This window comes from Urocampus carinirostris, chromosome 9 (assembly GCF_059441175.1).
Source record: "Urocampus carinirostris isolate Australia breed hairy pipefish chromosome 9, RoL_Ucar_1.0, whole genome shotgun sequence".
NCBI classification, from domain to species: Eukaryota; Metazoa; Chordata; class Actinopteri; order Syngnathiformes; family Syngnathidae; genus Urocampus; species Urocampus carinirostris.
In genome coordinates this window covers 11,589,761-11,814,587 of record NC_142357.1, presented here as the reverse complement: position 1 = coordinate 11,814,587, position 224,827 = coordinate 11,589,761, and the positions used below count along the sequence as shown (strand labels likewise).

Sequence of the window (224,827 nt, the reverse complement as noted above, 5' to 3'; positions counted from 1 at the left end):
TATTCTAAATAAAGGTATATACATATATATGAATATATCTCAATATATATTTGTGTGTTTGTGTAGATATATCTAGATGACAATATACTTTCTTATAGAAAACTTTGATGTTGAACCTTTTTGTTTTCTCCTCGAGGGTTTTAAAAGACTCTTTCTCAAGTGTATTAATAAGCACTGTCCAGTCAGGCTAGTTCCAATCAATCCAAATATGAATAATAACGAGAAGAATCAAACCTTTTAAAGGGAAAAAGCCTCACCGCAATGCAATACGTACTGCTTTTCGTTTGGGAAAAGTAGAAGGGAAACAGGCAAGAAAAACTGAAAAACTTGACCAAAAAAAAAAAAAAATGTACAAAAAATAGGGCAGAGGTTGGCTTGCTTGTTTTCTGTTCACATGCTATAATATTGATTTTATTGTTTTTTACTAAATCACACAATATAAACCTTTAAGGATGTCAAATGAGCACTTGGTAGGCAAATGATTTTATGAGAAACATGAAATATATAAATACTAAAAGTGGGGGAAATAAGCTAATGTGAGCGTTTGGAACAATATGAGATAAAGGGCATATGTTGTGTTATTTTACGTCCAAGGACTATTACACTCACCTGATTTCGTTTTTTTTTTTTTTAAAATTTTTGTTTTTTTTAATAAAATATGTTGAATACTCCGAGTGAGATTTTATATTTTTACGTGTTTCCTTTTTTTTTTTTTTTTTTTTTTAATTTATGCTCCACTTAGCTTGAATATTTTTTGAGGTGTTTTTTTTTCTTCCTCTTTATTTTCCTTGTGTGTAATTTCCCATCAGGTGAAGAATGTGGAGAGAAGATGGGCGGTGCGTAAAAACAAAAAAAAGGCATTTCAGTATTTTTGAATTGTTCGAATCTAGTTTCATAGATTTTCTTGTTATAAATTATATTTTAATTGGTGTACATAGTTTCAAACAGGAGACGCTGGTTTCCTTTTAAATGGAATACATTTTTCTCTTCAGAGATTGTTTACATTATGAAACTGTAGAGACGTGCTCCTCATATACTGTATAAAGGACATATATTCATTGATTTGCCTCCATAAAATAAACCCCTAATGAACAGCATTTGTCGTTTCCTTTGTTGTTTTTTTTAAGCTTCCAAGTAGCTGTGCTGCCGCCTGCAGGCTAACCGTTGCATCACACCAGCTAACGCTACACAATATTAATTTAACGGTTGCATCCGAGACAAATTTTCGACGAAGTTTTTGAAATGTCAAAATGGTAACGAGGCTACTATCTGCATTTGTGTTCTCGCTTGCATGCATGTTGACTTTTCGCTTTTAAAAAATCTAAAATGTTAATGGTTAAACCATGTGTGTCCAAACTTTTCAAAAAGCGGGCCAGATTTGGTAAGCTGAAAATGCGTGAGGGTTGACTCTTCAACCTGGCATTTTTTGAACAGACATGAATAAATTCACCCTCCGTGAAAGGTTAGAAGTGCTTAGCGATCAGTGTCACAACCTCGTTGCTCACCTTTGTAGCATTTTCATTTGACGTGCAGGGTCTCGTGAAAAAGGGTTTCCGTGCCGTTAAAACAGTTTCCAGTAGCTTCACCTTTTCAGAGTGCTCGTTTCCAGTTAGCTTTTTGTAGTCAGCATGTTTTGTCTGGCAGTGCCACTTGATATTATATTCAAATAAACATGACTTGACTTGACTTGAAAACAACCACCGTTTCATTTAAAATTTGGCAGATGCAGCTGTTTAAGATTTGGGGGGGAAAATATTTCAGTTTCCACTTGTCCTGGAAGTGGTGGCCCTCACAGTCAACTTTCCTTTTTTTATTTACAGTTGCCAAGTCACAAATGGGGTGGGCTAACATTTTCACAGAGAGCCAAGGGCAAGGTGGCCAAAAGGCTACTGTCATCATCAAGTCAAATATTGATTTATTTTGTTCGAAATTTATTTTATAGGTCAACATTACTGGCAGGCCACTTATAATTCATTTTATGACAGAGGTCGCGGACCAGTAAAAATTTGATCGCGAGCCTAACTGGCCCCTGGGCTGGACTTTGGACATGCCTGGGTTAAACCATAGCTTAAATGAACACTGTATAATATTTGACCCCTGGGTGTTGCTGTAATGTGTTATGCAGCCTTTGGCACAAACACAATACCAACTACAGAGACTCAAAGGGACCAAAGTGCATTATTGATTTCCCCAGACTTTTTAACCAGTAGGTAAGCTTAAGGTTTTTGGGTCTTTGGTTACCGGTAGCTGCAAGATGGCGGAAAATCATGTGAGCTTCCTCGAGTTGAATATCATGTTATTTAAAATAAATACAAATTTCTCAACCTGCGAGTATTTTTGCTAGTATGCTAGTGAATGTATTTTTTTAAGGTGCTGGCCAGAATTTGAAACTTTGTAACTCTCTGCCGCCATCTACTGACTTAAAGGAAGTTCATTCATCAAGTAAGTGCATATCTTACATTGACTCGAAAGAACTTCTTTTTTATGGGTTAGGACTGTATTCGAGACATACCTTTTTTTAACTACTCTATTTTTTTATTTTGTTTTTATTTCATACAGAAAAATAAATCATAAAATGCATCCGAATAGTCTAATTTCACATAGAATTAGGCTTTTTAGATATATTTCTCTACTTCCTAAAACATTTGTTTCAATGAGAAATCTTGTATACCATTAACTAAATAAGATCCTTTTCCTCATTTCAATATTTTGTATTTTCCCTAAAATCCCTACAAATATAGTAAATTAGAAAATATCTGCAAATACTGCACAAATTTGTTGCAGGATTCATATCATCTATATAATGTGTTTCCCATTTTGCAAGTCCTAAACCCATCTAGGCGGCGGCATGGGTTCAAAGTTGGGTTCAAATCCAGCTACTAGCCTTCCTGTGCGGGGTTTGCATGTTCTCCCCATGCTTGTGTGGCTTTCCTCTGGGCACATCGGTTTCCTCCCACATTCCAAAAAACATGCATGTCAGGTTAATCGGCCATTGAAATTGTCCCTAAATGTGAAAGTGCAAGTGAGTTGTCTGTCTCTGTGTGCCCTGCGACTGGCTGGCAAACCAGTTCAGGGTGTCCCCTGCACACTGCTCGAAGATAGCTTGGATGGGCTCCTGCAACCCCGCCACCCTACTGAAGATAAGCGGTGCAGATAATGGATGGATAATAGATAAACCTATGATATCCGTATATATTGAGTACCAATCTGCCTGGGCTAAATTATTGCATGTATTGAAGGGTTCTCGCATCTAATAAACAAGAAGAGAATCTTTAAAAAAGTGGAACACAGAGGTTAGTTGAAAATTCTTGAGCCCGAGCCTTACACCAGTCCTTTGTCCAGACTCAATCTTGCTGGTGGTTTGATAAGACGCAAGGCCCCCTTTCCAACAGTAAATCGAAACACCACTTACAACAATATAGTTTGTATAACGACTACATAAATGGATGTATTGTGGAGACGAGTGAATAATACAAGAAGTAAGTAAGTACATTCGAATATAGGGATAATCATAAGATGCTTGAATTACCACTAAATTAAACTCGATTCAGAAATTGATGTGATTTAAAAGAAAGAAATAGGTATAACTGAAATATTTATGAACACATTTTAATATTGCAACACTGCCTCAATTGAAGACTCCTTTACCTAGACCACATGCACGTCCACTTAAACATAATCATTATGCTAGCGTGCAAAATGTTCATCATTCTTACGCCATTCAGAAAAATCAGAGTGGGAATCTGTGCAGGATTGAAGTCGCTACAATGTGTAGCTGCTCAAATGCTATGTTCAAGGGCAAAGCGATAATACGAATTGCCAACTACAAACGTCTCTTCTTGTCGGCCTGACTGGAGTGTTTCTCACGCTGCATGGAGAGGAAACCAGAGGAGACGAGTGTTGGAATTCATCCTGTCAAGTGATTTCTTTCCTGAGCTGTTTTTTTTTCTTCCGTCTCCGATTCGGTGTGACTGCAGCACGAACAGAAGGACCGGAATGTATCGGTGACAATAAGCCGCATATAGTTTGTCACAAAAGTGAGTACACCCCTGACATTTCTGCAGAGATTTCATCATAATGTTTAATTGAACAACACTAAAGAAACTTTGCTTTGACACAATGTAAGGTAGTTTGTGTAAAGCTTATATAGCAGTGTAAATGTTTTTCCCCCCCTCAAAAAACTCAAAATATAGTCATTAGTAGCTAAACCCTGGTAACAAAGGTGAGCACTCTCTTAAGTCCACTACTCCATGACAACATGGCAGAGATGGGGGGTATTTGGATTTGTGATTCTCCACCTTCCGCTTGGTGATGCCGCAAACATGTTCTGTTAGGTTTACATCTGGAGACATGCTTGGCCCGTCCTCCCCTTTATCCCTAACCCCTTCAGAAAAGCCTTGGTGATCTTAGAAGTGTATTTGGGGTCATTGTCATAGCCTTTCGACCCAGTTTCTAGGGAGAGGGGATCATTCTCTGTTCCAGTTTTTCACAGTGTATCCTTGAGTTTGTGTTTCCCTCAATGAAATGCAACTCCCCAATTTCTGTTGCACTCATGCAGCACCAAACCATGACATTCCTAACACCGTGCTTGACTTAAGGCATGACACAAACATGTTTTTGCTCCTCACCTGGTTGCCTCCACACATGCTTCACACCATATGAGCCAGATAAAAAAATCTTTGTTTCATCAGACCAGAGGATATCTTTCTAGTAAGCCATGGCCTTTGTTTGCACACTTCTTTTCATTGTGTATGAGTGATGCTTCTTAAGTGATGTTCTATTAAAGGTTACAATACAGAAATGTGAGGGATGTACTCACTTCTGTGACATACTGTAGCTACCCAATGGGGTCTGTGAGAATGCAATTTGGTTGAAGGTGTCGTAAAGGCTCACATTTTAAGTGGTTGAAGAGGTAAAAAGTTCAGTATCAATGAGAGGGAGTCTATTTTTTCCTCGATAAACATAAGATGAGGGAAAAAATGATGATGCACATTAAAATGAACGTTAACAGGTCATATGCAAGACAATCAGTACAATTGACGGTTGTGGATGAGAGGGATTTAGAATAGGGGAGAGGGTTAGCTAGATTTTAACACACACACACGTGCAATATGTCAATTTAAAGGGAGAATGCGTATTATCAATGCCTCCTAGTGGTTAAAAAGCTGTAGTCATTCAAAAACAATAATGATAAAATTAATAAACAAAATACACGAATTATAATTTAAATATACATTTTTCAAAATACTCATCATTTGATAAGTATGCATTTATTTTATATAATATGAGCCTCATATAGAAGAAGCTGTCATAATTGTCCACCATCTTGCTGCTACGGGTACCCCTAAAAAGGCTGTGATAAACAATTAAAAGATTTGATCTTTGATTTGGTCAATTTGAGTCTCTGTAGCTTGTATTCTTGTTTGTGCTTTTTAGCACTCGTTTTCACTTGCACGAGACAAAGCAGCAATATCTAGTGGTCCAATATTACTCAATGTAATAATTTCCTAAGTAAAACAATTATGAATATCTTTAAATAATTGACATACCATGACATGTCCTAGGATAATTGAGTGCAAAAAAAAAAGTCATAATAATGAGATATCAGATAATGATAAAGATTAAATGTATAACATAAGAATCCACACCAAAAACAAGTGAAAAAGACATCTTTGTTGAAATCTGTTTTTGCAAAAGGCTCAGGAAAAGGCCTTTAGAATGTTTTGGAATTCCTCATCTCAAGGCTTCTCTACCTGTCCTCCATGCAAGTTCAAATTTGATTGATGTCTTCTCTCTTTATTGTGAGTGTCTACTAAAATTTATACACATTTTTTATTCTGTACAGAACTGTCTTCAAACAACTTTTTTGGGGGCTAAACTTGCACAAAATTTAACAATGTCAACACAACAATGACTAAGTATATGTTGTATGGGCTAAACACAACAAAATTTAAGAGGTCTACTTTTGGACAAAATAATGTTTAAAAAAAGACCAGGCCAGATTTAGCTCTAAATCCAACATCAAAAAAGCGACGGCTACACTTTAAAATGTCACAGTGATGTTTCTTAGTCAAATATACTTTCATTTTTCCGGCACTTACAAACAAAAACATTTTGAAAAATCTATATTTAGACATTTAAAGCCCAATTATATTTCTAAGGTTCTTATTACATGAATAACCACCCCTAAATTTTTTTTGAAGCTTTCAGTAACTGTACTGTTACCGTACAAGTTTTTTTTGAAAGTTTGATCACATGACCCCGATTTTAGCTAACCTGCATTGGCTCCTTGTTAGCTTAAGATGTGATGTTGAAGTTCTGTTGGTATTATACAAAATAATGCAGGGAGTTGCTCCACATATCTTTCGTATTTAATGTCCCCCTATGTTCCGGTCCGGAGCCTTCGCTCTGAAAATGCTGGTCTACTCGTGATCCAAGAGCCAAGAAGTGAACCACAGGTTCGAGAGCGTTCTCCATTCGGGCCCCGGTGCTGTGGAATACTCTGTCCCCTGAGATTCGATCAGCAACCTCAGTGGAACTGTTTAAATCTGGGCTTAAAACACACTTCTTTTTTATAGCTTATGACTGACCTGTATTTCCTGTTGGCGATATATGTGTATTATTTGCTATTGCAACATCCATTGCAGCCTGGTCATCCTGGAAGGGGGATTACCTCATGTGCAGTCCCTTCTCAAGGTTTCTTCATTTTTCTCATGTTGAGGTTTTTGAGTTTTTCCCTGCCCTCATATAGGTTTTAGATCAGGGGTGTCATAATAGTCCGTATTTTGCAATAGTATGTGGTCTGTGCAGTCCTTTGAGACTCCTTGTGATTAAGGGCTATACAAATAAACATGACTTGACTTAAGAGGTTTGTTTATACAGAGAAAAGGTTTTAAGTTTTCCAAATGCATTCCAGGAGAGGCCTATACTATATAAAATAAATATTTATCGACCAATGAGCATTTTGAAAAATGTGTGTTGTTTGTTTGTACATGATTCAAATTGAATCTTTTCTTCCGGCGCCGTCACGAATGGCAGCCACTCCAGCAGCTCCCGTGTTATTTTCGATTGTTCTCAGCTCAGGGATGCTGCTGGAAAAGTGAATTTCCCTTCGGGGATGAACAAAGTATCTATCTATCTATCTATCTATCTATCTATCTATCTATCTATCTAATGATAGTCCATGTATTTTTGTTTATTATTTTTATCAATAGTGTTTTTGAATGACTATAGTTTTTTTAACCACTAGGAGGCACTAATAAAACACACTGTCCCTTTAATGGGTATATTGCTTGTGTGTGTAGGTGTGTGTGTGTGTGATGGACATCTAGCTAACTCTTTTCCCTTAATCCAAATCCCTCTTATCCCCAACCAACAATTGTACTGGTTGTATTTAACAAATGACTTGAGGTGAGGTTCATTACCGGCACAGCAAGAAATCAATATATTTAGATCTGGAACCATCTTTTCACAGGCAGTCAGGTAGGTTACCCTAGATGTGAAAATTGCCCTCCAAAAACCCGATTCAGCACTTTAAGTTTGGCTGATTCAGATTTCTTTTTTCAAGAAGACATTCCACTCTCCTAGACCAGAATGACAAAGAATATCAACACTATTTTTACAGGCAGTCAGGTGGGTTACCCCAGCTGTGAAAACTGACACCAAAAAGCTGACTCTGCAATTTTTTTGATTTTTTGACCCAGAAAATCTTCCAGAAAGACATTCTATTCTCTGAGGCCAGAAGAGTTTTGACCAGGATAGCTCTAGATACTCTAGAGGTCAATGACCAAAGAGTGCCAAAAAGTGAAATACCACCCAAAAAAATCGTTTGTGCCCCACAGCGCGGTTCATGCTCTATATGTGCACAGCTTTAATTTGTTATCACACATCACCTCTCCTCCTTCCAAGTTCTCACAAATAAAAAACAAAATTTCTGGGTTACCTTCCGGTTCTATGCTGCAAATCCAGTTAATTGTTCAGGCTCGGGCTGAGTTGGGCTTTAATACTCTCGGGTCTTGCTTGGGTTAGGCTGGATTTTCTCAGTCAAACCTCGCATGTAGGGTTTACATAATGCATTTGGAGATGATATTCATCATCCATAATTTTCTTATGTAGCATGTATGCAGGGGTCGGGAACTTATGGCTAGCGATTCATTTATTGCTCTTTTCATGAGTACATCTCGCTCTGAGATGAAATAGCTCTTTAGCAATTATGTTAAATGTGGAGCTGAAAGTAACGCGTGCAAACCGGTAAAACGTTGAATACAATAGGGGATCGATCCAGTATATATCGGGCACAGTCTAAAGTACAGTTTACAGCAGGGTTGTCAAACTCATTTTACCTCGGGGAGCCACACGATAGAACAAACATTCTGTCGGGGGCCGGACTAGTAGATTAAAGAGAATGAAAAAGAGAGATAAAGAAATAAGAGAAAGAGGGAGGGAAAAGGAGAGAGGCCGGGACAAAGAAAGAGAGAGAGGGAAAAACAAGAGATAAAAAGAGAAGTCATGAGAGAGCGGGAAAGAGAGTGAGCAGAAGAAAGAAATCCAAAGAGAAATAGAAAGATACAAGGAGAGAAAAGAAAGCGCGAAGGGTAGGAAGAGAGAAAGAGAAAAGAGAGAAAAGGATAAAAGGAAGTTAGGTCAAAAGAAGTTAAAAAGACACAGAGAGAGAAAAAGACAAAGAGCAACAAAAGGAAGAGAAAAAGAGAGACACAGAGAGTGAAAGACAGAGGCAGAGAGTGGGAGAGAAGGGGTGGAAAAGAGAGAGAGAGAGAGAGAGAGAGAGAGAGAGAGAGAGAGAGAGAGAGAGAGAGAGAGAGACAAGTACAGTATCTTCGTTTGAGGCACCTTTCTTTGGCAACATCAAGTTGACATATTTCAACCTGCAGCTTGTTTTTCTCTTGCGATTCTCTGAGTGTTGTCTCGCGGGCCGGATTCAATCCCTTAGCGGGCCTGATCTGGCCCGTGGGCCGCCTGTTTGACACCTGTGGTTTACAGTCAAGGTGTCACACCAACAAAACCCGTTTTGGCTGTACATCGCTAGGGAATTCTTTATATGGCAGGTCATTAGACAAGCAATGTTCACTGTTGAGACACTTTATGACAAAAACACACATAACAAACTGTAAACACTCAAATCCTAGCAGAGCACCCAGAGCAGTTTAGTGGGTGAGCGGTAGGAATGGGCAGAGCTATACACACAGCGAGCGTCTGCACCGAAGGTAAATACATTGGTATCCTTGTTTGCAGTAATTTGTGACATTTTGGCCAAAATATCACCTTGCTTATACACCTTGTTTTAAAGCAGCGGCGTCAAACTCATTTCAATCCGGAAGCCACACGATAGAACATACATTAGACAGAAAGGAATAAAAAGAAAGAAAGAAATAAGAGAAAGCGAGGGAGAGAAAAGTAGAAATGGTGGGACAAAGAAAGAGACAACGGTAGAACGAGAGTGTCATGATTACTGTTTCGGGGCACCTGCGGCTGCCCCGTTGGCGCCAACAGCCCTGGTCGCTGATTGGCTCCCTGCCACTTTTTAAACCCCCCGGCTCCCTGTTACCAGTGTCAGACCATTTGCGAACCTATGCTCCCAGCTAGGCAAGCTCATACCTTCCGATATTTTCCTGCCCTGTTTTCTCCTGCCTAACACCTGTTACCGACCTGTTTCTGAACCCGTTTCTACCCTGATCTGCCATTCCGACCACCGACCTGTTTTGCCCTGTTTTCTGCCTAATACCTGTTGCCGACCTCTTTTCTGAACTCGATACCGCCCATGCTCTCCTGTCCCGGCTAGTGACCAGTATCCCTGCTGCCTACGATTATCCTCGCTCGACACGGAAGTGCCACTTCCGCGTTCCGGCCACCTGCTACCCGTGTCCATTGATCATCCGATCGTGGAAGCAAACACGGCTCTCTCTCTCTTTATCAATAAAACTGAGTACACGAACGCTACTGGGTCCTGTCTCCGTTTCTGGCTTGTGACAGAGAGAGAGAGCGTGTGAGAAACAAAAGAGCTAAAAAGAGAAATAGTGAGAGAGGGGGAAAGAAAGAGAAAGAAAGAAAGAAAGACATCCAAGGTAAAATAGAAAGAGAGAAGGAGCGAAAGAGAAAAGAGAGAAAAGGAAAAAAGAAAGAGATAGCAAAAAAAGGTAAAAAGACACAGAGAGAAAGAGACAAAAAGGAACATAGAAAGGGAAAAAGAGAGACTGAGAGAGTGAAAGAGAGATTGAGCGTGAGTGTGTGAGAGATACAAGTACAGCGTTTGTGAGAGGCACCTGGCTTTGGCGACATCAAGTGGACATATTTCAACCCGCAGCTCGCTTTTCTCTTGTGCTTCTCCGAGCGTTGTCCCGCGGGCCGGATTCAATTCCTTAGCGGCCCGCGGGCTGCCTGTTTAAAACCCTAATATAAAGTATTATGAGGGAGAAATTTACATTCAAAATGAGTCTCATTGATCGTGTATTTACTGTGATGACACAGGCTCTTGCGTTGTTAATATTTAGTGGCTTTTATCAAATTTCACACAGTGAAATAAAATGTGCTGAAGAATTAGCTTTTGTCTGGAGAGTGGGTTTTGGTAATTGTAGCTCTTTCCCCCCCCCACAAAAAAAAATCAAAATAGTATTTTATGGCTCTTTGTGTGTAAAAGGTTCCCGACCCCTGATGTAAGGCTAACATGCTGTTTCAATGGCGCAGCCTCCAGCACCTCACAGCAACTGCATGCATCCAACCCTTTCTTTTGGGTCCTGCATGGAAACAAGAGGGAGCGCCTAAAAATAGTCGTCACTGCTCCAGCCGCCCCCTTCCGAGTCTCGTCTCCGCTGCAGTCACGGCTCGTCCCTGCGTCACAGCCCGCCCGGCCACCAGCCAAAGACCGTATACGGCAATCTATGGAGCCGACGTCTTTTGACGTCAGCGGATGGTGACGACACGCGTGATGCTTACGTTAGCGCTACTCCAAAGCGAGGAGGGGGCAGGATAGAATGCAAGGGTGGATTTAGAGCGCGTTTGACCCCCTTTGCAGCCTCCATCCGGTTTATCGACGCTCGACTGTCATGTGAGCTGTTGCGCAACGCTGACGTGACCCACATATGAGAGACCGTGACGTGCCTGGGAGCTTCAACTCGGATGGGGTTCGCCTTCTCATCGTATGACCGTCCCAAAATTAGCATTACAGCTTCTTTCCGAGTCTTATTTGATGTCAATTCAAATATCCACCTTGCACTCTTTCACCCTGCCTTTTTTAGAATTTGAATTATCTTTAGTGTTCATTGATAACAGTGTGAGCATTGTTCGCAGCAGGATTAGAAACTTTGCTCACTTAAAGTCTCCGTAGCATTCTTCCTTGTGCTTTGTAGCACTCGTTTTCGGTTGCAGTACACACAGTGCCCACCCACAGATTCACTCGGCCCACCCAGAGAAAACTGGATAAAGTGGTGAGAGCAGTGTAAAAATCGAAAAAAAGATGAAGAAAAGAGAAAATATAGAACTAAAAAGGGAAAAAAGAATCAAATAATGAAGCAAGAATAAAAAAGTAAAAAGCTGGCAGAAAAGAAACAAAACAAGAAGAAAAAGCATGGAAAAAAATAAGAAAAGATAGATAGCTAGATAGATAAATAGATAGATAGATAGATAGATAGATACTTTATTCATCCCGAAGGGAAATTCACATTTCCAGGAGGATAAAAGCAAAAAAAGGAGGATAAAGCAAGAAAAAATAGAAGGCTAGGAAAAAAAATAAACAAAGCACATAACAAGTGATAAGAGAAGGAAAAATAATAAAGCAAGAAAAAAGCAAAGAGCCCGAAAACTTAAGCAAAAGAATAAGAGAAAAATAAGGAAAAAGAGAAAACAAAAAGAAGAAAGCAAGCAGGAAAAAAGATAATAAACAGAGTAAAAAGCAAGAAAAAAAATAGAAAACTAAAAGAAAAGAAAAGAAGAAAAATAAACAGTAAGAGAAATAGCAGGAAAAAAGCCTTCTGGGAGTCCCTTTGTTCATTATAATTCTACCAATAATGTTCTATTATATTCTGCACCAAATAAAGAAATATGTTTTAGAAAAATCTGATATTATACTCAATTCTGATAATATTTACTATTCACTCTGCCCTGAATAATTGACTCACTTAAACTTTTTAATGCAACTTTCCCATATGTATATATATATACATATTATATGTATATATATATATATATATATATATATATATATATATATATATATATATATATATATATATATATATATATATGTGTGTGTGTATGTATTCATTGGAATATTTGTGTCATGTTCCTCCTACACAAGCCATTTAATTTTCCATTGTCAAACATTATTGTCAAAGCGTCAGGAATCAACTAGGGAGCGCCAAAGATATGTGGCTCCAGAGCCGCCTTTTACTGACCTTCGACCTAGAAGGAGGTTACATATTTGTCCTCCATCTTGCTACTACAGGCACACGAACAACCCAATCACCTCTCGAAAGAGAAGAAGAAATGAGAAGATAAATGGCGCAGTTTGGTCTCTTTGAGTCTCCATAGATTGTACTTTTTCAGTTGCAGGATACAATTCTTGTGGTTATTTCATACACAATGGCCCTTCAAGTCATTGTGCTGTGTTTGCGCGAAGATTCAAAGAACAAAATTAGATAGCGTTTCGCAGCAGCTTGCATTGCAAGAACAACATGCTAGAGCCTATCTCGTGACTCAAAAAGTTGGACCACAAGAGAGTTCAGTTCTCTGTTTTAATGCAGCTGGTTCCATTATTGTGCAATTCTTTTCAATCTAGTTATCGTTTCATCAGCTTTTCTAAAGAAGCACATGCCAATAATTGATCACAGAAGCCTTCAAATATATTAAATCTGCATTAAAAGAATATAACTTCAAGTTGTTTTTGCTTGTTGTCAGGGCTTTGGTCAGTCATTCACTCGATGTTACGTGAGATTGATCTCCCTAGCTGAGCGTGCAAGTCTTGGACTGGGCCGCACTTGCTGTAAGAAAAAGGAAAGTGTCAACAAAATATGGATTTTCTAACATTTTTGTATAGTTGAGTATCCGGACCTTGTCTGGCCGCCGCAGCCGTGCCGTCTGCATCCTCCTTGGCTTTCCTGGCTGCCTCTCCGACGGCCATCTTGGCTTCATGCTGCTCCTTGAGGGAGTTCCACTCCTTGCGATTGTTGAGGAGACGATCCAGCATCGGTGTGATCTCCACGTGGAAGCGGCTGAACTCCTGAACACCAAACACCAGAAACCAGCACGTCACTACGGTGTTAGGTCCTAACAAAAGTCGGATAGGAAAATCATATCAAAGCGCGTGAGAACACAGCAGTGAATAGAGAAAAACATAGAGAAAGACATCAACACAGCCCAGAAAATCATTGGCTGTGCTCTGCCCAGTTTGGAGAATATTGCCGGCTTTCAATACCAGCAGACCCGACAACATTATAAAGGACTCCTCTCACCCCAGCCACCATCTATTAAAATTTGGTTCGATGGCTGAAAATCCATTCCCAGGGAAATATGCTGCCCTATCAGTGTTGATGAGCCTCCCTCAGAGCCTTTTCCTCACGTGATTACTCTGTGCCTTGCCATTATTGTATTTATTTTATCATTTTTATTTGTATTATTCTTTTATTTTGTTTTTATTTTATTTCAACCATTGTTTGTGTGTTTCGATTTAGTATTCTGGGTTGTTGGATGGGGAACAAGGAGAGGAGTTTATTTTCATATTGTACACTCATTGGCTGAAAAGTGCTTTGCGTGTGTGGCACAGTTCTGAGGTCGTGGGAACCTCCTGCGTGGGTTCAAATCCAGCTCCCGGCCATACTGTGCGGAGTTTGTATGTTCTCCCCGTGCTTGCGTGGGTTTCCTCCGGGCACTCCGGTTTCCTCCCACATTCCAAAGACATGCATTTCAGGTGAATTGGCCGGTCCAAATTGTCCCTAGGTGTGACTGAGCGAGTGAGTTTTCTGTCCCCGTGTGCCCTGCGATTGGCTGGCAACCAGTTCAGGGTGTCCCCTGCCTACTGCCCGATGATTGCTGGGATGGGCTCCAGCACCCCCGCAACCCTACTGAGGATAAGCGGTGCAGCTAATGAGATGAGATGAGATGAGACAATTCCAGTTCTAACTGAGCGCCCTCTCGTGGTGAACGGATACAAAAAAAGCTACGATGAAGCGGCAAAAACAAAAAACACCCCCCAAAAAAAGAAAAAAACAGCTAGCAAGAACTTGCTGAGGCAGCTAACAAAAACAGCTGGTGAAAGAAGCTAGCAAATGCAACACACAAAGAGACAAAACAAAAGCCTGAATCACAGGACTCAGCAAGACCCACAACACAAACTGTAATTACCACTTAGTAACTACAATCATACACGAATGGTCCCTGGTTTGAGACCGGGTGGAAACATGTCTTGGCCTGGAGAGGTATGGGTGCCACCAGGCTGTACTTGCCCAAGACACACCACAGGAAACGGTGCCCTTACCACCATAGTGGTTAAGGGATAAACCAACCAACCATAGGGAATTGTGTTTAGGTAGTGCAGTGGTTATAGCACATTCGCCTAACACGCAAAAGGTCCCTTGTTTGAGGCAGGGGGGAAAAATATGTTGGCCTGGAGAGGGATGGGCGCCACCAGGCTGTACTTGCCCAAGACACCCCACAGGTGCGACCACCGTAGCCATTAAGGGATCCAACCAAGCCACCAAAGAACAAATCGTGTTTCAGTGGTGCCGCTGTTAGCACATTCGCCTCACACGCAAAAGGTCCGGGGACGGATGGGCGCCACCAAGCTGTACTTGCTCAAGACACCACAGGAAATGGTGCCCCTAAAACCCTAGTAGTTAAGGAACCCAACTACAATTATGGAGTTATTTTCTTCTTAGTATCTTTAAAAGGTAACTAAACATGTCAGAGTTTTGTTGGCTAGCAAACTACTATTTAATTTAGTGCTGTTAAGCACAACAAAAGTTCCATCGTTTTCAAAAAACAACACTTTCTATGAAAACTACATCTTACCGTTTCATTTGCAGTTTCTTTCTAAGTAAAAACATGGTGTAAAAAACACTTAACCTAAAAATGATGCTCTTAAAACAACAAATATTCAAAATCTTAATCTTAATTTTCTTAATCCATTCTGAAATTTGATTTTCATTGTTTGGCATTCTGTAATTAGTGATTACTATTAAGCAGCACCACAAGCGTAGGAAGCAAAAATGTTAGCACATGTGGCTTACTTGTCAGCACGTTAGCATTCAGCTAACGGAGATTCTGTACTCGTTTTTGGTGGTGACAAAATATGATTCTAAATGTTATGATTTTGTTGTCAACGACTAAAGTACATCACGTTTAAAAACACATCTTTGGCATGTCATTGAAAATGTTTTCTTACTTGAAAAATTATCTTTTTTTGTCTAAAATGAACATATTGACTCTTAAGTGCATATTTTAGACTGAGTTAAAAAAACTATTTGATCTGTATTGTTACAGTCATATATTTCTTTCACCACTAAAAAGATCTTATGAGAATCATCAAAAACCTCAATGTAGCATTACAGACGCTGCCCTACTTACAATCGAGGTTCCGGACTATCGTTCGTGAGTTAAATTTGTTCTTAAGTTGCTTCAGTGCTATATTTTGTATGTTTAAGGTTTATTTAAGTATGTTTAGGGCTTGTATAAGTAACCTGTATTGTTTTGTCCTAAAAAATAAACATTTCATAAACTAACACCCTCTATAAAGATAGATAAAGTTAAGTGTAACTTACTTTTGGAAGATAAGCTTCAAGAGGTCATCCTCCACGATAGAGAGTGGCAGAAAAAAAGCGATCCAACCATTTTCTCAACCGCATCAAGCTTTCTTATTCCACTTTCATTTCAAAATAAAATTGCTTGTTTCTTCTTTACACTTTACACCAACCATATTGAATGGATGCACAATATATTAAACAATAAAACTGTCAAAGTACTTAGTGCGCTGGAGATACAGTAAAGAATGTTTACACACGAACTAGGAAGAGGAAGCAGATTTTTTCTTCTGGGTGGATGCTGGGTGACCTCTCACAGCGCCACACGCCGGTAGCGATGGAGAGAAGAACTATAGTACTGTCCTCTACTCAGGAAAAGGTGCACCCAATACAAAAACTAACTAACAGTAATGTCTGGATATTTTTCGACATTCCGAACAAAAATGTATGTATTTACCGTCTTTCGTAACTCGGATGGTGTAAGTAGGGGAGCGTCTGTATTTTCATCAGATTTGGACTTATTTCTTGCATGGTATGACATTTTCCTACATACAAATACTGATTTGTACCTCAGAAATCAACTACAGTGGTACCTCTACTTACAATTGTCTCTACATACAAAAGTTTCAGGGTACAAAGTACCTGAACGGGAAAATATTTGCCTCTTGTTACAAAGGCGTTGCAGGATTCAAAGTAAAAAATATAATACTATATGCTCCCAGTGTTCAACATGCCAACACCGGTGCATATGCGTGCATCCCGGTATGCTTTACGTGTCCACATTTAGTGTTAAAAGGTAAATTAATATTTTTATAATTTAACACCTCTTTGTTTCATGTTCTGATGCTCTTTAATGGTTTATAAAAAATATAATATATATATATATATATATATATATATATATATATATATATATATATATATATATATATATATATATATATATATATATATATATATATATATATATATATATATATATATATACTTTTGCAGTGCTTGGAAACGGATTAAAGCATTTACATTCAAAGGGCGACTCGACTTACAAATGTTTCAGGTTACAAAGCTACTCCCAGAACAAATTAAATTCGTAAGTAAAGGTACCACTGTACTTCCCCCAGAAATATAAACTATTGTAAGATTTTGACTTTTGCATAAGGTTATATGTGGGCATTTGATTGGACCTTGTAAACGAAAGAGCAGACGAAGTCGATGAAACCACACTGAAGCTTGGGTAGTTCGTCCGCTTTGTTTCTGTCCATCATGGGCTGAAAGAGACACCAAAAATACTTGAGAATACGCTCGGGAGGCAACACGAGAGCTTGTTCGGCATGGCGCTCACAATGGGTTGCTGCTCTAGGACGGTTCTCTCCAGATCTCCTTGCTCCCAAAACTCGGCAGCCACAGACAGCGCCACCTTTAGGCACGGAGCAAAAACTCATTTAAAGGGACAGTGTGTATTATTCAGCGCCTAGTGTTAAAAAAAACTATTGATTTAGCCATTAACCAAAAATTATGAACCATTATATAAACATGCATTTTATAACAGCATTTATTTTACATAACATGAGCCTTACCTATAGGGCGCTGAATGTTTTGTCTGTCGTCCTACTGCTAGGGGTTTACCCCCCGCTATCCCCACTTATAATGAAAAGCTTGTCAAAGGCTTGGCAAATGGAGCTGGTTTGTTTCATTTAAGTGTCCATAGTTTATATTCTTGCCTGTACTTTTTAGCACTCGTTTTTGGTTGCGTGACACAATACAGTGACATCTACTGACCAAATAATACACACTGTCCCTTCAAAGAACTACAAATTGAATTTTGCAGTTCAACACCTGAAAAACATTAAATATCAAATGATTGTTTTTTTTTTACAGATTGTACTTTTCTCGATAACACATTTTTCCCTAAAAAACTGGAATACAATGTGAACATAGTGGTAAATTTTGTGTACTTTTTAATGTACTTTGACTGAATTTCGCTAAAATGTTAGATCTACTCTCTGTAAAAAATTGCCAAATATTGTTTCATTAACTTTTTCATTTGACAAATTATACATCACCAAATCACACTTTTTCTTCTTCTTCTTCTTAAATTTAGCGGCGGTTGGTATAATAAATTATATATATATATATATATATATATATATATATATATATATATATATATATATATATATATATATATATATATATATATATATATATATATATATAAAACATTTGATTTTTAATATTGAATTTTAACTGACATCAATATCAGATATTAATACCAGATATTAGTTCTCATCCATCCCTACCGTATAGTTAGTAGTTTAGTGGGACTATTCCAGTGATTAATTTATGTATAACATGTGATGATTGGTGTTCACAAATATCATTTCACATTAGACCCACCCCAATTCTTCCCTTAAAAACTTTTACCAACATATTAAATAAAAAATCTACTGCTTTTTAAAATGTAAACAACAAGAACAACAAAATCTTGACTCGAGACTAGTATTTTGGTCTATAGTTGCTTTATTTTGGTAAATGTTTGCAACTTGCGGTTTGAACAAGCACATGTTTGTTTTATTTGGTATGTACTGGAGACCGATTGTGCCTTGCGAGTAAAATTAGAGTGTGTGTGATAACATCTACTGCTTTTGAATGTCCAAAGGTTGGCTTGTATGATAATATACAGTATATACAGTAAAAATAACTTACCTTGCTCTGAATCTCCCAGGGCTTAGCTATGGCTGACAAATCGCAAGCGGTCATCATCATGGCCCTGCGAGGTTTGCACACAAATCGATGGATTACTTTCAAACGTTTGTTTTTGTGCGCTCGTGTGTGTTTACATGACAATCTCCTTCCGCGTAGTCTCCAGCATCATGTACTTGGTCCAGTCGTTCCAGTTCTCATAGGACTTGGACTGGTCCACAATCTTCTGGAACATGGTCCTCTTCCTGCACAGGAGGACAGGCCTGTTGAATGGTGGGATTGGGTTACGGCGACAGGCCGAGCGGGCGGTACCGACTTGAAATAAAGCGCCAGGTCAGTGGCGATGATGGCGATGTCCATCAGGTGGATGACGATGTCATGCTGACGCCGGTTCAGGTTCTGGTAGATGTTCAATGACTGACGTACACAAAATTACACGAGACCTTTTTTTAAAATGGATTTTATAAAATGTTATTTGCGTATACTTTTTAAAATTTTTTTGGGCCATCTACTTTACAATAACATTGACAGTCCCTGCAGACTCCAATTTTTAAAAAGTGAGTATGTATTTTTCGACCACTAGATAGCACTGTATTGTGTTGTCCAACCGTGCTTAAAAGCACAAGGAATAATACAGTATACGGAGACTTAAAGTGACCAAACCAAACGTTTCTTTTCTTTTTTTGCCGGGCCTTTCACGAGGTCATTGGTTTTGGGGGGTGGCAAGATAGCGGCAACATAGCTCTCTTTAAGTGAGCCTCATGTTATGTTAAATAGGTACGAATTTATAGACCCGAGTTTTTGTTCTAGATGAATGTTTATACAATAGTGTTTTTATATTGAAATCAGTATTCCTCCTCATGCCATGAGGCTCTTTAACTCTTCCCGGCAGAGTAAAAGCCCACAGTAAACCACACCACCTACATTGCATATTACCGAATCTTATTGCAATATGTATTTTGTGTAGCACTATTTAGTTATTCTATATAACACGCTACAGTGGGCATTTGCACGTCACACTGGGTATTTGTATATTGTTTTCTTTTTGTTTTATTATTGTATTGTTCTCAGCTCAGGGATGCTGCTGGAAATGTGAATTTCCCTTTGGGGATGAATAAAGTATCTATCTATCTATCTATCTATCTATCTATCTATCTATCTATCTATCTATCTATCTATCTATCTATCTATCTATCTATCTATCTATCTATCTATCTATCTATCTATCTATCTATCTATCTATCTATCTATCTATCTATCTATCTATCTATCTATCTATCTATCTATCTATCTATCTATCTATCTATCTATCTATCTATCTATCTATCTATCTATCTATCTATCTATCTATCTATCTATCTATCTATCTATCTATCTATCTATCTATCTATCTATCTATCTATCTATCTATCTATCTATCTATCTATCTATCTATCTATCTATCTATTCATTTATTTTAGTGAATCAAGTTTATTTGTACTGTATGACTAAGGGGCGCTAAATCATACACACTGTCTCTTAAACTCGTTCACCTGTTTTGTGGTTTAGTCACTTTTTTATCGGTTACAGTCAACAACAAGTTGTTGCATTGCTCACAATTTCGGCCAGACCACCAACATGTGGATTTGCCTGCCTGATTCTTATTACGCAAATAACAACAATAGCAAGTACCTTCCATTTTTGGAGAAGATAGCCATCAAATACCCGTGCTTAATTCCAACTAGTCTTGAAAACTCAGTATCATTCCTGCTAGCTGGCCAAACTTTTCCACAATTAACAGATCCGACAGAGCGCTAAGACAGGCCCAACAAGTTACGGTATCCATGTATCACAAGGGGAGCAAATAGGGTGGCTGAAACAACAGCAAGCGACTCTTTAATCGCTATTCCTGATAGCGTCGCGGTAATATTTTTTCCTTATTATCCAAACTTATTTTGAAAAGACAGTAGAAAAGGGTCTCAATTACTGCTATCACATCCTTATCCAACGTCCCAGATTTGTTGACATTTTCTATCCGTCTCGAGTCTGTTTGCATGCACGTACTTGCGCACGCATCATGAACTTGCTGGCAAAGGTCGCAATGATGATACGATTCAGAGGTGGCGTCCCTGAGTAAAAAAGTTCTAAATTCTGTACAGCCCCTTTCATTTCCAAAAGCTCTCCTTGAGTTTGTAATTTCATCAGGATATCGTTTAAGGCATTTCTTAACTTTGTATATAGATAATGTATTGGACGTCAATTTGGACGCAAGTCAAATTCATCACACTGATGGACTGACGCGGTAGCGGTGAAGGTGAGTTCAAGTCAAATTGTGGCCCAAATGTGTGTTTTGGTGTGTGTGTTGGATTGCATATTTTCATATGCGCTCCCTGCAGCGCACCTCATCTCTCAGCAGCGTCTTGCCGAACTCAAGATGATGTCTCTCCAAGATGGACGAGCCATGGAGCTTGGCCAGAGGATTTCCTGACCTGGAAACACATTTGCACAAGTTACACAAGGCCAGACACACAGGTAGAGCGCATGCTGGGAGGTCACACGGTGCTCAATCAAATCCTGATTGTGACTGGCTTGATTCGCTCTACGCGTTTTGCTGCAGTTGATGGATGGCAAAGCAACTTTTGATCTCACTTCATCTGATAGAGGTTGTTGGTGCCGCGGTGGTCGATGTCGTGGCAAAAGCCGGCGGTCACCATGGCCATGCACTCCAGATCGGTGTAGTAACGCTTCAGGTCGCCCGTCTGAACACAAAACGCAAAATTCACACTTTCTTTGAAGGACGTTGGGTCAGATGTGAAAACAGGTCCACCTTAACAGATTTGAATTGTCAGATTTGACTTTATGGCAAGTCATCAAACCTACCGGACATGCTCCGCCAACATGCTTCGGGGAAATCTAAAATGTTTTATGATTTGGCATATTCCAAATTCTTAGTAGATTGAAGTTTGATTTTGAAGCAATTGAGCCAAATCTTGATCAGAAGTATAACATAGAAACTAAAAAGTGGTACATTTTTTGTGAGGGTTTTCATGATGTTTCATTTGGCTAAAATCTCCAAAACTGGACAAAATTGACATTAATTCATTTGTCCAAACAAAAATGACAGTTTTACTATACTTCTAGACATGGCTTCTTCAGAATTATTTGCTGGTCTATTTATAGGAGGGGTGTGTTGTTTGAAGTGATGCTGAAAGTAGAATATTTCTTCTATTAAGTTTGTCTTAACAATGCCCAACCGAGTTCAAAGAGCATTTCTGGACTTACAACACATTAGAGATCAAAAGAATGGGGGTGCAGACTGATTTCGTGCTCATCCTCTCGGTTTTCTGTTATTGTAGCATATAAATGGTGAAAGTAATAAAAGGACTGTTTCAAATGTATTCCAAACAACAACCCAAACCCTAATAAGATGAAAAAAGAGTTTATTTGAGCGTGTTTAAGAAATGCACGCACTTGCACATGCCACACAAGCAGCATGACTGAGGCTGCATTGACTTAAGCCAGAAGATGGAGTCAAGCGAGTAAAGAATTTTAAAATTTTGGACAGCACTGATAAATCAGTCTTCCTTCTCCCTGTACATGTTATGCTGCTAACCTAAATAGACCTTCAGAGATGAATTTAGAAAGTCTTAAAAATATCCTAGAAAGGCCCAAATAAACAATAACCTATTAGGCAAACTTCCATTGCATTTCTGGTAACGGCTTGTTGAGATTTATTTTGTGAGTCTCTAGATAGACAAGACTATCAACTTTTACTTTTTGAGGATTAATACTTTTGTTGCTATTAAATGTTTCATTGTTAAATTGACAGTGTGTATTCATTTTGGTAAAAAGATCAAATAAAAGAACATATTCATTAAGAAAAAAAAAACAATATTGATTAAAAAGAATAATTAAAAAGTACACTATCATATGTATGTACCTTTTCAATTGTAGGTTGGTCGAAATAATATGCAGTTATTTTTGATAATACAGTATGAGCCACACCTATAGGGAGCTGACGTAATTGTGCACCATCTTGCTGCTACGGGAACCCAAAAACAATAACAACAAAAACTTATGAAATGCTGGGCAGAAAAATGAAATGGTGCTTTTTGGTAACTTTGACCCTTGCTAGTTTGAATTTTTTCGGTTGCTCTACACCAGGGTTGTCAAACTCATTTTAGCTCAGGGGCCACATGTTAGAAAAACATTCTCACAGGGGTTGAATTAGTCAAATAAAGACAAAAAAAAAGAACGAAAGAAAGAAAGAAACAAAGATATAAATAAACAAATGAACAAAGATACAAAGATACAAAGATACAAAGAAACAAAGAGACAAAGAAAAAAACTTAGAAACAAAGAGAGAGGGGGCAGAGAGGGGGAGAGACACAGAGAGAAAGAGAAAGAGAGACACACACACTCAGATGAGATGGAGCAAGAGAAAGACACACACACACACATACTGAGAGAGAGACACGTAGACAGACAGAGAGAGAGAGAGAGAGAGGGAGAGGGAGAGAGAGAGAAAGAAAGAGAGAGAGAGAGAGAGAGAGAGAGAGAGAGAGAGAGAGAGACATAAATGAGAGACAGAGGAAGAAAAAAATCCAGCTCCAGTGGCAGCTGGCTTTGGTCACATCAAGTGGACTTATTTAAAACTGCAGCTAGTTTTTCTCTTGTGCTTCTCTTCCCATTGTCTCACGGGCCAGATGAAAACCCTAGTCTGGCCTGATACGGCCCGCAGGCCACATAATTGACACCCCTGCTCTACACAATCAAGTGGTTAAAGAACACACGGTCCTTTTAACCATCAATGACATCTTGGAAAAACACTAAGTATATCAGTGATAAGTATACCTACAAAATTGTTGCTGAATTAAGAGATTTCAAGGCAATCTTCAATTACCAGAAATGGGAAAATTTGTTTTTTTTTTTGTTTGTTAGTTTGTGTTTAATCATTGCATTGGAGACCCGGAGAATATTCATGAAAAATAAGCCTTCCAAATTATAGCTTGTAAAATGAGACTAATGCAACATCATAAAAACTAAGATCAAGTCATGTGATGTGCAATATAGCCTGTGCCTTTTCTGTCTATGACTTTATGAGAAGCTTTTGTGAGTCTACTCATAACATATAATAAGCCTTACAAAGTTCTCGTTGCCAAGTAAAATATCTTTTACAAATCAACGGCCATAAGGGAACATTTCCTGTGGGTTGTCTGGCAAAAAAATTGTTTGTGGGTTTACTCATGACCAATAAAGTTCACACATTCCATCTGTCAAAATCAGAGGATACGAGTGCTGAATATTTAAACTTCTATGGCATAAATAAGCCAATTTATAGCCCCTTTATACCATATACATCATATCTTATGGCGTGGATTCATTCAAATTTATTTTGTGTCAACTAATAATGTGAATATTTGTGTGCAAGAGACCATAAGCAGCGTGAACATTGTCTGTCCAACGTTGAATCCGTGTCTCCAGTTGTGATAGGTGATCTTCCTGTAGCCTTTGCTAAGTGAGTACATGAATCTCACAAGAACCTGCAAACAAAAATAAAGAATCAAACACTCACACACGTCCATTAGTTCTCCGTTCAAATGAGTGTTAAAAATATCCTAGCGCTGAGTTTATTTCCAGGAGGAACACACAGCAGGCCACCGGCGAATGGTTCATTATTAATTAAATACTTGCATTGGAGCAGATGAGGACTCACAAGGTCTTTCTAAATAAAACGTGGTGTACTCTTTCTCGGGGGACAAAATGTAAATCTAAATGTTACCAATTATCAACTTGCATGATGCATAAAATGATCGCTGATCTAGGAAGCGCTTGTTAAAGGGACAGTGTGTATTATTTGATCGGTAGATTTCGCTGTATTGTGTCGTGCTGCTGAAAACGAGTGGTAAAAAGTGGAAAGGAGAGTATAAACTTCCGTGACTCTAACTTACCAAAATGCACTTATTTTTTTACGCCTAGGTTTTTAGGTGCACGTAACAGCAAGATGGCGAACAGTTACGTCGACTCCATCTAGGTGTAAAATAAATGAAAATGTATTTAGTATTTTAAAAAATCCCCCCCAAAAATATTACATAATAGATAATGTACTTCTGTTTATTATTTAAATCAATAATTTCTTTGATGAATATAATTATTTTTACCACTAGGGCACGTTAAAAAATACATACTGTCGTTTCAAATCATTTTATTTTCCATATAAGAAAGAATGAATGGTTTAATAGTATATAAAAATATCTAAATAAGAAACATTTATATAATTATATAATTTTATCGGTTTACATCATTATAAATACTTCATAATTTATACATATATATTTTTAGAAATTTGAAATGTATTTTATTTGAAGTTTGACCACATTAAAATAGTTTTAAGTTTAGAAAATATGTACTTGTTAAAATATGTACTTTTTGTTAAATAGTTGAAAAAAAAAACGCTTATATATATATATATATATATATATATATATATACACACATATATATTTATATATAAAAGGGACAGTGTGTATCATTTGATCTGTAGATTTCGCTGAATATATATATTTGATGCTTGAATCAAGAAGTATTTTTTTGAATTTGAATCGTCTTTTAATAAAGTTCAAAACCGATCGGCTTCAAAGATTATTTAGTATATCGAAATGTTTCATGAGGCATCAAAAGTAACAGTCACCTCTCTGGGAATGTGAAATTTCTCAACCACTTTGAGTTCGTAGTACATTTTGATGCCACACTTGACTAGGTCCAGCTCGCTGTGGTCAAAGTCACAAAAGTGAAACTCGAGGATCTCCGCCTTTTTGGTGTTGGGCAGGACTTCCGACTGAAAGCAGGGAAAACGGAATCGTTATAGAAAAATAAAATGTTTTTCTAGATCTGTGTTTGTTTTTTCGCCTATTACCAAGATTTCTTCCAGTTCTTCCTCCTCGCACTCATCTGGTTCTTTCCCCCAACGCTCGCGAGTGTTCTGGACAAGTAAAAAGATCATGTCAACTGAGCTCCGAGAAGGTTCAGTGGATTTTGTTTTTTTGTATTTTAGCAATAAAAGCACTGCAACTATGTAGAAACTATGCAGTTTTCTTATCACTTCAAATAAAATCTATTTAGTAGAGTCTGTTACAAGTCTCTCTTATTTTTGATGCTGGCCTTTCTATACTACCCTATTCTACTCTATTGTGATCTACAATGCAATACTATGATATGCTCTAGCCTACTTTGTTGTACTATGCTATGCAATGATCTGCTATTAAAGGTATCAGATACTATGTTACCTATACTATACTTTATAGTGCTATGCAATGTTATGCTACGCATTGCTGCACTGCCAGGCTATAATGTAATGATGCTATACCATGCTATGCATACTATGCTATTTAATACTGTACTATTATATGCAAAGACACACAATGTTATGCTACAATATGCAAATGTTTCCTATCCTATAATAATACTGTGTAATCTACTACAGTATACTAAGCTACAACATACTGTTCTATATTCTACTATGTTATGCCATACTACTTTTCTTTCCTATGCTACACTATGCTGTACATAAACTTAAACACTTTTTAATCAGAAGTCAGATATGTGAACACCTGTAGCCTCTGCAATTGTGCTGTTTTATAATATTGTGTATTTTATGTATTTCTTTTTCTGTAAAAGCCCTTCTGGGGACAGACATTGAAAATTACCCTTGACTCAAATGTTATAGTACATGAGTTTATGGAGCATACTTGTCCCTTTTCAAATAAATTAAACTTTGAACTGTACTAGAGGTAAAACGGACTTGAGCCCAAAGCAGACCCAAAATGTTATATGCTACTACGATTTTTTTACATGAATCCCTTATTTTGTGCATAGTTTAGTAAAAGGTAATTGCTATGCAATAATCTGCTAAAATATGCTATAAACTATGTATTTTTGTGTGTTTAATATGTTATGCTATGCTATGCCTTACTGTACTATGCTTTGCTATAGTCATTGTAGCATATTATACAGTGCAACGCTACACTATGCTAAGCTATGCTGTACTTTCCTGCAATAGGCAATGCTATACTATAAAACTATACTATATGGATTATTATTTACTATTGATATTGCCCCAAGGTATTTAACGATCTGCAGTAATCTGCTAAACGATACTATGTTATAAACAGGGTTGGGTAGGGTTACTTTAACTGGATTACTTTCAATTACTTTTGGATTACTCCAATACCAAATATGCTAATAAAAGACAAAAGAAACTAAATATGAATAAAATTATGACTCACAACACGTGGTAAGCTTTCTCTCTTGGCTTTGATCTCTTTAATCACCGGCAAAACTAACATAAAATGCGACAGAAACAAAATGAAAATAAATCCAAACACCTTGCCAACATCATTTTTGCCATTCCATGTATTCCGTCACTCCCCAAGCCTGCACAAAATGTAGTAATTTTATTCATATTTAGTTTATTTTGTCTTTTATTAGCATATTTGGTATTGGAGTAATCCAAAAGCAATTGAAAGTAATCCAGTTAAAAGTAACCCTACCCAACCCTGGTTATAAAATACTATGGGATGCAATAAAATGTATGCTTCGGTTTGTTATCTGGAAAAAGAGACAAAGGCGTAGATGGACCAGAACATTCTGTATTTCGTCTTTGCGACACTTGACGTGGTAGAGGACCATGTCCTGGAAGATGTCCTTGCGGTTTTCCAGCTTGTTCATCTTGTCGTACGTATCCGGGTTGAGAACCGACCAACCCAAGAACTGAGTTAGAGACTGCAAAGTAAGGGATTTTGTTACTAGCATAATAGATGACTAGTGCATATAAATAATAATAACACTGAGAAAAAACTATATAAGGTAAAGTATGGAGCGAAATAGTGAAACATATTCTGTGACAAAGTGTCCTGCTAAAAAGCACATGATAAAAAGCTCACTGTCTTTTGTGTTTGTATTGAAAAACCTGAGTACAGATTGTTGCTCAACTGTGAGCATTTGAGCTTGCTAACAAAGTGGACGCAGAAAAGCCCCCAGGCTAATAAATAATGCACAAGCTACTCCTCTATTTAGAAACTTGTGAGTCACATATACAAGCGTGTGCGCACGCATTCTTTTTTTTTTTGCCTCTTCACCTCCATCAGTGTTTCGTCCATCTCGTCGAAGGGTTTTCCGTCTTTTCTGTTATAGAAGGTGGCCACGCCCACAATTTCCTCTCGCTTGTTGACGATAGGCATCGAAAGGACGTTTCGAATTGTCCAGCCCGAGTTGTCCAGCGGTTCTTTCTGCATGACGGGAGAGAGATTCGCTTTGATATAAGGGATTTTTGGCCGACCAATACCCAAATCCTGATATTTTTAAAAGGAAAGACCTGGTTCACATATATTTGTATAGCCCTTGCAACACTGACAAGGTGCCGTAATCTATTGGCAGGAAAAAGACATTGGTTACTTTACCCAGGGCTGTCTCAAAGTGATTAGCTCTGAATCTTGACAGCATTAATTTTTTTAAGACATAAAGTTATTCAGCTACGTTTTTATGTAATTTTGAATGAAACAACTGATTTGACACAGACCTATGATTACATCAGCTTTCCGGGCGAAAGTTGTCTTATTTAAGTGTCAGAAAAATGTATTATTATAGGGCTTAGTGGGAGTTGGTTCCATCTTCTTCGGATAAGAATCAAATATGTTGGCAAGGCAATGAAGGACTCTCCATTTGTATGGTTGGAATGAAGGTTTATTGAGTATTCATCGTGTGGTCAACCACGAGGCATTGTTCTCCTCGTGAGAACTAAATGACTGCATCCTTGCAACAACCTGACAATAGTCTCACATGCATCTTCGACCCCCAATCTCATATTAGACAAAGGTTCATGCCCCTCAGGGCGAAGTCTGAAGTGTCTGGCCTCAAATTCATGTTCGCAAGGGCATGGTGCCTAGCGCAACGGTGGCAATGTTGCTTGAGTATATATACATTAGGTAATAAAATCTACCCAACTGGTTCAATGATATCGGATTAAAAAGCCACTGGAACAAAACTCAATGAAAGCAATATGCTAATGATTTTCAAAACTGAAGGTTCTAAGATCCCAAAAAGGTCTTTCATGAGTGAGCCTGGAAGTGGATCACGCAGGCATGAAGTCTGTTTGGCTGTACCGACCAACTGTGTAAGATTATCAAAGGACAGGTCACTAAAATGTAAAAAAAAAAAAATCCTCAAACAGCCACCCCAAGCGCATCTTCTATAAGATTCAAATCTTTGACGCGTATAAAATGTACACGATTGTTTTTACAAGTTTCTTCCCATATGAGTCTAATCTTTGTATTAAAGAAGAAGATAAAGTCATGAGCTTCCGTTCAGAAAATGAGGGTCAACTAGTGATTCAAAGGGCCAAGAAGAAATCTGCAACTGACAGCGTTCTCTATTCGCCCCTGTCTTATGGAATGCTCAGCCCTCTGAGATAAGATACACAACCTCAAGTGTTTATATCTAGACTTAGAATACTTATAGTCTATATCTTAAGGGAGACGTTGACCTTATACTTTTGTTTTCTTGTCCATGAGGGAGAAGGACTTGTCAGGATGTTGCACTGTGCAAGCTTTTTGAGCCATTGGACCGACACCTGGACCTGATGCATGCCGTCATCTACAACCTGCGGTATCTGCCGAGAATTGGATACACGATGCTGGTTGTTGTTGTCAAATGGACTTTTTTAAATGAAATTCTTATGGTATATTTTCCTGAATGTTTTAACGGTTAAATGGTATTATCATTTCTTATATTCAAGGTTCCTGATAGTCACATATGCATAAATAAGTAATGCCTATTTCCCTTCCAAGCAAGGATTGGCAAAGAAGAAGTTTGGCCCCACAAGCCTCTTGATGGGATTCCAAAAGAAGGAGTAAAAATGATGAATTTGGTCGTTAGACTGAGCGCACCTCCCCGTGGCAAAGTGATTCTAATGGGAGGAAAGATGAGGGGAGCTGCTCATCGTGCTGGAAAGTCAGCGAGGAAAGAAAAGGAGATCGTTTATTATCTTTATGACTGCAGCTTCTTTGCCCCACATGCATGACATCACGGTGTTGCCATAAGTCGCCACATTGGGCACAACTGCAAAATCCATCGTCTTCCAGTTGTCGTGAGGCCATGTCGGAAAATAAAACCGCTCCTCTATTAAACTAGAGTACCGTTCTTATCAAATCACTCAAACTCTTACTTGGAAATTAAAGAACTCGTCTTCAGCAGCATTCATGATGTTGCAAATCTGTTGGAAAAAAAAACAACGATTGGGAATTGTTTTCAAGAACGCATGATAAATACCACACTGGGATACACCACAAATGATCCAATAGTTTTTGGTATAATAACAAATATAATGGAAAAACAAATGGTCACTTGGAGCCCTACTAAAATAGCCCAAGTGTTTACTGTAAATATGTAATGTTGTCATAATTGAAAACAAAATATGTTGAGTGTTTTGTATTTTCCTTATACACTGTGAAAAAAGTACTAAGAAATTTTGCTTATTTTACTGTCTTTTACTTTTTTATTATTTCTTAAAGGGACATTTTGTATTATTCTGCATCTCTTAGTGGTTACAAAAAAAGTATTTTATTAAAATAAAACTTTAGGGAAAATACATGAACCATCAAATGAATAAGCAATTTAAAAAAAATGTTTAGGTTGAGATTTTTTTTTTTCGGAACATGAGCTTCACCTTTAAGGAGCTGACACCATTGACCATCATCTTCCTGCTACGAGTACCCAAAAACCTCAAAAAGGCTGGGCAAAAAATAAAAAATAAATTGGTGCGTTTCCGTCATCCTGAGTCCCCGTAGTTTCTTTTTGTCTTTGTGCTTTTAGCACTCATTTTCGGTTGCATTACACAATTCAGCGATATCTAGTGGTCGGATAATACACACTATTCCTTTAAAATGTGAACCAAGACAAATAAGCAAAGAACCAACCACTTAGTGGCATTTAAAATGTCAGGTATTGTTTTAGAAAATATATGCTACATATGTCTAAGTGGTGTTCAGATCAATATTTTGGGATGATTACAGTATAGTACATTTACAATAAGTATTTGAACAAATTAATGTGCAACTGTGCATTACATGTAATAACACAATATTTACAATATTAGTGTACAATATTTTACATAACGCAAAAAATACCAACACCATTGGCACTAAAGGTTGATCAGTACAAGCATATTTTGCCCATTGTAATATAACCTTATAAAAAAAAGCTTATATCATAAAAGGCAAATTTTTTTTTCTTTGGATGAATGAATAATTGTGGTTCTACACATCCATAGCAGGACGTTAAAGACATCTATTTCATTTGTTTGACAAAAACAGTAATTGTGTAATACATGTACAAAAGCAAATGATTAAAATTTAAGACATAATCAATTCTGACCAGGCCATTTTCTGCAACATACGTCGGCAGGCCGCTGACCAGGGCCCAGTGATCTGCTGGAGGATTCCTGTAAGTCAAAGTAAATAATTTGTTTTAAAATATTAATCATTCTCAAATGAACGACCAGACCATGTTGTTGTCTAGTGCGCCACAGACAATTGCTCAATTTTGGCAAAAAAAGCATGCCTGTTATGATCATCGATGTGAATCACCTGTACTGCTCATTTAACGCCAACCGCTGTGGGCTCTGACTGGCTCCCTGTCACTATCTAAACCCTGGCCTGTCAGTTCCCTGTTGTCAGTCCATCTGCGAATCTGTTTTTAATAGGCAAGCCTTTTTCGACCCTGATTCCCATCTGTCCCTTTTCTGCTCCCGTTTGTCCACGACCCGTTTTGATCCCATCCACGTCTGCTCTCCCGTCCCGACTTACGACCCGTTTCTGACCCCAACCACGTTTTTGCTCTCCCAGTCCCGGCTACCGAGCAGTTTTTCGGTCCCTGACACCGCCATCGCTAGCTACAGAAGATCTTACGTATTCAGATCACAATCCGATTGCGAGAGCCACTTGTTACCCGCCTCCAGCGAACACCGGATTGTGGGCGCAGCCCTTCGTCTTTCCTTCAATAAAACTTGTGAGAAACGTAACGCAATTGGGTCCTGTTTCCGTTCTGGTCCTGACAATGCTGTAGTTCAGCATAAGAATAAAACTAGAGAGTAAAGAATGGTTCTACTGGCAGATCATTTTACTTCTAGAAAAACAAAGTTAGAATATAGTAAATCGGGAAAACAGCTTAAAAATATAGTTAATCACAAATTAGAGAAAAGATTATCAACCAAAATGAATGTGGTGACGAAAAATGATAAAACTTAATACAGTCAATTTAGGCAACATGATTGTTAAAACTTTAGAAGAAAAACATGAAACTGGTGCCGGTAATTCATTATTTAAACATTTTTGTGCCTCGAGATATTTTAACATATAAAAAGTGTGCCTAGGTTAAAAAAAGTTTAAACAAACTAAACTAAACTAAACTATCATACTGACGGGATGACTTTGATGTCCTCTTTGCCGTGCAGAATGTAGTCAATAATTTTGTAGAAGATAATTTCCTGCAGGGAAAAACAAACATGAATTGAATATTTTCAATGTTTTCCATAAATGACCTCTCTTCTATTTTGCATACCCGGCCATCAGGCGTTTTGGGTCCATCGTACGGCGGAACCTCGCCCATGAGGATTGGCCACATGTCGAAAAATTCCTAAGAACCCAAAATAAATGTAAGCCAAATGCCAAGAGTTGGTATTTTTCATTTGTAGGAGTAAATGTGGATGACTTTTGTTTTGGTCATGTCCAGAAGGCCCACGGAGTAGCGGTCGCAGTTGAGGAAGGCTCGCACTGTGTACAAGGCCTTGTGAAACTGCCTCTCGATGTCCGTCAGCTCCTCGAAGACTTTGCTGGCCGACCACAGCAGCACCTGCACATATTCAAATATTCTATAGATATTTCTAGCAGAACAGGAACGTTTCTTCATCCATCCATCCATTATCTGCACCGCTTATCCTAAGTAGGGTTGCGGGGGTGCTGTAGCCCATCCGAGCTATCTTTGGGCAGTGGGCAGGGGACACCCTAAACTGGTTGCCAGCCAGCCGCAGGATACACAGGGACAAACAATTCACCCGCGCTTTCACACCTAGGGACAATTTAGACCAGCCAATTAACCTAACATGCATGTTCTTGGAATGTGGGAGGAAACCGGAGTGCCCGGAGGAAACCCACGCAAGCACAGAGAGAACATGCAAACTCCGCACAGGAGGTTTGATCTCATGACCTCAGAACTGTGCTGCACACACACTAACCACTGCCCTGCCGTGCTGCCCCACGTTTCTTCATATTACCCCAATATTAGCTGATTTGCAATGGCTCCCTTTCAGTTTAAGATGTGATTTTAAGGTTCTGTTGCTAATACAAAACGTTTGCACGGAATCAAAATTAATTTGAACAAAAGCCGGCAATTTAATGAACATGACAACAGACTATATTTAACAATAATTATAGTCAAATAACACTTTTTTTGTTTTAAGGCCTTAGAGGAGAAATCCTAAATTTGGTTAATTGTCAGGAACCAGAACAGGATGAGGACCCAATTGCGTGACGTTCTCACACAAGCCTTTTATTTTACGGGAAATGTGGAGTCACACACGTCAGGCAGCCGGTCTGGCGTGGAAAAACAGGAAGCCAGAGACCGATGAGATTGATTCCAATTGCCTGAGTTGATATCGGACAGATGGGGTTGATACCGGACAGGACGGGAGAGACAGGATAGATAATGGATTAGGATATCGAAAATAAACAGGAGAAACTAGATGGGAACAAAAACGGGAGAAAATAATAAACAGGACAAAAATAGACGGAAACAAAACTGGAAACCGAAATAAAAACAGGACAAAATAAATGGGAAATACCTAACAGGAACAGGACTGTGTCAGAACCCAAGTCTTGCGGGGCAGAAGTTCTTTGACGGACTGACAAACTAAGAGCGAGCGCACTGAGTTTAAAAAGACGAAAAGTCAACCTGTTAATGAGTCGCAGATGGCGCCACACAGGCGGGGCCAATTGGGCGTCATGGCAACCGTGACAGGTAGTCTTAGTTTACTAATCCTGATTTATTTCTATTTTAGTTTAATGACCTGTCATCTACTCGAATTTTAGTTGATAAACCTGTATTTATGTATTTTAAATGCACACCTATAGGATTTAAGAATCAGTCCTATCAGATTTCATGTTAGAATTTAAAGTCACACAATAAGACACTTCAAAATTAAAAGACAGCTCAAATGAATGACAAGAAGGTTCACCGAATAAGCAAAGAAAACATAATTTTGATGTTTTCCAATACAGAGAATCCCAAATCCATGGTTATTGTTGGTTTCTCAAAGTTCAGGAGTCTACAGCCAAGCTCAAAGGAAGCTCTATGATGAATCCCATTTCTGTTGAATTCCTGGTCTGGCGTGGCTTTCCACTCAGATCACCGAGTTTTCCAATCATCCAAGAAACCGAGGTATTTTTCCCGGGAGGGAATCATGCCATCATTGGATGGAGTCAATACATATAAGAGGAGAGATTTGATTTCCTAAGCAATGTCTTGCACACAAATGCTATTGATAATGTGAAGTCCTGGTTGTCGTCTATACTAGTGTCCTTGTTCTGCCAGTAGCGTACAATGACGAAAGACGTGCTATTGGTTCTTGCTATGATGTCCTTTTTTTACAAAACGTTATTGAAACAAGGAATAACAAATCATTGTTTGCTGATTAAAATAATTTATTTCCTTTGATGATTTTGTTATACGATCAAATATTTACTTCTCAGTGATTCATACAAATTTTAATGTTTTATTTAAATGTAAAATAATACTTTGATTTATACAGTTCTAACTAATTTTTAATGGTAGTTACACTTGCCCTCTGTTATCTTTCTGATTTGATTGTACCCTTTGTTGCTGCTCAGAGCATCCGCTCCAAATATGCTGTTCTATTAGTGATTCCAAGAGCCAAGAAGAAATCTGCAGGCTCGAGGGCATTCTCCTTTCGCACCCTGGTGCTGTGGAATGCTGTTAGCCCTGAGATAAGATCTGCAACCTCAGTGGACATGTTTAAATCTAGACTTAAGACACACTTATATTCCAAAGCGTATAAGTGATGTTGCACTCATACTATGGCGTTATTGTCCTTCCAGGTGGCTGAGTGAGGGAGATGGACGAACCTGAATGTTGCACTGTGCATGCGTCTTGAGCCATACAACTGGACGTGATGTATAAATGTCATGATTGCCCATTGGCCTCACCTGTGCCCGCTCGTTTGGCGCCAGCTGCTGCTCGTTGCCTGATTGGTTCACCTGCTATTTAAACTCAACACTTCCTTTCACTCCTTATCAGTGAAGCTCCGCACATGCAAGGCAAGCACTATTTGACTCTGGCTCCCGTCTGTCCCGTCCTTACCTGTATCCTGCACGTCTGCCCCTGGCTTCCTTATCGTCTCCGGCTTCCTGACATTTCTCTTCCTTCGACCACGCTCCGATCTCCCGCCTCGGCTACTGACCCGTGTTTGCCCACCGACCACGCTCTGATCTCTCGTCCCGGCTACTTGACTCGTTTCTGCCCATCGACCACGCTCCGATCGCCCGTCCCAGCTACTCATCTCGTTCCCGCCTTTCAACCACGCTTCAATCTCCTGAGCTCCCTGCTCCTCCTGCCTAGCGATCGCCGGATTGCTGGTGCTTGCTTTCCCATACCTGACTTCTCAGCTTCTGCAATAAAGTTTGTTGTGAAACGTTACGCGTTTGGGTCTACCATCTGTTCTGGTTCTGACAATAAATGCAGGCCTTTAAATCACGCCCCCAAATGAAAATGGTAAAAATGTAATTATAATATGTATAAAATAGTAAAAAAAAAAGTACAACTAATGAAAATGTGTTGATTTGATACCACTGATGTCCCAAGTGTCTCTAACATTTAAATAGCTGGCTTTAAGTTTCTCTACTTGCTATTTTTATAATGTGTTTATTTCATTTTTCAAGATATTTATTACATTTAATGAAAAAAAAAACAACCAAGCTGGCCATATTGCATTTTGAGTTTAAATTTATTTGTTTGCTTTCATTCTTCAGTAAATAGTTTCTTTATGGACAGAAAATGATTATATTGGCGTTGCTATTTTAAAATGACTATCTCCATTTTTGTATTTTTTTATGTTTGCCTGAATAGAATGTGTAAAACATTTTTTCAAACACAAAAATAGAGATATGGTAGTTACAATATGTATAAAAAAAAACCTTTTTATTCAGGGATTAAAGAAATATTGGATTCAATATTTTTTTTTCTTTCTTATCCCTTTGTCAACTGTTTTAAACCTAAAAGATTTGCTATCCTAAAATATGACCTGCTGCATTGGCCAAGATATTGAAAAGCTTGTGGTTGCTACCAACTGGACCTTTTGCATAATTTTGATTATTACCTGTATATATAATGGTAATTGTCTTTTGATGTCCTAGCAACATCTTTTGGAGCCTGGTCATCCTGGGAGGGGGATTACATCATGTGCGACCCGTTTTCAAGGTTTTTTCCGATTGATGAGTTTTCCTTACCCTCATGCAGGTTTCATGGGATGTTGTAATGGCGGTCTTTGAAGCTCTTTTGTGATAAAGAGCTTTACAAATATGTGTGACCTGACTTAATAAGGAAAGTAGTCAATAAGTAACTCAATTTTATCCATCCATCCATTATCTGCACCGCTTATCCACAGTAGGGTCGCGGGGGTGCTGGAGCCCATCCCAGCTATCTTCGGGCAGTGGGTAGGGGACACCCTGAACTGGTTGCCAGCCAGTCACGGGGCACACAGAGACAGGCAACCCACTCGCTCATTCACACCTCAGGACAATTAGAACCGACCAATTAACCTGACATGCATGTTTTTGGAATGTGGGAGGAAACCGGAGCGCTGGGAGGAAACCCACGCAAACACGGGGAGAACATGCAAACTCCAAACAGAAAGGTTCAATCTCATGACCTCAGAACTGTGCCGCACACGCCACACCACTGCGCCGGCGTGCTGCCTAAGTCCATTTTAATTTCCTCATATTCTTTATATTTTTTGTTTGGTTGGGGAGTCCTCTCTGGAAGGTGTATTGCAAACCCTTGATAATAATTTATTATAATTTCATGAACAATGTCATAATAGTTTGTTAGTAGGGAGTGGGAGAGTTACCTGTCCTCTCCTGGTCTCACAGTTGTGAAGATAACTCAGGTGGAAAACCCGCAACACCAGGTTGGCAAAGTTGAGATACTTGTTCAGGGTCTGTGGGTAAATCAATATTCAACTTTGTGACAAATTATGAATCAAGAAAGAACAAATCGACAAGTCTTAGTCCATCCGTCATCACTCATCTTAACATCATTTTATTAATTGAGCCCTTGAAAAACAATGAGAGCGCTAAACACCCCCAAAACTAGAACTTTATTTAAATAATGCTTTGTAATCATTCATTTTAATTAAATTTGATTGTTGGCCTACTATCCATTTCAAAAGATCCATTAGTACCGGTAGATACTATTTTGTTCCCGTCTTGGTTAAGACTCTAAAATCAATAGCAGCAGATGGAAAGTCCCCAGAGACAGCTCAGTGAGCAATTGTCCTCCTACCTTGATGCCAATCTTTAAAATCAATAGGTTTCTTTGATGCAGGATAGAGCGCCCCCGTCCCAAGTGCTGATCAATCAATGCTTAAGCCACCCTAAGATCCCTTGGGTCAAAAATTAGTCACAATCCGGTCAAAAATGAAGCGATCAATTACTTGGATCAATCCAATCCAGCTCTCTGTGTTTTCTTGTAAAAAAACACCAACACTTTTGAGGCTTTTGAGACAGAGTGACACTTTTCTGTTTTGTTTTTTTTCATAACCCTACCCAATTTTTAGTGTCGTTTTATATTTTTGTATGCCATTTTTTGCGGCAACCTAACGTAAAAAAATGGTTTATGTTGGGGACAAAAAACATTTTTTTAGGAGGGTGGGCTTTTCGAAAGCCAAAACAAATCATTTGATACAAGCATTTAGTTTTTAGGGTTGTTTTGTGCACTATTACCTATATTTCTTAGAGGTGTTTCTTCTAATAATCAAACTTCGTTTTATTCAAAGGCAAAGTGTATTATTTACAGTGGCTTGCGAAACCTTTTGGCCCCCATGAACTTTGTGACCATTTGCCACATTTCAAACTTCAAACATAAAGATATGAAACTGCAATTTCTTGTGAAGAATCAACAATAAGTGGGGCACAATCATGAAGTGAAATCACCTAACCCTAACCCGAACCCTAACTTTAGCCCAAACCCTAACCCTAACCCTGACCTTAACCCTCACCCTTGTCCTAACCCTATTCTCATCCCTATTATTTTTTTTAATTTTATTTTATTTTTTTGAAAATTATTATTGCTATTATTATTATTTTATTATTATTATTATTATTATTATTATTATTATTTAATCTAATTTTATTAGAAGAGAGCAACAGTAACCTTTACCCTAATACTAACATTCATTCTTCCTCGAACCCAAATCCCTAACCCTAACCCAAACCCAAAGCCAAACCCTAACCCTAACCCTGACCCTGACCCTGACCCTGACCCTGACCCTGATCCTGACCCTTACCCTAACCCTAGCGCTAACCCCAACCCTAGCCCTAGCCCTAGCCCGAACCCTAGCCCTAACCCAAACCCTAGCCCTAACCCAAACCCAAACCCTAGCCCAAACCTAAACCCTAACCCAAACCCTAGCCCAAACCCTAGCCCTCTTTCAATTAGCTAACAACAAACAGATAGTTATTAAACCAGCGGACAAGGGTAGTGCAATAGTTATCCTAGACAGAACACAATATATATATGAAGCACACAGACAATTAAACAATACGGCACATTATAAGAAATTAACAAAACCAATATACCCAGAAACAGCCCAGAAAATAGAAGATATCCTACAAACACTTCTAGAAAATGAATATATAACTAAAAAACAAAAACGCTACCTAATAGGGGAAGAGGAAGCCAGACCCCGTAGATTTTACCTGCTACCTAAAATACACAAATCACCACTAACGTGGACTATTCCGTATGAAGTGCCGACAGGAAGACCTATCGTCTCAGACTGTGGCAGCGAATCCTACAGGATCGCGGAATACATAGACCACTTTCTCACTCCACTATCCACAAAACATAATAGCTACATTAAAGATACATATGATTTCGTAAACAAAATAAAACAGATTAAAATAACGCAGGAAACAATCTTATTTACCATAGACATAGATAGCCTCTACACAAACATAAACACGGTCGCAGGGTTAACAGCAGTAAAGCGCTGGATGGAAAAATACCCGGACGACAAACGCCCAGACACAGTACTAATACAACTCCTAGAAATTAACCTCACTAGGAACGACTTTGAATTCAACAAGGAATTCTACTTACAGATCAGTGGCACAGCCATGGGTAAAAAGTTTGCACCTGCCTATGCTGACATTTACATGGCGCATTGGGAGGAAACAGCTTTTGAAAAATGCGACAAACTACCCACCAATTATTTTAGGTACTTAGATGACATTTGGGGAACGTGGACACATAGCAAAGAAGAATTTCAAAAATTCATAGAAATGCTCAACACACACCATAGTACAATTACGGTCAAACACTCCACAAATGACCACCAGATAGATTTTCTAGACACAACTACTTATAAGGGACCCGCATTCACTCAAACACAGCGTAATATTGGAATATAATATTGTGAATGTGCTTAATTGCTGTTGAGATTGTCATGATTGTTTTCTGTTTTTAGTGTCAATAAATTTGTTCAAACCAAAAACACAAACTTTAGACACAAAGGTCTTCTTTAAAGACACTGACACACATGCACTCTTACACAAAAACAGCCTTCATCCAAAGCACACCTACAGAGGCTTAATAAAATCACAGTTGCTCAGATTCCACAGAATCTGCTCGCAACGTACGGACTTTGAAAAGGCCACCCAAACCCTTTTCAAGGCACTGCGACCAAGAGGATACTCAAGATCCTTCCTCAGACAAGTCCGTAAAACATTTTTAACCACAGGGCTACGAGACACGCAGAAAATCATTCCGCTAATTACCACGTACTCAGAATTTAGCCAAATTGCTAATAGAAAAATTAGACAAAATATCAGACACTACAGAACACAGGCATAATTCAAGATTACAAAATCATCCCAGCCTTTAAAAGGAACAAAAACCTCAAAGATTACTTAGTAAAAAGCAAACTACCTGAAATTAACACAATACAAACACAGGCACCCACATTTTACAAACAAGCCACCACAGTTAGGAACACCATTACAAAAACAAACTACCTGATTAAACAAAGAATCACTCCTACCACAGAAAACTGTATTTATGTCATAAAATGTAAACACTGTGACATTAAATATATAGGAGAGACAGGAAATTCAGATGTAGACTAGCACAACACATTTACAACATTAGGAACCTTAGACAAATTAATACACATCTTGTTGCACACTTCATTCATCATGGGATACAAGCTTTAGAAATATCGGGCCTTCAAACAAATAGCAATTGGACACAAAAAGAAAGACGCTTAGCAGAAAAAGACTGGATAAAAAAACTAAACACTCTCTTTCCTAATGGACTAAACGAACGCAGGTAAGACACACAAAAAAACGCTATATTTTCCTGTATGGCGAGTGCTAAAAAATTGGTTTCCCAAGGACCCCCAGAAAATTTTTTTTGGGGGACCTTGAGAAAGCAATATTGTTTCAAAAACCAAACCCTAGCCCAAACCCAAACCCTAGCCCAAACTCAAACTCAAACCCAAACCCTAACCCTAACCCTCACCCTAGCCCTAGCCATAACCCTAACCCTAACCCTTCCACAAATCCTAATCCCTAACTTTTACCCTAGCCCTAGCCCCAGCCCTAGCCCAGTCTGGAGGGGCATTCTTCTTGTCAAATTGACATATACATTTAAGTTAGAAATCAACTTTAAAGGATTTTTTTTTTGTTCATAGTTGGGTCAAATTAACACAAGTAATGATTGTTACACACCCGACCTGAATAGAGATATTTTAAACACAACAGTTTTTAAAGTGAGGATTTTCCTAAACCAGATTAAGTAGACACCTATTGGTTATAGGTTTGACCTCTCTTACCACTGCAGTGTAATCTTCCCTGAGGACAAAGAATCCACGCTTTTGAGATAAATCTACTCAGTTACCTGCTCGTCCTCGGTGGTGAAGTGCGGTGCGTCGTCCATCTTGTTGACGGCCATCATGACGGCCACCATGTCCTTGCCGTTCATGATGGGCACGGCCAGAACGTTCCTGGTGCTGTAGTCAGTCAGCTGGTCCACAAAGTTGCTGAAGTGAGGATTCTGAGGGAAAGTAGAAGTTTAAAGGGCCAACCTGGTGTTAGATTATTGAAATGTATTACTGAATATGTAGTCGTGATTGAATGGGTTTTCACATGAGTTTTATTATTTTAGGTAATCACAGTATCAATTTAGTTCTTATAAATGCACCTTATGCTTATCCATATATTTGATTGAAGTATTTGTTTCTTGTTGTATTCATTTGACGTTTTATTGTATCTATTTATCTAGAGCTTGTTTTGTGGGTGGACCCAAGAGAGGGAGAGGCAGGGACTGAGGCTGGGTTGCTCAAAATAAGGACGGTATTAATGAACAAAACCAGGAACAAAGTAAGAAACGAACAATGGGGCACAAAACAATTGAAAATTCCAAACAAAGTCAAATCACAAATAAAGACGGGAAATGCAAATAAAAAATGGAGTGACAGCAAAATGAAGCCTCACAAAGTAGTGAAGCCCTGTAGGAAAATGCTTCATACCCATGTAGGGGCTTCAAGATGAATAATTTCCTCGATTGTGACAGAATAATGTATAACATGCTTGGTGCATGCAATAAAATAACGGGGCATAAATCATTCTCTGAATACAGAATTATATACAGTATATTCTCAGTGGAAATGTTTAAATCTAAGCTTAAAACACACTTCTATTTTATAGCATATGAAAAACCTATATTTTATGTTGACAATATCTGTGTATTATTTGTTGTTGCAACATCCATTGCAGCCTGGTCATCCTGGAAGGGGGATTACCTCATGTGTGGTTTCTTCATTTTCCTCATGTTGAGATTTTTGAGTTTTTCCTTGCCCTAGTGTAGGTTTTAAATCAGAGGATGGTGTAATAATAGTCTGTGGTTTGGAATAACCTGTGTTCTGTGCAGCCCTTTGAGACTCTTTGTGATTATGGGCTATACAACTAAACATGACTTGACATGACTATATGTATGTATGCTCTCTATTTCAATAAAACTGAGTTTAACAAACGCTATTGGGTCCTGTCTCCGTTTCTGGCTTGTGACACCTAAATGATTTTACCTCCTAAACCATGGTGACCACAAATGATAAAAGCATGTAATTTATAACATAACTTGATAAATAAATAAATAAACATTAAAATCTAGATTCTTAAAACAAATTATTTGAGGACAGATGGCGTGCCTCAGAATTTCTTTTATGAAAGAAGAGTGTCTTGCCATAAAAAATCTTGAAAAACACTTAAAAAGAAGAGTTGCAAGGTGTTTAAATCTTGTTGCTCCCGCAGCTGAGTCAGTGGACAGGACTCTACAGCAGCAGGCCTTTGTGACCACCGGTCTGTAATCTGGGATCGCTCTAATTCAGGACAGATTAACCAGTTTCATCTGAGAAACTAGGCCCCACCACACACACAAACACATATGCAAACGCGCACACAACACTGCATGAACACGTTTGAAGGTCACGAAACCCTTTCATATTGCTAAATGTGAGTTGCGTGAAGGTTAAAAGTGAGTCAGGAGAAGAAGAAGGGGATTGAATGCAAGTGGAATAGCATAAACCCAGTTCATCATAATCTCCCTCCTCAACGGAAATGGGAATCCTCAGCATCCTTCCTTGAAAGTCCTCCATGCTCACCACATTAACATCACAAAGCGGACTGAAACGGAGTTTTTTTGCAACCCCCCCTCGACCAAATTACCCAGGGAGTCATTTTGAGCCTTTCGTGTGGGAATAAAATGCTCCAGTACAGTATTTGCAAATGCCAAAGGAATTAAGAGATAATACCGTTGAGCGGTTTTGGAAATCCGCTTTGAAAACGAATTGTGTTAAAACGTCGCCCTCTTGTGGCTCTTTTACCGGGGTGCCACAACAGAGCGCGAAATACATCCGTTTTATCAATTAATATACAGTATGCAGACCTCTAAATTATATATTTCTTTAATTTATTTCTTTAAATATATTACTTCTAATGAATTAGTTCCCAATAAGTAAAAAATTGAGCTAAATGATATGTTAGGTCCCTGTTTGAAGTACTTTATTTAATATTTAGTTTTGTACTGTGTTCATAGTATTTTGTAATATTTCTGTCGTATTACTGGAGTAGTAGGTTTTGTAATATTTCTGTAGTTCTTTTAGTTGTCCCTATAGTAGTACTTTTGTAGTATTTGTATAAACATCTCATCTCATCTCATCTCATTAGCCGTACGGCTTATCCTCAGTAGGGTCGCGGGGGAGAGAGAAGGTGGGGGGTGGCTGTAGCCCATCCCACCATCTCGGGGCAGTGGGCAGGGGACACCCTGAACTGGTTGCCAGCCAATCACAGGGCACACAGGGACAGACAACTCATTCGCTCATTCACACCTAGGGACAATTTGGACCGGCCAATTCACCTGAAATGCATGTTTTTGGAATGTAGGAGGAAACCGGAGTGCCCGGAGGAAACCCACGCAAGCACGGGGAGAACATACAAACTCCGCACAGGAAGTCTGGAGCTGGATTTGAACCCACGCAGGAGGTTCCCATGACATAAACTGTGGTTTGACCGTTAAAGGATAATTGATAAAGAATATAGAACAATAAACCTATAGTATTTCTATAGTAGTATTTTTGTAGTATTTCCATAGTAGTATTTTTGTAGTATTAATGTAGTATTATTTCTGTAGTAGTATTCATGTAGTAATATATTTTTAGTATTACAGAGATATTTCTGTAGTATTTCTGTAATAGTATCTTTAAGTATTTTTGTAGTATTACTATACTGTAGTTGATTTTTTGAAGTATTTCTGTAGTATTTTTATAGTCGTATTTTTGTAGTATTTATGTAGTAATTCTGTCGTATTACTGGACTGTAGTTATATTTTTGTAATATTGCTTCAGTACTTTTTTGGTAGTATTTTCTTAGTATATTTAAAGATGTTTTTTGTAGTATTTCTGTCATTGTATTTTTGTAGTATGACTGCACTGTAGTTGTATTTTTGTAGTATTTTCATAATCGTATTTTTTTATCGTTGATGTATTTTTTGTAGTCTTATTGAAATTGTATTTTTGTCGTAATCCCTTAGTAATATTTCCGTAGTATTTTAGTAGCAGTATTTTAGTTGTATTCTAGTAGTATTTTTGGTGTATCTTTTCTTTATTATAGTTTTTGTTGTATTAATGTGGTATTTTTGTAGTGCTATTTCTGTAGCAGTATTCTTATTTTAGCATTATTGTAGTAGTTCTAGTGGTATTGCTGTCGTATTTATTTTTCTTTTCATGATGAATTAGGTCTCTGTTTTTAAACACAAAATTTGACATTTATTTTTGTAGTAATATGTAGTATTTTGAGACTATTTGTTATTAAGGGCTAAACAAATAAAAATGACTTGACTTAACTTGACTAGTAGTCAGACAAAGTTACATTAGGGACAAAGTTGGAAACCCCCCCAATTTTTTATTTTTTTTTGCTTTTTTTTTTTTTTTTTACTAGAAGTACCTTTTTTGCAACTACATTTACTAAGCGTACCGTTTTCGTTTGGAGGACCGGATGAAGAAGCCTGGCGGGCCACACGTGGCCGTAGTTTTTCCACCCTTAGGTGTCAATCTTTCTTACCTGGGATACGTCAGGCACGTTGAGCATTTTCTTGGTGGAAGCCACGTGACCAACGATGCCCAGATCCAGAGGATAAACGATTTCACTATCAGGTTGCACCAGGCAATCGTCCAACACGGCGTCTTTATGCACATTGAACAACCTGCCAGGCACAGTTGAAAGGACTAGGTCAGGCATCGGAAACCTTTTTCACTCACAGAGCCGTGAAAGCAGAATTATTATTCATTTATTTTTGGAAGAGAGAGAGAGAGAGAGAGAGAGAGAGAGAGAGAGAGAGAGAGAGAGAGAGAGAGAGAGAGAGAGAGAGAGAGAGAGAGAGAGAATGAGAACAGAGAGACAAAGAGAGAAGGAGAAAAATAGAGAAAAAGAGGAGAAAATAGAGAAAGAGAGAGACAAAGAAAGAGACAGAAAAAAAAGAATTAAAAAAGACAGAGAGAGAGAAAGGGAGTGTGGGTACGAGATAACCAAATAAAGAGAAGAAGTGAAATGATCTGAAATGATCTGCATTCATATAGCGCTTTTCAAGTCAATGACTTCCCAAAGCGCTTTACATAGTGCTTCACATTTCCCAATAGCAGCCGTGATCTGTGCAGCCATGTAAGGCGCTAACCTGCATATTGGGGGTATTGGGGGTTCAGTGTCTTACCCAAGGACACTTCGACATGTAACTCGGACAAGCCGGGATTCGAACTGGGATCCCTTGATCTCAAGACGAGCGCTCTACCTCCTGAGCTACTGCCGCCCCAAAAAAGAAAAGGAAAGCTTAAAAAACAGAGAGAATACAAAGAAAGACATAAAGAAATAAAGGAAATAAGAAAGAGAAAAAGAGATAGACAGGGAGAGAGAGAGAGAAAGAGAGAGAGAGAGAGAGAATGAGAAATACAGTTAAAGTGTCTTCGAGAGTGGCGACATCAAGTGGAAATATTCACAACTGCATCTTATTTTTTCTCCTGCGCTTCTCTCAGCGTTGTCTCGCGGGTCAAATTCAACTCCTTGGCGGGTCTGATCCGTACCCCCGAATCCACCCACTACTACTAATTGCTCTGGGTCCTTGGGTTGCGTTTTCAGGTGTTTACAGTTGTTCTGTGGGTTTTCCATCATAAAGTGACTCAACAGTAAACTTAAATTGTTTAATGAGCTTCAATATACAGGATTCCGTAGCGATGTATGATTTTAAATGTTTTAACCTAATTATGTCCTTATAAATTTATTTTGCAATCTCACATACCCCAAATTAGGAACCTTTGTGTTAGCGAATTAAGTTTTTTTCAGTTATTTTATTAATAAGGTACTCAATTACAATGTCATATCATTGTAAACATAGTTTAAATTGATTTGTATCCAAATGCTTTAATCTTTAGCCAGATTTCATCTTGTCAATCGTAAATACAATAATTATTGTAAATTACCCAAGACACCGAAATATATATATTTTCTCTCCTTTTAAAGGGACAGTGTGTATTATTTACTGATTCCTCATTCGTTATAGAAAAAATAAATTTGATTTTAAACAATAGTAGACTCCATATAACACATATAAACATTAATATTTTTAAAAAATACTCTCAGGTTGAGAAATATGCATTTATTTGACATGACATGTACTTCACCATAGCGGTCAGCCATCTTGCTGCTAAAGGTGCCCGAAAGAAACAAGAAACTCACAAAAAGCTTGGCAGAAATCGGGAAGAACATTTTGCAATTTGGTAACTTTGAGTCTCGGCAGTTTGTATTCTTCCTTGTGCTTTGTAGCACTTGTTTAAGTTGCACTACACAATACAGTAACATGTAGTTGGATATAATATATATATCACATACAGAGTATGCTGAAGCTCCTTGACATCATTGGAACACCATGCCTAGGACGACAGGGCCTAGGACGACAGGGCCTTGGGACTTACACACCTACACCCAGCAATGATGTAAGGCAGGAAACAAGGACCAAAGACGCATGATCCAAGAGGGTGTACGAAGCTTAGAGTAGGAAGGTCGTAGGGCCAAAGCAGTGGAGCATGGAACATGGACCAGATGGGACCTACCCAAGAGAAAGATCACATGGCAGATCTAAGGCGATTGGAACCATTCTGCATCTCTTCCCTGCTGAGATTGGTTTATGACACACTGCCCACACCATCGAATTGGCTCAAGTGGGGCTTAAGAGAGAGCCTATTTTGCAAGCTATGTGGAAAAAGGAGCACCATGGCCTACATTATATCAGGGTGTAAAGTAGCTCACACCCAAGGAAGATACAGGTGGCGCCACGATTAGGTGCTCACGACCCTTGCTTACACCTCGGAGCAGGAGTGGCGCAGGAAACAGCAACCACGTGGGAAAACCGTGCCATCTATCAAATTTGTTCAAGAAGGACAAAAGCCATCAACCCCAATTGCAACAAGAAGCAACCTAGTACGGAAGGCCCGATCATGGGAAACGAAGGTACAGGGGGAAGACGGCTATTTCCTTCGGTTGTTCAGACGACCCTAAGGCCAGATGTGGTAACGTGGTGGTCCGAAAAGGCAAGGAAGATCATCCTCATTGAACTTACAGTTCCATGGGAAGAGTGATGCAAGGAGGCATCCGAATGTAAGAAAGACAAATATCAGGACCTCTTGCATGACAGCAGGGGGCAAGGATTGCAGGCTTGGTTGTTCCCAGTTGAGGTTATTGTGGAGGATTCCCTGCCCAGTCAGTGTGGAGGATGATTGCAGCCATGGGAGTGGCAGGGAGGTAAAGGAAAACAGCAGCTGGCAGGATTGGGGAGGCAGCAGAAAGAGCCTCTTGCTGGTTATGGAGGCCAGGAGGAGGAGATTGGCAGTGATTTGGTGACCACTCCCGGGCCTTGCGACAATTGTTGGTAGTACCGCGTTAAAAAGTAACCTGCTCCAGGAATTTAGTTACTTTTCTCGGTAGTGAGTACTGTAATGGATTATTAATAAACATGCATGACTCAAACGTTGTTTTGACATGGTGCGTTACTCCATTACTTATTAAATAAAGTTTAAGAATTTCAGCGCCATCTAATCGGTGATTGGCCCTCCTTTGCTTGGGATGGATTTGGTAAACCTTGGTCCGCCAGCAACAAAACACCGCTCCCGTTTGAAGCCCGCTCTCTACACTGCTTTCTTACACTGAAAGGACAAGACGTGTTATTATTTATAGATCTGTGAGTTGTTATTTTGTTACAGTCAGTTACTCTAAGTTGGTAATGACGTCTTCTCGAGGTAAGTTGAACCCATAGAGGGCTTTTATGAAGTTTGAACGCTACTTCGCGGATTTTCACTTTTTGCGGGTGGTTCTGGTCCCCATTAACCTCGAAAACCGAGGGATCTCTGTGTATGGTCATTTTTAACCAAATAATTACTTTCAGAGTAATGTACTACTCACAGGTGTCAGTAATCCGGTGGATAACGGAATTACTTTTTAAATGAAGTAACTAGTGACGATAACATGTAACCTTTTACCGTGACGTGCCCAGCACTGCTCGAAACCCAATGAAAATTGGTCCGTGAATCACCAGTTGAGAAAAAACTGCTATGGAGTATCCTGTAAAGACATTTAACATCAGGGGACCAACCTAGTGGCGAGCTCAGCGACGCCGTTCCTCTGTCGATACATGAAAAGGCTCATGCGGTCAGCCCTCATCATGAAGCTCAGGTGCCTCATGAGGTTGAAGAGGGACTTCTCCATCTGCAGGTTGTCCTGGATGTCCCTCACCAGATCGAAGAGAATCTCACTCTCCTCTACCGCCGTCAGCCGGTGGTAACGGCTCACGTCCACCGCCGTCGCCCGGCCGTTAGACAGAAGGTCTGATACCACCTTGGGCCGGAAGTTGACATCGTAGTACTGCTTGGCAAACTGTGAGTTAGCATCGAGGAACTGTTCGGCCGCGGCTGCGTCCACCATGACTGCAGGGCAGAGCAAACAAGTGACCCTATGTTAAGTTTAAACTTTAGTAGACACTCAAGAAGACATCAATGTATTTTGAACTTGCAAAGAGAGGAGCCTTCTGATAACCAATGATCTCCTACGGGCAATGGACTCTGGCGCTTCATCACTTTTGCTGCTGCTGGACCTTAGTGCTGCTTTTGACACAGTGGACCATAATATCTTACTAGAACGGTTGGAAAAATTGGTTGGTCTCTCAGGAAACGTCCTCTTATGGTTCAGATCCTACCTCTCAGAATACCTGTCTTAAATATGGCGAAATGACATCTGAGCCCTATAGTGTTACCTGTGGTGTTCCGCAGGGTTCAATGCTTGGCCCCCTTCTTTTCAGCATTTACATGCTTCCATTAGGTGATATAATTCGCAAGTATAATATCAGTATCCAATGCTACGCAGATGACACTCAACTATATCTCCCGATGGAGGAATCAGCCACACTAAACTGTGCAAATTTGGAGGCCTGCCTCACTGAGATAAAAGAGTGGATGTCACTCAATTTCTTGCGTCTTAACTCTGAAAAGACCGAAATGTTAGTTATTGGTCCATCTAAATGCCGCGACTTATTCTCTAAAACTGCTGTGAACATTGACAAATGTCACCTCACACAGAGTGACTCACTTAAAAATGTAGGTGTCACATTTGACCCCGATCTGTCCTTTCAAACACATGTGAAGAAAATTACTAGAACCATCTGCACAACATTGCTGAAATTTGTCCTATGCCGTCTCAGTCGGATGCAGAGATTATAATTCACGCGTTTGTTACCTCCCGTCTCGATTACAGTAATGCACTACTCTCCGGTCTTCCGATGACCAGACTCAAGAGTCTTCAGCTGGTACAAAATGCCGCAGCGAGGCTTTTAACTAGGACAAAAAAGTCCGATCACATCACCCCAATTTTGGCTAACCTGCATTGGCTCCCTATTAGCCTAAGATGTGATTTCAAAGTTCTCTTATTATTATACAAAATCATACATGGACTTTCCCCCTCATATCTTTCAGATCTGATTTCCGCCTATGTTCCGGCCCGAAGCCTTCGTTCTGAGAGCGCCGGTCTTCTGGTGATCCCAAGAGCCAAGAAGTGTTCCCCTGGTTTGTGTCACGGTCGCCATGACGACCAGTATGCCACGCCCCCGAACTCAAGCTGAAGCAGATCAGCTGATTGCTGTTCTGCTATTTAAGGCTGGATTTTGGGTTTGGCGGGTGCTGGTTCATTACTCATTATTCACAATCCCGGTCTGTTATGCCTTGTCCTGTTTTAGTCTGTTATGCCTTGTCCTGTTGAGTTCGTGCCGGAGGAACTCTGTATTGTTCTGTTTTGCCTCGGAGTATTGGGCGACTTTTATTTTATTAAATAAAACCTATGGATCGTCAACGCATTTGAGTTCTCCCTTCATGCCTCCTGCCTCCGTTCTGGTCCGGTCACCTTCCACGCCACCACGTCTCGTGACAGAATGAACCAGCCAACAAATAGAACTCAGCGAACGATCCCAGCGCGACTTGGGAGAGCTGGAGAGCGCAGTTCGGCAGGCGCCTACTGAGTTGGCCTTCCCTGCCCGTTCGAACCACGGCCCCGCCCGTCGTGGCCCTTGCTGTGCCTCGAATGGGGTCCCGGGAAGAGTTGACGCCTGCCTGTTCGACTCTCATGCCTGCCTGCCCGACTGCCGTGCCGATTGCCTGCTATTCCGTCTCCCCTGCGTGCCAGCCCGACTCCGACTCTGCTGCCCGTCGGGCCGACTCCGACTCTGCTGCCCGTCGGGCCGACTCCGACTCTGCTGCCCGTCGGGCCGACTCCGACTCCGCTGCCCGTCGGGCCGACTCCGACTCCGCTGCCCGTCGGGCCGACTCCGACTCCGCTGCCTGCCAGCCCGACTCCGCTCCTCCTGTTTTGCCGGTTCTGATTTTGACTCTCTCATGTCTTGTCTGTTCTGATTTTGACTCTCTCATGTCTTGTCTGTTCTGATTTTGACTCTCTCATGTCTTGTCTGTTCTGATTTTGACTCTCTCATGTCTTGTCTGTTTTGATTTTGACCCTCTCATGTCTTGCCTGTTCTGATTCCGCCTGTCCTGTCTGAATCGCCACTTCTGAACCTGAACCCCTGAGCCTGACTCTTCTGAATCTGACCCCCCTGAGTGCGACTCTTCTGAATCTGACCCCCCTGAGTGCGACTCTTCTGAATCTGACCCCCCTGAGTGCGACTCTTCTGCATCGGCCTGACCTGAGTGCGACTCTTCTGCATCGGCCTGACCTGAGTGCGACTCTTCTGCATCGGCCTGACCTGAGTGCGACTCTTCTGCATCGGCCTGACCTGAGTGCGACTCTTCTGCATCGGCCTGACCTGAGTGCGACTCTTCTGCATCGGCCTGACCTGAGTGCGACTCTTCTGCATCGGCCTGTCCTGAGTGCGACTCTTCTGCATCGGCCTGTCCTGAGTGCGACTCTTCTGCATCGGCCTGTCCTGAGTGCGACTCTTCTGCATCGGCCTGTCCTGTTTATCTGTCCTGTTCTCGTCGGTTCTGCCTGTCTGTCATCCCCTGTCCAGTTGGCCACCAGACCCCCCCTGCCGAGCGCCGATTCCGATCCGCCCGACGCAGATGGCGCCTGCCTCTCCCCGTTCCTGCGTGTTCGGAGGAGGGAGCAGGGTTGCCCCAATCGCGATCGTCAACATTCCGGGGCGCGAGGTAGTAATTTTTTCTTTTTTGGGACCTCGGGAGCTGTCCCTTAAGAGGGGGGCTCTGTCACGGTCGCCATGACGACCAGTATGCCACGCCCCCGAACTCAAGCTGAAGCAGATCAGCTGATTGCTGTTCTGCTATTTAAGGCTGGATTTTGGGTTTGGCGGGTGCTGGTTCATTACTCATTATTCACAATCCCGGTCTGTTATGCCTTGTCCTGTTTTAGTCTGTTATGCCTTGTCCTGTTGAGTTCGTGCCGGAGGAACTCTGTATTGTTCTGTTTTGCCTCGGAGTATTGGGCGACTTTTATTTTATTAAATAAAACCTATGGATCGTCAACGCATTTGAGTTCTCCCTTCATGCCTCCTGCCTCCGTTCTGGTCCGGTCACCTTCCACGCCACCACGTCTCGTGACAGTTTGAGAGCGTTCTTCACCCGGGGACCAGTGTTGTGGAATGCTCTTCCCCCTGAGATCCGATCTGCAACCTCAGTGGAAATGTTTAAATCTAAGCTTAAAACTCACTTCTACTCTACAGCATATGAATAACCTAAACTTCTCATGTGTAATAACCTGTGAAGCCCTTTGAGACTCTTTGTGATTAAGGGCTATACAAATAAAAATGACTTGACTTGACTTGACTTCTGATAAGAGCATTCTTACCTTTTCTAAAACCTTTCCCTGAGCCCCGTTTTTCGATGATATCATTAAGGTAACAAAAAACAGGTCAGCCATAAAGGGTGCGGACCTCAAAGAACAGCAACGTGATTGGCCGACAGTGAAAATGATGTTCTAAACAAACAACAAACAATGGTGCGCAAAGATAGTCAAAATAATATATTGGCATCCTTAAAAAATATTTGCATTCGTCAGATATTAAAAACTTGATTACATTATCACCCTACATCTGTTTAAAATTGATAATGAAATGAAAGCCCTGATTTGGCTTGGTGTCATAATGAAACTAAACATGGATACAAACTATGGCCTCAGTTTACTGAGGCCATGAGTGGTATTGAAGAATTTTATACATTTGACTATAAATTATATTATAAAATTAACTACAAAGTAAGTACATGTACTCAGTTTGATGCAGTAGAGAGATTCACCGACTGTTTTTCTTCAACGTACATTAGAAGGATAGGATGTCTGGAATGCAGCAGACGTATTTTGATAACATAATTTCCGTAAGTGCTGACGGGAGAAGACCAGACGCACAAGGACAAACATCGCGACGCCCTTCGGCGAGGAGGTGGTGGAGCTGGAACCAGGCGCGCCCATGGGAGGAGTCGGCACGCCCATGGGAGGAGTCAGCACTCCCATGGGAGGAACCGGCACGCCAGCTTGTGAAAAGACGTGGGAAGATCGGAGAAGATCGGAGAAGATCAAGGGAGAACGAGAGAGACAGTAATTCGGCTAATTCGGTTAATTCGATGGAGTTCACTTTGTTAAATTATTTAAGAAAATAAATCTGCCCCTGTGTGGAAATGCCGGTCTCTTGTCTGTCTTTTCACAAAAAGAAACGAGCATGCATCGTTAGGTGAATGAAGGCTATGTTCGGTTAATGAAGTCAGATAACTAATTCCAACAATTTGGTAAACGATACATTATAATAGTTTAATTCCTAACAAAACGATAGACGTAGATGCATCAGCCTTTCGTCTGCTCTCCTAAGATTGAAAAATGTGTTAAAATACGTGACGGGTTGTATTCGTCGACACATTCTGTGTTATTTATCCCGTACATTAAACACAGAGACGTGCAGTGAGGTTCATGAATGGCGATGCACAGACAGATTTGCAGACAATCCGCACAGTAATACGTTGCTAGGTTACTAGGTGTATTGATACTACTCGTAATATAATGACACATTTTAGCGATTTTAAAACGTTTTTCAAAATGTTAAAAATTTTGAACTGTTGAAGTACTGATTATATTGTCGATTGTATGAGGATTGATTGGGTAGTAAGAGGGTTAAATTAGAACTAGTGAGTGAGTGAGTGAGTGAGTGAGTGAGTGAGTGAGTGAGTGAGTGAGTGAGTGAGTGAGTGAGTGAGTGAGTGAGTGAGTCGTTGGTTTGGGTAGGTGGTAGTCCGGGTGAGTGAGTGAGTAAGTAGGTGGTTCATTTGTGTGGGTGGTAGTCTGAGTAAGCGAGTGAGTAATTGAATAAGTGAGTGAGTGAGTGAGTGAGAGTGTGAGTGAGTGAGTGAGTGAGTGAGTGAGTGAGTGAGTGAGTGAGTGAGTGAGTGAGTGAGTGAGTGAGTGAGTGGTTGGTTTGGGTAGGTGGTAGTCCGGGTGAGTGAGTGAGTGAGTAGGTGGTTCATTTGTGTGGGTGGTAGTTTGAGTGAGCGAGTGAGTAAGTGAATAAGTGAGTGAGTGAGTGAGTGAGTGAGAGTGTGAGTGAGTGAGTGAATAAGTGAGTGAGTGAGTGAGTGAGTGAGTGAGTGAGTGAGTGAGTGAGTGAGTGAGTCAGTGAGAGAGTGAGTGAGAGTGTGAGTGATTGAATGAGTGAGTGAGTGAGTGAGACTTTGACAAGTCACTCAGAATGTAAGTTATCGAGTTAAATCAGTGTGAGAGTAACTAAGTGAAAGAATGAATAAGAGTTAACGTTACTCAAATAGTCATGAGAGTCAATACCTGAGCTGAATGAGTAAATTAATCAGATTGAAAATGAGCGAGTGAGTGATTTACTAAGTGACTAAATCAATGGAAAAGAAAAGAACTAGAAATACAGTGCATACGTATTATAAATATATGTGAGTTAAAAAGGGAGTTTTTAGTATATTGTAATTGAAAAGTGGATTCACAGATTAAGTGATTTACTGTACTGTACATGAATAGTTTTATTTTCCGGAGGATATGAAATGATTGGCTTGCTTTGAGGCAGTTTGATTCAGCAGAGCGAGCTTTAATCTAAGTACCATTCTTTCTGTTAGGGTAAAAAAATTAAATTAGTTTCAATTGTGATGAGCAGATACACTCCCTCTACTTCCAAAAAAAGGAAAACAGATGCGCGTTCCCAAATAGCTTGCCAGCAAATTGATCATTTTGGTTCCTCGTTATGGACTATCTTGATTTTCTTTCATATTGTTATAATTAAATGAATATCATAAGTGTGCTTGATAAAAAAACATTCTATCTGACATATCTATGTATTGCTAAGACCTATTAATCAGCAATTCTCGCACAATACAAATAAGAAGCATGCAAAGACAAACCGTACCTGAAGAAGTGTTCGTATTGTCTCCGGCAGCAAAGTGTATAATCCCTCTGTTGTATCACACGGTCTGAAGAAGGATATCAGAGCATAAGGGATTATTGCAAGGGTGCTTTCAAATAATTACATGTGCACGTAAGCACGGGGACAAATAAGATCCTGAGATTATCATACCTTAGTCCTGTCTTGAAGGGAAGTTTCCTTCTTTTATCGCAACTTAGACTCCCTTTGGAATAATAAGGGTTATCATAGACACATCTCATCCACTCAGAAATATTTAGATGTCAAATTTAAAATATTTAAATGTTAGATTTCTTAGCTTGACCTGTAAACATTTTAGTCCCTACGGTTTGACAGGTACGCCTTAGGACAGTGGTGTCAAAGTAAAATGAATAAAAGGCCAAATTAAAAAAAAAAAAAGAATGCTACAAGCTGAGGAAGGATCAAATATTGATTTTTGTATAGTCAAATGAATGTAATTGAACCCACTGAAAACAAACATATTCCAATTTAATCAGATAAATCAAACAATATTTTCACATGGCTCTGTTAGTAATCTTTATTTTTTACCAAGCAAAAAATATTTATTTTGCATAAAAATTCCCAAAACATAAAAAATAAAAAACAATAGCGATTTTCTATCATCCACTCAACATAATTATTTTCTAAATCATACTTGTATTCAAATACAATAAAGTCCATAAATGTATCAACCAAAACAAACACTCTCTTCAAGGAGAAGTAACGTTTAGTTAAACAAATACACAATGATAATTGGTAAATAGTACTAAATCACTCAAAATACTAGTCTCAGACAATATTGAAATTGTGCCTTGGTATTTGGATCTATCAAAATGACGGTGTGTAATTAAATTTAGTGCCTTCTCTTGGTAAAAAAACCCCTTTCATTCAGTAATAAATAAATATATCATTTGAATACTAGGCAAGGCCGCTGTGTTTGTCTATCATTTTGCTGCTATGCTGTGCTCTTGGCACTGGTTTTCCTCTGCATTAGACCAGAGATGTCAATCATGTGGCCCGCGGGCCATATCAGGCCAGCCTAGGGTTTTAATCTGGGCCGTAGGACAATGCCAAGAGAAGCGCAAGAGAAAAAAGAAAGCCAGGTGCCACTGGAGCTGGATTTTTTCTCTCTCTGTCTTTCTGTCTGTCTCTCTATCTAGCTCTCTCTCTGTGTCTCTGTCTCTCTGTCTCTGTCTCTCTCTCTCTCTCCCTCTCTTTCCTTTATATTTCTCTTTCGCTCTCTCTTTTTTAATCTCTCTCTTCTCTCTGTTTCTTTCTCTCTCTTTTTCTCTCTCCCTCCCTCTCTCTCTCTTTCTCTTTTTGTCTGTCTGTGTGTCTCTCTCTCTCAGTACGTGTGTGTGTGTGTGTGTTTCTCTTCTTCCATCTCGTCTATTCTACACACTTCTATTCTGTATCTTATGAATAACCTATATATTTTGTTGACAATATCTGTGTAGTATCCCTTCTCAAGGTTTCTTCATTTTCCTCATGTTAAGGTTTTTGAGTTTTTCCTTGCCCTAGTGTAGGTTTTAGATTAGGGGATGGTGTAATAATAGTCTGTGGTTTGCAATAATCTGTGCTCAGTGCAGCCCTTTGAGACTCTTTGTGATTAAGGGCTATAAACATAAACATGACTTGACTTGACTAAATCTAGTCAATGTGAGACGTCTTCCATTTATACCATCTTTGTCGGAGGAGCTTCTCACGTGACCCCAGTTCTGTGGTCGCTCCGTGACGTCATCTCACCGCAGGGCTTGAGCGTGTCAATAAATGGAAGCGGAATGACATAAAAACGAAAAGGAATATCATTTTCTTAACAAGATTTACATTTGCACACATCAGGTCAGTAATTTCATACTCAACATATGAAAAAAAAAAACGATCATTTTATTCCTCGCAGCGACGACCAACTCGCTTCCTCAAAGTTTGACACGTTGTCGACTTGTTGTTAACAAAGGCTTCTATTCATACTGTACCTTTTTGCTTTAAACCTTATTCAATATTTCATGGTGTGGATAAAAAAATCGTTCTTAATCTCTGCTCTACTGCATTAGCTGTTAATTTTAGCTCGAACCAATAAGCTCATCAACGTGAAACAGTTACTATCCTGTTTTGCAGGAAGACGTGATTACATGATGGATAAACAGTGCTGTCTGCTTTGTATTTAGTTGTATATTGAAGAATATAAGGAAAAATGTATTCTTTAGTCTTATACTACACTTTATTAATTGTTCACACAAAGCATTCGTTTAACCTATCTTTTACAACTTTTTTTTTATGTGGGGGGGCATTATTTTCACCGTTCATCGAAAAAGAAAAAAAAATCCAAGTGCCAGTGTTATGTTGTTTTTAAAAGACTATACTTGGTCGTTTTGCCTCAATTGGCAGTAGACTACAAAGTCGTCCTTATCATTTGTGGACATTGTGGTCCAGGAAGTAATACACGTTATTCATGTTTCGATGTTTCTATATCCTTAACCTGTTATACTAGATTTATCTTCACTCCAACTTTGAGGTTGTTTTTTTTCCCAAGTAAAATAAGAACCAAAATTAAAATCAGCCAAATGATGTGTTAGATTTTTCTTGAATTGATTTATAATTTTTTGTAGTGTAATCTTTAACAGTTTTTTTAAAATGTACTTTCCTGTACTACCCATGAGGAGATAATTTGTGTATATATAAAGAAAACTGGTAATCTACTTCCACCTAGTGATATGGATGAATGTTACTGTATGCATGCTTATATGCAACACACACTAGAGCAGGGGTGGCAAACACGTGGCTCTGGAGCCGCATGCGGCTCTTGGCCAGTAAGAATGAGGCTCTTAGCCTCATCATATTTTCTGTATACTGTGGCTCTTTGCTTTGTTTCATGTTTATTTTTTTGGGGTTGTCTTGAGGGTGGACACTTTCCTTGAAATCAACACAAGAACAATACTTGTTGTATTGTAAGGAGAGGTGTGTGTCATGGGAAATAATGTTTTTAATTGTGTGTGTTTGTCTGTCATGGCAGGTCAGTGCGTAGTGTGGCTCTTTGACTCTCAGTTAAAAATTTCAGCTCTTTGGGTCAAACTTGTTCGCCACCCCTGGACTAGAGTGGCCCTGCTCACTAAGGATAGACCGATACGTGTTTTTCGGGGCAGATACGATTATGAGTATTAAGTGGAGGCCGGTAACCGATATTTGGAGCCGCTATTAATTTGCTGTAAAAGGTTAACTAATGGCTTTAGAAATTGTTATTAATGCCAAAATAAACAAACACTATTTAAAAATAAATGTATTCAAATTTTAATAGCTCTCTGAAACCTTTTTACTGTGTGATAGAATTTCGCTAACCTTTAAAATTGCTGTGCATTCCTGGTTGTTGTGTATGGTAAACGGTCATTCGAGCTACAATAATATGCTAATTTACTGTAATTCAATCTAAGGTGTATAGTCTGTACAGCCCTTTGAGATATTTTGTGATTAAGGGCTATACAAATAAACATGACTTGACTAGATAGATTAAAATTTTAACACAATTAACATGACAAACATTTTCCAGTGCAGGAAATAAAATTAGGCTTAGCAGCAACTCGTTTGAAGGCACATAACTTAAACAGCTCCCGGGAACTTTTTCAGTAATGCAATTAGCCTGCTTTTTATGCTTGCAACCACAAACAGACACACTTGATTGAACTAATGTTATGATAATACCTAATATATCAGTCTCCACCTGAACAACCATCCATTATCTGCCCTGCTTATCCTCACTAGGGTTGTGGGGCCACCTAAACAAGCTGCCCTAAAACAAGTTAACTACACATTTTCACCACACACAAGCTTTTCTACTTCGGACTTCTCAATATTATCTTCGGTCTTAATTCACATCCATCTCGAGACTCAGGAGTTAGCAGCGCTGCCGCTGTTTACTCTGCTCGCATTGTAACGTTGGTTACAGTTGTGAGATGTAGAGCACTGGAATGTTTACTACATTTTCAGGGGGAGATTTCTTTGTTTACTTTCTACACATCTGTACTCTTCCTCCGGTCTGCAGTTTATTATTGTGGCGTCGGGACAGCTTCTCTCCCAGGGGCTCTGCCCCCGTTAGCGTATCTAATCAAAACCCGTGGGGTGGGTTGCATCTGAGACAGAAGGCAGGAGAGAGAGGCTCTGCTGCACTTGAGCCTTATAACCCAGTTTTGAGTATATTTAATCAGCCTGTCGAATAGATAAAAATGCAGATACCGATATCCAACAAATTCCTAAATGTCGGTGCCGATAATTGGCCTACCCAATAATGGGTCGACCTGACTGCTCACTAAGGTAAAAACACTGGTTTATTCAGTGTACAGTGGGGGAAATGGAATCCAAGGTTTTTTTTTAAACAGAAACTGTATTCGTTTTAAAAATGTACAAAAATTTCGCCTAGAAAGATTTTAATCTCTTTTTTTCCTGACCTTGTGAATTTGTACCAGTGGGAGGCCCCCACACCCCCGTGACTTGACCTGTAATATGATGACTTCTCAAGGTGGGATCAAGCGCAGTGAAAGCTCGCTTTCTTTCACGCTTTGCACCAATGAGTCATGTACTTCTGTGTTTGCTTTTTAGCTTTTACCTCCTTTCACATTCACTATGGAAAAAAAACGTTACGCATGTCATGAAAATAAGCATGAGTTTGGATAGAGAATGAAACGAACAAAAACACCTTTGTGATTTTCAAATTCATACACGTTTTGTACTGTTAATGGTTAGTCAAGTGTTTAAGTATAAAACATTATATTGCATTACTCAATAGTCAACACGAGAATATGCACTTCACATACAGCTTTTTTTTCCAGTTCAAATCATCATCTTCACTCTAGTTTTGGTGTTTGATCATCATGAAAGGGCAGGCACAGTCTTCTGAGTTAGATACACTTCTAACTACCTTTCAAACACAATTTAAAAACATGACTTTAATGTGCAATATTAGAAGTTGACATTCGTCGTGAATAAAATACTTCCTGTTCTACTTGTCGTAAGAATGAAGGATTAATGAAATCTTATTTGTATTTGATACTAGTCCAAATGCTCATTATCGAGAAGTCTTTGTTACTTACACCAATTATAGAATAGAATAGAATATACCTTTATTGTCATTGTTACAAAATGGGTTAGCATATTGTGACAACGAAATTGGGCATGACACTCCAGTTTCACACAACATTCACAGTGAGGTAAAAAGCCAAGAAGATAAAGGAACAGTAATTTTGATACAATTATTTCCGCTGTAGAATAGAGAAATTAAATCACTCATTGCAGAACTAATCCGAGCCAACCAAAAGTCAATTTCAGGTTTTGTCATGCAACACAGGTGTTGTATAACAAACAGCAGGTTTTGAGAGCGGTTCATAACATTGACTAATAACTGCTTTTGACTTAAAAATGTCACTCTTAAATGCTACTTCGAAAAGATTTGAAATACTGTATCTGAAATCTGTCTTGATCCATACTCGGATAATATTTTCAATGTTTGCCAGCTCTACTTATCCTTCATTGGGGTAATTGGCTCAAAAAAAGTAACACGGTACAGCAATACAACAACAAAAAGCAATGGTTTACCCAAGTGAGTAAACATTTTAGGGACTGCAAAGTGGTCCATGTTTTTAATAAGATGTCTGTGGCTTAATCAACAAACCTAATCTACAACATGTTTTATTAATACTATATAAACACATAATATGGTGAAGTTCAATTATTTTCCATGTCTCGTAGAGCGCTCGATGATGCCCAGTGACGATGTCTGCAGCTCAGCATCTCCGGACAAGACCCAAAGCGAGTGGCGTGAACCGCTCATCCTGGAAAGAGTTCCGGAAGAGCCGAAAGAAAGCTGTCGGAATATTTTGTCCCGCCACTTGAGGAAACACTGTTCATGCTCTGCGGAGAAAATCAAATCCAACATCTTGGACTTCATTCCTATTTTAGATTGGCTGCCGCGCTATCAACTAAGGAATTGGCTCCTCGGGGACATCATGTCGGGACTCGTTGTCGGAATCCTATTGGTTCCCCAGTCTATTGCCTACTCCCTATTAGCCGGCCAGGATCCCATCTACGGGCTCTACACCTCTTTTTTCTCCTCCATCATCTATACGCTGCTTGGTACCTCCAGACACATCTCTGTGGGCATTTTTGGGGTGCTTTGCCTCCTGGTGGGTCAGGTCGTAAACCGGGAGTTGGTGTTAGCAGGGTACCCCGCGGAGGGGGCCGCTGGTGCTAATATTAGCGCGGGACTTGTGGGCAGCAACAATAGCATGGTGAATACCTGTGACAGGAGCTGCTACGCCATAACAGTGGGAGCTACGGTCACCTTCGTGGCAGGGGTTTACCAAGTGCTTATGGGCATCTTCCAAGTTGGCTTTGTGTCTGTCTACCTATCAGACTCTCTGTTGAGCGGCTTCGCCACCGGCGCTTCTCTCACAATCCTCACCTCCCAAATCAAGCACATGCTGGGTCTGAAGATCCCTCGCCCACAGGGCTTCTTTACTCTCATCCAGACCTGGATCAGTGTTTTGGCCAATCTGGGAAACACCAATGTGTGTGACCTCATCACCAGCGTGGTGTGCCTGCTGCTACTGGTGACATCCAAGGAACTCAACAACCGCTTCAAAGCAAAATTAAAGGTCAGGCAACTTGACACCTCCTTCAAATTGACTCAGTTAATAGTTCCTATCACATATTCTACATTCCGGAAACCTGAGTAAGGCGGCCTAATGAATAGGTCTAAGTCTACCTCATTGTGATTGACATTCAAAATATGGACATCAAAGCTTTCGTTAAGCTGCTGTTAAATGTTTTGTGTTCAGTTAGGACACAACATGTTCACTTATGTACAAGCTATAGAAAAGGATGTGGTGTAGGGGGTTAGAGTTCAAATAAGACAATCTTTGGGACTTGTTTCAGCCGGCGAATGGCGCACTGTCGTCGGCAAGGCCTTGTAGCTTACCCGGGCCATTGGAGCCAATAGCTGATCTCCACTCACTGGATAAGGGTGCACTCATGTCACCCAGTCTTTCAGTGACACCCGGGGGCAATATTATTATTCCTCTATCATTTAAACATCCTACAGGATTAGTGTGGACCTGTGACAACATCAAGCAGTGTACAATATGGCTGACTGTTACATTCAGGGATGCCTGTGACGCGAATTCTATCAATAAAGTTGATGCATGGGACAGGAAATTGGTTGCATTAGTTGCATGGTTGGTCATTGACTTCAATCAGTACCTCTCTCAAATATACACATTCCTTTAAACTTGATTGCAGGTCTAGAAATTGTATTTCCTCAGATAATTCACCCATGCACATGCTGGCATGCCTTTAAAGGAAAAATGAATTCAAGGTACAAAAACGAATTAATTAATTGACAACGTATCAATTATCTAAATGATCAACAGTTATTTTATTACATGATGAATTTTTTAGATGCACTCAACTCTCAAAATCTGTTTTTATATATTTTTAAATGGTGGCCTATCATGGAAAGCCAATTTATGTTTATTTGTAATGATAATCACAATTTTCCTTGGTCCAAAATTTGTTTTGATCATTTTTTTCAATTTTAATATTAGTCACCCCACAAGTTTACAAACTATTGGCCCTTTTATGGAAGTTGCTTTTAGCCTCAAAATTTGCTTATACTTTGAATTATAACGCTCTTTTTTTCTAATTCCTGACACACGAGAGGCTGAACCAGTAACAAAAATGTAATTGTTTTTCAAAATGTTTTGTACCATTTTTTTTCTTTATAATCGTGTAGTACCTGACCACTAGATGGCACTGTATTTTCTAATCCGAACACAAACCAGTGCCAAATGAGCATAGCGTGGCAGCAAGATGTCAAACAAAAATGGCCGCAACTACTAGGTATGGGTTCCGCTTTGTAAAAAAAAGTTATTTTTGCCTAGTATTCAAATCACTGTTTGTTTTTTTCTTTTTAACTGTACGAACGTTTTTTTGTACTACTAGGAGGCACTAATAATTACACACTGTCCCTTTAAGCAAATTTCTTCTTTTAAGCTTTTTTTGCAGGACAACCTATTGATTATTTCTCCCCATTTGATCACTACTGTAGACATACTTGCCAACCGGTTATTGTAAAAATAGATATTGTATTTCCCTAAAATCGAAAAATTACTTTATCTCTTAAAAAAGTGAAATTTAGACAGTATTACTGACTGTTTGGTAAGAGAATTAAGGCCTCTCTCAATAAGAAAAATGAAAAAAAACCTTTGATTATATAATGTAAATGTTAAATGGTCTTCATTTATATAGCGCTTTTCAAGTCAATGAAGACCTCCCAAAGCACTTTACAATGTGCTCCACACTTACCCATTCACACACTCACACACCAATAGCAGCCATGCAAGGCGCCGACCTGCTAATTGGGGGCATTAGGTGTGAGAAAAGATTTCTTTTAGATCTTGACCCAGGTCTGTGAATCTATTTTAAGAAGTCTGTTATAACTGTTGCTAACATAGACTGCATTTACCGTTAAAGTCCTTCCTCCAACAGTCTGTTTTTGCTACCCAGGCTCCAATTCCCTTCGAACTGTTTGTGGTCGTCATTGCAACGCTTGCATCCCACTTCGGCCATTTCAACACAAACTTCGGCTCGGACGTAGCGGGCCGAATCCCGACGGGTTTCCTGCCGCCGCAGCTTCCGGCGTGGTCGCTCATTCCCAACGTGGCGGTGGATGCTTTCTCCATCGCAGTCGTTGGCTTCGCCATCACCGTGTCCTTGTCGGAGATGTTTGCCAAAAAACACGGCTACCAGGTGGACGCCAACCAGGAGATGTACGCTATCGGCTTCTGCAACATCTTTCCGTCCTTCTTCCGTTGCTTCACTACCAGCGCCGCCCTGACCAAGACACTCGTCAAGGAGTCGACGGGCTGCCAGACGCAGGTTTCCGGATTGGTCACCGCCGTGGTCCTGCTGTTGGTGCTGTTGGTCATTGCACCGCTATTTTATTCCCTCCAGAAGTGAGTACCGTTCAGCTTTTTCTTGCTCTAAAGTTTGAGGGCTCCCCTTAATATGAAAGTTGAATGTTATTGCTGGCCACGTGGGTTATTTTGTATGCTACAAAATTAGGAACTATTTGAAAAAAAAACATTAGCTCTCGAAAAACACAACGTCCGCCTGCGGTGTGCTTTAAATGCGGTATTTAAATGCTGCGTACTTGGCAAGCCATTCCTATGGAAAGCATGAGACTGAAAAAAATGGAAAGACAGATATGGAAAGAGGGAGACAAAGAGGGAGAGACAGGCGGAGAGAGCAATAGAGAATAACAAATAGAGGTAGAGACAAAGAGAGCTACAAAGAGAGTGAGAAAGAATGCAAGAGAGACAAAGAGAGCAAGAGAGAGAGAGACAGAAAGAAAATGAGTCAGGGAGAGTTGATCGGAAAGTGAGTCAGAGTTGGGTAGAGAGATAGCGAGCGAGAGACAGAAAGTGAGACAAATAAAGAGACTGAGTGAGACAGAAAGATTAAGAGAGAGACAGATAAAGACCAAGAAAGAGAAGACAGAGAGACAGAGAGGACAACAGAAAGTGTGAGAGAAAGTGACAGAGAGTATCTATAACGAAAGACTGTGCCCAACAATAGTCAAACTAACGAAGAACCCTGGCATCCTCAGCAAACCTTTGCAGGTGCTTGATAGTGAAACCAGAATAAATTGTTTACTTATCATTCTCCCTTTTTAACTCACAGAGGCAAATCAATTAAAAGTGGTTTATATTGTCTGGAAAAACAGAATAAAAAACATTAATTAAATACACATGACATGACATATTTACATTTGTCCCAAGTGTGCGACCCAATTCAGACAACACTTTCTTTCCATTAAGGTCTGTGCTAGCCGTTATCATTGTGGTGAATCTGCGTGGTGCCCTGCTCAAGTTTGCCGAAGTCCCTGACATGTGGCGCGCCAACCGCGTGGATACCAGCGTTTGGCTCATCACCATGGCAACCTCAGCACTCGTCAACACCGAGCTTGGCCTCCTGGTGGGCGTCCTGGTGTCTACTTTTTGCGTCCTGGCTTGGACGCAGCGGGCTCAGGCGCTGGAGCTCGGCCGGACCTCCAACAGAGATCATTACGAGGTTCTGTCAGCATACCGTGGCCTCCACACCCACACGGGCGTTGCCGTCTTCAGGTACCCCGCTCCCGTTTACTATGCCAACCAGACTCTGTTTAAGAAGTCCCTGTACCGGAACACTGGGCTCGACCCGGTAAAGGAGAAGGCGCGGCGCGTCAAGTTTGAGAAGAATATCAAAAAAGCCAACGGCCAAGAGGACGGCGAGGTAGCCACCAGCATCACCTTGACGCTGGACGAGAAACCTTTACGGGGTTTGGTTCTGGACTGCAGCGCTGTCCTGTTCCTGGACAGCGCCGGCGTCCGGGCTTTGAAGGAAGTGCGCAAAGAGTACGCTGAGGTTGGTGTGCCGCTGGTTTTAGCGCAGTGCAACACAACCGTCCTGGACACCCTCCGACAAGCCGGGTTCCTCTCAGAAAAGCCGGGAGAGGATCAAAGTTTGAGCTTCCTTACCATCTCCGACGCCGTCCGTCACTTGCGGCACCCGTTGGCGCTAAATGGCAATTGTAACAGTTAAAAATTAGATTTTTTTCATGTTTACTCAAACAAGTGCCTTGTTTCTATGATGCTGTTACCGAACGTGCCTTTTGGTGCAAGAGTTACACTATGAGTCAACAAAGTACTGTATTTTCTGCTCTATAAGGCACAGCAGATTATGAGGCGCATTCCCAAAAAAAGGCATTTGTGATTTTCTTTTCCCATCATCACACTATTTTTAGTCATGGTACCAAATTGTTGATGTTATTGGGACAGGCCCCGAGAATATTGTCAGACATTAAACTGGTCCATAGTACAGAAATGTTGGGGGACCACTGAAATGCAGCATTGTATCCCCGACTCGCATAGTCTTTACCAAGCGCACAAGATTCTGAACTGAATGAAGAGAGAAGCATTGTGGGATGTAATTTCATCGTTCTTAACTGAATAAAGAGAGAGGCATTGTGGGAAGTAATTTGCCTGTGCTGAAAGACTTACAATGCTTAGTTTGAGTTGAGAAAAGGTGCAACAAAAACTCAATACCGATTTTAATGACTTTCGGTTTTCTCATTTCTCTAACATCTGGTAATGTGACAAAAAAGTGTGATAATGAGATAAAATCCAATGGCTTTTCATGTGTTGTTTAGTGGCCACAATCCGGATTAGATACCCATTGCATCAAATGTTATGCAATTGAGAACAGCCATCCATGTCCTTAGCAGCTTGGTGGTAAGGATTTAGTGCTCTTACCATTTCCATCCAATTTGATCCCAGTTACCACCATTTTTATGCAATGTTGACCAGCAACCAAATTTGTCGAGTGGTAACGCTTCCAATTTCTGGCCCAGTTAGGGTTTTTGGGTGCCCCTTATAGTCCGGAAAGTACGGTACAATGGTTTCTTCCATTTAGTCAAGATTTGCACTTTTGAACAGAACAGAACTTTCTCAGATAATCCAATATACATATTTTCAGATATCACATGCTTTAGGTCTTATTTCTCCTTGAGATGTTTGTTTGATTTTGTTTCCCCTGAGGTTTTCATAAACTGGTGCAGATATTGATATTGGATTGTTATCAGGCCTTGTTTTAAAGTATTCATACTCACTGATAAAAGTAGGATCTTTCCTTATGCAGTTTAAAAAAAAAAAGGATATAGGAAGTAAAATGACTTTAATTTTATGTAATTTTATGGAACATCTTATAAGTGGGATTTATACACTGCGAAAAATACATATTTACCTAAATTGGAACAATATTTGGCTAAGTGTAAGTATCAAACCGGGGTCAGGTGCTTGGTTGCCTGTAGGCACCAAATAGCCACCTAAGAACAACTGAGTAACCAGCGCACAGGTTCTGAAAATAGCACACCAGTGATGGGTCACTGTGATTTTCTAATCATTTTCTTTCCTGCTGGAAAGTTGTTTTAGTGGGTGACTGAGGCTATTTTAACCTTACAGCTAATGATTACAACCTGTTAATAACATAGTCACAACATGGTCATAACATGATAAGTTGTCATTATGGATAGCAAAACATAACAAAAAGTAGCTTCAAAAAGGTTGCCGAACCCCGGTATCAATATTCTGAAATATTTTAACCCATTTTTCTAAAATAAACTAAAAGAAATCATAAGTAAAGGGAATTTACAATGGTGAATATTTATTTCACGTTTTCAGAATATTTTTTCGCCATAGTTACAAAAAATACCTAAAAAGGAAGTCAACCCAAACTGTTTCATAGCAGAGACCATGAAACATTGTTTAGTGTTGACCATTTTGCCATTATATTTATTGCGTACTTCATTTAAAATTATGTATAAAAAAAGATGGGATAAGTCCTTGTTATTGATGTAAATGTTGAGTACTTTTACTGTTCTTTTGTTTGCACAAAAGTGTCAAACATATTTTTTTATTGTGTTTCGAGATTAGGGCGAGTGCTCAGGAGGTTGAGCGGTAGTTTTGGGACCAAAGAGGTTACAGGTTCGATTTTCCCAGAGTTAAATGTCAAAGTGTCCTTGAATAAGACACTGAACCCCCAATGCTCCTGATAGGCAGGTAGGCGTCTTGCATGGCTGACTCTGCTGTCTTAGTGGGTAAAGTGTGAAGTGCATTGTAAAGCACTTAATCCTCAGTGACTGGTTAAACCAGTATGTAAATGCTATCAATTTATCATGTTAGGCTTTAAAAAGCTATGGTTACCATCAACTCAGGACTTTTTCAAGGATACTACGTCATTATTATTTTTTTAACATACGAAAGGGATTTGCTGAGCTTGTTTGCCACAGGAAAAAGTTATCCGAGTTTTACACCCAGCAGTCTTTGCAAAACGTGAAACGACCATGTTTTTGTGGTCTTGCTCTATACTATGTTTCATGGCCTTGACTTTTCAAGGAAAACAACCTTTGCTGGAAATGTATTCTGATATTTTTCTTTATTACAGCGTTTCTTAAAATTTTGTTTAAAACGCCAACTTGGCACAACGGGCAAGTTACTGACGTCCACATGATCAGCTTTTCATTTTATATTAAAAGCAGCAAGATTGAAAAGACTGTTCAAGGTGTTGAGTTAGTCATAATTTCTGGTTGGATTCCTGGATCCGAGTTTGTTAAAGGCGATGGACTCCACAAGCAAACAAAACAGACTAAAGTCCAAAGCCATCATGTAAAAGTTGAAAAAAATATTGTGTCTATCAAGGAAACAAATTGATGGAAGGTAGCAGTATATATATATATATATATATATATATATATATATATATATATATATATATATAAAAAGTGCAGTTGATACCGTCCATCTTCAACGTTGATATTTTTATTATTATTGTATTTTGGTGCAGGTTCTGAATTATTTTCAATTTATCAGTGCTTCATGGAATTGTATCTGTATGGGGTGTAAAAATGTCAAAAAGAAAAGTACCGTTGCACTTTTGCTTCTCGTGAGATGTACAAACCAAAAAGCCTAAGGCCTTAAATAAATATATTTTCAATATTTGGTTGAACACTGCTCAAATAGGGTTTATGAGCTTTTGGCAAATCCTTTTTATGCACGAATTTGTAAGCACATGTTGGGCGTTCACAGACACATCGCGACAATCTTTTTAATTCTTAAAACCAAAAGTCTTTGTCCGTGATGTCTTTATGAAATACAGATTTGTATTATATATGCTTTTCAAAGGGTAATTGGTGATTCTTCGAATTGATATGTGAATTCTCTATGCACAAACGCGTCATCGGAATGTTTGCACTGTGTCATTGCGCATATGTTGTACTGTGTAGACATGATGTTCCTGTTCCTTTTTGTTTTGATAGCACTGTAAAACGCTCTACGCCCCGGTCAAAATATGAGCTCTCACTTGCAAGCCACAACTTGTCTTAAACACTGAATAGCTTCCATAATCGCTTTGATCACCTCAAACCATAAATGAAAGGAGAACACATTCACTGGCTGGAACATGATTTACCAGTAATCCCTTGTAGCACCTGGGATCTAATGAGAAAATATTTTATTATTAAAAAAATGTGTTGTATTGTGTTAAAGGAAGCACGTTAAACATACAGTCCGGGGGCCCATTGGATGCTTTAATGCGGCTTAAATTTCCGAGTATGACAAAAAAAGAAGTGAGTCTCTAAGTCATTTCTATCAAAAGTAATGTTTTCTCAAATATAAGCAAAACACATCTTCTCTGAGGCCGCTAGAGAGCAGTGTTGAGTAGGTATATAGTGTGGAACATTTCGGTTGTTAACCTACATTTACTCAACTGTTTATTAAAGCAGGGAACACATTCGATGCCAAATATGAAAATCGTTTTTTCCTGTTGTTTGTTAATAAAAGTGATGTGTTCAGGAAATATCTCTTGTCATCCGTTGTTAAAATATTGTATATAGGGGTAGAATACTAATGTATCCTCAATGATTTAGCACAGGGGTAGGGAACCTATGGCTCGGGAGCCATATATGGCTCTTTTCATGAGTATATATGGCTTCAAAATAAAATGTAACTTGCACATCTCTCTGTGGCGTTCCAAACTCAAGCGATTTCATCCTGATTTTGGTCCATATAAAGACGAAGCAAATTAATGCAGAAGTTCGATAAGAAACCATTTAAACTGATCAATAAAAACGCTGGCAAACGACTTTGATTGGGTGAGCAGTACATGTAGGCGGATCCCTGCACACAGCGCAAGGCACTTCCTTCTCTCTCGCTCATTGCAGTCTACACCAAAAGTGAATATGACGATACGCTTATCATTTGCAGTAATTTGTGACATTTTTACAAAAGAACTTTGCATGCACATTGTTTTGAAACTGTTATTAAGGACAAATTTCATGGGAAAAAAAATACCTCAACACTCTTAACTGAAGGTGGAAAACAAATTGTGAATGGCATATTTACATTGATTTGGGACACAGGATTTGGCATTATTATCATTTCATACATTTGATTAAATCATCAAATGACACACAGTGAAATGAAATGTGCTGAAGAATTAGCTTTTGTCTAGAGAGCGTGTTTGGCAATTTTTTCAATTTTGTCTGAAAATATATGATGTGGCTCTCTCAATTTCTTTTTAAAACATGTTTTGCTTTTATGGCTCTTTGGGTCAAAAAGGTTCCTGACCCCTGATTTAGCATAACGCTGAAAAACTCTGCTAAAAATTTGGAGTTGACATACTTTTACGGATTAGGCCTGCCTGAGAACACAAAGACTGAATCGGGCCCCTGAGCAAAACTGACAAAAAAAAAAAACCTTGATTCAATAAAGAATTGCTTTGAATAACGAGCAAAAATACATGAACTATCATATAGACCTGGATCATGTTTAGATACTTTGGTCAATAAATTTGTATTTATTTTACATAACATAAGGTTCACCTAGAGGGACCTGACCTGTCTTCAATCTTGGTGCTAAGGGTACGAAATTACTACAAAAAGTATTTTCCAGGATAGATTGATGAGAAAACTTTCCCAGGACAGATGAGCACTGAATGTACAACAAATGTGATGGACTTACTTCATAACATCAGGGAATACTAGGAGTTGTATGAGATGACATCATGCTAGCATAATAGGGAATTTAGACATGACAGGGCTGGTAAATTAGAGAACAAATGTTGATGTTTAGTTTTTTAGAGTCTCTATGGTTTAGAGACGTATGGTGGTCATATATCATTTACACACTGTCACTTTAACATTCTGTTAAATTGGCTCCAAGTCATGTTTATTTGTATAGCCCTTAATCACAAGGAGTCTCAAAGGGCTGCACAGACCACAGATTATTGCAAACCACGGACCATTATGACACCATCCCCTGATTTAAAACCTACAAGAGGGCAAGGAAAAACTCAAAAACCTCAACATGAGGAAAATGAAGAAACCTTGAAAAGGGACTGCACATGAGGTAATCCCCCTTCCAGGATGACCAATGTTTTAAAAAAAAAAACATAATAAGGTCGAGAATGGTAGTTACCCCTTTGCACAAAAACAAACAAATACAAGTAGCTATCAATTAATTTCCGTCACCGTGGGTTGCAAAACGTGATGGAGGCTTTTCCAGCCCTCCTCAGGCTGTAAATTAATAAAAAATGAGATGGAAATGAATATCGGTTACAAATTACTTCCTTTTTAAAATAATTGTGCTTATTTTATGTTAAAGAGACAATGTAGTGGTACAAAAAATAATTCATTCAGTAAAAAAAACCCAAGAACATTTGAATTGGTTTGTTAGATGGATCCCTTAACCACTAGGGTTGTAGAGGCACCATTTCCCGTGGTTGTCTTGGGCAAGTACAGCCTGGTGGTGCCCATCCCGCTCCAGTCCAAAATTTGTTTTTGCCTGGTCTCGAACCGGGTACCTTTCTCATTATAGGCGAATGTGCTAACCACTGCACTATACTAGGCAAAAATACATGTATCATACCAATGTCCATCTGTATAAAAATGAATTGAAAAAACAGGTCGACAAATGTGTATTTTATTTAGTGGAATCCACACCTCGAGGTCACCGCTTTGTTTGTCTGGCGTCTTGCAAACGACAACCAGTGCCACTGAGCACAGCATAGCAGCGTTAGACAACAGTTCCATCTATTGGTCAAATATTACACACTGGAGCTTTAAGTATTTCAACAAAACACATTGGTCTATTCCTATTGTTTCATAGATATACTATGCAAAAAGGCAACACTGTATTCATACAGTACAGTACATTCTCTTAGAGTAAAATAAAAACGTTTTGTACATGGGTAGGAAGACTACGGCCTGCAGGCCACGTGCGGCCAAGCATGCTTTTTAATCTGGCCCTGCAAACGGGGCAGCAGTGACTCAGGAGTTAGAGCGCTCGTCTTGGGATCAAGAGATCTTAGTTCAAATCCCGGCTCCTCCGTGTTAAATGTCGAAGTGTCTTTGGGTAAGACACTGAACCCCTAATGCCCCCAATAAGCAGGTTAGCGCCTTACATGGCTGCACGGCCGCATTTGGGAAATGTGAAGCACACTGTTAAGCGCTTTGGGAAGTCTTGACTTGAAAAGCGCTATATAAATGCAAATCATTTCATTTTAATTTCAAACAAAACTGGTCACAATGACAAAGTAAATAAAGTAAAATATATATAAATAAAATAAAGTACTGCTAACAAACGTGTTTTTCAGTGCTGTATAAAAATACATAAAGATTAAAAAAAAACTACTACAAAGTGATTACAAAAGTAAATGTCAAATGCAGTGCTTAAAAACAAATTATTTTGCTTTCATTCTAAAGAGAAAACATACTATAGAACTACTAAAAACACTTAAAGAAATATTATTATACAAAAACTCTACTCCAGAAATATGACCGCAGAAATACTATTAACTACAGTAATATTACAAAAATACGACAAAAATACTGCTATGGAAATACAAAAAATATATACAGAAATACTACTAAAATACTACTTTGGAAAAAACTGAAAAGACTTCTACAGAAAGACTAAAAAAATTCCACTATAGTTATACTACAATACAAAAACACTAAAAGAAAAATATTACTGAAGAAATACAACAAAAATACCACGAAAAATGTATTATGGCACAATTACTGCAAAGAAATCAACTACAGTAATACAACTAAAACTTCATAATACAACTACAGTAATTCTACAGAAATACTAAGGATATACAAAAAAAATATTGAGGTACGACAAATTAACTGCAGAAATACTACAAAAAAATATATAAAACCTCAGTAATACTAAAAAAATACCACTATGGAAATTCTGTTGCAGAGTTACTACAAAAATACGCTCAACATAAACCAGTACTAATACGACAAAATACGATAGAACTACAACAAATATCCGATTGAAATCGCTGCTTTGATTTTCATGACATAAGGTACAAATAAGCTTATACAAAAGTAGGAAAACTATATTTACAAAATTCAACTTAGATATTCAACCACAGAAGCACTTAGGCACTGTAAGAAAAGCTGAGATGGTAAAACGGTGTTCACCACGCCAGCTCTACCGTGTACTTCCCAGAAATACTACAAAAATACAACTAATACTACCAAACTAAATGCTTTGATTATTTATCAATTATTTTTCTTCAATTGCAAGAGTTTTAATACCCATTTGATTGGACTAATCCATTTTAAAAGAAATGTGACATGTAGATGTCAGCATGTATATTTATTTAAAAACATAAAAATGGGATAGGTTTCCAGGATTGGCCCCTGTGCCAAATATTTGAACCCAATGCGCCCCTCCACTCCAAATAGTTACGCTTTCTGTGGTCTTGTTAATGGTGCCTGTGTGTGTTTATTCACCAGAGGGCAGCAGTGCACAAAGCAGGGAGGCTCTCACCTATTCTGCATGCGAGCTAGTTACAGGTACACAATGACAAACTCAAATGGAACTGGTTGCCACAAAAATGCACAACATCTCATTATTTTCGAAGGTATTGAGAAATTAAAGTACACCAACAATATCCTGAATGAAAAATGATCTAAGGGCAGTCTAACATTCATCTTAACTCATTTAATTAAATGCTGACAATATTTGCTTAGTGCATGCTTAAAGTTGGTGTCCGAAACTTTAAAATATTATACTTGCTGACGCCATCTTCTGGATGATATCATCATTGCAGCCTTTGTCAGGCCCCTTTTGTTGTTCTTGCAAGTATGTGAAATCCTTAGATACGCTCAAATAAACTCTTCCTTTGTCATCTTTTTGGGGGTTTGGGTCGGCATTTGAAATGTATTTGAAATGGTTCTTTTCTTACTTTTTCCATTTTTATCCTAGACTAAAAAAAAACTGCCAGCACGCACGTGAAATCACACTCCTCCTCCTCATCTTCCCTGCCGCCTTTCCTCCTGAGTAATGCGCCTGTGGTCGGAACCCAGAGGGTAAAAGTAACATCAAATTAGCTGGAAGCTAATTATATATAGCTACATATATACATACATATATACATATATATATTTATATATATATATATATATATATATATATATATCAGCACAGCACAGCGGCACTATTCATGTCTTGGGAACCTCCTGCGTGGGTTCAAATCCAGCTCCAGACTTCCTGTGCGGAGTTTGTATGTTCTCCCCGTGCTTGCGTGGGTTTCCTCCGGGCACTCTGGATTCCTCCCTCGTTCCAAAAACATGCATTTCAGGTGAATTGGCAGATCCAAATTGTCCCTAGGTGTGAATGAGCGAGTGAGTTGTCTGTCCCCGTGTGCCCTGCGATTGGCTGTCAACTAGTTCAGGGTGTCCCCTGCCCACTGCCCGATAATTGCTGGAATGGGCTCCAGCACCCCCGCGACCGTACTGAGGATAAGCGGTGTAGCAGATGAGATGATATATATATATATATATATATATATAAAGGATCTTTGAACTTAGTTGGGCATTGTTAACATGTTCCCAATAAAGAAAATATTCCATTTTAAACTTTTTAAGGACACCTTAAACTACGCACCCCACCTTTAAATAAATAAAACGGTTTTAATCAATAAAGTACCGAGTAGAATAGTCAACTGTAATACATGTAAAAACCATCAAGTAAGTCTGTCATTTTTCATTCCCACTGCTTTTGTCCAATGATGTTATTGCAAGACAAAACTACTTACAGTACCAGTGAGCGCCATAATGCAGTTTGAGTAAACGCCCTGCACTAAAATCATGCAATATGTTTTGAAAAGGTGGAAGCCTTTGTTTAAATCTATTTTAAACCTGCACCCTGGAATGCCTTCAATCACCCCCCCAAGGTTAAACGCAAGGTTATTTCAGCACCCCTGGTTAAGATGATCGCTGTAGATCTATTGTACATGAAGTATATCACCTTCTATTATACATGGATAATTTAAATGCAAAATACAACTTCAAACTAAAGTCAAGAACTTTAAGTGAAAGAACAAAGTTCAGCCTGATGTCAAGAAACCAGGAGACCAAGGTGCAAGGAGAAAACTGAAGTTGTGGTTTCCTGATGGCCTATACATCGCCTCATTATTACAAACTGAAACTAAGGATTGGCTGATAACACAAAAATGTGCGAACAGATGGAAAGCAGAACATTGAAGTTGCGGATTCCTGTTGACCTATACAACACCTAAAATAAGGTAAATAAAACTATTGCTTCGAAATGTCAGAGAAAGCCTACTGATAAGATTGTCAGATTGAAGACTTGTATTGCGGTGGTCTCCAGAATATATTCTGCCAATAAAAACGTCTCGAGAAGTATTTCATCTCCAGCCTCTTAATTAATTAACATTTTCCTCACTCGAAATTCAACAAACACGCAAGAGACAAGATCAGAAACAACAATCCTTCTTCAGTGTATTGGTTTGTTTTTTTCTCAATTCTTTTTTGTTTTACACAATATATGTGTCACGGTTGCCATGGCGCCCAATTGGCCCCGCCTGTGTGGCGCCAGCTGCGGCTCATTGACAGATTGGCTTTCCGTCTATTAAGCTCAGTGCTCTCACTCTTTGTTTGTCAGTTAGTCAACGAACCTCTGCCCCGCTAGATGTAAGTTTTGGTCCTGTTTCCGGTTGTTTTTTTCCTGTCCGACATGGTTCCCGTTTATTTTGTCCTGTTTGATATCCGTTTCCAGTTTTGTTCCCGTCTAGTTTGTCCTGTTTAATTTCGATATCCTGTTTTTATATCAATCCTGTCCCGTCATTCAATATCGGTTGTCCTGTCCGTCCCGTCTGTCCGGTATCGAACCCATCTTTCCGATATCTGCTCGGGCAATTGGTATCGATCTCGTCAACCTCTGGCTTCCTATCATTCTACGCCAGACTGCTGCCTAACGTGCATGACTCCCCATTTCCAGTAAAATAAAAGGCTTGTGTGAGAAAGGTCACGCATTTGGGTCCTGATCCTGTTCCGGTTCATGACAATATGTCATTATTTGAAAAAATGTCTGGAACTGTTTTGTGTCAGCAGCATTCTACAAGTTTTGCAAAAAATAAACAGGAATTAAAAATGATTTGCAACAGAATCCTCAAAGCAGCATCATAAACATCACGAACGTCGCTTGTTGTTGTCTCCCACTTGGCACATTCAAATTTGACGCTCTAAATCTGAATGCAAATTAAATTTGGCCCCAATTTTGCTATTGTTGTTTGCCGTGACATCAATCCGTTGATGAGCTTCCAAATTTTGTGGTGATGATTTATTGCGGCATGAAAGTTGAAGTGTTCCAGTTCCCTAACTCATTAAAAGTTGCTGGCGTTCCAACACAAAGCAATGATGAGAACACGACACGCTTGCAAGAGGAGCGCTTCCCTTGGTTTTCTCGATTTACTCCTGTTCAGATCATTTACCCCATGCAGAGGAGCAGTGAAGTGTGGTGAGGTGAGGTGGTGAGGTTTCTGCCTAAACTACATCGTATTCATCACTTGATTGCCAGAGGAAGAAAGCAATACAGTACAGAAACTGCAGCATAGAAAAAAATAGTTTTATTTTCTTAACGTTTAAATGAAGTCTATGTGCTGCTCCTCAATACATAGATTATACTTTTAGAACCTAGTAGACACTCAAAATAAGGAGAGAAGACGTCAATACATTTGGAAACTTGCAAGGAGAACAGGGGGGGACTGTTCCAACAACCCTCATATAACAAATTCCAACTAGTTCTATATGAACCGCCGATCTTAACCTAGCATTTTTCTCTTGGGGATATTATTCACAAAAGTCATAAAATAACCTGGGCAATTATGTGATAATTATGGTAAAAAAATATATTTAAAAATTTGTTTTGGTGCCACTCTCATCCCCAGTCTCTTTTCATGCAGGTCCTTTCATCATAAAAAAATCATGAAGCATTCTTCCCATATCTGCTATCTTTGAAGCTAGTCCTGATTTTTTTTGAGTTTTTCAATGCGTATTATAAAATGTATTGCCAAACCTGTTTTGATGAAATTGTGTATTTCTAAACAAATATCAAATAAAATATAACAATGACTTACTTGTCTGCGAGTATAATCATTGAGACGGTCGGATAGTTCTTTTATCCTTATGTATTGCTGAGTCATCTAATTAAATATTTTATAAAATCCATCATTTAATTATTCAATCAATCAATAGATCATATTTTTCCCCTTTCGTCTGGCCCCTATACCAATTCCTGCACACATCACCCCGATCCGTCCTTTCAAACACATGTGAAGAAAATTACTAGAACCGCTTTCTTTCATCTTCGTAACATTGCTAAAATTCGTCCTATACTGTCTCAGTCGGATGCAGAGATTATAATTCACTTGTTTGTTACCTCCCGTCTCGATTACTTTAATGCACTACTATCCGGTCTCCCAAATTCCAGAATCAAGAGTCTTCAGCTGGTACAAAATGCCGCAGCGAGGCTTTTAACTAGGACAAAAAAGTCAGATCACATCACCCCAATTTTGGCTAACCTGCATTGGCTCCCTGTTAGCCTAAGATGTGATTTCAAGGTTATTATACAAAATCATACATGGACTTTCCCCCTCATATCTTTCAAATCTGATTTCCCCCTATGTTCCGGCCCGAAGCCTTCGTTCTGAGAGCGCCGGTCTTCTGGTGATCCCAAGAGCCAAGAAGTATTACGCTGGTTCGAGAGCGTTCTCCATCCGGGCACCGGTGTTGTGGAATGCTCTTCCCCCTGAGATTCGATCTGCAACCTCAGTGGAAAGGTTTAAATCTAAGCTTAAAACTCACTTCTACTCTATAGCATATGAATAACCTAAACTGCTCATGTGTAATAACCTTGGAACCCTTTGAGACTCTTTGTGATTAAGGGCTATACAAATTAAAATGACTTGACTTGACTTCAACCCTATGCAGGCCACGACCCAAAAATTTGATTTTTAGAGTGTTCCATTACTTTGTAAAAAAAAGTAAAATTTGAATTGCATGACTACTTTTTGAATTTGGAAAATCTACTTGGTGAAAAGTACTAAGTAACGGGTAGCACCGTCGTATTATTTTTTTAAAACAAAATAATCAGATCATCAAATTATCAAAGTCCATCCAATCAACAAAATAATACTTTTAATTAATAAGTAGATTAACATAGTGTAGATGAAAAAGTATAAATCAAATAAATAAATTAGGCACATGTAGCACCAAGTAGAACATTTAAAGCCCCAATACTTGTCTTTAAAGGTTCAGCAAGCAGAACGACAAGCTAGCCCATGAACTCCAACAAAGGAGACTTTGCATATTGTAGCTGGTGTTTCACACCCTTTTTAAGGGGAACATGCTTTTGATGTGGGGCCAGGGGTGTTCCTCTTCCTCTGTGTTTACATAGTCGGTATTGTTAAGCGACATTTTATATCTGTTACATCCATATACAAAATTTCCTCCGCTGAAGGCTGCTACGTTGGATTGGTTAAACATGGTAGAGCCTGGTGGGGTTCTGCGTCATAATAAAAGCGCCTTAGCGGAGACAGACAGACGCGTACTTTCATAGAGGGTATACATTAAGTAATGAAGTAACGACCTCACGGTTGCCTTATGTATCGGAGTAAAAGTACCGTTTTTTTTTCTTCACAAATTTACTCAAGTAAGAGTATAGGGATTTAATAATACTCCTAGAAATAAAAATGTTCCGAAAACATACTCAAGTAAACGTAACGGAGTATATGTGCTCAGTTACTACCCCACTACTGCACTGTTGTTTCCAATGAATATATATATATACCACAGCCATATCCCCCAAGTGGGAAGTGGCTAGAGTTATTTCTGACTCTTTTTGGGAGATTGATTCAGAGGAGGGGATTCCCAGCCTCTGAAGTTTAACCTAACTCCGGTGTTGGGAGTCATTAGGTGACCAAACCCCTCAATTCCAACCCCTAATGCTGAACGCCAAGCAGGGAAGCAACGGGTACCAATGATTAAGTCTAAAGGCCCCGTCACACAGCCTTTTACGGGCGTATTGCGGCTGAATCACGGCCAGAAATTTCTGCCCGTGAAGCAGACGCTGTTGGACGCTTTGAGATCGTGATACAGACGAGATACAGCCGTGCTTTAGAAATTCACACGCGGTTGGCCGCGCGAAAAGGTTTTGCGCTGCTCAAAACTTTAGACCACGGGTAACCGCGGGCGGTACACGTGGCACACACGAGGTAAAGACGCGGTACGAACGTGCTAGGACATGCTACGGCCGCGGCCAAGATGTGGTTACACGCGGGTAGGACACGAAATTTTAGTGGGTAATCACGGGTGGAGCACGGTCATTGCACGTTTGTTCTGCGCCTGTATCGCGGTGTTATCACGTGCATTAGCATGTGTACCGCGTGTAAGCACGGTCAAATGCGAGGCAGCCGCGGTTACCCGCGACAAGGACGCGGAACAGTCACCGGCGTCTGTTTCGCGGGCATACAAAACAACAGCGGGTTTAGCCAATTTGCACATTTTCCACCGCGTCTGCTTCACGGGCAGAAACTTCTGGCCGTGATTCGGCTGCGATACGCCCGTGAAAGGCTGTGTGACCGGGCCTTTAGGTATGACTCGGCCGAGGCTTGAACCGGCGACCTCCCAGTCTCGGAGCGGGCGTCCTACCATCTAGGCTACCGAGCTGGTTTCCAATGAAGATAACATGAAACTTATCATAAACACTCCATGCATTGTTAATGTGGAACCTTTAGTTCAATCATAAGGGGACAAAATGTTCTCTTTCTATTTTGTAGGGATAAATTAGAAATCTCTAACATACACAAGAGTAAATGAGTCGTGGCTATGGATTTCAGTTGCAATCCTCAAATGTCAGCCCCACGCAGTGCATTTCATTCACTATTAGTCAACACGGGCACCTTTTGTCCTCAGCTAAGAACATTTCAAATGTCAGATCAGTTGGGTGGTAGCGAGAAGTAGTCCTTGTTTGTCCATGTTTTTCCCTACTAAGCTTGTTAAACACAAAAGATTTGGGGGGGGGGGGGGTGAAAGAGTAATGGCTCATGTTGACGGATTATCGTGTGAAAAGATGAGAAGAGGTTCTAATTTTATGTAGCTGCCACAAGAGTCTTCATTTTGATCGACAAGACAATCGCAAATGATAGTTAGACACATATATCCATAGTTACGTATCGAACGCTAAGTACGACCCGCCCCTTTGATAGGCGTGCCTACTGCGAGCCTAAGCTAGCCGGGTCAAATTGTCAGAGTCTTCCAGTACATGTGGACCGAGCCAAATCACCAAAAAGAAAATGCGCCGCATTGTGCTGCCTATGGATACTCTTAATGCCATATCGTAGAGTCTCGGACAGCTGGCATAACCTTTCATAGGTAAAAATGTTTTTGCCTCTGTTTTTTAAAAAAGATTCAACAGCTCCAGGATCTGTTGGTGGCTTACATTGTTTCAATGTTTTTAAATATAAAGCTGCACCATTATCATATACAACCATTTACAGTATGTCACAAAAGTGAGTATATCCCTTACATTTCTGCTAAGATTTCATCATAGTGTTTAGTAGTACAACACTGAAGAAACATCTCTTTGACACAATGAAGGGTAGTCCGTGTAAAGCTATAATAGCAGGGCAAATTTATCTTAACCCTCAAAAGACTCAAATGATAGCTGTTAAGAACCACACCTCTTTGCAACAAAAGTGAGTACACCCTAAAGTAAAAGTTCCTGAAGTGTGTGGTCTGAGGACTTCCAGGCAGACCCCACACTTCTTCAATCTCTGCAGCAATGCTGACAGAACTCCTGCCCCTATCTTTCTTAGATAGAATGTGAACGTGACACTGTGCACGTTCACTCAGCTTAACCTTATTTTTTATATTGCTGGAGGATCTTGGACACTGTACTGCATCTCAACTTCAGGGGAATCATTTTGTATCCTTGGGTAGCCTTATGTAGTGCCACAAATCATTTTTAAGGTCTCCAGAGAGTTACTTGCCGTTGTGTGTTTCGAAAAGCTTTCAAAAAAGGTGATGTAGCCTGAATCAAGACTTCAAAGTATTCAAGACAGAGTTAAGGTTCAAAGAAAACATTTTGGATTGGAATGGGTTTTAGAATATAGTTTGAACTAAAATGAATTACGGTTAAAATTTCAAGATAGGTGACCGAAGTAAATCAAGACTTAAATGTATAGTGTCAAGACAGAGTTAAGGGTTCAAGGAAACATTTTCTGTTCAAACAAGGTTTTAAAATGTGATGTATGGTCTAAAATTAAGGAAATTACTGCTAAGGTTTTGATATAGGTAATTGAGATTTCAACTTATTGTGTGAAGACAGGGTTAAGGCTTCAAGGAAGTATTTTGAACTCAAACCATGTAAAAAGCCAGGTCCATGCAAACATGCACATCAAGAAAAAACAGAAATGCAGTCAATAAAATCTCTTTTTATTTACATGAATACAAGAACCACTCACTGGCTCGCTCGCTAACTCACTCACTCACTCACTCACTCACTCACTCACTCACTCACTCACTCACTCACTCACTCACTCACTCACTCACTCACTCACTCACTCACTCACAGAAAAAGAATGTGAAGAACGAAACACTCCTCGAAATGATTTCCTTTTATGTTGTGTATGCATCAAAGTGCTTGTGCTTTGCAAATGGATGAGCTTACAGCTTAAACCAAAAAAGACACAAAATATGAATATAATCATGAACATTTGACAATATATCTTCACTATTGGAACTATACCGAATGGATCAAAATATCGGGACAATAAGAAGTATCCAACTTCCCGGGCCTTACAAGAAAGAAAAACAAAACCTTCCAAAGTGACCCTTCCGAATTTTCTCTTTAGATTCCACAACACAGAGGAGCACCCATTTATCGATTAACACATCAGGGCGTATCTTTTAACTTTGGTCTAACCGGTCTTTGAGAAAGAGCAGGAGATGTTTAAAATTGGAGTCATTGGCAACATTTTAAATAGCAGCTTAGAAAAAAATGGCTGAAAGAAATCCTTTTCCCTTTTTGTCCTGACCTTGTGAAACATTTTAGTTTATTGGACATTGTTGTGTACCTTATTTCGAAAAATGACAATAATTAAATCAAAACACAGACCTCATTGTTTTTTTTCAGGCTAGGGTGGTCAGCCCATGAGAGACACATCTAGGAATAAGCAGGTGCCAATACCAGGTACAGTGACCCCTCAACAAACGACATTAATTCGTTCCCAGAGCGAGCGCTCGTCTCGAATTTCTTGTACCTTGAACGAATCTTCTCGATGAGAAATAACTGGAAACCAAATAATGCGTTCGCGTCCTCCCCAAAACATCGAAGTTAACTCTAAATACCAATGAACTACATCTTCATCACTAAAGCACATTTATGTAGAAAATAGTAAACAGAAATAAGATAAATAAGCTAAATTTAACTTAGCTGAGGTTAACGAAATAAAATGGGTCTTCTGGGAGATACTTTCTGTGATGGTTTCTCCCGCCAGCTATTTTCAGTGTGTCCACAGAAACAGAAATTTCTACATCTTATCATGTATATTGGTTCGCAATTTTAAAAGAATAGTCATGCTCTTGGTCAGTTTTATAGCTTACTATTCCAATATTGTACAAACCGTAGGTGTTGACTGATCATCTAACTTCACTCAATTGAGAAAGAATAGTCACGCCCTTGCTTTATATTTCAATATAATGTTCATTGTAGATGAGGACTGAAGGGACTGCTTCACAAGATCACTCACACGAATACCACGCTCATGTTGGTCTGTTATTTCCAGAACTAATATCTAGGGTTACATAAGAGCCACACATCAAAGATGTGATTAAAAAACACAACAAAAGGGTGCAGCATCAGGTGACTTAAGGGGGCAAAAGCATGTGCTAACTGGGATGAACTGATGCTGGCAGTGAGAGGTCTCTAGCGGTAGCTTCTGGAAATTATTGTAATAGCTTCTGGAAATTCTCACATCTCAAATTTCTTTTATCTTGAGTACCTTGTATGTAGAGGGGCCATATCCTGATACAGAGCCTATACAAGACCTAATATTCAAGGTTAGCTGTATGTAATAGGGTGGCCAATAACGACACCCTTCACTGGCAATTTTTTGATTTTTAAAGAAAAAACTTGCATTAAAACTACCAGTGATATATTTACATGGTATCTCTTCTGAATATAGGATACCACTGAAGATTTGTATTGAAGTGAAATAGGCTCCTGAGGTGGAATTTGTCCAACCTTTTGAGTCATCAAAGTTTGCAGTGGTGCAGCGTCTCCACAATGGTTGAACTTCAGTTTTCTAATTTAGCACCTTCCATTCATCCTGTACAGCATAGGTGTGAAACTTACTAATAACTCTCAAACCACAGATCCCACAACATTGTGCTTCTGCTGCCGCCAGGCTTCCCAAAAATGATCCCGCATCAAATGAGTTGGCTGTAGCTTGACAAGCACAGCCACTTTTAAAACCACCTACTGATAAACATCACCTCGGCCAGTTGAAAACAGGATCAACAAGTGCATCAATAGTCAATCTCTAGTGTCAGGAAGCGGAGACGGAGGGATGAACTTCCATCCATCTGAATGTAAAGGAAGGCTAAACGGAGTAAAGCAGGGTGACGTTTCTCTTGCTGTGGATTACGCAGACGCTAAACCCTCAAAATGGCCGGGCAACAAGTTGATTTGGAAAATGGAGCTTTTCAAAACCGAGGAGAGGCTGAATGTGTGTTAACGAACATTTCCGGTAAACCTGCGTGTCTTCTTTGTGGAGCTAATATGGCCGAATAATTTAATGTAAAACAGCACTACAAGACAACTATCAGAGTTAGCTGAAAAACTTGTATACAGAGGAGAAGATATAGAAAGTTGAAGAGTTAAAGAAGAATATAAGGATCCAGCATATAGTTTTCACCAAATTAAAATCCCAAAGTGGAAGGCAAGGTTTTTATTTATATTTCCGTTTTTTTTGGTATAGTTTTGACAGGAGATATTTTTATCAGAGCAGTGTTTTTTAAATTATTTAATGTTTGTTTATTCTGGATACATATTTCTGTCTTTATTAATTAATATTTGTTTTGAAAAAAAAAGTAAAGGTTTTGTGTATCCAATAAATATTTATCCTGTTCGGCCGGCGGCCAAAGGTGTGGCTTGAGTTTTGGCCCTCTGTGCAATTGAGTTTGACACCCCTGCTGTACAGTGCGCAGTGTACACGATGATACAATCTAGTGGCACTCAAAATAATATCTAAATTCCTCCATCAACAGTTTCAGTAAAAAAATCCTAAAATAATCATTCCATCTTTTCGGACAACTTCCTCTGACTTTTTCATAGGTCCAGCCATGCAAAGTCAAACAGAACCAGAAACATGAAAAGAAAACACATTCAGTCAAAAAAAAATCAACTAGTTTCCAAAAACAACAAGATGTAAACACATTGTGTACGTTGTCGTACTTTCCCAGTCCTGAGGCTGATGGATCATGTGGCACTAGGAGAAGGCGTGGGAACAACATGGAATGATGGGAGAGTGCCATGTAAACGCATACACATGGTTGAAAGAAACAGGAAGGGGAAAACGCACAGACACACATTGCTATGGAAACACGTAGAGTGCACACAGACATTTTCCCGTTTGAACAAATTGTGCTGCAGAAATGTCCATAGAGAGACGCCATAGTATACTATTTAAAAAACAAAAAACAAAACAGGGAATATGGATTTCCATACTTTATGTTTGCAGCCAGGTGGTAAACACTGGTATTGTTACAAGCTGCTTAACTTTTTTCAATGCCAAAGAACATTTTTCATGTCATTTACATTTTGTCAACAACAACTACACAAAATTTTAATACTGTAAATGTTAAAATAGACAAATTTGCCTATTTTAAAGTACAATTGAGTTATAAATCAAAGTAAGAGTTTTAAAAGGTGTGAAATCATACCTGAAATAGGCAAAAGGATATTTTGCCCTTTTAAAAAAAAATCTACCAAAAAAAAAACAAAAAAACAACTACAACGGCATATAATGGTCAAATAATAAACACGGTCCCTTTAAGGGTTTTTTTTTACGCTGAGATATGAAAAAAATAAGTAAATAATCAAAATCGTATAACATCTATTAGAAGAGAAAAAGTTTCTTTTTAAAGTATAAATGAGTTATAAGTGTCATTAAAAATGTCACAAAATTAAAGAAAATAAGCTGCATTTTTTGACAACAGAGTAAGATTCCCTTCCCAAAAAGAATACATATTAGTTATAACATTCTGTAAAAATATGATAAAATTATGAAAAAAAATCAACCTAAAATAAGGGAAATTTTCTTACACTGGGGTAAGTTTGTCATATGTTTTTGTTATACTTTTGTTGTGAATTTTAGCAGGAATATTGTGAAATTAGAAATAAAAAAAATAAATTAAAATGAGCGACATTTTTTTAACAAAGTGGTAAGAATATTAATTATTTGATGTGCAATGTGAATGTGATTTAGTTATAAATAGAAGTCAAATATCAAAACATTAAAAAAATAACTAAAATAAGCAATATTTTCTGACAACAAGGTGAAATTTTTACTAGTATTTATTTTTTGTAATGTGAGTGTAATGATGTTATAAACTGAAATAAAAATTCCGAATAATTACAAAAAAAAGCAACATTTTCTGACAAGGTGGTAGATTATTATCATTTTTTTGGCAATGCGAACAAAATGTAGATGACAGGAAAATACCTCTGTGGCACTGAATGAGTTAAAATAAATGCATAAACAAAATGTGATTGAGAGCATGTGTGACTGCCTATTGAGTTAAAGTAAGTTACTTTTTATTACCGTACGGTCTAAAAAAAAAAAAAAAAAACACCCGACAAAAAATAAAGAGTACTTGTAGATCTAATTTGGTCGACCTGGTTTCTAATCTAGTTTAGGGGTCCACAACGTGGTGAACATGGGCACCAAGGTGCTCCTTAAAGACAGCTGAGGTGCCCGTGGAACTGCTCTGAAAATGGCTCACCAATGCTTGGTTATTGTGTTTAGTTAGTAAAATAATTTATTTGTTTAACTGAGTCTATTTAACCCTACTTCCAATAATTTACCTGGTAATAACACGATACATTTTTAATTTAGTAATGCATATTAAATTGGGTGCCCTCAGTTTAAAAAAAGACTAGAGACACGTGTTCTACATCTTTTTCCACACTTTTAAAAAAATCCATTTTTGGGGGGTAAAAATACTATTTTTTAGTTTGAGCTTTGCACATTTTAGTCGCTAAGAGTTGATAGATATAATAAAGCACATCTTGTTTGTTCGGATGAACTGAAACACCCATTCACACATAAGCATAAATACACACACACATAAACTTGGATGAGACATGTAGAGAAACTCAGATTCAAAAGTTGCATCACCATGGAAACTGACACAGAGCCAAATGTACGCACAAAAGTCACACACTCACACAAATGCACACGCTCAACAGGTGATGTAAATGTCATGCTGTTGAATTAAATATCATTATAAAAGTTAAAGCGCTTTGGAAACACCACACCCTCAAAGTTCCACAGGAGGTACTACTATGTCAGGGGTGCATTGAGTTTCAGACCATTTTGGCCCGGTTCTGTTGGATTTTCTTGGTCAGCGTGGACCAGGTCTGGTCGGTGCCGTGCACTGTCCCCGCTAATGGGCTTGGTTTGGGTTTGTGACTGAGCGTCACAAGCAGGACTCTGTGGCCTTTTCTTCTCCTGCGCTGCGTGGTTCCCGTTATGAAGCACCGTGTACCTGATGCAAAAAAGGACAACGTGTCAAGAGTAAGATCAAACACCACATTTTGCAGTTCTCATCTTAAGCTACAAGTATTCAGGGGTGGCGTGCAAAGCTCGGTGTATTGCTCATTCATTCAACAAAACATTCCATTGTGAACATCCAAAAAAGGCCTATAACTGATTAAAAGTTATGATTTATTGAAAACTATAGCCAATCCCTACAACAAATCTATATGATTTATCAAATTTAGTCAAATGATCACGACCTAGATGAGTACCTGACTGACTGACTGACTGACTCAGTCACTCACACAACAGATTCAAATAGGACGCATGCATTCACTCACTCACTCACTCACTCACTCACTCACTCACTCACTCACTCACTCACTCACTCACTCACTCACTCACTCACTCACTCACTCACTCACTCACTCACTCACTCACTCACTCACTCACTCACTCACTCACTCACTCACTGTTAGGATTGTATAATTATATTTATCCTACAGTTGATATTTAAAATGTTATATGTGTTCTCAGTCATTTTGAAGAGTTCTCAGCCTGTAAACTACGCTCCAAGGCCATGAGTTGTGTTTTGATGTACAGACTGTGTTTTGTTCTCACATACCAACGGATGTAGCCTGACCTGGAATGACCTCTTCATGCCATAACTCAAGATTGTTTTTCACCAAAGAGCCGTGAGAAGAAGGAAAGGGAGTCTCTCCCAAAACAAAAGGAAACCTTCCATCATCGGCCGGAAACCAGGCTTTCCAAAGAAGACTGATTAACTCTACGTAGCAAAAGTTAGAATACAGTCTCCTTTGTTAGATAGAATCCCCGCCCCTCAGTAAAGAGACTCATGTATTACAGGGCAAAAAACATAATAAAAAGAAGGAGATTCGGAGATTTCTTCAGAGCCCAGCTAGCGAGCAAGCGAAGAGATTCGTAACAGCTCGATCTCCGGGGCTCTCAATATGATGATTAATAAAGTAACTAATTCTAAATAACCGATTCTCTATGTCTTCTTTTATTTCAGAGCGTTTTATTAAAAATGTTGGGGACATGAACCTAACATTTAATTGGTCCTTCGAGCCGGATTCCAAGATACCAGATGATTCCAGGACGCGAGAGGAAATTCCAGGAAAGACTGTGGCCACAGCATAAAGACCCTTTTTCCGGGACTGGACCTTCCCTCGCGGGCTGGGATCTGACGGTTGACGGAAAGCCAAGGACTTAGAGAATCGTGAGTAAAATTTATTCATAACATTGTGTAGATAACCGGTAAAAGAAATTGACTCGCGAGCGCGGGGGGTAGGTTCTTAAGGTTTAAGGATCCTCCGTCGAAAAGATTAGGAATCCTTTGTAGAAAAGGAAAATCTTAACAGAGACAAAGTTTAAGAATCCTCCGTTGAAAAGGAAATTACGGTGGGCAGATTCTTAACAGAAAAACCCTGACAATTCTAGACTCTATCAGGTAAATAGTTTTCAGACAGTTAAAATTCCGCGGGAGGCGTGGACTCCCCTAACCCAGCGCTTTAAAGTTAGTTAAATTTCACAAGGATGTGCGGAGTCCTCTGTCAACTGAAAATAAGTGGAAAAAAAAAAATAAAAAAAAAAATAAGAACAAGCGATGTAAGAGCGTGATCACGATAAAAAACAAGACGTCTGTGTGATTGAGAGAGAGCGAATGAAAATAAAGTTGCCACTAGGCAATTGTATTTAATAAAAAAAAAAAACACCGACAAAAACAACAGTGAGCTTCTGTGGATGCTTGTAGGCAAGAAAGCTCCACTTGAAAAGGTAGGAGCGAGCCTTACCACATGAGTAATTAATCGTTGTCTTGTTGAAAATAACCCGGTGTTAGAATACCCTATGTATTAACACCCACCAAGACTAAATTGCAGACTTAAAATGGGGAAAGGACAGAGTAAGGAGAGACAAAAATATAAATGAGCTATTTAGATGCGTTAAATCAAAATAATGCCAGAATAATACCGAAAAAGATAAAATATTCCTGTTTTCAGTTCAAAAAATTGGTAAAAAAGGACTGGGAAGAATAGGAAAAATCTAATTGAGTGAATTGAAATACACTAATTTGAGATAAGGGCATTTTTATACCAAAAAATATTGAAAAAATTGTTTATAAATACTTTTTTTTCTCTTTCAATTAAAATGGAAAAAATGGATTGAGTGAAATTCAAATGAGTAAGATAACTCATAAATAAATAGATGCCATTTTCACATTAAATAGGTGAAGCTAAAATAGTAGATTTAATTGGTTTAAAGAAAAAAAAAAAAAAAAAAAAAGAGAGAGAAACATAAAGGGGAAAGTTAATTAAATATTAAGAGAGATAATTTGGTGAAAATTAAGTGAGACTAACCTTAATACAATAGATTGGAAAAAAAAACCCTTACTTTTCAACATTGAACTGTTTTAAATCTAGAGTAAGTAAATGGGTAGAGTGGAGCACATTATAGAGTGCTTTTGAAGACAATATTTACACAAAAATATTTGCATGTAAGATGTTACATACAGTTGAGATTTGTGTAAATATGCATTTGGTGAGAAACAGCCACTGTAGTAGTAAAAAAAAAAAAAAAAAAAAAAAAAGGTTGTCAGCATTGTGCAAAACATGTGACAGTAATTTTATAGATAAGCTATAAAAATAAAAGAGAACTATATAAAGGATGAAAATCTATTTGAAGGCAAATGAACATAGACATAACATATTGTTTTGCTTTAGAACAAGAAATGAGAGAATTGCAAAGTATTACAATAATAAATTCGACTACAAAAATACTGTAGTGATACAAAAACTACACTATTTTGTTGCCATAATGAGAAATATTATAGACTAAATATATATATATATATATTTGCATGCAAAAACATGCATTTCAGGTGGATTGGCCGGTCCAAATTGTCCCTAGGTGTGAATGAGCGAATGAGTTGTCTGTCCCTGTGTGCCCTGCGATTGGCTGGCAACCAGTTCAGGGTGTCCCCTGCCCACTGCCCGGAGATGGCTGGGATGGGCTCCAGCCCCCCCGTGACCCTAATGAGGATAAGCGGTACAGCTAATGAGATGAGATATATATATATATATATATATATATATATATATATATATATATATAAAGGAAGGAAAAGTTTGATTTTACAGCAAAAGTGTTGCTCTAACGATGTTTTTGAGTTTCAGAATTTTGGTTCTTGTCTCATTTGGACTCAACAATCCGCTGAGGAGAAAATGGAAGAACGGTGAGGGAAAAAAAGTAGCATTACTAACGATGATGAAGATATTTGAATGGGATGAACGATGGTAAGTGAAAAACCAATTTTTATGATATTAAAGGAATATGTCAACAATAAAGGCGTTACAGGTGAGAACCAGAAAAGTTTTGTGTTCATATTCGGCCGGTATGAACCATAACTATGATAAGTAGATCTCATCTTGTTGGAATCCATCACAGCGATCATCGAGCAGCGATTGGAGGACACCCTGAACTGGTTGCAAGCCAATTGCAGGGCACACAAAGATAGACAATTCACTAGCTCATTCACACATAGGGACAATTTGGACCAGTCAGTCCACTTGAAATGCATGTTTTTTGAAAGAGGTAAGTAAACCGTAACAATGAGAGCATGCAGGCTGGTTGTGAACACACACACCTGTTCCCAGGTCCTTAGTAATGCCACACACGTGCTGGCCACTGCGCCACCGTGCTGCACACACATATATAATATATATCTCATCTCATCTCAGCAGCTGCACCGCTTATCCTCAGTAGGGTCGCGGGGGTGCTGGAGCCCATCCCAGCAATCATCAGGCAGTGGGCAGGGGACACCCTGGTATATATGATTTTTTTTTAAACTGAACTATCAATAATGATAATATGATAGGAATTTTGAATTCCGTGTACTAGCTTGCTAAAAGATTTATAGATCTTGGCAGAACCCCTGAAATTTAGTGATACAAAGATCGAACTTATAAATCGGTGACAAATATAGTAGATATCTGCGTATTCATTCAGTTTTGATCATCGAATTATTAATTTATTTTCTGCATTTGTTGATGGTAATTGCGAATAACAGGCTTGTCTTTTTCCATTTTTCTACTTACTGTACTTTTCTTTAACATCTTAGTACAACATAATTCGTGATATCAATCATCAAAGCAAATGAGCAGTTTGAAAGCAAGCTCTCTTTGATGAATTGAACAAGGAAAAAAGCCGTTTGTCTAATAAAAAGACTGACCTTCGCTCGACAAGAATTACCTACAACAATGACGTAATCTCGAAGCGACGAGATCTCATTAGCGAAGATCGGCGTGCAGGAAAATAAAAACTCATACAAAATAACGATAAGGTTTGTAATGCGTTAAATCTTTGTTAAAGAGTAAACTAAATGATAATGAAAATTTAAAGGAAAAAAAAAGGTTGCGTCCCCAGCATAAATGATGCGTCTAGGACAGGTAAGTGGGAAAATGAAAACACTGAGTGTATAATACAAGATAATTATACAGAATAGTTTAAAAAGAAAGGATATTTGAGTAAACAACTAATCATTTTTCGTTGAAAATGCGAATAGCAAAGGGTAATAACTTTAAGATGTGTAGTTTTGCTCCTAATAAAGCAAGGACGATTAAAGCAATGAAGATGACTAAAAACCGTCCATAATTTTAGTGTCAATCTTCTCGTTCGTAAATGGACAAATTCAAAAGAGGCGTAATACGTAAAAAGATTATTTCCTTAGTTGTTCTCGTATTCAATAATACATTACTCTCAATAAAATAATCACAATTTTGAAAGAAGTTTGAAAATGACGACAAACTAACACAGAAAAGAAAATTCGAGATTAGAAATCATTAATAACGTAGATGAAGCTATTTCAGTCACTGAATGAATTTTTTCCTTTTAAACAGGAAAGAAACTAGTATTAATAGTCAGACCAGATTTGTATAGCCTTGATCACAAGGGATCTCGAAGGGCTGCATAGAACAAAGACTGGTGCGTAGAAGCAAAGATTGTTGCGCAGAATAAAAGATAATGAATAAACAAAATAGATACACTTAACAAGATGGTTCATGAGTGACGGGTATGTATTGCTGTATATTGAATCAATAACAAAAGATTGATTATGATTACAGAGATAAGAAAATAAAATAAGAAAAGTTATGACATTAAGTTCGATTTGGCATTTTTAGAGATTTTTTAGATCTTTTGAGATTTTTGATGTTTAGATAGTGTGTGGGTTTGGAATTTTGACAAATTTAGCCCAAAGGACAATGATTACACACTGAATTTTTTAGAATGAGTGTTACGATTGACAAGTGATAAGCAAATGTGTAACAAATACTGACTTATGATTTGGTTAAGTTAAAAAGGGAACGGTTTCTATGGAAGATAATTTTTAGAAGACAATGAGAAATAGATTGAACAATCTTGAAGAGGTTCATAAGAAATAAAAATAACGGATTAGTTGATTTCGAGACATGTCATGCTAATTTAAAAATAATTCCATGGGAAATAAATGGATAGAAATTAATTAAACTAAGATAATGTCTACTAGTACTTAAATTTAGAAAAATTTGAATAATCCGGTTAATTTACTAAAAAATCCCAGTACGAAAAGCACATAAATTAACGGGACTCTTAAGTGCCAGTGAATTCCACAAAAAGACTCTTTCCTTTCTTTTTGAAAGTCGGTGCACTCTCCAAAGGACATGTAAAAAAGTCATGGACAGAAATTTGCTGAAAGAGACAAAGACATCAGTCATCCATTATCTGCGCCGCTTATCAACAGCGAGGCCAAGGGAGTGTTGGAGCACATCCCAGCTGCGCTCATCAACAACGAAATCAAGGGGGTGATGGGGCACATCCCAGCTGCTTTTCAGACAGCTAACAGGAGATTCCTGCAGTCGTTGCCAGTGGAATTGACAGAAAAGTCAATAAAGTCATTTTGTGTTTGACATGGACACATTTTTGAAAAAGTATTTTTGATGGGCCAAAAGCAACATTCAAATGGTGAATGTAATGTGGAATAAGCAAATCAAAAGACTGAAAGACAACAACATTCAAGAATACGTCTGCTTGAAGTTATATAGAGTCTTGTTAATACAAAGTGTAAATGTAATGAGGAGGATTGTTTAATTAATCTTGCAAATTTATAAATGCTGTCTTATTTCACTCGTATTCATAGATAGTGAACTTAGGTTTTAACTCAGGGGGGAAGTTTTGAGACATTCAGTAAAATAAAAGTTAAAACCTAGTTATGTCTGCAATTGATGAAAAATTGTCTTCTGAATAAGCTCTCCATATAACTTTTTTGAGATTCAAATTACGAAATTTGGACGGATAGAAAAAATATTACACAAAAGAAATGTTGTAATATAACAAAATTATAATGTTTGTCAAATTGATTTAGAAAAATCAATTAAAATAACCATTCACCATTAGAAAATCGCCCACATTGAGAACATTTTTGAATAGTATTTTTGATTTTTGGCAAAATCATTCACTTTGAGCGTGAATTACCTGCTTTCTTTGCAAAATACTGTTATTTTGAACAAATTTACTTACTGAAAAGATAATATATAGGTTATGATTTTTACAAAAGGTAAAACAAAGAGTGAATCATAACAATAAAAACGATTTTTTGCTAAATTGTTAATTTAACAATCTATCCTGGTCATCTGCCTCGAGGGGAATGACCAGCAGCAAAATAGCACATTGAAAATCAAAAGAAAATGCAAATAAAAAGTGCATATATTTTTTCTTTCGAATATGATCAATCTGCAAAAGAGAAAACACTCAATCACTCAAATCAGGGTAAACGATTCTGACAAGGATAATGGTTAAACTGATTCAGTGACTGAATTTAGTGAAAAAGCAAAATTTGAGATTTAGAACTAACAATTTAAAAAATAAATTGTTTATCTTCGAGTTGGAGTTTTGGGATAGAATGCTCAAAATTGATAGGGCAACTTATAGTGGGGATTTTGATTTTCACGTATAATAAATATAAAGACAACTTAAGAAAATATACAAATCTATAAATGAATTTATTGTTTTGTTTTTTTAATTTGTTTTGAGCCATGGAAGTCTCAACAAGGGGGAAAGAAGGCATAGAATAAACTATTAAAAAAATATATATTTTTAAGTCTGTTCTTTTTTCCCTCTATAGCTTTCCCTGCTGATCAGATGACGGAGTTCTGTCAGCCCAGGGAGCGTCAAACTTAACTTTTCTTTAGCTTTTCTCATCCATACAGGAGATGGTGACCCCTGCTGAACAGATGACGGACTTCTGTCAGCCCAGGGAGCTTCAAACTTAACTTTTCTTCCCAAGGGCAGCGGTCAGGGCTCTGGGGAGGCTGCTATCTCATGGAAGAAGTTAGCTTGCCACATCCGAAAAGAGGTGCAGTCCAATGTGGACAACTGGATGGTGTCACCTCATCTACAAGCAACATGTCATCACGCCAGGAGGCGTCGGGGCGCCTAACGGTGGCCATGCTCATGAAAAACGGCATCAAAGCCGCCAATGATGTCCTAATCTATTCTCCCGAAAGAATAGGAAAGCCAGTTAGTTGAACCAGGAGATTGGGTCTTGATAAAAAGCAGAAAGAAGAAAAACTGGCATTCACCTAAGTGGGAAGAGCCCTACCAGGTGTTGTTAACCACAGGCACAGCAGTAAAGATTGCAGAACGAAGCATATGGGTTCATTTGACACATTGTAAGAAAGTAATTAAATACGACTAAAATAACTATTTCTATCTTAGCATACGCCGTAACCGTTCTCATTTGCGTCATTGTAATAGCATTGTGGTACTTGCTGTAGAGCTGTAGTTCCTCAACAAACTTTCAGAGGAAGTCTGGCTACAAAGGGGGCTGTAATTATAGTTTGCAGTCATCTCAAACCAGTGAAGATTGTCCACAACTCTGGAAGTATTAGGAGGAATTGCAGATCTACAGGTAGAATGCTCATTTTAACGCATATACAGCTGTCTTAACCATAAAAATGACATGGTGAAAATAGTAATGACACAAATGTTGATGATGATTGCCTGTCTCTGCATTTTCCTGATTTTTACTCAGATCCTGGTGATTATGACGGCAACCTCTGTTGTTTTATTCATGATTTCTCTGTTGAAAATCTTAATGCAAAGTGACAGTTGAATGAAGTATTAATATCACCAGTTGGATAAACAGGAGGGAAATGTTAGGATTGTATAATTATATTTATCCTACAGTTGATATTTAAAATGTTATATGTGTTCTCAGCCATTTTGAAGAGTTCTCAGCCTGTAAACTACGCTCCAAGGCCATGAGTTGTGTTTTGATGTACAGACTGTGTTTTGTTCTCACATACCAACGGATGTAGCCTGACCTGGAATGACCTCTTCATGCCATAACTCAAGATTGTTTTTCACCAAAGAGCCGTAAGAAGAAGGAAAGGGAGTCTCTCCCAAAACAAAAGGAAACCTTCCATCATCGGCCGGAAACCAGGCTTTCCAAAGAAGACTGATTAACTCTACGTAGCAAAAGTTAGAATACAGTCTCCTTTGTTAGATAGAATCCCCGCCCCTCAGTAAAGAGACTCATGTATTACAGGGCAAAAAACATAATAAAAAGAAGGAGATTCGGAGATTTCTTCAGAGCCCAGCTAGCGAGCAAGCGAAGAGATTCGTAACAGCTCGATCTCCGGGGCTCTCAATATGATGATTAATAAAGTAACTAATTCTAAATAACCGATTCTCTATGTCTTCTTTTATTTCAGAGCGTTTTATTAAAAATGTTGGGGACATGAACCTAACACTCACTCACTCATTCACTCACTCACTCACTCACTCACTCACTCACTCACTCACTCACTCACTCACTCACTCACTCACTCACTCACTCACTCACTCACTCACTCACTCACTCACTCACTCACTCACTCACTCACTCACTCACTCACTCAGATTTGAATGGAACGTTTGGGTATTAGCTATGGATGTAATACTCTCATACACACTATGCTAATGTCATGCAGGGATTAACCGTCTTTGGTCTATTTTGTCGGGACATAAAAGGAATGTCACCAATAACTACAGACAACAAAAGAGTCCAATTAGGAGCAACACGGGGAAACCAATCGTGTGTCTTCAGGCAAAAATAAAGCGACAGAGGAACTTCGATGGCTGCCTTGAGTCTTGTTAATCGCACAACTATGAAACACCATCAACACAACAAGCTGGATTAATAATGAACAACAAAAGCGAAACCTTGAAATTCTATGATTCAAATATATGTGTGTGCGCATGATAGGCTGTTTGAGAAGGATATTGTACCTGCTATCACATATAACATCACACTATCACAAATGCGATATTACTGTATACTGTGATACAGATACAGTAGTACACTATGCACAAACACTACTGTACACTGTTATACATATTATTATACTCTCATACACACACTACTATACTCTCTCTTCCACATAATACTATTCTCTCATACACACACTGATTTGCTTTAACACGCATGATGCTCTCTCACTTATACTACTATACTCTCTCCCACATACGACTATACTGGGAGAAACTCCAGTTTGACATCAAACTGTACAACATATACACACAGAACAGTTCGCATCGCCGTGGTTACCAAAAGCACCCAAAGTAAAACAACACTAAGGTGAGGTGATAATTACACTAGGTGTGAAAAAACCCTATAGTGATAGCAATTTTAATGTCATGTGAGAAATAGTGTAATTGTGTGTGAGAGAGTTGTCTGTGTGTGGGGCATATAGTAGTATGCGTGTGACAGTGTAGTTGAATGTGTGTGAAAACATTCTACTGTGTGTATAAGAAAATAGTAGTATGTGTGCGAGACAGGGGTGGGTAGTAACGGAATATAGGCTACATAATCACGATGCAAAAAAAACGAATTGTCTTCCATTACAGTTACAAGAAAATTACAGGCACACATAGTAAAATTAAGGATTACTTTACAGTATTACAATTTTATTTAAGACTATATTACAAAAAATGATTGCCGCAAAAGATGAATTGTGTCATCATTTCAAGCACTGACACAAGAGAGACGGAAAGAGATAAGGTTTACACACGATGTGCACGGTGCAGCTAGGCCGTGAAGTTGCTCGCTAGTGATGCAATCAGTGTCATTCAGTATTTGAATATCTGCTTTTCATATTTTGCAATAAATAGTTGTTCAAAATCCACTTTTTGATCACTGCAATGTTATGTTGTGAGAATAATTACTTAGCCAAATAAGTCGGGATACTTTTAAGAGATTTGGCATCCCCACTTCAAACAAGTAAAACATCTTTTGGAAATTTTGTGAATAATTGGTGGGTGTAAGACAATATTGAGTTTTTAATATATTCTTAATGTAAACTAAAACAGAGTATATATTGCCCGTCATGCTTGATAAACTATATGGCGTAGTTAAATTGTATGCACTCTTTTGTAGGACTACAAAAAATACCTTACCTTGGATTTCCCCAATTCTTTTTCAAAGTTACATTGCTCATTTTGTCATGATTACTCATTGCCCTCACCTGTGCCCGCTCGTTTGGCGCCAGCTGCTGCTCGTTGCATGATTGATTTACCTCCTATTTAAGCTCAGTACTACAGTCACTCCTGGTCAGCACTTTGACTCTGGCTCCTGTCTGTCCCGTATCCCACTCGTTTGTTTCTGATTTCCCGTTTGTCTCTGGCTATTGACCCGCTTTTGCCCATCGACCACGCTCTGATCTTCCGCACCGGCTATCTACCTGTTTTGCCCATTTGACCACGCTCCGATCTCCCGCCCCAGCAAATCCACTCACTTCTGTATTCCGATCTCGCTCCGATCCCGTGAGCTGCTTGCTCCTCCTGTCCAGCGAGCATTGGATCGCTGGCGTTTGTTTCCTCGATATCTCAATAAACCTTTGTGTGAAACTTTACGCTTTTGGGTCTACCATTCGTTCCGGTTCTGACACATTTATGTTAAACACAATTTAGTAATTTTATCAATATTGTTTTTATCTTTGATTAGCATCCCAAAGTAATCAAAAGTAATCCAGTTACATTACTTCAGTATTATAGTATACGCATTACGTTACAGATTACGTTTTTAATAGCTAACTAGTAACTGAATGGGATTACATTTTTAAAGTAACCCTCTCAACTCTGGTGAGAGAATATAGTAGTGTCAGTGTGAGGGTATAATAGTATGTGTGAGAGAGTCTAATAGAGTGAATGAAAGAGTGTAGTAGCCTTTGCACATTGGCATGATGGTGACTGTGTGAGAGTAGAAGTTGTGCAAGTCTGAGAGTATGATGTTATATGTGAGAGCAAATATAGTTCCCTTCTCAGCCTCTCATATGCGCATGTGTGCATCTCCCAGAAGATTAGTGGTTCATTACTTTTGGATGAGGGACAGCCGTGGCGCACCATTAAACTTCTAATTTGCTTTCAAAAGAATTCTATGAGCATGCAACGACTCAGTGGCCGTGACGGCGTCCAATGAGGCGTCTCGTGAGTTTGATGTCTAACCAAACAATCGTAAAACGTGTTCGACGTGTCGTCACGACACTCATCGAGTTCGCGTTTACTGTAATAGATCTTTTTTCAAAAGCAATGAAAAACAATTATTTCCAAATAAGGGTAGTGTTCTTTAACTGAACCTGGACTATTTGAAGGTTTATTCTTAAATTTTTAGGGCAGGGGTCTCAAACTCATGCCCCGCTGGCCTCAAATGGCGAATGTGAAGGTTTAACGTCTGTGCGGCTCGCGCAAATTTGATATGAATATTAACTCCGAGCTAATTAGTAAGGAAGGTCTGGAAATTGGGGACAATTCACTTGCATATACAGCGACGATTGCGGTTTATGAGGGAATTGAAAAAAAACATAAGCTGGCAAATGCGAGCTCCACTTAAAGAGTATTTTAAACGCGATATTTGAAAATCAGTGTATTGGGCTAGTCACTCCTGCTGAAAGCATGATCCGGAGCAAAATAGAGGGACAGACAATAAAAATGAAAAACAGAGATGGACAGACAGAGAAAGAGAGACAGAAAGCTAGAGAGGGAAAGACAAAAAGGGACACACATATGGTAGGAGAGAGAGAGAGAGAGAGAGAGAGAGAGAGAGAGAGAGAGAGAGAGAGAGAGAGAGAGAGAGAGAGAGAGAGAGAGAGAGAGAGAGAGAGAAAAAGATAGACGCAGAAAGCGGGATGGAGAGCACTAGACCACATGAACATGGACTATTAATTAATTTTTTCACTCATTTATCACTCACATACAATATGATAATTTTGTATGACAATGCATACAATTTATATGCAGGCATGTTATGTATGTACAGTATATGTTGTCATGAACCGGAACAGGATCAGAACCCAAATGCATGACGTTTCTACACAAGCTTTTATTTTACGGGAGATGGGAGTCATGCACGTTAGGCAGCGGTCTGGCGTGAAAAGACAGGAAGACAGAGCCCGATGAGGTCGATACCAATTGTTTGACCAGATATTGGACAGATGGGGTCGATAACGGACAGGACGGGACAGAAGGGTTTGACATTGAAACAGGATATCGAAATTAACAGGATAAACTAGGCGGGAACGAAAACAGGAGAGATTAATACACAGGACAAAAATAGAAGATAACAAAACTGGAAACCGACTTTAAACAGGACAAAATAAACGGGAACAATATCGGACAGGAAATACCAACAAGGAACAGGACCGAGTCAGAACACACATCTTGCGGGGCAAAGTTCAGTGACGGGCTGACAAAGGAAGCGTGAGAGCGCTGAGCTTAAAATAGACAGAAAGCCAATCTGTCAACGAGCCGCAGCTGGAGCCACACGGGCGGGGACAATTGGGCGCCATGGCAACCGTGACAGTTATACTAAACAAGGGCTAACTTTGACAATATATTTATGTTCTTATTAATTCTTAGTAGTTATTTTCTTGTCTTCAGATCCTATTTGTGTAAAAAAAAAAAAGAAGATATTTAAGAATATAGGAATGTTCGCCTGGAACCTAAGACCAGTGGCCCCCGAGTAAACTCAGTTCGAGACCCGTGCTTTCGGGGTTTTCAAGCACATATTTATACGTCACATGGAGGGACCAATAGATTGGAATAAATCTTCCCGATCTTGACCTCCGTCATTTTAAATCACAAGAAATGATGCAGTCTTTTATCTCGGACGAAGCAAACGGAGCGGAAAGCCCCAGGAAGCCGAGCTCGACTGCTTTACTTGGGATCGCATGATGGCCATTTTTGGCGTTGCCCTGGCAACAGGCTCTCCTCTAAAAAGAAACGTTTGTGCCGGTAAAATTGACCCTTTTGAAAGCGGTCCGCGGGAGTGCAAGCACACGGAGTGACGCATAGTTCATTAGTTTTAGGGTTTGACATTGTAAGATGTACAATCACTGGTAAAAATGCTAAGATGGCATTGGCTAATGATCACAGAATAAAGGAAAAACGGGCTGAACTTGAAACATGGTTATTATTGATTACAATCATGGAATACAGTTTTTCCTAAAACCTCTTGAGATGAGACACACTTTTTTCATTGAACTCCATAGATCGAATATGTATAATAAATTCCTGGCACAAGTTTCAGGTTTTGTTTTTTCAAGGTTAAATTGTCATGTTGCCTGAATTAAAAATATTCAATTCGTTTTAATAATTTGCAGCCACAGTGGACTTTGGTAACCCGCATTTTGTAACTTGACATAGTTTTCAATAATTGTGCTGTCATCTGAGATATTATTATGTTTTTAACCTGTTATACAATATTATCATCTTTTTTTTTCTAGTTAATCAAGAAAAAAATACTTAAAATTTGTCACGTCAATAACAAAGGGTAGACCCAATCGCGTAACGTTTCTCACAAGTTTATTGAGATAGAAAGAGGAAGGGCAGCGCCCGCGATCCGGTGCTCGCTAGACGCGGGAAGCAAGTCGCTCTCACAATCGGATTGTGATCCGAATACGGAAGTGGATCTTCTGTAGTGGGAGATGGCAGTGTCAGGGACAGAAAAACAGGTCGATAGCTGGGACAGGAGAACAGAAATGTGGTCGGGATAAAAAACGGTTAGTAGCGGGAGACAAACACGGAGATCAGGGACGGACAGGTGGAAAAACGGGCGCAAGAACGGGACAGCTGGGAGTCAGGGTCAAAAAGGATTTGCTTGTATCAACAGAGGTTCACAGACGGACTGACAAAAAGGAGAGTGACAGGGCTTAAAAAGGGACAGGAAGCCAATGAGCGGGCACAGGTGAAATTAATGAGAAATCATGACAAAAATTTGCAAAAAAAAATCTGTCATCCCAATTTTTTTCGTAAAATGAATCATCAAAATTATGTGCAACATCTTTACATTTATTTGTTTCACATTTTTTTGCAGTGCAATCTTAAACAAATCAAACAAATTAAAGTGTTAAAGTTACTGTAATACCTCATGAGCAAGTAAATAATTATAAAAAAAAACAAAAAAACAATTGTAATGTACTGCCAGTTACTAATATGGATGAATGTTACAAGTTGATAAATTCAGTCTGTTTTTAATCCCGGATACCTGCAGAGAAGATTTCCTAGGATGCCAAGTTGTCATTTTGACTATTATTGCGCTCTGTTTTTTTGTTTTTTTACTAGTACATTATAGTCTGTATCGGCCAATGATGTTCCTGTTCTTTGATTCCACACCCGTAAGGGCGGGTCTGATTTTCTAAACAAGGAGATTTGATTAAAAAAAAGGTCTCAGGAGAGGGTCTTTAAAACAGGTTAGACCTTCTTAAGGCTTCTCTCCCTGTCCTCCTTGCAAGTTCAAAATCTTTTGATGTTTTCTCTCTTTATTTTAAGTGTCTACTATACTTTAAACTTTTCACAGTTACTCAAGTTACTGAAGAATGGCATACTTTTTTGCAAGGATAGCATTGGCCAATTAACATGGCAAACTGATTGAAAAACAATCAAGGAAAAAGACATTCTTTGACACACATACGTAATGTAAGGCCTGAAATCTCCTCGTGGCACGGGCGTAGCGGCTGGGCCGGGGTTTCTACACGTGGTTGCTAAGCTGTGTGCATACTGCAGTACCATTCAAAGAGCTATGAGCACGGGGACTCACTTATAGCTCTGAAAATGGCGCTGCGGTCTGCAACAGAGGCTTGTCGGGCCACCCCTGGTTCAACTCCAAAAACACACAAATGCACACGCGCGTTCTTTGCAGAGGATAAAGACTGTTATCATTAATAACATAAATTGGGGATACCATATTTGCTAAAGTGGGTTCATGAAATAGTTTAGTACACATAATATACATGTTACGTACAAAGGAAATCATTACTCATGCTATGTACAATAAATCCAACTGTACCTGTTGCAGGCTAAACGAATAAGATAAAAAAAAAAATGGGTCTCTTACATGTAAAAAAACCCCAATAATTTATCATTGAAAAAAAGCCCGCCATTCTTACCTTGGCTGTTTTTGCAGTAATCAGCTGAGTAACAGTGATTCATACATAGCAGTTATGGCGACTGATTACTATTTTCTTATTTTTCTACACTAATTATCTGCTCATAAGGTAGTACAGGGAAATATATTTCATGACTTATTTTGTTTGATGGAGCTGTGTAAGACTGCACTGCATTATATTACATCTTTCAAATTTGTATTTTATTTGTTTTTACTTAGAAAGAAACAACAGGAAAAAGTAAGATTGTAGTAAAAACATTTTTCGTTTTGGTGGCAGATCATTTTGCAAATTCAAGTATATATAAGTTTATTTTTCAAAAGAAAATAATACTATAAAAATAAACTGTGTAAAATTTGTATAAAAATCTCATTGTACAAAAATGAGGGGGGAGCCCAGATGCCTGACAAATATGTCAGCTCCCTCTAGGTCAGTGTTTTTCCATTATTTTCTGTCACGCAACGTCGAGCACCCCGCCCCTCGGAAGAAGAAATCCTCTCGCGCGCCCCCAAGAAGTCTGTCTCCTCATCCGTTTCATTGGGTCACTTGAGGGTCTGCTCCAAGTCGTATCTACACTTCATACTCAATGCTTTTACTCTGTATTATATGCTTGACGGGGAGGTGTAACGTAAACAAAACACTGCCAATGAGAGCACCACTGCTCCCTAGTGTAGTGGAGGTGCAATTGCACTTGATTCTTTGGAAAGAAAAACAAAAAGAGGTTCACCGAGGTCAAACATGCACCCACACACATTGACGGAGCCCCGTGCCCCTACACGGGGGCCGCCCCATTATTTGAGAATTACTCCTGTAGGGGGAAGCGTAAAATATATATTTTTTTACCTGATGCAAAATTGGCACTACTGGCAATAATTGGTACTAGAGGAAAAGGCTAAAAACTGTTTATTTACCTCTGTCTTATTTTTTTTTCAATTTAGTATTTAGTATTGCTTCCAGATGAGTTTGTCGTAACAATCACTAGTTAGCAAATAATTAATTCTAACCATTCTCCATGCTATCGTGGTTACTGCGTTACTGTTTACAGATTTCTTATGCGAGTCTTACCAACTCTGATGAATTTGTAGAAAACATCGATGAATAAATACTGAATTTCAAAATGATAACACAAAAACACATCAGTACGGCCATTATTACAATCCAAAATAAAAATGTATTACATTTTTATATTTATTGATTGTTAAAGTTACAATTTAGTCCCTTTACCAAATCTCTTCATATTTTGCAGAGTGTTTTAAAATTATTGGGCACATTTTGACTTAGAATATCTTAAAAAACTATTAATATCTTGGAAACTGGCCAACTGTAAGGCCATTATCACATAATAGTTATGTAAGTAGTTAAGGGCATTATCGCATAGCAACAGGTAAATTATGGAATTTAGAATATTAATCATTTTAATATAAAGAAACTAAAATAATATGTAGAACTGAGACGGTCTTCCTACCCAACAACACATTTAAAATAAATAAATAAGTAATGCCTTCTTTAACAGAGGTAACCATCATGTTATTCTTTCTCGGCATTTGAGTTAAAAAAAAAAGAAAGTTTATATGATAGTTTATGCATGTTTTGCTCATTTTTTCAATCAACATTATTTTAACGAATGAATGTTTGTGTTTTGCCACGAGGAGGCACTAAATAATACACACTGTTCTTTTGAAATAGGCACGGTTTCTGAGTGAAAATGTTGAAACTACATCAGCATTATCTTGCTTCACCATTTTTCAGAATGACCAAAAGTTTTCTGCAAAAAGATTTCCACCAGTGATTGATGTCAGTAGAAAAGAGACGTAAGTGATATAAAAGACTCACTTGAGCGAGCTAGCGAGCGAGAGAGAGCGCGAGCGAGCCGGCAGGGGAGCTTTTGGGGCCGCTAGACAGGCACGGGCCCCGTGTTGCACAACCACAGCAGCAGTTTGGAGGCAGATGAGCAGCTGCTGGAGACCAAGAGGACAATCGCACAAAAGTAGGGACCAAGAGGGGGATGAATTAAAAAGGATGCCAGAAATGTTCAACAGCGGTTGATAGGAAAATAAAGGGACAGATGACAGGCAGAGGAGGGAGAAAGTGAGAAAAATGTCAAGAAAGGTTTGGAGATGAAAAGAAAGAAAGGAAAGAAGGACATATGTGAGGGAAGGATGTGAAATGGGGTAAAATATGTCAGACAAATGGCAAGGAAGAGGAGAAGGAGGATAAAGAATTTGGATGAGAAAAGAGGGTAGAGACAAATAACATGACAGTAGGAGTGAAAGTGCAGACAGACAAGGGTCCATGAAAAGGAGAAAAGATGAGAAAGGAGGATAAAATAAGGGTCGGGGAGCAAAAGGAGAAGGAAAAACAGGGTTAAATTCACACCTAAACTCGACTAATCAAAGAGAAGATGTGTACTTGAATAGGCTGTCAATACATTTGTACTGCGTTACCTTCATATGCATGTTCAATGTGTCGTCACGGAAACGATAAAGTGGGAGTTTACTGGAGTAGTTATTTTTTTTTTTCAATAGACAACAATTATATCCAAATAGGGTAATGTGTTCAAACTGAACCTTAACTAATTAAACCTATAAAGTATCTATCTATCTATCTATCTATCTATCTATCTATCTATCTATCTATCTATCTATCTATCTATCTATCTATCTATCTATCTATCTATCTATCTATCTATCTATCTATCTATCTATCTATCTATCTATCCATCCATCCGTCCGTCCGTCCGTCCGTCCGTCCGTCCGTCCGTCCGTCCGTCCGTCCGTCCGTCCGTCTATCTAGATTCTGAAGCTTGGGCAAACTACAGCCCGCGCTCCACATGCAGCCCGTCAGGCTTTTCCTAAGGCCCGTCCCGAAAAAAAGGTTGAAGATACAATGATAATATTTATTGAAGGGTAAATACAATATTGTCCCCAAACCTACAGATAGCTGGCTACATTTTACTTCAATATTTCTTTTACTCATTTTATTTGTCAAGATATTTATCAAATTTAATGAAAAAACAACAACTTCTGAGCTAGCGATATTGCATTTTGAAGTTTTCAATAGATATGATAAACATAAATGCTTTCAAAGAGACATAATACATCCCTTTGCTTTTATTCTAAGCTATTTAAGACCAATGTTTTTTATTTTTTATTTTTGGACAAAAAAGAAATATAACATGTACTTGTCAAGTCAAGTCAATTTATGTCATCTTTATTTGTATAGCCCTTAATCACAAAGTGTCTTAAAGGGCTGCAAACTTGTGAATTCCTTCATGTTTGCTAATTAGTAAAACATTTCGTTGCGTTAATGGCTCATGCTTATGGCGCCGCGTCACATCAGTTTGAACAACCTTTTAACAGCTGGGAAAATAATTTGGAGAGAATTCTCAAAATTAATTTTTGTCAAGAACAAAATGAAATGTTTGATAAAAGCACACGCACGCACACACGCACGCACGCACACACACACACACACACACACACACACACACACACACACACACACACACACACACACACACACACACACACACACGCACACACGCACGCACGCACGCACGCACACACAATTTTGATTTAAAAAAAAGGAATCCCAAGCCCAAATTCGACATAAAAAAATTGCAAGCTTAGACATACAGTGTATATAAATTTAAAAACATATTGTCTGGAGCAGTTCCGCCCAACCAAACCCCCAACTATTACCCCTCATCCCCAACAAACCCCCAAACTAAAGAGACACACCTTACATTGCAGATTCTTTTCAAATGCTGCTCATGTTATTCACTCAACAAACATGATGTATGTTGGAAACGTAGCAATTAGACAGGTACCCAGATACATGTCTGAGGAGATGTACCAAAACTAGGGAAAAACAATGTTGAACGCATTGAAAAATGTTTGAAATTAACTCTCCCAAAATCACCAAGATTGTGTCTTCTTGGAGACATTGTCGTTCAAAGTATCAAAGACTGGACTCCATGACCTGCATTCGCACAATTTTGAAAACTCGGCCATAAACATTTCAAAAACACTGAAAAAATGTGAAAAAATGTTGGGCAAGGTAAACTGACTAAATGTGGCTAATCAACGATGGGATGACTTTGGGAACCAACCACAATCGATATTGCTGTTGTATTTGTAGATCATTGCACCACAATCCCTGTTAAGTATACCGTTTATTCTTTCTTCACATGATATTCAACTGCTCCTTTTACTGTCATTTTTGAGTTTGTTTGAGGTGGGATTTGGGACAACTTTAATAGAATAAAAGCTTTAAATTAGAAAAAAATACATTTTTTTAAAAGGACAGTGTGTATTATCTAGTGCTGTATATTGCTCAAAAATACATACATTGAACAATAACACAGTCCCTTTGGTTTTTCAATATGATAGTACATCAACTCATTCAACGCCAGATGTATCTCTTCAATAAAGAGGTGGGTGCCATTTTAACTCACTTTTGAGGGCCAACAGAAAAGGTAGTTCTAGAGCTATATAGGCATAGGACAAAACAAAGCTTCAGGCATCAAGGTTTTTAGCTTTTACCGTTGCTTGTTAAACAACTGTAGAAGATCGTTAAGTTTCTTGAAAACGATTTGCAAGAAAACTACTGAGAATAAACACATTTTGTGGAATGGATGCATTTTAAGCAAAACGTTTACTTTGGGGCGTTTTATTTCTCATTTGTTATGTGTTCAATATCTAAACAAGGCTTACCATAAACACAAGGAGACTGCTTTCAACATACCGTTTCATTGCAAGAACACTGACGTTATGCATGAACGATGCATGAACTTTGCAAGAACTTTTAAGCACCCAATGTTTCCAGTTATGTAATCAGACAATTTTGGACACATGGGGGATGCCCACACACTCTCAATTGCTGAATAGAGGAAGCAACACAAGGAGTGGCGGCACCTTGATGTGTGGCCCTTCCTGCCATCAAGTGGTGACTGAAATTATTCCCATAGGTTTGATTCTTTCTGATCCGCAGCGGCAAAGCATTTAGAATGTAAATATATATATATATATATATATATATATATATATATATATATATATATATATATATATATATATATATATATATATATATATATATATATATATATATATATATATATATATATATATATATATATATATATATATATATATATAGAGAGAGAGAGAGAGAGAGAGAGAGAGAGAGAGAGAGAGAGAGCGAAAGAGAGAGAAAGAGAGAGATAGCTAGATAGATGTGCTGGCAGGCCAAAACCATCATATAACCCATCATATATCCTTGTGTTGCTTCCTCTATTCAGCAATTGAGAGTGTGTGGGCATCCCCCATGAGTCCAAAATTGAACAGACAAACAAAAAACAAAATTTTTCCATTTTGCACTCAGGGACTGTGCTTATGAAAATGCATTTATAAGTTACAGCAATGAATGAGTTAAATTATGAGTGGTTTTAAAGTAGAGGTAAGGCCCGGCCTAAAAAATCCAACCCAACCCAACTTGGGCCAAGGGTAATAAAACTAGCCAGGGCCCGAAAAATTGATTTGAGAGGCTGAACCTGAGGGATGTAAGAAAGGAAGTGTGATTTTTGCTGATTCAGCCCCCGACTTCCATGTGTCCGGCAGTTTGCCGACGGGCAGACGCACCGATGGGGCAGCATGCTGCGCACGGCGAATATTCCACACAAAAAAGAAACCAAGCAAATGATGAATGGATCTCTTTTAAAAAAAAATGTCAGAAAAAGAGAAGACTGGCCTGGTCTAAACCTGAACTAACGATTGACATTTTAGGCTTGACCCGAATTTTGGTCCCAACTCGGGCTCGGACCTAAGATCTTACCTCTGCTTTGGAGACATATTTTTCAAAGGAAAAAAGTGGAGATTGAGCAATGGTTACGGAATGGAAAAAACAGAGGAACAGAGTCACTTACTTGAGAACGTGCGTGGAGCCGTTGATGCGCGTGGCAGCGCATGTCGTCCGCGGGCCGACCAGCACGGAGGAGCGGCGATAGCGCTTGCGACCGCAGCACAAAATACTGAGGAAGGCACGGCGGAAGGACTTGTTGAGGAAGGCGTAAAGGATGGGGTTGAGCATGGAGTTGATATAACCCAGCCACAAGCAGGCAGCCCACAGTTGGTCGGGCGCCGTGTAGCCGATGAAAGGGTCCACCACGTTGGTGACGAAAAATGGCGCCCAGCACAGGCAGAAGCAGCCCATGATGACGCACAGCGTTTTGGCCGCTTTAGTCTCCACCCGCATGTGCTGCTGCCGCTGCTGGTCGGCCGAGTCCGAAGAAGACGAGGGGGCGCACCCGCCCGCTCGCTGCAGGATGCCGATCTGGATGGCGTGCGCCCGAGCTGTCACGTAGATGCGCTGGTAGGCCAAAACCATCAGCACCAGCGGGATGTAGAAGGCCACCAAGGAGCACGTCACCGCGTAGGGCTTGTTCACCAGGAACACACACGACGTGGAGTTACTGCCCTCCGTGTGCCGGCGCTCGTCGATCTGCGCACATAAATGGTGAATTCAAACTGGGTGATGCAGCAAGTGGCTCACTTTCTAAAGTATGCAGACAAGAATGTCTTCAAATGTCTTGCAAGTACTTCAAGACTAAGAAGTTTATTCTGTTTTTACAATTGGACACCTGCAAAGGAGAATGCATAGGATGAGTTTGTCGAATAAGTGAAAAGCCCGACACCAGTCTCCTTCAAATTCCCAAATAACGATGCCGATATTCGGTCCAACCGATAAATGTCAAAACCGATAATCAGTCGACCTTCAATAGATACATACTGCATGTGCTGCATTCATTATAAGGCTCATATAAGGCTTTTAAACTTTGCGGCTCCATACAAATTGGTTAATTATTTGGGTCCAATATGGCTCTTTCAATATTTTGGTTTGCTCACTCATACACTCGGTAAAGTTTCAAGCATTTGTAAGGATTTTTAAAGAAAGAAAGTGTTTTTTTTTACATTTTAAAAAATAAACCGCGGTTTCGAATGACAATTAGAAAACAGGATGAGTGTTTATAAGACATGGTTGGGGTTTTATGATATTGTAAAGAAACTCATGTGGCTGCAAAGTCAGGTTTTAGGCCAGCGTCACAATCTCAAAATACAGGGAGAACACAAATGAGGGTTAAGGTTTGACTTTAAGGTTTTGAGCCATGCTTGGGTTTTAGATCTAAGTTTGGGTCAGTGCTTGAAACAAGGCTTGGACAGTGATAAATTTACTGTGTTTTTAATATTGGACACATGCAAAGAAGCTTGCATAGGATGCACGTTCATTATTTTGAGTATTATATCTCAGTGTTGTTCGTTGTTTTTACTAGGTGCGGTTTACATCATTGTCACTATTGGCCCATCATGTTGCTGTTTTTTGATTACCACACCCTTTAGGGCAGATCTACCTAGGAGATTCAATAAAAATAAGTGGCTCAGGGAAGGACTTTTAGAAATATCCTTTAATGAGGTTTGGGTCTTCTCCTGTTCTTGCAAGTTTAAAATTCATTGATGTCCTCTACCATTATTTCGAGTGTTTCTAGACTAAAAACTTGACGAAAACCCATTAGAATTTTTAACTGATTTTGGTTAAGAATAATGACATCCAAAGCAAGTAAAATTCTAAAATCAGCTAAATAGACATTTGTGGAAGACAAATATTTGCTGCAAAAGAGACAGTGTTTATTATTTGATAAGATAACAACATGTCGGTGAATTGTAGTCCAACTAAAAAAAAACGAGTGCTAAAAAGCACGAGTAAGAATACATACTACAGAGACTCGAACTGACTTAAACCGCACTACTACCTTCTAATTTTTTGCCCAGTCTTTCAAAAGGAAGATGACAGACAACAATGTCAGCTCACCCTAGGTGAGCCTCATCTTGTTCAGAATTAAGATTAACCTACCAAGATTAACAAAAATACACTTATAAAATAGTTCATGTATTTTTTCCTAATATATCAATTATTTTAATGAATTCTTTTTTTTTACCACTAGAAAGCGCTAAATAATACACACAATCCTTAAATTTCCATTCATGTTGAGAAGGTTATAGGAGAGGGACTGGTTGTACACACATTATTATTTGAATATTATTTAGATTTTTTTTGGAGTCACGTATTTAGTTTTGTATGTATTTTGATTTGCTGTATTTTATTATTTTATGTACTCTTGAGTTGTTTATTTATATCCTTTTTATTTGTCATATTTATTTACTTTTTGTTTTTTTTATCTTATTTTGTTCAGTTGTTATTCAGTTTAGTTGATTTGTTTTTGTTTGTTTATTAAATAAATATAAGTATAAATTTGAATCAAGGTTGTTTTTTTAACACTAATAGGAAATAAATAATACACAATGGCCCTTTAAGGATGACACAATACAGAATGAGTAAAAAAAAGTCTCAAATCAGCTAAAAAGACATTTGTAGACAGAAAATTGCAGCAAAAAAACAACCGTGTTTTAAGAATCACAACGATAAAATGATAAAAAAAATCTTTTGAGATCAACATAAACTAGCAAGCCCACATCGCTGTGGAATTCCTCTGTATCCGAATCATTGTCAGGATTCTGGACTTATAATTGGACCCTAAAAGAGTGCTGATGCTCCAGACTACATAAAACTCCTTTTGCCTGTTTTTGTGTGGTGCGGCATTGGACCGTAAGCTGGGGTCACTAAGCGAGGACAAATGATGTCTGCCTTTTCTTTACTAAAACCAACAAATGCTATTGAATACAATTTACACCTCAATAAAAGGCTTTTCTAAATTACTTTTTTAAATCTCAAGCACTGTATTTTTGCCAGCGGGCAATGACTTGTCATGTAGTTTTGGTAATTGGTCTTTTGCGAAGTCAGTAAGTTCCATATCCGTATGTATCCAAATTTGTTTGCCCCCCCTTTTTTTCCCTTTACAAAAAACACAAACCCGCATCCATATTTTTACATGTGAAAAAAGGACCAGTTTGATCAAATAATTAACAACCCTGCCTACAGGCTTACTGCAAAAAGTTTGGTTTCAATTATTTCAAGTCGTGTCTTTCTCATTTTAAATATCACCTAAAGGGACACTCTGGGACATTTGACCACCAGATGTCATTGTATTGTGGAGTGCAACCAGAAGCAGGTGCTACAAAGCACAGGGAAGAATACAAACGAAGGAGACTAAAAGTGACTAAATAGCACAATTTTTCTTCTCATTATTTTTGCCAGGCTTTTGTCAAGTTTTTGATTTTTGGGGGTACCCTTAGCAGGAAGGTGGCAGGCTTCCACGTCACCCCTTCTCGTGAGGCTTATGTTATGTAAAATAAATACAAATTTCTCAAACTAAAAGTATCAAAAAGTAAATGTAGGTTTCTATTATTGTTAATGTATTTATGCTTATTATTTAATCAATATTGTTTTTACCACCAGCATGTGCTAAATATTGCACAGTGTCTGTTTGAAATTAGCAAAATGATAAGAAATGAGAGCTAGTGTTTTTTTTCTACAAAAAATAATATATATTTTAAAACAAATACATGTTTAAATAACCACTACAAGAAAGCATTACTTTAACATTCTTTTTTTCAGTCTCTGCGGATAAATGTGCTTGTATTTAACATTATTTTTTATTTTTCAATATCAATTGACCTTTCTTTTTGTTGAAAATTGATTAAAAAATAGATAAAATAGCAGAACAAGGCCAGTTTACTTGGAAAGATGATTATTTCACTTTTTTTTCTATACAAAACAAAGTCAAGTCATGTCATGTTTATGTCTATAGCCCTCTATCACAAGAAGTCTCAAAGCGCTGCACAGACCACAGATCGTTGCTAGAACTTGCATAATAATGTTATGTCGTTTTACATAGAGCGCCAATTGTCACATGTGTAAAGTAGGGACAATGCTAACTATTCCAAGGGTTTGGTCCAGTAAATACAAAACACAATTTTGACTACAGTTTACCGTCACTGTGGGCACCACGTTGGAGACCCCCTGCTATACACAAAACATGCTACAGTACAGCATTTGGATATATGGGCATCCATTGTAACAAAGATAAATAAATATGATTGTATCAGTCCAAAAAGTTTTTATATGTTTTTAAATAATAGTACTGATAGTATGTACGTGAAAATACTTTCAGGTCTAAAGGTATTGTTTACCATAATTCCAATAAACTCTTTAGTCAGACATGACCAATATGTTATCTTGCTACAGGAGCTATTAAGAAACATTCTGCAACAACTCATTGATGACATTTATTATTCACCCAAATATTTTTCTGAAGGTTCATATCCTATTAATCAATGTTCCCTCTAAAACGTCCAGAATCTTCTACATAAAATATATATATATTCAAGCTAAATTATAAAAATTTTTCTTTAGTAAAAGCAAATGGCAACGTTTTGCAGCGTGGATACTAACCACGTGGTCGATGCCGATGGCGTTCCATCCTTGCATGATGGGCAAGAAGGAGATGAAGGCGGGTATCACCCAGCAACCCCCGATCATCAGTGCCACACGGGTGGGGGTCATTTTGTTTCGGTACACCAGAGGTTGGCAGCAGATGGCATAGTACCTGCACACAAACACTTCATACCGTTAGATCATTCAAAAACCTGACTACAAATAAATAGGAAGCAAGTTAGGATGAAGACAATGGCACCATATCCAATATGAAAAACTTTGTAAAGTTTGCCGTAATGTGGTTGACCGCTGTCCATAGCGTTCCTAATGCAGACTCACCACTCAACATTAGCTTCCATTAAGGATTGTGTTGTCTGACGCACAATCAGTCAAATTTATTGAATTCCCAAGTCAATTTTTGCACTGACACGACTTCCTGTTTATGTGTGATGATCGATCCATATGGATTTGTGGGTAAAACTATTACACCGCAGTAGATGTTAGCTCTCACAAGATTTTCATTGAGCAAGTTCAACTCGTCACTGGGGTGTTTTATGTAAACATCTGGGTGAAGTACAGGGAAGATAAAGATCAAGAGCTTTTGTTTTGTTGGGTTATGTCTGCTTTTCCAACTTTTACAGAATACAACAGAATGATGGAATTCTACTGATAAGTTTCTGTTTTTTAATATTGGCCACCAGGAATAGAGATTGCATAGGATGCGAGAGTTGTTTTGTTATTTTGACTTTTTTTTCTCACTGTTCATTATTTTGACTACTATGCCCAGTTTACATCATTATTATTATCATTATTGTGGTGGAATTGTTTAAAATGTAATTTTTTTGTTTGAAATGGTGCCGTGTTATGGCTTTGATCGGAACATGTTTTCCCTGCAGGGAAGAAAATAGGGGTAGGCATTTAAAAGCTTCGGCTTTAGCTTACTTCGTTTGGCCACATGTTTATGTATGTTATTGTATTGTATATCTGGTTTTTGGTGCAAATATTTTATTGTTTCTGATGAGTAATTTGTTGATGTTGAGCTTGGGATTTTCTCATCTTGTGGCAATTTTTGTACAGTCCTCTCCTGTTTTCCTACTGTAGCTAGTTTAATATACTAAGCAAAAAAATGAAGCTACAACTTATTACTCATGTGATTGGTGGAGCAAAAAGCAATATATATCAAATGTATGGCTATTTTCACGAGTACACATAGCTTCGGAGGTAAGCTAAAACTATTTTATGCAGTCTTACATGCAGTGCCAATTGTCACATGTGCGAAGTAGGGACAATGCTAACTATTCCAAGCGTTTGGTGCAGTAAATACATGATACAATTTTGACTACAGTTTATCGTCACTATGTCACACCAACAGACCCCGTTTAGGCTGTAAATTGCTAAATGATGCTTTATATGGAATCTTATTATTCCAAGATTGCTCATTCTTGAGACAATTTATGATGAAAAGCCACACAACATTATTTAAAAACCCTAAAAGGTCTAGAAGAGCACCTAGAGCAATTTGATTGGGTGAGGGGTTAGGATTGGGCAGAGCTGTACACATGGCGCGTAAACTCCTTCTCCTCCTCGCCTAGTGCCTGCACTGAAGGTAAATACGTAGGTATCCCTGTTTGCAGTATTTTGTGATATTTTTACAACAGAACTTTGCTTTCACCTTTTTTGAAAATTATTATTTAGGACAATAATGACAAAAGGCTCCTTAACAAAATTTAAGTAACTGCAGGAGCGAGGCAATTTTTAAGTGGCATATTTATATTGATATGGGACACAGGCTCTGGTATTATTATTATTTATAGATTTTATCACATCACTTGACATCTCACAAGTTAAATAAAATGTGCAGAATAATTATTTTTTTGTCTGGAGAGCGGGTTTTGCAGTTTTGTTCCATTTTGTCTTATAATGTATGGTGTGGCTCTTTGAAAAAAAATAAATACATCAAAATATCTTCCCCCTATGTTCCCCCGCTCCGGAGCCTTCGCTCTAAAAATGCTGGTCTACAAGTGATCCCAAGAGCCAAGAATAGAACCACAGCTTCGTGAGCGTTCTTTATTTGGGCCTTGGTGCTGTGGAATGCTCTTCCCCCTGAGATTCGATCTGCAACCTCATTGGAACGGTTTTAATCTAGGCTTCTGAATGACCTATAGTTCATGTTGACAATATCTGTGTATTATTTGTTATTGCAACATCCATTGCAGCCTGGTCATCCTGGAAGGGGGATTACCTCATGTGCGGTCCCTTCTCAAGGTTTCTTCATTTTCCTCATGTTGAGGTTTTTGAGTTTTTCCTTGCCCTCATGTACGTTTTAGATCAGGGGATGGTCTCATAATAGTATGTGGTTTGCAATAATCTGTGGTCTGTGCAGCCCTTTGAGACTTCTTGTGATTAAGGGCTATACAAATAAACATGACTTGACTTGTTTTTATGGCCTTTTAAGTCAAAAAAGTTTCCGACCCCTGTACCATATCTTAAACTTCCTTTCATTGGCAGGCCTTGGTATAGGTGGAATCAGACATCGCAACCATTTCTGGACCAAATATTAGACTTTTATATATATGAATCAAATGTGGAACAAGTGAAAAGAACCTAATGTAGATTGCATGAATTTCAATGTGTTCCATTACTGTAAACCACTTAGTCGACTCTACTGAAAATAAGGGGCACACCTGAAATAATTTTATCCATGATGGGACCAAATCTGGATAGATAGATAGATAGATACTTTATTAATCCTTGAAGGGAAATTCACATTTCCAGCAGCATCCCTGAGCTGAGAACAGTACAATAATAAAGCCAAAAGAATACAATATACAAATACCCAGTGTGACGTGCAAATGCCCACTGTAGCGTGTTATATAAAGTAACTAAATAGTGCTACACAGAATACATATTGCAGTAAGATTCGGTAATATCCAATGTAGGTGGTGTGGTTTAATGTGGGCCTTTACTCTGCCGGGTGGAGTTAAAGAGCCTCATGGCATGAGGAAGAAAAGATCTCTTCAGTCTGTCCGTAGTACAAGACAGTGACAGCAGTCTGTCGCTGAAACTGCTCTTCTGTCTGGAGATAATGCTGTGTAGTGGATGCGATGCATTGTCCACGATTTACCTCAGCTTTTTCAGTGCTCGTCTCTCAGCTACTGTTGTTAGGCTGTCCAGCTCTTTGCCCACAACAGAGCTCGCTTTCCTAGCCAGTTTATTGAGACGAGAGGCATCCTTCTTCTTGACGCTGCCTCCCCAACACGCTGCCGCATAGAAGAGGGCGCTTGCCACTATTGTCTCATAGAATATTTTCAGGAGCTTTTTGCAGATGTTGAAGGAGGCCAGCCTTCTGAGGAAGTAAAGTCGGCTTTGCCCTTTCCTACATAGAGCTTCTGTGTTGGCAGTCCAGTCTAGTTTGTTGTCCAGCTGCACACCCAGGTATTTGTAGGTCTGGACAAATTCTACACATTCTCCCTTGATGGTTACAGGAACCGGGTGAGTTCTGGTTCTCCTGAAGTCCACCACCATCTCTCTGGTCTTGGTGGTGTTTAGGTGCAAGTGGTTTGCGTCGCTCCATCGGACAAAGTCCTGAATCAATTTCCTGTACTCCTCCTCCTGCCCGTTTCTGATACATCCCACGATCGCAGTGTGGTCGGCAAACTTTTGCACATGGCAGGACTCAGAGTTGTACTTAAAGTCCGATGTATATAGAGTGAATAGGAACGGAGAGAGAACGGTCCCCTGCGAAGATCCTGTGCTGCTAAGGACACCTATGCATGCAATAAATAATATTTACTAGATTACTCAGACTATAGCATAGCAGAGGGGTGGGCAAAATCTTTTAGTTGCTGGCAGCATTGGGTAAAAAAATGTGGCCAGTGTCCCGGGCCTGGAGATGTATCCAATTTCTCTCATATACATGCAGACATCCACATCTTATATATTCTGTCCATATTTGTTGATTAAAGTCCTTAGATTTATCAAAGTGGTTTTGAAAGCCTCAGAATAAAGCAAAATAAAATAGTTGGTTTCTGTTTTAAACACTTAATTCTATATTTAGATTTGTAGTATTTTTGTAGTATTTCTGTAGTAATTTTGTAGTATTTCTGTCGTTGTATTTCACAGTATTTTTGCAGTAGTATTTTTGCAGTATTTATGTAGTTTATTGTAGCATTTCTGTAGTTGTATTTTACAGTATTTTCGCAGTAGTATTTTTGTAGTATTTCTGTAGTATTTTTGTAGTATATCTGTAGTTGTGTTTTACAGTATTGTCGCAGTAGTATTTGAGAAGTATTGCTCTAGTTGTATTTTTAAAGTAGTATTTTTTTAGCACTTCTTTAGTATTTTTTCTTTTCTTTACATAATCAAAGAAAATTAATATATTAGGTTTGTAGTAATAATGTTATATTTCTTTAGTAGTATTTTTTTGTAGTAGACACACAAAGGAACAATGGGCACAATGCTGCCTCCCCAACCCCAAACTTTTTTAAACGTTATTTACATCATTATTTATATCAGGGGTTTCAAATGTGGTGACCCCTAAGGACAGCTGAGGTTCCCGCAGACCTTTTCTCAAAACAGCTCACCGACGCTCATTGTGAATTTCTAGAACATTTTTTATTGGTTGACTGAGTCTATTTAAACCAGCTTCCAATAATTTATCTGGTAATAACAAAGTAATGAGATCGTAACAACATACCAATAACATGATTAGTTTTTATCTTCGAAATCCATATCAACTGGAGGCTATTTGCGCTAATAAGCAACAAAAAGTATCTCTTGATATGAAGGAGACCGCTTATCTATATTGTCATGATATTTTTACCAGTTTTGTTTGGCGGGCTCAATTAAAGAGCCAGGCCAGGCTGCATGTGGCCCGCGGGCTGTAATTAGAAGTATGAAAATTTCGACTAAATGTGTATTAAAAATGTATCGCATCTCATTCACAGGGAAACTATTGTAACATCACATAGATTTCCAGAAATTTGTATTAGAATATGATAAAGGCATTTATAAATCCATGAAAGTGACGCAATGTCCATTTAACGGGAAAAAAAAAAAACAAAAAAAAAAAGCAAAACTTTGTAAGTATATTTGTTTATACAACTCGTATTTTTCCTTGCGCAGCATTGATGAATATGTTTTTAAATAGTACTTTTTGTTTGGCAAGTTGGGGAGCCAAAAACTCATCCAAGTTTATTTACCGTAGGGGAGCACAAAACAGATGTCAAGGGAGGATATCCCGGCAGTGCTACAAAAAAGTCGGAAGAAAAATAAATATTTGAGCATGCGGCATAACTTCATTCTTCTCTTTTGTAGCTCTGCAGCCGTCTTCATTCATTCCGTTGCTCTTTTTGAAACCGAGGAGTATTTTTTTGTGGCACAGCTGCTCACTTCACATCTTCTGCGTTTCCCCTACTGTTGTCTTCTCGCCCTCCAAACGCCTCCCTTCAACAAGCCAAGATTATCAAGCCGCAGGCTAAAGTTTCCGCTCTTTTGTGTCTGCTTGTGAAAGATGCTGCGCTCGAGCCGACTTAATGTGTCTCTTCTCGCTTCGCTTGCCTTCAATCAACAAAGCGCTCGACCAAACACTACAAGGGGCAACCACCTGACAAGGAGGACCAAACGGAATGTAGACTACACCGAGATCACATCAGGGCAACTTATGGCATGTGGTTGAAGTAAGACAATGTGCCATAGTACACAATACAACAGGGAAATGGATCTGGGTGGATATCAGGCGGGAAATGTCGCCATGGTATGGTCCTTCTACAGCAGTGTTTCTAAAGTGTATCGTGAGCCTTTGCAATCTTGGTTGGTGTATTCAATTTCTCTTATTATGTAGAAATGTTTAAACAGTTTTAGGGAGTCGTCTTCTAAGCGAGGATATAGGGTAATTTGTATCTAATGTCAGAGTAACACACTACTTTTAGGATGTCAGCAATCTGGGGTCAGGGAGGTTGGGGGGGCTTGTGGAATAACATTTCAAATTAAGTAACTAGTAAATGTAACTAATTAATGTTTTTCAGTAACACGCCCAACACTGATTAAGAAGTCAAACATGTCCCCAGCAAGCGAGACCTAACTACCTTAATACACCCTAAAACAGTGGTTCCCAAAGTGGGCAGTACCGCCCCCTGGAGGAAGAAGAAGGCGGTAGGAGGGCGGCAGTCCGAAGTCGAAGTCAGAAGTTTGAACCTAGTGCGGTTGTGAAACCGCAAAGCACTGCGGTTTTTTCAAGGTTTTGCAGTGAGTGATGAAGTTTTGGCCAACCACAATTGTTACTGTTCGAGTTTTAAAAGCGCCGACCAATCAGAGGCAAGTTTTAATAATAGCACAAGCCAATAAACGCGATTCAAAGTTTGCAAGCACCACACTTTGAGTGTAATGGTGGACTTAACAGAGTCAACAAATGAGAAGGAAACGAAGCTTGCACCAAAGAAGGGCGGTACATCACTTGTTTGGACCTATTTAGGTTTTGACGAATCTGATGTGGAACAGAAGAAAATGCCCGTTGCAGAGGAAACACAAGTCCTTTGTACCAGCACCTTAAAAATAATCACAAATTCAATACAATACATGGCATGTCAAAAAGGTTAACAAGTATAAGACGAAGAAGGTGCATTTACACTGGGAGGTAAACAAACCTCCATCAAACTAGCATTTGCGATCTTCACGCCATACAAAAAAAGTTCGCAAGGCACAAAGCAATAACGAATGCTGTGACTCTAGCAAAAAATGTCTAATACTGTAGTGTCTAACACCAAAACTGCATTATCGATTAGAAGGAACACTTTTTATTTATGCAATTTAATAAGTGAAATGTTATAATAAGAGTAATAAATAGTTGTAAAAGTAGTGTTAATAAGTTAGCAAGAATGGTGGGTTTGAATACTGTAAATACTTGAATACATTTCTTGCACTGATGAACATGCTGCAGTAGCACGTGGTAAATTGTATATAAGTTCTATCTTTTCATAGGTGGGTGGTACTTCTATCGATTGAAGAATTGAAAAGTAAAAAATGGTCAGGGGGAGGGGGGTCCAGGGGGTTGTGGTGGTGGTTTGGGGGGTAGCTAGTAATACAATGGGGAGCCAATGTAAGAAAGCAATTCAGAGAGCAGCTGGCAAGCTGCACGCCAGTTTTGGTTAACCTTGACTTCAGCCAGGTCTTCACGATGATTAGACTATAACCCTTTCAAATGTAGCAGTTTCCCATGAGTTATAGCTCCAGGTCCTCCGTTTCTTGGGTAAAGGATCTGCTGGGGTGGCATAAGAAAGTTGTTAGCTTAGCCATAGCAGTAGGCCGGACTTTTAGCCTCGCTGTCGCCTTCTCTCCCGCTGCCGCCCTAGTATCTTCCCCGACCTATAAACAATCCACGGAGCGCCCTTTGGTGATTACTATTTCTTTGAGCTCTTCTGACTTTTCCCAGAGTCAGATTCAATTGATGAATTTATTTTCAATGTAACAAGCTCCTAAAAGCTATCTGTCGCCATGCTACCCAGTTTGTTTTGGGGAAATACATTGACTTGTGTGCCCGCCCTGCTGTTTGTTTCACAGCATACACCAGCCTATCAGTCACCCACCCAACACACAACCTGCCCCTCTAATGGCATTTTCTGCTGTCTGCTCAGAACACAAAGGATACATTGATATCATACAGTAAAGACAATTAAATTCTATTTTTTCTATTGATATCGACAACTCAACAAAAAATGAGAACGATTGTCCAGCTGTCGCCTATCTTGCCTTTTGGGGTTTAATCATGCTTACAAGGTGACACGTTAGTCAAAACATCACGAATGCTTACAGAGAGTCAAAAATAGCGTTCATCTTGTCAAGGTGGCCCGAAATGCCCGCAGGCCAGCAAGTGGACCACTTGGCAGGGCTAATTACTCTCGTGTACATAGTTTGACCCGAGGGGTGAGTTCCGTCACAGCTTCTAGTCTTCATTAAGGTTTTATCACTAGCATCAACACACAAGGTCAATTCAATATAACCCAGTGCAGCTAAGTTGAAAAGTTTGTCAAAGCCATGCAGGCTCCTCTTTCAGAAGAAGTTAAAGGGGCGTTGCAAATGTTGTTCTTACTTACTAACCATTCCACCTCTGCCCTTAAGAATTTCTGTGGCTTCTGTTCAATTCCAGTCCTGCCATCCCTGACAGAAGGTAGGGAAGATACAACCTTAAAGGCCCAATTGTGGTTAAAAAGTCAGAGCTCTTTTTGTTGGGCATTGCTGGAGCATGCATAATGTGTAAAGAAAATTCAAATGTGGACAAAAAAGTCCTTTATTTAAGTAAAAGTGCTTTCTTTATGGTGGCCACAATATAAATTTGTTGCCACCCCAACAGTGCAAAAAAAAAGTGAAGAAAACATTAAATACAAAAATTTCTCCCCTGAAATATATTCTGGTTCTGTAGGCTGATAAATTTAATATTTGTGTTTTTTTTTTCTATTTTATTAAAAAATTTAAATGCTTTTATTCTATTTTATTTGACAGTTTTTTATCTTATATTTTTACGGTGCTATTATTTTACCATTGATTGCTCCTCATACTTTATTATGTTGGTGCCAGGTGGCAGTTACCATGAGCAAGAAATACATTAGCAATGATGACAAAAATGATGGCAAGAGCGAAAATGTGAAACGACGTGATGATGGCAACTGCGGGGGTCCCGTGTGGGATAATGAAGAATGATTAGTTCACAATGAATTGGAAACAGAAAGTTTCGAGGATGCGGAGGCAGTCGCACCAGCACTAGTGCCCCCTCAGTCAAACTAACCCAATAAACATATCACTTCCTGTCTTCATAGCCCCCGTTTTCTCCCTTCAAACATTAGTTAATGCTAATAAAAATACAGCAAATGTCACGTGGCACAGTTGAAGAACGTTTCATCATGTTTTCGTCAGAATTTATGAAAATCTGACATCGAATGAACAAGCTTCATTCTATCTCAATTCCATTTCCCTCAAAGAGAAAAATAAAAAAATGATCCCTCGATGAATGCTGCGACACAATTTGACAGATGTCGCTTGTGACACAATTGGCCAGCAGGGAGTAACACTCAAACCTCAAATCATCACCAGCCTTTGACAAAAGGCCACATACAGACTGCACGAAGCCATTTTGACACCAATGAAAAGCTTTCACAGGTGTATTGTGGGTCAAAATAGCCAAAAGGTTAGGAATTGAAAAATGTTTATCAGTCTTTGAGCCTTTTTCAAGCTGAGAGCTACTTTTTTGTTACTAATTTGCACAAAGGGCACCCATTTCTAAATCATATCTCACCAGATCATCACTATGCTACGTTATTAAAAGCCTAATTATTTGAAGTAGGGTTAGTGAGACTCAGTCAACCACAAAGAATATTTTAATATAAAATCACAATGACCCAGCAAGAGTGAGCTATTTTTAGAACAGGTCCACCGCCGCATAACAGATTGAGCTGGCCCCATCCAGACCTAAAATCTTCACCGGCCTTCTACAAACCCCACGCTCATAATGCATGCCATTTTGACGCCAAATGAAAAGCTTGCACATGTATGTTGTAGGTCAAAAAAGCCAAACCGATTTGAACAATGCATTTCAGACTCTAAGCTGAGAACTACTTTTTTGTTACTTATTGGCTAAACGGGTCACCATTTAAAAAATAACAACTTGTCATAATAGCACTATGTTATTACTATGTTATTACCAGCTTAATTATTTAAGGTAGTGTTAAATAGACTCAGTCAACCACTAAAAAAATGTTTTGCTAGAAAATCACAATCACTCAGGTGAGCTATATTCGAAAGAGGTCCGTGGGCTCCGGAGCTTTCCTTGGGGCACACCCTGGTGCCCGGACCATACAAATTACAAACATTACTTGACTTGGCTTTTTTTACACACGGAGGTGCTAGATACACAATGTCCTTTAAATTTGGCATATTTAATCTGTGCTGTTTTTCTTTTCAGTATAATAAGTGAAACAATATTTAAAATGAGCAAACTTATATTCTGAAAATTATATATATTCTTTTATATTTTACTGCTAGTAAGATTGTTTTTTTTAAAAAATAGACAAATGATACATAAAAACAAGTTGAAATATAGTTAATTGAGAAAAATAGTACCTCAAATAGGCAAAAACTGTTGACTATTTTCATAGGGATTACCAATGTTAGCTTGACATTGTCATTTATTATGCAGCATAAAATAAAGTAAAATTCAGTTTAGTTTCCACTAAGATCAGCTCTGAACATTGATTAACTCTGTAGAGGTCAGTAAAGATAGAGAGAGATAGATAGATAGATAGATAGATAGATAGATAGATAGATAGATAGATAGATAGATAGATAGATAGATAGATAGATAGATAGATAGATATATAGATAGATAGATAGATAGATAGATAGATAGATAGATAGATAGATAGATAGATAGATAGATAGATAGATAGATAGATAGATAGATAGATAGATAGATAGATAGATAGATAGATAGATAGATAGATAGATAGATAGATAGATAGATAGATAGATAGATAGATAGATACTTTATTCATCCCTGTAGGGAAATTCACCCTTCATGCACTAAACGGGCATTTGGAGGCTAAATCACAAATACAAATGTGCGATGAGTGTTTGTATGAATCGCAAAATATTTCCGCACTTCTAAAGTGATTTGTCCGTAGTTGGAAAGATCTGTAACTTCATCTCTGTGATAAATTACAGATTATGCTAGCGCTATAATTACTTGGTCTGGTCAGTCCAAGATCGATTATCTCCAAATTATAAAACACATCCCTAAATTTGCATCAGAGACCAATGAAATGAGCTAATGAGGCTTTCAAAACAGGTAAGGAGACATACATTTAAAGTTACATGACTTTTCCAAAGCTATTCTGGGAAAGTGAATCAGAGCGCTACTGAGCTTTCCAAGTCCCAAAACCCGGAATGGTGACTTCACCTCTTGAGCACTGATACTGTAATTGCGAACAGATCAAGAGTACACTACGATCAAAAGAGCAGATTTAAGCCTGGAGCGCAGCAAAGGTTAGCTGTGGCGATGAAAAGATTGGAGTGACTCAGACTCTGTATGGCGGGTCACATCCTGACAGTCTTGACGCATAGAGGGTAAAAAAATGATCCGTTAAGGTTCTACGATCTGTGATAAAATCACATGCGGTGTTTAATGTACTGCATATAGAAAACAAGGTCTTTGTGAGTGCAGTGATTAGCACATTTGCCGAAAGGTTCTCGGTTTGAGACCGGCTGAAAACATTTGTTAGCTTGGAGAGGAATGGGAGCCCAAGACACACCACTGGAAATGGTGCCCCTGTGACCCTGGTGATCAAGGGATCCAACCCATATGTAAAACAAAGACAAAAAGGGAGGCAGGTTTATTCGGAATATTCAATCACACCCACTCAGGCACACACTCACACACCAAGTTCATTCTTCGGGCTTGCCTGGGTCGAGTTTTAATACCCGCAGGCCCGTCAGGGATGGATTTTTTTTTTATCTCTAATTCCACCGGTTTTATTTTTAGGAATACTGTACTTAATTTATTTAGCCTTTTTCAAATGGATAAAAGTTTAATATGAGGGCAGATGTAGATTTTAGTGTGATTATTTATTGATGAATGACGCAATTATTTTGAGTCTATTTAAAGCAAATGTCAACCTAAAGGATTTTCTCACAATTTTTTGAACAGGCCTTTCCTAGTTTAACAAACTTAATGCCAGTGTCTGAAATTAATGACAAAAATTTACAGGATACCAGGGCAAAAAACCCGTTGTTGCAAAGTATTAAGGATTGATAATCAGAATATAAAACAGAATAACACTTTAAAATTAAGTGTATTATAAATCTACTTATTACATTGATTGCATGTATATGACATCACTGTTTTCCATCTGCCATCAGTATGTACCTTTATTCACTCATCTTCATTCATGACGTGAACTCCTCTTTCCACGATGCTTTTATGCACGTTTTGTAGCGTCATAAGTTTTGTTAGCTTTTTTCGAATCTTTCTTCTGGGGCTGAGGTTTTGACTTTTCTTGTGTTCTTTGTGCGTCTACTTAGGAAGCTGATATGCAAATGCATGACCTTTGAATGCTCGGGAAAGTCCGGAAGCACAAAGTTATTAGATGCAGGCTTCTGATTGGTTGCCAAGTATGCAAATTGCCAAAAGAACCGAAATTCCAAAATTTCCAAACCGAACAAAAATTTCAAAAACAGAATAATACAAACGTTTGTTTGAAAAAAAATCTATTTTTTTTTTTTCTTGAAAAAAGCTTTGTAAGTTGTACGCCCGACGTAATAGATGCACGCCCTGGGCATCTGGCCAAACGTTTTTTCAGACACTGTTAATGCCAAAGACCAATTTTTAATTGTTTAAATTAAAAAAAATATATTTATTTCAACATTTTATTTTACACACTAATAGACCGATAGCAGGCAACTCCCTGCTATCTGAGGCATTAGGGATTCAGTGTATTGCCCAAGGACACTTCGACATTATTATTGGGTCTTGAAATTTGGCAAAACGGCTGCCAATTGTCCTATCATCTAAAAATGGTATACAGTGAATGGGCTGAAAATGATTCTTCTTTTTTTTTTAAATCAACATTTTATGGTCCGCTTGAAGCAAAATCAACCTTTTTTATTCTTCTCAGAGGGAGGCCATTTTGTTGCTTGTTTCCCAATGAAGAATAAAATTAAAGTTGCTCAAGGCTCACCGTACAACCACAGAGCTGTGTTAGTTTACCGACACACTCTCCAACAGTGACATCATTTCCAGTGAAAAATCAGCATGGTAAAATAGTGTGCCTTAAATGGAAAGCAACAGGGCGGTTTAGTTTCTTACTCCGCCAAAGGCGAATAGGCAAGGATCAGTGCCGTGCAGTCAGGGGAGGCAGGTAGGACAATGCCTTACCTGTTATTAAGGTAATAAAAACAAAAAATATTTTTAAAATGTTATATTTTTGCGTGTTGAAGTTATTTTTGTTATACTTGCAGAGAGGATCGAAATGCTAAAACATGCATCAAATTGACAGTTTCAATGGGGACAAGGAAAGTAACAAAAGGCACTCCGCAGACTTAGGAAATTGAATACTCAGTAATAAAAACAAAGTCCAAAAAATGCAAGGCTAGATAAATACAAATGCTTACTATGCACAAAGAATGCGTAAAGGTTTTTTTCCCCCTTAATATTACTGAATTTCGACAATATGAATATTAATAAAAGTAGTATGTCACATATACTGTGGTGAGCGTCTGCAAAGTTATGTACGCAATTTTTTTGCCGCATGGCAGAAGGCAATCGTAAGAACTAGCATTATGATTTGGCGCATACCCCAACCCCAGATAACATATTTAGTGATAGCATTAGCAAGCTATTAGTGAGTCAGTAATCAGTAATTGTTTTCTTGTTCAATGGACTTCTCATGATAAAGGATTACTTACCTTCAGCCCAGGTCAGGAACTTTTTTGTTCCAAAGAGCCATAAGAGCAAAATATTTTGATTTCATATATCTATATACCTATACAGGGAGTGCAGAATTATTAGGCAAGTTGTATTTTTGAGGATTAATTTTATTATTGAACAACAACCATGTTCTTAATGAACCCAAAAGTCTCATTAATATCAAAGCTGAATATTTTGGAAGTTGGAGTGGGGCTTTTTTAGTTTTAGCTATTTTAGGAGGATATCTGTGTGTGCAGGTGACTATTACTGTGCATAATTATTAGGCAACTTAACAAAAAACAAATGTATACCCATTTCAATTATTTATTTTCATCAGGGAAACCAATATAACAGCTCAACATTCACAAATATACATTTCTGACATTCAAAAACAAAACAAAAACAAATCAGTGACCAATATAGCCACCTTTCTTTGCAAGGACACTCAAAAGCCTGCCATCCATGGATTCTGTCAGTGCTTTGATCTGTTCACGATCAACATTGCGTGCAGCAGCAACCACAGCCTCCCAGACACTGTTCAGAGAGGTGTACTGTTTTCCCTCCTTGTAAATCTCACATTTGATGAGGGACCACAGGTTCTCTATGGGGTTCAGATCAGGTGAACAAGGAGGCCATGTCATTAGTTTTTCTTCTTTTAGACCCTTTCTTGCCAGCCACGCTGTGGAGTACTTGGATGCGTGTGATGGAGCGTTGTCCTGCATGAAAATCATGTTTTTCTTGAAGGATGCGGACTTCTTCCTGTACCACTGCTTGAAGAAGGTGTCTTCCAGAAACTGGCAGTAGGACTGGGAGTTGAGCTTGAGTCCATCCTCAACCCGAAAAGGCCCCACAAGCTCATCTTTGATGATACCAGCCCATACCAGTACCCCACCTCCACCTTGCTGGCGTCTGAGGCGGACTGGAGCTCTCTGCCCTTTACCGATCCAGCCACGGGCCCATCCATCTGGCCCATCAAGACTCACTCTCATTTCATCAGTCCATAAAACCTTAGAAAAATCCTTTTTGAGATTTTTCTTGGCCCAGTCTTGACGTTTCAGCTTGTGTGTCTTGTTCAGTGGTGGTCGTTTTTCAGCCTTTCTTACCTTGGCCATGTCTCTGAGTATTGCACACCTTGTGCTTTTGGGCACTCCAGTGATGTTGCAGCTCTGAAATATGGCAAAACTGGTGGCAAGTGGCATCTTGGCAGCTGTACGCTTGACTTTTCTCAGTTCACGGGCAGTTGTTTTGCGCCTTGGTTTTTCTACACGCTTCTTGCGACCCTGTTGACTATTTTGAATGTAAAGCTTGATTGTTCAATGATCACGCTTCAGAAGCTTGGCAATTTTAAGAGTGCTGCATCCCTCTGCAAGATATCTCACTATTTTTGACTTTTCAGAGCCTGTCAAGTCCCTCTTCTGACCAATTTTGCCAAAGGAAAGGAAGTTGCCTAATAATTATGCACACCTGATATAGGGTGTTGATGTCATTAGACCACACCCCTTCTCATTACAGAGATGCACAAGTCCACACGAAATAATTTGTTTCTCTGTGCTACAGTTTATCTATTACTGTCTTGCTCTGCATTTCAAATGATGTAGATGTAGGTTCATTTATTTGTAAATGTGACTGTGCCTCACCAGACATGGACCTCACAGCAAGTCTCGGCTCTAACCTGTCGAGGGCGATGCAGCACAGGTGCATTATGGAGGCGGTGGTGAGCAGCACATCCAGCGAGGTGCGCACTAGGCAGAAGGTTTCGCCGTAAATCCACTGCTGGTGCACCAGGTCAATGGCGCCGAACGGCATCACCAACAGCGACACCAGCAGGTCGGCGAATGCCAGCGATACGATGAAGTAGTTGGTCTTGATTTTCCTGCCAAGGCAAAAACATCACAATGCCTATCACTTCCAAATTGGGAAATTATGATAGAGGACTGTTGGGGGATTTTAATCATGCATCCCTGACTCATGTGTGCAGAAATGTTGTGTCATGAACAATACGAGGTAACTATGAACAAAAGGCACGCCTACATTTGTTATCCACAAACGCTTTAGCTTTTTGTGCAGGCAGCAGCAACAAAAAATACATCAATAAATACGTTCAAACCCAGGGCTGCTGCATTTACTGAAAAATTCTGTTCATTATTTAAACAGGCAAATTAAAAGACATTATGAATAAAAAAGATATTCAAAATTACAAATGTGAACTAAACCAGGCAAGTCAACAAAAGCATTACCAAGCAGCAAAGAAGCAAGGAAGCAAGAAACCAACCAAACAGATTGTTCATGTGAACACCCATTATATTATTTTGGATGGTTATTTTGGGAATTACATTCTTAGTAAACAAAATATTAATATTTAGAGCAAGGGTCTACGACTCAATTTACTCGAGGTGCGCCGGGGTTATGTTCAAGCCAAAGTGGGGCCGCATTGCATCAACCATTTCTCTACACAAAAATATCTTTTTTTTCTGAACATATTGACATCGAAAGATAAAGAAATAGCTGTATTAAGAATTAATAACAACATAAATAAACTTGTAATAAGCATATAACAATCAAATTAGTCTTATGCCACTGTCTCTCTTTCTCTGTATGTGTCTTTCTGTCTCCTTCTCTCTCTGTCGTTTCTGTATCTGTCTCCATCTTTCACTTTCCCTGACTGTCTCTTTTTTCATATCGCCCTTCCTCTCTCTCTTTTTATGTATTACTGCTCACTCTATTTCTCTGTCTCTTTCTGTTACTCCTTACTCTCTGTCTCTTTATATCTCTTTGTCTGTTTCTATCTTTCTCTTTCTCTGACTCTCTTTCTCCCCTTTTTTAACTCTTTCTCTTTCTGTGTCCATCTGACTTTCTCTTTATCTGTCTCTCTGGCTATCCCCATTTCCTTTTCTTTTTCTGTTTCCCCTCACTCTCTTTCTCTCTCTTTTTTGTCTTTCTATCTTTTTGTCTCTCTGTCCATTACCCTCCATCTCATGCTTTCAATTGGAGCAGCGAGCCAAGTACAGTGTCTTTTGATTACGGCTTTTAAAAGACACTTTAAAATATATATATTTTTAAAAATCTTCCACAAAATTAGATCTAAAAATGTAAAGAGAAAAAAAAAAGAATGATATAAAAATAACTCAATCAGTTTTAAATCAATCCATAATTTTCCTTGCCTGCCTTTACATTAAAGGGACAGTATGTGTATATGTCAGTGAGTAGTGAAACTGAAAACAAGTGCTTAAAAGCAGAAGAATACAATCTATGAAGACTAAATGCACCATTTTTCTTCTCATTCTTTTCCTGCGTTTCGCATTTTTTTCTTTTAGGTACCTGTAGCGGCAAGATGGTGGACCAATGGCCAACATTATATAAAATAAATTTACGCCACCTACAAGTATTAAAACCATTTAATAGATGATCTTTTACCACCAGAAAGTGCTGGATAATAAACATCGTCTCTTTAAACTTTCATTTTAAAGTGAAGGTCTCAAATTAGCATGCTGATGGCTGCAATTGGTTCCGAAAGTTTGAGACCCCAGCCTTAAATTGACAAAATAAACAAAATTGAAGCACATTGTAAAGCGCTTCGGGAGTTCTTCATTGACTTGAAAAGCGCTAAATAAATGCAGACCAGAGAGAGCTATTACTTTGTTTATATACAACTAATACCTTATTTATATGTATACGTATATATATGTGTGTACGTGCACATGTGTATGTACAGTATGTATCCCGGTGGACCAGGAGGCAATGAGGCAAAAAGAAGACACAAAGACGATCCGTCATTGTTTTCTCCCATGAGGTGGGGAGGCACCAAAGCACACCTTTCCCCAACATCTTCTCATCCCCATATCCAAAATGCACCTGCTGGCAAGTACATCACAATGGACTACTTTCTTTTTTTTCTTTTTTTGCACCATGACCTAACTTCATGACTTTGAACAACACACACACACACACGGATGCGCCCAAGGACATGAACTGACCGCAATCTTAACAGGATGTCACACACAAAGACAAAATGAAGGTTAGGAGAAGAAGCAGGGGCCAATTGATGTGGCAGCTTGTTCCCACAGGGTGATGAACAATCACCTTATAATGCTTGTGCACACACACTCAAGCCAGCACACTTAAGCACACACACGCCTACACCAGTGGTTCGCTAATCGTGGGGCGGGTCCCCCTGGGGGAACACGAGGCTCCGCCAAGGGGGGGGGGGCGCGTTTGACATCGGGAACTTTTTTATTCTTTATTGTCCTAGACTAAAGTGAATTGCATCTTCACTACATCAGGGGGCAGCAGCACTCTCATAGGCAGAGAGAAGGTAAAGCACTTTGCACATACAGACTTGAGTATGAATAGAAATTTGTTTGCTGTAAAAGCCTAAAAATGAACATAAGAAAAATATTATAATGAAAAAGAAACAAAGAATATTTGTTGTAAATTTAAATAAAACCAACCCAACACGACTAGTGAATAAAAAGAGTGTGCACTGTTTTAGAACCAGATTGACAAACTAATCTTGAATTAAGAGAGCTAATCACTTCCACTTTAGCTTATTTTTCTGCTCTTTCTCAATCACAAACACACGGACCAGCTCAGTAGCCTAGATGGTAGGGCGCCCGCTCCAAGACTGGGAGGTCGCTGGTTCAAGCCTCGGCCGAGTCATACCTAAGACTTACAACATTGGTACCCATTGCCTCCCTGCTTGGCGCTCGGCATTAAGGGTTGGAATTGGGGGGTTTGGTCACCTAATGACTCCCAACACAGCAGTTGGGTCTAAAAACCCGGCGCCGATCGAAGGCGACGAGTCACGTCGATAGCTTCGCGTGACAAGATGATTTCCGGTAGAAATCATGTTGATGGTTGATACTGGCTGAATAATAATAAATAAATGAGGCCTAATTGACAAACTTGTGTTATAATAAGAGTTAATATATCAATCTCCACCTGAACGTTCCTCTTTGTAACAAGTTAATTACACTTTTTTTTGCTATTTCTTAGCCTGACATTCTGTTTTATATCACCAACACAGGCAGGTCAGGGTGAGTTAACGGAGCTATTGCTTTCATGTTCCTGATTTAAGTGCTCCGCCCCCGGTCACTTATCCAATTAGAAGGTGCTGGGTAAGTAGCGGGTAGTGGAGGGGAGGGAAGAGGGTTTGTAGGAACAAGAGAAATAGGCGGCTGCATCTGGGACTTAATAATGATAGGGAAAAAAAATAAGCCAATACCGATATCTGTCAAATTCCCAAATATCAGTGACGATAATCAGCCCGCTCGATAATCGGCCCACCTGATAATAGGTCGACCTCGACTTGATATGTTTGAAAATGTCGTCAGCTGCAACATGAGGCCAAATGAATTAAGTTGATCCATGACATTACACGAAAATCACGCTGATAAGATATATTTTTCGGTGTGTGAAAACGTTGTCTTCTTTCAAGGGAGCCCTGGGGGTAGGAGACAGAAATTAATTGTAAAGCGCAGGCCTACACATATGCTTTTTTCTGCCTTTGTGTGCCTGTGCATCAATAACGTTGCAGTCTCAGTTGTACAGGTACGTAAAACAGCTTGACAATCCTTCATTCCGTACGTACAGCTTTGTTTTTAAAATTTCAGTCGCTATAAGTGCCATCATGTAAACTTCAACATTCATGGACATAATGATAAATAATGTATTTTCTGGACTACAAGGCCCATTGGATACTAAAGTGCAAAAAAATAGTCTTTTGTGAAATATTTTTCGTAAATCAGACGCACCGGACTATAAGAAGCATCAAATTAAAACTATTGTATAACGAGTGTGGCAAAAAAAAGGTTGGAAAATGAAAAAAAAAAACTTATTGCATAGAACATAAACTAACATAATGAAATTTGTTTTCACCACCAAAATTAATTAATTATTCAGTAATGGTTACTTTATGTAGTAGATTTTTTTGCAACAATGTATTTCCAATTATGTTTACCATATTTTTGGCCTATAAGACACACCACATTATAAGATACACTTTCATATTTGTTTTTTTGTGTGTGCCTTGTAGCCTCAAAAACACAGTAACTTGATTTTGAGACGAAAATTTGACTCAATTACTGTAACCTCTAAATCATTTTTGATTTGAAAAATTAAACACCAAGATTAAAATACTAAACAACACTTCTAACAAAAAATAAAATTCAATTACATACAAATCTTATTATAATTAAAGAAAATAAAATACCAAAACCAGTGTACTGTCAACATTTACACTCTGAAATAAAAAAGTAAGAAGCCATTACACTCAGATTTTAAGTTTCAAAATAATGATAAACAAATCAACAACAAAAATATGAAAGAAAGCTTGAAATAACATGCATATACCCCACAAGCAAAATATGCAGAGTACTGAAAATAGTAATATCCTTACCATTAATTAATTATTATAAAGAATTTCTTCTGGGGGAAACTTCTGAGGAAACATTGAGAAGGTTGGTAATGGAGTTTGGAAGAGTGTGTGTGTTTGAATGTTGGGAAGAGTAAGGTGATGGAGTGGGCATGGTGTTAGAAACAATGTTTCGTGGACATATGCTGGAAGAAGTTGGAAGCTTCAGGTACTTGGGTTGTGATGTGGCTGCAGTTGGTGGAATGGAGTGCGAGGTATTGCACAGAGTGAATCAAGGAAGGAAGGTTTCGGGTGTTCTGAGGAGAGTGATGAGCAACAAGAGTATGAGTATGGATGTTATGAGGGGACTGTATGAGAGTGTGATTGTGCCGACAGTGGTGTATGGTGCAGATACTTGGAGCCTGAATGCAGATTTGAGAAGGAAACTAAATATTTTTGAGATTAAGTGTTTGATGAGTATGTTAGGAGTGACAAGATTGGATGGATTGAGAAATGAAATTGTGAGAGCCAGAAATAGAATAGTAGTGGAACTGAGAAAGCGTGTGGATAAGAGAAGACTCGGTTGGTTTGGACACATGGAGAGGGTGGATGAAGAGCGAATGTTGAAGAGGATTTACAGAGCAGAAGTAAATGGAAAGAGACCAAGAGGAAGGCCGCGATTGACATGGATAAATGGTGTTTTGAGTGCACTGCAGTAAAAAGGTCTAAATATAGTGGAAGCTAGGGCTCTTGTTGGTGATAGGAATGGGTGGATAGGTGTTGTAAAAGGATAGTGGGATGTTTGGACGTGTTCTAAGGGATGGTCAGGGCCCCCGTATGATGCGGCAGGGGTAAACCTGTGAAAGCTGTCGGGCCCTGCTGTTGAACAGAAGAGTGTGTTGTGTCACCCTGACCCGAGTGACATGGCTGCTTTCTTGTGTCCCGTTTCATCTGGAGGGACGAAAGCATGACCACCTCGGGTGCCGAGGTGCTTAACTTTTTTGGTGTTTTGGCATTTGGGTTGGTCATGGTCAATTTTTTTGTGTGTGTTTTTTTGCTACTTTTTCACTTTTTTCTTTTCTTTTTATTGTTTTTAATTTTCTTTGATTTTGTATGTGTTTGTCTTGCTGTCGGTTAACCCTCTCGGGGGATATGACCAGGGCAGATATACCAGCTCAGTAGCCTATTGTTCTCAGTTATTTTCGATTGTTCTCAGCTTAGGGATGCTGCTGGAAAAGTGAATTTCCCTTCGGGGATGAATAAAGTATCTATCTATCTATCTATCTATCTATCTATCTATCTAGATGGTAGGGCGCCCGCTTTGAGACTGGGAGGTCGCTGGTTCGCGCCTCGGCCGAGTCATACCTAAGACTTATAACATTGGTAAAATGGCGGCGCCCTCTGTTGGCTGCGGCTGCATCGGCTCGCTACAACGGGTCAGGTGTATCGACATTTCGTTCTTACAAAAGAATGACAATACAAAGGAAATTATTATTATTATTATTATTATAAAGAATAAATAGGACCTGTAGCGCCTACCAGTGGACAACCACTGAAAGAGGTGGTCTGCCGGTGTGGGAAAAGTCCTTTATAATGTAAATGGCTCCCCTGCAGTATCGCAAGCCGACAATGCCCTCTACACTGGGCAGAGAGCAGCCGAAAATCTTCTGGGCTGTCTTGATTACATATATTTTTTCCTGTCTGCTGCCATGCTCCTAGTATATGCCGTTTTTCATGTTTTTGTAATCCAATGCCCCATCACGCTTTTTTTTTTTTTTTAAATCTAGGCTCTAGCTGCTTTTTTCATCCACCATTTTTCTTTTGTGGAATTGTTGGCTGGCTGTCAGCTGCCTTTTTTATTCACCTCCCCGGTTCTTTTCTCTGAGCTGCTACAATTTTTAAAAAATGCATTTGTCATTGTTATTCATTGTCCCTCTGCCCTTCTCTCTTAAGAACATATTGCTGCTGTGGTTAATGGCGCAATATAATTTCAACTTGAAGTGAACTCTTCAACATGACGGGCGACCTTAAAAAAAATCCCTTACATTATTAAAGGAAAACAAAAAAAACAAAACGATTTATTTATTTAATATTCTCCCCCTGCCGACTTTAGCATGCATCTATTTTCACTGCCAAAATGGAGCAGCGAGAAGTATTAGAAAAACAAAAAATAGTAGCATTGTAAGAATGAAGTTAGAATGTTATTCTATATTCTAGTTTGTGTTTTTGATCTTCGATCATTTCCTTCGATTTTCAGAATATTAAAATAACAATTTCATTTATCTTTTATCATTTATTTTAGCTTCACAAATCTCTAAGACTATTTGGCTGCAGTATTTCTCTGCGTATTTAGACAAGCGTGCCTCAAGAGCTCTCGTTTTGCTCGAGTATGGCAGACATCTTATTTTGTGTCCCAGCGTTATTTCGGTGTTGAAATGCATTTATCCTGTTCATAAAATTTTGTACATTATTGTAACCTTTGAATATCTTAGTTTTTTCTGTGCAAAATACAACGGGATGAAGTGATGCTAAAATTGCAGGCCATGACATTTTCATAAGGAGTGTTGAACCTTATACACCCCGAGTCTCCACTAATAAAATATGATTTTTTATTTTTTTGCGGCCTAGTTTTGCAAAATCAATTTAATTGTTCTGGTGGTGGCCTGACAAACATATTTGATTTCAGGTTTGCTTTGGGCGCGCTCCCGTCAATCAAGTTTATTAGTCAGTTCGGGAGTCAATAACTGCTGGGTTTTCAAGGCCTTATCTTACATCTGGTATGAATATGTTTTCAGAAGCATTGTCCCTGGGTGCCAAAACGTAGATTTTTTTTTTCTTTAAATATTAAACACAAAAGCTTTGGTGCAGGTTATCAGTAAGTATCAAGCCTTTGGGAATTATTTGAGTATGAAAAATCACCATTATACGAGAGGAGTGGCTTTAATCAGATCTGTGTTCAAACTTCCTTGTGTTGCTTCCTGTATCTAGCGATCGAAGTGAGTAGGCAGCCCAAATGGCGAGTAGGCAAAGTGAAGCAGTGTGGTGAGAAAATCAAAGATATAAGTTCAGACAATCAACGCCTCAAAGCTTTTTTCATTCTAAAATAGATGGGGCAGAGAGGGAGGATGTTTTGTGCGACTGAAATGCTAATTTCCCGCATAGATGTTGAGAACCAGCGGAGGTGCTAATCACATGGTGTGTAAATGTTGTGTCGCTTATTGCAGGTAAATTGTTCCCGTTTATATACTCGCTATTGTAATTATTTCTATTTTCACAAATATGTAAAAAGGATGATGTTGGTTGAAATTCAGATTAAACGATATGTCTAGTTGAATTCATTGTAAAGTTAAAACCACTGTAAGATCATTCGTTAAAAGTATCTTGTTAAAATGTATGTAAAAATTATCATAATGGTTGATTTTCTGAACTGTATTGTATGTCAACTGAAAAGCAAACTATTTGTTTGATATGTTTTGAGCACTCTCCAGCGTGCCGCTAACGATGTTGAGAACCAGCGGAGGTGCTAATCACATGGTGTGTGCATGTTGTGTCGCTCATTGCAGCAACTGTAATAAAAGCCTCATCATCCAGTCCAGCTTGAATGTTGATCCTTGGTGGGACGGGTACACCGCGGGTACATATATAACTACAAAACGAAATTTTCTGCAATCCTTCAAAAATGAGTCAAAATGGCAAAAAATGGCTTGCACCGGGTCTTCCCATTTGAGAAAAACATGTCACATTGAATGAGTTTATACTTTTAAATTGTATTGGACTTATTATGTACATTCTGTCAAAGTATATCATTCCATAATAAAGATGTGCAGTACCTGAGTTGCCTATCCTTGCAGACCGCCACCATGACAAGAAGGTTTCCCAGGATGCTCATCGCCATGACCAGAGACAGGAAGCACATAAGCGCCATCCGCTTTGGCATGTTACTACGGAGAAAACAAAGCAAACAGGTAAGCAAGAACCTTATTTCCTATGAACCACCTCCACGAGTCCAAATATGAAGTAGCTGTAAGCGTATCTAAGTACTGTTAGGTGATACAAGAAGCCTTTATGTATTTAAACACGACCCGAGGCAATATAAAAAATATTACATTTTCCAGCTATGAGAAACTGCCTTCATTTGAACTAAAATGACCGATTAGACATAATTAAATTCCTTTGAATAATATTTGCAGTCACCCCATAGTCTGATAGATATAACCCCATGAAAAATTTCATTATTACCATTTATGTCGTAATTGCACGGCCCATCATCGCCGCAGGTCACAGCATACGGTATAAAAAGTTATAATCTGCAAGTCCTCCGTGTGGATCTGTAATGAAGCTCCGTTGGAATAATTGTAGTGACTGACAGCTGTGAGAACATGCTGTGCCTCCACATTGTGAGATTAACATCGAATCGTTTTCATGCCGAGGTAAGAACATGCTATTTCTCACATTGTCATAATTTGCCCCCAAAGCCATGAGCAGCCACTCCAAAACACCATTATGCCAAAAGCCCAAAGGTAATCAGCGCTTTGCTGAGTTATGTTGAATAGGATTTAAACCAAGTTTACAGATTTGCCCATTGCCCTCACTTGGGCTCGCCCGTTTGGCGCCAGCTGCTGCTTGTTGCCTGATTGGCTTCCCTCCTATTTAAACTCAGTGCTCTCATTCACTCCTTGTCAGTACGTCAACGAACCTCTGCACTTGCAAGACTTGTATTTTGACTATGTCCGGTATCCTTCTCGTGTATCCAGTATCCGGAATCGATCTCGCCTGTCTCATCCTGTCCAGTATCTTGCTCCAGTATCCGGTATCGATCCTGCCTGTCTCGTCCTGTCGGGTATTTTGCTCCAGTCTCCAGTATCCGGTATCGATCCCGCCTGTCTTGTCCTGTCGGGTATCTTGCTCCAGTCTCCAGTATCCCGTATGGATCCTGCCTGTCTCGTCCTGTCCGGTATCTTGCTCAAGTCTCCACTATCCGGTATCGATCCCGCCTGTCTCGTCCTATCCGGTATCTTGCTCCAGTCTCCGGTATCCAGTATTGATCCCATCTGTCTCGTTCTGTCCGGTATCTCACTACAGTATCCGGTATCGGTCCTGTCCTGTCCGGTATCTTGCTCGTATATCGATCCCGCCTGTTCCATCCTGTCTGATATCTGCTCGTGTGTCCTGTATCTGGTATCAGTCCCGTCTGTCCTGTCCGGTTTTGATCTCATATTTCTCTAACTTCTCTGTCTAACGTCTTCCGCCCAGCGATCGCCACATCACTGGTATTTGTGTTAACGTGTATGACTGCCCGATTCCCGTAAAATGTAGCTTTTGTGAAAACGTTACGCGTCCGGGTCCTACGTCTGTTCGGGTTCTGACATAAAGTGGTTACATATCTGTTGTTTGAACACATTTAAAAACAGATTAATGACACTTTACTGTTTTTTTGTCATTAATGAAGAGTTTTAAAACCAAGTTTTGAAAGACATTGGGTTTCAAACCAATCCAACCGAAGGGCCACAACAGCGTAATGCTTATACTTAAACGGCCTGGAGTAACTTAAAAACGTAATTCAATGTAAATGAATGGTATGTCAAATAAATGTAACTACTGTTTCATGTAAAATGTATTCTTTATTCAAGTCACAAAAATTAAAGAATGTCACAACACATATAAGTTATAATCTAAATATAACACATTAATAAAATCTTCTTGGACATTTTTAGGGTCCCTCAATTCCAACCATTGGCAATGACATGGGGATACTGGCATGTAGTGGCACTTACTGTAACCCTCAATTTATGGGCATTGTGGGAAATATTGTTTTCAAAGAACTCTTTTTAACCTTTTCAAGTGATTTGGCGGGCGGCATTTGGCCCCTGGGCCATGAGTTTGACACATGTGGATTAGGGTTTCAAATGTCTGTCTTAAGCTAGGGAAAATGCTTTTGATTGAGTACAGTTGTATGCCAAGTGTAAGAGTTTTTAAGTGGGATACAAATAAAGGGTTTGACCCTGGGATTTTCACACTGGAGTAGGCAGATATAATTTAAGGTGACCTTAGAAAAAATAAAATTCAATATTTATCCGATTAAGTATGTGTTAACAATGCCCAACTGAATTCAATAGCCTTTGTACATTTTTTATTCACGCACCTAACTGCTTTAATCTTACTTTTATCATCGGTCTTCCGGCCACAAAGCGCTACACACTAAATGGAGGAGGTTGGGGGGTGGGCTGTTGGGAGAGACGGAGTGATATCACGTGTTGGTGGGTCTTTTATAATTGTAGGATGAAAATGGTGAAAGTAACAAGGGGACTGTTACAAATAACGTCTAAATGCCAACCCAAACCTAAAAATGATTAAACCCATTGCAAAAAGAAGGGAGTTTTTCGCCTGAATTAAATTCGACTTTGACTTTGAGAGGGTAAAATACCCTGTATCATGTATGGATGATTTACTCTAATGGATTAATTTTTTAATTACAACCACATTACAATCAATCTCAGTCACTCAAGGTTGAGGGAAAACTGCTCGGTGTTGCATTTTAAGAACTTTTAATTATGAAAAAAATACATGAGAAGCTCATGCCAGAATTGTTTTAGGTTAAACCTCAAGCGTTACCCCTTTGCTTGGTTTTTACACAGTTGAAATGATTAGGGCAGAAAATTAAATTTTAATGTTGAACATCCGGAAATATTGCCTGGTTTCAAATGAGGGTGCTTACTGAAGGTTTCAAATTTTTACATTAAATAAGGTAAAGGTTGGGGTTACTATTTTAAAGTTGTGTACAAACCAGTGTCCTCGTCAAATGTTGGGGTTTCAAAGCAGGATTTTCAATATAAGGTTCTGGTTTCAAGTCAGGGTTCTAAATCAAAGCTAAAGATTCAAGTGTTGGGACTGGGCTAGTGTTGCGCCACTGCCTGCTCTGCAGAGCATATACCACCACAGAGTCCACAGAAGGACTGTCTCCATCATTAAGGACCCCACCCACCCACAACACGGACTGTTTACTCTCCTACACTCAGGACGCAGGTGCAGAAGTGTGAAATGCAGGACATCCCGTCTAAAGAACTCCTTTTACCCCTCTGCCATCAGACTCTTAAACGGCTGCTGATCGAACAATACACCACAGACACGTTCAGCACACTACAGACACTTTAAACTGGACCATACTTTCAACTGTGTTTTATCTCATTTTTATCTTGTTACCTTAACTCATCTTGAGTTAATCTTGTATTTTTATCTTTTGATATTCAAAATATTCTTTTATATATATATACATGTAAATAGTTTCTTAGATTTATTACGCTAGCAACTGAGTGGACAGCAAAGAAAGGATTTCATTATGCAGGGAAACGTGGGTCTTTACTCTGCATATGACAATAAAAACTTTGAATCTTTGAATCTTTCTTATAACAATTTAAAGTAATTGTCAAAATATGATTAAATTGGAGTAAACGGTATTGAAAAAGAGATAATGGTAGACCCGTACTTAGAATTAATTTTTTGTCCTTACTGATGTTTACAAATCCACATGATAGTATAACATAAACCACTAAAGCATTTTCCCCATTTTATTCAATGTTACCTTTGATATTGATATTTGCAAAAAATATCCTTCACTTTAAAAGCACTATAAAATGTGTCAACTAAGGCCTTGCAAGCACAATTTATTTTAAACTCTCTTAGTATATATGAGGAAAGTATTGAGGATCTTTGCATTCACTTCCTCTTCCACAAAAAGCGCAAAAATGTTTGGGTATTGTTGTTTTTCAGGTTACCTTTATCAGGAAAAGAGTAGCATTCATTTTAGCCCTGGCTGGCAACAGGTTCAGGATGTCCCCTGCCCACTGCCCGAAGATAGCTGGCATGGGCTCCATAATCACATTTTAATTGTGTTTATTCTGCTTACTTACATTCAATAATTTAATTACGTTTTGAGGATTGGGCACCTACAAAGGAGATAGCATAGAATGCCAGGGGTGGTTGCCTTTTTGACTATTATGCATCATTGGGGCGACAGTAGCTCAGGAGGTAGAGCGATCGTTTTAGGATTAAGGGATCCCAGTTCGAATCCCGGCTTGTCCGTGTTACATGTCGAAGTGTCCTTGGGTAAGACACTGAGCCCCCAATACCCCCAATAAGCAGGTTAGCGCCTTACATGGCTGCACAGATCACGGCCGCTATTGGGAAATGTGAAGCACAATGTTAAGCGCTTTGGGAAGTCATTGACTTGAAAAGCGCTATATAAATGCAGATCATTTCATTTCATTTAAAAAATGTAGCAGTTCTTTGATTCCCACTCCCTTCTGTAACCCCCAATGGTTTCGGTGTGTGAGTTAGGGTGTGAATGGATAAATGTGAAGCGCTTTGGGAGGTCTTCAGTGACTTAAAAAGCGCTATATTAACGCAGACCATTTACCATTTAGGGCATATCTGCTTCCTCTCTTCCTTCATTCCTTTTTTCCTCTTTCTTTCATCCTCCCTATAACCCTTGCTTCCTCTTTTTGTTTCTTTTTCTTCCTCTTCCTCCTACTCTTTTTATTCCTTCCTATATTCCTCTGTTCTTTTTCCCTCTTTCTTTCTTTCTCCATTTATTTTATCATGATTTCTTTCTTCCTACAATCCTTTTCCCCTTTCTTTTTTCCCTCAATTTCTTTCTTCCTCACTTGATTTTTTTATTTCATTTGTTTCTTCCTCTTTTCATTTCTTACTCCTTTCTTTTCTCTCCATTCTTTTTTCCTCCCCTTCCTTACCTACTCCCATTGTTTCTACTTCCATGCCTTCCTTTCTTCCTGCCTCCCTCCATCCTTTCGTCCCTCTCTCTCTTTCTTCCTCCATCCCGCTGTCCCTTCCTTCATCCCTTCCTTCCTTCCTTTCTCCCTCCCTCCCCTCTTCAACCCTTCCTCCCCTCCCTCCCTCCTTCCTTCTTCCCGTCCTACCTTTCTTCCTTCCGCCCTTCTAACTACCTTCCTTCCTTCCTTCCTTCCTTCTTCCTTCCTTCCTTCTTTCCTTCCGTCCTTCCTTCCTTCCTTCCTTCCTTCCTTCCTTCCTTCTTTCCTTCGTAATGCTCCGATTCGAACACATAGTCAAAAGTGTGTTCCTCTACTGCCCCGTTGCCATGGTGACTGGTCGAATCAGTGCTCCATTCATTTGTTGTTTTTTAGAGAGCTGCTGAACCAGGCAATACTAGATTGAGTTTATTTAATTGACTGAAATCTGAGCTCCTTGAACAGAAAACTCCGTGTTTTCTATCAGAGGCTGGCGCAACTCAGAAGTCAAGGTTAATTCAGCGCGAGTTGAACGTCCTTTTTAAAATAGGCCTCACAGGACGAAGATGGAAACATATCAAGGCGACAAATTTGCTAAAGAAATTGGCCGCCACAAACAGCTAAACATAGGTTTTAAGCCACCCAAAAAATAACAAGACACTTTGCATTTGCACGGAAAGGTGTCAACACTGTTTTTATGGGCTAATCTATCACAGGGTTGTAACTTTTCTACAGCTAATTTGAAGGTTTCAAAAATAAGTTGAACTTATGTTAGATTGTTCTCATTCAAAGTCAGAAATCCATCCTAAATTCGAAAAAACAAGAGGAGTTCTAGTTTCATGTGTACATGTATTTATATATTTTCGAACACATACTGCTCCATTTATGGTGTTATTATCCTATAAATATTTCAAAAAGTTTAAATACAGAGGTGGGTAGTACATTTACTCTGTTACATTTACTTAAGTAAGTTTTGGGAGATTTTGTACTTCTAGGAGTATTTTTAAATCCCTCTACTTTTATTTTTACTTGCTCTACTATTTTTAACCAATCAAACGTAGCAACCTCGTCACGTGACCATATTCAACTTTAGCTGTAGGGAAATTGTTTACGGATAACACATATCGAAAATGTCACTTAGCAATACAGACTATAAAAACACAGAAGAGGAGGAGGCCTCATATCAAAAGCATGTTTCGCAAAAAAAGGGTGCCAAACACCAGCTACAATATGCAATGTCTCCTTTGTTGGAGTTCATGGGCTAGCTTGTTGTTATCCTTGCAGAGCCTGTTAAGATAAGTATTGGAGCTTTAAATGTGTTACTTGGTGCAACATGTGTTTAATTCATTTATACTATTTTATTATTTTATTTATTTTTATTGTTTATCGAATCACTTGAATTTACGTTGATTATTTTAATCTACTCTTAAATTAAATGTTTTTGTTTTTGTTTATTGGATGGACTTTGATAATTTCACAATCTGATTGGTTGTTTTTAAATAAAAAATCAATTAATACGACGCTACTACAGTTACTCAGTACTTGAGTAATTTTTTACTTTTACTGAAGTAAGCATTTGGATGAGCACTTGTACTTCTACTTGAGTAATATTATTCTGAAGTAACAGTACTTTTACTTGAGTAAACTCTGTTTGAATATGACTGCTTGTCATCACCTCCAACACATGTTATCAAAGTAGGTCACATGTCTCAAAAGCCACCTCATAAGAGCGGAAAAAACTTCCGAGGATTATTCATTTATTTATTTATTTTTCTGAAACTCCAATGTTTCAATTACAAGTTTGCTTTTATGGATGTAAAGGTTACTGGAAACAAAATTGCTGACGTAAATATTAAACAATAAAATGTTTATCTTACTTTAATTGCCACTTAGTGCAATTTAATGACATCAATAGAACATTATGCCCCTCCCTCAAACTCAAACATCTGTCCCTAAATAAATGTTAATTTCTTAATGTCAAATTGACTGTAGTATTTTTACGGCGACTTGTGTTCCATGGCTCCACATAGTCATTGTCATATTTGTTTGTATAGCCCATAATCACAAAAAGCCTCAAAGGGCTGCACAAACTACCAATACCACATCCCTTATATGAAACCTACCAAAGGGCAAAGAAAAACTCAAAAAGCAATGGCTCAGAACGCATGCACCGTGCAACATTCAGGCTCATCCCTCAAGGACAAGAAAACAAGAGTATGAGGTCAAGATAACTCGTAAGGTATAAAATATAAGGGTGTTTTATGCCTAGATTTAAACATCTTCACTGAGGTAGAATCTCAAATCTCAGAGGTAAGAGCATTCCACAGCACCGGTACCTGGAGTGGGAAACTTTCTCGAACCTGCTGATTTCTTCTTGGCTCTTGGAATCACTAGTCGACCAGCTCGGTAGAAAATTGACATAAAGTTTAAAGCATAGAAAATAACTACATGTGAAGGACAGTGTTCCGTGACAAAACATAATTTAAATGTGGGGCATTGCTCCAAATGCTCCAAACAGCCAACTCCAAATGCTCCAAATAGCCAACTTTATTGTTACCATGATCACATTTATTTAAAAAAAAGTTTAAATGAGAGGAGAAGACAACCATTCCAGGTAACACATATCCACATTTAATCAGGCACGTGACGAGCGAATGGCGAGCAATAAGGAAGCATCCGTGTTCATCTTTCCACTTCACCAAGCATCCCGCTTGCTTCCTATTCATTAAAACAAACCAGCGAGCTGCTTGGCAAGTGCGCTACACAACAAGTGTGTGCACGGCCGTGTCAATGAGACGATAAACACGTTCGCGTGGCATGGGAATTCCGCGGAGAAAGAAGAACTCCAGGCGGTGTTTTGCTCGAAGCAGCTTGTCCACGTTCGTTAGCATAATGGTTTTTCTATCCTGACACGACATGAGAAATCTTTGAATCAGTGGGAAAGCACGTAACACATTTTTTATTTGCATCTAAAAGGTCATTTGTGATCTTTTTTTTTAGCCTGGCAAAATTGTGACCCAAACTCCGCAAAACATTTTGTGTTTAACCAAACATGAAAAGTGGCGGCTCTGTTGTCACAGCAACACAAAAACACACGATGAGATAAAAACGGACGTCACTCTTCAACTCCCTCCTCGGTGCAATCATCCACAATCAAAGGAAATCAATCACGTTCGCGGACGGTGTTTACTCGCATCACGGTCGGGTGGCCCTGGACGTGATGGAACAATGGCATGGAACGTTTTTTGCAGCAGGGACATGCGGAAAATGGCACAGAAAATGGCTGTCTACCCAGATCATTTCAAGCCTTGAATGGCGATTATTTACGCTTCTATTTAAAGACCATTCCAAGAAACTCATTTGGAACCAGGATAAGTTTATTCTGTTTTGAATATCGGACACCTGTAAAGGAGATTGCATAGGATGCCAGTTCAGTATGACTATTATTGCACACGTTGTACGTTGTTTTGAATATTATGAACTGTTTTATTTATTGTCACTATTATGTCACTGAACCTTGATTCTCACACCCTTTATCTGCTTTCGTAACCTAGGAGATTTATTAAAAAAGGGCTCTGGGAAGGGGTTTTAGACCAAATAGGAATTTCTTATTTGAGGTTTGGACCCATCTTTTTCTCCTTGCCAAGTTTGAAATCCATTGATGCCTTCTCTCCCTGTTTTAAACTTTAAACCAAAATTTAAAAATAAATGCTGGATATGATTTTTACTATATCTTTTAGTAAGAACTCACGTGTTTTTAAATTGTAATACAATAAAAAAAAAAGTAAAAAGCTCCAAACTATATAAATGCTGTTTCAATCCCAGTTCACACAGTTCCAAGACAATTAAGTTAATTGTTTTTATTACTTGAGGTTTCTGTCTCATTTCCTTCTGTTCGTGACACCCATCCGTTCCTGCCTTTTTTGAAATCATACATTATACCTAAGATGGGTTTGGGATGTAAATTAAGGTTTTTTTTAGAGCCCCAGCGCTTACTCTTTAAATACCTTTATTGGTGTGATGTAATAATAAGGAAAAAATAGCATAATCTCCTTTTTCCTCACTTTATCCCATTCTACCAGGGGTCGGCTCCCATTGACAGTCGTATGACCGTGCACAGTAAATGATGGGACAATAGTTGTACCCAACCGATGTGTCGCAGCACCTGTCGTTGGGAGTCATTAGGTGAATAGAGCCCCCAATTCAAACATCTGGTGCCAAGCACTTAGCAGGGAGACAACTGGTACCAATGGCATACTTTAACAGAAAAATACATTTTAAAGAAAGTATTCAGAAAATCAAGAATTTTTTGATGAAGAGCTATAAAAATAAATATGACTTCACTTCAATTATTTGACCACTAGATGTTGCTGTATGGTGTAGTGTAATGTAAAACGAGTACTAAAAAGCCAAAAGAAGAAAACACATCATTTTACTTCTCATTTGCCCAGCCTTTTTGACGTTTTTAGGTACCTGTAGTAGCATCCACCGCTTTTTCTTAACTCTCGTTCACTGTTTTGCCTGATAGACACTCAAATTAGCAAGAATATTGCAGCCTAAGGCTCGCAGCTAACTACTGATGTTGTCAGAATTAAAATTGTTCGTTTGGTACATATTTCCAAAATAACAATATATGTTATTATTGTGTTGTCTCTATGCAATTGGAAGTAGGGTTAAATGGACTCAGTCAACAACCAAACAAATCATTTTACTAGAAAATCACAATGAACAAGCACGTGTGAGCTATTTTCAGGTCTGAGAGCACCTCAGCTGAGCGGGCACCAGGTGGGAGACCCCTGCTCTATACTGATGAAGAGTGGAGCTGGGTCTGTCATTTTCCTTTTATACATTTTATTGTTAGCTGTCTGCCTCCCAGAGCTACATTGCAAGTGAACCTCATGGAGAACAGTGATTCAGAGTCCAGCCCCCTTACAATTTCTGGTTGGTTCAAACAAGCTTTTATTGGACTTTTTAGTAGATTCTTCTACTAACCACTAAAGGAGCATCTGGAATCTATCCTTGCCAACAGAATGGTAGCCCTCTGCATCGACTGGCTGCTTCAGATGGGCGAAGGGAGGCTATGACCCCGTGGACCCAGAAGTCTTGTCATTACTGCACAATTCTAGTTATTGTTTTTTTTTTAATTGTGTAGTACATGTTGTCAATTGGTGTCCGATCAACATCATTTGCAACCAGGTTGTCCTGGAAGTAAAATTCCCTTATGTGTGGTCCCTTCTCAAGGTTTCTCCTTTTTCCTTATGCTTGGGTTTGTGTGTGATCAAGGGATGAATAAAAACTTTGACTATGGGTTTGTGTGACCCTTTAAGACTATCTGTGATTTAAATGCTATAAAACACAAAGGTGTCTTGATTTAAATTTAGCAATTTGACTGCAACCTACTCCAGCTCTGACCAACTCCAGCTTGCTTAGTCTTGAGTTGCTACATGAAGGAATTTACAGGGCTTTAATGTCTCAGTCTAGCTACATTTTATTTTGCTTATATTTACTAAGATTTTAAAGTAGGGTTGCAAAATTATATCTTCTGGCCTTCTTTAGTGTGACCTATTTCAAAGTTCACGCTCAGGGTCCGTACTATGATGCAGCTACGTGCTGTGATGACTAATTACACAATGTTCTTTTGACAAAAATCTACTTGTACTTACCAGATATGTGTACATCCATCCATCCTTGTTGTGATTCACGTCCGATCATTTTTGCTTTTTGTGCCATCCATCAATGAAATCTTGATCCTTTTTAGAGCTTTTGTTCTTACGCAGAGCATGATTACTGTCCGGGAGCATTGTTTTGTTGTTTGGTAATGTGACTGCATAAAGCACAACTTTCTGTGATGTGTATCATGCTTTGTTGATATCCTTATTTGACCTATACATTTTTGTGGAGACTGATAACACTGCTAAATCACTGTGACCCAAAAAGTGCACTTATTTTTGCAAGTACATACATTAACACTAGACGAGTGTGTGCCTTCAGATGTTAAGTTGCATTCACACCACATGCAACATTTTACGATTAATTCGGGTTGTCAAATAATGAAAAAGGCGTAAGACATTGGCAAACATGACGCCATCACGTTTTCTCAGGATTCACCTGTCACTTTAGAATATAATTGTCTTATTGTCATGAATTACAACATAGTGTACATTGTTTACAATGACATTTAGTGTAGTACTTTTTTTAATTCAACATCCGGCCCATTTTCTCAGGTTATGTTGAAATGAAGTCAATTCAGGGTTAACTTTTAATAGGTAAAGTCAGGTCATGTTTATCTGTTTAGCCCTTAATCACAGAAAGTCTTAGAAGGCTGCACTGTAATGGATTTATAATTCCTAAAATAAGTACTTTTTGTTTGTCGCCAAATAATCAAAGACATTATTCTCCATGGGACATATTGAGAAATCTTTGTGCACTGGATACTCGAAAATTGGCAAGTGGAATAAAAAAACCCTAAGCCATGTTAAAAACAGTATCAAAATGAAAGAGGAAACAAGAGGTTTTTATAAGCAATTAGGTGAATTTTTCGCAAATACGTTCTCCACCGACATTGAGAGAAACTCAAATTCTTCTCCATTTGAACCTGAAATATGACAATTAGACGAAATGCATCCTTAAAGATGAAAGGAACACAGGAATTCATCAAAAGGATTCCAAACTGTGCGCTTGGAACGAAAACGTCTTGATATCCTATGATATACAGAAATGTCCATTCAGACTTTCATGTGTGTTTGCATATTTTTCTATGTTGCCTGTTGCTCAGTCAGTTTAGCTTTCAGGGCTGAATTTTTAAAAACACCCTGGTGGTGGAGGGTAAAATAATGAGTAAGAAATGAAACATTTTTACGAGGGCATGGGCACCCTATGATCGAGCCCTAATGATGCCTCGTCTGAGTCAACACACAAGTTTCCTAGCGGGAGCAATCATTCGGATAATATGGGCGCTCTAGGGGGGAGTGAAGGGTGAATGTAAACATGATGAAAAATGAATAAAGTCAAGTTGGCAAGAGCACTAAGCATTTTATTAACTACTTGTTCGGATTGTGTTCAATAATTGTACATAGTGGAATCCTCTTATTAGATAATTTCAAGTAATTCTTTTCTCATTGATCAGATGTGAAGTTACATTGGGAATCGACGTTTATGGCAATTTCTAAGATCTAGGTCAGGGATCAGCAACTCGTGGCAATGTCTACCAGCTCCCTGGCCCTTTTTCTAAAAATGTTTACAGATTGAAAAAGATGGGTGAAGGAAATATATATTGCTGTAAAAATGTGTAGAATAAATATTACAATTCAACTAGCGGTGTACCCTTGTAACTATGAGGCGAGGGGGAAGATCACCTGGTACGAGTTGATAGGTGGGAAATGACGGATTTGCCTGGCGCACTCTCACTGGGATCAGGTTGTAAAAAAAAAAAAACGGATAGTCACCTTGAAAGCAGCAAAGTTATTTTTTGTGACATTAGTCTTAGATTTAAACTCCTGCCTGGATAACTTAGCCGCAAAGCAAAACTTCGGCCTATCCCTCCTCCGCTTGTTTTCCACATTTTTCACTTAGCTTGAAAGATAGATAGATAGATAGATAGATAGATAGATAGATAGATAGATAGATAGATAGATAGATAGATAGATAGATAGATACTTTGTTCATCCCCGAAGGGAAATTCACATTTCCAGCAGCATCCCTGAGCTGAGAACAATCGAGAACAATCGAAAATAACACGGGAGCTGCTGGAGTGGCTGCCATTCGTGACGGCGCCGGAAGAAAAGATTCAATTTGAATCATGTACAAACAAACAATTGAATCATGTACAAACAAACAAACAAACAAAATATTCATGTTTCAATAAGTGGAGTGTTAATAAAATGGGGGGAAAATAATTTCTGATACTGATATAACCAGGTAAAACTAATTTTAAGTTACCTGTCCAAATGAATGTTGTGCCATCTCACCTTTCCCACTGTAATCGCAAGACAAAGCATTTTTTTCAAGATCTGTAGACAGCAACACTGATAAAGCCTTCCAGAAGAGGGCGCTGTTCATTTAAATTTAACCAAATTAAAAATCCGGTAAAATTAACCTAAAGTCCCAATCCAATATTTACCCAAAGTAAATTGAATGTGGTCATGGAACCATTTGGAGAATATAGACTGTTTTGGTCTCTTTTGAAAAGCAAGGTTTTGTCCCCAACTGAAACAATCACTGCAAGTGCTACTAACATTGAGTAATCTAAGTTGAAACACACAAAAATTGTAGATTTGTATTCCGGCCTGAATTTTTTTGTAATCACATGCCTGCACATGAGCATAAAAAAGAACATAGGATTTTACACAGTGCAATACAGCGTTTCTACCACTAGCAGCAGGAGCGCAGTAGTGATTTTTTCCCCTTAAAGAGCTGCCCTTGCCCCAGCTTTTGCGTTTTAAAAGGGAAGCGTCAAAAGCAGGGGAGGTGGCTGTTTTAAATAAACGGGCGGGTGGACTCCGAAAACAGAAAGAGAAAAATAACTGCACAGAAACTTACACTATAATAATGTTATGTTATCTTTCTTACCTTTTCAAAAGGCTGCTACTTGATTTTTATTGATCCATGCTGCATTTCATTGCACTCTTTTTGTTGCCCGGTTAAGTGTCAGCTTATGCACATTCCATTTTGTTTTTTGTTTTTTCAGTCATCAGATTAAAATGACAACACAAATGTCTTTGTTTTTTGATTTCTTTAATTTTCTGAAATCAATGAAACATTCTGTAATTCATCAAAATTTTAATGAAGTCAAATTTTAGGAAGTCTACTACAACAGAGAAGACAAGTAGTGCATCATTCTCCACAGGATATGCTGTATCCAAGTAAGTCTCTTTGATAGTAGGCTAACAGAGCTAATATATAATATATAATATATGATAATAGTTGATTTTTTTACATTATATTTAAACTAAGGATCGACTGATATGGGTTTTTCAGGGCCGATACAAATACCAATTCTTACTTTTCAGAGGTCTTTTACAGATATTTGGAGCCGATATTCATTTGATGTAAAAGCTTAAAAATTGGCATAAGAAAGTTTTAATAATGCAAAAAGAAACAAAGAATATGTATTATGAATTCAAACAAAATTTTAAAAATGCTCTGAAACCTTTTGCAGCAAATACATTAGAATTTCAACAGAAAAGGACTAAGCTTTCACTTTCACAAAATTATTAAATGCGGTATTTCTCTGTTGTCTACCAAACCCACACAACACAATAGGTTTAAAGTGTGTCTTACTTTGCAAACAGTAGATAGGGCAGTCTGATTTTAAATTAAATTGAAACATTTGTTAACATGGGGAAATCCAATAAAACCGGGATCTCACTGTTGCGCATTGTTGTTTGTTGTTTTAATTATTTGAACTGATGACATCATTGTCACTAACAGCCAATCAGGTTGCAGTTTTTTGATTCCCACACCCCTTAGGGCGGATCTACTTTCGTAACCTGGGATATTTAGGTCCTGTGGTGAGGGGCCCTCTCCCTCCGGGAGGTGTGATAATTCTCCCACCGTGGTCTGCTGCGTGTCGTAAGAGGTGACTAAAGTGGAGGGAGCGGGGGACCGAAAGGTCTCGCAAACCCTACTTATAGGGTCACTAAATGTGAGAGGATGTGGAAGTAAAGGGACTGAGTGGAAGAAAGGGTAGGGGTAAACCAGTCAAAGCTGTTGGGCCCTGCTGTTGAACAGAAGAGTGTGTTGTGTCACCCTGACCCGAGTGACATGGCCGCTTTCTTGTGTCCGGTTTCATCTGGAGGGACGAAAGCATGACCAACTTGAGTGCCGAGGTGCTTAACTTTTTTGGGTGTTTGGTTGGCCATGGTCAATTTTTGTGTTTTTTGCTACTTTTTCCTTTTTTCTTTTCTTTGTTTTTGTGTATGTGTTTGTCTTGCTGTCTGTCACCCCCCTCAAGGGATATGACCAGGGTAGATAGTTAGATGGATAGAACCTAGGAGATTTAATAAAAAAGGGCTCAGAGGAGGGCCTTCAGAACAGGATGGATTCTCTTATCTGAGTGTTGGCTTCTCTTTGTGTTTTCCTTGCAAGTTCAAAAGCCATTAAGTTAAGGTGAATATGTTATAATTTTACACGTTCTGAGAAAGAACGTAATCGAAAACATAAGCAGAGATTTTCCTCAAGAGAAATTATCAAAATTAAAAGAAAAACCGTTGACCCGAATAAAAAAATCAGCAATTCTCTTTGAAGACTTACAACATGTCATCAAGTTTTTTGTTCTTTCCCCTCATCAACATCATGCCAAATTGATGGCAACTAGCGTGATCCACAGACACAAAAATAACTATGATTGCTGCTCGCTTTTAAGCACAACAAGCTGCAGGCTGAAGGATGTTTTGAAAAGTGTACAAAAGAACCAAGAAAAGAAATAATGTGAGTGCGCTCTTCGTTAAAGCACACAGCCTGAGGTCAAAACTAGAGCAACCAGGACATAGCAGATATTTCGTCAAACACCATTTACACTTTTTTGGTTCTTTTTATAATAAAGAACATTTATAGCAGATAATGTCATAAGAAACATTGTCCACTTGAAGAACAACTATATTTTAATAGAAAGCAAAAGTTTGATCATTGCTTTTTTGCTAGGCAGAATAGATGATTTGTCAAAATTATCTAACTAGTGTATTGCAACATTTGTTTAAACAAAGTTAGAAAACATAAGTACTTTGTTCTGCAATGCACAGACAAAGTATTTTCCATTTCTTTCTTTTAATTTCAGAATTTAATCTACCAATATGCCATCCATCCATTATCTGCACCGCTTATTCTCAGTAGGGTCGCGGAGATGCTGGAGCACAGCCCAGCTATCTTCGGGCATTGGGGCAGGGGACACCCCTGCGACGCTACTAAGGATAAACGGTGCAGATAATGGATGGAATCTACCCATATTGGTTTTTAAAAACCTGAAAATAGTTTTTCTAAACGGTTAGATAAAACTACCAGTGTTACTACTACTTATCTGCTCTGGTTATCACTGATTCACTGTTTGCAGATATTTGATTTAATTGAATTGTATTTATTGTCATTGAATGCAACGTTTAATGCATTGTGTTCGGAACAGACAGCACACAGCAAATGGTATCGCAGGGGCAGGTTAGGGAGGTCTGTGTGTGTTGGGTGGGCGTGACTTTCTAGGTGCGAAACTATGATGGGCTGGTCTATGCTGTTAGTCAAACAACGGGCAAGTGCCCAAGGTAATGTCTTAACCAAAACAAACTGGGAAGCATGTCGAACCCTAACATTAATGTGCTCGTGTCATGATTACTGAGTCGGGGCACCTGCGGCTGCCCCGGTGGCGCCAACAGCCCTGGTCGCTGATTGGCTCCTTGCCATTTTTTAAACCCCCAGACTCCCTGTTACCTGCGTCCGATCGTTGCGAACCTTCAGCTCCCGCTAAGGCAAGCCTTCCGAAACTGACTCTAAAGAAAGTCAGAAGAGCGCAAAGAAATGGTGATCACAAGCAGGTGCTCTGTGGTTTTATCAGTATTGGATAGCTGCAGGTCCAGCCCACTGCTACGGCTAGGCTAACATCTCTCTTAAGCCACCCTTCCCCAGCCTTTATCTCACCAATGCCAGATCCATTACCCATAAAACGGATTACTTGGAACAACAACTCATGGGAAACTGCCACGTTCGGGACTCTTATATTTTAATCATCACTGACACTTAGCTCAATTCAATGTTACCCAATGCTAGCTCTCTAAATCACTTTCTTGCATTGAGAGGAGAAGCTCTCCAATTTACTTTTGTAGAATGTCAAAAAAGACCACTCATTTAAGTGTAATTCTGTGCTCTGAGTTTTTATTTGTAGATCTATAATTATTATTACCAGCTCGGTGGCCTTGGGGGTAGGGCGCCCGCCCGAGACTGGGAGGTTGTTGGTTCAAGCCTCGGCCGAGTCATACCTAAGACTTACAACATTGGTACTCATTGCCTCCCTGCTTGACGCTCGGCATTAGGGGTTGGAATTGGGGGGTCTGGTCACCTAATGACTCTCAACACATCAGTTGGGTTGAGCAAGGGGGCTGGGAATCCCCTCCTCTGTATCAATCTCCCAGAAAGAGTCAGAAATGTGAATGTGTTCTTCGCTCTAGCAACCTCTCACTAGGGGGATAAGGCTCTGGTATATACATACATATACATATACAATACATAATTATTATTTGGTTATGGTCATATACTCTCAGTCAATAATGACATAATCTCGGGGTAATTCTGACACATGGGGCCTTTATGAAGATGCAGCACTACTGAGTGGATTTTCACTTTTCGTGGGGGTTCTGGTCCCCATTAACTGAGCTAACCTAGGTATCATCCATCCATCTATCCATCCATCCATTATCTGCACCGCTTATCCTCAGTAGGATTGCGGGGTGCGTGAGCTAGCTTGAAGCAGTGGGCAGGGGACAACCTGAACCGGTTGTCACCCAGTCGCAGGGACAGACATCTCACTCGCTCATTCACACCTAGGGACAATTTGGACTGGCCAGTTACCCTGATATGCATGTTTTTTGAAACCCACGCAAGCGCGGGATCATGCAAAATCTGAAAAGGAAGGCTGGTAGCTGGATTTGATCCCATGACCTCCGAACTGTGCTGCGGACGCGCTAGCCACTAATCCGCCGTGCCGGCCACCAGGAGATCACTGTAGTGTTAATTCACTGTATTTTTTTTTACCAAAAGCTCAAATAAGCATGCAATATAGATGTAAAACACAACCCTTGTTAGCCTTGCAACGTATTTTAATCACATGGAATTATTTATTAGAGAAAACAATTGCCTTGTGGGCAGCCCAACGTATGTGTGTCAGTGTGACCGTATACTCACCTGTCAGTGAAAAGCTCCTCCATCACCGTCATGTGGCCTGAAGGGTTGACACTCATGTGACCATAAATACGGAGAAACCCTGCAGATAAGACAACTCTATTAAAACTTTCACCATTATCGTCATCATCATCTCGATTACACCCCAAAAGCTGATTTTCTTGACAAAAAACTAACGTGACATTTAACATCAAAGGCGGAGCTCATTGGATGCCGGCAGATTAAACGGATGATGTAGTCACCACAAATTAGCTGTTGGTCTTTTTACCGAATGTGGCAGAGCTAATAACTAATGCTCGCTATGAAGCAAAAGCAAAAAAAACATTTTGTCTTCTCCAATATGGCGAGTAATTTCAATCAGCATAATGAAAAGTTCATGCGCACGCACACACGCTCAAACACACAAAATGAATGTATTCATATTTCTTCCGCATCAAGATACAATAGGGACACATTTGGATCAAGTGGACTTAGATTTAAGCAGAACCACAGCAAAGCGTTTGTAAAAGAGCAATGGTAGAACCGCCAATCCAGAAGCAAATACAGTGCAGTTCAAGTTTTATTTTAAATAAGTCACAAAACCAAACACAATGGTCCTTGCAAACATTCATGAGCCACTAGGATTTATTCATGAATCTTTCCTTAGGCAGGCAAATATTCAGTAAATCCATATAGGCTCAAATGACCCATTTTTTGGCCACATATTCTTCCACAGCAAGTGAAAGATGATGTACCTTTTTTATGATAGTAAAAGTGGAAATACATTTGCAAGAAAATTACTTAGGTAAAAAGTGTATAAATCTACCAAAAGTGGAGGTCAACCCAAAAGACGTTGATAAAAGTATTCTGTTTTTAAAATTGGACACCCGCAAAGAAGATTTTAGGACGCAAGTTTTTCATTTTGTTCATTATTGCAGACTGTTGTTTATTGTTTTGACTAGTAAATCATTGTAACTATCGGCCAATCACTTTGCCGTTCTATGTTTTCTTTTGTAACCTAAGATATTTAATAAAAAGAAGGTGTCAGAGGGCCCTTGAAACCGGTTGGAATTTCTTATCTAAAGGGTTCTCTCCCTGTCCTCCTTGCGAGTTAAAAATCCATCTTTATCTTGTGTTTCTACTACAGTTTAAACTTATCATTTTTGTCCTTTGAACCGAATAAATTTAAACCAGATATGTTAGATGCGCACTACCAGTCTAGCATTTTGATCAATATTGTGTATTTAGGAAATTATTTAGGAATCAAAATCCCCCTTCTTTATCCTTCTCTGCACCTACTTTGAGATTTGGTATCTTGTAATAATGACCTTGACGTCGCTTAGCCTCTCAGCTAATGACCAATTATGGTAATGCTTAAAATAGTAAATGGAGCCAGATTGATTGTAACTGAGCATCTGAGTCATCATCTGTCAACATTAAAGGTAAATGTAAATGGTCTGCATATATATATATATAGCGCTTTTCAAGTCAATGAAGACCTCCCAAAACGCTTTACTATGTGCTTCAAACTTTTCCCTTTCACACACTATTCGATAGCAGCGTCAGCCATGGAAGGCAACTACCTGCTATTGGGGGCATTAGAGATTCAGTGTCTTGTCCAAGACCACTTCGACATATAACACGGAGGAGCCGGGAATAAAACCTGCGACCTCTTGATCCCAAGACGAGCGCTCTACATTATACTCTCAAAATGGCTTAAAGTGTATTTTGCTTCTCATTTCATATTTTGATAGGTTAAATATGCACAATTAGAGTATCGGGCTTCCGAATCTTGATGAATATCCGCTCATGCAAATTTTAACAGACAGAAAAGGTACTAGGTTTTCGCTAGTAATAGCTAAGTTATTATTGTTGAAGTAAGGCGAATTGTTATTGGTTTGTAGTTGGTAGGCCAGGGGTCAGGAACCTCTGGCTCAAGTTCATATAAAAGTAATGAGTTGGTTGTTCGTCATTGTGTTGGTGATCAGCTCAGGGATCTGCTTCACAGATTGCAAACCAAATAGCCTTTAACATGTTCCCTGAATGCAACACAAGAGCTGGAGTTCCACGGTTAAAGCAAAAGGCCAGCTGGCGGCCAAACGTTGTTAAAATTATGACTTTTATGATTCTTTCTCTGCACAGACGTTTTTGGCTTACGTTTTACTTTAAAAGCACGTAAATGGCTGGTATGATAAACAGACTTCAGCCCTGTTTTAGCCCACTGTCTCTCTCTTTAATGCATTTCGATCAGCTTCAGCCAAGGAAAACGTTTTAAGGATTTCGCCCCATTGTTGATGGTTTTGATTTATAGTCAACAGAGGGATGATAATATACTTGAGTTTGGGACATTGCGTGTGCAGGGACAATGGCGTCGGAATTTACTGGCATAAAACGAAGTACCATTAAAAGAAGAGATCTGTTGATGACGTCAAATCCGTTATTGGCTGCCTTGAATTGCCATTAACAAGTATTAGAGGAATAATACAGTCCAATTTTAATGCAGTTTAAGGTCAAATATATTTGGGATTTTATAGGTAAACCTCGTCATTTTCTAACAGAATTTGTGAGGGAATTTGATTTACTTAGTCATGGGTCGAGAACGTTTTGGACTCAAGAAGCCATGAAGCTAACCTGAGAGTCAAACGATACATTTTAAAACAAAATTCAACAAACCACCAAACCTGCTCTCTAGACAAAAGCTAATCCTTCCGCACACTTTGTGTGACATTTGATGACTTGATAAAATCTATGAAATAATAATGCCAGAGCCTTTGTCCCGTTTCAAAAAATATCTCACATGAAATGGGTCTCTTTCCAGTCGTTACTTAAATCTTGGATGCATGACCTACAAGTCATTACACTTTTTCAATGAGTATTGTGGGGGTGCGGGTGTAAAATACTAGTGTCATCATGTCATAAACATATTTTATGAAGACTCCCTGAAACATGACAATATTCCTTTTTTTAATTTTTAAAGAATTTTGAAGAATAACAACCCATGGGGTTATTTTAGGTTGTTAAGGATCATTTAAATAATGGTTTCAAAATAAGATGCGAGCAGAGTTCTTTTGGAAAAATGTTACATAAAACGACAAAATAGGAGGGTACAGACATACAGTATTCAGGTGAGTCCGCCCGCTCTTGCCGCTCACTCAATCAAATTGCACTGGTGCTCTGCTGGCGTTTTTGGATATTTACAGTTTGTTCAGTGGGATTACATCTTTAAGTGATGCACAGGCAAAAGGGGTATGTTGGTGGAACAGGGTGTCTGAAAACTGAATTTGAAACTTTCCCAACATATATTGGACCGGGAAAATCGTTTACTGTGGTGCTATGGCCTTCCATGCATAGAAAAAGGAAAGTAAGAATAGTATGGCCCTTATTTTATCTCTGGGCCAGATGTACACATGAAAAGAGCCATATTGTGTGTACGAACAAAGTGTAAATTTAGGTTTGGAGCAAACCTTTTAGTCACAAATGGCTCAGTGTTGCCGAAAAGGATATATGAAATACGTAAGTAACTAACTACTGTAAATAAACAAACAGTTGCACTTAAAAACCTCACATTTCTACAAGTGTGGTATTAAAAAAGGCTCAAGAAAGCATTCAAAGATAAAAAAATATTACATTTGCACTACAATAAACTCTTTTAGGTAGAAATGGACCAGATGTGCACTACAAATTTTAAATATAATTATTTAAAAAATACAATTGAAAAGAATACGTAAAACATAAACCAGGATCGTTTACATGTGTCTGTTCGACGGTAATTTATTTTAAACTACACCTATTTTTTTCAAGTTTTACTTGAGAGTCTGCGACACCGCGTGTCAACATTTTACACTCATTGCAGGGTGTTAATGCTAAACGTAAACAAAACTAAAAACACCATGAGCACACACTCTACCAATGAGAGCTCTACTGCCCCCTAGAGTAGTAGCGCCACAATTAAACCCTATTTGACACACACTGTGTCATGATTACAGATTTGAATCACCTGTGCCCGCTCTTTTGCCACCAACCACTGCGGGCTCTGATTAGCTCCCTGTCCCTATTTAAACCCAGTCCTGTCAATCCCCAGTTGTCAGCCCGTCTGCGAACCTCTGTTTATACAAGGCAAGCCTTTATCAACCCCGACTCCCGCCTCTCCCGTTTGTCTACGACCTGTTTTGATCCCGACCACGTCTCCTCTCCCGTCCTGGCTTACGACACATTTTTGATCCCGACTACGTCTACTCTCCCATCCTGGCTTAAGACTCGTTTCCGACCCCGACCGCGCTTTTGCTCTTCTTGTCCCGGCTACCGACCTGTTTGTCTGTCGCTGACACCGCCATCGCTCGCTACAGAAGATCCACTTCCGTATTCGGATCACAATCCGAGTGCGAGAACGACTTGCTTCCCGTGTCCAGTGAGCACCGGATCGCGGGCACTGCCCTTCCTCTTACTTTAAATGAAATTGTGAAAAAACGTTACACAATTGGGTCTACCCTGTGTGCTGGTCATGACACACTGACCTCGATGGAGATGGCTTAATTGTCCACCATCTTGTTTTATGGATAGGATTAAAAAAACAAACATTGAAAAAGGCCGGGCGAAAGAATGACAGGAAATATGGTGTAGTTTGGTCACTTCGAGAGTTCTTATTCTTCCTTGAGCTTTTTAGCACTCATTTTTGATTGTACTATACAAAACAGCAACATCAAGTGGTCAAAAAGTACAAAGGGTCCCTTCAAAAGCAATGTCACTTGTCAGAAAATTGGATTTAAAATGACCATAACTGTATTGCAACCATTGATGTGAGTAGACAGTATGTCCTTTTTTTTTTTCACAGTGAAGTAGGCTGTGGGAGGAGGATGAGGATGATGAAAATGATTGAATCAAATCCCCCTGAGAGGACGTCTGATGTAATCGGTAAATAATTCGACAGCTATCAGTCTCCTTCAAGGGAACGGCGTTGCTTCATACATTCGGCGTCTCCCATTCTAATAAAACATGGCTGCTTCCTTGAAGGCAATCGCCCGTCTGACTTGGGATGAGATTGATAGTGCCGACAAATTAATCACTGACATCTTAAAAACAATAAGTGGTTATGCCTAAAAGCAATAATGGAAGCACAACGATTTAGTGGCTTCCAATCCGTCGCACTTACAGGGTCGTAAATGTCAGACACAAAAAAGATGGCAAATTTCCTGCTTGGCTTTTAAAATTTTCAAATAATTGCGGGATGTGTGACCTAGCATCATCAAATGTGTCTGTTCTAAATAACCATTCCTGGAAAAAACTGATGGTTTGTCTTGAAAGGACCCCTGAAAATGGTGAAAATGTCAACTACAAAGAGTAATGAAGGACTTGGGGTTACTCACGATCAACACGCCTCCCATATTTCATGTAACGAATCCAACTAGCTTGAGGGGCCGAATGTTGATCAATTTCAGGGAGAAGAGTCATCAAGTTTGACTGTCAAGCATTGGCGTGCCCACGCATCCTGGCTTGGACCAACCTATCATTCCTCGTAAACCAAAGAAATTCTCTTTGCACCTTTTTCTTTTTAATGTGCAATCGATATTAGAAAAGCCTGTTCTTCTTTAAGGGATCTTTCATTAATTAGCTTTGGGATTCTTCTTCTTAGGTTGTTAGTCAGTCGTAGTGGTCGTTGTGAATGGTACCTGTTTTGGATGACAAGATTTTTTCTGTACCATAATGTTGCCTGCCAAAATACGCCATGTTCTGGTCAGGCTAATTTTTTTCGGATTGAAATACTGAAATTGGTGGGCTGCGTTGAAAAGAGCTCTGGTTCTTTATCTGTAAAACCTGCGATTATATTGTGTAGATCTGAGTAGACATCAGTTGTTTTCATCTGTAAAGACAAGCCTCTAGACCAGAGATGGGCAAACGATTTGAACTGCAGGCCACTTTGGGTTCAATCATTTTTCAGTGGGACCGGGCCAGACGGAAACAGATTAATTTGATTGAGCCCATACCTCTGCACTAAATAAGGAAGAAACATAATGTTGGCCAATCCATCTTTTTGCTTATCTGCTATTTCAACTTTCTCAATTTTTAACACTTTAAAAAAATATATCTTTGTTTACTGTAAACATTCCAGCTATGTAAAAAAAAATATGACAAAAGAGGCGACGAGTCTTTCTGGAATAGCAATAACCGTATGTCTGAATGAATAAACTTGCAGACATGTTAAAATTCAATTTTATTTTTTTATAAATAAACCATTTTTCTGGTTTTGAAACACTTAGAATTAAAGCATGATAATAAGTGAATTCCTTTTTAAGTGTTATTATCAACAACCGGAACAGGATCAGGACCCAAATGCGTGACGTTTCTCACAAAAGCCTTTTATTTTACGGGAAATGGGGAGTCATGCACGCAGTCTAGCGTGGAATGATAGGAAGCCAGAGGCCGACGAGATCAATACCAATTTCCCAAGCAGATATCGGACAGGTCGGGACAGACAGGATTGATATCAAAACAGTATATCGGAAAAAAAACAGAACAAACTGGACGGGAACAATACCGGACAGGAAATACCAACAGGAAACAGGACCCAGTCAAAACCCACGTATTGCGGGGCAGAGGTTCATTGACGGACTGACAAAGGAAGAGTGAGAGCACTGAGCTTAAATAGATGGAAAGCCAATCTGTCAATGAGCCGCAGCTGGCGCTACACGGGTGGGGCGTATTGGGCGCCATGGCAACCGTGACAGTTATATTAAACAAGGGCTGGCCCAGATTTGTTTTTAAATGAAATTTAATAAATATGTTTATAAGTTAATATGTAAAATAATGATAAACATAGAAAGTATAGAAAAAAGCAGCCAGCTTTTGACTGTGAGCGTTGAGCGCTGTGGACATTCATGTTTTAGGAAATATATATTTTTTTGTGGGGGAAAGACACACTCAAGGACACTTAAAACAAGAGTGGCGCTAAATATACATTTTTAAAAAGATAACCATTTAATATATGTTAATAATCAACATTTTTGCAGGTTATGAAGCCTGCTGGTCATCTATCAAAAATGCTTCTGTTCACTTACTGTATCATCTGAGACATTCTCAGATCGTTGGAGTAACCTTTAATCCTCGAGGAATGATGACAAGCTAATGCAATGGAATCCATTAGAACAGCATCCATCAATACAACATCACAAAAACGACGTCTGTGTTGCAATTTGCACTATTCTCTTCAGTATGCTGTCGTTTTGAAATATAGGGTTTACATTTTACGCGACACAGCCTTCATTCCTGTTTTATTTCGGCGTGGTGGTAAATATCCATCCACCATTTTCGCCGTTTATCCTCAGTAGGGTCGCGGGGGGTGCTGGACCCCCTCCAACTATCTTCAGGCAGTGGGCAGAACTGGTTACTAGCCAGTCGCTGGGGTGGTAAATATATGCTTGTTTTTGTCACTCCGGTAATCTCCATCTTGAATGGTCACATGACCTGAAAACATGTGATGTAAACAACTTGCAGTAGAGCTGAAAACGGCATCAGATGTGCATGGGCACGGCGCTGTTCGCATCTGCGTCAAAATCCCCACGCAGTTGTCGCCGAGTGTGCGCCGGGCTTAATACTGCAACTTAAAATCCAGTGCTCTTTGCACAAAGACAAAATTGAGTTTTGCTCTTAAATTTGAACATGCAGCGGGTGCACTCTCTCACCCGAAATCTACGGTAATTACCTCTTCGATACCAGATAGCGACGCTCAAAGCACATGTGGAAGCCATCTTGTCTGGATATGATTTTGTCTTAATCAAACCCTTCCGAGAGGACAAAAAGGTGATATAATTTGTCACCCCTGCGCAACCCCAGAGGAGACCATCAGCTAGCAATTAGCATCTAAATTGAAAATGGCAACTTAATCGAGGTTGGGCCTGTGCTTATGTGGTGTCCTCTGCGGCTCGGACAGACAAAGACAAGGAGGCCTCCGTCCACTGCCTCGCAAATCTGTCAACCGTTTTCCCAGGGCAGACACTTTTGATTACCGCTGTCAAACAAAGCAAACACTCTCAGTCATCTGTGTCCTTTCTCTCAAGGAGGCCAAATTTGGAAGCAGGCGGCATACAAACACAATGACCTTTTATTACACATGGCAAATAGAGTACCGTATTTTCTGGACTATAACTCGCACCCGAGTATAAGTCGCACCAGCCATAAATTGCATCATTAAGAAGGATAATATATGTATAAGAAGCACCTGGAGTATAAGTGACATTTATGAGGGAAATGTATTTGATAAAATTCAACACCAAAAACATATGTATCATCTTGAAAGGAAATTTAAAATATAAATAAAGAGAACAGGCTGAATAAGTGTGAATGGATGTCTTAGACGGGATCGAATAAGACATTAACGACCTAACAAAATAAGATTTATTCAGATAACTCTAATATAGAGACCATGCTAACCAAACTGTAAGTTTCACTTCTAATCACAAACACTGACAAAATCTTTATCCCCAGTGTAATTTTTACCGGTAAATAACTCCTCCAAAACAGGGGGTGATGGACGATAAGCCGCTTCCTCCTTCGCCTTAAAAATGTCCCCACCCCCTACAGCAGGGCATGGTCCAAATTATCAACACAGACCTAAAGCGCCCTCTTGTGGTTTAGTGGGAAAACAAGTTGTTAAATGATATACAGTACCTGTCATAAAACACTAAAAAGTCACTGATATAATAATGTGTTTATTATTCCACATACAAGTCTCACCGGAGTATAGGTCGCACCCTGGCCAAACTAAGAAAATAACAGCAAATTATAGTCAGGAAACTACAGTAATTCATGGTCAGCCAACCAATAATCACTTCCCAGATTCCAGTACAGTAAATATTATATATATATATATATATATATATATATATATATATATATATATATATATATATATATATATATATATATATATATATATATATATATATAATATATATATATATTTATAAAAGGTTTACGATCCCTGGAACTGTCTCCAAGCCTGTTAGTCCTTATGACCATTATAATTTTTTATAATTACTGTTGATAATAATCATTTTTCTTTTCGTTGTTATTTCTAATTTCTTTTACCGATAATAATTGAGAGGTATCTCTGCTGAAGGGCCTTTAAAAGAGAAATTAAAATAGGCAAAGGCAGGAATAAGTAAGGCTTCTGTGGGAGTTAGTGGCCCCTGGCAACCAAGGAAGCAAGCGAGTAATTGACAGGGAATTAAGTAAAAGAGTGGCAGCAATAGGGAAGGAATCTCCCAGAAGCAAAAGTGAAGAGCTGAAAGTATCGCTCTGAAAAGGTTTCAATCACCCACTGGGAAAGTGAGCTGAACCCTGCAGTGAAAGGGAGATATTTTGGCCGCTCGGACGGAAAACGTGATTGTATTACAAGACATTCTATCCCAATTCGCCATTGTCAGTCCGTCTGACATAAATTACTTAAAAAAGTCATCAAGCACTGCACTCTGTATTTAACAAGACAAGTCAAATCATGTTTATTTGTATAGTCCGTAATCACAAGGAATCTCAAAGGGCTGCACAGACCACAGATAATTGCAAACCACAGACTATTCTTGCACCATCCCCTGTTCTAAAACCTACATGAGGGCAAGGAAAAACTGAAAAACCTCAACATAAGGAAAATGAAGAAACCTTGAGAAGGGACCGCACATAAGGTTATCCCAAATGGAGAACGCTCTTGAACCTGCGGATCTCTTTTCTTGGCTCTTGGAATCACTATTAGACCAACATTTTCAGAGTGAAGGCTAAATAGGGCGAAATTAAATCTGAAAGATAGAGGGAGCAAGTCCATGCGTGATTTTGTATACTACCAACAGAACCTTAAATCACATCTTAAGCTAACAGGGAGCCAATGCAGGTTCGCTAAAATCGGGGTAATGTGATCAAACTTTCTTGTCTTAGTTGAAAGCCTCGCTGCAGCATTTTGTACCAGCTGAAGGCTCTTGATTTTGGACTTTGGGAGACCGGAGAGTAGTGCATTACAGTAATCGAGATGGGAGATAACAATTGCATGAATTATAATTTTCGCATCAGACTGGGACGGCATAGGGCAAATTTTAACAATGTTGCAAGATGGAAAATGCTGTTCGAGTAATATTCTTAACGTGTGTTGGCAGGACAGATTGGGGTCAAATGTAACACCTAAAATTTTGACAGAGCCACTCTGGGTGATTTTACATTTGTCAATATTCAGAGCAGTTTTTGAGAACAAGTCATGGCATTTAGATGGACTAATAATTAACATTTCGGTCTTTTCAGGGTTTAGGCGCAAGAAGTGAAGTGATATCCATCTTTTCATCTCAGTGAGGCTCCACATTTCCAGTTTAGTGGGGCAGATTCCTCCATCGAAAGATATAGTTTAGTGTCATCTGCGAAGCAATGGAAACTGATATTATACTTGCGAATAATATCACTGAATGGAAGCATGTAAATGCTGAAAAGAAGGGTGCCAAGTACTGAACCCTGCGAAACACCAGAAAACACGAGAGGGCTCAGATGTCATTTCACAATATTAAAACAATGCGTCATATCTGAACCATAAGAGGACGGTTCCTGAAAGAATCAATTTTTTGCCGGTCTAGTAAGATATTATGGTCCACAATTGAAATGGAGAAAAGGACGCTCAAGTGGACGCCTTAACCCCAAAATGCTTACTTTCTCTGTCTTACGGGGAATTGTCTGTCATTTTAATATGGAAAGTTGGATCATAGGTCATGTTGTTAAGTAATACATTTTATGGAATTGTGACTTGCAGTCAAGTTACTATCGGTTTGTTTTTAGGACAATGAGTCACCAAACACACCCTGCATAAACAGCAATGAATTACATGTCAAGATGAAGCTGGAAAAACATTCCAGGTAATGGAAATGTAAATGCAGAAGAGAAAAAGAAAAATGTCTTCAAGAATTGGAGCTCTTAAATATTCTATAACAGGGGTGTCAAAGTTACAACGATGGAAAGGCCAAATAAAAAAGTAAGCTACAAGCCGAGGGACGGATTGATCAAATGTAGTAATATTTTAAATGATGTATATAGTCTAGTGGACCGAATTGAATCTAGTAAAAAGCTAACAATTATATTCCAATAAGATCAGATAAATATAGCAATGCTTTCTTATGTCTGGTAGGATCTGTTACGCCAGCTTCACCCAAAGGGCGCCAGACAGGTTTGGAACCACACACCTGCCCCTAAATATTCTGACCCTTTATAATTGGAGTCCCTAATGTGGTGACCACGGGCACGAGAGTGCCCCATAATGACAGCTAAGGTGCCAGCAGACCAGCTCTGAAAATAGCTCACCAGTTAAAGTGATTTTCTAGTAAAACTATTCTTTAGTGGTTGACTGTGTCTATTTAACACTAATTTCTCTAAATAACCTGGTAATATCATAGTATCAATATAGTCGAAACATGATAGAGTGTTTTTTGTAAAAATTCATATAAAAAATTAGGAAAAATTCAGATCCACTGTCTGCCATTTCTGACTTGGTTTTTGTTTCGTGTTGCTGGTCTGGTCATTTTGTCAGTAGTGTAGTGCCCACTTGTTTGTTACTTAGTGTCATGATTACTCATTACATTCACTTGTGCCCGCTCGTTTGGTGCCAGCTGCTACTGGTGACCTGATTGGTTCCCCGTCCTATTTAAGCTCAGTCCTTTCACTCTCCTATTGTTAGTGCGACAGCGAACCTGTTTACACAAGGCAAGTATTTTTTGACTCTGACTCTCGTCTGTCCCATTTTGTCACCCGTTTTCCACACGTCTGTTCCTGATTTCCCCGTTTGTCTCCTGCTATGACCCGTTTTTTGACCCCGACCACGTTTTGATCTCCCGTTCCGGCTAATGACCTGTTTTTTTGACCCCGACCACGTGCTAATCTTCCTTCCCGGCTACGACCTGTTTTTCCATCTAACTACGCTATGATCTCCCGATCCGGAAGATCCACTTCCGCATTCAGAACTCGCTCCGATCCCGTGAACGGCTTGCTTCCCGCTTCCAGCTTGCACCGGATCGCTGGTGCTGCCTTTCCTCTATATTTCAATAAACTTGTAAGTAACGTTACGCATCTGGGTCCTACTTCTGTTCTGGTCTTAGACTTAGGGTCATTGCATTTCTCTTGACATGCCAGTTCAAACATTTCATTTATTTGTGGATACTTGTTATTTTGTACCTCTTTTTGTTATTTAAAAGCACTCATCTTTTTTGAAATCCCTATAACATGAACAAATGAGTATTTTTCAGGAGTGATCATTGCCTTTATCAAATATCTTTTCAAATCACAGAAAAAATAAAAGCAATTTTTCATCATTTGCTTAACTACAATAGAATACAGTGCAAGGAAAAAACAAATACACAACATGCCCTGGTGTATGATACAATTATAAATCAAGATCATCTGTGGGGGCAAAGAAAATTTTAGAAGCCAGCTATTACTTAACCTCAGTGTTTTATAAAATCAAACTTTATAATTCCAATTATTCTTAAAAACTTATAAAAACATTTGCAAAATCTTTACTAAAATGAAACATTTTTGTGAAAATAAAACCCAATAGCAAGGAGTCTGAAGAAATTGTCTTTTAGCCAGTATTTGTATTTCACAACTGAAAAGGGAAAACAAAATACATTTGACCCCCACTTGAGGTCACTTCCTTTGTACGTTATTGTGATAACGCAAGATGTTATCTGCAAGACCTGTCACATCAGCAAATTTAAGAATTACGCTGAGAGCTGGAAACCTGGAACCATAAAGGCATAAAAAGGTTCCAACACAGTTAAACTCTGTGCTCAAACAAGAAACAAAGATAGAAAAAAAAATCCCATCAAAGTTGATCACCGGGCAATCAAACTTTTATTATATTCATTTTAGATGTTACAAAGAGAACCAGGATGTGTCTTGGAGTCTTGTGATCCCAGCACACTGGTGGGAAGGATTTCCGTGAACAACTCATTTACTTCCCACCATACGTCTTTAAACTTTAGATTTTGACTAATTCCGGTCTGGTCCATTTTAGATATGATTGAGTTAAAAATTTGATTGAGTTAGATTTAAACCATTCTAGACATAGTCGTGTTAATCTCATGAACTGTAGTCAGACGTTAGCCCTTTAAAGCCTTGTTAGGACTAAAGTGTTACATGCGTCAATGCCCTCTTGGAATTTCACTTTTCTTCGTAATAAGTACTGTAACGCATTGTTAATAAAATTCTGCAATTCTACTGTCGTTACCACATGGTGCGTTACTGCGTTCCTCCACAATTTATCAAATACAGATCATGTCATCTGATTGCTGAATACTACTGTATGTCTTACATTGTCACATACAACCCTAGATCTGGCTGCTGATGGGTGGGCATGTTTATATTTGCCTACAAAATTAAACAGAATACAGTTATGTTGGTGCTATCTCAAGTGCAGGGTGCTGAACTTCTCCTCATGGAGATAATCTCCCTACCGTATATACTCAGAACTAAGCCTAACTATCTATAAATCAAAATACTGAAATGAGATGGTCAGCTAATATGCGCATGTTTGCTTGTGCGCCACCAGTTGCAAATGGTAAGTAGCATGTGGGGAGGGGCTTATTTAAAAACAACCAACAAACCGGAAATTTGGACAAACGTGAGCAAAAAAAACAGTAAAAGTGTGCTGAACTTTAGTCTTTTTATCTGTAAAAGTATTTTTACAATGCAGAGAAATGAGAAAGTGTCTTGGACAGTACCCAAAACAGGAAAAGGAGCTCTTAGAGTGGTTTGAAGCCCAGAGACAAGATGGATGTGGAGTGTCTTGGCTATGTGTTGATTTACAATCTCTCAAGATTGCAAGCTAAAAAGATATGAAGGCTTCACTGCTTCCACAAATATGTGTTTACTTCTAGTATATACAGTACTTTGTAAAGAGTTACTTTTACAGTAATGCACTACTTTTTGGTGACAGTAATATGAGGAAAGATCAACTCCACTACTTTGTGAATAAAGTAACTAGTAACTAATTACTGATTTTCAGTAACCTGCCAAACGCTGCCCATAAGTCAGTTCAATGATTTTTTTAAAAGCCTTGAAAAATATAAATACGTTTTTTTCATTAGTTAAAGATCAGGAGCTTATTAACTACTTATTTTGAAGTTTTACTATTGAGAAAGGGCTCTGGATAAATGAAATTACCAAAAAAGAAAAAAAGAAAAAAAAAACAGATAGGAGGCTTTAAATCCACAATAAGAAATTGCATGAAAAGATATCCCCATTGAAGTGAAATTCTCATCCCTTATTATGGGTTCTTGTTCATCCTCTTATTGATTTACAGCCTCAAATTAAGTTTGAATTTCTCATATTTCTTCTCTACCATCTTAACACGGATCTTTATCATCAGTTGCTAAATGAATTCCCCTTTTACTTGGATTGTGCATTGTGTAAGCATCAGCAGAAGCCCAGTTTCTCGAAATGAATTCGTCCAAACCCCATTTGCGAGACGCTTTTAAGTCCATAAAATCGGAGAAAGTGCCCAGTGATTTATGGCCCTCTGGGAGACGCAACTGCTCCCACGCCAACGCAGGCACGCACGCGCGCACGATATGCACTTTGTCCCACGGCAGCTTTCCAGCTCTAGGCTTTAGGACCACTTTGTTATCTAAAGATAGATGGGACACAACATAAGGTAAACCCTGATATACAAAAACATAAGGCGGACGGACGAGTGTGAGCTCATTTCAGTTATGATCAGAGGACCAAGTTGTTTCATTTTCTGTCATTACTCTTTTTTGCATTGGTTGAGATGGAACATTGCACTTCACCTGAGACTTGACTTGACTATTACATTATCTACCGTATTTATTTGTGAATAAAGGGCAATTAGGTGACAAGCAATGATGAAAACATTAGATCTTGGTTCTTGCTACGACTTTTATGATGACTTTGATGTATTTTCTTACAAAACGTTTTTGAAACAGGTAATTGTCACGGTTGCCATGGCGCCCAATTGGCCCCGCCCGTGTGGCGCCAGCTGCGGCTCGTTGACAGATTGGCTTTCCGTCTATTTACGCTTACTACTCTCACTCATCCTGGGTCAGTCCGTCAATTAACCTCTGCCCCGCAAAACGTGGGTTTTGACTCGGTCCTGTTTCCTGTTGGTACTTCCTGTCCGGTACTGTTCCCGTTTATTTTTTCCTGTTTAATATCAGTTTCCCGCTCTGTTCCCGTCTAGTTTGTCCTGTTTATTTTCGATATCCTGTTTTGATATCAATCCTGTCTGTCCCGTCTTGTCCGGTATCGACCCCATATGTCCGATATCTGCTCGGGCAATTGGTATCGATCTCGTCGGCCTTTGGCTTCCTATCATTCCACGCCAGACTGCTGCCTAACGTGCATGACTCCCCATTTCCCGTAAAATAAAAGGCAGGTGTTAGAAACGTCACTCATTTGGGTCCTGATCCTGTTCCGGTTCATGACAGGAATAAGAAATCAATGTTTGCTAATTAAAACAAATCATTTCTAACTTACTTTTTAACAGGGGTAGTATCCTCCCCTCTTTTCCTAAAGTTCATGCTCATACATATCTTAACGATATCTAGTTTTGAACTTTGAAAATTGTTGCAATGGTAGATACCTCTTAGGTCTAATCAGTGTAATCAAAAAGCAAACCCAAAACAGTTTACCTTTGTGAAGGTAAACTGTTTTGGGTTTGCTTTTTGATGAGAATCTGTATGGCAGTAAGTCAGGAATTGACTCAACAGCTGTGCCAGACATACATACATACATATTCCATCCTGGCTTGTTTGCCAGTGTCAGGATTGGTTGGCTCATCAGGGACCATAGTTCTAATAGAGTGTGTTTGAGGAAGTTTAAGGGAAAAGTGAAGTGGTGTTTTGGTCACTTTGACTCTCCGTGTAGTTTTTATTGTTCCTTTTGATTTTAAGCACTCATTTTGGTTGCACTACAACATACAGCAACATCTAGAGATTACTTTTCAGGATAATGATTGCAACTCAAAGTGTTGGATAAAAATATTAAATGTATGATGAGAAAGTCAAACCTTTTTCCCTACCCTACAACCTAGAAAAGTCAAACACAAAACACGCACACAATGGTCAAAATTAGGGGTGGACTGATTATCGGGCAGACCGATTATCGTGCAGGCCGATTATCGGCACCGATATTTGGGGATATGACAGGTATCAGTAGCGACATTTTTATTTACTTATTCAATGGGCAGATTATTTAGGCTCAGATACACCTGAGCCTTTCTCTCCTTCTCTCTTGCCTTTTCTCACACGCTACCCACCAAGCGCCTTCTGATTGGATTATCGACTCGGGGCAGAATAACGCTAGAGTGGAGTAAACAGCGGCAGGTCTGCTAACTCCATGCTTGTGAGTGAAGACCGCTGATAATGTTGAGATTTCTAAAAGTCCATGGTAGAAAAATGTGTGTGTGCTTAAGATATAGCTTAAAACTATAGTTAACTTGTTTTAGAGAAGCACGTTCAGGTGGAGACTAATATATTAGCTCTTATCATAATATTAGTTTTTCAATAAAGCGGGTGTGTTCGTGATTGAGAGAGAGCATAAAAATCATGATAAAGTAGAAGGCTGAGTGATTAGTTGTTACCATAGCATTAGTTCCTCAATCTAGCTTTAAAATAGATGTGACCACACTTTTAAATTTGCAAGCGCTGTTGAAATATAGATCTACTTTTTGTTTTAAGTACAATTAAGTCATGTTGCTTGGATTGACATTTGTATTTATTTTCAGTTCTCATATACTAACCACTGCCCGATGATTGCTGGGATGGGCTCCAGCACCCCCGCTACCCTACTGAGGAAAAGCGGTGCAGCTAATGAGATGAGATGAGATATACTAACCATGTGAGTAAAGGAACCTGTGGGAGGCTCATTTATACCGATATGATTGGCAGCAGACAGCCGCAGGAAACACAGAAATTTAGAAGAACAATAGAACAACTAATCATGCCAATGAACTGAGAATAATAATAATAATAACATACAGTAACTCAACAGTGTTTGAATATTTTCTCTGACACAAAAATAAGCCAGAAGCGAGTCTCAGATCCTTATTTTAGAAGTGGAAGTGCATAAATCTATGCCTGTGTTTGCTCGTATCAGACGGATTATTATAATTATTTTTCACCGACCTCAGACAACACATATGAACACGACGTTTGCGCTCATTTGACCCTTTGCTTTAGAAACGGCTGCTACTGCGGACCTACAGTGCACACCGAGGACCCCTGCTTGTGTGTACAAGCAGAATTTTTTCTGCAGGGGGGCAAAAAAAAGCCTTAGGAGAGACTATTTGAATCGATCTTAGTCCTTTTGCCAACTTTCTTGTTCTGTTCCTGCCTCCTAAGAGGGATTTTTTTTTGGGAGATGTTGAAAAAATGTTTGACTATGTTGTACTCCCTAAAACTATGAGTTATGAGTTAACATAAATGTGCTGCTTGCGCTACGGTTAAACAGCTATATTTACAAGCAATGAACTAACTCAAACATATGGCCCGTGGGCCAGTTTAGGCCAACCAATTAACTTAATCTGGCCCGCGAGATAAAGCTGAAAGGAGCACAAGTCATTGAGGAGCATCACATCAAACAATGACCTAGAGGGCTAACCACTCTACTGAGACAGCTCTGATTAAGGTAACCAATGATCTCCTACGGGCAATGGACTCGGGCGCATCATCACTTTTGCTGCTGCTGGACCTTAGTGCTGCATTTGACACAGTGGACCATATTATCTTGCTAGAACGGTTGGAAAAATGGATTGGTCTCTCAGGAAGCGTCCTATTATGGTTCAGATCCTACCTCTCAGATAGGACACACTGCGTTAAATATGGCGAATTGACATCTGAGCCATTTAGTGTTACTTGTGGTGTTCCGCAGGGTTCAGTGCTTGGCCCCCTTCTCTTCAGCATGTATATGCTTCCACTAGGTGATATTATTCGTAAGTATAATATCAGTTTCCATTGCTACGCAGATGACACTCAACTCTATCTCCCGATGGAGGAATCTGCCACACTAAACTGTGGAACTTTGGAGGCCTGCCTCACTGAGATAAAAGAGTGGATGTCACTCAATTTCCTGCGTCTTAACCCTGAAAAGACTGAAATGTTAGTTATTGGTCCTTCTAAGTCCCGTGACTCTTTCTCTAAAACCGCAGTGAACTTGGACAATTGCCACATCACACAGAGTGACTCACTTAAAAATTTAGGTGTCATTTTCGACCCTGATCTGTCCTTTCAAACACATGTGAAGAAAATTACTAGAACCGCTTTCTTCCATCTCCGTAACATTGCTAAAATTCGTCCTATACTTTCTCAGTCGGATGCGGAAATCATAATTCATGCGTTTGTTACCTCCCGTCTCGACCACTGTAATGCACTACTTTCCGGTCTTCCGATGACCAGACTCAAGAGTCTTCAGCTGGTACAAAATGCTGCAGCGAGGCTTTTAACAAGGACAAAAAAGTACGATCACATCACCCCAATTTTGGCTAACCTGCATTGGCTCCCTGTTAGCCTAAGATGCGATTTTAAGGTTCTCCTACTACTATACAAAATCATACATGGACTTTCCCCCTCATATCTTTCAGATCTGATCTCCCCCTATGTCCCGGCCCGAAGCCTTCGTTCCGAGAGCGCCGGTCTCCTGGTGATCCCAAGAGCCAAGAAGTGTTCCGCTGGTTCGAGAGCGTTCTCCATCCGGGCACCGGTGTTGTGGAATGCTCTTCCCCCTGAGATCCGATCTGCAACCTCGGTGGAAATGTTTAAATCTAGGCTTAAAACTCACTTCTACTCTATAGCATACGAGTAACCTAATCTTATATGTAATAACTTGTGAAGCCCTTAGAGACTAATTGTGATTAAGGGCTATACAAATAAAAATGACTTGACTTGACTTGACTTGACCTGCAATTTCAAATTTGTCAACTGTATGTCCTCAAAGCCAGGCACAACTCACAAAGCAAACCACCCACTGTAGTTGTATTTGCGAACTAACTTTTTAAAAACCAGAAAACATTTGAGGAAACACCCATTGCAATGTCATTTGAATAAGAATAGAAGTCGCGGGTGTGCTGTTAAAGGCGATGCTATTGCACTCGTGTGCGGTGCGTAGATGTATTTCTTAACAGCAACTACTACTTGCTTTTTAACCGTGTTTTTTATCCCCAGCATGTGAAAGTGATCGGTTAGCAACTGAATTAAAAAATCCCCAAATTAACAAATAGCACTTGTGGTATTTGCAAAATTTTAAAGAAGCAATAGCATTTTTCCATAACAGATATTCAATCTAACGGCAAAGCTCCCAAATTCTAGTAAACATTTTCATAAAAAGAAATCAATAAAAAGCAGTAAAATACATTTAAATTATTAAATCAATAATTTGCAGTCACAAAAGATTTGCAGGCTGTTTTTGTCACTTTCCAGTTTGGACTAGTTTCTCTGAGTTTAAAACTATAGAGGAATTTATTTGAATTGTTGTTTTGATTTTTTTTACAAAAGCAAAGTTGATAAAAAACGACAAGGTATTAAGTCTTAGTGAAGGACAAAAATATTGAGTGAAACAAATTCAATAATCGTTGATAATAAAATCTTACACCCCTGAATCATAATCGTAATTTAATTGTGAGCCTCCAAAAGTTTCCCAGCCCTATAATCAAGTTTTTATGGCATTGATTTACAAGCCCAGCCCCAATGAGATTTTTTTATCGTATGGCTCCTAAGGTAAAATGAGTTTGACACTCCTAAATAATTGTTTTACTGTTATCAGCTTATACTGTATGTTCTTTTCTATCATTTTTATTCACATCTTTTGTACCTATTACTACAGTATCCGCTTCAGTAGCTTTATCATTTTTCATTAAACTATCAAGGGCTGCCAACATAGTTTTTTGTTTACTAACAATATGTCTACTAAGGGGCAGCACGGCGGCGCAGTGGTTAGCGCAAAGTTCTGATGTCATGGGATCAAACCTTCCTGTGTGGAGTTTGCATGTTCTGCCCGTGCTTGCGTGGGTTTCCTGCGGGCACTCCAGTTTCCTCCCACATTCTACAAAAACATGCATGTCAGGATAATTGGCTGGTCCAAATTGTCCCTAGGTGTGAATGAGCAAGTAAGTTGTCTGTCTCTGTGTGCCCTGCGACTGGCTGGCAACCAGATCAGAGTGTCCCCTGCCTACTGCCTGTAGATTGCTGGGATGGGCTCCAGCGACCCCCGTGACCCTACTGAGGATAAGCAGTGCAGATAATGGATGGATGGATGGATGTATACTAGGTGGTTATCGCACGGATATAGAAATTTGGGCTAACTGAATAAACATAGTTCATTCTAGTCTGACTGGCACATTTTTGCTTGATAATTTGCACGTTCGCGAAGCCAGGAGGAAATGAGCGGCTATGTCAAGCCAGCTGTGGATATTTAGGATAAATGTGTTTTCACAGCATCCTCTAATGAGAGGCAAGATCGAGCATAAAAAATCCAACCCAACCAGACCAGGCCCGTGGGTATAAAAGCCCGAACCAGCCTGATTAACTCGATTTAAGGGGAACAAGCCTTTGTTTTTATTTAATACTTTATTGAACAAACAGATATACATTACCATTAAAAAATCTTACAACTTTTCGTACTCAGTACACTCAGACTCTACAACCAACCAGAAGAACCCAAAGCTTTACTTCGGCGCCGAAGTGTGCGAAATTCGAATCGGGTTAGGGCCCGGGCCCAAGATCTTACCTCTAATAGACCCCTAGGATCTCACACTCATGCATTGCAAAATGGAAAAGTGTCGCACATCCTATTTTACAGCTGCTGAATAGCATCTCCTTCTGGAATTCTGTGAAAATGAGAAATAACTTAGAAGACAATATGTTACACTAGTGCTGCCATTAGAAAGAGAGAAAGCCTGGCAGATAATTGCGCACCTGCTCGATGAAAGTAAATGCTGTTTATGAAATATTGTGAAATGCTGTTTTTTCAGTGGAATATTTTTGCTTGCCATACAGGTGGAAAAGATTCTATTACCGAACAATGCAACAGAGAGAAATGTTTGCCTATCCTAACATTAATTTGTATCTTGATTCTATTTTATGACATGTCTCTTCAAGGGGTATGGCACAATACGAAGATACAGGATTAATTTGGGATACTTTTATTAACTTGGCTGAATTTAGCCTCAAGTTGGTTGCATGAGAACAGGTTAGATTTAGCTTACTATGGTCATTTATTCTCTACAGATAGCCTGCTCCAGACCAAGCTAACAACCAGATACATCTGGGACTACTGTTAATTGTGTGAAAAATGAATCGGGTTTATAGCAGTCCCATTGCCTTTCTTGATATGTTGCATCATTTTAAATATCCTGAAATAAAATTCTACATATGGGCTATATTGTATTTTTATTAAACTATGTTGTTGTACAATTGCAACTCTAATTTTCATAGTCAAATGATCATTCATGTAGTATAGTATTTTTTGTCAGGTCATTTGTCTGCTATGCCAATTAAGAATGCTTGTCAAATTGAAATCAGAGCTTTGATTAATATGTATATTATTGATGTTTTTGATATTCGAAAAAAGATGTAAAAACTGTATTGTAATATATAAAGGTCCAGCTTCTGTTTATTTCTTCCTAGTCAAAGATAGTTTTTTTTCTTTATTCAAGCTAAAACCTGACCCCAAATTTAAATAGCTTGGAGGTGTCATCTCAGAAGAGGGGTCGGAACCAAAATTCATAACCACGGTAGCTCAAACCACAGCCGCACTTGCCAGACCTGAACCCATGTGGAGGGACAAGAACATAGCGTTGACATCAAAGATCAGACTCATGCAAGCGCTGGTTAATTCCATATTCCTCTACGCTTGTGAAACACGGACTCTCACAGAAAAGCTAGAAAAGAAAATCCAGGCCATTGAGATGCAATGCTATAGGAAACTTCAAACATCAGCTACAGAGCCCATGTGACGGATGAAACGGTGCGCAATAACATCAGAGGGCACATTGGACCCTACGAAGAACTGTTGTCAACCGGCGCAGACGGAAAAATCAGTGGTATGGTTACATCACAAGATCATCAGGACTGCCCAAGATAATTCCCAAAGGAACAGGTGGAGAGGAATACCGAAAAAGAACTGGGCCGACAACATTAAGGAATGGACTGGTGCCAAATTTGGCACAACACAAAAACAGACCAGGAACCGTCAACAGTGGAGAAAGCTGTCTATCCTCATTGGTGCCCCGATGACCCATGCGGTTACGGGACAGATGAACCGTGAAGATCAATGAAATAAAACAAAAACTAAATAATTAAATGGATAATTATTAAGATTAGAATGGTATGTATTGTCATTGATAAAAACAGTGAACATTGCTTACAACAAGATTAGACGTAGCACTCCAGGAGAGATTTATAACAACAGACTTAAAAGAGAAAAGTAAGATAAAAACAGTTTTAGTATAAATGGTTAATACAATTTACCTTGGTTGGAAATCAAACCCATGATTCCTGCCTGGCAGGCAAATATTACACCACTGCAACACTAAACGCACAGCATACTGTATGTCAGCAAATAGGATCTTGAGTTTTTTACTTTTCCCCAGTGTTTGCTTATGTAAACCTTTTCTCTTATTTCTTTCATCCATCCATTATCACCACTGCTTATCCTCAGTAGGGTCGCTGGAGCCCATCCCAGCCATCTTCAAGCAGTGGGCAGGGGAATCTCAGAACTGGTTGCCATACAGTCACAGGACACACAGAGACAGACAATTCGCTCGCTCATTCACACCTAGGGACAATTTGGACCGGTCAATTAACCTGACATGCATGTTTTTTGAATGAGGGTGGTAACCGGAATGCCCGGAGGAAACCCACGCATGCACGGTAGAACATGCAAACTTCGCACAGGAAGGCTGGTAGCTGGATTCGATCCCATGACCTCAGAACAGTGCCACGTATGTGCTAACCACTCAGAAGCTGTGCCACCAATATTTCTTTCCCATCTTGATTAATCGCTACAAGGATCTGTTTTTTAGCAGCTTTAAAGACAATGGGCGAAACTTTTCCATTTTTCGACCCGTGATTCTGAAATCAGTCCTAAGGGTCTATTTGTAGATATTGTGAACACACAACTACCCTTAATATCTAGTTGGCTTGACGTAGTCATGCTTTTACATTCTGGTTCAGTCAACGTGCATCCGATTAAGCCAAAATGCGCCGGCCAGACTAGTTCAAGATGCGCTTATTCTTTAAGACTGGATTTCTTTATTCCACATTTGTGAAATACCCCGCTGGAGTGCCATGTCTAATCTCATTGTAAATAATCACTGACATCAAAGAGATTTCTGCCTTTCTTTCTATCCATTTTTTCTTTTCTTTTTTTAATAATGTCATTCATCTTTCATAAAGAACAAGTTTCTCCCTCTTTGACGAGGAAACAGTTGGGCATATATACTTCATTGATACCATCTTTGCAAGTTTATGCATCACTTTTTAGAAATGTAAAAACAAAAGAAAAAATTACACGTTCAACAAAGTTCTGATGGTAATTTGACAAGCATTCTTGGGAATAAAACGGATGGCCTCACAGCAATATATTTACCACATAAATTACTATAAAATGACGGTTGCAACTAAACAGTCAATAGAGTTTAATGAAATGGCAATATAGCCTATATGTAAAAAATATAAGCAGGATAATCAAAATAATATAAATATCAAGAAAGTCTGTGGAATTCATACACAAATCTTTATTTTTTCACATGATTGACAGAAGAGCCAGATTTTTTAAGGGGATAATATCAGCCTGATTGTTAGCTTGGAGCCAAGAGAAGAGATCACCATGGTAACTGAGCAGAGCAAATTTAACCAGCTTTCGTGCAACTGACTTAAGGCTAGACTCAGACAAAAAGACATCCCAGCTTAATCACTTGTATTGATTTTGTGCAATACCCCTCTTGTCTCTTTGTTTGATGTGTACTTTGAAAGTAAAACGCAAGTAGGGGCATTTTAAAATAAATGAGAAGGTGGGTGGGTGAGTTGGGCTGATCCCTTAACCACTAGGTCTGTACGGGCACCATTTCCTGTGATGTGTCTTAGGCAAGTACAGCCTGGTGTCGCTCATCCCTCTCCAGGCCAACAAATGTTTCCAGCCATAATTGCAGAGTTAAAGGTGCTGTCGGGAATTTGAAAGTTTGTTACTCTCTGCTGACATATCCCAATTTAAAGTCATGATCGTTGCACACTTATTAAGTAAATGAATTTCTTTGACACGTTTGAACAAAACCTTTTTTTTTCATCGTTTGGGGGAATTTGGCAGGCGTTTGGACTGTATTTTTCATTTTCACTCTAATAAAAATCTGCGATGATGATCGTAAAGTCACCACCCTGCCTTTTTTTTTCACTTGAAAGTGTAATGTGTCCTGGAACAGTTCTGATAAAAGGAAGATAAAAAAAGAAAACTACAATAAAAATTCAATTATGAGTATTCTGATTGGTTGGCACTGACAATGGTAAATTCAGTCTGTTTACATGGCAGTCAAATAATTTGGTTGACTAAATCCATTTCAATTCACATTTTCGTGACAATTTAAAAGTAAGACATGACATATTTGTTTGCAAAATGTTCACCTAAATTGTCTCGACAGGTACAAGCAGGGGACCCAAATGTGTAATGTTTCACACAATGCTTTATTAAGGGATCAGGAAGTCAGGGCGAGAGGAAAAAGACAGCAATTTTGTGCTCGCTGGGCAGGAGGAGCGGAAAGCCCTCGCAAACGAAGCGTGGTCGGAGATCGGAACCAGTCTGACAGCCGGGACAGGAGAACGGAGCTTGGATCGGATATCGGAACAGGCCGAGTAGCCGAGACGAGCGGGACGTCAGGGATCAATACAGGAAATGGAATCGGGCAGGAAATGGGTAGCCGGGACAGACAAACGGAGCTTGGATGGGGGATCGATACAGGAAACGAAATGGGCAGGATATGGGTAACCGGGACAGGCAAACTGAGCTTGGATTGGGGATCAATACAGGAAACAGAATCCGGATACGGGTAGCCGGGAAAGGAGAACAGAGCTTGGATCAGGGATCGATACAGGAAAAAGAATCAGGATACGGGTAGCTGGGACAGGAGAACGGAGCTTGGATCGGGGATCAATACAGGACACAGGTCGGGATCAAAACGGGAGCCAGAGTCAAAAGTGCTTGCCTTGCATGCGCTGAGGTCCGCAGACCGACTGACCAGGAGTGAACGAAAAAGACGTGTTTAGGAGGGGAACCAATCAGGAAACGTGCAGCAGCAGGGACTTAACGAGTGAGCGCAGTTGAGAGCAATGGGCAAGTCATGACATAAATGTGGTCATTTACATTCTTAGGAGAATAATGTATCTTAAACAGTCTTTGACCTTGTCCTTGGAACAAAGAAAAAGACTTTGAAATGGATCAACACTTTCAGCCAGTTTATTCCAAACTGATGTATTATTCATTAAAAAAAACAAAAATCGTTCATTTTTTTATTTTTACAATCCACAAACTATATAGGACACCCTTCCTGTCTCCACTCATTTAAGAGTACTTCTTGTCACTGTTTGATTCATGATAAAGATGCGTTTAGACACCCGTCAGCATTCACCTTCGAACCTAACTTTTCTCTGAATAATTTCACTGCAAAGTCAGCAGCGACCATACATTTTAATCACAGGCTACAAGCAGCACTTAAAATTAGCATCATCTCCTTTTTTCACTTAGCTTTTTTGTGTACATGTGTGTTGTGCGTACAGTTAAGTTCCCATCTAAGTAAAGCACACAGTTCCCTTTTCATCACACACTATCATAATGTTAGGGTCCAAAATGAGGAAATGTGATGAGAAGGTGCCAACGAATAAGGAGAAGGTTAGTGCAAAGATGAGGAAGAGAAAGGAGGCTCGATTTGAGGCCATTGGGGAATCTATGTAAATAAGTTGTCTTATTCTTCTTCAGTGTGTGAGCTACTTTCAAATAAAAATGTCAAAATAATTTACCGCATCCGCACGTGTCTACGACACGTATTTGCTTCTTTGCAAGCTTTGGGAATGTTAAGGGGGTAATCAGTTTGACTGAATCATCTGACTGTTTTGTCGACGTTCCCATTGTAGCGCCTTATAATCCGGTGCGCCTTATGTATGGAAGATATAGGACCAAAAACTAATTTTTGGGGGTGCGCCCTATAACCCGGTGCGCCCTATAGTGCGGAAAATACGGTATTTATTCCTTTCCGAACATTTTTGCAGAAGATGATTTGTTTTAAAGCTTATATAGTTATTATTTACAACTAGGGTAACCTCACAGGTAGAAGGACCCCTTTCACCCAGAATATTGAGAAACTCTTCAAAGAAAAAGAAAATTGCCCATGATTTACTTTCCTAGTCAGTAATCCATCCATCCGTTATCTGCACCGCTTATCCTCAGTAGGGTCGCGGGGTGCGGGAACCCATCCCAGCTATCTTCGGGCAGTGGGCACGGGACACCCTGAACTGGTTGCCAGCCAGTCGCAGGGAAACAACTAGGGTATATTGTTTCATATTAAGTCAGTCAAATTAAATGTATGGATTTTGATTTTATTTTTTATGCTATTATCACCCAGCCTTATCCTTATTGAACAAACATTTTAATAGGAATGTGCCATAAAAAAGAGACTTAACTGCATTTTCAATAAGATTACTGGCAAATTAGACTGAATGTAAATTAGCAGAAATTGCGACGACATACATCAAACATAAAGAAAATTTGATTACACAAGAAGAGCCAAGAAGAGATCCGCAGGTTCGAGAGCGTTCTCCATTCGGGCCCCGGTGCTGTGGATAGCTCTTCCCCTTGAGATTCGATCTGCAACTTCAGTGGAAATGTTTGAATGTATTCTATAGCATATGAATAACCTATATTTTATTCCGGGTTATCGAGTGGCGGGAATTTTTGTGTTGCTCACGTCTACGTCTACGAGTTTGTTTCAGATTCCTACTATAGCAGAATTCTGGATTGAGACTTTTTATCTTGAACAGTTGAAAAGTTTCGGGTAAGCATCTCGGACGATTGGCGCAAGGTAAGTGCCGCGCACAATTGTTTTACAGTCGGAAGCTGCTGCCGATCGTTGTTGAAGGGCATCCCCTCCCACGGCTGCTAAGGCGCTCTTTGGCATCCGACGCTTACAAGTGAGTATGGGTTGCTGTAAAGGTTGCTCCCGTGTCCGTAGGCAAGTAGCCCTTCTAGAGGGACGTGTCCGTGAGCTAGAGCAGTTTAAACGGAAAATGTTAGGTGCCTCGGACACCACTGCTAGCGTGGGTTGTAGCGAACCTGCTAGTCCGGTTAGCACTAGCCCTAAATGGCATGCTAATCGCGGTGAGCCAATTCAGACGCATAACAAGTTCAGCCCCCTAGCTAGTCCCACTCCACCCCGGTCTACTGGCTCCCGCACCCTAGTTATAGGTGACTCCATCACCCGTAACATAAAGCTTAGCACCCCAGCCACGGTTATGTGTATTTCTGGGGCCAGAGCACCCGACATTGAGGCTAATTTGAGGGAGCTGACGAGCAAACTTAGACACCAGGACAGGGCTAGCTACACCGATATAGTCATTCACGTCGGCTCTAATGATACTAGAATGAGACAATCTGAGATCACAAAGAAAAATATTGCTAGGACCTGTAATCTCGCCAGAAAGATGAGTCGCTATCAAGTAATTGTCTCTGGCCCCTTGCCTGCGAGAGGCAATGATGAGAGGTTTAGCAGACTAGTCTCGCTAAACCGGTGGCTGGCAAGTTTTTGCAATCAGAAGGGATTTAGGTTTGTGGATAACTGGCCTGCTTCCTGGGGCCGACCTGACCTGCTGAGGAGAGACGGCCTTCACCCTAACTGGGAAGGTGCTCTCACTCTTTCTAAAAATATAGATTACTGTTTAAGCCTTCCATGACAGGGTACACTAGTGCAGGCCAGGTCACAGGTGATTAGTGAACCTGTTACCATGGGTGTGGAGTCTGTAACGCTAGAGCTAACTAGCGCTATGCTAGATTCATGCAATTCACATAGTTTTTGTAGTTTAGAGCGTTCTACTGACTGCACCATACACCCTGATTTATACTCTTCTATAGCATCTTCTTCTGTGCTTCTTACCTCTATTTCTCCCTTGTTAGGTGAGGAGGGAGAAGAAATAACATTATTTTCTACCAATAGTCATCCTGCTACTCCACCTGTCAACAATATTCCTGTGGTATGGAACTCGGGCCGCATCTGCCGTCATGCAAGGCACAAGACCCGGGACCGGCAGTCTAATCCTGTGGTGGTTACCACTAAGGTTGCCATTAAGGTTCAAAACTCGCGAAAGGTTTCAGCTCAGTCCACAGTGCTGAAGCTTGGCCTTCTTAATATTAGATCACTAGCCTCCAAAGCTTTACTTGTAAATGACCTTATTAATGAACACAATCTTAACCTTATTGGCCTTTGTGAGACCTGGTTAAAACCAAATGAGTTTGTAGTGTTAAATGAGGCTTCTCCCCCTAACTTTGTGAGTTCGCACTTGGCACGACCATGCAAAAAAGTTGGAGGTGTTGCTCTTATATCGGAAGATAGGTTGAAATTTACTTCTAATACCCCTACTAGTTTTAAAACGTTTGAAGCACTTGTTATGAGGTCCTTAATGTCAACACCAATTTATTTAGTTGTTGTGTATCGCCCACCTGGACCATACTCAAATTTTTTGGAAGAATTTTCGGAACTGTTAACAGACTTAGCAACTTATGCGGACAATGTTGTAATTATTGGTGATTTTAATGTTCACATAAACTCACCATCAAATTCACTTGCAATTGCATTTAAGTCACTGATTGATACATTTGGTTTCAATCAAATAGTTGATGTGCCCACTCATAAAGATGGGAACACTCTAAATCTTGTCCTGACCCGTGGCGTAGTAGCCTCAAATGTTACAGTGTTACCGTATCCTAATACCATCTCTGATCACTATTTTGTTAAATGTGAGGTGCTGTTTAATGTTTACTGTGATAAGGAAAATTTAGGCTTTAGCAGTCGCAATATGCGCCCTAAAACGGTGTTAGCCTTAAAAGAATTATTACCTACGGTAACTGCAACCTTCCCTTCGTACACTGGGTCTGTTGACTCACTTACAAACAACTTCAATACTGTTGTGGTAAATGTTCTTGATTCTGTGGCGCCCCTAAAGTATAAATTCCGACCCAAGAAGAATACACCTGGGTTTACTGAAGAAACTAGGTTACTCAAACAAAGTTGCAGAAAAACTGAACGAAAATGGCGCACTACTAAGCTGGAGGTTTTTCGACTGGCCTGGTGTGACAGTTTGCTGAAATATAAAGTAGCTCTTGCCTCAGCTAAAGCTTCGTATTTCTCTAAGATTATTGTTGAACATAAGAATAATCCGAAATTTTTGTTTGACACAGTGGCGAAACTTACCAGACAACAACTTAACCCAAATGGTTGCACTTATTCTGCTAATGACATTATGGAATTTTTTAATAAAAAGATTCAACTAATCAGGAATGAAATTTTAAAAGAACGCTCTGTTTCCTCCTCCTATATCAAAGATGTGGAGGTGCTAGGTATGGACTGTGTCAGCGGTTGTTCAGAAACATTCTCCAGTTTCAGTGATTTGTCCCTTGATAATCTAACACAGATGGTCAGTAGGGCCAAACAAACTACGTGCCTGCTTGATCCGTTTACAGCTTCACTGGTGAAGGATCTGTTTGGGATCTTAGGACCATCAGTTTTAAATATTATTAATATATCGCTATCCTCGGGTATGGTTCCTGTAGCCTTCAAGTCTGCCGTCATTAAACCCACGCTTAAGCGACCTAACCTTGACCCAGAAAGCCTAGGTAATTATAGGCCAGTGTCAAATCTGCCATTTTTTGCGAAATTACTTGAAAAGGTCGTTGCACAGCAGCTAAATTACTTCATGTCAGAAAATAACCTTTTTGAAACTGTCCAGTCAGCATTTAGGGCAAATCATTCTACTGAGACAGCCCTTGCTAAAGTAACCAATGATCTCCTTTTAACAATAGATTCTGGTGCCTCATCAATGTTACTGCTGCTGGATCTCAGCGCTGCTTTTGATACGGTCGACCACAACATATTATTGGTTCGTCTAGAACGCAATGGTATCTCAGGAACTGTACTCTCGTGGTTTAGGTCCTAACCGTCAGACAGGATGCAATGTGTTAACTATGGCAATCTGACCTCTAAACAATCTAATGTCCCTTGTGGTGTTCCTCAAGGCTCTGTACTTGGCCCCCTTCTTTTTAGTGTTTATATGATCCCGCTTGGTGACATTATCCGCAAGTATAATATTAGTTTCCATTGCTATGCAGATGACACTCAACTGTATGTGCCACTGGAAAAAACTGGACATTTAAGTTTTAGAAATCTGGAGGCTTGCCTTACTGAGATTCAAAGATGGATGTCAAATAATTTTTTACGCCTTAACCCAGACAAAACTGAAATGTTGATTATTGCTCCAGCTCACTGTCGTCAGTTGTTTTCAAACACTACCCTGAACCTAGACAAATGTAATATCACCCATAGTGACTTGGTCAAAAATCTAGGTGTTATATTTGATCCTAATCTGTCGTTTCAGTTACACGTGAAAAATATTACTAGAATAGCTTTCTACCACCTCCGTAATATTGCGAAGATTCGTTCGATGCTGTCCCAATCAGATGCAGAGATTTTAATTCATGCGTTTATTACCTCTCGGCTTGATTACTGTAATGTATTGCTTTCTGGTCTCCCGATGTCTAGCATTAAAAGTTTGCAGCTGGTTCAGAATGCGGCAGCTAGACTTTTGACTAAGACCAAAAAGTTTGAGCATATTACTCCTGTATTGGCCATCTTGCACTGGCTCCCAGTCCACTTAAGATGTGACTTTAAGGTTCTCTTATTAACATAAAAATGTTTGCATGGGCTTGCACCCTCTTATCTCTCCGATTTGATTTCCCCCTATGTTCCTGCACGGAGTCTGCGCTCGGAAAATGCCGGTCTACTTGTGACTCCGAGAGCCAAGAAGTCTGCGGGCTCGAGAGCGTTCTCCATCCGGGCCCCGGTGTTATGGAACGCCCTGCCTCTGGAGATAAGATCTGCAACCTCAACGGAAGTTTTTAAATCTAGGCTTAAGACACACTTCTATTCCAAAGCGTATGATTGATGCCCACCTCATATTCTGTTTTGTCCTGTCTTTTTCCGACGCCTGCCTGGCTGATACGAAGGAGAAGGATGATTTGGGATGGGTCAGCGGACCGGCGTCTGACCTGCAGCATGTCAACCCCTGCATTTACCAGCTGGCAGTGACGGGAGGCAGCGTCGTGGCCGTCATAGACTTTCTGGACTGGTTTGCAGGCTGGGGGCGTCGTTGATGTCATGCACTTTCCGGACATTTTCAACATCTTACCTTATGTTTACTATTATGTGTACAGTAATGCTAATTGTAATTCACCCTGGTCAATCCTGGAAGGGGGATTACCACATGTGGGGTCCTTTCTCAGGATTTCTCTTTTCTCCTCACGCTGAGGTTTTTGAGTTTTTCCTTGCCCGCATGCTCGTTTGGGATCGGGTAATTGTGTAATTTTGTAACTGTAATCCTGTGCAGTCCTTTGAGACATTTTTGTGATTAAGGGCTATATAAATACATTTGACTTGACTTGACTTGACATGTTGACAATATCTGTATATTATTTGTTATTGTAACATCCACTGCAGCCTGGTCATCCTGGAAGAAAGATTACCTCATGTGCGGTCCCTTCTCAAGGTTTCTTCATTTTCCTCATGTTGAGGTTTTTGAGTTTTTCCTTGCCTTCATGTAGGTTTAAGTTCAGGGGATGGTGTAGTCTACAGTTTGCAATAATCTGTGGCCTGTGCAGCCCTTTGAGACTCTTTGTTATTAAGGGCTATACAAATGAACAGGACTTGACTTGACTTGACTCCATAATACATGTTATTTAAAACACCTGTAATACATTTTAGGACATACAAGTAGATTACTGCAAATATGCGACAGTTTTGTGTTGAATAAGAAATGGGAAATCCATTGAGGGGGATTTTCTGGTTCTCATTCTACTGTGGTTGCCGAGGGAGGGTCTTTGGTTGGAAATTAAGGACGTTCATTTTGATCATGGGTTATCTCTGCAAAGGAAATTAGGGTTGGATTCGTTTTGGCCTTTAGGGACAAGCGTCAGCTCACAGGCTGTTGACCTACTTGGGTCAGACATCTTTGTTTGCTGACCACTCTTGACACTTAGATAGTTAGAGCACAATTGTTTCTTAATTTATCTGTTTTTCATAATAATGTCCTAATAAAAAGACAGTGGGGTTATTATACATGAAGTCTGGGTGAGTAAGAAAAAGAAAATTGCCTCATATTTTGGAAAATCGGGGGTTTGTACAGATTCAGACAAAGCTCTGTTATGTACAACAAAAAGATAATGATGGAAGATCGCGCCAGTCATTGTGTTTCAGTCAATTATTTCCCATCCAAGTGAGCTTTACTGCATTCTTATTCAGACCTTTTTTTTAATTCATAGGCATACAGAATAAAATGCAGTGACACATTCAAGGTAAGAAAATGTATTATAACAAGTTGGGTCGAATCGGGTTTTCCACAACAAAACCTTTGACCGAAACATTCCTACTGTACTCACATATCTACTACACAAAATAATATTCACCCCCTAACCACCCCCCCTAAATAAATAGGAATCAAAACTTATTTTGAAAATAAATCAATCATTTATAAATGAATACATCATTATCATGGGTTGCACTTACATTAAAGGAACAGAATGTATTGTTTGACCCTAACATGCTGCTTTATTGTGTGGCATGAAAATAACTGCTTAAAAGCACAAGGAAGAATACAGACTAGAGAGCCACTCAAATACCTAGACTTCAGGTGGTCAAATAATACACGCTGTCACTTTTAGTCAAGATTTATAAATTGCTATTACACCATATCCTCAATCCAAAGTATTCCTATAGGCTACAATGGGCAGCATATATGAATCTATGTACACAACAGCCTACAACAAATTGTTGAAGATTGGACTAAAACTCTACCACTATTGCTCTTGAAAATTACTACTATACTATTCAAAACAACCCAAGATTTTTAGTTTTTCTTGAAGTATTGACTCATTTTCAATGGTGTTACCACACCACCAACTCTTATAGGTTGTATTACATAAATTGACTTTTTTTTGAGGGGGGGTACTCAAAAGAACCCTATCTGAGGAAGTTCTTTATACAAATTGATGCATTTGCGGGATAGTTTTAAACAACACAACGCAACACAGGTTTTGTGGGAGTATTGACGTAATTTTGTTTCACAACTTAAACGGAAAAAATGTGCTCAGTTATTTTAAAAGGAACTACAGACGCTCCCCTACTTACGAACATTCGAGTTACGAACAACGGTACATACGAATATTTTTTTCAGGATGTCTTAAAATAGTGCTGTACATTGCTGTAAGTTCGATTTTGTATTGCGCACCTTCTTCCAAATACAGAACAGTACTGTAGTGCATCTTTCCGCCTCTACTGGCGTGTGGTGCTGTGAGAGCTCATCCAGTATCAAAGGAATAAGGAAGATTGATGCGGTTGAAAAAAATGGTTGGATCGCTTTTTTTCTCCCATTTTTTACCACGCAGGAGGACCTCTTGGAGCGCATCTTCCAAAAGTAAGTTAAACTCAATTTTATTTACCCTTATAGAGCATATTATTTTATTAAACGTTTATTTTTCAGTACAAAACAATACTGGTTACTTATACAAGCCTTAAACATACTTATATAAACCTTAAACATCCTTAAATAAACCTTAAACATACTTATATAAACCTTACACGTACTTATATAAACCCTAGACATACTCTATAACCTTAAACATACATTCCATACAAAACATGGCACTGAAGCTAACTAACAAATTCAACTTACGAACGATCGTCCAGAATGTATCTCGTTCCTAAGTAGGGGAGCGTCTGTACCCATCTTTGAGTAAATGGATCTAATTTGGGTTTTATTGTTTTTGTATTTTTACTATATGAACAAAATTTGTTCTTTAAAGGGACATTGTGTATTATTTAGTACCGCCACATGGGAAAAAAAAACCTTTTTTATCAAAATAAAAAAAGATTCATTTGAATAATAAGCAAAAATAAATCAACAATCATATAAACATGTGTTTTTTAATTCACATAGGTCGATCATTTTTTATCTATTTTACATTATATGAGGCTCACTTAAAGGGACCTGACAAGATTGTCTGCCATCTTGCTGCTATGGGTAGGGCTGTACAAAAAAAATAAGAAAAATTGTGTAGTTCGATCACTTCGAGTTTCCATAGTTTGTATTCTTCCTTGTGCTTTGAAGCACTACACAATATGGCGACATCTAGTGGTCAAATATTACACAATCTCCCTTTAAAAGAAAATGAACCATTTTGGGGTGGGAATTTTCACACTAACCAGTAAGGTTGGGTCAGATCAAACCCAAGTAATGGATTAGTATACGATTAACCTGAATTGGTTAATTTGTGATCCTTGTTTTAAGAGTGTACTTATGACATTTTTTCACACTTTTCTTAACTGGTTTTAATTTTTGGACTATTACTTTGAAGCATGCAACCATGGATATTGTTGGTAATGAACCAAACATCCACACACACACAATTCCCTCTTTGGCTCTTTTTCTTCCACTTGTGTGGTGTTTACTCTGCAGGGGCCACGATGCGTTGGTTCGGGCTTCCGCCTCCTCACTGTTTATCTCTCGCCAAGTGAGCTTGCCCGTGTTCTGCTCTGGCACTTCATAACTTTTTTCATTTAATTTTTTTTCAACGGATACACAAGCAAAACTTCCCCTGATCGTTCAAAGACATGATATTGTGCTGTGGCTGTTAACAAATAGTCCACACTTTTATTTTTGGAGTAGAAAGGATGGAATGAGTTTTTTTATTTTTTTAAAGGGGTACAACCAAGGAAATTTGTCCTGCAACATTTTTTCCTGCAGGAAGTTTAAATCCAGGAGTTGTACATCGGAAAACACGGAACCGTCTTGGTGCAATCCATTCAGGAGCTGATCTCATCAATGTGTTTTATTCAGAGTTCTAACACCATTTATGAATTCAAGCACTTTTTCAGGACTTTCAAAGCCAACTTTCCAATTTCTCCAGTACTTTTAAAAGAAGAAATAATTCGTAATAATATTGTTGATAATTAAAATTATTGAATAATTTCCTTTACCACTATTATTATTGATCCCACCAGCACTAACAATGTATACCTGCCAACCCTACTGCTTTATGATTTAGGCTAGTGTTTTTCGCTCCTGTGTTGCCATGAGGCAACACAACAGTTTCCAACCCCCAAACATCTCTCCATGTTTTAGTTTTCTGAAGACCACATTTACATTTTCAATGGATCCCGTTGTACCTGCCCCGATTGTTATTGGACAGTGGTTGTGTTTACGAGTGCCTTAGTCACAAACCCTGCAAAGCATCTGAACCTCAACTTGTCATAGATTAATTGAAATAGATTTGTCAAATTGAGATAAGTGAAAAGTCTTAGCGCGTGTGCGGCACAGTTCTGAGGTCATGAGATCGAACCATCCCGTGTGGAGTTTGCATGTTCTCACCCTCCTTGCGTGGGTTTCCTCCGGGCACTCAGGTTTCCTCCCACATTCCACAATAACATGCATGTCAGGTTAATTGGCCGGTCCAAATTGTCCCTCGGTGTGAATGAGCGAGTGAGTTGTCTGTCTCTGTGTGCCCTGCGACTGGTGGTCAACCAGCTCAGGGTGTCCCCTGCCCACTGCCCGGGGATAGCTGGGATGAGCTCCAGCACCCCCGCGACCCAACTCAGGATAAGCGGAGCAGATAATGGATAATGCATCCCTAGAGGATATATATATATCTTTTTTCCATTAAATACACCCATCAAGTGTTAATTTTAGCCCATTCGTTGGGCTTCTGTTGTCATCAAAATGTGCGAGGTAGAGAATAGAATGGCTAGACGAGTGGAAGGCTTTTGAGATGCGATTTGAATTGTTGGAAAGATATATGTGACTGTTGGTATGTGGGGTGTGTAAATAGTATTGGTACATTGGTATGTTAATTTATGTTTTACTGCTTTCCTTTCAGAATGCCACTAGCAGAGAGAGGTCACTGATTCAGTGTGCAGCATGTGATTTCAGCCATCTAAGATGGTGACAATGTCCTTCAAAAGGGAATAGACAGTGATGCATTTTTGTTTGTAGTATTTCTCTATATTTGTTAGCTTGTAATACTTCAGACTTGTATCTTTATGTGTTTTTTTAATATGTATCATAGTTGATTCTGCTATAAGAAACGAAGAGATGACGGTCATCCTTTGGTGATGGGAGTGGGACGCTATCCAAGAGGCCATGTGCACGACCCATGAAGTCATATGGACAACCTCCAATGGATGTCCGCAAGGACCTAAAGGCACATCTCTCACTGAAAACAAATAAAGTACCCTGCAGGCACTGTAATAAAAGCTACACCAGCCTGCAGTGTAGCAAATGCACTGTTCGCCTTTACCCCCAGAGGAAAATAACTGATTTTGAACTATCACTTCAAATAAGTGAAATAAAAGAAGCAGAAAGGCCAGAAGATGTCCGAACAAGCAGACTAAAAAAAACGTTTTTTCAATTTTTTTGATTTATCTTATATCCACTAGATTTAACTAATGAATGACTCATTTGAAAAGAAAAATATATATATATAATATATGGGTTATATGGGTTATATTCATATTACGCATTATACTGATATGGGGCCAAGTAGGCAATCGACACTGCAAATAAACACTTAATTGTTCTTTATATTTATTCAGACAAATTGAGTACGGATACAGAAAGCTTGCTCATCTCAAACCCCATTTTAAAAAACTTTCTATAACTTACAGGGTTAAAACGCCTTCCAATTAAAAACAATAATAGAGAATTGTAGTATAGGGCTGTATTAGGTGAAAGATTGCCACTTTAAACAAAAACATGTTGTTTGTTAGATTTTAATATTCTGGAGATGGATTATGTTTTGTGCGTCAAAACAGTGTTTGGTAAAATATACTGCTTTATAATTTAAAAAGGTTTGCACTGGGGCAGATGACGCTTCAAATGACAACGCTGTATAAACTTATGCCAGGCGCAGATATTCACTAGGGAAGAAGAAATGCAGTGACAATGCTAAGCACTGCCGGTGTAATTTTTAAGCAGACTTATTTATCTTCATTCAATGTGTGCTCTATCAAGTCAGATTGTCATGATAAATGGCAATTTCAAGCATTTATAAGCACTTTACCCAAAATGTAAGCACTTTTCAAACCTTGAAAACACAACATTAAAATTTAAGTATTTCCAAGGATTTCAAGCACCTGTACAAACCCTGCTTATTCACATAATTTTCCCTTCTCCAAATGAGTCTACTGAACACCTCTAATGCATTTGTAGCGAAACCGTCCTATGAGGCCCCCTTGGTCTCTGTGTAGGTCACAGTCATTTGTCTAAACAGGCCGGAGAACACCAAGTTTGTATTTGCTCGACCCATCAGCTAAGAGGATAATTTATTACTGTTTACATGTTTTTGGTCTTGGTTTTCAAAAGGTATGTACGGGCCAAATGCAACCCGTGGGACGATAGTTTCAGGCCCCTGGCTTAATATGAGAGTTTAATGTTAGTGCAGCCCGCTGCCTATGTGCTAAATGTGGAGGGCTTGAAATTGCGAACAATTCAGTCGAGTGAGTTCCAGAATTAAAGTTTGTGTGGGTGAAAAAAAAAGCTAGCAAAAACAACTTGCTAAGTCTTCAGTGAGTTTTCGACATGTTTTTTTTATAAATCGCTGTACTGAACACCATTATGCACATATTTGAATCTGGATGGTAATTATGTTACTTCTATATTATATGTGTTTTCTTTAGGTCTTTCTTATTTGCTGTATTTTTGTTAATGTAATACTGAAAAGGGGTAACACACACTCCAAAACAGTAAAAAAAGTTGCCGATAATCATGAGAAAAAAAGTCTTGTTATTGGGCGGCAAGGAAGCTGAGTGCCAAGTGCGTCTGCAGCACAATTCTGAGGTCATGCGATCAAACCCAGCTACCAGCCTTCCTGTGCGGAGTTTGCATGTTCTCCCTGTGACTGCGTGGGTTTCCTCTGAGCACTCCCTTTTTCCTCCCACATTCCAAAAAACATGTATGTCAGGTTAATTGGCAGGTGCAAATTGTTCCTAATGTGTTGTCTGTCTCTGTGTGCCTTGCAACTTGCCGGCAACCAGTTCAGGATGTTCCCTGCCCACAGCCCAGAGATAGCTGAGATGGGCTCACCCCCCCGTGACCCTACTGAAGATAAGCGCTGCATATAATGGATGGATGGGTAGTCTTGATGTTGCAAAAGACAGGATTGTAAATTCAATTAGTATATGTCAAAAGATTTATTTGATTAAATTACAGCAAAGCCAACTTCAGTTGATCTTTTCTTGAAGAATTTAACATTTATTGTTTATAAAAGAAGTGAATTCCTTTTCTTCAAAAGTCGCAGCCCAAAAAAATTTGAAAGTATTCGGTCATTCCTCAAGTTTACAGTTAAATCTGGGAGCATTCTTTTGTTCTAATGGGAAGCTGTTTTTGGCACTTTATGTTTGATTTAATTAAAACCGAAAATGGATTCCACTGCCCTGCATGTTACCGTAGAGGCTTCCAACAGGTGTGTTGCTGTGGCAACCCCCTTTGAGGGTCTTAAAGGAACCTCATTAGCATATCATTCAGGTGGCCATGTGGAGTAGCACGTTGACATTTTTCTGAAGCAGTCTCTGCTGCTTCGATTGTGGGGTTTGAATGCGTTTTAATGTGTATGAAACAATGGGAGGGTGTTTGTGTGGGTTTTTGCAGCCATACATAAGGTGTCCAACTTCTTAACCTTGTGAAGGTCACGGGTAGCTGACTCAGAACAGCAGGCAGGGAACTGTACTGGTTGCCAGCCAATCACAGATCCGTAGTAGGAATAAAACCCAGAATCTCTGAACTTTTATGCAGTTGTGCTAACCAGTTATCAATAAATATTTAAATACACTATTTTTTTACTTCTCTAATTTAATATTCATGTTTTAAGTGTTGTTTCGATTTCATATTTCTAACTTTATTCTTGTATTGTATTGAATTAATTTATTCACAGTAATGCTTCGCTTTATCGCAATTCTCTTTTTGCTGTCTAACCACTTTGCGGATTTTGATGTGTTCTGCATTCTAATTGGCTAAACAGTCGCCATGCCCCCTTTATGTAAAACAACTTGACTCCCGCACAAATATTTTTTCAATTTCGAGTTGTGTCAACAAATCGCTCTGGACCTACAAAAGCACCTGCATATCTGCCCAAGAGGCAGAGGAAGATACTGAAGTTGGACTTCTCGACCCGCTATAGCAAACATATGAAATGAAATGAAATGATCTGCATTTATATAGCGCTTTTCAAGTCAATGACTTCCCAAAGCGCTTTACAATGTGCTCCACATTTCCCAATAGCGGCCTTGCAGCCATTTAAGGCGCTAACCTGCTTATTGGGGGTATTAGGGGTTCCCTAACACTTCGACATGTAACACGGACGAGCCGGGATTCGAACTGGGATCCCTTGATCCTAAGACGAGCGCTCTACCTCCTGAGCTACTTAATGTTGTCAGCCCAGTTCCGTTTTTTCATCTTCCTCTACTTCTGCCCCCTTTGACAATGCCCTGGAGAATTATCTTTGCCAGTCCGGATGATCTTATGATGTGGGCATATCACTGAAATTTTTATCTGTGTACACTTGACAACAGTTCTTCATAGGGTCCAATGTGCCCACTAATGGTGTTGTGCACCGTTATGTTTGTCACATGGTCTACATAGTGATGCTTAGAAGTTTCCTGTAGCATGGCATCTCCATGGCCTGAATTTTCTTTTCCAGTTTCTACTTTACTGGGACTATTACGAGACCTTTTTTGGAACTCAACCTCTGTGTAAAACAAGGGATTACTCTATTACATATTGGTAATCAGTATTTTTGTCCCTTTTGATCTTTTTCTTTTAAAGAATGAAAGAAACAAATAGATTAAACTGTCCCTAACTTGACAGATGACTATTAACCTAAACCGTGTCGTGGAAGTCCACTGTATCACATTATATAAAATACTTATGACGGCTTTACAGTTCACATCTCAATGCAACCAAGCTCTCAAACTGAAAGAATCAAAACCGTAGAAGCATCAGGAAGTATTTTCCCGACCATCTCGGAGTGTTTATTTTAATTCATATTAATATAATTGACTTGAATAGGAGCATTTGACAGCCATGTGGGTCGTCGATGTTGAGTACACGTGCTGAATAAAACGAACATTAAGTCTAGATATTCTGTCAAATGGCAGCATAGATGAGAGTATGTACTGTATATGTGAAACTCAACAAAAAGGGAATTTTAAGGAGGATTCGCTATGAAAAACCAACCCCTAATGTGTGCACGTCAGCCCACTTATCTCATTTGCCCTAGCTAAGCCTTTGCCGACCTGTTAAATTGTAGAGATCTAAGTAAAATTAGTTTAGGGACAATACAAAAGCCACACAACACAAATCAAATTCACATATACTGCAAAAAATATAAAAATAAATGCATCTAGTTCAAATGGCTGAAATTGTTGCTCGTTTTACATACTATTTTTCCAAATATCTTTTTATATTCCTATATTATTATATCACTATTTTTCAACTTTGCTGTAGTGAGGTAACTGGATAACAGACCTCTTGCCTGCCTCTTGAACCATGGCTGCTGCCTCTGGGGATCTTGATACCGTAGTCCCGATATCTGACTTCCCGTGTACCGAACACTATCCGAGTAAAGACAACCATTGCTGAACTCATCTGTTTTTCTGTACTGTGCTCCTAGGATACCCCGAGCGAGTCTTTGACAATTGTTTTTGTGTGAACAGTTGGAAATAAAACTTTAAATATAATAAATATTGGGAATTAAAATGTAAAATAACTCGTTTGTCAAATAATTGTAAATATTTTTACACAAAACTCTAGGCACAGCTATACTGTTAAAACACGAGCTAATGGCGCTGTATGAAGTAGTCCCAAAAATAGCTCAAACTGGAAAATTTTTAGTATTATTTTCCCTGCTCATTCTGGTAATAATTCACATTTAATTGGAAATAAATGTTGAATAAAGTTTTAAAAACTGAGTTTAGCATAATTGCAAAGTAGAGGTAGATATGAGTAGCAGGTGTGGGGGCGGTGGGCAGCATCGCATGCATAAAAGATGAGTGAGCACACATTAGCTCCGGCACATTTTGGGAGGGTTTCCGCTGCAGCTCTCATACAAAACGAGTGGGAACGAGGGAGAGACTTCAGCTCGTATAACCTCACATTTACGCACGCTTGGGTGCTTTGACGACAACACACCGCCAGCCAAAGATGAGCTAGACCTACACCAAGAACAAAAAGTGAAAATGCTTTTTCAATAAATCAGCGTGCAGAGTAATTATACTACTTTTAGATTCACTTAATCGATGTGAGCCATTGTCATTATTCCTATACACCTCCGGCTTTTACCATTTGTATTTTTGCACAAAGGAAATAAACAAAGCCCATGTACAACATTGAGGTAATTACTTGTGAAATCAACGGTAAAGACAAAAAAAATATCGACACAGTAAAATGGATAAAAGATTTCACATGCTTATTATAGTCACTCCTCAAAAAATAATGAACAATAAAACGCTAGACAAAGGCTATAAGTATATCATTCAATTAATTAATTCATTCAGAATGCCCAGACACAGTACAAGTACCATATACTATATCAATCAGTCATTCAAAAAGAGAGTGTTTTGGTCTAAAAATCTTAATTGTGGTATCCCCTACTTTTGGAGTACCACAATCAAGATTTTTAGACCAATCAGAAAAAACGGTTTATTGTACATGGTTCGTGACAAACAAACAACCGGATGGATGGTATTTGCGAACGATCTGATCGAAAGAGGACAAACACGAACGACATCTGTGCGCAAATAGACGTTTCTGCATTTAATTTTCGGCATTAAAAAAAAATCATTTAATTCATTTCACTCACTACAATAGATATAATACCTTGCTTGTTAAATCCTAGCTCCAAACGTTTTCTTTATTTCTGAGCCTCCCGTGTTTACAAGTTGAGCTTGTACATTTCTCTCTAGAATCATAAATTTGCACTATAAATGAATGTATAGAATTGTTTTTTTGTCATGGGGGTAGAAAAAAAATTGAAATGTCCCAGAGAAGTCAAACAATACTCGTGAAGTTTATTTAGTGAGGTAGTTTGTATGTATCATTATTCTCAAGTCCACAATTTTATCAGTACCAACAAAGAAAAAAATAATCCCGGGTGGAAAAACTGTGCATGGACATTAATAAGCATAAGTAGTTGGATCAGTCGAATGCACAAGTAATTTGAAAAGGAAAGGACGAATCGAGCAGTTTCAATTATACCATTCGCAGTCAAGCTAAGACCAAAATCAGACCAAGGGGTGCGTCTGTGTGGCTTTAAACGAGGGCTGCAACAACGAATCGATGAAATTGATTAAATTTGATGATAAAAATCGTTGGCAACGAATATGTTCGTGCCATTTATGCCCCAATTAGCAAGCATTGCAAGTCGGCGAGCATAAAAGAGCGAAGTTGAGTGCGAACTAAGGCACGATTTTCAAAGGCTATGGTAAATTCCACTCATTAAACATTATGGAAACTGAGAAACGGATCAACCGAATTCTGCAAAAGTGTGGGAGCACATCACAAAACAAAAAGTGTGTCACTTGCAATCCTGGCAAAAATGATATGGCAGGGCACGGGCGCACCACAATGATAAGCAAGCACCTAAAAGGTATCATGGAGTTACCGGCGAGGATGAATAGAGCTTGGTAGCAGGATAAGCCACTACATTATTATTTTTTTGTTGTTTGTGTTTTTTAAGTGAGGCAACGTATGGATTTCTTTTGGTAGCTTACTGATGTTAGAGTTTGCTTGTTAGCTGATAAATGACTGTGTGTGTGTGTGTGTGTGTGGACGCCGGTGTGTGAGATACTTTTTATTTCAGTTAAATAATCTTATTAGTGTTAGATTGTGCTTTATTTAAAAAAGAAAAAAAAAAACTTTCACTTAATGTTGGTAATATTAAGCATTAAGTTTTAGTTTTCTGGCAAAGTCCGAGTGACTAAGTGAGGAAATTTAAATTGTGCCATAATACATAATGATACTATACTTTCTTGTCTCATTAGAAAAAAAGCAATCAATGACCAGCTTCAAGATGAAAACGACACCATACACGCCACAGCAAGCAGCTGTCATAACTGAGAGCATCCTCAACATGATCGCCACATTTTTGAATTGCAATGGAAAGTTCTCAAAGAAGTGAGTTAGTGAGCAAGGGTGATAGTGGTCATGTTTACTTTTTGCCTGTTAATGTTGAAAATCATGTTACTGGGTTTACAGATTTGCATTTATTTCGTGTTCCTGAAGCCCTGTTCCTCAAGCAACAAAGATGCTTCCTTTTTTTGCACTTTTTAACAGTATATGATTGCAGGTGTATAGCTTAAATTTGAATGTATTTTTGTTTTTATTTGACAAACACTATCCTGTTTTGTGGATTATTTTCATCTTTGCCCAATGCTTCAATATTTGAATAAAGAATAGGAAAATAATGTGTTTTTTAAAATATTATTTTTTTGATAAATTGGAAAAATAATCAAAAGATCCATCGATTATTAAAATTGTTAGTGCAGCCCTAGTTTAAACAACTAGAAAATTGGTAATAACAAGATTTTACGCAGTCTATTGCCAGCATGTAAAATTACCCACACATATAATTCTTGCATATATCATTAATTATTTATGAATACACAATAGAAATAAATATGGATGGGTGAAGACGGAAACCAAGTAAATATGTGCTGGTACTGGCTTTATTTAGGAAATCAGCACTTGCCATGATAGCCTGTGCCAGTATCGTCTGCTTTCTAGTGGACATTTCATAAGGAGCCTTAAATGAAATTAATAGTAAGGGTAATTGCCATTAAATACATGCAAGGTGAAGGGAAATAGTATGTTGAGTAAAAGGTGTAAGTTTAAAAAAAAATCATAGCTTGCAGAAGGAAGGTATTAGTAGTTTCTATTGGTAACATATGTCATCAGTGTCTTTTACTACTCAAAACTTGGGTGTCAGGATCAGGCTGAAAACAAATTGTAATCGAACATCCCTCGAAATGAATAAAGATGATTAAACACAACGAAACACAAGCATCTGAGTGCAGTGTGACATTTGGAAAATGTGACGTTGCATCCCACCAATTAATTTTAATAACCACCGTGAAATAAAAGGTAAATGAACAAGGAAGAGAAAATAATCCTAACTTCGGGCCACTCAAAAATAGATTTAAACAAAATGCCTTAGCAAAGTCTCATCACACAATAATTGTGACTGCTCACTCACCAATTCTGACTATCACTCTGCAAAATAGAAATGAACCACACTGAACCACAGGGTTTAGAAAAAAAGCACACACAATTTGTATGTGCAGTGTTCGTTACCCTGCCTACTCACATCAATTAGAAATGTTAGGAAATAATCCGCAAAGTAAACAACAATCAAACGGACAGCAACGAGAAAAATTTTACAAAGACAAAATCCCATAAAAATGCCATTTTGTAATACAGTTGTACACATGTATTTTTGGAAGTAAAATCCAGTTCACGACCAGTAGACGCTTGTGACTGCATCAGTTCGTTCGGTTTGCGCATGCAAACTAATACAGGAAAAATAAATGCTGTACAAATTTTGTGTAAATTTATTTCAGGTTAAAGTAACTTTAATTTCAATTGTACAGTAAGTGTTTACGTACCATCAACAGTTTATCGATCTAATATTTGTCAACATAAGGAAATTTTGTATTAACGGTTGAAATTATTCTAAATAAATATTATTGCGCAAAAATAAACCTTACAAACCCAACGCGGCTCCTATTTACTTACAGCAAGACAGAGCGTGCAGAATACCGCAGCAATTTACAAAACTCAATTCCAATGAAGTTGGGAAAGTGTGTTAATTGCAAATAAAAATTGATCCAAGTAAATTGCAAATTCTTTTCAACCCATATTTAAATGAATGCACAGCAAAGACAACATATTTATTGTCTTCACTCATAAACTTTATTGTTTTGGGAGAAAATCATCAACTCTGTAATTTGATGACAGCAACACGTGCCAAAATAGTTGGGACAGGTGTCAATAACTACTCAGAAAGTGGATGAATGGAAATCAACCAACTATTTGCAGGTGAACAGATGAATTAGCAACAGGTGAGAGTTGTTACTGGGTATAAAAAAGGGAGACCCGAACAAGCTAAGTCATTCACATGCAAGGATGGGGCGAGGTTCACCTCTTTGTGAACAACTGCGTGAGCAAATTGTTGAACAGTTTAAAAACAACATTCCTCAAAGTACAATTGCAAGGAATTTAGGGATATCATCATCTACAGTCCATAATATTGTGAAAAGGTTCAGGGAATCTGGAGAAATCACTGTGCGTAAACGGCATGGCCGTAAACCATTATTGAATGCCCGTGACCTCCGAGCCCTCAAGCGGTACTGCATTAAGAACCGACATCAATGTGTAAAGGACATCACCACATGGGCTCAGGAACACTTTGGAAAACCACTGTCAGTCAATACAGTTCGACGCTATATCCGTAAGTGTGGGTTAAAACTTTATGTTGCAAAGCGTAAGCCATTCATCAACAACATCCAGAAACGCCGCAGGGTTCTCTGGGCCCGAGCCCATCTAAAATGGACTGATACAAAGTGGAAAAGTGTTCTGTGGTCTGATGAGTCAGTTTTCCAAATTGTGTTTGGAAATTGTGGACGTCGTGTCCTCCGGTCCAAAGAAGAACAGAACCACCCAGACTGTTATGCACGCAAAGTGCAAAAGCCAGCATCTGTGATGGTATGGGGGTGCATGAGTGGCCAAGGAATGGGTAACCTGCACATCTGTGAAGGCACCATTAATGCAGAAAAGTACATTCAGGTTTTGGAACAAAGTATGTTGCCATCCAAACAGAATCTTTACCATGGGCGCCCTTGCTTCTTCCAGCAGGATAATGCCAAGCCACACACTGCACGTCTCACGACAGCGTGGCTTCGTAGTAAGAGGGTGCGGGTGCTTGACTGGCCTGCCTGCAGTCCTGACCTGTCTCCCATTGAAAATGTGTGGCGCATTATAAAGCGCAGAATAAGACAAAGGAGACCCCGGACTGTTGAACAGCTGAAGCTGTACATAAAGCAAGAATGGGAAAGGATTCCACTATCAACGATTCAACAACTAGTCTCCTCACTTCCTAAACGTTTATTGAGTGTTATTAAAAGGAAAGGTGATGTAACACAATGGTGAAGAAGCCCCTTTCCCAACTACTTTGGCACTTGTTGCAATTATAAAATTCTAAGTTTATCATTATTTGCTTATGGAAATAAAGTTTATGAGTTTGAACATGGATAATCTTGTCTTTGTGGTGTATTCATTTAAATATGGGTTAGAAAAGGTTTGCAAGTCATTCTATTCTAATTTTACTGACATTTTAAACTTTTTCCCAACTTCAATGGAATTGACTTTTGTAAGATGACGTTGTTGATGTCGTTGTTGTGACCAAGACGATCCTGATTGGCAAGATTAGATCGGTCTTTTTTTTTTCTTTAATTCCCGAATACAATTTTAATACGGCTTACACTATGTGAAATGGTCAAAAAAAAAAAATACTGGGAAATGCTTACGTTGACAGATATGTGATCTTTGTGACTCCTTAAATTCCCCCTCTTCCCCTGCACTACATGAAAACATTCGTTACTGCGCTCAATTCACATTTAATTTTGTTAATATCTGATTCATCGTGTTACTGCATTTTTTTATTTTTAACTCATTCGTTCCCAAAGATGCCAAAGATCCATTATGTCTGGGTTGCCAGACACGCCTATGAACGTCAAGCATCCATTCAAGCTAGGCTGCCTTTGATGGCTATAGACATGAAAGATCCATAATGGCCAGACTGCCATTGACGGCTATAGCTGTCAAAGATCCAATTTAGCTAGGCTAGAATTTCTAGAAACGTCAAAGACCCATTTTAACTAGGGTGCCATTCACTATATATGTCAAAGATCAATTTCAGTTAGACTCCCGTTGATGGCTATATATGTCAAAGATCCATTTTAGCTAGGCTCCCATTGACGGCTATAGCTGTCAAAGATCCATTTTAGCTAGGCTGTCATTTCTAGAGACGCCAAAGACCCATTTTAACAAGGCTGCTACAGACGTCAAATATCCATCTTAGCTATTCTGCCAATGGCGGCTAGAGACGTCAAAGATCTGATTTAACCGGGCTGTAATTGACGGCTTCAGACATCAAGCGTCCAGTCAAACTAGAATCCCATTGACGGCTATAAATGTCAAAGATCAATTTCAGCTAGACTCCCGTTGACGCCTATAGATGTCAATGTTCCATTTTAGCCAGGCTGCCATTGACTGCTATAGATATTAACGATCCATTTTAGTAAAGCTGGCATTGAATGAGTTAATCACTATTGAGATGTATTTTTAGTGATGGAGAATATGTGTTTTATAGGTTATTAGGGGTTCCTTGTATACTTTTGGGAGGATGGTAGTGAACCAATTAGTTTTTAGTCATTTAATATCGGGAAAATGTGTTCATTACACAAGCAATTTGAGCTACGAGCATGCTCCTGGAACAAATTAAACCCATAAGAAGAGGTACTACTCTATTTTATACGGTACATGTGAGTGCTTAGCCAACTACATAATTAGAATAAGTGCAGTTTCTCACACAGAAAATACAACATTAAAAATAGTGCAAATGAATCCACAGGTAGATGCAGTTTAGCAGTTTGTGTATTCATAAATACAACCATTCTCCTTTTGAAATGTTCAAAATCACCACCTTGCACATAGGGGGAAAAGAGAAATGGCATAAAGTGACATTTTGGACCATTTTTCTTTTGTTTGAATCAAATCAAGGCTCCTTTATGGGAAAGGGGTTGTTGTTATTGTGTCTTTTGTGCTTTGTGATTGGCTACATTAGCGCTGCAAGGGATTGTGGCCGAGCACCACCTGTTGTTTTGGCATGCCTGAAATTCTTTTTGTAATGGAAAGTGGTTGCTCCAAGAGAAAATTTGGACGAATAGCGTTTTAAAATATAGACAGTTCTAAAATCAAGGTAGTTGCAATATGAGACAAAATGTTTTATTTGATGACTTTACATCACTTTTTGTGTTTGTGTGAGACATTCTATCCTTTTTCAAAATATTATTATTCCACCACAGAGGTGCTTGGTGTGCCTCAGTGGTCATCAAGCTGAAATAATTCCAGTCATTTGCATACATTTGCATCTTTAATTCTCTTTCCTGGCCCACTAACAGAAGGGGTAGTAGCAGTGTTTGCTTTTTCAAGATTTACTATTATTGCCTGCAGTGAAGTTTAAGGACACTTGCTCTTGTGGCCTCAAAAGGAGTTTAAGAATTGTTAGATCCATTGAAACAAACCGTAATGAGTTTGTTGCACTCCATTTTCTGAATTTGGCAAGTTGCTTCGAATGCACTTTTGGACCAAATGCAATTGGACTGTAACACCGTCAAGTATTCACAATATGAAAGCTATTCAAAAATGTGTCTTTTAAGGTAAATGATGATATGACCCCAACATGGGCAATTATCCACGCAGAGAAAGCAGTAAAGAGTTACTACCTGACTAGTTAAAACAGGTTCCTTGCATTTGCGCAGTAATATAGCATCTAACTTTATCCACCTTTGCTATTTTGTTTGAAAACAGTAAATGTATAATGAAAATGTAAATGCATTTATATAGTGTTTTTCAAGTCAATGAAGACCTCCCAAAAGCGCTTTACAACGTGCTTCACACTTTCCCTTTTACACACACAAACTAACCGATAGCCGCGTCAGCCATGCAAGGCGCCAACCTGCTTATTGGGGGCATTAGGGATTCAGTGTCTTGCCCAAGGACACTTCGACATATAACTTGAACCTGCGACCTCTTGATCACCGACTTGTACATCCTCAATCAATCACCTTCTGGAACTTGCACACAAAAGATGACTATGATTACTAAAATCAGTCTTATTATTCAGTCTAATTATTCACAATATGAGCGCCACCTATCAACACAAAGAGGGCAAATAATTCAGAGTAAAAAAACATTAAAAGCACAGAAATTGTTTTTTTTTTTCGAACATGAACCAATAAAATGTTTTTTTATTTACAGTGGCAGACTATTTTACTTATTTTAAAGGGACAGTGTGAATTATTTCGAGCCTCTAGTGGTTAAAAATGTTAAATTAATTAAAAAAAAAAAAAAATTGATATGAATGATATGAATAACAAGCAAAACTACACGCATTATCTGATATAAACATGCATTTTTAAAAATTACTCTTAGCTTGTATTTTCATAAAATGAGCCTCACCTATGATGATGCTTCATCTTGCTGCTATGGGTAGACCAAAAAATAAGCAAAAAGGATGTTTTGGTCACTTTAAGTCTCCGTAGTTTGTATTATTTCTTGTCCTTTTTAACACTCGTTTTTGGTTGAACTACACCTTACAGCGACATCAAATAATGAGCCGTGTACTTTTAATGTTTTCTATGCTCCAGTTTATATATTGCTTTTTTGCTCTGCCAATTAATTGATGAATACGTTGTACAGTGGGTTTGTTTTACTCTAAATCTGACTGTGCCTTACCATACACGAACCTTACCACGAATCTCTGATAAAAGAAATAAATAATGAATAAAATAAAGAGAAACTAATAGGCATACTCCCCAAACAATTTTCATTGTTAAGGTTATTTTAACATTCAACTCACCACAGTTTTGATGAGTTGATTGTACAATTTATACATTTTGCTATAAAACTGCATTATGCATTACTGGGCCTGACAAACATATTCAAAATTAAATGCATGCAGTCCAAAGAACAAATCAGTTGTTAAAAATTGTTATGTCACAGATTTTGCAGTTAGCGATTGACTGTATGTCACAAAATGCCCATCATATTTGTTTTATTAACTGTTCTACTGCTGCTTATGTGCCCAGTCTTGGTTTACAAGGATAAGACATTTTTTATTTGATTTTAACGTATTGTTTATTTGCCTGTACCTAGAAAACAGACTGTGGTTTAAATTTTGATTTATGTCTCTACTGACTAAGCATTGTGCCTGGTTTTAGATAGGGCATTTTTATTTACTTTTGTACAAATATAAGGTTCAAAAGAAAACTTTAAAGGCGTTAAACTCCTCTTTTCACATATTTTTGGGGGTTTGTGTTGGCATTGGGGCAGCACGGGCACAGTGGTTAGCGCGTGTGTGGCACAGCTCTAAGGTCATGAGATCGAACCTCCTGTATGGAGTTTGCATGTTCTCCCTGTGCTTGCGGGGGTTCCTCCAGGCACTCCAGTTTCCTCCCACATTCCAAAGGCATGCATGTTAGGTGAATTGGCCGTTCCAAATTGTCCCTTTGTGTGAATGAGCGAGCACATTGTCAGTCCCTTTGTGCCCTGCGACTGGCTGGAGACCAGTTCAGGGTGTCCCCAGCCCGCTGCCCGAGGATAGCTGGGATGGGCCCGCGACCCTACTGAGGATAAGCGGTGCAGATAATGGATGAATGGATGGAGGGTTGGCATTTGGGACTATTTAAAAAAATTATTTTCTTACATTTACCACCAGCACAAACTTGAAATCACTCTTCTCCCCCTAATCCCCCTGCCTCCTTTCCTCCAGTGTGGCCGGAACACTGAGGGTAAAAGTGAAATAAATACAGATCAGAGCTATATAAAAGCTCTTTAAACTCAGTAGGCCATTGTTAACATATTAATATTCAATTTATTTTTTTATAAGGACACCTCAAACTACGCAATCCACCATTGAATACACTCCATGCTAATATTAAGAAAAATAACAATAATATTCGATTATTCGAATGATCGTTTTAATAGTCAGGGACTCATCAACCATTAAAATGGTCGTTAGTTCCTGATCAACATGCTCATAAACAATGGAGATAAAATAACAAAAAAATCCACTATATCACACACCTACACTGTAACTAAAAGCATCTATTCTTTCGCTATTAGAGAAAATCGAAGGAAATAATCCACTGGCTGCTTTAGAAGCCGTTGAAAAGCAGGCAAGGGAGGGGGAAGGGTCCCATTGTGCCGTGGCACGCTGTCACGAATCCTCTCAGGTCGGTTTTTGAGTGGGTGAAGTCATCAAACAGAAGCTTTGTGACTGAGCTGCCCGAGGTGCAACCACCCAAAATAACTCAAGCTCTCTTCCTCGTCCTTCAGACTCTCTGTCTCGGCCTCCTACTGAACTTTGCGAGTCCCCTCCTTTAGCTCTTTTATTTGCCGTTAAACAATTACGCCTGTGCCATCTTGACACAATTTGGTGGCTGTGGTCGCACTGAAGAGCAACCCAAGCGGCCGTATAAAAGGTACTTATTTGCCCCCAAAAATCATTTGAGAGCAATTTCACAAATAAAAATGGGCGCACCCGGTGGATTAAAATTCAGGGATAGCCATTTAGCTCTTTTCTTGCTATTAAAGGGACAGGATTGGCTCTGAGGTACTCCGACTTATTAATTTTGGATAATCATTTTTTTCTGTGGTTTTGGACTTTGTCATATTTTTAACTTTTTTTTTAAGTTTATAATGACTTCTTTTCTCTTTTTTGTCTAGAAAAAAAAGAGACCCAAAAATGGTTTTGCAAATTCTTTACTGTTTTCTGTTTTTGAATTTAGATTAAAAAAAAATTTGAAATTAGTAAATGTAGTTAGTTTCTTGCCGTTTACGGGACAGCGTGGCTCAAGAGGTACTTCTGGTTATTAATTTTGGATAATCATTGTTACTGTAGTTTTGGATGTTATCACACTTTGAACCTTTTTTTTAAGTATAATATTAATTATATTATACTTATTATACTATATTATGCAGACGATATTATATTAATAATTTAATATATTTTTATCTCGTTGTTTTCTACAAAAAGACAGAACAAAAACATCTGCCGGTGGAACCCAAAAATGTTTTACAGACGGGATTGATACCAGATACAGGATACACGAGTATATACCGGACTGGAAGGGTCAGATACCGGATACAACAGCAAGATACTGGACAGGACGGGACGGATGGAATCGATACCGATACACGAGAAAGATACCAGACAGGGCAGGACAGACGGGATCAATACCAGATACTGGATCAATATACCAGACAGGACAATACAGACGGAATCGATACCGGAGCAAGACCGGACAGGACGAGACCGGCGGGATCGAAACCACATACTGGAGCAATATACCGGACAGGACGAGGCAGGCGGGATCAATACCAGATACTGGAGCAAGATACCAGACACGACGAGACAGGCGGGATCGATTCCGGATACTGGAGACTCGAGCAAGATACTGGACAGGTCGAGACAGGCAGGATCGATACCGGATACTGGATACACGAGCAGGATACCGGACAAAGTCAAAACCGGCTTGTCCGTGTTTCATGCCGAAGTGTCCTTGGGTAAGACACTGAATCCCCAATACCCCCAATGAGCAGGTTAGCGCCTTACATGGCTGCACAGATCACGGCCGCTATTGGGAAATGTGAAGCACAATGTAAAGCGCTTTGGGAAGTCATTGACTTGAAAAGCGCTATATAAATGCAGATTATTTCATTTCAAGTACCACAATTTAATTTCTACCGAGTAATCTATTTTGGAATTAGCATACAGACGCTCCCCTAATCACGAACATTGGACTTACACAAAATTCTAGATACAAATTTTTTTTTCGGGATGTCGAAATATATCCGGACATTGCTTTGAGTTAGATTTTGTATTGCGTGCACCTTTTTCTGAAGTCTTGCAAGTGCAGAGGTTCTTTGACGGACTGACAAGGAGTGAATGAGAGCACTGTGTTTGAATAGGAGGGATGCCATTTAGAGCAAGTGGCGCCAAACGGGCGGACCCAAATTAGGGGAAAGGGTGACCGTGACAGTATTATCTCATTTTTTTCTAGTTCGCTGGCAGTTGAGGAATCCGTGAGCCGTAAAAATAAAAAATGAATACTTAAAGAGCAATATATATATATATATATATATATATTTTTTTTTTTTTCTCTTTTTCTAAAGCAAAATAAAAAGCAATTCAAATCAGTAAATGTAGCTCTTTTCTTGCCATTAAAAGAACAGCGTGGTTCAGGAGGTACTCCAGATTATTAATTGGCTTGTTTTTCTTTCTAGTACCGTGGTGGTTGAGGACTCCATGAGCCGTGGAAATAATGAAAATAAGGGTTAAAATGAGCACAAAATTTCTGTCAATGAAACTGAAAAATGTTATAACAGGTTCTTACCTTTTAATTTCAATTAAAATCAGTAAATGAAGCTCTTTTCTAGCCATTAAAGCAACCGCGTGACTCAGGAGGTACTCCGGGTTTAATTTTCAAAAATATTTTTTGCTGTTGATTTTTTTTTTTGTAAAATAATATCAATAACTCTTAAAATGAGCAAAAATATCCGCCAGTGGAACTGAAAAAAAACGCTTTACTAGGTTCTTACCTTTCTCTGTTATTTTAAGTAAATAAAATCGGATGGAAATCAGTCATTTTAAACACAAGAATTTTACTTCATTTGATTGTTTTATTTTTTGGGTGCTGCAATGTTAAAAAAGCTTATTCAAACAAAATCAGTTATTTGATAGATTTACCTGTCTCATTAGTAGATAATTAGAACATAAAAAGAATAAAATAGTAATCCGCTGCCACCTACTGACTGGAGGAATCTTACAGTTACTGGGCTTATCAATGGAGGAAAGTAAAGACACTGAACAATGCAGTGAGTGATTTTCTTTGCAGAGATCAAACTGAATAATTTCCGCCAGTACACAAGACAAAGTTTGACAGGTTGAAAACCCCTGAGCTAGTCAACATGAGCAATAAGAATTATTATTTAAAAAATGGAATAAACAGCCAGTTATATTTGTCAAAATTTATTCCAGAAACCCAAAAAAGGCCACAATAGACATTTTTCTTTTTTAACTCCCAATACAGACATAAACGTCTCACTTCTACTTTCTTAATTACATCACTACTTTTGCGTTCCTTTCAATGCTGTTTTTATTATGAGATTCATTTTAACGTACTTGACACTTTGGACTATGTTGTTCTTTCAATGTTACCTTCAGGCCCAATTAAATTGTCTAACAAACTGAATTCATGATGTTCCTAAGCACCGACACCAATAAACATTTGATTGCTATCACTAATTTTGGTCAACGAGGAAATTCATCACTGGAATGTTTATCACCAAATAAATTGTGATTTGGGATGGGTTATAGCGAGTTTGGATTGTTCATAGAATAATAATTAAGCTTTGCCGCTCTCGTCAAATAAAAACAAGAAAGTCAGGATTAACACATATTTACTCATAAAAATGTATATCTATTTAACTGTCAAATTATCATCTAAAAACCTTTATTTCTTTAATTTTTCTTTCCACAATAAAAAATACTTAGAATTTGCTATTTTGGATACACGCAAATCATCGTACCGAGACAAAATATTTCAAATATAATACATGACATCAGTCCTTATTTTGTGATAACTGGAGTTCTTGCACAATGTTAAGATATTGTGATATAATTAATATCGTCACAAATGTTATCAGTATTGTATCATGATATTTTCCAAATGTCCTTGTGTAGTAAATGATGGAATTGCACAATTCTGTGAATTATTAGTGTGATACATCTTCATTATACAATATTTACCATTACACTTATAAATCATAAAGCTTATTTTACACATCATTTTGCTACCATTGTTGTTATTGGTAACACCAGAAAGATATGGGCTATAAATTTGATGTAATTTTATATTATTTTTGATTGTAGTTCCTAATAGATTCATTTGTATTAGTTAAAAGATCTTATTCAATTAAATATCAGTTTCATTTAATCAATCAGGGGGAAATTATTAATTAGCATTAAGTATGTAATATTATTTAATGGTTAAAGCATTTGTCAGCAATAACTATTGGAAAATATGACCATAAACATTTTTCAAATTATCATGATAAAATTGTTGCTTTATCACGCTGACACGATAATAACAATACTAATAATCATAACATAACATAAAATGAGATAGGGATATATTATATGCTTAAAAGAACAATGTAACATTTAACTACGAGATGCCAATGTATTGCGTAGAGCAACTGAACTGAGTGCTACAAAGCACAACTAAGATTACGAAATACAGAGTCTGAAACTGACCAAACGCACCAATTTTCTTCCTATTTTTTTTCTTAGCCGTTCACAAATTGTTTTGGTTTTTTGTATAACCCCAGCAGCAAGATGGCAGACAATCATTTTAACCCCCCTTTATGTGAGTCTCATGTTACGTAAAACACATATTAATTGGCCTATGAGTGCTTAGGTCATGCATATTATGAAACCATTGTTTGTTTTTTAATGAATTAAGGTTTTACCACTAAGAGGCACTAAATAATACATAATGTTTCTTTAATCGGGTCTCTTAAGATTTTGTGAAGTTTACTTGGTATACCTATGGCTGAAAATATTAGAATACGGCATCATAGTAACTGTTATTGCATGATATTTTTTCATTTAGGCTACTGACAAAATACTGTTTTCTGTCACATACTTGCATTGATGATGTCCCTTTAAAGTATGCAATGTGTTTCAAAGGACTAAGTGAAGCAGCATGTGGCTCAGTTTTTAATTAATGAGTGTGTGTTTTGTCCAGTTTTTGTCTCCTAACAATCGACATTCGTGACTGGCCGCCCGAAGCGGCGCAACGTCACTGATCGTCAATCATCCTGACACTTGACATGACATCATTACTCCTCTGACGCGTGATGACAGCAACTGAGTCAAAACAAGCCAACGCAACTCTTGTGCTGCTTTTTCAAAGATTTTTCTACCAACCTTGCATACATTCTTTAAAGGGGGATGCGGGATTTGAAGATTTAAGGCTGAAATCATGACCTTACGCAAAGGGGATAGCAGAAGAAAGTAAAACATGATTTAGTTGCAGTACATGCATTTCTCTGACGCTCATAGAAACTCTTATTTCATAATTTTGGGGGTTTGGGTTAGCGTTTGGGCTTTAGTAGAAGCCGGCCTTTTCTTACTTTCACCATATTCATGCTCCACTGATAAATGAAAATTAAATAGGCTGCATGACGCCTCTCTCCACCACTCCCCTCAGCCACATGTCCTCTAACCTAATGTGTTCCGCCCCGAACAGTTCTGATAAAAGTAAAATATAATCAAATTGGCAGTGTTAGGTTCCAGCACGCCAACGCCATCCAAACGGTGCCATGGAACTGACTACCTAATCAGGCACAGCTTGTGCTCAATAAGACTTTAAATGGTAAGTGGTCTGCATTTATGTAGCGCTTTACAAGTCAATGAAGACCTCCCAAAGCACTTTACAATGTGCTTCACACTTACCCATTCACTCACGCACTCACACACCAATAGCGGTCATGCAGCCATGCAAGGCACCAACCTGCTAATTGGGGGCATTGGGGATTCAGTGTCTTGCCCAAGGACATTTCGACATATAACACGGAGGAGCCGGGAATCGAACCTGCAATCTCCTGATCCCAAGATGAGCGCTCTACTTTGGTATTTAAAGGCAACTTCTATTGATGTAACACTAGAAAATCCAGGGCTTTATCGTAAGACTGCATTTATACCAGTCTTGTTTTAGTATGAACTGTGTTTTCTGTTAATAGTTTCCTTTTTCCTTCCCCTTGTGTTGAATTCCACTTCCCCTATAATTTTCTCTATCTGACTTTTGTGTCTACGCTTGGATCCTGTCCCGCAAACAACAACAAGTGCAATGGGAAAAAAAGCATAAGGGCGTCTGTTGGGCAACAAGTACTTAATAGAGAAGATATTTAACTTTCAACTTTTTAAGGACACCTCAGATGACACACAGGAGATCATAGTGATCATCCCATGTGTGCTTTTTAATCACTTAACTGTTTTAGTCCATTTAATTTCAAGGGACACTGTTTTGACACTTGTGATCGTATAGTGTGTTGCAGGGGTGTTAAACATACAGCCCGTGAGCCAGGTCAGGCCCGTCTGCGGATTTAATTAGAGAATGCTGAGGGAAGCACAAGAAAAAATGCTCCACATCACGTCAAACAATCACCTGCATTTCAAATATGTCCATTAGATGTCACTACAGCCAGGCTTTACTCCAAAGGCAAACTGCCCACTGTAGCTGTATTTGCTGACTACTATTTATCAACCAGTGAATATTTGAGGAAACACTCATATCAATTGTTATAAAAACCGAATCTTACACCCCTGAATCATAATCTCAATTTAATTGTGAGCCTCCGAAAGATCCCCAGCCCTAAAGCTAAGACAAAAAAATCTATCCCATTTATTTTTAGGCCATTTAATTTACTTATCTGGCCCACGTGACAGTAGTTTTTCTGCCATGTTGCCTATGAGCTGAAATGAGTTAGAGATCCCTGGTTTAGTGCAACCAAAAATGAGTGCTTGAAAGCATAAGGAAGAATACAAACTATGAAAACTTAAGTGGCCATACCCCATCATTTTCAATTATTTAAATTATTCGCCCAACCTTGTAAACCGTCTCCAGCATGCATGAATAAAGTTTTGGGGTCTTTGGGTACCCGTAGCATCAGACAATGGTGTTTGAGGCTTGTGATATGTAAATTAATACAAACCTATCAAACTACAATTATTTCAAAATGCATGTTTACATGACGGTTCATGCACTACTGTTCATTATTTAAATAAATATTGTTTTTTAAAAAATGAGTGAAGAAATGAAGTTGTTTTTTACCACAATGAGGTGCGAAATAATACACAATGTCCTTTAATAACTTTATGTTGACAACTCCAGTAGATGTGCTCAAATCCTGAAGAGTTTAGTGTGCTCTGGCGCCAACTAATTATCAGGAGAGCTAAATGCAGTCCAATATTGAGCAGGAAACAAAAACAACTTAAATGAATCACATATTTGACTGGAACAGAAATTAGCAGGAGTCAACACTAAGTGATTCACACGGATGCCAGCATGTGCAGCCACCCACACCCCTCAGCTTTTTTTTCCTATTGATTTTCAATTTTCATCACTTCTACTGACTACATTCGGAGATTAAAAAAGCAATTAAATTTGAAAGGGTACTTGGAGCCTCACATTTTCTTTCCACTATCTCGATCACATTTTGGTGGGTTTCAACATGCTCAGAACATGAGCAAATACTGGAGTGCAAACACATCCTGCAAGCGAAAAAGAAAAGTCTCATTTAAAAGCATTATTTGATAACACAAAACTAGCTGGCACCCTTATTGTGAATTCCAAGACTGTCACGATTTGCTTGTGGACTCAAATGCAGCCAAGCAAAATAAGAAGTTTTTTAATAAAAAAAATCCAAGGAATAAACTAACAAACGGACAAAGAAAAACCTAGGGTCTCAAAACAAAAAAATGACATGACCCAACACCAAAGGCTGTCAGAGCAGACAATACCAAGGTTGTTGAGTTATGTGCGATGATGACGCAGGTATGAGCAGTGCAGTCCCTTTTATCCAGGTTGGTGCGCTCTAAGAAGGTTTTCAATCCAATCCTGACAGTCGTGACAAAGTTAGTCTTATTCAGACTTTACCGTAACTAAACATAACTAAAGTTGACATTTTTAAACCAATTTCAAAATGCTAACTCACAGTAAGTCCTAAATCAAACATCATAAACCTTGACTGAATGCATAACTTAGACTGGAACCCCACATTTTAGTAATAAAATACCTTGATTGAAACCCAAATTTGATATACCAATTAGGGGTGAGACAAAATAATCGATACATGTATGTACTGTGATTTTATTTTTGGCGATTTTTAAAATCGACGTTCCTCCCTGGAATCATTTTTTGTGGCATAATATTTGGTATTTAGAAATTGCGGGAAAGCAATAGGGCTGTCGCAAATATGATACATTTGTCTAATCGCAAAGTTTTTCACATTTGTGATGACTGTCCTCTCAATCTCCCTCTGTGACCATGACTGAAATGTTGACGTAAATTCGTAGAGACACACTCGCAGAAGCAAACAACATCGGCTATCTGTTACAGCTGCGCAACTTTTAGTTTCAAAACTACGTACCACTTCAGTGGTTTGAACACATTGTGGGTTTACAGTGAGCGACAACGATAAGCCCCAAAATACCGAAGAAGCGGTCTGCAAACTTTGTTTCAAGAAGGTGTCAATGAATGGCGCTATCACACGCTAACGGATTATACAGTATCACATGGTACATTGCTAATGAAATACAAACCAGCGTTCCGAGACATTTTGTATACGTTTGATAAGCTGTACTATTCACCAGAAAAACCTTTAGTTTTACAAGTTCATATTCAAGTTGATGTCAAGTTAACAGAGCTTAAGCCGTGCATTATCTTACAGTTTATAACAGTCTGGTCACCCCTGCGATTGGCTGGCAACCAGTTCAGGGTGTCCCCTGCCCACTGCCCGAAGATAGCTGGGATGTGCTCCAGCACCCCCGCGACCCAACTGAGGATAAGCAGTACAGATGATGGATGGATGGATGGATGGATGGATGGATGGATGGATGGATGGATGGATGGAGTCTGGTCACTTTGAGTATCCGTAAATTGTATTCCTCCTTGAGCTTTTTAGCAGTATTTTTGGTTGCACTAAACGATACAGTGAAATATACTGGTCAAATGATACACACTGTCCCTATGAAAATTAAAATGTTTCACCTTACTAGCTTTGTCAATGATATAGGAAAATCTATGTCATACGTTCTTCGCTGTATCTGCGTGTAAACAAACTTATATTAGTATTTTTCTGTGTTGTGAAATTATCGGGTCAAATCACATTAGTAGGACATTATCTCAATCTACTGTTAAGGAGTGTAATAGACCCTCAATTTATTTTATTGTATCAGCATTATTTTGCCAAAGTAAACCCGTGACACCCCCTCGGATGGGTCTGGCCTTGATGCGGCGAGGGGGCTTGCGTGTTCCAATGACCCTGGAGAGCCATACCGTCGGGAGCTTGCTCCTGGTAGGGTCACCCATGGCGGGCCGGTCTCCGGGGTAGGTTCCAGACAAACAAAGACCCCAGCGTGTCGGTACGCTGTGAGGTGGCAGCCCCACCAACCGACTATCCTGCGGAGGGCTAACAAATCACCCAGGAGAAAACCCCCTTTGTTACGAAACTGACCAGAGAAAGAAGCCGGACTGACCAACACGGTAATGGACCCCAGCCTGCCCCCGACCAACGAGTACGGATCGACCTTCGTCGTAAGACCCGTGTCGCCACCTGGAATGTCCAGACACTCCTTCGCCCCGGAGCTGCCACCCTGCTGTCCCGAGAGCTCTGTCGCTATAACATCACCCTGGCAGGGCTCTGTGAAGTACGATGGCAAGGCAATGGTGAAACAACAGCTGGCAACCATTGCTACATCTGGAGTGGCCCCGAGAGTCGGACCGGCCTTTACGGTGTGGCTCTCGCCATTCCAAAAGCCCTCCGGAGGTCCCTCATCAGCTGGACACCAATAAGCGACAGACTACTGTCTGCTCGCTTCCTCCACCATCACGGCAAGATGACAGTGATCGTCGCCTACGCCCCCACTGATGTCGCTGATGAGGATGCAAAGGACGCGTTCTTTGACCAACTCCACCAGGCTGTCGACCAAGCCCCACCACACGATGTCACCATCATCCTCACTGATGCCAACGCCACTCTATCCAGCAATGATCGGCCCCCCGGCTCACCTGTCGGCACCACCTTCGTTGACAGCACAACAAACGACAATGGCAACCGCCTCCTCCTCCTCTGCCACCAAAACAACCTTTGTGTTGCTGACACCTGGTTTCCCCGGAAATGCATCCATCACTGGACGTGGTACAGCCCAGATGGCAGAACCAGGAAGGCATTGGACCACATCCTGATATCACGACGCTGGAAGTCGTTTGTAACCAACTGCCGGGTGTTCAGAGGAGCACAGCTTGGCAACACAGACCATCGCCTGCTGGTGGCCCAGCTCAAGCTAAAGCTCCGAGCCAATCAGCACAAGACTCTGCCTCGCCCCGACTCCTCCCGACTCAGCGACCCCAACATCGCCAGAGACTTCAGTTGCTCCATCCGCCGCACTATCGATGCCCTGGCTCCTGACAAGCTGACAGACTGGGCGGCCTTCAAGGAAAGTGTCCTCCAGTCTGCTCACAATGTCCTCGGACGCCCGCAATCCTCCCCGAGAAAGCCCTGGATATCAGAGAGAACACTAAACATCATAGACCAGCGGCGTGAGGCCCGGCTCCGAGGCGACCTCACGGAGTATCGGAGACTGAACCGCCTGCGCAATGTGGCCATTGCTGAAGATAGGGAGAGGTTTTGGCAGGCAGAAGCCCAACAGCTTGAGTCCGCGGCCAACAACAACAACATGAGCCGCGTATTCAGTCTACTACGCCAAGCCCGTAGCGGCCCACACATAAAGACAGCCCTGGTAAAAGACTCAGACGGCAACCTCATCATGACAGAAGCCAACTGTCTCGCGCGCTGGAAGGAGCACTTTAGCCTCCTCTTGCAGCACAGCACCATCCCGGCTGATCCCACCCTCCTAGTGGCTGCAAACACAGCACCTCCTAGCGACGCCTGCTGCACAGACCCTGTAACACCCGAGGAAGTGAGAGCTGCTCTGAAGAAGCTGAACACAAAGAAAGCCCCCGGCATCTGTGCCATTACCGGCGAGATGCTCAAGGCAGGCGGTGATGGCATGGTGGAGTGGCTAACCTGCATATTCAACCAGGTGTGGGAATCGGAGCAGCTGCCCACCGACTGGACCAGAGGAGTCATCATGCCCATCTGGAAATGCAAGGGTGACAGGCTTGTCTGTGGAAATCACAGAGGTATAACCTTACTCTCCATCCCGGGCAAGGTCTTTACCAGGATCTTGCTCAGCCGTGCCCTTGCAGCAATCAGAAGCTGCCGCCGTCCCCAGCAGGCTGGCTTTATGCCCAACCGCTCCACAACGGACCACATCTCTGCCGTCCGTTTGCTGATAGAGAAGACCCGTGAATTCCGTAAAGATCGCCATCTATATATCGGATTCATTGATCTGAAGGCCGCCTTTGACACCGTCTGCCACTCTTCACTGTGGAACATCCTCCAAGCTCTCGGAGCACCACCCAAGATCATAGCCCTGTTCAAGCTACTCTACAGCAACGCAGAGAGCTGTGTCCGTATCAACGGCATTGATTCCGACTGGTTTACTATCTCCAGCGGCGTTCGTCAAGGCTGCGTGGCTGCTCCCGACCTTTTTAATTGCATCATCGACCATCTGATGTTCAGGGTTAGTGAGCGCATCCCCGGAGTGTCTTTCGGCAACTACCACCTGACTGACCTGGAGTATGCTGACGACACCATCATGCTCAGCACTTCCTACAGCCAGCTGAAAGACGCTCTGGGCATTTACAGCGAAGAGGCAGCGCGGCTTGGCCTCCAAGTGAGTTGGACGAAAACCAAGTTCATGTATGTTGGTGATGGACCAGATCCACCTCCCATCCAAATTGGTAGCGACATCGTAGAGCCTGTCAAGAGCTTTGTGTATCTGGGGTCCATGGTGACACACAATGGGGACCTAAAACCAGAGATTCTCCGCAGAAGAGCCCTGGCAGCATCTGCTCTGCAGTCTCTCTGGAAACCACTCTGGCGGCACCAGACCATCGCACGCAAGACGAAGCTCCGCATTTACAACCTCGCCGTACTCTATATCCTGCTTTATGGCTCAGAAACATGGCCCCTGAACGACACCCTGGCCACAAGAATCGACGGTTTTGATAGCAGGGCTCTCAGAACCATTGAGAACATCAGGTGGCCCCAACGAGTCTCCAATAAAGAGCTTAGAGCCCGCACGTGCCAGCCCCGAGCATCTTCCTTGGTCGCACAACGCCGCACCCGCTGGTTTGGCCATGTCCTTCGTCTACCACCAGACCATCCGACACGAGCCATTCTCCAGTTTGACCCAAAGGCAGCAGGCTGGAGACGACCACGAGGGAAACCCCGCACTCGATGGCTCGACGTCGTTGCGGGCGACCTCCAACAACACGGAGTTGCTGTAGAGGATGCAGAACAGCTGGCACAAGACCGCCAGCATTGGAAAAACCTGGTTCATCTGGTCGGCTCAACGCACAGGGACGGGACCCCCCGACCTTCGCTGGAGCAATAATCAATCAAATCAATCAAACCCGTGACACGTCCCATAAGTTAAAGGTGGGGCGCCTCGTTTGAGGTGTTCTCCAAAAATCAAAAGGTAAAGATTTACTCTATTAAGTATGTGTTAACATTGCCCAACTGAGTTCAAAGAGCCCTTTTTAGTAATTACTTTTATCAGAGCTGTTCGGGGCAGAACACATCAGGTTCAAGGAAAGAGGGCTGGGGTGAGTGCTGAAGAGTTATGTCATGCTATTCCTTGCAGGTTGTTGTTTTTTGCGGGTTTCGCATGAAAATGGTGAGAGTAAGAAAAAGCCTACTAGTGAAGTCCACACGCCAACCCAAACACCAAGAAATATGGAAAATAAAGAGTTTATTTGAGCACGTCTAAGAAATGCACCTACTTGCATGGAGATCATGATTAAGATGCAAATATTACTTAAAGCCAGGAGATGGCGGAAGATAGTAACAACAAAGTTCCAAATTTCCTACAGCTCCTTTAAGAAACACTGCCCCAAACAGACACTTCACACTCAGTACTACCAATTTAAAACCGTAACCATTATTACCTCTTTTTACAACCTAACCCAGACTTTGTTCATAACCTCACACCAATTTCAATGTTTTATTCAACACATTACCTTTCTTTTTGTTCCCCTCATTGCCAATTTCACAAGGATTACGGAAACACTTTCCTGGTGAATCTTATCAAAAGCGAGCTGCATACTGAGTGCGTCCTTTTCAAAGTAACTCATCACATGTACTTCAAATTCAAAGCACAAAAAGAATCCCACAAGTGGACGTCCTTGTCAACGTCGAACTTACCTTCACGAAAGTTTGTCGCTCAAACGCAATCATTCCCATCCGCCGCAAGCTCCCGCCTGCTGATGGACAACATCTCGGCAATGTCACGGAGTGTCACTATCAATTCGCGCAAGAGTTTGGCATGCGAGCGGACTAAGGTGTGAACCGTCAGCGCTCCCTCGTAGCGTAATCAGCACCTTCGACCTCGCCAGAAGCTCCATAAAGTTGCATAACCGACAAATACGGTACGGAGGGCGTAAATACTGTACTTTTCAAGCACATCCTTCGTCAAGACCTTGAAATGCGAACATCAAATAAAGTACAGATGACTTTATGCTGAGCATACATTGGATCCTCTCTAGGTTGATGACCATATGTCGAATAGAAGAAGTCTAAATAGGGTCAGCTGTAAGACGAAGGACTATGAAATGTCTTCTTTAAATCAAAATAAAAGGTTTTGTGTGAGTATTTAGCCATGACTTCTTGAGACTTGACTTCCAGGGAGCTGCAATGGAAGTGCAACGAGGGGTTAAATTTTCTTTCAGAATTCCTTTGGGTTAAGATTTATTCAAACAGCAGACTTTCTGATTGTTTTCCTGATACAAACAATTATAATGTACAGTTCCTTTATTTTGCCTTATTTAAGTGATTGCATAGAGATTTGGGGTAATATATTTAAGAGCAATATAGAAGTGCTTATTCAATAACAGAAGAAAGCTATTGGGTTTTTGCATAACGTTGGGTATAAAAACACACTAACAAGCTGTTTATAAAGTCCAACGTGATAAACTTTGAGATATAGTAAATTCTAAATCCTTGTCATTAATATAAAATGAAAGTAACCACCAACTCCCAATAAATATTCAACAGTTTCATCATTTAAGGGTAATCCATAACTTCAAGGTCCAATATGTTCGTACAACCCTAAAAGGTATCCATTTATGGAATGATGAACATAAAGACCTTAGAAATATCTTTAATTTACATGGTTGTATAAATCATATAGTCATTTGGAGTATTTAAGATAAATCTACAAGAGAAGATTGACATAACAAGAGTTTCTTTGGGTATTATATGTTATAGGAGTCATTATTGGTAATATTATGTCTTTTTCTTTTATTTTTTTTCGTCTTCTAATTTTTCTTTCTGGGGTAAGGTTCTGTTTTCTTGTTTTGATTTTGAATATGTCTTCCCTACGACAGGGTTCCTAAAGCTAAACTCAAGGTAAATTCAAGACTTTTAAATGCCTTTTGAAATCAAATTTAAGAACAAGTCCACGAGAAAAAAAAGAAAAACACATTTGAAACACTCAAAGCAAAAAAAAAACACAAGTATTTCTTGCACGCAATACATTGTGCCTAGTACACATTACCTGGCACAGCTTTTTGCCATGGCAAAAAACATTCTTCGGACAGCCACTTCTCATTAGATTGTCTTTTTCCCATAGTGCTCTGAAAGGCCCAACTGAAACCACATCACCATTTTGATAGTTCCGTTATTGTTGCCACGCTATTTAGCCATGAATGTAAATCGTGAATTATTAAAAATCACAATGGTTTAATGTTACCAAATGTCGAAAATTAGATTTAAGACATTTTAATGCCAATTAGGGCCTTATCTTTGGGTTAGTGAATTCGTTGCCTTCTAAGACTTTTCAAGGATCCGCGGGAACCCTGTACAAGGAATAAAAGAAACGCATATATAAACTTTAGCCTACTCCCTTTGGGCACATGATTATGTATTGTATTATTGCATTGTAGAGACGTTTTTTTTTGTGCGGATAGTTGTTTTTCTCCTTCTGCTGATTAATGCTTTATTTTGATTTTGTCTGTTTTTTTGCCTAAATAAGAAGCCACGAACATAAAAAAACATTTGGTGGGTACATCTCAAATCTAACGAGTAAGTTTATAATAGTTGTTGAAATACTTGAAGGCAAATGAATGACATCAAACTGCGCAACAATAATAGTTGACGAAAATTGTCGAACACACTTAATCCCTGAAAATGATTTTCCTACTGGGTGTTGACCGGTGATTATCAATGAGTTGAGTCATGGATTACACCCTCCAACATGTGTGCCCAACACATGCATGACATCTCATTTGTCTCTTGACAGATGGCAAAGGGCTTGTGAGTCACATTGGGGTCACACATGTAAGCAGTCACATGTCCACATCAATCTCTTCGGATACATGTAATTACAACATAGAGGGTGGGAGTTTTTTCACAGTTTCCTCCTCAGGCCATATATATATATATATATATATATATATATATATATATATATATATATATATATATATATATATATATATATATATATATATATATATATATATATATATATATATATATATATATTGAACTCAACTCAATTCAATTAAAGAACCACGATTCCCGCAACAATGAAATTCTCTGCTGTCCACTCAAGTAATAGAACTAAGAAAATATATACAAGGAACTGTATACATAAAATAATATTACGAATATTAGAACGATGAAAATACAAGATTAACTCAACACGAGTTAAGGCAATAAGATACAAATAGGATAAAACACAGTTGAAAGTGACTATAGTGCATTTTGGTTATGTATTTGTGTGGAGTATGCTTGGGTGTCTACACTCAAAACCCAAACATTTGAAACCCTCCGGCGCATGTGTCGGGCTTAAAATGCCTGAGCCTCTAAAAAGGAAAGAGTAAAAGCGAAAATACATTTCCTACAATGCTTGTCAACTAGGATTTCCGCAAAGTGACAGTTTAGCGCCACTAGATGTCAGTATTTCAATAGCTATGTAGCATTGGGCGAATTTTAGCAATGTTACGAAGAAGGAAAAACGCTGTTCTAGTTGTATTCTTAACGTGTGTTTGGAAGGACAGATTGGGGTCGAACTTGACACCTAGATTTTTGACAGAGGCACTCTGGGTGATGTTACATTTGTTGATGTTCCGAGCAGTGTTTTGAGAACAAGTCAAGGAATTTGGATAGGCCAATAGTTAAGGTTGAGGCACAAGAAGTTAAGTGACACCCATTTTTTACCTCAGTGATGCGGGCATCCAAATTTCCACAGTTTAAAAGGGCAGATTCCGCCATTGGAAGACATAGTTGAGTGTCATCTGCGTAGCAATGGAAACTGATATTATACTTGCCCCCTGAGATTCGATCTGCAACCTCAGTGTTTAAACTGAGGCTTAAAACACACTTCTATTCTAAAGCTTATGAATGACCTATATTTAATGATGACAATATCAGTGCATTTTTTTTTATTGCAACATCCGTTGCAGCGTGGTCTTCCTGGAAGGGGGATTACCGTATGTGCGGTCCCTTCTGAAGGTTTCTTCATTTACCTCATGTTGAGATTTTTGAGTTTTTCCTTGACCTCATGTAGGTTTTAGATCAGGTGATTGCGTAATATTAGTTTGTAGTTAGCAACAATTTGTGGTCTGTGCTGCCCTTTGGGACTTCTTGTGATTAAGGATATAGTGTACAAATAAACATGACTTGACTTGACTTGGTGTCAATGAGTGGAATTGAGAAAATAAATGAGCCTAAGAATGTCCAAAAAGACTTATTTATTATTGATAATGTGCGGTCCCTTCTGAAGGTTTCTTCATTTACCTCATGTTGAGATTTTTGAGTTTTTCCTTGACCTCATGTAGGTTTTAGATCAGGTGATTGCGTAATATTAGTTTGTAGTTAGCAACAATTTGTGGTCTGTGCTGCCCTTTGGGACTTCTTGTGATTAAGGATATAGTGTACAAATAAACATGACTTGACTTGACTTGGTGTCAATGAGTGGAATTGAGAAAATAAATGAGCCTAAGAATGTCCAAAAAGACTTATTTATTATTGATAATTATTGTTATTTTGTCATACATGTGCTCGTATCTATGATTGCTCATATCTCGAGCAAATTATGCTGATACAAAATAACTGAGAAGTAATTGATTAGTTCCCAGGCTACCAAAAGCATCCAAGTTAATATTAAATAGATCCTAACCCTAACCCTAACCCTAACCCTAACCAAAAGCATCCAAGTTAATATTAAATAGATCCTAACCCTAACCCTAACCCTAACCCTATCAGTAAAAACTGTTTCAAATAGTAATTAAAGATAAAACACAGTAATAAGATAAATAAGATGATCATAAAATCACTTTAAAGCCATGGTCTCTAGTAACAAAGTCTGAAAATTCTTGTCATTCTTGTTGTCTATTCTGCAAATAGGCAACATTTTTGTTAGAAAGAAAAGCCCTATCTTGATATGTGGGGGGACATATGTCAATGCAACCCTAACACTTGTGACTTGAATAAATAATACATTCAGAGTTACATGAAGGATTAGTTACATTTAATTTACATAACAATAACATTTAGTTATATTTAGAAGCCTGATGTGGCCCTCGGTGAAAATGAGTCCGACCCATGCTCTAAAACCCAAAATCTAAAGCCCTGGGGGCAAAGTTTTTGAAAACAAAGTCTAACGATTTATTATCCATACAGCACGCATGCATGTTAGAAGCCCAATTCGCATTCTTCGCGAAGCCTCCCAGGTTTACCTTCCCTTTTAAAGAAAAACGGAGGGTGGTCAAAATGCTACAAAGGTGACATAAGAAAAAGGATAAACTACTCACTCACCATGTTTTGCGCGCTTCCACTCTGTCACCGCGCTAAATCCAAACCCCCTCCAAAAATGACATGGTTTTCCAATCGCTCCTTGTTCTCAGATCGCTGCAAGTAGATCAGGGGGGCGCTCGAAAACCAAAGGAAAAACCCTGACTTGGACCAGCTGGGTCCAGTCAGTTTGCAGGATTTTTTGTAGAATTTTTCTAAAAGGGGAAAGAAGTGAATGCAGCGCGGCGAACGTCCGTCAGTGCGCCCGTGCGTGCGTGCTTGCGTGTGTGCCCGCTTTGGTCCCGCCCCCCCATGCACAAATACGCAAACTTGCACGCTCCCACGCTCCCACGCGCCCCCACCCCTCATTCATGCCGCACGCGTGCAGGATGACGTGTGTGCACAACAATAACTGTTATTGTTTATTTTTCTTTTTTAGGGGGAGGGGCGGGGGCACTATATTAACAAATGTAGTAATTTGATAGGCGTAACCAGCCCATGTTAAGAGGGTTCTCAACCACCCCAAATTACACCCAAGACCGTCTAAAATTGAAAGCCAATTTTAAAACACTCTTTTTCATAATAAAAGAAAGCATAGGCTAATATATGATGAAAAAGCTAGGGTGGTTTCCCTTAACCACTGTCGTGGGGGTTCCATTTCCTGTGGTGTGTCTTGGTCAAGTTCAGCCTGGTAGTGCCCATCCCTGTCCAGGCCAACAAAAGTTTCCAGCACCTGACGAACCGGTGAACTTTTGCGCGTTAGGCGAATGTGCCAAACCACTTAAAAAAATCAAAAGTAAATCATAACCAAAATCTGAACAACCCAGCATCCAAAATACTTCACTGCCTTGAAATCGTTCAGTCCGTTTGATTCCTAGCACCATAGTAGTGTTTTGTATTTTCTATAGTAGAAATTTTGTAGTAGATCTGCACTATACCTATAGTTGTATTTTTGTAGTACTTCTGGAGTCATAATACTGTAGTATTGCCATAGTATTACCGTAGTAATACTTTTGGAGTATTTCTGTAGTTCTCTGCAGTTGTTATATATCCATAGTAAAATATTTGTATTGTATTTTTGTAATATTACTTGAGTTTTTGAAGTATTTCTGTAGTATTTTTGGAGTATTACTGTCGTTGTATTTTGTAGTATTTACAGTATTATTTTTTTAGCAGTTCCCTAATCATATTTTGTAGTACATCTGTAGTATTACTGAGGTTGTATTTTGTAGTATTTCTGTCATAATATTTATGTAGCATTATAGTATCACTATAATATTATTTTTGTGGTATTTTAGTAGAAATATTTTTGTAGTATTTTCAAACTACATCTTTGTAGTATGTTTTGAGATGACTGTAGTTGGATTTTTTTAGTTATTCGGCTCTATATTTGATACTAAATTTCATGGTAAATATGTAGTTATGTTATTGCAGACACACAAAGGGACAATGGGGACAAACTTGGGACAAAAAACATAGTTACTTATATGTATATACATATTATCATTATACAGTACTTTGACCATTTTTTTGGGGGCGGGCTGTAGTTTGCCCACCCCTGTTGGATGCTCAGCACCCCCAAAGCCCTGAACCTAAAATCGCCCTTTATTTGATGGCAACTTTTCCACGAAATATATGGAGATCAGTACTCGAATGCTAACTGGTAAAATTAAAAATTAGAAATAAAGTTCTAAAAGTGTGTTTTGATAACCTATGTCGACCCCTGCGGGGTTGATGCAAACTGAAGCGATATTTTTAGACATTTACCTTACTGGACTGTCTCGGAAAATTAGAATATTGTGATAAAGTTCTTTATTTTCTGTAATGCAATTAAAAAAAAAAATTTCATACATTCTGGATTCATTACACATCAACTGAACTATTTCAAGCCTTTTATTATTTGAATATTGCTGATTTTGGCTTACAGCTGAAAAAAACTCAAAAATCCTATCTCAAAATATTAGAATACTTCCTCAGACCAAGTAAAAAAATAATTGTATAACAGCAAAACTAAATCAAACATTTGAAAATGTCCATTGATGCACTCAGTACTTGGTTGGGAATCCTTTTGCACGGATTACTGCATCAATCCGGCGTGGCATGGAGGCAATCAGCCTGTGGCATTGCTGAGGTGTTATTGATGCCCAGGATGCTTCGATAGCGGCCTTCAGCTCATTTGCATTTGTAGGTCTGGTGTCTTTCATCTTCTTCTTAACTATACCCCACAAATTCTCGATGGGGTTTAGGTCAGGGGAATTAGCAGGCCAATCAAGGACAGTGATGCCATGGTCAGTGGACCAGTTACTGGTGGTTTTGGCACTGTGGGCAGGTGCCAGATCATGCTGGAAAATGAAATCCTCATCTCCATACTGTAGAGCTTTTCAGCAGATGGAAGCATGTAGTGCTCTAAAATCTCTTGGTACACAGTTGCATTTACTCTGGACTTGATGAAACACAGTGGACCAACACCAGCAGCTGACATGGCTCCCCAAACCATTGCTGACTGTGGGAACTTCACACTGGATTTCAAGCAACTTGGATTTTGCTCCTCTCCAGCCTTTCTCCAGACTCTGGCGCCTTGACTTCCAAATGAAATGCAAAACTTGCTTTCGTCTGAAAAGAGGACTTTGGACCACTCTGCAACTGTCCAGTGCTTCTTCTCCATAGCCCAAGTCAGACGCTTCTTCCGTTGTCTTGAGTTCAGAAGTGGCTTGA

At 39.1% G+C, this 224,827-nt stretch overlaps 3 protein-coding genes across 5 annotated transcripts; 1 reads left to right on the top strand and 2 right to left on the bottom strand.

Moving 5' to 3' along the window:
- Nucleotides 1–12,732: 12,732 nt before the first annotated feature.
- pde6a (phosphodiesterase 6A, cGMP-specific, rod, alpha) lies at nt 12,733–54,331 on the bottom strand. Its single transcript, XM_088344538.1, has 24 exons — nt 54,231–54,331; nt 47,964–48,294; nt 44,390–44,531; nt 40,671–40,826; nt 36,622–36,711; nt 32,193–32,333; nt 32,043–32,117; nt 31,904–31,968; nt 30,858–30,924; nt 29,650–29,697; nt 27,566–27,715; nt 27,066–27,209; nt 25,345–25,410; nt 25,120–25,266; nt 23,864–23,971; nt 21,078–21,187; nt 20,830–20,917; nt 18,766–18,866; nt 18,587–18,694; nt 18,453–18,516; nt 17,089–17,163; nt 16,931–17,014; nt 13,063–13,231; nt 12,733–12,992 (listed from the first exon to the last, which is right to left on the bottom strand). The coding sequence occupies exons 2-24, from the start codon at nt 48,290–48,292 to the stop codon at nt 12,955–12,957; spliced, it is 2,565 nt and encodes an 854-aa protein (XP_088200664.1). The 5' UTR covers nt 48,293–48,294; nt 54,231–54,331; the 3' UTR covers nt 12,733–12,954.
- A 1,626-nt stretch (nt 54,332–55,957) lies between these two features.
- Nucleotides 55,958–67,558, top strand: slc26a2 (solute carrier family 26 member 2). The gene is made up of 4 exons (XM_088344537.1): nt 55,958–56,087; nt 59,982–60,886; nt 62,796–63,244; nt 64,109–67,558. The coding sequence occupies exons 2-4, from the start codon at nt 59,990–59,992 to the stop codon at nt 64,869–64,871; spliced, it is 2,109 nt and encodes a 702-aa protein (XP_088200663.1). The 5' UTR covers nt 55,958–56,087; nt 59,982–59,989; the 3' UTR covers nt 64,872–67,558.
- A 13,061-nt stretch (nt 67,559–80,619) lies between these two features.
- Nucleotides 80,620–222,348, bottom strand: htr4 (5-hydroxytryptamine receptor 4). Of its 3 annotated transcripts, XR_015851402.1 has the most exons (8): nt 222,137–222,348; nt 153,273–153,351; nt 135,459–135,569; nt 126,952–127,152; nt 111,848–112,001; nt 107,367–107,941; nt 103,274–103,398; nt 85,842–85,977 (listed from the first exon to the last, which is right to left on the bottom strand). XR_015851402.1 is itself a non-coding variant. In XM_088344534.1 (7 exons), exons 2-7 carry the CDS (start codon nt 153,326–153,328, stop codon nt 85,773–85,775), a joined length of 1,302 nt encoding a protein of 433 aa, XP_088200660.1. In that variant the 5' UTR covers nt 153,329–153,351; nt 222,137–222,348; the 3' UTR covers nt 80,620–85,772. The 3 variants fall into 3 exon arrangements, 2 of the variants coding, with proteins under 2 accessions (XP_088200660.1, XP_088200661.1); XM_088344534.1 differs by lacking the exon at nt 103,274–103,398 and having other exon boundaries at nt 80,620–85,977; XM_088344535.1 differs by lacking the exons at nt 85,842–85,977; nt 103,274–103,398 and having other exon boundaries at nt 107,363–107,941.
- Between the last annotated feature and the right edge of the window lie 2,479 nt (nt 222,349–224,827).

Coding starts and splice junctions, on each gene's coding strand:
- pde6a (XM_088344538.1), bottom strand. CDS start 48,292: ATGGTGGACGCAGCCGCGGCCGAACAGTTCCTCGATGCTAACTCACAG. Junction 25,411..27,065: donor ACGAAATACAGAATGTTCTG/GTCCATCTACGC, acceptor TTACTTGTCCAG/AACACTCGCGAGCGTTGGGG. Junction 17,015..17,088: donor TCCTAGAGCAGCAACCCATT/GTGAGCGCCATG, acceptor TGTCTCTTTCAG/CCCATGATGGACAGAAACAA.
- slc26a2 (XM_088344537.1), top strand. CDS start 59,990: ATGATGCCCAGTGACGATGTCTGCAGCTCAGCATCTCCGGACAAGACC. Junction 60,887..62,795: donor GCTTCAAAGCAAAATTAAAG/GTCAGGCAACTT, acceptor TTTGCTACCCAG/GCTCCAATTCCCTTCGAACT. Junction 63,245..64,108: donor CTATTTTATTCCCTCCAGAA/GTGAGTACCGTT, acceptor CTTTCCATTAAG/GTCTGTGCTAGCCGTTATCA.
- htr4 (XM_088344534.1), bottom strand. CDS start 153,328: ATGAGTGTCAACCCTTCAGGCCACATGACGGTGATGGAGGAGCTTTTC. Junction 127,153..135,458: donor TGCAAGGATAGGCAACTCAG/GTACTGCACATC, acceptor TTGCCTTGGCAG/GAAAATCAAGACCAACTACT. Junction 107,942..111,847: donor CCATCGGCATCGACCACGTG/GTTAGTATCCAC, acceptor TTATGTGCGCAG/ATCGACGAGCGCCGGCACAC.